This window comes from Amyelois transitella, chromosome 12, assembly GCF_032362555.1.
Source record: "Amyelois transitella isolate CPQ chromosome 12, ilAmyTran1.1, whole genome shotgun sequence".
Lineage (NCBI taxonomy): Eukaryota > Metazoa > Arthropoda > Insecta > Lepidoptera > Pyralidae > Amyelois > Amyelois transitella.
Window position 1 is genome coordinate 6,366,538 of NC_083515.1, and position 288,358 is coordinate 6,654,895.

The following is a 288,358-nucleotide window of genomic DNA, read 5'->3' on the forward strand; positions in this document are numbered from 1 at the left end:
TAATGCTTGTGAGCACAATTAATCACATCCGAAAATTTGTAAGTTGTATAAACACTATTAGTTTGAAGTACGTAAGTACCTAAATTAAAACTAAGTTTTTTGTCAACCCTAGCTATTCGTGACTTCATCGTACATTTTTACGTCGTTTCGCAGTTTCCAGCCTAGAGAGTGTTTGACACTCAGGTGTAACAATGATCTTTTGACTGGCGCGACGCAGGTGAGAACTATAAAACTATGCCAGCCCTTTGAACCCTCTTTTAAAAAACTGCAGAAAATTAGACGTTGCTACTAATGGAATGCCTCTGAATAGACGTCGAGGAAAGTTTCTTCAGCATTGCCGTTTAGATGCCAGTAAATTCCTCGAGAGCAAAGAAGAATAAAAACGCATAGAATTAAATCATAAGTACTACTCGTAACAATGTGTTTATAACACGCAACATATCATCTTTTCTATGCCTTTTAAGTTTAAAACCTAACGATTTAATATTTTAAAAAATATCGATTGTTGGAATAGTTTTTAAACTCATATTATGTTCTTCAATTCATATTTTAATTTTATATTTTTCTGCGCCAATATATTTGATTTGTGTCTTTGTTTTTCTAATTTTACACTCATTCGTACAAAAAACGAATACTTGAAGTCCTGTCTCGAAACCTTAAATAAACACTCTTATCCTCGACCGTCATTAGATTTACGACTCAAAACGCGTATTAATATTTTTGTTTTCCTTAAAGCAATCTGTTTTCGTTTCCGTCTATGTAAGGGAGATTACTTTCTTCTCGCGGTTATAAAACGTTAAAACATTATTCGTCGTTGCCACGTTATTTGTGGTTGCACTTGAGCTTGAAGGGCGATGCGGTGAGGCAATAAGGCTGGAGTACACTGGCTGACTTGTAATAATGCTCCCCGGAGTTACGAGGTGGCCCGGTTTACGCCAGCGGTTAGTGTGGTATTAACACCGTGTTCGTTTCTTCCTCGTTGCGGCTTGTTCATATTCTATTCCTTGGCTTGCTCGTCAGCCCTCTGAGTACGACGCAGTGTGTAATTCGCTTTATAACATGGGGTGCGTAAACGAACTGTGTACTCGCAATGTTTGCAAATCTTTAATAATAAATGTGCAATGGGTAGGGGACCCTTGCGGCTATACTTGGTTATCTGTGTTTTACAGTCTGTATGCGGAAAGTATAATGAATATTTGAATAGTGGATTTATTGCTAGTCGGGCTAACATGTTGAACATTCGGATCAGACAAGAGTCATTTAGTAATTTGAAAGGGCACGAGTTTGTAGTAAATAGTTATTGTTATTGGTTTCGCTTGTTTTTTGTACTGGGATACTTATTTACTAGTTTGTTTTGTCTGAATACATAAGAAGGAAAAGCGTTATTTTATTTATATTATTTTTCCACTACGTATTTTGAAGTAGATGTTTAATTTAATTAAATGGGGTTGTAGGCTTTATACTATTTAACTTTGTGATACATTCGACCAAGCGATATTCTCAGTAAGAAGTCATGAAAAGACTTACTTTATTTGATTACGGCTCATTAGATGCATCTACATTCTCCCAAGTACCCAATGTGGGCGGAAATAAATACTTATGTGGATTTGGTTTTCCCATTGGCTACGTAACTGAAAAATATTTGTATAATATTTGCAATTACAAATAATGACCAAAAGATTTAAAAAAATATACTGCGAGTAAAATGTGCAGCAAAATCTGAATCCTATTTGACCCGGTCTTAATTAATTTTTTGCTAGTTTAACCAAAAAATATTTTTAATGAAAATAATAAAATAAAATAATTACTCGAGCTTTAAGTCCCTTATTAATTTTATTATGTCTTCAGTAATATTACCGATGTTTTTGCGGTAATAGAGAAATGTTGTAATTACGTTGCGTCGTTATCCCAGTAAAGTTGGTTGGTTTACGAGCGCGGGCGGCGGTGGACCGCAATCAAAATGTTTCTGAAGTTCTTCACTCGGATACAGAGTTAGGCGTACTGGACATGACAAACTACTAGTATTGCAGAATTTCATTGGTTATATTATATTCGCCACGACTTAATTACACAAAAAAAGTATGAACTATTCTCAGATTTGGGTCAGGTAAAGGTAACGCAGTAGGTACATATATTTACCTACTACCTACCTGCCTACCCCTCCGGGAAAGAGGCGTGATTTTATGTATGTATGTATGTACATATATTTAATTATTTGTACGAATTAACATCTTTTATTTTACCTTGTTAAGTTTACCTTCCAATAATAATTACAATGGGAAAGTGTCATTATTATAATATCTATGTAAAATTCTGGTATATTTAATTTGTAGTAGGTAACTTCTAGATAAAATACTTATATTTCTTTGTAAATGAATGTTTTCACTAGTAAGTTTAGGAGAGATGGATGGATCCATTCGAAACTACACGGCTAATTGTGAGGCTAGTTTTGAAGCCGAGACAGTCGGAATGGTCCTGTGTGTTTGTTAATAAATGCCTGTTCTTTTCAACGTTACTCTCTAATTTATTTGTGTGAGTCTGGATTAAAATTGGAAGTGCTTATTATTACTAATTAATATTTGTTTTTCTTATCAAGTTGGTTTGTAAAATCATTGGGTATGAAAATATTATCCACACTTATAATAAAAAGAAAAGAGTTTTTTTTGTATGTTTGTAATGAATAATTTTAAAACTTCTGGACTGTCACGAAATTTGGCACAGATATATAATATACCTGTATATATACCTTATAATAATTCAATAAACTACAATGGAAATATCATTATCATACCGTACCGTAAACCTTTTTATATGAGAAATGTAAGTAGTTGCGTTTACTACAAAATTTTGTAATCCACTCATTTAGTTTAGCTTAGATTAAAACCTAATCTAACCGTAAACCTAAATCACGACTTGGAATTAGAAGGTCGTAAGCAAAGGTCAACGCCTGACCCGCATTTATCTCCATAGAGACTGTTTTGGGAATGCGTTCGAGATCCGAGGGTCCCAAGTCCTTCAGCAGGCCTCCGCTAGAGATTTACGACCGGGGCCCAGTAATAAAACAACGCCCTGTACTAGACGATCGTGTTTTAGTGGGTATGACCCAAATCTTGAAGACAGCGGTGCGACTTACGATAGTGATCGTAAGATTAAAATATAAAATAAGAAAGTCATCCATCCAATACAATTTTGTGGAAATTATTTTATGTGCAGAAAAAAATGGCTGCATTTTACTTCCCTAAAAGCTTAATTATATTGAATGACTGTCTATTGGAAAAAAAGCAAAATTCGTCTTTTTATCCTCACAAAATGTTAATGACATTAAAATGCCATTGCGACTACGACGTAGCAGAGGTGACTACGTCGTAGGCGTCTACGAAAAAGTGCTATCCAAGGAAGGTAAATTGATAATAACGGGGTTCTAGTATTAATACGGTTATACTTTGACTTTATTTACACAATTGTTTGGTTAAAACTTATTATTCAAATAAAGTAACAGAATTGCTTATGTTCAACATGCAGTTAATGAATTTGCAATAGTAATACGATATTATACGAGTATTTTATGATGATTGATATGATTTGGTTATCCGCGAAATTTAATCTTCAAACTTCTCTTGAAATATATATTCAATGTTAAACCTTTATTTGTGTATTGGATTTCAAGTCTAAAATATTGTATCGCTTTTGACCTGACAGCAAACTAACATTTGTATTCGATTCTCGAGAGAATTTACACAGCATTTTGTATATTTCCGTTTTCAGGTCTATTCATACATGACACGGTAGGAAAAATGGATTGGATGTGATGTTAGGTGCGGATTTTTATCTACTTTTAATCCTTCATGCATGGAGGAATGAATAGGATGTTGGATGATTGTACATGAGTGATTGGAGAAATTTACTTCTTTTAAATAATATTATTTTTGTATCTTCAAATTAAAAATATATTGTAACTGATTTATTAAAGAATGACTATCGTATGTAGTAATTGAATAGGTGTAAGTAATATCTTCTTTCTCCTGGCTTCTGCCCTCCGCAACCTTGGCAGGTAAACCTAACCCGTATTGGATCCATGTTTACACATTGATCGAATGACAGATTTCCTCAAGATGTTTTTTCTCACCGTAAGAGCATCCGTTAGTTTTCAAACTAATGTACATAACTTTGAAAATTGTCATTGGTACATGGCCGAGGTGGGCTTTGAACTTGTGCTGTTGTGTTGTTGTTTTTCAACGCATCACGCATTTTAACCGGGCACCTTACCGATTCGACCACCGACGCTCTTAAGTGTGAGAAATATCATTTGGTATATTCATTATTGATGATGCTGATTATAAATTTAGATCCACACCTATACTCGTAGGTATGGCGTATTTTTAGCGAGATCTAAGCTAAATATTAGTACGTGCAAAATTTATTGAACTATTAGAGAAGTTGAAGGATGCAGCGTGTTAGGTGTACCCCACAGTGTATCAGTCTGAATAGTTACCATCGTGATGGCAACAGATGGCAAACTTCGCGATTTCACGCTCAACACTGCCAACTTTGCCGACACTTGATATCCACTTACAGATCGATGAGGAGATAAAATGAGAATAAAATCAATTGGTTTTATATTATCTCGAATTGTTCTTAAATATGCTTATTCTAAGCTAGGTAGTTTCATATGCCTGAGTCGCCTGACATTGTTAAAAGTGAAAATAAATATAATATTATACAATTATTATTACGACAAAAAGATGATCAATATGAGAGACTGCGGCAACTGAATTAAGAAAAGTTGTATAAAACTTATCAGCTTTTCCAACTCAAAGATACTTGGAGTACTATTTGAAGGTAGGTAATATTTTTTCAGGATATTATTTAAAAAAAAAAATTACAGTTTATACTATAGATATCTTTAATGTATTCTGTCATGACATCTCAAAGTAAAACCACCAAGGGGTTTCTTTCCCTAGAGTAATCAGTAACATGACGGTATGCAGCCAAGCCAAATACTTGAAACTGAATCAAACAGCCCATTAAGTTGATGGACAAACAGTTGGGACTTAGGTGAAGGGTTTTCAAAACAGCCAATCTGCGGAGTTAGTACCTACTTCGATCTTTCAATTTGATTCTCAAAGCGAATTCTAGATTATTGTCTCAAGTGATAATGTTGGGTTTTTCGCTCATTGTTTACGAGTAGCAAATACATCGTTTTAAGGTCGTGATAAGCATGAAAAGTCGTTTTCTTCTGAGTAAATGTCTAGTTGCATACCTAGCGATATTAATTCAAATCAAAAGGTTCAGTTATTTAACAGTTTTTTTAATTTGATTTCACAATGTTTCAAGTTTAAACAAAGAAAATATTGCTGTATAGAATAAGAGTTTCAATCAAACTCAGGTAAGATAGGTACTAAGCGATTATTGTACCTATGTACACCTACCTATTAGTATATATGTAAAAAATGTACTGGTAGCATGAAAACGACACGCAACTCAATCACCTGTTTCTTCCACCAAGAAGGGACTAATCTAAAAGTTATCTGTGGTCGATGTTTATATTACGGGGAGGAAATCGCGTTCACGGCGGAGACGCAGCGCAAACTGAGGAAATGATATTCTAAACAGATTATGTAGCTAATTTCCCGCCAACAAGCATTCGTTATTTCCTGTTTAATATTACCTTCGGCTACTTACTTGAGTTGCATCTGTTCAGGTTATATGGTAAGAAGTGTGTCTTGCCCAAGGGAGCATCATTGTATAAAGTACTCTTATATTAATCTTCTAATGGATTGGATATAGTTAATACTATGAAGTGATGGTTGAAGCTGAGACTTTTTGTTACTCGTATAACCATACTAAGAATTCTGTGTATTAATACAGTTCATTAATGAAATAAATTATTTAATTAGTTCGTACAAGTTAATTAATACTTATATCAAAAATACAATATCTTTCGCTAACGTCTGTCTATTATGATTCACAGCTAAATCGTTGAACCGATTATGTTGAAGAAATTAAAAATAAAACAAGAGCTGTGACACAGCTTTTATTAGACAGAAAAAAACATACTTTCAAAGGTTGCTTACAAAAAATACTATAGAGAAAATTTGTTCTCATTAATATGATGAAAATTTACACATACTCTACGTACTTTACTTAGAGCAAGAATTCCTTAATCAGCGATAGTTTGAATCACATTTGGGTTAACACACAACATCAGAGAGATTCCTAGCGATTCGCAAACAACCTTTATATACAGAATACTTACGCGTTGAATAGCAGTTGAAAAACAGCTATAGCAAAATATTTGGCAACGTACATATTTCTTAAATTTCATGTAAGTAACATGAAATTTCAGAAATACGAAAATACTTGATGGCAAATAGTAGAAATAGTTCGCCGTGTGATATAAAAAAGAATTGGGCCACTCCATCTCTTTCCTAAGGATGTCGTAAAAGGCGACTAAGGGACAGGCTAATAAACTTGGGATTCTTCTTATGGGCGATGGTCTAGCAACATGTCACTATTTTTATTCTCTCATTAAGCCAAACAGCTGAACGTGGCCTATTAGACTTCAAGTCTTTTGGCTCTGTCTACCCCGAAGGGGAAATAGACGTGATTATATGTAAGTATGTCAAATATAACGCATACATAGAATAATGCCTGTTTTCTAGAGGGGTAGGCAAAGTCTTTTCACTCAACACGATCCCTGCATACTTAATTCTACACTCTTCATGCAAGCTAATCAGTTTCGGGTACTCTTTACCTGACCTTTTGCCAGAACGCCCCCGATTTGATCAAGGTATATGCATCTGGGCTTTCCCAATCCAACGTAGGGAGCGCTGGAGGGGAACTGTATAATAGTGGTTTTGATTATTACAGAGAACTTTATAAGAATAACAATCGTAAAAAACATTAGCTCATGAGGTTTGAAGAGATTATAATGATTTTACACAAGATTTCGAGAAGAATTGAAATCTACCGTCTATTTGCTTAGAGCATTACGATATTGGCTGGTGCCTGTGCACTGATACCTGTGTTACGCTAAGTTTATCTTGTAATCTTTTAGATAATTATTGAATATTTAATTAAATGTTCCTCTTTCTTTTTCATCTACACGCGGTAAAAATCGTTATTCATTATAATAATATATGTCATTTGGGCTTAAAAAAATAATAAAACCAATCCACTTGAGCAGTTATCATTCAGAAGTCACAGAAAAAATCCCCGCGTCGGCCTAGACTGACAAAATTACCAGCTCCATGGCTGAAATACAAGAAAATAAATTCAAAATGTCTACTTCACATGAATGGCTACTAATGGTGAGCGAATCACCTGGGAAATTACAAGCTGGGATGTGTGCAGAAGAAGCATTTCCAACTATTTAAATATACCTATGTACCTACTTATTTGCAACTACAAGGTATTCAAACTGCAAGCCGTAGAGTTAATGGCACATTTAGCAGGTTGGTTAGTATGCTGATTTAAGAACTGCTTTATTTACAAAAATAACAAATATCAATTAATTGTGAGAGTAGAATCATAATCCTAATGTAAATTAATATATTTCACCCTATTTTTCAAAAGCATATAGCTAATGACGCCTCTTTCCTCGAAGGGTAGACATGGACTTTTGTTGTATATTAAAATATAATGTTTGTTGGATTAAGTTTAATTCAGTTTACGTAAAAATTTAATTATACGAGATTTAATTATACGAGAAAGTAGCCGAACATGCTTCCTAGATTGTCTTACTTGAATCCTACGAGAATTTAAAAAATGTAGGTACGCGTATCAAGTCGCAAGATAAAGCTATCATTACACATATACCTAGACCATATACAATATGTACAGTTGAATCGTATACAAGGTGCACTATTGTTGGTGATTAAAACGCAGAACAAGTTATTCCTTTGATGTACGTATAGTTTCCTTTAGTGCATTTAATCCAATATTCCTTGTTGCAGTTTGCAAACTTGCCTTACTTTGTCGGCATTCGCTTTGTTTGATAAACGAAATAAATTGTTTACTCGTCCTGGTATTAGTGTAGGTATGTTTATATGTAGATATACATACGTACATAAAAGCATGTCTTTTCCCGGGGTAGACAGAGCCTACATCTTTCCACTTGTCACGATATCTGCTTTTGTTTCATCCATATTCATAACTCACTTTATGCAAGCTCGGCGGTTTGGGTACTCTTGACCTGACCTTTTGCCAGAACGCCTTAATTTAATCAAGATACGTTCGTTAAATATATACTTATGGCGTTGCTATAAGTAGATGGGTGATATTGATACTGTCGATAGTATAGATAGCTCAGTTTTTTTTAAATACTATCATTAACTACTTACAATACTATCTATAGTATCGGTAGTGATTTCGAAATCAAGCTGCAATAGGTACTACCGTATCAATACGGTTGGCCAAATACTTTCTATTATATTTAATCAATTCTATGCGCACCTGTGCTTGATGATTCCAATTACAATTTTCGAAGTAACTTATATCACCGTAACATTCTCCTAAAAATAAAGATACGTTATGTTCGCTTTAAATACCTGAATTATTTATAAATGGTATATTTTGAGTCATCCAGCACAGGTTCCGCATGCAATTGTATTATTTTTAAATAATATAATGCACCGCGGAAGTTTAAAATCAGTTAAAGCGAAATATTCCACTAAAACATTGGTAAAAGCTGGTATTTCGGTAAGTAAGTATTTACGCTTTTCACTTTAAGTACACACATATGGAAAACTGGCAGCACAAAAACAAAGTTCTCCATATATGTGGGGTAATAAACGAGCTCTTTAAAATCAGGTAAATGGAGAATGAAAACACGCTTGTTAACTTTACTCTTGCATTTCCCCAGCAGCCGTCAAACTCAGTGCGTTATCGAGGCTTAAACACGGATTTGTTCAGATTTCCATAGGATTTTTGTGAAAAATGAATGAGGTTTTATGAACAGATTTTGCAAATTTGCCTCATTTTATTTGGAATAAATTAATTATTTCGAGTTGGTTTGAGAGTGGAGGGAAAACCTGACTGTGCTAGTTTGAGCGTGGGCGTACGCAAATGATATGCTATATTATGAGATATTTCATGTGTCATAACCCTTCTTTTTAAAAGCAACTGCTTATTTATAAATAGGTATTTTCGATGAAAGTTATCAAAATTATGGTACAATAACAATTACTACTTATTTTTTACTGTTGTCGTATTTAAATAGCCATAGTCAACAATAGTCATTCATTAAAAAAACTTAACTTCTTTTAGGGGATTTCCCCTTCTAACTCAATTTAACTTAAATGCAGTCGGTTCGTTAAATCGCACACCTGTTTATATCGAAGGAGCGCTTTAAGCGGAATTCTACAAAGCGTCAAGCGCAGCGCAGTCTATGCACCGGCCCCGGGCGAATCGTTTAATTAGATAACGAATTAACGTCTTGTCAGCAGCTGAAGCGCTGTTTTCCTCATCAGCGATCCTTTGCTCGGAGTGTTTGGACAGTGCAAATTGATCCGACACGCGATGTTGCCATCGCTTTAATTACGATGTAGTTACTTTAGTAGTTAGTGCGATTGAATGTTCGAGGAGTATAATGTGAAATGGATATGGTTTCTCTTTTGTTTTTATTTAGTGCTGTACCTTAGAGAACAATACTTGATGTTTAATAAAAACAGCAGAATTAGCTAGTAGAATAGGGGTGTTTTTACATACATACATAAAATCACGCCTCTTTCCCGGAGGGGTAGGCAGAGACTACCTTTTTCCACTTGCCACGATCTCTGCATACTTCCTTCGTTTCATCCACAAATTACAAAGGTGTTTTTATGGTGCAAAAATCCTTTAAATAACTTGTCTTCGATCAAGAAGATTTTAAGGTTTATATGGCGCTTATACAAACTAGCATTTCTTCAGGACTTTGTTTCCGTGAGAATAAATCTCCTATAAAAAGGAGCAAGGGCTACGATTATGACAATAGTCTTTTTGGCCATTTACGGTCCAATATTCTCTAAACATGGCTCTTGTGTTTAGCTACGAGTAGAATGACTTTTCGCTTTATCAGCCTGGTAACGATTTGAATAATAACGAGAAAAAAAAAAACATGTAAAGATGGTTTACAATATTATGTCGTACATACATATTTGCGCGGCGCCTGCATGGGTTAAATCCTGTAGAAACCTCCACAATACGTGTTCAATGTGTATTATACGAGATCCTAAGAACATCGCATAGTCTAGACGTAGGAGGGACCCCCAGGTAAGCTCATGATAGGGATTTGTCGCGAGGCTTCTTAGATCAGTGCACATCGCAGATACAATAACGGAGATATATGAACAGGACGTGTTAAGTGCTCTGTAGCATATACAAGTATATGCCTTTTTTCATGGTTACGGAAAAATTGTAGGTCTTGACAAAATGCATTGGGTTTGATGCGCGTCGTTGTGTTGTGATAGAAGTTTCATATACGATGTTTGTTTTTTTTATTGTTATAGGTATTCATGGTTACCTATAGCGACGCGTAACCTGCGTAAAACAACTTATCTCTTTTCTTGGGAACTTCGAGAAATCCTCTTTTAGTGCTCCTCTACGCATTCTATGGAACATAAGTACCTAACAAATTTAAGAAGTCGTCGCGAATACGTTGAGAGTAGTATGAAGATAGAGTATTATGAAGAAAGTACGTTGAAATTTAGTGTTCACCAACAACGCAAGAGCTTTGCATTTCTTTTCGTGATTTAATTCTTCACTATAATTTTTAAATTTCTTTCTCTTACTCTTCGAATACACATACACTACAGTACACACCTGAAATTCCCGAGCATGCACAGACTTGTTAAGCTTTGAACAATGGTATTGTGCAATTAGGCATTGTCTTGGATTTGTAGGCCTTCGACAGTACGGAACTATGGAGATTTCAGTCACCCTCTGTTCATGCCTACACGAAATCTTGTATTCAAAATGTATAACTGTAAATACATGTTACTATTTATACTCTAGGTGTTAGTCAAATTCAAATCATCCCTTATGTAAACCTTATAAGGCAAACTTTATACCTTAAATATAATGTCCTTAGCTGAGGCTTTACATACAACGCCCATAACCTTATCCTTTACACGAAAAGATACACATTTGCGCTGTAACGGATTTTACATCCAGCTTTTCGTAGTAAATAAAGAAGTTTTCGTAGTCAAGTAAAATCTTGATACACTCTATTAAAATGCGTGTGCAGCGTCGTGTCTCGTTTCGTCTCGGTGTGAACAGACTCTTACGACATTAATTATTTTCATCTATCGACAACAAAATTGTTTTTGTTTGATTTGTATCGTAAAAATTATCCTTTAAGCTCTTTGCTTAGTGCTTGTTAAGCTGTTAAAGAGTTTAAAAAGTAACAATAACCATTATGAGTGAGTCATAAATTCGTCTTTTATCTGATAACTTAAAGACATCTGGGCGCACTTCCAAGTGCAACATTACGTTGGTAAAGTTTTAATGGTGACAGTAAAACACACGCCGTAAAGTTTAAAGCTGTGAGGGATTTTTCAGTCTGCCGTTCAGACAGCCATGGGGACTGTCGAGTAATAGAGTCTCTGTCATGCTATCTAGATACCTATCATATATATTAGACTTAATTATGTACTAATCTAAAGAATTTCAAATAATTACAGATAAACTATGTATCTGAATATCTGAATATAAGAATAAATAAATGACTGATTTAGTAATTTACACATCATATATAAAAAAACTTTCTATCATAATTTAATATTAAAATCATGAATAAAGGATGGATTAAAAGAGCTATGTAAAAAGAACACTTACAATGTAACTAGGTTTAGGTACTAACATCGTTTATTAAAACCGCAATCGTATTAGTCGTTCAAAAGGCTCTAAGATTTAAATATCCGACTTGGCAATTTCAAAGTTTCTTTTCATCTTCCCAGCACAAAAGTATGATTTAAAATTCTATCCATTTTAATCTAAATCACGAGTGCAGCAGTGAGATGCAGTAATTATGGCCGCGATGCCAGTTATTACAAGACTTTTGCAGCATAGCCTTTTGACCAAAGGACTTTGACGATTTGAATATTAAAAGAGTCTCTTGCGGTATTTTTTTTTGCTTAGCGGTGCAAGCGATATAACTTTGTCAGACCTTTTCAAGAATTGAAAAAGGTTAGTAGGAAGAATACTCAAGTAATTGCTGAGGGTATCCGATGGACACAAACACACTTTTATATGCTAGTGGGACAAACATCTGATGGTCGATTTTATCAGTAGTAAGTCTAAATCAATTAATGATTTCATTAAAATGTTCTAATATTACTTTGATGTAAATGACTTATTTATTCCCACCCATTCTTATAAACCTCATACTCGTAAAAAATTTACAAATACTTACAAAAAAGTTATAGTAAGAAATAGCTCACAACATAAAAAGAAGAGCCAGACGAGGATAGTCACAAAAAATCAGTCGTGATATATTAACACGAGAGGAAATAAATTTCCCGGAATCAAGGCAAAACTCATTGAATTCCCCATTTCAGTGGCGACATAAATCATCGTCAAGCGCACCTGTCCGAGGGCCGGGATGAAAAATACCGGGACGTTTAAAGCGGGTATCAACAAGTTCTAATACCGGGGACTTACTGAATTAAAGTTGGGGTACAGTTTTGTTCGGATTTCAATGGAAAAAGATTGTTATGAATGCTACAAAAGTTTCTTCAACAATCTTCTTCTTTTAAAAATTGATTTTTTTTTTCATTATAGCTGTCCTTATCAGCTATATAATAAAGAAAGTATAAAGCAAAAAAAGACTAAATCTAACAATAAGTATACGTGTGAAATGATAAGGTCACCAATAAAATTTAAAATTTTCCTTCATTGGTTTAATGTTTAGAGAATTCACTTGTAAATATTTTACTAAGGTTATTTATAATTTTACTAAGGTATCAACTGTAACATTAAACTAATATTTTCATTATCTAACAGTTTATAGGCAAATGTAATTCAGTCTTTCAGAACTTTTGTAAAAAAGGATCAAGGATCGTAAATGCAAAATAGATGAAACCCCGTATAAAACGTTCAAGAAATTTGCTCTAAGGTTGTAAAACAAAACACAAACACAAGGCATTGAAATAACGTAAAAGGTATATCCTCGTTTGCTTCAGAAGACAATACAACGGCAGCTCCGCTCCGCAGTAATTAATTAAAGACAGGTGAGCTCAGACAAATGGACTCAATGTATTAGAAAGAAGACAGTCTGTCGCGCTGATGAACCGTTAAACTGACTGCTCCAAGTACTTTATTTGTTGTGACATTTTGTGCAGAAATGATCCGAAGTACAAATATATTAATTTTATTATAAAACTTACAAATATGAGTTTTAATTGAATTAAATCAGACCAACAATGTATATCAATCGTGATTATTTATTCATTACGAGTAATCTTATTATAACGAAACTGTGAAACTTCGTCAAATATTCAATACCCAATATTAATGTTATCATAAAAAAAAGTATAAAAAGGAATGAAGTAATTGCCATACTCGTAAACGAAGTCATCCCTTATGTGTTACTTATAAACTTTTTAACGACACGCTCCTAACAAGATTGATCGGGGCCGTAAAATGGCTGTAACCATAACAGCGAACAACATATTTATAACAAAATTTTTGAACAGAAACGTTTACAATAAAGCCTTTCTCCCATTTTAATTTATTACAAATAGAAAGAATTTCTAGTTTGTTTTGTCAGAAACTCCCATTATTGAGATAGATAAATTCTCACGGGAGCTAAGACCTGCAAAAGCAAGTACCTAGATTATGAAGAACTACGATTACGTGGGAAAGTGTTAAAATAGAATAGAAATAATGTTAATTTGGTAGAGTGTACTTAATAACAGGGAAAAATGGCGAATTTAGCAAATCCACCTTTCAGCAAATGTGCAAATGCGAAAGATTACTGACAACAAAACGGTAAAAGTTGTTCGCCATGAGCCAAGTAAATATCGGACAGGCAAAATGTCAGAAATACAAAACTTCAGTACCAAAAATTCACTATGCTACAGTATTAGACATATTCATAGTATTGTAAACCTTACCTTCTAGACAATTCACACTTGGAAAGCAATATCGTGAGAGTGGAATCTCTCATTATATTTTACGGCCGGGGTTCCAAATTCGCACCCCTTCGTATGCGCCTACGGTATCTAATGGAGTCCTAACAATAACCTTTAACGTCAGAATATTAGAGCCATCTAGCGGTACAATGTGACAAAAAGTTGTATAATGCAATCAGGAATTCACTGTTATTATATACTGTTAAGAAAACGGCTTATTGCGATGGATATTGAAGAACATATTGCAAAATAGGAGACTCTGAAAATGGATCGTCTTGTAGCTTCTCATCATACTTTCTAAAAAAATACAAATATTAGTTAAAATGAATTACATTCTTAAACTCAATGAGTATCTTTTACTTTTGATGATATGAATTTCCTAATTATGCTCGTAATTAGGATGACCTGGCACTATTCAATATCTCTCTTATTTCATTGCTGAGCTTGATTGCTTGAGTTTCACTTGTTCACGGTAGACATGTTCTAAGTCGATAAATTTCTTACGTTATTTTTTTCAGTAAATATATTTATTTTATATTTAATGGAAGCCAATATTGGAAGTTTAGGTATCTGAGCGACCTGAACAAAACGAAGTTAGTATAATACTTGACTAAATGCAAGCAAAACTACTAAATAAAATGAAAAGTTTTCTATTAAACATGCAAAAATTTCTAAGAACCTTAACCTCTTAGGTAAATTCTGAATGCATGGGAATGTAACATAAGGCCAGTTTCAAGTCATAGTATAAAGTTTGAGTCTGATAAATTTAACAGCTCAGGTATCCCTGAGATTTAAGACTTAAGTAACTTCGGGACTTAAGTGAATGTTCAACTAATGCGAAGTCCGGCGAAATACAAATCGGGAACTTGAATCTGCGCCGGGAGGCTACTAGAATATGTATGGGCTGGCACTGACTGGATAAAAGTTACAGAAAATGACTTTAACACTTTTGAGGTTAAATAAGATGTATATTTCTGTAGCGGTTTAATAATTCCCAGTGGTTTTATAGTATTCAGCAAGCTCAAAACACAAATGTATCGACATATTTTACAAAGGGCTACGGTCACTTTTCCTTATCAAAGGAATCTTTATAAATACTTAATCAGGTGTTAAAGTCTTGGTACAACAAATACCTAATTCTATAGTTTCGTAGTAACTTGGGATTCTTGTTTTAGGCGACGGCTTGGCAACCTTCACTATATGAATCCCAATTCTATCATATAGCCAAACAACTGAATGAGGCCTATTAGTCTTTTCAACACTGTTAGTTCTGTCTACCCCACAATAAGTTTAATATTCATAGTTATAAAATTTATAGTTTATTTTTTTTTACCTTTTTTCTCGAAACTTTATCTTGAAAACCGAAAACATAAAGTTTGCTTCAAATCCATAAAATAAAGTGTCAAGTTTCTCAAACACTTTGCAATCCCGTCTCGTCAACATACATTTTGCATCACCGTCGCCGCCAAGACAACGGCCGACAAACGCCGACATTTTTACCCCCAGGGGTTCTTGTAGTTTATTGACATTTACTTTCCGAGGGTAAACATCGCCAGTAGCTGACTGTCGTGTCTTCACTTTCGACTTCCTCCCATCTCTATATGTAGATCAGGTATTGTTTTGGTCACATCAAACGTTATTTTCTTTTGTATCGTTATTGTATTAAATTGTGTCAGATTGAGGACAGCCGCACAAATACCGTATCCTAAAAGTATTTATTTCGATTTCTGTGTAATGTTAAAAAATAACTTCAACAGATCATACTGCAACAGTTTTTAGTTAAAAACAAATCAGAATTGGTGAAAAACTATTATGCATAATATAATTATACGCATAAGTTCATAATAGCGGCTAAGTGCGAGATAATTGATAACACCGAGGAATACTAAAAACAACTACAAATATAGCAAAGTAAATAATAAAAAAATCCAAATGAATAACAAGTATTATTTTAATACCATAGACAGCGATCTTAACTTTTCCAAAATAGCACTTTATCCAATTTACTAAGGTTTATATGAGATGAACCAGAAACACATTACACATAAAGTTCACCGGTTCAAAATTAACGATACAAAAGACTCACAGACCGACTTATTTCAAAACTTAAATATAATTTTAACCTTTTTCCATCAGTACTATTTCCAAAGAACTTTGTTCACATATTTTTATTTTTGATTACAATTCTTTTCATTTATTCTTGATTTTTTGGCCTCAAGGAATATGACATAAGTTGGCTGACTCCGTGAGCATTTGGGGCGAATCTATTTGGCTTCGAGAGCCCTCACTTGGCTCTAGCACAAGTGGGGCAATAACAAACGGGAAAACCATAAAACGCCGTTGTCAATTCCAAGTCTTAGACGCTTTTTCACGAGTCTAGACGCATTAAACCCCATTGTGTTGCATTTTTATATTAATGTCTCCAGTTTGGCAAAATATGATTCTCGTTTTGTGAGCCATTTTATAGCATTTATGATTTTTTTTTGTAGCAAGGCCCTATCCGATGAGGAATACGATTTTATAGCATCTTAAAATTCATTTTTACTTTTCATGAATACTTTTTGTTTCCTATGCTTGGGAATTGTATGGTAACTATAGTATAGTTCAATTGTGTAAGCTATATCAAACATCAAATTATAATTGAATTATTGAAAAAGATGTTTTGAAAAAAAAAGCGTTTTGGGAAAACCTCAAAGTTTCACATCACCTTTGTATTCAAAAGATGAAATAATATGATACATCTTTTGTGGCCTGAATATGGTTTGACAATGCTTATGTTAAAACTCTTTGTCTTGTTTACATTTCATATTACAATCTTTATTAAATAAGTTTAATAGAAACTTTATTGCATGTCTTTAGGAGGTTTTTTCTAGTTTATATTAAGATTGTGTAATAAAAATTTATTTAAAGAAAATAGTAATGTTGTAAATTATGAAAAATAAATTATAACAATGTGACATTAATGTTCTCATCCCACATAAATTAACGTAAAACTAAAATGGCGGAGGGCTGGAGGTCTGGCGGGTTGGCATGGTATGGAACAGCCTGTGCTGCTGCCAAATTGCCTGCTTCGCTTATCATATGGATTACACGTAGTATAGCTACCGTAGTAATAGTGACAGTATGATAACTCCATTCATCAAGTACTTCGATAATTTAAAAATTATAGCTTAAATTTTCAATTTATTTCCAAAAAATCCTAAAAACTGCCCTTGAATTCTATACTACATATAAAATTCTAGTTTTGATGATATAATAGTGCATGTATGCATAGTACGAGTATGTATGTATGCATCAAAGTCAGACAAACCTGAAGATACTTGTCCAGTTTAATGACTCGTGAGATTTGGCCTGACAGATAGGAAGAATACTTATAGTTAATAGAAACAAAATTCTATTAACTATAAGTATTCTTCCTATCTGTATGAATTGTTGAGGTCGATTCTGAAGGATAAAGCTAACTGCGAATGCCTTGGTATATCGGCTATGTATTGATGTTAGTGCAGATTGCCCGCCTCTAACGGCGATAGCTTGGAGTGTTGAACAGCACTATTATAAATGGATAGTTTTGCTTCAAGGTTTAAGTATTTATTGCTATTATAAAGATAGTACCCTAGTATTGTAAGAAGTAAAGTACCCATAATTTTTTTAAAGCACATTTTTAAGTACCTACTTAAAAATGTGCAGATTATGGGTATCTTTCGTATAGTATGGTTGCATAATACTGCATTTTCCCCCACAGGTCCCTGAGACCTGTGCTTTGGGGAGCTCTAGCTAATGCTCTTATACTCTTCTTACAAATAAACTATTCAAATAAAAAACTTTAAATTTGAACATGGAAGGTGACGAAGTTAAAACCGATTCAATATTTTGAAAAAGTTTAGTTAGTGCTAACGCACTATTATCATGATAATTAATTACTCAAAGATAACTTACATATTGTGGTGGTTAATAAAGTCACTATTGGGTTTTTATTTCGGAAATCTGCGTTGAGTCCTGAATATTCAATTATCGAATTGCATCCGATTCCGAATGAAATCCCCTTTTTGGTCGGTGCATACGCGGTACGTTCACTAGCTAGAATGCATTTAAAATGTTGCAGCATTTTTTTTTATAAAATTGTGGATTTTTCCAGGTCAAGGCGCTTCAGCGACTCGATCACTTGGAAATAATTGCAACTAAATATGTGGATATAGAAGGTATTTGTATATTTGATATTCCTTGATATCTGTAAAATTATATTCCTACGACAAAATAATGACCATGTATCATATAGGTCATTCATTTTAACCTACAAACACATAAGTAAATAGATATATTTAATATCTGAAGGCGGTATATAGTATATTGGAAATTGTTCTTAAGTACTCTGAACCACAGGTCCCGGATATTTTTGGTCAGGCCCATTCTGGTCAGGTCAAATCTTTATAACAATAATTCTTTATTTGTCAGAGTTTTAGTTTTATCTATATGTATTCACTATTTTAATATATAGGAATAGATCGTTCGTTGAGTTATTGTCCCATAAGATATCACAATTCTCAAACCCATTTCGGGCTAGCTCTTGCTTGATTTATCCCGTTATTTACGAGTATTTATAAAAACTATCGATTCTGTACCGTCCTTTATCTGTGACACTGGTTTGCTCGCTCGATTTGCACTGCAAATTGATTTTTATGTCGCCAGGGAGCGTCTCTTCTGTTTGTTTGTCATCCTTCTTTATTACACGGCTGAACTTTCAGCCTAGGGAATTACTAGTAGGTATATTAACAAATTTGCTGATGTTATATCAAGATAAATAAACTAGGTTTTGCTTTACTTCTATGCCAATTTCGAAAAATCATTCCAGCCTAACTCATATAATTTTCGTGTCATATTTCAGCGAAATCTACTTACAAATTTCAATTGGTTTTGATATGTAGGAAAAATCCTTTACACTATTTGTTCAGAGGTGATTTTGATGAGTTCAGGTTTTGATGAGAATCTATAGAAATCGGAAAGATATACATATATTATTATTCCGAATCTTCTAGAACAATCATTTATATTATATAAAGCTTTCCCAAAATACCGGTTTCGATCAAAATACCTTGTATATTAGAAAATCTATCAAAATAGGTATTTTAAATCGTAGAAAAGGGATTTAGTACCCACTGAAGTCAATCTTTATTCCCTTTTGCGACGACGACCATCTAAAATGTACCAGAACCCCTGCCAGTACATTTAACCTGATCGGGTTCAATTCCGTCGCACACGTTGGTCGCACAGAGAATACCTAAAGCCAGGAAAATTGCATTTGGAGCAGGTGAGTGATGGACCTTCTCAATGTGAAAATCACAGTTCCGGGTCATTTATTCCAGAATTTGCGATAGTGGTAACGTTATTTTAAATTTAAAACCAGCAACTACGGAATATCACTTCATTACCTACTATCACTCTTATTATAAAGTCTATTCGACTATTTCTTTTTGTCTGTATGTATGCGCTAATCTGGGAGTTGTGGAGAGATTTTGTTCCTGTCTGAAATGTTGGAAAGAGGGTTTTCTGAAGAATGTATAAATTCTACCAGTGCGAAGCAGGGGCAACGTACACAAGTCACGTCTCTATCCTCTACTGGGCAATGAGAGGCAATAATTACAAGACTCGAAGGCCATGTTAATTCTATTCAAACAGTCATAGAATTTGGAATTACATACATATATGTACGCTGAAGTCTTTTTATCCCTCCTAATAAAAAAAAAACAAAAAAATGGAGCCTCCATATCTCCGAGGAGGTATCTATAAAATGCGAGGTGATGATCAAAAGCGTTTACAAACCAATTAAGAAGTGCTTTTTGGATTCCAATAGAGAATGATACTCTTCTATTTTTGCGAACTGGGCCATTAACCCTCACGGCACGCAGTATTACTTACCTTCATGACGTCTCTAGCAAATCCTGAACAATAAAGACATACATACATATAATGACGTATGGATATATCCTTGCGAGTTAGACAGAGCCAAAAGCCTTGACAAGACTGTTCAGCTGTTTGGCTTAATGATAGAATTAAGATTCAAATAGTGACAGATTGCTAACCCATCGCCTAAAAGAAGAATCCCAAGTTTATTAGCCTATCCCTTAGTCGCCTTTAACGACATCCATGGGAATGAAACGGAGTGGGTCTATTCTTTTTTTTTCAGCGTTAGTGTTCAATAGAACACTAACGCTGAAAATGCAAATTCAATGCCTAAAGAGGGAGAACTTAGAACTTAATTGAATTCACCTTAAGTACGTTTTGAGAACCAGTCCAGCATACTTATATAGTCCAACAAAGACATTTCACAGTCTAGGCTGGATAACCTTTCCTTTTGAAGCAAAGCGTGTATGTTTCCTGAGGGCAGCAACTCGGCACATAATCGCTGCCTTTTTGCGCCTTGCTTGCTTCATACAATGGCGAAAGTATGGAAGACTAACTTGATAAATTATCAAAAGAATAATTTTATAAAAGATGGCATTAGAAGTTGTGTTGAGAAAATGAGAACCCTATGTCCTACTTCAGACTCTTAATTATATATACGCAAATTTCAAGATTGGTCCAGTAGATAACGCGTGTATGTATAGTATTAAACAACAAAAAAAAAACATTAACAAACAAAAAAATTAACTTACTTTTGCATTTATTAGTATGGATTAAGTAAGTTTGTGGAGTTCATAAAGAAAGTAAGCTTCACATCTGTACTTTTTTAAATTGCACCTACTCGGTTACAAAGAAAATCTACGGTGGTCTTTGCTATTTCAAATACACAGGCTCATGCACAGAGCGGTGTGGTAAGGAAACGTGTTCTGCTTGTGGTGTTTAAGGGGATCAAATCAAATATTACAAATTCGTATTTGTATTATTGCGTATACACAAAGCTTTTGTATGTCACTATTCCCTCTGTCTATGAATTAACACTAAGCTTAAATATTTAATTTATATTTTGTTAGTGTTATAATAATTATATTAGTTACTCGCCCCGGCTTTGTAGGAGTGCAATGCTGATATTATATACTTCCCAGAAGTTTCAAAGATTTCAGCATTTATAGGGACAGATAGACTAAAGCGAATTCATTTTCTACAGTAGTGATTGTCATACATACTCAATTGTGTGACATAATAAATTATTGCTACCTATTTACTACTACTACGAGTATTTTGTGTTTATCATGGATATTAATCGTATTTTCTTGTCGCACATGTGGTTCCACTTCACTCGCCTGGTCAGGAAACGACTCGCAGCTCTTTAGGTCAAGTATAATGGGAAAAAAGCCTTCTCATAATAGCCGTGACTCGGCGCCTGGTCCCTCAGGACAGCAACATATTGCGAAGGATATTTTGCCAGGAACACCCAGACTGACGCCTCACGTCCGGCCCACATCGGAAGCCCCATAAATCATCTCCTATTGTCCCATGGGACCAATTGACGTTGATTTTTCTGCTCCGAACCCTGACACTTTTATTCATGTTATTTATTTGGATACACACTGTATTGGTCTTATTTCATTTTGTTGTGTTGTGTTTGTTTCGTCTTCAATAATAATGAGAATTTTATTTTACGGATCATATAATGCTTACACTTCTTTAACCACCTAATTAGGAACGAAGATCGTACCTATAAACACCTATTTTGATGAAATTTTGCATAAGAATTTTAAACTTTTCTCTCAATCAAGAACTTTCAGTTTACTCTCTCAAGGGTGAAAGTCATTAAAATAAAACGAAATTGTAGATTATTGTAAAAATTGTGATATATTCTTTGTTAAACTATGAATATTTAACTGTACAAAATACATGGTGTTTCTAATTTACATTTAACATTAATTAACAAAATAATTATAGACATTACTCGATGGCTGGCGACGATCGGTCGTTGGTTAACGCCTTCCGTAGCTTCACCGTTGCGAATTGTTGTGGCCTGCATACAAAAATAAATAAGGTCATATAAGTATTCCTACATATGCTTTCTCCCGGTTACATCCTCACATCTCTGGAGAAGAGCCCGGGGTGCGCGTTTTTGATCTTCATCCAGAATTGGGTGAATCAAGTTTTTACATAGGTAAAGCGACACATTTGACCTCTCCGCAACCTTTGCAGGAGAACCTAACCCGTATTGGAGCATGGTTACACATTCACTGCGCAGGTTTTCTCATGATGTTTTTCCTCACCTCACAAGACTATCAGTTCTCAAACTAATGAATATAACTCATGAAAAGAGTAATTGGTACATAGCTGAGTTCGGATTTGAACTTGTGCCTCCATATGCGTATCATGCATTTTTAAACCCTATCTGAAGCCCTATCTTCATATAGATTTGACCACCGACGCCAGGAATAAGAAGCATACATATTTATTATTTGAACTAAATGTGGTAACGTAATTGTCCTACTGCTGCGGTGTAGGGAAAATTTAACTTTAAAATGAAGTTCATAATATGTAGTGCAGTACGAGTTTAAGAGTTTAGTACGAGATTCTATTACAAGTACTCGTACAATGATGTTTCTCACTTAATAGCCTTTTTTACATGAAACATGTAAGTACTTCAAAAGTATGTAGTTCTTACCGAAATTTTTAATGATACCGAAACTGAACTCAGTTTTTCTGATGTTCACAACCGTTAAGTAATGTTTTACCGAGAGTATTAGTTATTCTAAGTTTACGATAAAAATAAGTAGGTATTTTCTACACGAAAGAAATAACAAGATAAATAAACATTTAGTAAACAAAAATGAATTACTGACCGACATAAGAGATAAAGAAAATGAAGATGAATAAAAAAAACTAATAACAAACCTCTTACACTATTTGTAGACTGCTGTTTCTCGACCCCATAAATCATACCATGGCCCAAAGGTATGACCTTCTTCAGGCAATTCATTCCCATCAGGAGTTCTCTTTAAGAGTTTAGTACGAGGAAGCAACTGTGGTCTCTGTTGCTTCATGGCTTCATTGAATTTCTGATCATCTGACTCACTATATGGTCCCTCACTCCTGCGTTCTATAAAACGCCTGGCTTCCAATCGTGCTTCTTCTTGTCTTATTTTAGATTTTTCCGCTTTCTTAGAATCCGTTTCATAGTCATAACGTGAAACCCTGCGTTCCTGATCACTGAAGTATGATATATTGGACTCGTAGTATACTCTCTCATCTCTGCGTCCATTATATGGCAATGAGCTGTCATCATAACTCCTATTTACTCTATTCCTTGCTCGAGGGTCGGCCTTTTTCATGTGACGCCTGTCTAAAGAATAGTCAATCCTCGGTTCTCTATTATCAAATGGCCTTGTGTCTTTTGTTTGGTTTCTGGCTTCAGCTTGTGGATATTCTTTTTTGTGACTCTTTCCATTTTCAAAAGGCTGTTGCCGAATTTTCTCTTCCTTGCTTGATCGTTTCTTATATTTTAATGTACCCTCGTCATGTCCGTTATATTTGTCTTCATTGCGCAATTCGTTGTTGTTACGTTCCGTAGGAATTCCGTAACGATCCGTTGGTTCATCTTTGTACTTTAGAGTTTCAGATGAAGCTGAAAACGTTTTTATCTCTTTTGAATTATCTTTGAAGGTTTTAAATTCCATTGTTTTTGGAGGAGAACGCTCATGAGATGGGCTTTTAGCAATTTGTTCTGTGGACAATGCGCGAATATGTGGTTTGATTGGCGTCACTTCAATTTCTTCAAATTCTGGCATGTAAGCATTCTCCTTGCGCATTTTGACATCTTCATTAAGTAATTGTGCTTGACGGCGACGATCAAGCTCTTGTTGTTTTTTAGATGTCATGTGATCGTCTACAATAATACAGTCATAAGGATCAGTACTTGAGGCAACAGAATTTCCATCAGAAGTACTATCATTGTCATATCTCTGCAATATTTCTCTGCGTTTAACGGTTTTCATGACAAATCCATCTCCGTTTTCATCGTTATAAAAACTATTTTCAAAATTAGTTTTTATTGTACTCGTATTCGTCAGATCAGAATGTCTCGACTCGTTTCTCGGAATAAATTCTTCATTCTTCTCTTCAGCTATCGATTTTTCGGAAATGCTTTTCTTTTTCATTGCTTGATTTTGTCGATAGTGATCAGTTTTTCTTTCTTTTTCAATTTGTTCACCATTTTGTATTGACCCCAAACTTTTAGCTTGGCGTATACCATTAGACATCTTTAATTCTTTTCTGTCAATGGTTTCTTTGGGGCGTGTTTGCTTATTATCATTTTGAATTATTTTTTCAGGACTCGCTTGTTTTGTTGTATCAGGTATATCTGGTGCTGGACGTAATTCTTTTTTGAGTTTTACAAAAAGTTTTTTCTTAAATTCTGGATGCGTATCAACAATATCACGATGTTGCCAAAGAGACATGCCCTCCATTATTTCCTCGGAAGTTGTACGTCCAAATTTCCAGAATGACTTAGTTCTCTTGACTTTTTGAGAATCCTGGTCCATATCTAGCATATTGCGTAGCATTAATTGCTGATCATCAGTGAGGTAGCCATTGACATTTGTTGGCTTTGGACCTCGTTTCAGGCTTTGAGTTTTGAGCAAGTAAGCTTTATGATCGTTGATAGATTGAGCAGTTTTACTAGGAACAAAAAAAAATAGCAAAATAAATACGATTAACTACAACATAAAATAAACAAGCAAATCTAAATAAGCATAAAGATTACATAAAACAAACAACATAAAACATGATAGTATTACCTTATAGGGACTCGTAATCGTTGCGCCTCTTCATCACTATAGTCGACGTCGGGCTGCGGTGGTGGCTCATTGGAGAATCCCGAATCGTTAGAGCTGTGCAGAGAAACGTTTCCAACTGCACCAACAGCCGACACGACAGTTTTGGCTGGGCCAGCTTTATTTTGAGCAACCTGTGTTGAAAAATGTTTATGTTGGTCTTGTATTGACATAAAAGTATATTGGTATTTTTCTGCCTTACAAAATAGGCCTACTGGATTATTAGCAAACATAAGTTAATTCACATATATACATACATATAATAAATGATGTCTATATCCCTTGCGGGGTAGACAGAGTCAAAAGTCTTGAAAATACTGATAGGCCACGTTAACCTGTTTGGCTTACTGATAAATGAGATTCATATAGTGACAGGTTGCTAGCCCATCGCCTACAAGAAGAATTTGTTATGAGCTCGACCGCCACAAAGGGAAGATCTTCCTATAGGCTGATGTGATGTTTGGGAAATCACACGACATCAGTTAATTTCACTGGTATAATTGGATTGGTAAAAAAGAATTTACTGTCACCATAGCATAAATAAAAAATTATTTGAACCAATTTCATCTTAGATTTTTCGTTGAAATCGAAAAAAATTGTTTACCTGTGAGCGCATCGGCAATGTCTGTGGTCCAAAGCTCCTAGTTTCGATGACTGCGTGAGTCGTAAAACTGGCGGCTGATGTGGAATTCTTTATAGCTGTGTTACCAGCTGCCGGAGCTGACGCATGGAACGTGGCACTCGCTGACGAACTGAGGGCGCTTGGAGACGGCGCTGGCAGTGTTGGTGGAAGCCCTGGTGAACTGGTACCAAGACGACCCTAAAATATTGGGTAAAGTTTATAAGCAAAAGTGATTTAAATCGATAAAAAATGGATTTCAGTTAGAATAATTCAGATTGTAGCAAACACTAAACAAAATGAAAATAATGTCGATTGGTGTCTAAATTTATTATCACATTACTAATGATTGTGAATTAGGATTCATGTTCAGGGTAGATACTTACTTTATTCACGTGATGAGCAGTGACGGTATCTCCGAACATGCGAGTTGGTGGATGGTGAGTATGTACTGATGGAGTACTGGGGGTAGTTTGCGCATGCGCAACTGGTGCTGGCGGGGGGCCTTCATTTGGAGTTTGAGCACAGCTCCATCGAGCCGGCGAACTTGATCTGTTAGAAGAAATGTTTTTTTTAAAGTACTTGATATATTTTTTTCTTAAAATATTAAAATGTTGTCAACAACTTACGGATTCTCGTCATTAGCAATCAGCTCAGTATATGCCAAAGGAAACCATCCAGCGTGGTGTGTGCGCAAGTTTTCCCCGTACTGCCATCCTTTAGTTCTTTCTCCCAAGAGAGCTAGTATATCACCGGCTTGGAAGCTGAGCTGGTTGTCTCCAGCTGCTGCGTAGGCGTACAGAGCCCTGGCCAATGGTGGCTCACGAATAGCACAAGTTGGTGGAGCAAGAGAAGATGGACGGGTTGCTATGCGAGCATCAGTATCTGGAAAGAGTAGTTTTAAAGTAATTCCTGCCTTGAATTTAAAAGATAGTAGGAGCAATCAAGCAAAAAACAAAAAAAATATATCTAGAAACTTATCTTACTTCAATACAGACCTGGTTCACCTGTATGTAGGCTAGCTTGCAGGTTGAAGTCGGATTTAGCTCTGGACAATCCTTGAGCTGGTGAGCCCAAGTCCCCAATGGACCTGACATCTAAGCATGACGCGTCGACAGATCGTGTCTTTCTCAGAGCTGATCCAACTGATGCTCTGTCATCATCGTCGCCAGCACGAGGACTGGCGTATACTTCTTCATCAGCCCAGAATGAAACTTGCTGTTAAAAAAAGTAATGTCATTATATCTTTCATTATAATTAATCTTGTTCGTTAATGATTTTAGTGGGACATTTGATATATCCTCTAAAGTTTTTAGTAATATCGAAAATATTTGCTGTAACGACTGTACAATTTTTGGATAAAATAATATCAATCGGCTTCACTCATGCTTGATTAAATGTCATTTTTATAATTCACTAAATTTATAGTCAAAATAATTTTAACACTAAGATTAATGAGTTGGTGTAATATTTATATACGTCGTAAGACATGTTGTTTTATTCGGGACATAGATTGTAGTCGACAGTAAACTAGGCTGCTGTCCAGAAATTCTAGAATTCATAAATGCAAATACATACGACTCTGCATAAACAAGCGTTGCGACCGATGTATTCAGTCCTACGTTTAGAGCTAGCCTACCTAACCTACGTTAGAGCAAACTTGCTACTTTAGTAAGACATCTAGTTTAATAATTGGAAATTGTACCAAATCTTTGTTTTAATTTATCACTTGTAGGTAAACACCAAAAATATTTTTTGTAAATATGCTCAAATTGAATCTCTTTTATATTCTAATATACTTAGGCGACATCGCCTTGTTAACAATATTTTAAATTATAATAATATATATTGTTAAAAATATAATAATAGAATATTTTTCTGGCAACTTTCTAATCATTATCTCATAATACTAAAACTTTGGGTAAAAGTGTGAGTATACTTTAGACAAAGTTTAAAATAAGATACTATTCGACGCAAGTCCTTATTTCTAAAAAAAGGCTAAAAGTGTCTAGTTTGCTTTGACCGTAGTGAGAATGTAATTACAGATTGTGGTGTACAATGCTACAATCATTCACACATGCCGCCGCCGCATCAACCCCGTTGTAAATTGGATTACATTGTGCGCCTTAACATTGTAATATGTCGATGCTAACGACATAGTCCGGCTTCGGGGTGTGGCGGTTTATTTATGTTATTGTTATGAAACTATATAACTTGGAAACGAGTACATTTACGCAACTAGAACAACCATGATCCAATATGGGTTAGGTTTCCCTGCAGTGGTTGTTTGGTTTAAAAAATTACTATACCAATCTTGCATCGTGGTAATAGGTGGACCCCGAGCTCCTTTCCAGAGAAGTGAGGACGAAACAAAGAGAAATGCAAAAGAGCTTACAATAAGTGATAATCGAACCATAAGTCATTAGTACTGAAAATGATATAAATCCCGAAAAAAATAATGTACCTAGTCCTTCGCAATTCGCGATAAACACACCTCGAGCTACTCTTCCAAGCCATTTTTGTATGGCTCCAGCAGCTTGATAAGTCAGCCAATATTTTACCGCTATTTAAACTTATTATATTTAAACACGGCCTCCGTGGCGCAGCGGTAGTATGCTTGTCTGTGACACCGGAGGTCCCGGATTCGAATCCCGGCCAGGGCATGATGAGAAAAGAACTTTTTCTGATTGGCCTGGGTTTCGGATGTTTATCTATATAAGTATTTATTATAAAATATAGTATCGTTGAGTTAGTATCTCGTAACACAAGTCTCGAACTTACTTCGAGGCTAAGTGAATCTGTGTTATTTATCCCGTATATAATTATTATTGTTTATTTACTTATAAATTTGTCATTCTTTAACACATACCCTCATCCTACTGACAAACATGGCCTCCACGTTCGGTGGCAGGAATTCCCTGGTCCTTGACACTTCGAGCCACTCCTCCAAGCCGTTGTTGTACGACGCCGCGCCAGCAGCGTGGTAAGCCAGCCAATGTTTCGCCAGGGAGCATTGCCGTTCCAGCACGAATCCGTAGCGGCGACGCTCTTGTGTCATTGCCTGTGGAGATGTAGGCATAAATAGTAGTCGCTAATAACTAAATTGATAAAGTAAAAAAAGGATTAATGTTGAATGAAAATAGTGCTGTGGTTTACCTATATTAACTTTTTTACCAAACCAAAAAATATGTAAGAAATATATTCTCAAAAGCTATGAAATATTGTTAAATTACATAGCTTTATTGAGCTACGATATTTTTTTTATAAATTGACGACTCAGGAATACGTATGTTAAAGACTTTAATTCGAGACTCTACATTTAAAATTGAATTTATCTGTTTTATATTTCCAACTTTTGAACTTTTTAAAAAATTTATTTGTGACAATCTTAATACAACACGGGCAGGATAAATAAGCTCTTAATTCTAAAAGGATAACGGAACTTACGTTCTTCAAACTTTGTTCGCAAAAGGCGTCCAGTTTTGTTTTCTCTTCTTCTAGTATTTGCATGTTCTGAAACATAAAGACAGACATTAATTGCCAATACTTTTATTGAATATGTAACTATTATTTAAGAAACTTTGATCAATGAAATATGAAAGCTATATAACTTTTCATAAACCGTAAAGTAACTACTAAGTTAAAATTGATGACAAATGAAACCTCATAAACCAGATTCCATATGGTATTTGTTAAATTCACATTTCAATGCGTACCTTCATCTCTTTGTCCATAGCTGAGCCGACTTTAGTGACATTAGTTTTCTTCTTTCGTTGTTTCTTGATGGTCGCCGCCGCCTTGCTGTAACTCTCTGAACGCAATTTGTGTTGTTGCAGGAATCGCTTTTGTTCAGACTGAAAATAAAGATACCAAAATTAAGTTGACTTGATTATTCTATATGTTAATAATAATTCCAAATTCATTGGTCAGATGTATAACATATTATATCTGTTATCTTAGAAAATATCTTTATGTCCTTAAAATTTATTAAACCAATACTTAATCAATTGGATTCCCCAAATTTCTGGCATGCCTACTGTCTTTTACTTAATTAAATAAAATATCCTGTTGCCTCCGACAAGATGGCTTCCTTAACAGGACAATGGAACTTACACAAAAATACTTACACAAGGGTCGTTCACTGGGCCCAAACTTTTTTAATAGAAATTCTTATCTCTTCTGATACTGAGCTTATTTCAACTCAGCATCTTATTCTAGTAAACAAACCCTGGAACGGGGCTCCAAAAACCAACCAATGGGGGTTGCCAAAAAATGTTTTGAAATACGTAGAATTTGGAATATTATTAGATTTCATAAGTGCTGTCCTGTCTACCCTTATGGAAGAAAGACGTAATAAATGAATAGAAGTGCAATCAAAATACCTAATGTAGTAATGAAAGTGATGCACGTAACTAATACATGGATAATAGCATCTTTTATTTTTACATCTCAATTTTATTGGGAACTTTTATAGATTGCGCGGAAAATTTCACTATGACGACACATATTTTTATAGTTTCAAGTAACTACGCCAGGTCTATTGTCTCATATTATTCCGGTTTCTATGAAATATCTTATTGACTGACCTGTACTACTTTTGTATCTTTCTCCAGATTAGTTTCCAAGGGGACCAGCAAATCGACGTAGAACGCCTTCAGCTGTGTCAAATAAAAATGAGGATATAAGATATAACAGTTGCTAAGGAAGCGGTAATTGAAATTGAAGATTAACAATCATATAATAAGCCACAAAATGTAATTTTATATTGAAATTTGTTTTGGATAAGAATTGAGTAAATTATTTGTTTTGAGCAAATTACTTACGATGTTCATTTGTTGATCTTGTATTTCTCGGTAGACCTCCACAACTTTCATGAGCGCAGTTCCTGTGTAAGGTTTTATCTTTTAGATTGTCGTATGGATACTAAACCTCTCAATAATTATTTTTTTTGGAAATGTGGAATGGAATGGAATTAAATAGCAGTTTTATTTGCCTATATGGAAGGTGACTTAACTGATGTAAATATAGAATGACAATTAAACTTGCGGCGTTTACTAGGTTACATCTTGCCTTTTAAATTCTTGAGTATATTTACCAATGTCCGCGCATCCGCCCCATGTGCCTTGCTGAGCTTGCCTGCCCAGCTTGCCGACTGCGTCCACGTACAGACGAGAAGCGGCCGCGGCTCCTGTATGAATAAATATATAAAATATAAACACATAATACAAAGATTCAATTAAAAAAAGAGGAAAACCGTTGGGTGTTGAGATTTTGAATGTGGCATTTAAGTTTCTTGTTTAGTTTAGGGGTGCGCAAATTCTAATAGAGAGCTAGAAAAGTTATTTAGGTTCCTTAGGTAATCTAGAGGTTCTTCTGGTCTGATACCTATTTCTATTTAGTATTTAAGCTAAAGACCTTCATTATCACGAAATATCTAGGACAGCCTACAAAATTGGTTAGACTGGATCCGCACTCAATTCAAATGTAAGACGTGTTTAGATTAAACAACGTTCCTTTAACGGATAAGCCAGATAAGGTTATTGCAGTAGATTTTACAAGCTTCTGGCACAAATTAATGTAAAGTATTCAGGGCAGATTACCTTTAAAAATGCCCTTCGAGTTACAAAAATCTAAAAAATTTGGGAGCGCCTTTGGGAGCTTTCAAAGAATTATTATTAGACGACCGGCGTTAAATTAACTCGATTACTTTAAATACTATTTCGAGAAGTTTAAGCGATCTCTCAAGAAATTTGGGTCGTTAAGGACACTTTACATCAATTTAAGTGCTAATAACTCAGGTGTTTAACATTACCTTATATTGGTACTAAAATCGTATAATGAAAGAATAAGATGTGTGTTAAATTGTTTGTATTTATGTTTTATATTATATACTACCTACTTCTTTTATTTGATGAAGACATAAAATTATTGTAATAAAATTGTAGTCCTAAATTCGTATTAATGAGTAATTGAGAGTTTAATTCACAATCTTACAATTTTCGAAGAGTCTTAGAAAACTAGTTGTATCCAGAAAACGAATTTACCATAAGAATTGCTCGGAGTGACGTTGCGCGAACTTAAATCATAATAAAAATCTTCATAAAAAAAGTAAAATTTCAGCTATGTAAAATAAAATTTTAGGCAGTTCAACAAAAGTGAACAAAATTTTATGCAGATATGTTTTATTGGTTTTGTAAGTTCTTTCATAATCGATAGAAAGTCGTGAAGGGAAACGGGGGTGACCTTTCAAAGACTGCATCAACCTTAAGAATTTAAAAGTTTGCGCAAAGGTTGTTAAATATAGATTCCTCTGTATTACTTTCGTGTCTACAAAAAAATTATAGGCTGCAAGAGGCTATACATCGTCGGAATGCCCAAGTTTATTGCTAGTAGAGCCCGGGGCGTAACACTGCAGATAAGCTTACATACACAATTTGGCACCGAACACGCCCTAGTTACGGAGCCAAGGAAGGGAACATTGAGGTTTTGCATACACATGCATACATTTGGCTAACACAACATAAATTAACTGTCTACGTTTCACCGAGTACTCTTATGTCACATAATCGTGAGAACGTGTCACTTTCTTGTAATCAAGGTATTGGTTCTCATGCGAATATGATGCTCATTTTCAATATTTAATGTTGCGTATAATAAATGTTTAGTTGGTGAAAAGTCAGGCCAAGAATACTCTTAATCAACAAATTTGCATAAAATTATAGTACTTAGATGCTCGTGAATGTTTAAATTAATAATAAATAGTGGCACATAATATTAATATGTATTTAATCACTTACTATTGTATGTAAAATATTTATTATGTTCTGATTTAGTGTAACTATTTTAGATTCAATATGGTACCTTTCTCTGATGGTGTTATTTAGCTACATAAGTAAAAGTTTTATGTTTATCTTTCGCCGACAAGGATAATAATAAATCTAATGGCCCAAGATTCACGCTGTCTGATTAATTAAGAAAGTGAAAGTGACAGCATAAGACAATGGGCAATAATATCGAAAATAACATCCTGTCACCCGATGTCACCCCCGATATTTCTAGTTATCTCTTTATTTATCGTAACGCCTATCATTCCTAATTTTCTTTTTTTATAAATTAAGAAAATACGGTTAAATATTTATTGCGGTTATACCAGGTTTCTAGAGCAATGTAGTGACAAAAATAGAACCGATTTTCTTGTCTAGAAAAGTTCCCTTCTAAAGTTTCGGGAACCACACAGCACAGCAAACGTACAGTTTTTTTTATACACAATACCTAAATAAAGGTCACAAATAATACCTACCATGTAATGCCTTCAGGTACGCCTTTCCCGCAGTGATCATCTGCCGAGCACCTGGATTGAACTTGTCCAGGATGTTCTGAAACAATACAAATGACTCTGTTAAATTTTTATAATTGAAAATTTTATTGCATTTGCAGGTGACAAGCAGAATGGTCAAAGGTCGTAAACGCACACACACTATGTACAATATATTTAACTTTGAAAACAAAAGCTAGCAACAAATAAAATTACTAATGTAAATACTACAATTTATCTTATAATTAGGGAGATTTAAAAGAGATTTAATGTCAACTTTTTGCATACATTTCACGGCACGTTCCGGCTAGACGACGGCCACTAAACCGCTAACATTAAACAGACATTAAACTCAACATTTATTCAGCAAGTTTTTGAATTAAACGCGTGCACGTTTTTACAAACTTTGTAGTATATAACAATACACGGGAGTTTAAAGAAAAGTTAAATGAAGTTGGTTTATTGCTGACTCATCGTCCGGATTTTATTATCTAGTCCAAATTAAACAGCGGCTATTCTTGAACTTTGATGAGGTATTCGTTATATATTATCTCTTTCTCCATTAAAGAAACCTGTAAAAGACAAAGGTATGTCTTTTCTTCGTTTGTGAAATATTATTTTGAATAGTACTTGCAATTTGGAATTTTATGTTACGATTTAAACTAACCAAACCAAATTTTCCCCAAAACCAAATTTTTTGAGCCATTTGGTGAAAATTTAGATCAAATCATCTAATGATTAAACATTAAATTTTATTGCGTTATCACAAAATCATTGCGTTTTTCTATTTAGATAAAGTGATCAAAAAACATTAATAAAAAATCTGTAATGAAAATAATAATAAAAATTCGTTTCTTAAGGTAACCTATACAGTGACACAGTTTAAAATTAGACTCGGCTATGAGGAAATATCACTTTTTAATTGGTTCGTAGATATCAGTTATTGTGTAAGGTCAGTTCTTTATAACGCGAAAACAAAAAGTATTCATAAAACTCGATACAGCAAGTGTTGCCAATCAATCAACACGCCCATTGTCGAATACTTTCGTTTTTAAGAAACAATTGCGAAACGTAATCGATTTGCCGAGTTGATATAACATTCATATGCAATCTGTGAATGAGGGCTTAGACCGTAAATAGAGGAGGTGGCGGAATGCAGCCTCAAGGATGCTGCGGCCTCGCCGCGAGGTGTGGTCGCTTGCAGAAACCACATTCCTAGACAACTTCTTTGTTGCATTCAAAAAATAATATTGTTTATTTTATTATTTTTATTAGCAGCTAACTAGCAGTCCCCCGCGACTTCGTTCGCCGTAAAAGTTACTGACAATCTTTCATCCCCTCTGATCCTCGTTTATTCGCAAAAAAGTTGCCTCTAATCTCTGTACAAAATTTCATTATATTTGTTTCAGAGGTTTAGTATTAAAAAACAGACAGAGTTACATTCGCATGCAGAGTATTAGTAATGATGTCTAAAATGACATTTTATAAACTCGGACTAGATCTGGTTTCATTATAAACCGATCGATCAGTCTTCAAGAAGTAAGTTAATTTTGTTACCAACAAAAGAATATTAAGAAATGTTTAATTACAAGTACAATATTAGATGTTCATTATCTTGTTTCACCATCATAGCAATTTAATGAGAGAATACATTAAATTTTTATGAAAGTTTGCTGACAAAAGATCCTTAATAACGTTATGGCAATCTTTGCCATAAATCAACTGTCAATAGAAAATACGAACTTTGCTTGCAAAGTAATATCTATTGTTCACACTCGTAAATTATTGCACATCTTCTATTTGCTGATAATTGGTAGAAAATCAAAGAGAAATGACAAGTGAAAACACATTTGCTTTGAGAAACGCCCACGGCAAAGTGTGAATTGTGAAAGGTATCACGACGTACAGGCGACTTAGTATCTCTATACGTGACGTTATATTTAGGATCACGACCCGCTGTTAAAGATTTTCTGTAGCAGCCATGTCGGGGTGCAGTTAAATGCGTAGAGTAGAAAACGACAGCAGAATATTCCCGTCCCAACACCGAGTCGGCCGTAAGCCCCAGGTTATTGCCACATTACAAAAAGCCAATGCATTTTCCCTTTTACCCCAATATAGCTGGTCTTCCGACAGTATGGCCCGGAAAACGTGCTAATGCCTTTTACGATCTCGCCACCTCAAAAATTTTACATTCGTAAAGGTATATGAGTACACGTACAATTCGTACGAATGTGTTTTTGTTATTACGAAACGATCTCGATAAAATTCGCTAGTTGCATTACTTTATTGCGAACATTACTGGACAATTTATGTAATCGCTTTTAGTTTAAAAGTGCAAGTCATTACGGGGAATGAGAGTTCGCAACAATATATTTGTCGTACATATAAAATCCTCGGAACATTATCTACAACGTCAACGAAAGGACGACAAAGTAATTTTCGTTGTGGGGTGTCTGAACACCATTTAGTACGGTTTAAACAAGTTATCTGTCCCTATCTTAAGGCGGGCTAATACTAGTATATACGTGTATAGGGACACGACACCCTGCCCAACGGGGAGTAAGCAATTTTTCACAGAATTCAGATGTATACCTTTTTAAAATACCAAGCGCTGTCGTTGAGCGTTCACTTATTGCTCGCGTCGAACGCGTAAATCTTAGGGTGGGTTCGAATACAGCACGTCAGGGCCAAGGGTGAAAAATAGACACGCACTTACAAAAATTAAGTAAGCGAACCAGGGGCGGCCGTCGGAGATATTGGAAACAAAATTAATGGTGGTGGTGATTTCTTTCCGTTAGGGACGTGCTATCTTCCTGCAATACATCACGTTCAAAAGTAAACTTAGCAAAAAGCAATACAATTATAAGTATAGGCACGTTTACTAAATAAAACAATATATTGTATCCAAATGACACACATTTTCTACAAAGAGAATAAGGAGCAACATCATCTTCGTAAACTCAACCGAGTGAAGTAACAAATACACAAGCCACATTGTATTTCACCGTTTGTAACCTAACATCCCTAATGTAATACAGGGGCTTTATCCCATCCTCTTTATTTGTGAGGCACGTAGCGAACGACATTTGGTACCAAATTGCCTCGGGCAGACTCACTGCCGCTGCCTACTCCCCCGCCAAACCCTTTCTTACTGATGCCTGCCCGCCTAATACACACGTACGATTTTTGTACACAGCCCTTAGTGAAAACCTAGTATTGAAATTCATAAGAACATTTCCAATACAAGAGTTTCTTGCGCCTTCTTGTTTGAAACTTGAGCGGCTTTCGATTTATTACTGAGATGAAACTTGAATGAAAAGTTTAATCTGGATATATAATGCTTTATAAATCGATCTAGGATAGAATTTTCTGAAAGATATAATGTCCAATTATTTGAACTTGATGATCATTTTTATTATCATTATCATTAATTATGTCAGGCAGCTAACCGACCGACAAATCTTTTCATATCATGTAAAGCATAACGTATAAGCTGTTTTCAGCAGTTCTTAACTTCGACATCAACAGAACCAAGAAGAGAGAGTTAGAGCTGACTTAAAATAATAAATTATAATCAATAAATCTATGACTAACTTCTGACGGGATAAGTATTTCTAAAGTCGTGCAGATGAAACTTTGCAAAAATTAAACTTCCAGTGGATCGGAGCGGTGGGCGCCGTCCATTTGAATTACGCCGGCACCGCCTTTTGTACCCGGCTTCATTTAGCGAACTTAAAGAAACCTCTTTTATTTTGCCCCGGCAAAGAACTTAAGAGATGCATTGTTGAATCCGTAACAAATTGCACGCCGTGATTACGTTAAGAACTCCGCCGAAAGGGATTGGATTGGAATTTAACAGTTACCTCCTTCCGATTGCGATATAAAACTACTGAAAGGATTCGCTGGAACGGAAACAGCTTTCTTAATTAAATCTTCACTTCCATTTCGAAAATAAACAAGGAAGATTAGCGAACAGTTTGCATTTAAATTGGTCTTTATGAGCAATGCTAAGACAAAGATATTTTTGTGCTATTATAGTTTTAAAATTAATATACTATTAGATAAAGCTGTTTACTTACTTTACCGTACCATCTCACAAACCCCAACAATGAAGTCCTTATAAGTATTACTATAAGAAAACTAAATGTAAGAAGGATATTTTAATTAAAACTCTGAGAAAAAGTTAAACCGAGCACCTGCCTTGTGTACAGATGAGAAACATTAGTACCGCGAAGATTTATGAACTGTTTGCGAGTCGCATGAAAGTGCTATGATATTTTACTTTAGGGATTCCGTATTAAAAAAGAAATCCTGCTTATGAGTAACGTCTCAATTTATTTGAGGCGTGCGTGTAATGTGAATGATATGGTAACACATCAAAAATTGCGCAGGTAGGTTTTCTTAGGCATAAGAATTTTATTGATTGGATAGCATAAGTAACTGATTAAATTTGGACTTCAAAATTTGTGTTCAATCAGCAATTCTCCTAAACATCATAATGATCTCTTACAACTCTTTGTGTCTTATGTATACCATTGTGATAATATTAACGTGTATCGGCTTCGCCTTATACTTTTCAACTAAACAGATAACACATAATGATCAAATATCGTTTCACAAGTAAAAACAGAATTCTCTCTGAAAGATTTTTGGATTTTTTAAGGAGCGGCTCCTTCCTATTTCTCTTATAAACTATTTAGATAAAAATATTAAGAAGTTTTAGAAACTTGCTTTCATTTTTCGTGTACATTGTCCGTACAGATATATTTCACTCAATGTAGCAACAAGTGTCCTAGACATTTATTGATCACCAACAAATACAATATACGCAGACGAAAATAACATGGTACAGGACCTTTATAATCTGTAGCTTGGCTCTCGAACAGTTTTTCCTCGGGCTCTCTGTAAACAGCTCTCGTATTTCTATTCTCCGCTCTCGCAACAAGTGTTACAAGTAAACATTCTTGTCGGTCACTGAATTTTTTTCTAAATACAACAGTATTTTTTTATTTCTATGTATGTACACTTGTAAAATACTTGTTTTTGAAAACAAATACACATATCACGTATTTACTACTTACGGTGTAGACAGAGCCAGTACTTATAAGATTCGAAGCCTAATTGACGATACTATATGCGTTTAGTCAATTGTTAAATTTCAATAGGTTTTTTGCGATAATTCATCAATAAGCTTATTCGATAAACTCATGGAAAAATAATAATATTTTCGTTATATGTATATTTCCTTTTCAATATAATAAGTACTTCATCTCATTGCTAGTTATACCTATCGAGGCTTCTCAATATACTATAGCGATATCGAGTAACAAACAAGTTAACAAGGTCGTCATCTTGCGACCGATAATTGCTATTTATGTATGTAGAACGTAGCGGAGTATTTGTTCATTGTCTGGGCTTATTATGTAGCTATTTTGCCGTTCACCAGTTCTAAGCAGTGACAAATAGGTAGACAAGGTCATGTGGCTGTCAAATTAGCTGATAACCTTATTTTGTTACATAAATATGATCACTTTTTTCCGAGAAAGTATGGATAGAGAATACATTTTTCCACTTGCCAAGAATAATCCACATTAGCACTAACGTAATCTTTTAGTATTGTTCCACCAAAATGAAGGAAGGGGCGACAACCCATACATAAATTCGTTTCTTTTATACAGAGTGTATACTTGAATACTGGTTTTAAAGTTATGACAAACATATTTATGGAAATCATCTTTACTCCACCAAGGTATTCGCTACTTGTCAATAACTAAAAGTTCGTAAAACATTTGAAACATTTTATAGGTACGGCTTTTGCTCAGCAGTGAGAAATGAAGTCATAAGGAAATAAAAACAATTAGGAGGACAGACCAGATATGAACAACCTTGGACACCAATCTTTACTTGGCCAAGGAGAGAAACCAGTGGTGAGAAACTTTTCGGAACAAGATCATCCCGCAACTAGGAGGACGGGAATATATAGTAAGGGACTAAGGCTAGGCAAAAAATTGTAAGCAACTAATGTTCATGTCGACTAGGAAAATGCAAAATAATAAAGAAATTTTACTAATTAATAATTTAATAGCAGGCATATTTAGCAACTATGATAAATGAGATTGACGAAGTTTTTAAATACTAATAGCCATTAACCTGTATACTAATTAGCTGCAAGACCGTTGTAGATAGGTGTTACCACATTACACCTTGACATATAGAGTAAGAATTCCATTAGCTATGATATTATTAACACCCATAAAATATGTGTTATTGGTGGCTGAACTATAATTATGTTTTCCAAATTGATTAACATAATTATTTGTAGAACGCATTTTACTATTTGAATGCTGCTGAACCGAATTTACTTGAAATAAAACGCAGCGATACGTTTTGTTTTGCCATCCGTTTTGGTTTCCGTCGCCTTCCTCGCTTGAAACCCTACCTAGCATGAAACCGCATGCGCAATTACACGAATTTAAACCCTCATGAGGCGTCGGTGATATCTGAAGAATTTCATTATGGTAAACTCGGGCCATGGAATTTTCCTTTTGCGACGCACAACTAAAAACCGCCTGCGTATTATATAGCATTCTGTAAAGAAAACTTTTGATATTACGCCACGTTTTATAACGAGATGTTACAACATTTATTTTTCTGCGCTAGTTATTTTACCTCCTTAGATGTAAAATGTATGCATATTTTTAAGTACCTAACACAAAATAAAAGACAAGAAATCAAATAAATATTCCAAACTATGTTTATTATGTATTGTTTTTGTCAAGAAAAATATGCTTTACAATTGATATTTTCTTTTTGTGTTCTTATCCAAATTGTTTCTTCAAGTTTAAAAGTTTCAAGCTTACCTTGGACAAAGGTTTAAGTTATTTCTTTATGTTTTGCAAATAAATGGAGTTGATATGCGACCTGGGTGTGGATTCATTCTTCTACTCTGAGGTTAACGCTAAAGATAGAGTGAGAGAGAGAGAAGAAAGTTAAGACATATGTCTTGTCAACGTTTGTGAATAAGAGGGTTGATGAACTCAAACCTGATAATTCTGAAATCACTTAAACTGGAGACAAAAAATCTCAAACTTATCCAATACGGAGGCAAATTAATGAACGGAACCAAATGGGGTCATACATGGAAAGCAGGAGAGTTGTCAATTAGACAAACATTTATGACTATTTATGAGTTAGTCGATTTAAAAGCGAATTCATTGAAAGCATTGTTTCGGACGGCAGCACAGAGCGGAATGCGGCTGTGGTGCCATACCATTCAGTTCGTGACTGCTGCTACCTATGTTTGATGAACAATTCGATTAATGCCATTACTATGCTTTGCTAAGTTCACTCGACTGCTGAGGAAACGGAGATATGTTAAACTGTAAACATTGATTGGATATTGTTGGTGCGCAGACATGGCGTACCTAGATTATACTTCATTTAATTCGCTTATCATTTGAATTAGGCTGCTAATTGTTTCATAAATAGTGTATGAACACTACAATATAGTTTAAAATGCTTACATCAAGTTTCTATCCAGGCAGAGACTATATCTTTCGTCTTGCCACGATATTTGCATTCTCCTTTTTACTTTATCCAAATTCTATTTTCATAAAAGCTTGTCGGTTTAAAATTCGAATAAAAAATAACTAAATCGTTGACAATTAAAGAGATCATTGAGTTTGACAAAATACAATGTTCCTAACGAAAAGTAGAAAAATATTCAAGACTTCCAGTCGAACTAGATTTTGACAAACGCGTTGTTACTGGTTAGGTATAATACTCATACTTTGAATTTTTTGCAAAGTAATTTTTATTGGACAGTTATTAAATATGATTCATAATTAACAACTTCAAAGACCATTTACTATATTACCTTAAATAATTTATGTAGGAATTAAAAACTTATAATAATTTAATCTTTATAACTTTTATAAAAGCACGGAACCATAATGCCGGTATAATAAACTCAATCTAGGGTAAAATTACAGCGAATGTTACACGGATTTCGTTTAAACACATCCTCTTTGTTGAAATGAGTGGGTATTAGCAGTTCTCTTCCTACTCTACCTACTGCGTCGAAACCATTTCCAGACACGATGCTGTTATCTATATAACTGCATAACGTTAAACATAATGTAGGGCCATGCTGCTGAAATCACGCGTATAATATGAACCGAAAAAGATTAAAATCAATTTAAAATATATCAACTTAATAACAAAACATTAAATCGCTATTTTGATGTTATGAAAGCTGGAAATTTATATCACTTTGATCATATTAATTGAGTAGTACGTGGACTTCGACCAGAGCTCTGTGTTTTTGTTAACTGTTTAAAAAAAAAGATGTACCTATTTTGTTTTTGGAGTCCTGATTGTAATCTTGAATCGAACTTAGAACGCCGACGTGTTAGGTAAAATAACAGTTCCGCCCGGGCGGACCGTAATTATCTTACCCATCTAATACTTATAGCAAAATCATTTTGGGTAAAAATAACAAACAATTTTCCCTGATTAAGGACCTAGATCGATTCTTTGCCCCGTGTACCAATGATTTTCAAATTTCAACAAAATCGTTACAGCCGTTTTCGACGTCACAAGCACAAATATACTCTTACATACATATATAAAAAGATTTCATTCTGTAAAATATCTTTTTGACTTTTTTTTAATCAAACTATTCAAATACATCTCAAATGCAAAAGTGAGTAGCAAGCAACAGGGTAATTCCCTTTGCCTTTGAAGCCACAATCTCAATCAGGCACTCTATTGACTTCGGGGAAAAATACCTAATTGCCGCTCTGCCTGAAATATTGCCCATTACGCTTTCCAACTATGTTCTCAGTAGATTTTCTTTATTGCTTGCTGAGTTATTCGAGCACTACCAAAGGATTTTCTTTTGTATAATTGAACTATGAAAAGAGAAAAGAGTAAGTAATTTAATTGCACTAAAATTAATGAAATACGTGTACAATTTGTCCCCTTATAACTATAATCTTGGTATCATTTAGTTTCCTTTGCTAAAAAGGCGATCTGTCGTGTAATTCAATGGCGGGCTTAGACTATTGAAGTGATAATACGTGTGAGTCGGCGGTGCCCATTTCTAGCCATGCTTTTATAATTTATCTACAATAAATATTAGCTGGGTCGTATAAATATATGGTTATGTAGAGCAAATATACTCTTTGCTAACTTAAAAAAAATACGATCAAATTTTCTTTTACAGTCTAGCTTATTTTCATTTATGTCCTTTTCTATATATATATATATATATATATATGAAAAAAGTATAAGATTTTCTGCGGATGCGGATGAGATTGTATCCTTTACAACAACATTCCTAAAGAGCGCACAACAAAACATAAACATTTTTAGAGCTTTTCCTTCCTTTCTATAGGTACACAAGGCAAAGTACTTATATCTAATCACATATAGCCACGAGGCTATCCTACTGCTAACGATAGCAGTTGAATAGGCCTACCTATTTTCCAAATTTTTCAACTATTGCTTTTTTTGTTGATCCGGTGTCAAAGTAAAACATAGTGGGTGCAGGCCTCTTCTGTTTCTTTTAGTAAAAGGCAATCAACGCGAAGACTTTTAAACTTGATGTTCGTCTTTTAGGCGACCTAAGTCTCAATTCGTCTTAAAAGCTGCCGGTTCTGTCCAACCCGCAAGTGACAAATACATGTCGTATATAAGGCGATTTTTAGGCAAGTATAACATCAATATTGATAGTTGAATATTTAAACAGAAACGCTTCAGTGGAGTCGCCGCAAATCACCGAATACCACAATAAAATTTGCAGCGGTCGTTTCATTATAAACCGCGGACGATGAGTGCACACGAAAATATTCAGAATAAAGGCTGTTTTACACTACCGTTGCGGCTGGTAGAACTGACGGCTGAGCTAATGAATTAATTTATATGTATTTAAACTTTATTTTGTTTTATTTTTGCATACTTTTATATATATGTCATATCTTAAGGTTCTAAAAGTTATATCAATAACGAGACAAAAAGCGATATGAGCCAAAAATTTTCTCTTTGGAAGTAATATTTTTTAATCTTACTCTTTATAATAAAGGTACCTTTTTTACATCTTAACTTTTAATTAATTGGGTTGATTTAATTATATAACGAAAGTATGACTGAATTATTTTTACTAAAATTAAAATCTAAGACAAAGCTCATGTGAACATTTATGATAGGTTCATATTCTATTTGAATATTCAAAGTTCAGTAACACTTGTTTAGTTACCGTTAGTTCAATTATCATTTTAGCATATAATTAAAGTAGCATTAATTAAATTATTTCATGCTTTGATGATGTCGGTGTATCTGTTTTCCATTTCGTTGGATACTATTTTGATTTTGAATATAATTGTATAATATATATTATATAATTAAGTATTTTCGTTGAATTCTTTCTAAAAAAAAAATTGTATGTTTGAATTTAGAAAGAAAATTTAAGGTCCAGCATCAGCTGCTTTATGGGGACAGATCTTTATCCAACTAAATGAAACAAAATTTCTATAGATTGTACGATGAGGTGAACAATTAGCACCATTTTAACACAAGTTCGTTATTTTAGTTCTACAATACAACATAGACCATTATACGAAAATCGAGAAGTGTTAACTAACGATGCCCTTTCGTAACGGGAACGCCTAGATATCCTATCAAAACTTGCCTAGACCACGTCCATAATCTATCGCTGCCAACCATAATCAAAGTCTTAGGCAGGAATGCGGTAGTTTATTAATAGCAAGACTGAATGACGACATGATTCGTGATTTCTGCGATGAAAGATAACCTGGTAAATTGAGATAACCGGACTTTGTAACAGGCGGTTGAAGAGATTAACATTCCTTTTACTTCTAAACTCAGTTTTCAATAAAAATAATAATGACGAAATTGTTGATAAAGGAATAGATCAGAGAAATGATTTTCTCTCATTGTGTCGCGGTTTTGCTGAAAAAAGATTTCTTTATAATTAAGCAGAACCTATGTATGTATATACATATATGTTTTCTGTGTAGGTACATGATTTAGTGGCTCCGCGGCAGAGCATGATAATAATCCTTACTTTTCTTGGAAATGTTGATCATATTTTAAACTGCTGTCCCAGCTCTGTGTAAACAAGAACTTTCCGTTAAGTCAATAACTCGATATAAAACTGCGTGGGATCTAAAAAAGGAGAAAGAAAAGATGGTAGAATTTAACAGAACAAATAGTGAAATGAATCGAAGGAGATGATCTCAATACAACATTTCAACAACCATTTTTTTTACTGAGCAATGTTTTGAGTTAAATAAAATTACATATGTACATATATCTCGATTTAAGTAGAGAAGTAATTAACGACTGTTTGTTATCATTTTCGTACTTAGTAAGTTTGAAGATCCGTCGCATTATTTAGCATAGCGAAACAAAGACACGGTTTCTATGTACAATGGGAAGTGCTTGCTTAAAATAGTTCCATTTGGTAATGTTTCATTAAATTTTCATGAAACTTTACATCAATATAGTTTTGACATTGCAACAACATAATAAGTTACATTTATAGAGATTTATGGCGGGTGAAATCGCGGGCAAGCCAGACATTTCCAAACGTGTAAATATAAGACTAATAATCGAAGTGCAAGAGTGATAAAAACAGTATCAATTTATATTTCCACTATTACATTTGATTAAACATACATAAATAGAAACCCTTGGGAAAATCGTTTCTGATTGTCCAAATAACAAGTTTTTGAACTAATGACTTTTCAGCGGCATCCATATACCAATAAACAACATTGTACTGTTGAGATACCATTATTAAAGCCATTCTCTTGCTAATGAACTGTTCAGTCCCGAAAATGAAATTTAACATCACGTAATTATTGTCGTAACAAGTCCTGCTTTATAAACTTGATTATAAGGTTGAGATTTGAATAAATATGTTGTTTTGGCAATTTGCGCAGCCTTTGACTGCCAAATTAAAGTTTTGTTACAAATAATTGGATTTTACATACTAACATAATATTAATAATAAATACCACACGTATCAATAACACTCCCAAAATAGTAAATTACTTTTAAGATAGGAGGAAGTTATTTCACGACGCTTCGCGAAAATATCTAGAGCTGAACGAACAAACCGGGTCAACAAATACGTAATTGTTAAAGAAGAACTAAAATGAAGACAAAAAAATACTTATCATACCGGCCAAGCTATTATTTAATCAATATTTATGTTAGATATTTTAAATTCACTAAAAACAAAAGGAAATTACGTTATTAGTTATACTCGTATTATTATACCACGAATTTATTTCTGACCATTCTTTAAAACTTAATACTCCCAGAGATTGAAATAGTTAATACAAGTCATAAAATATGCTACAAATTTGTACTTATAGCTACAAAGTATGTATATACATCAAATATACCCTTGAAAAGATACGAAATCAGATGGATCAGTAGTTTAGATGTTAAGTAGACTTTATTGAAATTTGGGCAGGGCAAGTAACGGGCACCGCCATTAACCCTCCAGGCACGTACACTTTACAACCTGTCGTGTAAATATTTATCCACATTGGATTTACGTGTTAACCGCTCGGAATCGTAATCAGCTTTGATTGTGGACGGTATTCAAAGTGTAATGATTCCAGTCGGTGATTTATTAGATTATTGCTTGTTTGTTAGTTTATCGGTCAATCTATACTTTTTGATTTACACTATTGCTATAATACTTAATGTCAATCATAGATCCCTTAAACATTAAACTGATTTCGATAAAACTTGGTACAAATATTGTTTCAACCTTTTGTAGCAATTCCTACGGGATCGGAAATTTTAGTTCAAGATAAGCTACTTAGCTAATTATAATTTAATCACCACAAAATGAAACACAGTCTTAGACTTTGGAATCAATAAAAATATTGTGCATAATAAATCACCAAAAAACTTCTGTGTAAATTTTGGCCTATTAAAAACCTACACGTTGGGTAAGAAATTATTTACACAGAACATATAGTCTTTTCGAACACAGGCGATAAACAAGACGTAATTTGGAGTTGCACGTAAAGTTACTCTTTTTGTTTTACATCAGACGCTTAGGCAAAGCTATTCAACCATTAGTCATGGTAGTAAAGAGGCTCGTTTTGAATAAGACAATTCGCGTTACTAGGACCAAATGAGGCAACGCTTCACGGTGTCGGTAAATCCTCTCAAAAACGGTTAAGCGTTCCTAATGATGCAAAAAATACACTATGCTTTGTAAATTAAAAGTTACGTAGGCATGTGAAGGGTTCACTTTGTGATACATAGGTAACATAGGTTCGCATAAAAGGATAAGAAATTTTGACAGACGGATAAAATGTTATGCTTCCGTAGGCATCTGCATTGGAAATCCTACGTGAAGTGAAGCCCAGATTGAGAAGCACTTACATAATACATATTTATAATCAAAGTTCAGATATTAAAGGTGTTTATTTGTATGATTATTTCTCCATTAATATAAGGAAGAAACGGATTCGCAGGTCACCACACCTTTAAAACTAATAAAATTATATAAATGACTTACGCCGTACATGATGCATCACTATAACAGTTCAATTCTAACTGCCATTTAAATTCCATGTTTATTTTCGTTTGTTTATTATTGACACTTCAGTGAGTTAAGTATAACGTTACCCGTTGTCTTTGAATTGTAAACATTGCTTTCTCGTTCCGTCAAGAGATCATTAAAGCGTATTCGTAAGCAAATATTGTTTGAAGACATGACTGCTCCTATTTCGTTTGCGTTCAAACGTCAAGAAATCCGAATGCCAACAAGGTTCTGTTTCGTGTCATGCTTTGTAATTAAGAAAGTGTTCCGTATATTAACTAATTCGTTGGAGATGAGGCGCAGACCGTGATGTTATGAAATGCTGGCAATTACATAAATGACAATCAACGGTACCGAGCCGTCGGGAAGAGAAAGTTGAGTAGGTAATACAATTATACAGATATGCCACTTTAGACGAAGCAGGAGAGAACCTGACCCAGACTTATGGTGACAGCGCGGCGGTTCGATTTCGACGAATTGTTTGAAGATGAAAGCGCACATTCAAGGAATAAAACATGATTTAAATTGAATATGATTTTCTGGATAAAAGCTCAAATACAAGCCAAGGACATAAAGAGTTCCTGTATGTACACCATATCAAGAAAAAGGTAGGTAGATTAATCCAAGTAATATTAAAGTAATCTAGAAACCAATTTTAATAAGCGTTTAGATGTGGAAGTTTTAACATCTCTCTCGGCTGGGAGCAATGAGCATTAATGTAATTTGTGCAAATATGAAAACGTCTGCGTTCGCCCTTATTAGTTCCGCGCACTGACCTCTTTAATGTACTCTGGACTTCATTCAATGGCGTAAAAAATGACTTTCTGTAAATTTTTGTCATATTGGAGCTGATTTCGCTAATATTGACGTGAGGGACATGCAACTACTGAACACAGATTGCGTTTCCATATTTGATATCGAATTTCAGAACATACACTTAATAAATATCAGAAAACAAACAGAAAAATGCTTAAATTTAATTACCAATTACCAGTCATACCAAATTTCACAACTTACCTAACTTGATGGAGCCGCTTCAAATGGGGTAAAACTATCTGCCATTTTGAATAGAATAATTCGTCAATACTTACTTCTTCTACAAGTCGAAGCACCGAAATATATCGGCCCAATGTCTATATGTAGGTATAGATTATGTTATATAATTATACTAAATCCAGTGCACATGTATTATTAACGTCATTGTCGCGCGTCACAGTTGCGTGAAAGCAGCCGTGTCACCCTAAGCACATACCGGCATAATTACATTGTTCTGACGGCATCTGTTTACTCTCAAAGGGAAGCTCAAATGATCGTTTTTATTTGATCTGTGTTTGTCTAAAGTCGCTTTGATTTTCTGAATCGTTTGTGAACAAATTGACTTCAGACGTACAGTCCTAATATGTCTAATTAAAAGAATTTTCAGGATAGAAATGAACTCACGTGTAAAACGAGTAGAGAGCAGATATTTATGGTACTTACTTACATTAAAGTTAAGTGATTTCAACAGATTATATTAAAAAAATGCGAAATTATTTTAATTGAAAATATATAAGTTAGCGCAAATTTTTTAACAAGATTAAAAAGCGCTGAGTCGGAAGTTAAGCGGATTGGGAAACGAAATTTACGTCTGTTTACAGAGTGGTAACTGATAAAAATGAAAAAGAACGCAGCAAAAGGTGAAGGGTGAACACGAGAGGCTTATGAGACCCTGCTTCGTAGGTAATCCTCTCATTCAGGTAAAGGTTGGCAAATGAAAATGAAATTGTAATAAAGTCTTATGCAACGGTCCCCTATACGTACATATATTTTTAAAACTAACAAAATACGTTAGTCTCAGATTTTCTCCCTAACCACGTTGGAGAAGGGCCGGGTTCAGCCTGTGACCACGATCCTGGGTGGGGTAAATCAGGTTTACACAAAGCCACTCCATCTTATGACCCCAACTTTTGCAAGAGAACTTAACCTGTATTGGATCATGGTTGTACATTCTGTCGCCTGCAAAATTTCTCAAGGTTATATTACAAACATAACTAGAAAAGAGTCATTGGTGATGGCATCCGGAGAATTTGAACCTGCGCTTGTGTGTTTATTTGTGCGTACTTGGATTGTACAGTAATCTGCAAACATAGGTACCGATTATAATCCGAACAATATTGGGTAACTTGAAACAGATGTTTATTGTTGTGCTTACCAAGGAAAACAAAACAAAAGCTCTTGTATTCGGGCGGCGTTTATAAAATAAATTTTCATTTACTGGCGAAGCAGCCCTAGGGCGTATTTCTTTTCTTATTTAATCTGTGAAGGAATTGCTACTGATCCGACTTCAACCATCTGTTCGTATCCTTTCATTCTTGAATTGAATTGCATTAGAGGACTAATGATTTTATGTTTTTGAAATTCTCATTAAATATATAATTTGTTACTGTGCACATGCATATATGTTGACTAATCAAATCGTCGAAATTGTTAAATGCTACGGCATATATAGAAATCAACCAAGAAAGAAGTAAGGGGATACTACAAGGCATTTTTTTTATCTTTATCACGAAAACACCTTTATAGTTGGAAATTCAGGTATGAAGAAAATGAAGCCCAAAAATATATCTTACAAAAAGTTGAATTTATTCCTCTCGCGAGATTTGAACCCTAGAGCTCAGGGTCAAACCTAAACAGTATTTTTTAATAGTTAAGTCGATGTTGTTATTAAAAACATAATCAGTCTCCTTTAAAATAAAATTATTATCAGACAATTTCCATGGTAATTTTATGTACAGTATGCAGAAATAGTTGCATTGATACTCAATCGCACTCATTGGCTGGTCATCGTCTACTTAATGTAGGCCATAAGTTGCCTTTTATGTCCACTGCTGGGATGGTGCCAATTGCATTCCATCGTGTCATCGACCCACCTGGCTTCTGGCCATATTGGTCTATTCTATGCTAAGTGCTTATATATTATGAGGCATTTGAATATACCTGCACATGATAGGTGTGACGTAAGTTGAATCTATTATTTTATACAATTTCCAGCTTACGCCCAGGGCTTCGCCCGCGTGAAACCCCCATAATCTTTACTATATGTACGCAAAATGTTATGGAGATCAGTTTAGTGGTTTTGACGTGAAAGACCGCCAAATAAATAAACTTTAAATTTATGATATTAGTACGGATGTAAACAATGGCGTATTGTAGAAACTATGTAAATATATTCTATCCACATTAATAATAAAGAGTTTGTAATTTTGTATGTCTCTAATGAACAAACTCAAAAACCGCAATACCTACCTGGCTCATAGATAAAATAAACTTTTAGGAATAACATAAGCTACTTTCTTCTGGAAATTCTTCCCACGGGAGCGAAGCAACGCGCAAAAGCTAGTATCTAATATATACCTTGTAATATTAACATGCAGCTTGAAAATTTATTAATCGTAAAGCTTTGGTATTATTATTTTTATTCAATAGCTTTTGCTCGCAACTTTGTCCGCGTGGTTCTTTTTTTTTTGCCATAAAGGTCTATGGCTTCTCCCAATTTGTCTATGTAGCATATGTTCTTTCTCAGGGTCATCTCTATATCTGTATCAAATTTCATCAAAATCAGTTTAATGGTTAAGGCGTGTAAGCGTAACAGACAGGCAGAAAAACAGACAGAGTTACTTTCTTATATAAGCAGGGATAGGGATTGTTTATACACAGGGAATATCCTGACCAAATATTTAGTTTCCACCCTAGGAAGTTTCATAGCACATTATACATTCCTCACTATCAAGAAATGAAGTACACAATATCTCAAATTTCAGTTTAATATTCTTCAGCAAATACCTCGTTTCGTCACGAATTCTTTTTGTAGCGAGTCAGCGAGAAAGTACTCTACGGGCTCCTAATAACTGTCATCCAGATTTAATAACACATCTCCCATTTTGTACGGGTTCTACCGGCAGGCAATTTCCTTCGTAAAATTGTATTTGGGCGAATACGCTTAAACTAAATATAACCAACCCAAAAGACAAATTTTATCTATATTTTCTCCCTGACATACATTCACATACTTGTGTTTTATGATAAACTTTTATATTGATAGCTTTATGCTCCCATATTTTTGTAGGTTCACATAAAAATCGCGTAAAGTGCGATGGGAATCAACATGGAATAAATGAATATGCATATTTTATGGAAAAACTGAATTTACGAGAACGAAATTTGGAAGTACTTGCAGCTAAAACGAATAATTCATGTGGTGATTGTTTTGAAACATATTTTACGGTTATTACTATTCATTCTTTGTTATGAAAGTCTATTCAGTACAAGAAATAAATGCTATCTTGATAACAGTAAAATAATTAGCAAAAGCAACTACAACAAAATAAATAACTATTAAACAAAATTTGGAGAGTATAAGAGATCTATAAATTATAAAAAGAAAATAAATATTGACCGTACGGTAAGTTTGAAAAATTCATTAGTCAGATTTTCCCGAGAGAAAATTAATGTTGTCAATACCTGAAGTTTTACATTTTCGAAAGACAAAAATGGCAAATTATTATTTGATAAAGGCAAAGGACGCTGGGCTAAGGACAGAGATAGATATTTTAAGATCCGGCCATCAGTGGGGCCGGAATCGGCGTAACAAATCGACGTCTTCAGGCGACCCTCATTCCGACTCGACTTCTTCAGTGTCAAAAATAATTTTGAAATGTTATTTTCTTAAGAGGAAATAACCATTGTGTTAGGCATATATAGATGTCTGTTAAGTATGTAAGAAGATTAAAAAAATAGTTATTTTTATCATCAAAAAATTATTGTACAATATTTTATATTTATAAACAAAACTTGGGCAAATTTTTAAAACTAAATGTATCCTTTTCTGTAACTTTTTTAGTAATTGATGTAGAAAATATACATGAAATGACTCTTATTTTTAAAGAAGATAACTAACAGGTTTACATTTGCTACGATTAGGTAGTAGATCATAAAATATCATTAAGGTGATAGCCTTCTTGCGTGTTTGCAGAATATCGAAAGAGATCGAATTTCCTTTACAATACATAACTCAAATGTAAGGTACATTTGAGTTACGTTTGATATTTATTGAAGATTAACAAGACGTACCTAATATTAATGGTACATGAGCCCTTGTAAGCTTATGATTTCATCAATTGACATTAACAGTTCTAATATACGTATAATCCGAAACTAGATTAAAAAAGTTTTTAAAGTAAGCATTTTTGCATACAAACCTACCTAACTATGTAAATGTGAAGCGACCTAACATAGACCAAAAACAGTCGTTACATTATACTTGGAAGGCAGGCAAACTGAGAATCGGAGTTTAGGTCCCCTGGGAGATCGCGCTTGGCCATTCTTATTCAAATAGCCCAGACCAGGAATTCTCCCAAAGGGCATGTATACGGTGGACCAAAATGGATGGCAACACAGCACTTGGTCACATAATTCAACTTGTCACATTTTCCAGTCTGACTTTAATGCAGTGAACTTTTGTTGTGTTAACGTTGAATTTTCGTTCAAAAATACTTATTTTGAAAGCGCTCAAGTAGCTCGGTTCATCGTGTTCTAACAGTAAAATTGCTGGAATAACTTATTCAATTTGGTAGAAAGAATGAGTCCCAAATATGCGTGGATGTCTTTTAACCATGTACTCTTTCTTTGCAATGGCTTCTATCTATTGGTTTTCTAAGAGATTTGCTGCGATTAATTTTCTAAAAAAAACCTTTAGGTAATATCGAATCTGTCATCTATTGCATTAAATAACTAATTTGGTCTGAAGTCGATTAATAGATATATTAAAAAAAACATAAAAAGCCTATTATAACATAATCAGGGCGGTTACTTAACTGATTATAAAATGCTGCCATACAATTTTGTGTAGTCAGACTATGTTGCAATCAAATGCAATGAAACGTCTTTTAACGTTGGTATAATATTGAAAACATACGATAAAAACTAACACTTATCACGATGACTCAAACTACCAACGCAATGCTCAATGGGTGAAAGTACTAAGAAAGTGAGAGAAACGACAATGAGTAATTTAATTTAACGAGGGATCTTTAATACCTTTTCAAAATAGCTCAAACTTTTGGAGATTCTTCGTAATACCAAGAACATTCTATAACCTTCTTACTAATAAAAACATAAAAAAATTACTTTATGTCATGTGACACAGTCCGTCTTATCTTGACTTTCTTTATCATTCGGGACCAAGATACAGCCTTTTAAATGCTCCACACGCCCTCAAACAAACAGTTTAGAATAACGACGAAAATCTACATTAGGCTGGTGAAATGTCGCGAGGCAATCTCATTCTACCGAGGAAACAGTGTTGAGTTCGACCATTTAACTTTGATCTGTACTTATTTGTAACGTTGTAACTACGTATGGAATACCCTAAGGTCGTTTAATGGTGGTGGGTTGGATACGTAGCGATATCGCAACAAAGACAAATGTGCCGCTTCTCCAAGACATTTGAAGCCTTGACTCTGATGATGAATGTGGCAATCATACGTTGCTTTGTGAATAAATAAAGAATTTAACCACAGCTATCGTTACCTTTGCCTTTCAGTATGTTTGAGGTTAGAGTTGCTTAATATGAATTAAAAAAGCAGTTTCGGCACTGTAAAAAGCAGGTGGCAGATATAAAAAATATATATTTTATTTTATTTTATTTTATTTTCTTTGGAGAACAAACAGTCTTACATAACTAGATAAACAAAGAAATAAACAACAAATGACCATTAACATGTTCTCGCATATGAGTAACTAAGCAGCTTGTCTGAAAGAGAAGGAAAGAAAAATTTAGGGGGAAAAAACTAACATAAAAAAGAGAGAAATCAGAAAAAAAAGAGATATATCACACAAGGAGAACACCTAACTTGCAGAGAGAGAACCATTAAACCATGCCTGAGATAAAGTGTTTTTAAATTTATTGACACTAGAATTGAATAAATCAAGATCTGGGTGGGCAGCTATTTTATTTATCTCAATAGCAGATCTGACAAAGAAAGAGTTATGTCTATATTTACATGCACTATATGGAACATATAGAAATGTGGGCAACCTAACAGTTCTAGTAGGCACTTTCAAATAAATTTTATTTAATAAAGATGGAGTATCTAACTGGCTTTGAGCAATTTTTACTAAAAACATAATATCGGCAGTTTGTCTGCGAATATATAATGGCAGAAAATGGTACCTTGAACACATAGAATTATAGTAAGAATCAAAACACTTTGTTTTAAATTGCAAGTACCTTAAAAATTTTCTTTGGATTGATTCAAGCCTATCAATATATATATTGTACTGAGGATTCCAGACTTGGGAGCAATACTCGAGGGAGCTACGAACCAGGGCACAGTATAGTATTTTTATCAGTTTAACATTAGTGAACTGAGAGCACGACCTTTTAAGAAATCCTAAAGATCTGGAGGCCTTTTTAACTATGTGATCGATATGAATTTCGTATGTTAATTTTGAATCATGTATGATACCTAAGTCCCGAATCTCTTCGACTCTCTTTAGTTCATTGCCTAATAAACAATAATTGTAATGCGTCGGTTTTGTCTTTCTGGTAAATGAAATATAGTAGCATTTATTAATGTTTAAGTCCAATTTATTACTAGAGCAATATTCAGCAAATTTATTTAAATCCTCTTGAAGAAGTAAACAATCCGACACACTAGAAATGTTACTGAAAATTTTCATATCATCCGCGTAAAGGAGAACCTGAGAGTTTGAGAAGCAGGAGCGCACATCATTTATGAAAATATTAAAAAGTAAGGGTCCTAATAATGAGCCTTGAGGTACCCCAGAAGGCACCACATTCCAAATAGATAGGGAGCCATTAATAGCTACGGCTTGGGATCGGTTTTCAATATAAGAGCTGAACCACCTAAATAGGTTTCCATGGATTCCGGCTAAGTAAAGTTTTTTTAGCAGGATTCCATGGTCGATACGATCGAATGCCTTGCTAAAATCCGTGAACACAGAGTCCACTTGTCCACCTGATTCCATATTAACTGTAACATAATCAATAAAACTAATAAGATTGGAGTTAGTCGACCTCTTTCTTAGAAAACCATGCTGCTCTTCGATAAATGATGAAGCCAAAGCATTGTACACTTGATCATGTATAATTTTCTCAAAAATTTTTACGAAAATGCATAATTTAGAAATTGGTCTATAATTTTTAATATTACTCTTGCTTCCATTTTTATGTACTGGAGTAATAAATGCTTGCTTCCATATTTTAGGCACAGTCCCTTCAACAATAGACCTTCTAAACAGAATCGATAAAGGATGACATAAACCAGCAGCACAGCCAGCAACAAATTTAGCATCAATCAGGTCAGGCCCTGCACCTTTAGAGATGTCAACAGTTGTTAACGATTTGAGAACAAAATCAGTGTCAATTTCAATATTCGAGATCGAATTAAATCCATGCAAATGACCAGCAGGAACAGAATTTGAAGAATCAGTGGAATTGTCTTGAAAATTAGAATGGAAATATGTAGCAAAAAGATTGGAAATATCATCACTAGTATCAGCTGATTGATCTTCAAGATACATGGTTGAAGGCAAAGAGTTCGAACCATGTCTATTAGATTTTATAAAAGACCAGAATAATTTAGGTTCCTCAATTATAGTATCTTCGCACCGTTTAATATACATATCATAGCATTCTTTTTCCAGTCTTTTCGCCCTCTCTCTCAAAAGATTAAAAGTTTCGCGGTCACTCAAATTTCTATACTTTTTAAACTTAATAAAGTATTTACGCTTTTCTTTAAGTAATTTTTTTAAAGAGGACGTGTACCAGACAGGAAATTTGCCTGAAGAAATTATTTTTCTAGGCACAAATAAATCTCGCAAGCGATATAGGTGATTATAGAAGGCATCCGTAGCATCATCTAAGGAGCAATTATATAACAACAATTTCCAATCGACTTCATTAAGTGAACTCACTATTGCCTCAAAGTCGGCTTTCTCGTACACAAATTTAATTCTAGGATTGCTCTTAAGTACAACATTTGTTAAGAAGGATAATTTGATCTCAAGCGATTTGTGATGTGGGTCCTCAGGAACCAGAGGATCCTCACAGTGTGAGACAACTACGGGCCCATTGGATAGTACATAGTCCAGGATACGATTACAGGAGGAATTTCTAATATAATTAAATTGGTTAAGGTTACATTCTGACAGAGTATCAAAAAATAACAATTGAGAAACCCCAGATACCCCACTAGGACGCAGATAGTTTCCTTCATCACACCATTCTACATTTTTTAAATTAAAATCCCCTAATATTAAAAACGAGTCATTCGGGCAAGTATCAAATATAGACGAAAGCTTTTCTGAAAAATTACTCAACTGCATATTAAAAGAGTTACCAAGCGCTTCTTTGCAGAGGTATATTGTACAAACATGTAGTTTTATGTTTTCTTTAAGATTGTTATTTTTTAGCGTAATTGTCACCCAAATATCCTCTGCAGATGACCGCCACTCAGGTCGTTCAATGGCTGCGAAGTCCCTATGAACGGCGAGTAATGTTCCGCCGCCATATTTTTCGCCAGTCATTTCGTAATTTCTATCCCGTCTAAATACTACGTACCTATCATCAAACAACTCACTGTCTCCCAAACCCTCAAGCAACCACGTCTCAGTCAGCGAAACAATGTCAAAAGATGTTAATAAAAGATTACGTTTAAATATTTGTGTCTTTGTACGAAGCCCTCGAGTATTTTGGTAAAAAACTTTAATATTAGAATCCACAATTAATAATAATCAACATAAGTCTAAGTAGAAACTTTGTAAAGACTATAGTAGATAATATAATGAACCTCAGTACTAGATACCAGATAAAAATAATATTAATGTCAGCATTGTAACTAATCGATTTATACAGAAATCTGTATAAATAACATGTATTCAATACAAGTCTTCTAATCAATATCGATATTATCAAGAAATTGATAATAATATTACAGTGAACAATTGCAAAATATATAAGGAAATAATGTAAATAAACGAAAAACGACAATCTACTTTTACTTAACGTCACAATCTTACATAAAATAAAAATAGTACCGAATGCGTTAACGATAAAATATGATAACTTATCATAATAATGAAATATTTAAAATCTTCCTATAATATAGTCCTAAGTTTAATTCTTACTAATATAACAAATACGAAAGTTTGTAAGTTAATAGTTCACGAAAAAGCTATTGGATATGCATGAAAATTTTGCCTTCATTTTTACAAGAGGGAAACATTAACTGAGAAATTTATAATACCTATATTCTCATTAAAATATCCATTATAGATATCATTAGTCATTATGGGACAAATTAATAATTACTTCTATATACTTCTCATTACACACGTAACTCTCTTCAAGTCATTCATCAAACAAGTAGGTACTTAACCGCAAAAAGAAGTCGAACAGTAAAGTTTTGATTAAGCTTCTTACGTAAGATTTATATCAAATTATTATATGACGTTCCTTATTCAGCTTTAATAAATAACCCAGCGACATTTTTTAATCATCGTAAGAAGCATTCGGCTAAAATTGGCTCGTCCATAACTGTGCCGTTAGCGTCTCCCAATTTCGTCCTCACGTCCCATTTAAGTGACAACGAAGTAAAAAGTGTATTATTTACGGCCCTCACGTACTTGTTATCGTAATTTATATCTGTGTTTTGGTTAGCTCTTGAAAGTTTAGGGTTCTGTTTTTGACAACTTCTTAGTGAGGTTTTAACGCGTAAAGGAAAAACGAAGCTAAGTGGAAGTTAAACACTCAATTACACGAAACTCGAAGTTTCACACCGCATCGCTAACGTATATTTTTCTATAAAATTTTACAGTTCAATAAGCATATACATGATGTAACCTTACAAATAACGGATTTAGATAAATTCGAAACCAGATAAGTTACAGATTTTGTCATGATAACAATGTATCTATGTATATAACTGAAATAAAAGCTTTTAAAAAAAGAGACTGAGATAAATCTATAACTTTTTAAATAAAAAACTTTTATCTATACCGCTAAAGCACAAGAAATACATTGACCACCCCAACGGGTTGAACAAAAAATACACGAAACAATATTCTATGTCAAATTTTTCATTAAATTGTTCTAGAAGCACATTCACAAAAATGTATTTTAAATCATGTGTATGTTTTTATATGTTTAAGTACAATGCAAGTGCAATAAATAAAAAAATTCATTGACATTTTACATTAGATTCAATAATCAAAGCAAAGCAAGTACTACCTGACTTCACATCCAGCATTTGAATGACCAAATAAACCCAGAATACCTGTGTTCCGTTCCACATAGTGCTTAGTCGACCATTGGCATTGGAATCCGTTTTACTTCTGCTTCGCATTTCCTACCGACTTAGTTAAAATGGTTGGTAACAACATTGTTAATTCTACTATTTCGGTCTTTATTACTTGACTGACCATTTGCTTAGGGCTTTTTTGTAAAGCAATATAATAATCTATGGGGATACCGTAATTTTTTGCCGTAAATTCTTATTTCTTAACAAAATATTTAATATTTATCGCTGAGAACTAATTAAAATAAACGACTTGTTATTATGTACATTTAAACTTACAGAGTATGACTTGTATTGCTAAATATCAAACCGTTACTTCACAAATATGTGTATCTACATATATTTTACACATATATTTTTGCATTTAAATACACATATAAGAATGTTACAGCATTCAACAGTAACCTGAAAGCGGCAAACCGCAAAATATAGCCCATTACCTCAATACTTCACTAACAAAACACCGTCTAAAATATGGTCGGCTTCTTACTTAGCCAATTAATTTTACACTGCACGTTTTACTGCCGACATTTTCAGTCTCGCATCAAAACCACTGGCTTTACCTACCAAGTAACACTAAGTTTTAATACCTTCCGTGAAAGTCAAGTAGGGGGAACAATTTTCAACATGACATACCAAGTAAATTGCTAATAAACTTTACTTATCTCGATTTTTGTAAAGGAATAATGGACTAATTATTTGAAACCAGCTTATTAAACATAACGGCAGTTGCAATAAATAACAAGGTTATGAAGATACCGCTTTTGAAGATTAATAAATGTAATTTAGTATTTAATTATTTGTCATACATTATAAGCAACAGGTTTAACTGGAGGAATCCAATTCGTAGCTTTTTCAGTAAACAAAATAGTAAGGGACCCTTTTCCCTTCCAGATCACACAAATATTAAACACCTAGATTAACTCAATAAAATGTGTGTGTCAACCAACATACACAGACCTAAATATTGTAATACTTTTGTGATAATAAAATCAATATGATCCTTAATCACGTCTAACAATAATTTCACCTGTTCAAAATTCACTGAAACAGCGCCTACATCGTAGCTCACGATACGACTCAAGAAGCATTTGATACACGTTATATAACGTCACATGTAATCTAAATAACTTATCTCCAGGAAATGTTTATTAATAAGTTTGAACTAGATACACTTTGTTCCTGCCTTTTCTCCAATAATCGCCCGAGGGATGCTCGCAATGAAACGCTAAGATGCAAATAAATCCTCATGAAGATCCCGCTCTGATACTGGGATTATAAATACGACTAAAAGGTTTTTCTGCTCTAAAGCAGCAATAATAATATTTTAAACTGATTTACGTTCGGAATCCTTAATTAATCTCTTTTATTTATAAAATTTAACATCAACTCACAGCTTAACATTTAATTTCACGATGTAAAATACGGTTTATTATAAACTTAATTAAAAATGGCCTTTAAATTACGTAAACTTAATTTAAAATACGTTTATATAATTTGTTTTGATCTGTTTCAACCAAGTATCAATCATTCATTTCCTGTGCATTATAATTGTCAACATAAGTTGGTATTAGAACTTTAAATGATAATTATATAATGATTTGAAAAAATATTGAAGATAGATAGATTATAAAGACAAAAAGATCTGACGCAATATTTTATTGATTTGTTGTATGTTTGTATTGATCTCTGGAATTATTAAAAAAAACTTGCACTATTATAGGTACACGTTACGTGAACATATCATTATTCCCAAAAGAATTGCAGCATGGTGTCCCGAAAAAAACTAATGGAATATATACGATAACTATAGTTATATAGAAATATTTTTTTCTTAAACTAGTAATTACCACAGCTAGTGGTACTTACTACTACCTACTGGTACGTTGTATCCATATATTTCAAAATCTCATGCGTTCAAATCAATATTACACGGCTAATTTCCGTAGACAAAACGCGAAGGTCGTTTTTTGGGAACACCCACTTTTCACGCGGGTCGGCTAATGTGTTGGTATTCGACCGGCCATTCTTACAACAAATAAATTATACATGAAGTTGTGAACTCGAACCCGGATCTACGATGCGTTCATTACTTACGGCCAAATTCTCCAAGCATATAAAGTAACGAACTTCTTAATTCTCATGATGTCATTGTCACTCAACCTTTGAAAGACAGGTGAAGAAGAAGATTAGAGTTATTCTGTCTGTATTCAAACTATCTTGTAAGAGTAAGACGATCGCATTGATAGTGTTATCAAAATTTTAAATGTATTTAACAAATAATTGTAATGAAAAAATATAATTTTATTTTTTTTAATTTGTTCGTTTTACTTTAAACAACAAACTCTGAGAATGTGGGTAAAATTAATTTGGTAGAGCTGTGTATTTCGATAATTTAAAAATGATTGAAAAAAGGTACACAGGTTAAAGTTGTGTAAATGTCATAATAAATTATTTTCTTTTTTATTTTTATCTCTTTCTTTTAGTTTATGAGCAGATTCGTGAAAAACGTATTATCTAAATAATAAAATTGCGGCGAAATCAGATTTCTGTTACTACATATCAATTTCTCTTCTTATCGTTAAGATCCTCATCAAAAAATTTAATTTACAAGTTTCACCGAAACTTGTTCAAGTGACATTAAACAGAAAGTCAAAATTCCCTTTAAGGAATGCGACGAATATCCATATTTATTCGATAATGTTAGAGAAATCGAGAACTCTGATCGGATGCCAGCGACTCCGGCAGCGAGTGACCGCGTAACCTTCACATTTAAGAGGCAGGTGTATTAAGCCCGGAATTTCACCTTGTGTGTACTCCCCCTTATTTTGGGTAGATACATCTGCAATAGATAATGGTTTTGTATTCGATAGGCTTTAATATAATAAAAATTGAAGACTCCGTTCTTCTGGGACTCAACAAATTTGAAATTTTAATAGTATGATTTTTGAAGAGTGGAAATATAAATGCATGGATTAAATATCTGACCAGTAAAAGGTTTATCAGCTCTATATGTTGTATAGTTGTCTCATGTCACAAAAGTTGATTGCAATAATTTAAAATGTTTCTTGCGTTATTGTTACTTCACTTTTTTAAACAAACTATTGAATCCATAGGTCAGTTAGTTCTTACATCATTACGCTTAAATCTGTTCAAAGAGGTAAGTGATTTATTATGACTGGCCTACTGGTGACTTATAATCTAAAAAAAAAATGACGTACTTAGTGCATCATAAATGGATTACGACTGTGCTCGTACGAGTATGTATCCTGAATAATGCTCTCGCATGACAGTGAGATTATATCCTTAATCATTGTTACGTACGACAAGGTCGCTAGAGGTGAACGTGATTTTTTTATAAACAGAATTTATTGAATGCCAATAATACTTACAAATATCATTAGTAAGTCTTTGAAATGCGGATGTTTGAAGTTGTATAAATAGCTTTGAAATACTAGTCTTATATGAACTTTTGTAAATCTTGTTTGTGCAATAACTTAGCCTTTTATAATTACTATAATATTTGAATAGATTACAAGGTTCTTTAACAAATTTCAATTAAGCTAAATCGACTTCAGCATAAATGAAATCGGTCTTTATTTCCAATTTGCACAAAAGCTTTGCTCCTAAGATCATACTATACGTATCTTTAAAAAGGAAACGTAATGAACAGATTTTAATGGATTTTTTTAGGAAAGATACGATGACTTCTGCTCAAAAGGAGTATATGAAAGTTCTCATAAGGGCAAAACCGGATTCTAAGGCAAAAGCTAGCTAGTTAAATTCATATCGAATTAAGTTGTAGGTTTTATAACTCTACTGATAAAAGACTTTTAAGCAATATTAAAGTTGCATATCTTTGTAACTATCATTATACCGTGTTGCAATTATGCTATTCCATAAAAATAATGTTGACGAAACTCCTTTTTCAATTTAATTTGAATAAAACGCTATAACTTATCAATTAGGAAGCGGTGTTATTTTTGCGACTAGGTACGTTGTAAGAAATACAACCTAATTTGAGTCGACTTATCACTTTCAATATTGTTACATTGACATGTTTTTAACGATTTTTTTAAACATTGAAATATCTAATAATTAATTATAATAATAGAAATCGAAATAGAACAACGTAAACACCAAACTAAAAGTTGACTAATTCATTACTCACTTCACAGAACTTCTCTCAATAAAAACCCAAAAAGTTTAGACATTCGGCTTTTCAACTTTGATTGATCACTTCAAACAATCGCAAGATAAAATTACCAGTTTGTAAGAAACGAAATTATTTTTGGAAAACAAATCTCTTACCTTATATATACCGTCGACAAGTTTCGTGAGCTCCTCGGTCTCCATAGCGAGATTTTTCCAAAATCAATTGCAATAAGCGTCAAGTTACACGTGAAACTTCATCGGGATATAAACAATATTAACACACAAACGAAGTTCGGTTTTATCACTTTGACACAAAATTCACATTTCAGTACAACACTTTACCGTCGCTCTTTGCTCTTATTCGATTTACAAATCGCTTAAGCACACAAACTCACTTTCGAAGACATCTGAAACAAAAGAAAACAAATATTAGTGTCTTATGTTTTAAAAAATGAGAGTGGTTTCGGAAAGCGAAATATTTTTTTTTTCAAAGGCTTTTAAGTGAACACCTGTTAAAAATCGTAGTTTGAAGCGTGCGTTCCGAACGAAGCGTGCCGTTCGAATCATAGCCTACCGCGGAATATCTTACGCGTCGATGAAGAAACACGTCTGTTGGAGTAGTAGGATCACTATGGTCGTTGACTAAAGTGCTGTGTGCTTACTGTTACCCAGATACCTATACTTGTTTTCGTTAGCTTGAATTTGTATGGCCATTTCGAAATAACTTTGGGTCAACGACATCAATAATAGTGACCTTTACCTGCTCGTCCAGCAGATAACCAGTTGAGAAATATTTTGTTTACACGAATTCCTGGGTAAATAATGGCGTAGCGGTAAACTAATTTACAGGAAAGATTACTGGTTTTAAATTTGAGGCCGTCAATTTCTTCGCATACAGTTCTCATACCTGATTTTCATATTAACAGATTTCTTTCTTTAATGAGTCAATCTTCAAACAGTTTAAAAGCGTGCATCTAATACTAAAATGATACCTAATCTGGTGATTCATAGATATAATCGAGTTCAGGGTAGAGAGTCTACCAAGTTCGTGACAAAACACATTATGCAGCATGTTACGAAATACTTCAATGTCGCAGAAGCAATAAATAAATATAGACATGCCTACAGTTTGCGTGGCAGGTGTTGCCTACACCCAGATAATGTGAATACAATGCAACGTAATAATAGGCTGGAATACATTTGCGCACTTTCATTTTCGAAGCCGCCCACCATCTTCCAACTCAGGGCCTTTGACAAATAACTTGCCTGCAGCAACTTCAAAAATGGTCGCTTTTACTTTCTAAATTATATGATTCTTATTCAAATGACGCTAACAAGCCGTGCCTAGAGATGCTGCATTTTGCATAATTACGCAATAAGTATAATGCACTTGGCCGATGTAATATTTATATATGCATAGCCCATCAATATGTTTTATGTAGGTATTCAAAATATGATAATAAAGTGTGATTTATTTGAAGCTGTTTTACTTATGAAACATAAATTCGTTATTAGCGTACGCCTAAAATCACCTTAATATGCATAATGATCTCGAAAAAGCAATTTCATAACCTCTTCGCGACTCGGCAGATGGTCGCGACAGTGAAAGAAAGATATTTTATTCTCAGATTTAGCGGAACCTCCCGCCGTCCGCGTCCGTACAAAAAGGAAACTATCTCGGAACTTTTTTCATGCGTCACATGCCGAGGAAAAATATAAAACACAATTTTCTGAGCGGATCCGTAACTTCATTTTGAAGAAGAGATTTGCGCCGCCGCGTCCCGCCTTGCATATGCACCTATATGAACGTAGTTGTCCACTATTCTTTCTTTTCCATCCCTCAGGCGTAAGGAAACAAGTGTGCGACGGCTGCTTATTTCAGTTGGAACTTGTTTAGCCCGGATTGAACTTGTTGGATCCGGATTTGGGACTTGGAAACCTTGTAAGTAGCAACAGTTCTTTTAAAAGTGGAAATCAGTTGAGATATCTAAGAGCCGAGTGTAGGTTTTAGTTTTAGGCTTATCGAGACAAAAGTCGGAAAGTTCTTATGTACTTAGAAGACTTCTCAATCTAGAAGTGCCTTTGTTGGTAATTCTTTGTAATTCTATAGAGAACGAGTTTTCAAAGAAATTACTTAATTCATGTCCCAACATGCCAGTTCCACAGCTGTTTTGGTCAGTATATGAAATACTAAGCAATTAATTTGAAACTTATTTGAACAATTTTATTTTAAAAGTAACGTAAATTTTTGAGTTTTAGAGTTTTAATTAGTCTTATAGAAATTTGGAAACATGACACTTCTCATCGAAATTCAGGAACGTTTTCAAGATTATAATATTAATAAGGTTATTGTAATACTATTCTTACTTAGCAATTATTATTTAGAAATGGATGCTGACTGATAAGAGTATAAGATTAAAATTTTTTTGTCATAAAACGAATTTATTATGCAGTTTTCATTGGCCTCAACATAAAATTTTCACATATAAATTCCTCTTAACAGTCTCTCACATAAATGCCAAGTCAAACGTCTGCACCGTATGGAGGGCCCACACTGCATCAGCCGACCGCGCCATTCTGCTGACGAACCTTGTTATCGCGAATACTGCATTGGAGCTGAATATTCATATTCTTGTCTATTCACTGACGTGAATAATACAAGTGCGCTGGACCAAAAATTCTATACAAATGACAGAAATTTCTGGCCCTCTTTGAAGCGCTCCCCTGAGCGTCTAAGGTCATAAAAAAACATTTGACGCACACGGTCTTGTCTTTGTAAAAAAAAACTAAATTTGATGAATTTTTGCTCTGTAAAAATGGAAAATATGTGATTTCCTTAAATTCGCTGTCAAGTAGTTCTTCGAACATTCTCGCCGATTTCAGCGTCAAAATGGTGACAATCTCTTTGAAGTTATTTTAAAATCGGAAACATGAACTCCAGAGCACATAATAGAGGTCAATGGGTTTACTGCAATACTGGATAAATCGAATAAGCATTGAAAACTCGACGAGTTATACTTTAGCAGAATGTAAAATCAGCACGCGATGAAGCATGTTCAAGCATTGTATTTCTTATTATTTCAAAAATATCCAGAAATTATATATAATAATACTACTAACATTCTTATGATCTGTGTATATACACAGATCATAAGAACACATACATACATATATATATATTACAGGATAGTCAGAGTTAACAGACCCGAAAAGCCTTAAGACCATATTCAACTTTGATCTCAATATTGACAGGTAGCTAACCCATCGCTTAAAAGCTGAATCCCAAGTTTATGTGGCTTACTGTGTCTCGGAAAAATTTAAATATCGCCCAATACGAGAGTATGTTATGTATGAAATCATTCTCCTGTCACGGCTAGATGTGGACTTACTAATAATGAGATTCCCAATCACTCCTGGGAAATACAACATAGTGAGGTGAACCCGTTCCCGCCGCAGTGACATCACTAGCATTCAATCATTCTCAATTATCAGTTTCAGTCTTGGCGTTGTAATTATTGTGAAAGCACTCTGTATAGTTGGAAATTGCATATGACCGTGATTAGGGTTGCAAAGTTGTACATTATTATAGAAATTATATTTAATGCCTTTGTTTTCCGATAATATAATATGAATAATCTATTAAGATAATCTAAATCTATTTAGATGAAATTAAAATATAATTTCTATAATAATTTACAACTTTGCAAATGCAAATGTCATCGTCGTGGGATGACTAAAGGACAAAAGCTTTTTGATGATACAACACGACAGATATCTAGTTTAAACGACACTGAGGAATTCAAGACAGGAGCAAATATAAATAAATATACGGGACGGCACAAAGAAAGTTCGAGACTTATTTGTTTGTTACAACAACTCTTTATTACACATAAAATATAACAAATTACAAAACAGTCGATTAAAAAAAATATGTAAACGGCAGACTTATCTCAACTGTGTTATGTAATACTAACTCAGCGGCACTTTATTAATTTAAAACTTAAATAGACAAACATTTAAGACCCAGCCAAATTAGAAAAAGGTTTTTCATATCATGCCCTGACTGGGGATCAAACCCGGGACCCTTTGGTTAAGAGGCGATAGTTGGACAACTATGCCAGTTAAAGCTTTTAAGATTATAAATAACAGTAGGTATCTAAATTAAACGTGAATAAAATTAAATGCAAAAACAAACTGTCTTCAATGTTTTAAAAAAGAAATAAATCCACATTTTCCTAAGGGTTACAAAATGCTATTTCATTTTCATATACTTACATTGCATTGCGTGCAACTGACAGCTTCCACCAAGTATGTGTACAGTGGGCTATGTGCAAAGCGAAAAAACCACAATGATATGTAATGACTACGAAATGTATGTGGTACAGTGTCCAGCAAATAAGTGACAGAACATTTTTACAAATGAAAAAACGTTTTATTTAAATATAGATTTTAATTGTCTGTTTTCACTAGAGGTGAAGGTATAGTTTTCAACATAGCCCACTAGCGCTCTACGTACAGAGCGCGATTTCTAGAGAAAGTTGAAATTTTGACTTTTCACTTCCTGTATTTTAGTAGTTCTATCGGAAGTGTTGACGAGTTCAATCGTTAAAAATTCTAAACGAGAAGCCATTTATCATTGTATGATAAAAATGAAAATGATGATACGATTTATCGCGATTTTATTTTGAAATTATAAATCGTCCCCACTTTTGCACAAATTCTCAGTGAATGGAAAAAGAGGGTTCTATTGTAGGGTTTACTTATGTAATCTCCGTAGAATCTACAAAGCTTTTATTGCTATGACAACAAAGCATAACATTGTCCACCCACCCCAAACTGCCTTTACAATTTCCTCTTTAAATATAAAATTGAAAGAAATAAAGCATCTTTCGCTTTAAACGTTACGTACTTTTGCTCTCTGCAAGCAGAACCGTTTAATCTTACTTAGCTAGTTTGAAACAGTTGAAGACTAGTTTTTAAGAGGTGAGCTTAAAGTCGTAAATATACAACTTACACGTGTACTTAGATAACGTTTTCCTTTGAGTTTATTAAAGACCGAAACATTTAATTTTTTTATATTATATTTCCCTGCTGATGGTGCCATTATGAATTTGGCTCCGATTCTTTTACCAGTCGATTTTTTTTAAATCATTTATTCAGTATTCTTACAACACATACAAAATATAGCTACCAAACCTTGCAAACCTATGTTCGGTGAGTCGCTGTAACATTTACAAATAGATATTTTTGAAACTGTAATTTAAACTTTTTAAATCTTTAGTAAACAACTCCTGAAGTTCTGAAGAAAGTTCATTCAAACAATTAGGTACCATGTATGTTGGTAGGTACTCTAGTTCCATAAAGTTATTATATTTTGGAAAATTATATTTATTCCTATAAAAAACTGTCCTTAGGTGGGTAGGTCGTTTTTTTTTTCTTCTACACAATTTTTTTGACATGATTCAGTTAAAGTTAAGTACTTAATTTTATTATATACGCTCATTACATTGCAATATTTAAAAAACTCCTTATCATCCTTATTTAGTTTTTTTAATATAATATTTGGAATTTTTACATTTTTAATTGTAAATTATAAATGGAATCAATGTATGTTGAATATGTCCTTCCATAACTACTTAGGCCATAGCCTATAACAGAGTCCGCCAAGGCGAGGTACAATAATCTCAGTATTTTAAAAAGTAAAAGGTAATTTATATTTAAGTTAGTAAAGTTTTCTTTCTTACAAACACCTGGATCTTGCTTTGAAATAAAAATATATTTTGCAAACTATATTATGTTAATATTCTTCACATACTGAGTTGTTGCTTTAATCCTGTATTGGGAATTCAGGATCTAAGCGTGACGCCGCGTTATCATGAACTAGAGTTAATGCGATTATGATAATAAGCTCACGACAGAAACGACATTACAAACAAAAGGAATATAATAATTAACTTATCTCTCTCATTAAATTAACATCTATATGAAGAATAAAACACTAATATCCCATCTCTATGTACAATTGTACCTAGATTTTTTTGCAACATTCTAGTTAGTGAATTCAGTGAACGGGTTTTCATGATGATTTCAGTACACCACATTCAGAGATGGAATTTAGGTAAAAATAGTGGCAGTTTGCTAGCCCAAAGAAAATAGGAAGTCACCTACCTAAAACAACAATCCCAAGCTTATTCTACGAATGAGAGAAATAGTAATCCATAAGGTATACTAATTAAACTAACTAAACCACGAATCAAATCCTACTAAACAATACAAATAATACTGATTCGTTTGCACAACGCAAGCCAAAACACTTTACTGTGTATATTTAGTAAATAGTGTAGTCTGCGCGAGGCGTCAACACATAAACGTTTTTTTACGACGCTACAGTTAATACCGCTCGCCCCGATGCGATTGCTCAATTGGCGAAAAATTGCGACGCGACTAAGCTCCCGGAAAATTGCCGATATCGTTAATATTCACCCGAAACCACGTTTCACGTGGCGACTACAAATAACGAGTAGACACCCCCTATAGATTTATGCTCTGTCGTTTTAAGTGATATATAGGCAGAGGCCTTCCCGCCGAAGGATCTCGAGTATCTTGCCTGTATCGACGTCAATGGATTCAAGTTTCTCCAATTTGGTGGAATATGATAGGTGTTTCTTCGCCGAAATTCATATAGCAACGTGACTTTAACATTAACGATTTATAAATAATGCAATAAAACTTGATTATGTTATAATTAAAAATGTATCACGTTCGTTGTTTTAGTGGGTTCATATTATATTGTGTTCCATCAACTTAAAATGTCATAATCATGTTTTACGTAAAACGTCTACCTTTAAGTTATTTTATTTAAACCTAATATCTATAATTATATATTTTATACGTACATACATACAGAGATTTTATATTCATCGTCATAATAACTATTTTAACATTTTCCTATAGCCTAAGACTTATAGCAGGGTAAAAATCTTTTACCACTGTACAAAATAACAAAATGAAAACGCCATTCAACACCCTATCTTCATAAAATACAAAGGCAGGCAGCCTCCATAAAATATACTTTATCTTGACAGGGCCCAAAGAACTCAGGTAAAGTCTAAGTAACTTTTACTGAGTATTAAGCCTTTCGCTTTAGGAAATTGGTGACAAAAATATTCCGGTCATGTAAGGGTCCTTGTTAGCGTTCGGGAAACATAAGAGAAATTCCCCTTCTGACACGGCCTGTTTTCTTAAGGTGGCTTGATGTTCCTGCTAAGTTTTATGACGTGCGGAAAAATTGACAACTTGCCAATTTCAGGTCAATAGCTGCTACCGACGCACGCGTGTGTATTGTTAAAGTTATCAAAATACGAATTTATTTCACATACGCATGGTAGAGAAAATACAACTTTGTTGCGATTTCAGATTAGACTGCTTATTTAACCATAAGTCTACATAAACAGATTTATAAGAACATTTAAATAAGTATACCTTTGATTTACGAAGTATTTTGTTTGAAATGAATTGGGGAATAAATTGATCTAACTACAAACATATTTTATAGTCATGTACAAAATTAACCAACGTTTATAAATCAGTTTAAGGACATTACTATACTTAATAGAATAATATAACAGAATAGTCAGTAATAATAAATCCTGTATTCCCTCTCGGGGACGGTGTACACAAAACTGTTTAAAGCACATTAACGGTGGTCCACTGAGATAATCCAATTGCGAACAAGCGGACGGTGACGATATCCATGACGTTATATCGAATAGCTTTGACGATGTATCGATGTGATGGTGCCGGGTGATACCGCCAATTTCATCGCCTCAAGCCAAATGTCCGTCCACACCCAAATATTTAATCATAATTTACAGAACGTATTGACACTACTTGTTTGATTCTTGCGAATTCTTTGAAAGCTATTACTTCAAACTTTTACATACATTCAGATAAAACCTCTTTCCCGGAAGAGTAGGCAAATCTTTTCAATTGCCACGGTACTATTCTTTTGGTTCATCCACAATTATTACTCTCTTCATGCAAGCTCGTCGGTTTAGGGTACTCTTGACCTAACCTCGAGCCAGGAGGTCGCTAAATTGAATTCATTCCTTTTAATGATAAATTCATACTCGTCTTGTATATTTGCTTTGTCAACCAGCTTTCAGTTTGGTAATAGCGAACAATGAGGAAAAATTTGCAATTCCAAAGTTCTGTCACCTCTAAAATTCTAAAAGAGGATTGGATTTCCGACGCAAATATTTGTAATTATTTCCATAAATCGTACCTGTTGTGAAGCGTTCATTAATTGTTTGTATTTGTATTTATCGGACCTACGACGCAAACTTAGAGCATACTGTGACTTAATTCGGTAAACTATGCCCACTCATTTTTGTTATTTTGTAATAGAAAATGTTATAATAAGTAACTACAATAAGCTTATAGCAAAATGTGTATGCCAACAAGATACTACGATGACATTGGACTGTCCAGTGTAGTGTATAATTATGTTGAATGCTATTTCACTCGTCTGCGTTCGTTACCTAATTATTTAAGACGTCTGAACTTAGCCAAGTGGAATGTGCGATTATGAAAAAAGCCTCTTTTCTCTGGTCGTTAGAGACATTTTGTTATTGTACTTCAATTATTTTCATTATCCACGACCGAGTTAATATCTCAAAGAAAATATTTTGTGCAATAGGTAATTACACTTTAGAATGGCGTAAAAATTAACGTCAATGTACGAGGGTTCGTCAAATAATAACATGGTTTTTATGTATATTTGTGTGTACGTGTCTCTTGGGCTCGGTAACGAATGTTTATTATAGGCATCGTGCACGCATCGCCGGGCAAAAAACATGATATAACGTATTCCAAATAACCATGTTTGATGTTCCAAAATATTTATTTTCCAATTTCAATTATTTATGAAGTATTTATTATTGTAGCGTATTACTTTCGGCGTGGATAGGCGGTCAAAAAGCTTTTTTTTTAAATTCATTTTTGATGAAATAAAATTGATTGCTCATGAGCAAGAAGAAAAAAAGATTAAATTAAAATCGTATGAGAATGAAAGACACACAAAAACTAACAAAGCAAATGTTAAATAGCTTCTGCGTTTAAAACAAATAAGGTTTAATTAAGTTAAGGTTGAATGAAGGTGACTGATTAGATTAAAGCGACTATGATGACTAACTTCACCATCGTATTCTGCTAAAAACATATCAAACCATGAATTATATTTGTTACTTTGAATTACTCAATTATGTTAATTTCACTGAAATTGTAGGTAACATTCTAAATCCTGTAAGCAATTAACACACCTAAGGCTAACATATATAGCTGAGATAGCTGCTTGCTCACTTTATCATTTATCTAATGCAGGACATATACATATGTACATAAATTTACGGTGAGAATATCCTCCTGTACCTTTAGCAAACTAACTCTGGGCAACCATTATAATAAAACTTCAAGAGAAGTACAGAGAGCCTTTTTTGTCCTATTAATAAAACTTCCTATCGACAACTGAACAACTGAAAATGACTTTATTGTGATTTCTTTCATTGGTTATACAAACGTTAGTTACTTTCCATGAATCGAAAATCGATTATCAATTCTACGAAAAATAATACAAATTTAACAGTAGAGGCATCGAACAACACCTACGTTTGAAAAGAAGGTTTCTTCATTATTCACAGATCTTTTTATTAATACCTTTTTCAAAAATAACAATTCCTCGAAAAATAAAGTACAACGACGTTTTTAAATAAAGGTTCATTCTCATTAGACGTGTTATTATTATCGAAAGAAATTGACCGGAAACACGGCACTGTTTAGCTAACCCTAATCTTTCGGCCAGGGCCAACATCAGATATGAGCAATAAAGTGAATGTAAAACCAACAATAAACAGCGGTTAAGGGTAAGTCCGTAGGCCGGCCACGTTGTTTTTTGCCCCTGGATATCCTCTCATGATTTATGCGGCGGTCTGAGCGCGCCTGCTCCGAATATGATTACCCGTCGCGTGTCGGAAGTGCCTTTAATGGATATAAACGTGGCATTTAACTGCCTGATAAATACAACTCCCAATGGGTCTACTGGCTTGTTACACAGGGAAAAAAGGAAGGTTAAATATTAAAGCTTTTTTGGAAAAATAAAAATTGTGTCTTTTTTTGGAATTTTACTTACTCCTGGCTTTATTTATACTACCATTGCGAGGTAACTTCTCTGGAGATAAGTACGAGGTGTGCCATAGGTCATGATCCCTGATTAGGTCTCAGGATTTTAAAGAAAGCGGCTCCTGTCTGATCTCCGCAATATTTGCAGGAGAACCTTACCCGTACGGCATCATGGTAACACATCCAGTTGCTTGAAAGAACAGATTTTCCCACCATATTATCACATACCGTTAAAGTATCGGTTTGCAATCAAACTTATATACTTAATTCACAAAAGAGTAATTGTAAAATTAAAAGATTTTTTAGATAAAATGTGTCTGTCTCTCGCTAGCTCGCTCATAAATGCGAAAATTAAAAAAAAAAACAACTTTAACAAAAAGTCAATCTTTTAATTTCTTTTTAAGGATCCAAAGCGAATTCACTGAATTAACAGCTAGCCTTTATACAATCGTTATATTATTTGTTCGGCTTACAGCCCTTCTCAAATTGGTCGGTTACGTGTTGTCATCAAGTGATTGCGTTTTTATTGGTTTTTAGTATACTTTGCGTGGTGGAATTTTCCCTATTAGGAGTATCACAATAAAAATGGTTTTATAGTTCTATTGATGTGTCTATTTAATTAAAACTGCAATAATAAAAATTACATCGAAAAATACTTACGACCTAGGTGAGCGATTGAATTAGTCAATAACGCAATAAAAAGAAGATGCATAATAAAATTATTTTACGCTTCATTTAACGTCTCAAATACTTGTACCACTTTGATTAATGATGCAAAATTATACTTATGCAAAAGCTACTGCTATATAAAATGCTATAATAAAAACTAAATTTTTTTTCGCAATCCTTAAAGGTCCAGTATTTATTCACTTAATGGATAAAATTAGGTACGGAAACTTAGTAATTCCATCGACATAAAACACCAAAATGTTTACATCAATAATTCGGCAATTTAAAATTCGAATTATTTTATACCAAAGTAATTTAATTTTGGAATTTTGTTTTCCTCGATTATACAGCCATCAATACAAGTTGATTTCGCAATGAAAAAAGCTTGTTTCAGGCGACAAATTGCTCAAATATTTTTCTCCTAATTCTTTTTTCTGTTTATGTATCGTTCATTAGATGTTATTATGGGTCGGAAGGGCTCTTAATGAGGAAAAATGTTTTCCACAATGATAGCCGACTGGCCACCGAAGTTTTTGCGGGCTCAAAGCAAGTTTCTCGCGTAATTAACCAGTTTTATACCCTTGATTTTCCTTGATTCATGGGTTTTCGGAAGTATTTATCTTTTTCCGAAATGTAGCTGTAATTCTTACTTTCTGATGTTCATGTATCATTAGATAATTCGTTCAGTATTTCTTCTCTTCTGAAAACTTATCTTTGAAGCAATAATAAAAAAATATCTCAAACGTAAAGCAAAACGAAGTGTTTTCACTACACATACACCTAAAATGGTATTAAAGTCATCGTAAGACTCTTTGCTAATAGTCCAAGAGCCCGTGAACGCCAGACATACCTTATTTTGTAAAAGCTGAAAGTTTCTGTAAATATGCCTCTAGTACAGGTAGGAACGATCCCCACCTATGATACTCAGGCAGTGGTTGCTTTGGCAGGTAGCAGGTAATAAAGGTATACTTTTTTCAACCTGAAATTCATTAATTTGTAAAGCTCAGTTTTTTGATATTTTATCCGTAATAATACACAAACTCGCGTTACTCATTGCCAGACACCTACTATGGTTGCAACCCCTTGCCAGACACCCCTAAACTATAATATTTTGTAACTCTACTTACGTCATTTTGTAAAATCTGAATTTAATACATATTTTTCGGGGAATTATTCAAACAACGTTTCTGTAGTAGCCAGACATTTTTGAAGGTTCTATTATCCTGCCAGACGCATTGGAGTGAGCAAAAGATGCAAGAGTGCGGAGTATATGTAGTAACTGGAGCGAGTTAAAAATAGGCTCAAACAGCTCAGAAACATGGGTGTAGTGTATGTTTAAAAGGATGCAGTTGTTTTAAATGTCACCCTGTATAACAAAATATTAATACTGTGAAAAAACGAAACAATTAATTCATATTATTTTTAAGTTATATGAAGTTCATTTTATAAAATAATCTCTTTATATTTGAGGTTATGTATTTTTCGTAATTTTAAAATAGTCTGATATTTATTTAAAGCCTCCTCGTAAAATATTATAAGATCTTCACTACTTTTTTTACAGACAAAGCAAACTCCGTCTTCTTTTTCGTCACTCATGATAGCACTTTATTAAAACTGGATCAAATTTATTTTACAACGAGCACAAATTAATATTGCAACGTTTACTATGCGTGTATAACCGTCCGCTGAACGATACCCACTCTGTTCCACTCGCTCCAGTTACTACATATACTCCGCACTCTTGCATCTTTTGCTCACTCCAATGCGTCTGGCAGGATAATAGAACCTTCAAAAATGTCTGGCTACTACAGAAACGTTGTTTGAATAATTCCCCGAAAAATATGTATTAAATTCAGATTTTACAAAATGATGTAAGTAGAGTTACAAAATATTATAGTTTAGGGGTGTCTGGCAAGGGGTTGCAACCATAGTAGGTGTCTGGCAATGAGTAACGCGAGTTTGTGTATTATTACGGATAAAATATCAAAAAATTGAGCTTTACAAATTAATGAATTTCAGGTTGAAAAAAGTATACCTTTACTACCTGCTACCTGCCAAAGCAACCACTGCCTGAGTATCATAGGTGGGGATCGTTCCTACCTGTACTAGAGGCATATTTACAGAAACTTTCAGCTTTTACAAAATAAGGTATGTCTGGCGTTCACGGGCTCTTGCTCTATAAGAACACTATAACAGATAAGTTTCTTATAAAATAACCAAAATATGGCGCACAGAAATAAAAGAATTTTTAAATTTTGTAGACCAATTGTCCGTTAAATATTTATTTAAATTATAACAATAATTATTAAATGATACTTATGTTTATACATTTATTATAATTAATTGGCTGGCTTTACACTTACGTTGGAAGAGGAAGGCCAAAACGAACGTATACTTACTTGACTTGACCTAAGCTAATTTTAACCTGCTAATTACTGTAATACAAAATATTTTTATGAACTAAATGTAAATACCTGATGGAAAGCGGTTATAGGGCCTATGGGCAATACAGAACAAAGCTATAAACAAGTTGATTAGGCAGCAATATTGATGTGACAGCTAATTCAGTCCTAATGAAGAGGAAATGGCCGCTCTGACACGAATTGCATTCTATAACTAATCGTAATTGATTGATTACAATTGGGTGTCTAATAAATTTTGGTATTAAGACTTATTTTATCGTCGTCAACTACATAAGTGTACTAGAGGAAGCCCGCGACTGCGCTAGCGTAAAGCGAAAAATCCCATCAATTCTTGTTTCCGTGGGAATTTTTGGGAAATCGTCTCTTATTGCTCCTCTACTAAGGAACCTTTGTACCAAATTTCGACTTTCTACGCTTTAAAGCTTCGGCTGTGCGTTCTCCATCAGTCACACACTAACGGAAGAGTTAAATATGTATTGATAAGTATAACCGCGTAAAACTAAAAATCCTGTCAGTATTGGCTTTTGCAGGAATTTCGGGAAATCTTCTTTTAGTGCACCCCTAGACTACATAAGAAAGGAAACTACAATCTGAACTTCCCCAGTTTAGACGCAGTGACCGAACCACTGAGTCTAGAAGTTTGCTGTGCAATATTTATGTTAAAACACTACTACAATAGGAGGCTGCTTTGTGGAGTGGTTAATACATTCAGTCAGAAAAGTATCGGGAATGGATTATTTATTTATGGTTCCAAATTCAAATTTTTGTTTTTTTTGTTGTTGTTAGATTGGCACAACTGTTTTCCATTTTGGCGCGGAGTTTGAGTTGCATCTGTTGTTTACATTAAATACAGTGCTATTTTTAGTTATATCATATCTAGTGTGTATTGCTAATTTCATAATGGATAAAAACATCGAACAAAGAGTTTGTCTTAAATTTTGCATTGCCAATGGAATATCGTGTTCGGAGTCACTGAAAATGTTACAGAAGGCTTACGGTGAATCGACTTTATCAAAAACTCGTGCTTATGAGTGGTACAAAGCGTTCAAAAGCGGTCGAGATGTGATGGAAGATTTGCCTCGCTCTGGTAGGCCATCAACGTCTGCAACTGAAGTTAACATCGCAAAAGTGAAGGAAATAGTGACTGAAAATCCTCATTCAACTTTGAGAGAGATAGCCACCGAATTTTCTGTATCTCACGAGTCGATCCGTACCATTTTAACTAATAATTTGGGTATGAAACATGTTGCCGCTCGGCTAGTCCCAAAAGACCTGAATTTTTTTCAAAAACTCAATCGCATGAGAGTCGCTGAGGACATGCTAGAACGAGTCAATTCCGACCCAACATTCATGAAACGCATTGTTACTGGTGACGAGACGTGGGTTTACGAGTTTGACATGCAAACTAGTCAACAAGCTTCGGAGTGGCGCCTTCCAACTGAACCGAAACCGAAAAAACCACGCCAAAGTCGTTCAAAAGTCAAAGTCATGTTGACTGTTTTCTTTGACTATCGCGGTGTTGTGCACTCGGAATTCTTGCCGGAAGGTCAAACGGTAAATAAGGAATATTATTTGAGTGTTATGCGGCGTTTAAGAGAGCAAATCCGACGAAAAAGGCCAGATTTGTGGAAAGAAAATTCTTGGATTTTGCACCATGATAATGCACCTTCGCACAAGGCCATCATTGTGAACGAATTTTTAACCAAACACTCAACAAATACCATCGAGCAACCACCATATTCACCAGATATGGCTCCAGCCGACTTTTTTCTTTTTCCTAAACTCAAATTACCACTTCGTGGCACCCGTTTTCAATCGGTAGAAGACATAAAAGAGAATTCGCGGCGAGAACTGACCTCAATTCCGGAAACAGCGTTTAAAAAATGTTTTGATGATTGGATTATTCGTTGGCGTAAGTGTATCGTTTCTAAAGGAGCATATTTTGAAGGTGATAAAATAAATTTGGATGAATAACAAACAGTTTGTGTATTATTGATCTTTTCCTGCTACTTTCTTGACAGAGTAGTATGTCAGTCAATAAGACAGTACCATATTATACATTTTAAAATAAACAGAAAATAATAAAAATAATAAGGTATCTAAACAAGTGGGTGACACTCAACAGTTGGCCCTTATTGTACTGAGTTAATGGACAAACAAAATAACAAGAACAAAACAAAAGTTCCTGTGATTACTTCAAACTTCACTTAGTGTTGTGTAACATCGAACAGCACATTACCCGTAAAATGTTCTTCGCTAAAAGCATAGTCTTATATGAACTAAAAGGTAAGATTGCTTCCCTACATACCAGTGTAAATACTGCCTAAGAGGATGATATAACAGCATTTCATGTTAGGGTTCAAAGTTCACACTAGTATGTAATTTTATACGTTGAGGTGTAATATTCTGATTATAAGCTACTGAGATGCGGACATACTTCTACCTATGAACAAAAGTTATAAAACTATATTAAAAATGTAGTTATTAAAACATTGGAAAAAATAACTTTTTTTTTTAATTATGATAAAAATGTTCAGTAAGCAAGTGATAAAAAAACATTATCTACAACGAGTAAGTAGAAATAAGGAAGCAAGTATTTTGACTATCGTCAAAATTGCACAAATCTTCCTAATTTTAAAACCTGTAAATAGTAACTTAGTAAGTACTTTTAAAAATTAAATTTTCAAATTCTTAAATAGAAAATAAACCCCTACCACGAAAAGCTAGCTGTCAACCTAACCACGTCCATTTACTAGTTTCCCCGAATCGATACTCAAGATAGGTCCGATAGCTACGGGCGGACTTTTCACCTGTCAACTTTGTCCTGAGTTAAACCGCTTACCCTCAAAATAACGCAGTTTAGCGTCCACGTGGCGAGATCTGAAAATATTTCTCTTATTTTTGCTTCAAGCTTGCTTTGAAATAAAGATAGTACAAAGTTGTAGAATTGATTAAAAAATCGCAATTTAATAATGGCCGAACGCCATTATTAAATTGCGATTTTTTCATCCAATTTCTATCCTAATCATCATACAGCCAACAATCTCGAGAAGACTGTAAGAATACGTTCAGTTGTATGGCTTAATGATGTAATTGAGATATAAACAGTAAGAGGCTGCCAGCTCATCATATTTTGCATTATTTTTTATTAGCACCAAGGGAATGTTTTATAATAGTACATGATTATAAACATTAAATATCGTGATGTCACATGTTGGTAGGGCAAACTACGTTACACACATTAATGAAAAAAATTAAGCAAATGAAAACAGAAATTTAGACTAAGCGAATATTTTTTGAATTCGAACGATACTTTAGAAAATTATGAAACTTCTGGAGTCTCTATATTTTCTAAGCTTACGCTGTCTCGCTGCGTTGCAGTGGTAATGAAAGAAATAAAATGTTCGGACAGAAACACGGTATTGTGCTAGTGTCATAAGACTGTTTTCCTTCTTTTTCTCTACAACGTTTTCAAAAATACGTACGTACGGTACATTTACACAAAACTGCTTTGAAAAAGATTATAATATTATGTATTGCTTTGGAATACACACACACACACACCGTCTCGTCTATATCCCTTGCGGGGTAGACAACAGTCTTGAAAAGACTGATAGGCCACGTTCAGCTGTTTGGCTTAATAATACAATTGAGATTCAAATAGAGACAAGTTGCCAGCCCATCGCCTAAAAAAAGAATCTCAAGTGAAACGTGCTTTGGAATACATAAATTTCCAACATTTATATTAATAACCATTTTTTATATAGAGTAATAGTATATTTATTAAAAATGTAAATATCGTTGCATCTTTAACTCAAGTCTCAAACTAACTTTTTTAGCCCAATCTGTGTGACTTGTCCCATAAAACTGTAAAATATTATTTATTCATAAAACTTCCCCGAATTGAATGTGTGTCAAAATTATTATTCAAAACATTATGTCAGGCGCAAAGTAACTCGGAAAGGTATTTAAGTACTCTCACCTGGTACGTGACAGTGTACGTTAACTAAGGGAAATGGTATTTCTACCTCGGTATTTCGTCCATGTAGGTTAAACTATCGTGTAAACTGTGCCTAGGTAACAATGTGTCCGGAACATAAACCAGCGCCTTGTATACCCAGACGATCTATTAACTCTCAAAGGAGAGCATATACTCAAGCAATCTATGTAGAATAAGAAATTTAAGTGATAAGGATTATATGGGAATCTTACATCGAAGTTTTTTATGATAAATTATTATTTACTACAGTTAAAAAAAGATTTCGTTTAATGTGGTCAGACATAAAATCAGATCAGACATATGGGTAGTGTTGATTCTTGTTTCAATGTGCTAATTTTTAATTTCGTAATAATTTAATTTAATCTGAAGAATAATAACCTAACCTGGTAGTGTTTTGACATGTGGTTTTTGATTCTATTGAGCCAATTCTATACTATCGTTATTTAATTGGCGTCTGACCTTTGATCCATATCTTCGCTTTGTAGTTACTTTACGACGGACCCTAGAGTTCAAACGATACATTTTTTCATGACTGAAATGTTACACAAATTTGTCTATCGGGCATTTCTTTTGGACTTGAACTACTAAGTTGGTCAGAAGCTCTAAAAATAAAATGTTAAATGAAATTTTTATGTTTTTACCCAATTTTCAGAAATAGTGAAATCAATGTAAATGTCCCCGGAATCCAAAGTATAAGCAGAAGAGAGCAACATGCCAAGTTCTCACATATTTTGGAGAAAAAAGTTCTACGCTGAGGTAAAAGTAATGAGGAAATCTGCACATTCAGTCAACTGAGTGTAACGTCATTACGTAATCAAAGCTAGGTAAGGGCAGGCGGTAGTCGTTTCATATTATTACTTTTTACTGCTTAATATTGGCCATTATGTCAAAGTAATGATGATATCTTGATGAAAATAAATAAGGGAGACATCTCAGAAGTAGCACAAAGTACGCAAAAATGATCGAAGCTAAACAAATTTACAACACCGAGGTGATCTGCAAAGATCAATTTGTTTTGATCAGGCGCTAACTACAAAGTAAGATTAATTTGAGACGTCAATTGAACCGTGCTAACCCTTTAACTTTTATTAAAGGAAAAGTGAAATATACTCAATTACTCACTGCATTAATTACTTAGTGAGATGAATGGGGCTGGAAGGCTGTTTCTGATCGGGCCTATGGCGAAGTTACACATTGAAACTATGTTGAAGCCTCATAATATCGTTCATTCACAGAATAGAAGATTTCGTTCGTAGGCGTTGTGTTTTGACAAAATGGTGATCAGCGAGGCTAGCAGGGCCCGCGCTACGTTAATTTTAACGCGCGATGAACTATCCCTGTCCCGTATCACGTGATAATAAAAGCAAATCGGCGATAGTTTATCGCACACAAAAATAGGGTCGCGCGCGCCATGCTAGCCCCGCTGTTCTAAAAAAATATTCTTAGCTTAGTAGTAAACTACTGAATTGGACTAACACATCGCTCGCGTAAATTGAAATAACCCGTCAAATTACGTTCCCGCGAGAATTTCGGGAAATTCTTGCTTGGTGCACGCCTAAGCCAGATACCAAATTTGAAATTTCTTAACCAAGTGGTTTGAGCTATGTGTTGATAATTGTGCGTTTTTATTGCCGCCCAATTGTTTCAAAGTAATAATTTATTTTCTTCATAAATAGTATTTATACCTGTTTAACCAGATTAATATTTATTTTGATTTCTTTTCGTACATACATAATATATTTTTTTTATTAGATACTAAAAGTGCTTTTCTTGGTTTTGCTCTTATTATTGACATCAATAAAAATGTTGAATATTGGTCCACCACCTCAACGAAAAGACGCAGACTAAGTACTTCTATAATTACATAAGAATTACGTACTACCAGAAATCTATAGCTTAATACCTTAGTACTTACCTATAAAATTACTATTACAAGGATATCATCATGACAGACCTTGGTTCAATACCGTGAGATAATCGTGTATCGTGACCGATATTAATAAGATACATCAAGTATTGAAAACATTACATATGGACTATTTATAAAGCATATCAAACTATTAACATTCATATTATTCCTATAGTTATATTTTGACTATTGGATACTAAAACAGCCGAAATATCATAACTACAAAATTAAACTTAGGTACTGAATGAATAACATCCATCAATACCATCTTTTGTAGTAAATATGTATTTGTTTTGCTAAATCGATCTTTGAGAGATCTTTATATGTTGATAATGTAAGTATGAAATTTAAGATCTAATTAATCAAAGAACAGACTTATTAATCCAAACACAGATTAATCTAAATTAAATTTCCTTGTGCGTTAAACGGCTGACTCAATAATACTTTATTTTGATATATTCTACAGACTCGTTTTCGGTAGGATTCGAACCTACATCACGCTTTTTCATCGGGTGCCTTAACCTTTGATAGTATTATCACACGCGCGAAACTACTAAGTGTATTGTGGGAAAATGAGGATGTCCAACATAACATTAAGGGATATTTTCATAGGTATAGTTCATCCGATTAGCTCTAATCGGATTGCATCGACACACGCAACGCAGCGTGCAGTGTACAAACATTAATGGAATTAAACACAATGCAATTACGGACAATGGCCAATACAGCTAACAGTGGACTATTGAACGGATTGAAAATAGTAAGTCCAAGATTCGTGGAAATTCTGTTGAGGTTTTGGAGCGGCTCGGTTTTATTAACGAAATTGTTTTGGATTCTATTGTACGAGTATACTGTTGTATGTATATGTTACATTGTTTATTTTATTCGTTGATAACTAAAGAATGTATATAGTAGGGCATATTTTTTCGCGTATTTGTTAGAAAGAGCCACTAAGGAAACTAAGCCGAACTGTTAACGCTCTGAGTCGCATCGTGGACATAGATTAATATGGACATACGCCGAAGGAATAGTGCGGAATGCGGAATGCTTAAACAAAATTACCTTATTTTTGTCTTTAATTAGAGTTATCCTCACTGTTTAAACAAAATATGATGACCGCTATTGGTACAGCTAATGCCATAATAATAACCAACTGCCCCGTTTTGTTTTTCACAAAAATACTCCAAAATATAATATTAAATAATATCTATTCGTTCTATTAGTTGTTTATTATTTTTGGAGACCCCTAAAAGTAGGCACGTAGTCTGCCTAACAATCGTGAACTTGTGACTAATGCTGTCTTCCGATACACGCTTCCGGCCAGTTTTTCATTGTCAAGCCGGTTTTTCCTCTTGGAATTTGAGCAAAATACCAAAAAGTGTTTAATTTGGTGCCGTTAGAATATATCCACTCCGTCTCCTTGGATGCCGTAAAAGTCGACGAAGGGAATAAGCACATTCATGTTTTACCATGCATAATTCAATACGTGATAGGTTCCCCTGCAAAGGTGACTGACCTGAGTCACCCAATTCAAATCGGAGTCAAGGGCTGCATCCATCATCTCCTCTCAGAGTTGAGGATAAACCGAGACTTATGCCAGGACGAAAAAGACGATACAGTTTATCTTTGACATTTACATGACGAAATAAAAAACTTAAGATTCTCAAATCTCAATAATCAAAATCTTACTTTTATTTTTTCATGGAATGAATATGATCCAAGTTCACTGTTACTTATTTTTGGAATCCCAAATTAAAACGTTGTAGTACGTGGTATGAAATTTAGACTAACAGGGAATTCAAAGCAGTGGAAGAGGTGGTTGTAGTCGCTATCTCTGCCAAATGCATAATACTGACCTTATCACAATCAAAGACAGATGAGAGTACCTGAAAACATAATATCATCATTACCAAACAAGTTTTTCATTAAATTACTATAAAGAACTGAATACTCAGAAATGGTGTTTCTACCTATTTTCATTAAATTTATTAGGAAGAAAAAGCGAATGTAATTTGACGAGGACCGTTAGCACTTCTACCATTCCAATTTAATTTATATTAGGTGACTCTTGAGACTCTCATTACATTTGAGAATTTTGTCGTCGTGTCAAGAAAGATTCTCTACGTTAAATTTTTTAATTATTATGTACAAAGGTCTACTGACGACCATTTAGATAAAAAAAAGTTTTTTTTTTTGAAGAAAGATAACCGGGATGACAAAAAAATTATATGGTAAGAAAGGCCCGGGCAATTACTGCAAATGATTGTTGAACTTCTTTTTTTAAACTGTTATTTGCCGTTATTAGGTATTATTATGACGACATTTTGTTTGTTGTAAGTTTCTATTCTCCTAGTATTGGACTTTGGTCCATCTTTGACCACGATGTGCTTCTTACAACGCTTTCTTTTTAAAACAGCTAGAAAAACTCACAGGAAACTTACTAATAAAAATTACCCGTATCTATCAAACGTTATTTATTCGGGTAATATGGGACTTACGTACATCTTTTAGTTGAATTATAAATTATTTCCTATTATGCCGTAGTATCAGACTATAAAAGGCGGCCGGGAACGGATATGTGGTTATCACTCACCTTTATAGGCACTAATATTGAATAACGGTCTTTTTTCAAGCCCGTCCTGAGATTCTCATGATAATTGAGCCGCAGTTTAAAAGATGGGTCGCCAAACTTAGATGTTAACGTGATTTACTTTCGACCTTAAAAGGATATCGCTTGAAATAATAATTAGTCACACCACCGTGTTGTATGTTTTTCAGTAGGTAGCATTATTTTATGATATTTTTTAACAAAAAAAACTGAATCTCTTTAAATTTTGGCGATAAAAGTGTAAACAATTCACTTATGACAGACCTTTAACGATAAAAATTATTTATTTGGTTAGAAAAAGTAAACTATAATAACCGGGGAAACCTTTGATAAAAATGCACCGGAAATAAATATGGCAACCGCCATTGCCCGGAAAGACCAGTGTAAATACGGAAATGTATTCAAAAAGGCAACTGTCCGATGTCAAATGCAAAATATACAACCGCTTCTTTACTTTTCAACTCTTGTAGTGCAGTAGTGAAATACGCCAACTTTGCCTTCTAGGAAAACTTTGCCCAAAACAACGTTTTTAAAGAATATTACTATTTAAAAAAAAAGTAACAAAATATCGGCAACATTTATCATATTTGTAGAAAATAGACTTTAGATGTGGCAACACAGAATAGTGTGTGCGCTCCTATCTTCACTCAGTCACCTGTCAGCATTTGTACAGAACGGAGTGTATTTTTGTGGGCCAATTATAGCAAAAGTTTGAGAGTGAATTATTTATCATGGTGAAATCACAGGTATGTTTTATATATTGTATTTTGTGTAAAACCATACACTGAGTGTTTTGATGCTATTATCGTTAATTTAGCTTGCATACAATAAAAGTTATGACGCTGGGCAAAGTTATCTAGTAAAGTTCCGCCACGTGATTGCCAACATTGCCCATTGCCGAAAAACGTCTAGGGTTGGCACTTTTTATTTATTGCCGACTACAAATAAAGGAGATTTGACATCATCTGAAAACTATTAGTCGAAAGAAAATAAATGTTTTTTGATTGAACTAGGTATAGTCTAACAGCATAAAGGTAATTTTAGCTAGCACGCATCGTCCGTCTATGCATAAATAATGTCCACGCTCCCTAGATTAACGTCGTAACATCCACACAATCCTGGTAACATGTGGCTTAGAGTACATTTGTTGTAATACAATGTCAATAATTTAACACTCTCATAATTCAGGGATTACATACTAAACAACTCATAATAATAATTGATCTTAAGCCCAACAATTTCACATAACAATTGTTTTTCCAAAAATATGACTTGATTTCTGTTTCTTGTTGTATGAATTCCTTGTACAAAAAAAAAATCTAAAAAAGACTTTAAATGTTTTTATTTATATTTCAATAATTTGTATTGTTGTCATATTGCAGAAAAACAAACATAAGTCACGTATACGACAAAGAAAGCCAAGACGTAAACTTGGATCTAGATTATACAAAAATTACTCTAACGAAATGTTAATGCTCGCTTGTGAAGCCGTTCAGTCGGGTCAAGTATCTTCTCGAGACGCTGAAAAGCAATTTGGTATCCCAAGGCGAACCATACTCAACAAACTGAAAAATCTACATACAAAGTCAGTTGGACATCCAACAAAATTGACATCAGAGGAGGAGGTCAAAATTGTAAAAGTTTTACAAGCGGCCAGCAATTTCGGCTCGCCACTTACGAAACTCGATTTAAAACTATTGGTCCGTAATTACTTGGAAAAGAACTCAAAGGATCATATTTTCAAAAACAAGATTCCAGGTGATGCATGGGTCCAGAGCTTTTTGGCAAGGCATGCTGATGAATTGACTTTGAGAGCTACTCAAAATATTTCAAAAGCAAGAGCTGAAAAAGGAGCTCAAGAAATAATTGATTACTTTAATAATTTAAGTGTGACACTGAAAGATATACCAGCTCAAAATATAATAAATTTCGACGAAACTAATCTATCCGATGACCCTGGCTCTTCCGTTGGCATTTTCCGAAGAGGGGTAAAATATCCGGAAAGAATAGTAAATTCTACCAAAGGAAACATATCTCTTATGTTTACGGCCACTGCAAGCGGGCGGTGCCTTCCTTTATATGTTGTTTATAAAGCAACTAATTTGTATTCAGAATGGATTAATGGAGGACCACCAGGGACCCGATATAACTGTACCAAGTCAGGGTGGTTTGACAGCGTAATGTTTGAGAATTATTTTGAAACTATTATTCTACCATGGGCAACTGAAACTGCCGGGACAAAGGTTGTCATATGCGATAATTTATCCAGCCACTTAAGTATTAAGGTAGTTGAGTTATGTGAACAGCATGACATCAAGTTCGTTTTTATCCCCCCAAGATCAACACATCTCACCCAACCCCTTGATGTCGCATTTTTTGGGCCTTTGAAAAAATGCTGGCGTAAAGTTTTATATCAATACAAGCTCAAAAATCCAACTCAAACCACACTTAACAAGAAACATTTCCCGAAATTGCTTTCTGAATTAATAGAATCGATTCGCATGTCGGAAAAATCAAACATTATTAGTGGCTTTAGGGCATCGGGAATATATCCACTAAATCCACAAGAAGTCCTTAAGAAGATCCCACAAATGGAAATCCAGTCGTCTTCGTATGGAATTGATCAAGTTCTGGTAGATTATTTAAAAGAAACTAGATCTCCAAAGCCTTTTCAAGTACAAAGGAGTAAAAAAGTTAATTGCGAGCCGGGAAAATCAGTGACCGCTTCCGATTTAAATGTTGATTCTAGGTATAAGAAAATAAAAAATAAATCAGCTAAGATGGCAAATGAAAAAAAAAGAAATGATGAATCTTTTTACTTGGACGAACAAACTGGTCTTTTCATATCAGAATCTACTCTTTTTTCAAATAATGATACCAATTATGATCAAGACTACAACTTGGAAGAGGCTTTCGGTATCCCTCTATATCAGCATAATTCTATACCTGAAAGTTTAAGCAAACAATGTATCACAATTATTAATTTCTACATGAGTCAATCATTCCGTATTAAAACTAAAACATTTGCACCCACTAATGACTTACATTTTAAATCTCCCATAGGTAGTTTCACAAACACAATGATTGTACGAAAAGACAATGACAGTTCCGTTCAAAATACTGATCCAGCCAAGAAAAATAAAATAATCATACTTTCCGATGTCCTACTTAAACCAGGATCAGCATCAGCGACTAATGTTTGTTATTTAAATGAAGCTTCTGGTAAGACTGAAAATATACCGTTTACATCTATGAACAAAAATGATTTACCAGAATGCCTGCAAGTGAAAAAAAAGAAACAAGTGAAGAAAATGAAGACAATAAATAAAGAAAAAGAGAAAAATATAAAGAGAGGAGTCAGAAATAAGATAAAAGGAAAAATTACAGCTCAAAAAAATAGTAGAACAAAAAAAAGGAATAAAAGATTTGATAGTGATTCCAGCTCAATATCTACGGGTAATGAAGTTATAACAGCTGACACAGATGATTCTGATTACGAAACAATAAATGATTATTACATAGCGGAATGCTTGCGGGAACAAGAAGAAAAGGAAAATATTGATGATTCAAATACCATCCCTTTTGGATTACATGATATTGAATATTTTTCTGAAAATCAAGAAAGAATTAAAAAATACGACTGGGTTATAGTTCGATTTGCAACAAAAAAAAGTTTAAAACACTATGTAGGTCAGGTATTGTCCACTAATGGTATAAATCCTACAGTAAAATTTTTAAGAAAAGTTAAAGAATCAAAGTCCATCTCAGGAACGACCTTTACTTACCCAATAGTGGATGATATTAGCACCATACAACATACTGAAGATATTATAGCGGTTTTATCCGAACCAAAGATAACTCGACGTGGTCAAATTGTATTTAATGTCGATTTCAGTAGTTTTAACATACAATAGTAGTTCACTCGTTAAACCGTTATAGTTAAGCCTTATATAACTTACGTATGTTCAATTCAGTAACTGTGATTTGATTAAGACTGCTACATTTTCCAAAGAATAATTATATAACTTTAAGAAACACTCTCCTATATTTTATTATAATGTTAAAATAGTTCTAACCGAGCCAAAGTCATGACTAAATTTAATTCAAACTAAATAGTATTTAGATTTTTAAAATTATTTTGAATAAAAATGTTTTGTTGAACGTTGTTACTGATTCGAGTTGAGTTGTTATAAGATAATCAGATTTTAGACCAGTTATATTACTGTTTGATCTCAATCATGTTACTTCGAATTTTTCTAATTTTGCTTATTTAACAATTAAGCATACTTTCTTTTTTTTCCACAAGATATTTTAAGTTTTGTTTTTTGATAAACAGACATTCGTACTTAATTATCTCTAGGGATACGTACCTACTTGTTTTTTTTTTGTTAATTAATATAAGCTTTGATTATAGGACAACCTTCACTGATCTGAACTGACCTATTGATGTTTTTAATTATTAAATTTAACATACCTACTATGTACTAAATATATGTGTTGCAAGTAGGTTGTCTTAAAATGTATGTAGTTTTTTTTTTACATTTTACCATTTCTGATAACAGACAAATGACGATCAAAAGTATGAAGCCTACAGAATATGTAAACGTTCAAAGGCTTTATTTATACTTTTGATCGGAGTGTCATTTGTCTATTAGCTAAAACGCGTAAAATGTAAAAAAAATAAATATAATGTTTAGGCAATCCACTTGCATTGTACCTATATTTAGTATTGGATTTAAATTAATATTAAAAAGTCACCCATTAACCAGTTCAGTGACGGGTCTCTTTTACTCTGATCTCTAACTCGTTAATTTTCTCGTTGATCTCAATTATGTTAAGTATAATTATTTTCTATTTTTTGCTAGTTGCTAGTGTAACTAATAAGTATCTTTTTTAAAATCTCCTTATATTTTGTTAAATGATAAACATTTCATTGGTCACAGCTTTTAAAAGTTTAATTATGTCAAGTTGTAGTGGTGTCTCACTATTAACATGTTTTTAATTGTTCTGAAGACTAATAAACAGTTTAGTTCCTTAAAAAGTGTATTTTCTTACTAACCTATCAAAAGATTTAGTGCTAATCATTATTAAAAAAAGGATTGTACCGAAAGTTGACAACCCTAGCTCTTTTAAATTGCTTCATGACGTTTGTATGAAGGAAAGAAAAAAATACTGAGTAACATTGCCCACTCATTTTAAAACAAGTATATGTATGATATCGTTTTACTTTTTGGATTAGTGGCCTTTATTGCCAATATACTTTATTTGGTTCTTATGTTATTCTCTTAAGGTCTATATTTTCGCTAAAAATAAGGGTGGGCAATGTTGGCTAAAACCCCAGATAACATTATCCATCGCCGAAATCGGAAATATGTTAGAAAATACTTACCTGCTGTGTTATTTTGTTACGCTAATGCATGAACATGATCTCAGTGTTGCCACAGATACAACAATATATCTGGGGTACCATACAAAAAAATGGCAAAAATCTATTTTTTCTTCAAAAACTGGGCAATGTTGGCGTATTTCACGGTATGTGCCTAGCGAACTCTTACTTACTGAACTTTCTATTTGAATATTTAGCAAATAGGTATTGCTTTTATCTGTCATATTTTCTGTCGTTAGTTAATTTTATTTTAATTTATAAAAGAGGACACTGACTCATATATTGATTGACATATCAACGCTCAGCCGAAACCGATGTGTATAGAGACATTTTTGGCATATAGCTTCTTTATGTGGCCTAGGAGTACACTAAGAGTGGATTTAATATAAAACACCAGAATAATGCGCAACTTCGTCTTATGACTACGCTTATTTTATAGCAGATGCCGTCGAAAACCTTGAATAAGCCGCGACTACTTATAGCGCTAATCAATCAAATAAAAAAATATATATCACATATACATGTGGTTATTTGTATGTAATGACGAAATATTTAAATAATTGGTGTGTGATAATGATAATTTAAAACTAGATAATAAATTTAAAAATACCTACTTACTCAAAAATTTACAAGCGCCACTAATAATTCAATACGAGTTCGTGCAAAGCAGGTGCAATGCAAATTTATAATGAGCAAATAACCATATTAATATAGTAACTTTAAAATTATAGCTACCAATACTAAATACCTTTAATAATCATACCAAAAATATTTTTTCATGTTTTCCTTGACCTTTTATTATATATATATATATATATATATACGGGACAAATTACACAGATTGAGTTAGCCTCGAAGTAAGTTCGAGACTTGTGTTACGAGATACTAACTCAACGATACTATATTTTATAATAAATACATATATAGATAAACACCCAAGACCCAAGACAATCAGAAAAAGTTCTTTTCTCGTCATGCCCTGGCCGGGATTCGAACCCGGGACCTCCGGTGTCACAGACAAGCGTACTACCGCTGCGCCACAGAGGCCGTCAAGGCCGTCTATTCTTAACAAGTTAAACAGAAATCCGTTTACTTACACTATTCTTATAAATCGATAATCGAATAAAGGCAATAATGAAACGAATGATCGCGACGATAAATCGATAATGAAGCACTTGTCACTAGCTCGCCACTACGAGGGCCATATCGGTGCACGAAAAATAGCTCTGATTAAGCCCGAAAAAGATTTATTGCATAAATAAATCAATACAAGCGACAAACAAGAATCCAGGAGCCCGGCGCAACGCCTGCCAATTTTTTGTCTTCCCCTCAATATTTATGGCACCAAAAAAAAGTTCGCGATTCTCGACATAAATTAAATATCGATTTTCGTAATTGCATTATTTATAACCGAGGAAAGTAGTTTTATTTGTAACGTTGATAACGTTCCTTTGAGTAGTTTATGAGCCAGGCTAAATATAGTTAATATTTAATTATTTTGTCCATTTGTGTTCTATCTTTAAGTGATAGAGAAAAGTTCTTATAATATTTCTTACTAGCGCCGCAAGATAGCGTTTTCATATTTACTTGGAAATAACATGACAAGGACAGGGACAAAGCGTTGTTTAGGTTTCTTCGAATTTCTTTCATATTTTACCATGTATACATATTTCAATCTAATATAGCAGTTACTTTTATATTTATTAATAGAATTCATAGAAATCAGTACAGATATACAACTGTATTCGTAAATATTATGTAGGTGTACGATTCATATTTTAATTCCTATACGAATATTTATTCTCAATTCTGAATATTCTAAAATTAATATGATTGTTAAACAAAAATAATGTATAGTGTATTGTTCGATAATGTGGAATGAGCGGAGCATTCAATATGTAGAAAATAAATGTATCCATTAATTTACAAACAGAAAACAAGTTTTAAAACAGATTTTAGGTATTTAAACGTAAAAAATTAATATTTTTATTAATATGATTTAATATTTTGCATATTAAAAGATATTAATAAAATTAATTATATCTAATAGTAAAAGATGCTTGAGAATTTAACTCTATGAGAGAACGCAATCATTTTATACAGAAGCTACCAAAATAATACTAAATGTTTACGATCTTGTTTAAGAAAATATCCGACAAAGGCCACGTTGCCACAAACCTTCGCCATGAATTTCCAGCAAAATTTTCTACGGGCCGAAATACTAACATTTTATTACGGGATAAAAGTAAGGAGAGATAATTTTGTCCCTCCTTCCTGCTTTTATGGCGACCCGCAGTCAATGCGGTGGAGAACTTTTGAATGAACCACGTCCGAAACTACAGACATGGGTAGCACTACTTCTTTATTTCTTTTGTTTTAAAATACTTACTCATTTTGTACCTATGTCGTACAGTGAAACAAAGGCAATTTTAGTTTTATTAAGTATTTTATAATGTCCTTTATACTTACAAGTGAGACCGAGAATAATAACTAGGTTCTAACAATACGGATTAGGTTTCCCTTAATGTTTGCAAAGATTATTCTTACGACGTGAGGTCAGTAAGGGGGTCGTTCCGTGTAAAAGCCTGACTTACCCAGTCCAGGATCATGACTTTAGACAGGTGAAGACGCAACCGGAACTAACATCAGGAAGAAGAAGTATAGAGAATAAAAATACTGGCAAACTTTAGTTGGTTTGTGCCGTGTGGATCCCGGCACTTCATAATAGAATCTCTCCCTTTCTTTCCCATGGATGACCTTAAAAGACTTATGGGTAGGGTTACAAACTTAGGATTATTCTTAAAGGCGACGGGCTAGCAACTTGTCACTATCTTAATATCAATTCCATCATAAAGCCAAACTATTGAACGTGGCCTTTCAGTCTGTGCGAGATTGTTGGCTTTGTCTATCACTTAAAAGAAAGGGATAAAGACGTAATTATATGTAATTAATTTTGAATTTCCTTGCTTATACAGGTAATGACATGCAATTAGTATGGTACAGTTTTTCATTGAAGAACTTTATTAGTCTGTTTTGTTACTCGTATTTACAAGTACATCTTATATGTAGGAAACATACAAGAAAACATTAAAATATTATATGCTATGAACAGACTATACCTACCACCAAGTACGTAATCCATAAAAAAACGATACAATGGGGATCTTCAGTCACATTTTATATGAGTAACGTAGTGAGCTATTCCCAGCCTCCCAGCTACTTACCGTTATTAACGCATTGTTAACTTACAATTTACCGAAAGTGAATTTCCTTCTGAGAAACTCCATCGCTCTAGACCCACTTTCAAGAGAAAACATGTCATCTTCGATATATCAATTACTATTAAGCGTTGAGGATGAATATTACCCGTATTCAGCACAATATCTTCTTGCCATTGGGGCTTCGCTTGCACGAAAATGCCTATGTTTCTCCGGAAGGTCTTTTCCCGAAGGTGCAAATTCGTAGACAGATTAACTTAACGACCAATCACATAATCCACTGCTACAAACCAACAACAAATAACTGCCCTTGACGGTACAGATTAGCCATTAGGAAAGATTCATTGTAATCTCCAATTGTAAACTGACATTAAATAACTATGTATTGTTTCACTTTACCCGTAACCTTCACAGCAATGTAAACCGATACAGGAACTAGCGTCAACTCTGTCGAGACCACATTTCAAACAGCTTCATGTCCATTGAGAACAAACAATAAATTTGCTGTCATGTGAAGGCCGCATAGTTTTCAAATTTATAGACACTACTATTTAATGAACTGCCACTGTGTCTCTTGTTTGTGTAATATTTGCTATGTCATCAAATACAGCGATAATTATCACAACAGCAGTGAACACGATGAAAATAATTTGTGTAGCCGATTAGTAAACATATACAAAGGCAAGAACCGTTTTTACATATACCGTAGATATATTTCTGGACACTGTGGCAAATGACTGTGCCGCTACACTTTCAAATAATGAGTATTATCTATTCAACGTAGTGTCATATTAGTTCAGAATTCAGGAATACAACTTCTTTACAAGTCAATGCATTAAGCTTCCTGCCTGTAAGCGCTTCTTCCACCAGATCTTGATAACGAAGTTATTGAACCGGGAAACTTGATGTAACAAAGATATTGTGTAATCAAGTCGCCTTGAGATCCGTCATTACAGTATCGAGTGTTGCGGTTCGAGAGCTGAACGTTCAATATCAATGCAATATGTGCAGGTGACGCTGGATCTTGACGCTTTGATTGGACTGTGGATGTGAAACAAGATGTGGGTAGGGCTGTCGGCTATTGAGCATAATAAAGATTATCTAATTACAATATTTAATAAGTTTTACAATAAATATTTTTGTTCTCCCTCTCTAAATTTTTAGTGATCCCGATTGCACGGCTATATGTAGGAGTCCGCTGCCTGCCTTTTGGACCCATCTCTCCCACTTTGTCTGGTATTCGGCATCCTCACTTTTAAGACATTGCGTATCATCTTTCACGACTTCTAGCCCGTATTATTGAATATTTTTGCGGTACATGTAGGTAATAATAACTTTGTTCTTTTTACGCAATGCGCATCGAGATATAACTTTTAATAGATAATGTATATGATAAATATGATGTATTCAGAACCATCGTGTTAAAATATCTAGACATTTTCACATATTTTCGAAGCCCAAATTTAAAACTTCAACGACAAGCCAAAGCTTATATGCCTGTCAATATTAAAAAGTAACATGAAGCCTCGAGGATTGACTCATCACCGATGACATGGGAGTTCAAACAATAAAATGTGTCGTGTGACAACCCTAATCTCATATACCAAGCTGACGCCCCAACAAAAGCACGTTAATGAGGAAATCGTGTCTACAGCACTGAGCTCGATTGGGAATTCAATATACTGATTAAGTGAAAGTAAGCATTCAATTGTAAGGCGAAACCAGAGTGCGGTATGGAACAAATAATGTATTACCACACATTAGTATTCAGATTTCACGTCATTACAATGGCTTTTCTCGCGTTGTTACTTGCTTGTACATTAGCTCGTAATTTTCTTACTTGTATTTTCGTCTCAGAGAGTTCATAATATTGTTAATGCGATAATCACTTCTGATTGTAAGTTTAGTTTGTTAAGGATCGGTTCTGTTTTTTTACGAATGATTAATAGTGATACTTATTAAGTCTAAAAAACCTAATAGCATTTGAAACTTAAAAATACAAGTAGATGAAATTTTAACCGAAAAAACATAAATTTTCAGCTACAAACAATGTTAAGTCTTTGGTCGTTGCTAACTGCGAAGAAACTTGGAAAAGTTACGTTTAAAGCGAAGTAAGATAACTTGTCTCTATATCTTCGGACCTTGAAACATAAACTATAAGATAATTTTAAATGCAAACCAGTCCCGCTCATAAAGTAAGCCCTCTCTATATATTCTGCAAATAAATGGTGAGCATTCCAGATAATCGTAATTGCTTGTAAAGTCAATAAAATATGACATTTTGAATTCCATGCAAATAGGCTTATTCAGGTGCCTTTGCCGACTATCTTCAAATTTGCCTAGAGAAGACAAGTAATTTACTTGATTGTTGAGATCGAGATTACTCAGAAAGTGAAAATCGAAAATCAAAAAATAATAAATAATATATTCGAAACAAGTTATTATAAGAATTAGTCTATGCAATTTTGTTTGATACTTTCTTACTGAAGCCTAGATTAATCCTTAACTTATCCTTATACTCATCTTTGTTCTGGCGTTTTTCGGGCTGTTATATGACTCCCGACTGACCCAACCTAACTCTTCGTCAAATCAAATCAAAAAATCTTTATGGATTGTGGTTACATACTATGCCCGAATGTGCAGGTTTCAATACCATGTAAAAGAACCTGTCCCTTAATTATTGTCATACATACCTGTTACTAATTGTGACCCCAAAATGTATTCTCATTCTGCATTTTTAATAGCTATAAAGTATCTTGTCTACAAAAAGAACAGAATTCAATCGTTGGGCAAACATAGTTTCATCTCATTCTTGCAAACTCTCATAGTTATAATTGATCACATAACAAAATAAAACTGAACAAACAAGAAAGGTTAGCCTTTGAAATAAATGCAGTTATAAATTTATTCTTCCATGCAAATTCGCTATTGCAAGTAGCCATGTTTCAATACGTTGCCTCACAAATATAGGCGTACTGCGTAACTTTTAGAGGTATGCTTTACGACATACCACCATTATCTTAGTAATTGGCTGTATATAAAGATAAAAGTGGCGTAAATACTATAAAAGATAATTGTTGGTTTATCTATCTCGGAGGAGTAGGCAGAGACTACCTCTTTCCACTTGCCACGATCTCTGCATACTTCCTTCGCTTCATCCACATTTATAACTCTCTTCATGCAAGCTCGACGGTTTCGGGTACTTTTGACCTGACCCTTTACCAGGACGTCCTTAATTTGATCAAGATACGTTCGTCTAGGTCTTCCCACTCCGACTTTTCCTTTGCACTCTCCTTGTATATCTGCTTAGTCAACCTGCTTTCATTCATCTTCTCCACATGACCAAACCATCTTAACATACCCTTTTCTATTCCTGTTACTACATCTTCTTTCACATCACAACATTCGCTTATCACACTGTTCCTTATCCTAAAAAGTAACTTAGTATATCCTAAAAAGAATCCAATCATCTCAATTATAAATTGTGTAAAGGCAATGATTCTTACGGTTTCTTCTACGCCTGAGACGTTTAGGTAAAACGTGGCATGTAAGTGTATTAAGAGATAATTAAAAAATAAGTCTATTACCTAAATAAAAGAGATGGTTACAATCAGACACAAAGTTTTTCCCTTACATCAACTAAGCAACTTTCAAGGAAAACAATACAATTGAGTAGTTCTGTTGTTCTACAGTTTCGACGAAGCTCTTAATCACTCTGTTCCTAACACAATTTTGTAACGATTGACGAATACGATAAATTAGTAATGCGTAGTGTGGGGTACCTCAAATAGTATACGAATTCATCTATCCTCCCTATACGTACCGCGTGGGAGCCTACCATTGTATTCGTATTTCGCACGCCTTACACGCTATTTAAAAGTCTATTTCACGCTCTTACATAATTAATTGCCTCATTGGGTTTATTATTATCAAATTGATTCATTTAGCACCCTCTTAGTGCACTTATTTGACATTTATTAGTTTACGAAATTGAGTGATTTTTCTTTACTGTATTTTGTTTCACGAATATTTATTTTGCAGACCAAATGCTCAAAACGTAACGACATAATATCACTGAAAATACGCAAACATTAGAAAGTGGGATAAAATATTTTTAAAATAGCAAATATCTCTTCTAAAATACCGCGGGGAAACAAATGTTTGATCTTAGTTTAGGTGGATCAGATGAAGGGATTATCTACCGATTCATACAAAGCCGCACAAAATCTCTTATTTCTAAAAATACTTACTCGAGATCCATCTTCAAAAATATTCGATATACTTAAAATTGCCATAATCTTGTAACACAAAAATACGCAAAAGAATGTTAATAAAAATGACTGATTTATCACAAGTATTTGTAAAGATATTGAACAAGAAAAGCGTGAGTCTTATCGAATGATAAAATTCACGGCTTCGCTCTCCTAACTGCCGATGATAACTTATTCGAGGAGCCCATTTTGGGCCAAATTTATGGTTGATTTAACTCGTTTTTGCCGCAAAAATCCTTCCATGTTTGGCGATGAAATAGGGCAGATAGGATGTCATGTTATTCAAATAATGATGCCAGTCATTGCTTTTGTTTTTTACGCTACATGTGTTTGGATTTGATGCTTTTGATAAAAGATGATATTTCATGAAATTTATTACACACATAATACCCATGTAAACCTAACCTTGATGTGAAACGTAACAAATTAATCGCAAAAACTACATCTTTCCATATGCCACGATCTCTACAAACTTCCTGCATTGATAACGCTCATACGAAGAGAGTTAAGCACTAACAAAATTATATCAGCACGCCTATACTACATAGGCAACTACACTTACTTGTTTTTCACCCACGAGTTATCAAACACGTGTCGATAATTGATTCTTGCGATAACGATAACGTGTACAGTATCCAGACACGTCCCGTCTCCGGACAACTTTAGGACGTGATCAGAATTTCTGGATCCCGATCCGTTTCAATTACCCACGCGATCAATAGCCAAATTCGGTAAGTTGCTGATCGGACCAGTGCAATCCCTGTGGTCCTATCGATTCAGACCACGTTGACCACGTACAGCATTACTATGAATAACTAGTAATCTAGTTATACAAACAAATATTGTTATCAATATTGCTATTTATCAGCGAATTAACGATCTCGACCATCACAAAAAGAAAATAAGGGCTAGCTATCTGTAATTTCAGTGGGAGCATGAGTCCGAAGGTGTATAGAAAGTGAAATACTGTTAACCCTGGTAACTTTGCGGTTGTGCATTATGCGGCAGTAAGACGCGTGACGACAGGACATTAAACTACTTATTTGAACCAACTTTCAATATTCGAGTACTAACCGGACAAAACAAACGGGAACAAACTAATTGCCACCGCAAAAATTATTTGTCACGGGCAGTCGCTCGCTACGTAACTGTTGTTATATTAATGAAGCAGCTTTTTGTCAGAACATTTTATAAGAACAGTAAAAAAATGCCTAGCCAAAGAGATTTTTTATATACATAAAGCCCGTTTTAAATTTGCATAAGAATGTTGAAACCACAAACACTGTTTCCTAATTGTATTGGCCATTAAAATATATGATAGATTGACAAGAAAAAAATTGAGACACATTTGGAAAACACGGCTGAAGGGCAAAATTATAAAAAATATGCGCCAAATCGTCAACCGAAGAATATGAGAAAAACCTTTGCTACATCTTAATTGTCACTTACATACAATATTTGGAATTTTTAGTACTGTAAAATGAAATGAATTAATCCGTCGATCTCGCATAGGGCAAGTATGTGAATAACATGAATTTAGCTAATCGACATGGAACGATGCGTTGAACTCATCCCAATTGCATAGAATCCTTAATTGCAAAGAGCCGCGTCAGCTAAGATTTACCAATTAAGGAAATCACTAGCGGAACCGGGCGCCCACTCAGCCACCAAAATGGAGAGCACACAGAAGAACAACATAATAGAGGAAAGCGAATCATAGGAGAGAAAAACGCATAAATAATCAATAAATATATATTACTTTTGCATTACACAGTGACTGACCTGCAGACTGGTACAGCACACTAATGGGCGCAGGATGCTGGGGTGGGTAGGATATTATGCTTATATGTTGAGGAGCCTTAAAAAGGATATCCTTAAACGAGACGAGAACATAAACTACAATTTATATAACATCACAAAATCTAGTGAATCCATAAGAACAAAGTCATAAACTCAACGTCTAAATCTGAACTTCTTGCCATGATGTCATCGGTATTATCGGCGGTATTGCAGAGTTTTCCGAGATCCTTTCTCATTATAGATGACAAATAAATAAATATGTAACTTCGTTGTTCCCATGTGTAGCACACTAGGGATTACTTCTGTATTCTCGTTAATTTGAAACATAAAGGCTTCCAAAAGCTGGCTATGCACAGGGGGTTAGAGAAATTGAAATAGATAACAGTGCAATCAATATTCGCTTTGTTAGTAAACTTGTTAACTGGACTTGCAGTTAGCTGTCGACTCTTGGAAGTCAGCTTTCGAAATGAATTTATATAATGGTATTGTTCGTTATCAAAATAGTTTAAGTGCTGCTCTCTCAACAGTGAAAGTGTTTATTATGGCCTCTCACTAGTATTTAAAGAAAAATGATTCAAAAGTGTATTTTTCGGTTGAATATTCTAAAAAAAGGATTACTCCGTAATATCCCAAGTATGAATTAAATACCCTTCATAACTAATGGGAAACAATATGTAGTATTTTTAATAAGGTTGATTATCAAACAGTTATTTATCATGAATGCAGGCAAAACTTCAAAATACGAAGTTTTATTTAATAAGTCGTTGCAATAAAATTATTAATGTGAATTAAATCATCAAATTCATACGGATAAGATTTTTCTACAGTTTTTATTAAAATAAAATTTGTTTTCGTCTATCCACGAATGCGCAGCTTTAACTGAGCTCGGGCCGAGCCATTCAGTACTCAACTTTAGACCCTATACCTTTTATTGAGATCCACCGAATGCACCGCACAAGAGCACTGACGTTCAAATAAAATCTAAAAAGATTTTTCAATTTCCATTTTTGTCGAGTTTTACGACCAGTTTATTGTGACCGCAATCAATTCGGAGGATTTTTGGAAAGAATTTTGGACATCAGTTTTAGAAGACGAAGAGAAGAATATTAAATTATTTTTGTACTTTTACTTATTATGGTATATATAAAATTAAAACAGGAGTCACAGTAGTACTACTTACGAGTACTTATTACGAAAAAGATGCTTTGACCTACTAAACTACTGTGCCACAACAATGAGCATTCATTGCTTTATTTTAAATCTATATATATAAAACTCTTCCGTTACTGAGTGACTGACTGACAGACAACGCACAGTCGAAACTACTGGTCGTAGACAGCTGAAATTTGGAATGTAGGTTCCTTGGGATATGTAGGGGAGCACTAAGAAAGGATTTTTGGAAATTCAACCCCCAAGGGGTAAAAACGTTTCTATGAAAAATCTTATTCCTTGGGTTTATAAACTTGAAACTTGGCATGAACACGTACATAGGCATGTAAATATGTTTGACATTATAAGTTTTTTCAAACTACCCTCCAATCGTGATTTAGGGGGTGCGATTGGGTGACTGATTTATTAACGCACAGCCGAAACCGCTCGGTATAGGAGTCTGAGATTTTGAACAGAGGTTCCTTTAGTAACATAAGTGAGCACTAAGAAGGGATTTTTGAAATGTCAACCCCCAAGGGGGGGAAACTCGACCCCCAAAATAATCAAATGGGGGGTCAAAGTTTGTATGAAAATCATCGTTCCGCTTTCACGCCTGAACCGCTGAACCGATTTTGATGAAATTTGGTATGTATATAGTTTAAAACCCGCGTTCAAACAAAGGCTACTTTTTTTTCAAAATTCGACCCCCAAAATAGTCAAATGGGGGGTGAAAGTTTGTATGAAAATCATCGTTCCGCTTTCACGCCTGAACCGCTGAACCAATTTTGATGAAATTTGAAATGCATATAGATTAAGATACGAGTTCAAACATAGGCTACTTTTTTTTTCAAAAAACAACCCCCAAAACAGTTAAAGGGGGGGTGAATCATCGTTCCGCTTTTACGGCCTAACCGCTAGGCCGATTTTGATTAAATTTGGTATGCATACAGTTTTAGTATTTTTATTTTAACGTCAACAGAAATTTATAATCTGTGAAAATGTCACCTGTATAGCTAATACGGATCATGAGACACGCCTGGTGACAGGAGGATGGGTGAGCGGACAGACAAACTAACAGACAGACCGACACCGAAGTCGAGTAATAGGGTCCCATTTTTACCCTTAAGGTACGATGGAACCCTTATAAGTGTTAATTTTTGATATGCAAAAGATAAGAAAATTTATTCCTTCAATGAACAATTTGTTTGATAATGAGCAATAGATGGCGCCACCATGTCAAAGTCGCTATCGTTTGTCGTTCGACAATCAATAAGACTTCTATGATTTTGAAAGCATTTTTACCCTCCGTTAATAAGTTGTTGGTCGTTTCGTATTCATGCTTGAAGACGTTTCGTTGTGTTTTGTTCATTTGTATTGTAAATATATTGGTTAGTAAAAAATACGTGTCAGTTGCGGAAAGCAGGATGGCACTAAATAGGATGGGACAGGATAGGAGGACTGGACGGGGCAGGACGGGACACAACAGGTTGTGACGGGACGGAACAGAACGAGAAGAGACGGGAGAAGCCATATGAATTTAAATCAAATATAAACTTAAAACAGTCCCGCACGATACGGGATTAAAAAATGGGTGAAATTTTATGTCGTATCCTTATAATCTAAAATACATTTGCGCGGGCGAAGCCGCGGGCAAAAGCTAGTACATATATATATTGTATTAACGATTTGATAACGATGTGATTCGAGGAAACCAATACGAAAATGAGCAAAGTTTTGATTAAAGCTCCCAAATCATAAACGCCAGTAATTGTCGTGTTACCATAAAAAGTCTCTGTTCAGTTCCCGGGTGCTTAAATAACTTTTTATATTATTTTCTGCGAACACCGTAATGCCATGAGAAATTATCCAATTCAATTTCTTTAACTCCCAACAAAGACTGCCCGGTACCAACCATTTTCATAACAATGATAACTTGAGGTGAAATACAAATTGGTTTTATTTAACGACGTTCGTGATTTTCCTCATAATTTTTCTTCACACCAAGCTGTCAGAATTCTTCGAATTCATTGTGTTTTCTCTTACTTTTACTCCCGATCTAATATGGGTTAGGTTCCCCTGTATTTGTTTCAGAGGTCAGCCAAGAGTTGCTTTGCGTCAAAAAAACTGTGAGTTACTAAGTCAGGGATTATGGTAAGAAGGCACTCCCGGGCTCCACTCCACAACAAACAAAGTGAGGATGCGACATGAAGAAGAATAGAAGTTGCTGTTTTTAGAAGAGTGATTTGTTATTTATTGCCGCAGTATGATTTGATTCGATGCATCACGTTTATTGATCATACCTTACCGTTCAACCACCAATGTTCTTTACATTCAGACTTCATGCATTTCAAAAATATTATGAAGCGCAAAAACGCAAAAAAATGTTATTCTTTTAAATCGGAAACATAATTTGAAAAAAAAATTAACAAAACAGAGGTAAATAAAACGGCTAAAATAAATAGGCAACACGCTTGCACGTGATTCTTTAACTCGCTTGAGAAAAGTGAACCATCGCTCTTACACATAGCATTCCCCCGGGCCAGCTTGTAACAGCGAATAACGACTCTTTATCTTACCACAGCTTATCAGAGTCACGGGACGGGAACTCTCCTAGGAACAAAACCAATTATATGCGAGAAATGCAGAAATCCCTTTTAATTCATTCATCTCGCCGAATACAACAATTAAATGGAATGAATTCGGGCAGCGAGCTAATTGCTGTGAAGTACCAAAGTGATCTTTTGGCGGTTAATATTTTTAGATTTAAGTCGTACATCAAAAGGGATTTAATCATCAAGTGTAACTTGCAAATATGAACATGAAGAAAAATAATGAATGAAAATAAATATTTAAATACGTAATTATACATAATTCACTCTCTATTGGCTCTTCTGATGATTAATAATTCAAATTTTATAATGTTCTTATGTTACTAACGGAATTTAATAATAAGCACTCAAATACATAGATGTAGACACACATTGTTTTTTTTTTTGGAAATTTTGATGAGGTTATCATAATCTACTTTTTCTTTTAGTCTTACAATTGACACAAACAAGAACAACTGGGCATCTACAAATTAGGATAATCAGTAATTAAACATGCGCAAATAGGAGTTCGATTTTATTCCCTCCAGAAAGATCGATAGCTATTAGTCTAGTCCAGCACTGTTTAGGATTCAGTGTGTCGGGGGCCGATAAACTGGCCGGACCTTAATAACTGGCAATAATACCCATTGAACGAGAATGTTATTGCGAACCCTATTTCTCTCTCTACCAACATTACTGCGTTAATTGAAAAGCAATATATTTTTACACATACGTTAGCAGTTGTAATTTGGTTTGTAGAATCTGAATATATTTTGCTTTTCAGTACGAGTATTAAGAGTATAGAAAAGATTTATTTTCAAAATTGGATACAAGGTATCACTTATTACGTCGCTACTACTACCGCTTTAGTTGTGATACATTACAACTGTATATCTGTAATATGATCGAAAATGAAATGTACAAAATAAATTTATTTCGCAGCTACAACTAAATCAAAATAACTCTAGCTTTTTAGTAAATTCGAGTCATTTCATGTAAAACATTCCCTCACAAACCTATAACAAGCTTCATGTTTACAGTCCACAATACACATGCAATTAATTGTGCATCCACGCACACACGTCAGTCACAAAAGCCTACATGTTTACAATAAGTGCAATATTGTGACGGCCACATCACATTCAGGTGTTGCGATGAAACATGTCATTGAAGTTTATGATTAGACCTGACATTAGAATTTTGCATTTGGTAATGCGGGCCTAGATAGTGTCCATTTAATTATAAATGGCCTTCTCTGTGTAGAGTCTTAACAGTTTCTTAGTTTTACACCTTTCATGAGTACAAATACATTTCTCATGATAACATTTAGTTTTTTTTCTTTAATAACAATAAAATTGTTACATCACGGAATTTAGGTACAACGGCGAAAGTTTAAATTTTATTTTCCTAAGACTATAAATTTTATAATATCAAAGTTTTATGGCATTGTAAAATTGGACTAGCACCACCAGCTTCCTAGAATTCTTCTAATTCACTTAACTGTCGGTAACCCTAAACATTAATAATAAAAATCCTAAACTCCTCGGCTATTAAACTCAATGTAACGTATGCTGTGTAACTTGATTTGCTCGGATCCGGACAACGGTATATTACTTTGTAGTCGGAATTAAACCGGAGGGTTTGGCATGTTAATCGAAAACGTTCCTGTTGGTTTCAACCCCGGTGTGAAACTGGGAAGCTTGTTAGCTAACTTTATTCTACGTTGGTATGTGATAAAATAAGATAGTATTTGGGTTTTAAAATCTAGCGTACATAACGGTTAACTGTTGTTTGATACATTCAATTCATTATAACTTTTTAAATAACTGAATTTAGTAATAAATAAAGAAAATGGTGAGTGGATACTAGAAAGAAGTAATCCCTGAGCAACCCTCTGGTTCATGTACATTTTGTTTGCCATAATTTAATCGTTTATAATTTATAAGTTGTGTTTTCTAAAAGCACTTTAACGATTTTCCTCAAAAGACTACCTACCACATATTACCTCACGAAGTACAATTTGAAAAGATTCTTTCAGAAATTGACAACGCGCATACGATATCCCTATTATGTAAGTATGTATAGATCCGTAAGCTGCCGATAATCCTATACCATCATGTTGTCCAAATGCCTTCTAAATAACTTTTACTTTTGGCATTAATTTTACTTGTTACTTAAAGGGTCAATGAAGTGTTAAGTAAAAAGTTCTTCTTTAAAATAAATCTAGACAATAGAAAAGCAGAGGAAAGCCGGTAGCCTGCTTAGCATTTAAATAACTAGTGTTTATTGAACAAGTGAGTGCTTTCCGTGCTTCTAGTGTGAAAGGCCAATTCTATACTCCCAAGAGACACAATTATTATATTGTCCCTCGATAGGTAATCCCCATGGCCTTAAAGATTATTGGAAATGGACGGGTTTAACCATCGTTAGCAGTACTTTAGTTAAGTGTACTTACTTAAGTTAATATATTTATTTAATAAAAGAATCAATACTCAGAATAGGGTCACAAGGTGTCGTTTACCGTTTCTAAAAGTACTGCATAAAAATATGTTATTTTTCGTAGTTTATATTCGGTCATATCCTATTTGTAATGCAATTTTATTTATTACAATTTAATTTTGTAACTGCGGTTACTTTTCCTACTGCAAGATTTTAAAGATCAAATAGTTTGTTTAGAAATATTAAGATGTCTTAATGTTCAGTTAATTTTACCATACCACAATTGTAACTCAACAATGGCAAGATTCTCTCAGTATTTTTTCTTTTATCGAGTAAACACTCGATAAAAGAAAAAAACAGTACACTAATAAATTAATTTACTTTCATTTTATAACGTCAAATAAATTAACAAACGAACAATACCTTGAATCACACTATGGTTTAAACCACCCAGAACTAAAGGTCTTTCAGACTCTATTATGTGCCGGTCCTTATTAAAGCCATTAAAATAGTGATTAAATCGCTTAATTCTGAAATGTGTGGTGTATTTCCTAACATTTTGGATCCCGGTGTAAAATATGATGTTTACGTAATTGTCATAGGGTTAGAGTAAGTAGGTTGGAAAAAAAATGCATACACAAACCGTTTAATTACAGTCAAAGATGTATTGTAAGTTAAATTAACGATAGAATCGAACTAGATTAGAGATAAAAGTTCAAGTAATAAAAAAGGTATGTAAGAATCTTCTAAAAAAAAAACAAATTTAACACCCACATTTCCAAAATTCAACAATTCTTTAGAACTTTAATCATATATCCATCAAAAATTTAGAAAATTAATGTAAATTAAAACGAGTATCATGTGGTTTTGTCCTCTGAAGCCACTCACTGTTAAGGGCACTCACAGATTAATACAGCTGATCTGGGCGTTTTCTATTTACTACGGAAATAATAAGAAACAGTGGTGTGCTAGACGAGTAATTGACAATTTTATTTCACTTTATTATACAAAATTTTGATCTATATATCGGAAACCATAGGTACACTATTCTGCAGATTTCCGCATAAAAGGGTGGCTGGGTAGAGACTGTTCGTATAAAATAATTAATGTACAGAAATTCAACTTCAAATAATTGCGTGGATGCTCACGGATTTCTGTCATGGAAATCTGAATCTTTATTCAATTGTATTTATTTCTAATGACGCTGATCGTGTAAAAGTGTGTGTGTGAGTGACAAATGAAAATGTTGTGAAACTAAGTGCACTCACTTGCCACCTTTAATAGAAATAATAGGCAATTTTGTTTTATTAGATGTTCAATTTATTCTTGTGAAATTTAATTTTACATGATAAGTATACTTTCATTAAAATAGAATATTAATATTTAATTGAATCAAACATTTACAGGCTAAAGATTTCTTTCTTTCTAAACTTACGTTAAAGTGAAATACATCATTGCCTATTCTTCCGTAGCATCAATGTTCTATGGCATAGTCCTATGTAGACCTGTAGTTGGGTCGTTTTATTTGTTGCCGGCTATTTTCCGATCCCCATTCACATGTATCAAACAGAACGGTCTCATTTATTTGATACCAACCAACAAGATACACCAGTCGGTCCACTATAAATTCGTGCGCGCCGACAAATGGACGGGGGTGATAAAACGCACTCCGACGGTGTGAATAATGACAATTAATTAAGTTTTTGTTAACGAGCATCTGTTATGAAATGTCAGTAGATGCGTCTGCCAACCAATACACTCCACATCATTCTTTTCTTACAGGGGCTTAAAAAGGTGTTATATCAAAGCATTTGAAAATGCTTAATTACGGAGTTGTATTTTGTGAGAACACACCACTAATTAAGTTAAAATTGCCAAATAAAATTAGATACGAGTTGGGCGACCCGTTGACGAGTCCAGCGAGAGAGGCCGTCTCTACGTTTCCCTAATTTACTATTTAAAAGCAACGTTGATAATGCTATCTTATTTAATTAACATAATGAAGGGTGTCTGTCTAGTGGAGTAATCCGATCCTGTCTTAATTACGTGAAATACATTTTGCCAGACAAATTTTCAAATGGTCACAGTATTTAAGTTACTTTAATTTCAATCATAGAAAAAGCTCATCACAAGACCAGCTTAAAATAGGTTAATTATTTGTTCTTATTAAGTTTGTTACACGAACGACTTCCGCGGGTATATATGGAGAGGGACAAGGCATGAATATCAATGGATGAAGATAAATACTTCTACATTCTTTCAAGTCAACGACACACAAGCACATACAAACTCTTTATCCCTTACGGAAGAAAAAGATTCATCAGCCGACTCGAGAACCCGATTGTTAAAATTTGGATTAGAATTGAAATAACTCGGTTCTTGTCGAGCACTTTTTATCCTTCGTTGGATTTGTTTAATTAAATGAAAATCGCAATTTAGGGGAAAGTTTCGGGTGGCCGATGATTCTTATTTTCGGGAATTAACAAAAAGTCAGCGGGGATCCGGGACAGCTTGCGGGGTGAAACGTGCTCAAAATACTTTTTCCAACAACTTCTGTTCTACTATTTTCGTCTGTAACTGTTTTTGAGTCAAATTATTTCAAAGCAACTCTTTGAATAAATATTTTTCTGAATATGTCGTTATTTATTTTATGTTATTAACCGACTTGGTTGTAACTTTGGGAGGTTCTCGTTTATCTGTAGAGAAGAGACTATAAGAGTAGAACAGTAATAACTTAAACTTTAATTTTTAATTATTTCGATAGACGCAAATTTTGTAAATAATTATAAATCATTTTTTTCATAAATTTTTTTAATACATTTTGAATCGTGTTCTATATGTTTTCCGTGGTCCAACTTCGCATATTTTTTGATGTAAAGATGAACTTCTTTATCATAATACAACTTGATCTCATTAAAAAAGTACAAACGGTCACGAAGCATGACGTGTCACGGTCTAGCGGGTTCAGCAGATATTTGAATAAGTTGGGAGAAACGTGGATGAAATAAAGTTGGATGTGTGATAAAATAAAATTTTCTAAACAGATTAATATAGCTTGCTCACCGATGCACTGTATGTGAGAAAAAAAAAAACAAAACATCGTTAAAGGACGTTCAGGCAACTGGAAGTATTACCATGTTCCAATTGAGTTTTTCTGTACAAAGATTCTGGAGGAGAGAGGGAATTGTTTCGTGTATAGCCTTACCATTTCCAAGATTGTTTGGTCGTAACCTTAGGCTCCTGTTCCTTGAAAAAGACGAAATCAAAACTAACGCTAGAACGACGTCTAAACTATTTGTCTTAAAGATAAAATTATATTAAAAACGTTAAATACTGACTTTTTACCCAGGAATAAAAAAAACTTCTTCCATTCCATACTTTATGCATGGTGGAACGACCGGGTGCAATATTTTGCAGCTCACGCTATTTTCGCTCAAAACCACTTAAAGTTAGTCGCTCGCAAGTTATGTTTTGTGCCTGCATTCCGCCACGTTCGGTGTATTGCATTATGTAATTAACTGCAGTCAGCTGATTTGTAGCCAGCTTGCATATTACCAGTATACATTCTCTTTAATAATATTTAAGTTCTATTGTCCTTGCTTTCCGATCTTTCAATCCAATGTAACATAACATATAATCATATTCATATCCCCCGCGGGGTAAACAGAGCCAACAGATACCGACTGCAAAGCCAAGCTCAGCTACTTGACTTATTGATAGAATTAACATTCAATTAGTGACATAGGTAGCTAGCCCATCGTCTAAAAGAGGAATCCCAAGTATATAGGCCTATCCTTAACTATTATTTTAAATGCAAAAGCCTTTCTGTCTGTTAATCTTTCACGGTGAAAGTGTTAGTTATTCAAGATAAAACAAAGGACATCTACTTTCAAGAAATTCTTTCGGGAGCAGTTATTTTGGTTAAGCGTGGGTGGAGTTGCGGTATAATAGCCAAAAGTCTCTTTGACATAAGATCGTTTCATTTTTATCCCTCTTCTTTCTTCTTCATTGCGAGTACATGTATCACGTCTAACCTTATGGGTTTTTCTACTTCGTAAGGTACTAAAAGTCATTATTTAAATAATACAATTAATTTTGTAAATAAGTTTTGAAGTTTTGAAACTTTCGGATTTTTTAACATTCGATTGGCAATTCAAGATTTTAATATATGTATAGAAATAAGTTAAAAAATAACATGAGTTGCAATATTGATAGGCAATATCAATTTTGCAACTCGTGCTATGTTTTGACTTATTTCTATACATATATTAAAAACCAAAACTTACTTATTACATACGTTAATATAAACTTACTTTAGTGGATTCCCGACAGCAAAATCACGACTTGCTTAGCAAGACCTGGAATACCTGGAACAAATTATGTCTTATTAACAACCGGCGTTTCATAATAAGGGCGACTAATTACAAGCTGCTATTTACTCGGTCGCGACGGCTTCAAATCTTGGATTTGAATGTATTATACTATGTAATATTTATAAACTACTTACCTAATTATATCAAGATGGTGCTAGCTATTTCATCCACATAGTTTACGAAGATTACTTATTTTATCTTATAATCAAATTGAGATTATCCGAAGACTTGCTTAGGACGCATAGATTAAGAATGAGATCTAACCACTGTTTCAAATATGAACTTTAAGGTTATGAGCGTGTTGTATTTGGAACTTGGCTTTATACGAGGTCTAATAATATTTACATAGGCTACGTAGACTCGTCAAGATTTTAACATGTTTTTAGTGGAATCTAAATATATGACATCGCTTTATTCACATGTTCGGTGCAGTAGGTACAGTTTCGACGCAAAACACGCGTCTGGCCGCGATTCCTCGCTGTCAAACACAAATCGCAATAACCATTTATTACCGTTCCCTCACATAGCCAGGATGTTGCAAACGAGAAATCATTTAATTAATCTCTAATTGACGTCATTCACAGATCAACGGACTATCCGAATGGAATCCATCGCGTTGTAATGATAACATTGATAAAATACAAACTTGTAACATACATATATCACGGGGTAGATAGAACTAATAGCCTCGAAAAGACTGAAAAGCTACGATAAGCAGAATGGCTTAGTGGCAATAAAATAAAATTAATTTCTAATTAAACGACGCAGTCTTGCCAAAATAGTATTATAAAACACGAAACGGCAACAAAACATACAAGATTTACAAGAAAATGATACAAACATTATTTCACAGGTATCTCAGATGAGGTTATTATGCTAAAAGGTGTCATTATGCTAATTTGGTTAAACAGAGGCGCGTTAAATATAACAAAGCTTCGAATTTCAGCTAAAACAAAATATTTTTATTTAAACTTATAAATTAAACAAAAAAGTAATAAAATTATTATAGATATTAAAAAATATGAACATCATGAAACTAATTCATTAATAACTTAATGTGAAGTTGTACCAGGAAAGCCTCCGCAATGATTAGGCTTCTCAAGACATCACTAACATCAGCGACTAGAATTATCTCACTAAGAAGAAAATACTATATGTTTTCTTCCATACCGACCTAATAACTAATTACAGTTTAATACTAGAAAGGTACGTCAAAACAAGACAAACGCTATCAAAAACATGATTTTTATTTTTCAACACACTTTAGCGATCATAAGGGGACTGTGCTGAACAAAGATGATTATTCGCTATTTTCCATAATAATGACTATACGTTTTCGCGATATCGCTTCTTTATCCCGGATAAGTAAATATAAAATATTATAAATTTAATTTCTTCTTCGTGAAACAAAACTCTAGTTTTGTTATAAAGTTGTTCTTAGTTGTTTTTACACGGGTACGTACATAAATTCAGCTAGGATTACCTGTAGCCTCCTTTTAAGGTTACTCTTAAAGTCCTTGGAAGATGTTTCGTGAACGCGTTGTGTTGTAGTCGTAAAGACTATTTACGACCGCCGTACATTTATTGGCACTTCGATGACGAAGATAAAAGCTTTGGGAATTAGACAATGTGAATCACTAACTATATACGGTAAAAACATAACTATGGATTCGGCAACGACAATATTTATAGTTGATATGTGAAGAGAGAATACGTGTTAAATAATTTCTTAAAAAAATAATCAAATATGAATTTTTAAATTTAAACCTTGTTTTTATTTATTTGGAATTAATTTATTATCTTTAGGGTAGTTACGTATATTCAACTTCTCGAACAAAGCCATTATAACATTTTAACTGAAAGCTTAGTAAAACATTAGAGGAACTATTATAAATATAGCAGACTTTAACTCAATTTTGAGAGTTGGATCGAAAACGTCAAACAGAGCGTAAGTAGAAAGGACATTTGTAATGACTCTGGTAAAATGGCAAGTATAAGGATAATAATGATATGAAAGGAAACTAACCCCACGTAAACATTTCCCAAGGGAGCGCAACCACTGTATACAGTTGACAAAGAAGTCTGTCCTGAGTATACAAGACAAAATCTCGCTGAAAATCGACGATATCAAGGATGTAGCTAATGACGAAAAAGATTCGACATTTCTTTAGATGGCAAAAATCACAAAGTTCACAAGACATAGGTCAGTTAAAAATCCACTCAAAGATCTTACATATACGATAAAACACTATAACATAAAATAAAGTACAAAAGCACCGTTATTAAAGTTTCGACGATAAAATATAAAGCAGATAAAACGTATCAATAAAACATGTGGATCGCAGTTATGCGTTTTAATTCCGTTAAAAGCGTCCGTCTCATTGCGGCGGCCACACCGTTTCGGATTACCTGCCTGCCGTGCGACAACCGTAACCGGTCGTCCGGATTCCGCACTGACAATCAGAAATTTACTAGTGGGCCGGGTGGATATTAAAATTTAATTTATTCTTCACTAAGCTGCGACGACAAATTAAAATATCTTATTATTTCGGTCTTTCATTGCTTTATAAAAACAAATTACTTCTTAAAATTTTAAATTGTAATTGAGTCTTCAGAAAATGGACTCTTGTAATAAATATTTTTTTTTATGACAAATCAACATTGGTCGCTCTCTGTGTTTTCTTATTCTAACACTTCACAGCCAGTTAGTCTAAGTAAAATTCACAGATTAAAAAACATTACTTGTGGGTGAAATTAAAAGTACCAAACCCTTCTATTCAAGAAGCTCTTTTTAATTAAATTTAAGCAATATCATCATCATACTAACCAAATTGCCTAAAATACAAATTAGATAATCCTGCAGCCGTCCCCTGTTCACGGCAGCCGATCACGACCACGGGCGAGCGGAGCGCTCCCTAGGGAACTGTAACGAGGCGACACATGCTAGTTGATCTCTGGATATCGACTCGTCTAACCGTCCAGCTAACTGTTATAGCACGGAGATATAATAAAAGTTGCAACTACTTACTCTGATGATGATGAAAATCTTAATCTGACACCTAGGATTAATTCTATGAACACTACATTTCAGCTTTATGTGCATCTTGATAAATATGTTATTTTTTTGCTTAATTTAACGAAAGTACCTTATAAAGTCGTAACGAGGTTTACAGTTTTTACTACTTTAACATAGTTCACATTAGACAAACTACATCACATTTCTTTTTCCAGTCTTATATAATATAAATAAATATCGCACACATGCATATAAAGCTTACACGGTTTTGTAAAACAAATGTAAAATTGACTTCCACGAGATAGCAACTTACTTTGTCTACTCGTATAATTATAGACAAAGCCTTTTTGGTAAATATGTATCAATAAAAATAACAATGTCACATAATCAGCAAGTCGTAGTCGCTAGCCGTTGGTGAAACAATATTTTACGATACAGTATCCCCTGAGATACGGGCCAAGTTCTCCTTTATGACTTACTAACTCGCATCCGAATCCGAAAGCCATAAAATCCTAATGAGGAACAGAAGCCAAATCGAGATTTGATATTCGTAGTTCAAGATGGTTAGGCAACGTATTCGCCATGATATTCATGACTCTTGTTTTACGATCAAGTTAGCAAGAAGCTTACTTATCGTGCCGAATTGAGATACCACCTGTTTTTGGAGTGGGTAAAAAAAGGGCATGTAACCTACCTCATAAGAAACGTACACAGGAATCTGTGATTTTGTGATTAATTTTGCCGCCTTTCACACCAAAGTCTGAATTCCCAATCAGGCAAAATGTACCTACGTACAATTATCTTTTTAAGATCACAATTTTCTGACTTTTATTAGGCGAACCGATACCTACCTACTATATATACCTAGTTATCTCAGAAATGAAATTATAATATTCCGATTTCCACGAATTTCTCCACGCTTATAAATTAAGAGGTACAAGTTTAGACACTTTTGACATAGAGTTATACATTGAATGAATAGTGACAAATATTTTTCCTTCAGTTTATACCCCCTTGGCACAGATAAAAACCTAAATTAACAATGCAGAAGCGGCCATTGAAACCCCAAAAAAGATATTTAACGCTTCATAATCATTCACGACACTGACGAATGGTGAGGCTCGACAATCAGCACTTGCTAACAGGTGGCTGACGAAGTCATCTTGGCAATCACGCTAATGGCGTCTCATCAAACCGATCCCAAGTTGTGACAGGTGAAGCTACCAACTTTTGATTAAATTCCACAGTAAATGTTAATTAGCAGCGCTGTTTAAATACAGATTTTCTTCTTTTCTTACTTTGTTCCTGTTGTTTGCTTTGAAGCACTAAAGTGTAAGTGTTAATTCGTATGCTATAAAGTTGTTTCTATTTCATATAAACAAACAGCTGCTTGTTTGCCGTTCACTTTACTATGTAAAATTAATTATTATACAGAGATTATTAAATTTCAAGGAATTAAAATGAATTATTCTTATCCCATGCATATCGTAAAAGCTTGTCAAAAGTTAGACTAATTAAAGTGAGATTAATTTTTTGGGCAATTGATTTTGGTTAGATAAAGTAATCTACCTTTACTCTACGCTCTACCTGAATCTTAAATTCTATTATTAAGCCATCCTTTCATTAGTTTTTTCAAGACTTCAATCTACTTCGTAAGGAATAAAGATGACATATATATATACTAACAGCACAAAGAGTTGCTGTTGGAAAAGGTGCCTATTTTGGTCTTTTTCTGAATTATAAAGATTTCTTAAAAAAAATGACAACCACCCAATTATAACAAATTGTTATAAAAAGTAAAGACAATTACGACAAAAAGTTTGTAGTGAATGTTTGCATTTAACTACTAAATAGTCGGGCTAGTTTTAAATGCAAATTAAATAGTGTTATAATAATAGTTTACCGCAACTCATTTCAAAAAGGACCGCGCAAACTTTCCGATGTCACATTGGGTTATAACAAGGGAAAATTTAAATAAAGCTGAAAACACACCGACATACTAAGGCCGTTCCACAATGCAGTAGAGTTATAAAAAATTGATAAATCTATACATATAATAAAATAGTAAAAATATTTTGTCTGTACATTTAGTATTTTTGACTGAAATGGATAGAGGGACACTTAAAATGAATAATAGAAAGCAAAAATTTTTTTTTTAAATTTCTTGTCTGTCTGTATGTATGATCACGATTATCTCCGAAAGTACTGAACCGATTTACTTCAAACTTTCACCAATTGCTTTGTTTTAACTCAGAAGAACATTTAAAGTTTGTTTCATCAAAATCGGTTCACTAAAAAAAGAGTTATCAACATTTGAATGAACTCAAGGCATGAGTTTGCCTGCAAATAAGTTACGAAATTTAAAATTCAACGTCATTTATCATTATACGACAGCATTACACCTATAACATATAAATATAAGTGAAAGGCGACTAAGGGATATGCTTACAAACTTGGGATTCGTTTTTAAGCGATGGGCGAGCAACCTATCTCTATTTGAATCTCAATTCTATCATTAAGCAAAATAGCTGAACGTGGCAGTCTTTTCAAGCCTGTTGGCTCTGTCTACCCCGCAAGGGATATAGACGTGACCATATGTATGTAGTCTACTGTAATTTCGACACGGTCGGTCCAAGTTCGAGTCCCAACAAAAACAAGATATGAATTAATATTTATTAAAAATATTTTTTTTTGTGTTGTTTGAGTATTTTATTAAAAAAAACTGAAAATCAAAATACTACATATAATAAAACGGTAAAAATATTTTGTCTGTTTATTTAATACTAGCTGTGCCTGCGACTTCGTCCGCGTGGAATAGTTAATTTGGGCATCATATTTATTTTTGCAAACATCCTCCTCGGCTTTATCAATTATAGCTGCTAATTGTTATGCGACTTGGCGACGACTTGGCCCACATCATTACCCGCGACCGAACGGATACCGTATATATGCGTTTAGGGTGAGAGGTTGTGCGTTTGTGTTTGTTTGTGCAAACCAATGTTAGCATATATCTCCAAAACTACTGGTCCGATTTTAATGCGGTTTTCACTACTAGATTTAGATTTGATTGGTGCATGTTCTTAGATAGGTGTTACGGTTACAAATCACCAGGAGGCGCTGCAGTATACAATTGTTTACATAAATGAATGTTAGCATGTATCTCCAAAACCACGGGTTCAATTTGAATGCAGTTTTCACTGCCACATACAAAGGAAGTATTATAAGTAGAATGATACCTATCTATATGTAGGAAGTAGGATAGAGCAGGGCGATCGAAATATGGGGGGGGGGGGGGGGGGGGTTTGGTCAGGCTGTCACGCGTATTAGAAAGAACGCTGGTTCGCCGTAAATATTTCGCTGCAAATTGCTTAAAACGACTATATCTCAAAACCTATTCATCTGATTTATATACTGTAAATGGCAATTTTAGTCTACATGAAAAGCCGAAAGTAATAACATATTTATTTGGATAAGGATTAATACTGAATTAAAGAAAATTGGTTTCAAAATAACTTATGTTTATAATGAAAAATAATCTTAAAAAATGAACATAAAAGTGGTTATTGTAAGTAAACCATAAGAGATAGATATACATATGCTCTCGCGGACTTTTTTGTGGCAAAAAATGAGTACTTCACATCTTAAGTACATTGTTTTACTATATCTTTGTTGGTTTGCGTTGTTGGCGTTTCCCGTAGGAAATCCGGAATAAAATGTAGCCTATAGCCTTCCTCGATAAATAGACTATCTAACAGTGAAAGAATTATTCAAATCGGTTCAGTAGTTTCTGAGATTAGCGCGTTTAAACAAATAAACAAACCAAACTCTTCAGCTTTATAATATTAGTATAGATTTTGACTGAAACGAATAGAGATTTTTTTACATTTTTTGTCTGTCTGTCTGTCTGTATCTGACTGTATGATTAAGATTCAACTCGAACTTTACGCGGACGAAGTCGCGGGCAACAGCTAGTATTGAAATAAAATTCGTTAGAAGTAGGTTTATTCGATGTTTTTTTTTTTCAGGGATTACAATCACTTTATAAAAATATTTAAAAACAGATTTTTTTTTATTTTGGATACAAATAAAAGCACTGAGTAAATGATAACCGAATAAAGTACAAAGACTGCAAACCAAAATGGTATTCTAAATGGTAAATATCTGTATGGAGTTGGTGAATTCATTAAAGGAAGTTCAAAATGATACATACATATAATCACGTCTAAATCCCTTGCGGTGTAGACAGAGCCATAGTCTCGAAAAGACGTACATAATAAAATTTCAGAATGATATCGAATAAATTAGATTTTTTATAAATATTCACTATATTTCTATATGCTCTGTGTAGAAAGGGCTTAATTTTAAAGGCAAATATTGTTTTATTTGCCGATTTTGCTTAAACAAATATTATGTTAATATTATACGAAAACACTGATTCTCCAGTCCGTAACGATTAATGTCATAATAAATTTCAGTTTTAATTAAAACCTTAACAGAATCTTTATTATTTAAATTAAGTATTCAATAAATAAGAATTTACAAGCCATTTTAATTAGAAACTGTGGTAAGAAGATAATATTGAAATAAACCGGTAATGTAAATATGAAACTTTGCACTTTTAGGAAATCTATCACAGATAGTAACTTTGACAAACATTTATAAAGATCATTTCTATTAATGTATATAAAATATTATTTTTCATATAAAATTTTAAAGCAAAACTACACCAATAATTGTACAATTACAATGAAAGTACATATTTCTAAGAATATTCTATGCATGCCTTTACGGGGATATTTGCTCTATCTTCCTCGTTAGGGATAAAGATGTACATATGTATGTTAGTACAAAATCTTTTTTAATGCAATTTTATTTCAGTTAAAGCATCTTAAATTATTTAATTAAGTTCATAATAAGCTAATTCTAAGAAACTCCGTATGTACTAGGCGGCCCGAACAATGATAGGATATAACTCAGTGCACTGCACTTAGACTCGCCTCTAACAATGGACTAACATTATTCCCAAACGAATTAAAACTTTTAATTGAAATTATTAACTAAAGCCACATTATGTTTGTACAATTTATAAATCTTGAAGTTCTAAAAAGCTGCCTTATTAGTTCTATAGGTTGTGGCAATTTACCTAAATAATATTTAAAATGTTAAATTGTGTGTAGGTATATGTGTTAAAATGTTGTGTACGTCTAAGTAATCTGTCCTAAACAAAATTGGAAAAGTATTCAAAATCTAGATTAACATCATGGTCGTATAAAAACATTTCGCCGGCAATATTATAAAGCCTAACATTTAATTACCTCAATCAATAGATATTCGTCGCTTGGCCACAAAAGGCTTATTTAGCAAGGAATTACCATTGTATTTTATTTACTGTTAAAATATTTAACCAACAACAAAAACTTACATGAAAGTTTTGCTCATATTTAACTGTCCCATTCGCGACCCGAAACTAAGCTTTGTAGGATTTAAAAGCTTTATGGGGCGTAGATATGCGAACTTATAGTGAGGGGGCAGTCCCGATATTGCGTTAGGTCAGACAAATTGGGATCAGTTACTGAATATATTACGGTCGCTACCAGCCATCGGTTTGTTAATCGTTTCCGTTATTTATGGACGTTTTAACTCTTGATAATAGCACATATTATAGGGCAATAGTGTTGATACGATACTAATTAAAGATAAGACATAAGACTTTACCTGTTCTGGGTTGTGTGCACAGGCGGTCTTCGGGCATCCTATAGATGCTACTGGAACAAACGGTACTTCTTTATCAACAATTTAGATATCCCTTAAGGCTTTAGATGAAATCAATAAATTCAATTTCAAGTTAATCCCACAATGTAGAAGTAAAAGCCACAAACAACGTGTTTCCAACAAAATAAAACGTTATCAATGATAATGATATCATCCAAATTCGCAGGCTGATACGAAACAAAAACAAAGAAGAAAAGTATTCTAGGAGTAACATTAACCGATAGTACTGAATCGACCCAGATAAAAACTGGATAAGTGTACGTATAATTCGGCATGCCCAAGGAAAATAGAAACAAAATTGAAAAAAGCCCGCACATTTGTTTTGTAAATTAAAGAGGTTGTGGAAAATAACTTTATGATGGTTTTAAAGCTAGGTATAACATGCTCATCAAAAACTTTATGCTATAATGTTACAACAGTATTATTTGCAAACATAAACGTCTACACTGTCTGTATTTTTTTGTTAAAAAATTAAGATATATACACGTTTATAATCTTTATATTTTCTGTTTGTACAATTTGCAGACTTTTTGTTATAACATCGCATTCAAATATATCCTTCTCCAGGGATCTTATTGTTTCGCGAAAACACGTGTTTTTTTTTTTTCAAATAAAACGATTTGAGCCCTCATAATGACTCGGCAAAGTTGCGAACACATTATACTTCTTGTTAGGAATATTTTTATACGTTTCTTCTCAAATAACTTACTGCTCTTATTTGATGTAGTAATAACTAGTGGTGGTTGTTTTTACCCATCAACAAGCTGAGGAGTGTCTTACCTTTGAGTTATTTTTTGATATATATGCGTTTCGTTTAAACTGACCGTCCATCAAAATTTTCTAGCTATCAAACACAAACCAAAGGCATTTTAATATATGTTTTACCTCGAAATTAGTGGGAGTCCACCATCATCTAGAGTATACAATTTATATTTCCATATTGATCTGGTTAATTTTAAGTCCGTCATTCCCAATAAGTAAATTTATACGTCTTCACATCTTTAAAAACACTTTCATAACACAGTTACGCCAATAACAGTGTGTGTATTCATTAAGCGACGGAAACTTTTGTTCCCTTTTTTCATCACTTCCTTTGCATAAAATGGGCAAATGGGCTGTAGGCATAAATTGCAGGGTAGGGACAAATTGCGTCCCCAGTAACGTATTCCGTTCAGTATTGCCAGCTCACATTCGTATGTGTCAGCTGAATTCGACTAAATGAAACTTTTAGAGTGCTTTTCACACTTGCCTGGATTTTAATCAGTGTCGGTATTAGAATTAATTTGTCAATGCTTGTATTATTTGGACTATGCATTTGCCATAATTTTCAATGAATACACAAATATTACATTTTATGAGGTAAAAATCTGTCTCTTACGGTGACAGTAAACATCGTCATCGGATACCGGCACATTCAGGCAAGTGAATGTGTAACAATGAATCCAATACGGGTAGGTTTACCTGCAAAGGTTGCGGAGGTCAGATGGGAATCGCTTCGTGTAAAAACCTGATTCAATCAACGATCCATCAAAGGTTAAAGGAATACCCCGAGCTGCTCTTCAGTGAGTATGAACCGGGACTTAAGCCAGGAGGAAGAAAAAAATTAAATTATACAGTAGGTGACTCGTAAGTGAGAAGTACCGGGTTTAAAACCTTTTTCTTAAACTCTATTCTTATTTGCTTCAATACGTTAGTTTAATGCAAACTATACTGAAAAGGCTGAAGAAAATATCATGATCAACATAATCAGGCAAATCGAATCATACTTAGTTAAATACATGACATGTCATGTTGAGATGGCCTCAGAAGTGTCATGACAGTCACTCTTAATCTGTTACTAGGTACATACCTTCTTCATTTCTGAATTGTGCTCTTAGGTGAACCCCAATTCTCCGTAGAGAGAATTCAAACAGTACAAAATATCTATGGAGAATGGAGATGATATTAAACTCCTTCTTACGATTATCTGTTGCAAAATAAATCGATATATCCTATATATATAAGCAGGATATTGACTTTCTTTCGCCATAGTTTTAAGGGGTGCTTAACAAGTCCATAAATCAAAGAGATATGTCCAGGAAATGCCCTGTTTCATCGGGGCTTAGTTACGTGAAATATGACCAGATTATATTTCACCGCCGTGAAATTTTCCAAGACATTATTGCTGATATCTAAGGTCTAAATTATGTTATCTACATTAAAATAACACAATCAAGGATAAACGCATTTATCTTACGTCTTTGTCCCTTACGGGGTAGACACAGCGTCTCGAGATTCCTGTACTGTCCTTTCACTCATCTACTGGAAAATAAATGACACCTCTGTACTAGGTATAATATTTATTTTTAATGTTTCTTATAATATAGGCATTATAATATATTCTGAGTAAAAATACATTCGTCTAACCCACTAGGAACAAAAACGTAAGGTTAATGCGTGTATACCACATATAAATTAAATCTGTCAGGCTTTGTCATAACAATTTCGAATACATAATCCGTTTTTAATGAATGAATTTGCTTTCATTTTCTGAGCACGTTTGCTAATTTGCTTGGAACAAACCAAAAGACCTCTTTTTTATTATGACTTTAAATTTCAATGAATTTCATTTTAAAATATTTTAATTATCTTAATATTTATGGTTTTACTAGAGGGATTTTCAGGAAATTCTTATTTATGTCTACATACAAAATTTTGTGAACTAATTGTTAAAATCGGCCAGTGTTCTCTATTATATATATAGATTTTGTAAAGTAAATATGTTAAATAATGTCATGTAATATTCGAGAATATTCCAATTACAGACGGGAGATGGCATTAAAGGGCAAAAAGGAACCGCCAGCTCGCGAATAGGTTTTATTGTTGAAAACGAACTGCGTCGCCTTTTAATTAAGGAGAACCGGCCACATTCTCCATTAAATACACCGATTTCAACAATTCTGTTTTGTCTGGCTACGTTATTTATAGCCTTTTCGAATCATAATAGTTTCTTTTATTAAATGGAAATTCTGAATAGGAATAAAATTATTATTATTCACAAATGATGTATTATATGAACTTGCATTTAAGGTAGAATTTTTAAAAAATAACTTATTTCTTTTGAAAAATAAGATAAATATTATATAATAAACTTTAATAAGCTCTAAATAAGGAGTCGGCTAGTGAGCTATACGACGTTAGTTGAAAAAAAAAACAACACATTAGACAACTTGATCATATTTTCTCATACAAGAAAACTTCCGTCAGATATGTAATATAAATGTTTGCATTAATTTATTACAGAATTCCATTCGAAAAGTTCGATCAATCCAACCATCAAACTCCGGGCGACAACAGCACTAAGCCGAGGGGGGTAAATGGTAAGTTGTCGAAAGTTAAATAACAAATATTGACGCTTCTTTGTACTGACGTCCCGTCTCCGACGAGCTTTATTGAAAAACTACAGACAAAACAGATCGTTTAGAATAAACAGAGAACAGTAAAAAAATAATAAATATTTGCAACCTACTTGTAAATTAAGATTACAACTTTCGAGAAAGGGAGTTTACATCAATAATTTTGAAAATTAATCATGAGTTCGTTTTAAACAATTCAAATTTTAAAAAAATCCATTCTAATCTTTAAATTTTACTTAACGATTAAATGACTGCTAAATACGTATAATGAGATAAAGGGATAATCGTATGAGTAGGTAAGTAAGTAAGGAAATACTTTATTGTTCACTTAAGGGATACATTGCAAATATAATATAGTAGTACAATACAAAGGCGGGCTTATCCCTAAGTGGGTTCTCTTCCAGCCAACCTGAATAGGTATTAATGAAATTTTAACAAATTTATTTACAATGATGACACAACGTCTGAAAGTTAATACAATATAAATATTTGTAAGGTTATCGTGAATAATGTTAAGTTTGTACAAAATTAACATAAATTCCGTATAATTCACTCATTAATATTAATAAATTCAATTGTCTGTGCTCTTCAGTTGTTTTAGGTTTTGATTTGAATATGAGAAGACAGATAGCTAGCAAATTCTTATTTTTGTTAGTTCAAGCAATTTTGCAACTACATTTAGCCTACTGTTTCACAGTAAAAATAACGACAATTCGTGGCAAATTATAGCAAGACATTAAATATTTTTTTAAAAACGAACAAAATCTTTCTTTTACGAGTTAAAAATACAATCACAAAAAAAAACTACAAAGCTTTATATATATTTATTTGTTCATGCAGCACAAAACTGAACTAATTTTTTAAGAGAAGAGGAGAGGAGAATAATTGCGGCTACTATTCTGAAACGTTCTTTGTAATTAAAAAGCGACCACGATTTATCAAATTCTTAGTATTACATCTTAAGAAAAGCGGAGTCATTTCGAGATTAAATTTTCTACCGGCTTACGTACCAAATTTGGAGTAAGCGCGAAATTACTGAGGCATTCGCTTAATGCTCAATTTACCCAAAGGACCCACGGGTAGGCAACTTACTGATAACAATACGCAAATGATAATTGAAGATATATTTCTTCAAAGTTAATACGCTGTTAGATACTGTTTGGAAAATATTATTGTTAAGTAAAACCTTGGGTGTTTGTTTGAGTCCGACAGAAGTGATTTTATTTTAAATGTAAATTTGCTATTTTATATGTCATGTCACTGTTTGTATTATTTCACAATTTTTTGACATAAAAGAATTGAGAACAACAACATTCTACACTAGGTTATCTAAAAAACTTATATCTATGCGATTAATGCTATCATTTTTGGCCTATGCCTATGAGTGACCTTATTTTTTATATATTATTTGAGTGCGCTTGACCTCAATCTGCCTGGGGGTAAGAAAAATGAGGCCTGAGGACTCATAAGCTCAAATAGTGCCTATTCACTCTTGTCTTGAAAATTCGCAAGTTATATGTCTCAGGGAAGAGAGACGCCATTGTTATAGATGAAACTTTTGCTTTTTCACTGGAAAGTAAACCGATGGCCACAATTCAGGAGTGGGGTAAGTCAAATAATACACCAAGTAACTTCCACCTAACTCCGCGGAAATCCAAACACGAATACGATATCTGACGTGAATTTATAATTTATACCCAGTATCCAATATTGAAAAATAAAGAAACTTGCAAGTATGCGATAGCACAGAGTTTCTTAAATTATAAAGAAATCACTCACTAGGTATTCTTTGTTCCAAATATACCATTTAGATATGTAAGTGAACAACCGATTGAAGTAAATGACTATCAAAGGAAATGGGAGGGTTCCGTTGGCTAACACAATCTAATCCTAGCTCGGGTATCCTCGCAGGACGCAATTCAATAGAATCCTGCACTTTAGAGATATTTCCCGTATTCTATTTCAAGGGAGAGACTATGGTATTTTTACGTTGAGGAGATTAAACTGTTTTGTTAATACGACCTGTTTTATGTTGTTTGTTACTCGTATTAAACTAGAACTTGAAAATTCTATGATTAAGCCATGTAACCTTACTGTCTTTTCAAGACCCTGTATAGGTATTAACTAAAGGATATATGCATGTAGGTAAATGTTTTAAGAACGCCTAAGATGAGACAAAATGGAATGAGAAAAATCGGACTCCGGACACCAGGCCCTTGAAGCACATTAGCTGACTTACAACTGGGAACACGCTAAAATGATGGAGAATAAGTAAAAAAGTTTTTTGCACGAAAATAGTACCTTGGTATGTATATTAAGAAGACTTAAATGCCATATGACATTCCCTCACAGTCAACCAAAAGACCAAAAAGAAATAATACTTCGCCAATTAGGATTACTAAGTTACCAACAAGTGTTGGTTCTGCAAAGTAAAGTGCACATGCAATACGAACCTTATTATTATTATTATTTTACTTTCGAAGTGAGTCCATAAAAACTATAAGTTTTGTAAGACTTAAATGGCGGATTGTTATCAGTCAACAAATAAATTGCATTTTCCTTAACATTAGTGAAAGATAGCGGACATGTATTTATACCTTTTTCACAGATGTTGTTCACGGTACTTAATGTACTGTACTCCCAAATTCGAGTTCACAATACTTATACATTATTTATAATTATTTATTAAATTCAGCGGCCCGTTGATAGAAAAAGGAAGCCGGGTTTTTTTTTCTATAGGTATTTACAGTTGATTTTAGCATATGCTCAATTTGGCTAAGCTATTATGAATGGCTATCCACAAATTAGTTTTCTATATCAACGTAGTGATAACAAAAGTTCACATCCTATATATTGAGACATATATAAAAGGTTAAACGTCATACATTTATGCTGAGGACCTTCACCATTCGGAAACTACTTCCTCTTGTGAAGCCTCATCGCAAAGCTTTTCACAAAATACCTATAATTCTATAGAAACAATTTACTTTTACATTATTTGGACTAAAATGTATGTATGTAAAATCCAGTTTATTTGAGTAAGCAAAAATTTCATATAAAATTAAAATTGTTTATAACTTAATTATTGTCGACAAGAGTAATCCCTAGTCGTCCACGGCTCCGCCCGCGTGAAAACTAAAACCCCAAAAAAATCCGTTCTTGCGGGAATTTCAGGTAACCCACTCTTAATTCACCACTAGATCATAAAAGGATCCTAGTTTCAAAATTTAAAATTTTTGGACCCAGCCATTTGGGCCGTGCATTGATATTTTAGTCAATGAGGCGTCTATCAAAAACGTGGTAGAATTACCTTCAATTTAACGGTATAAATACGCCCTAAATACGAATAAAAAAAAGAGGGAAAGAGACGTAATTTTGTATATATGTACAATGTACATATGAGTACATCAGCTCTTTGACCTGGATGCGTACGTGTGTATGTGTTTTTTTTTAAACCTTTAAATATTAATAATGAGCATAACACATTTAAGTACATATGTATCATACGAATATATTTCCATTGAAGTTGCCATCGAACTTGGTGAATTATATCTTTCCACTTACCCTTTAGTATTCATACTACAATCCATTAGAATTTCGGTAGTCGGCAAATTCAGTTACACAAGCTATCTACGATATCTCAGCGGCGGGAAGTGAACCAACGAATTAAATCATGACGTAATTCCATCTTGATATTATTCAATTGGGGTGCTTGAGTAATATGGATTTCGAGTAAATACCAGTTTCTAACTCGCGTTATGGCTGGGATGAACTGCTTTAAGCTAAGTACTCTGGTATTGATGTTGAATATCAGTTTAAGTAGGGACCAACATACGTATATCTTACAGGGCAGATGGAGCCAATAGTCCTGTTGCATGGCTTAGTGATGGATTACGAGATACTAGTAGGTTGCTAGCTCGCTGTCTAAATTAATAATTGCAAGTTACCAAGCCTTTTTCATGATGGCTGTTACCAAAAATGCGCGAAAAGATACATTAGTCCACAAAAATTACATAAAGATGTTACTTCAAATACAGTGGTTTAAGGCAATAGAATAAAGATGAACCTACATATAGATACAGGCGAAAGATCCACAGAATTGCGGTCTGCGATGCGGTGGCTATTACGTTAAGCAAGAGACCGCGATTAATTTTGCGCTTTTGTGGGATTTGCGTAAGTAGGACGTATGGCTAACCTGTTCCGTTTTCAAATTTGAGTAATCATAAATCAAGCAGGCACCGTTCATTGGTATTTAAAATCATTATAGCGGTATTTAGGTATTTCTCCTTCCCTGTAAATATATATCATAAAATACTTTATCCATTTTAAATTTGTCTAACCATTTTCCAAGCTCTCATCATCATGCTTAAACATCGTAAGCTATATCCGGTGCAAAAAAGGCAGTCGTGTCACTTTTAATATCGTGTTAAATTTTAGAAGCTTAAACACGACCCCTTTTTTGCGTCAGTTGGCTATGTGTAGTCTAGTCACGTGATATTGCATGCTATCTAAGTTCAGGACATCTATCTACGTGGGCTGATAACACAGACGTATTTCAATTGAAAACTGACTTTCATCATTGTTATCATGACGAACAAATTTTATAGATATTTTATACATATCAAATAATGACAGATTGCTAACCCATAGTTTAAAAAATCCCAAGTTTATTATCCTTTCCTTTGATTGACTTTAACGATCTGCCCGAAAAGAGAAGCAGCTGGTACACATTGTTTTACGCTACTAGACCAGCATGTTATATAATCATATATTGAATTTCAGCCTCAGGACTATACTGATTGACCAAATTAAAGCTAAGCACAACTTAATTAACAATATATGAACAAGATATAATTAACCTACCTTAAGCTTGTTTATAGCTTAAATATGGACAGTTTATATGAGTTTGTAAAATGCTAAAGTCGTATGCTGCACTACTAAGCACGAAGTTGTAACAGAATAAGTAAAAAGTTAGCTTCCTCTGGCCATAACTTCTGCTTTGTTGAGCTTTCTTATGTAACGAGAAAAACATACAAAAGATTCTATTAAGCTTAAGCTTAACTATCTGCAGAGTATAAATATATTGTTTAAATGTTATATTTAAAAAAAATATAATTATTAAGTAAATCAATATAAACAGTAAGAACTTAAAATAAATAAAAACCTTATTTTTGATGTAAAGAGATTTGCCATGCATATTATTTTCGTTGAATGAATTTATCAAATCTGAATCACAAAAACCATAATACAAACGTGCAAGTTAATCTCGTAATACAAATTTTCCCAAACCGCACCAGGGGATATTATCGTATTAATATGTAGTTACATCGGTTTTTGATTATATCGAACTGAATGGATATTCTGCATTTGTAAAGCAGAACTGCATTGTAAATGTTTACTGTCATTATATTTGATTTGTCTGGACACGGTTTGTTGGCTCATTACCTCGTGATTTGCGGAAATAAGTCCGAATACAAATTGAGTTGCTAAAATAATGCGATCTGAATAAATTAATTTGTTTATCATTAAATATCTCTACATCAAAATTTTATCATTAGCCCATCCAGCTAAAGGTAGCCTTAAAATGTTTTGAATTTTGGTCTTCTCTGTCCACCCTAGAAGGGATATGATTTGATTTGTCAAATCAAATCAAACTTAAGTTGTATTTCTGATTATAATTTGTTTCGATATGTTCTTCAATTTCCAATTTAAAAATATCAATTAAAAAAATAAACGTTTAACTTTCGCTTATACCTACACCTACCAAAACGAATTGAAGATGTGATTATTACACATAACAAACTTTGAACATACAAGAAGACTTTATTTTATTTTAATCGCAAGCACAAATACAGATTTCAACAAATGGCAACATTAATATATTACAGTAGCAATAAATCATTGGCGATATGATTGATTTATATTCGACTGGACTCGAGCAAAATCAATTTGAAGATGATTTTGACAGGAGCAAATGAAAGGCAAATAAATCAGCGAGTCTTGCTGTACAAAACAGTATGTGTACCTATGTGGGTGTAGTAACTCTATTGTTCTATAAGAATTTTCTTTCAAGAGAAGTAACACGTATCCGACGAATTGAAGTGAGTATGAATATGGATGAAGTGAAAAAAGTATACGCAGATCACTCTATTGCAATAAGTGGAAAGTTGTAGCCACTGCCTACCCCACCTGGAAGGTGGCGTGATTTTATGAGTTTTTTTTACAAAGCAAATATTATATAGGTATATTGCAAAAAATGTTTAAAGAATTAAAAATATTTTATATATTACATTTCAATAGGTACTTCAACCTTGGAGTCTTTTTAAGACTGTTGGCTATGTTGACTATGTATGTATGTATGAATTTTTAATATTGTATTGATCTTTACAATATTAGTTTAAAGTGAAAAACCCAAAACACTTAGACTCTAAAAATATATTGCTAAACTGTTTATTATTATTGTTCCTTGTGATATTATAAGCTGTTGACCTTAACTTTAAATAATTTATACTACACAGTATAAATTGAGCACTATTTTTGGACAAACAAACTGAATACAAACAATTCAGTAATATAAGAATGTAAATTATTTATATGAACCGTATTGCCTAACATATTTCGTTAGTAATATATCCTTGATGCGAAAGTAGGACGCGTTACTATAACAGGAATCGCAAAACAAACTCATAAAAATGATCTTCGGAAGTACACTGCAGATACTAGGAACTTGCCTGGCTACAATCTCTTTGATAAACTTGTTCCAAGTTGGCTGCCTCGTACGCTCGTTGGCAAACTTGCACTTAACGTGCAACTTAATTGAATTGTCCAGAAGTCAATTTGATTCTTCATAGTTTCCACAGTTTCGAAACTGATTTGAAGACGAAAATACAGTTTGAGATGTTGGTTTGTTTACTACACTACTCAAATTACGTCTTTATCCTTAACGTGGTAGACAGAGCCAGTTACTAGACTCGAAGACAAAATGGTGAAATTGAAATCAATATTTAAACTTACGTAGCGGTGGTTTTGATAAACAAAATTTGTAGGACACGACCTAATATTAACAGCTGCTTCTGCAATACAAATATACGTAATTATCAGTTTTTATCGTCAGAAATCTTAATTATTTAAAGATTTTATGGCAATCATCTGTAATTAACACCTGCTACAAATTACTAGATAACGGCACTCTATTAATGAAACTTTATTCAAACACGCAACTTACTAATCTACACCACTTTAATTAATACGACTTTTAAAGGAATAAGTAAACTTAGGGATAATTGATGAAACGTGAGAATGTAAATTTTATAACTTGAGAATATAACTTTAATTAAAATTATTTTATTTTAACATTAAGATCAGCTGAAATATAAAACGCCACTGTTAAATTCTGAATTAAAATTATGTATTTACAAACCACGGGATATTGGCTCTCTTACCCAATCCGAATTATCAACTTTTTAATGCTTTAAACAGTTCTTCATCTTTCTCAGATGAAATTACAGTAGTTACATATATTATACTTGTACCTTTTTTTATTTTCCCTTTATCGCGCAATTTTTTTCCTCTTCTGTTGCCAATCGTCCAACCTTTTCAAACTATTGAATAACTTATAATGTTTTCTTAAACTTGCCTTAGGTTCCCGAATGTCGAAAATTAGATAACTTGATACGATACAAATATAACCGATTCTGTGTTTGTACAAACTCCAAAGTTGCCGGTAAACTCCTATCCTCGCCCGTGGGTTGCTCAAACTCGATCTTCTGCCAAATTAAGTATACTCGCCAAATTAATTTGCATCTGTTTGGATACAAAACTGACTTTGTGGCACAGTGATATTTTGCCTCTTAAAATTTCTAGGTTCCGTCTACGGGCAAAGAAGAAAAAAACATGTGATGAGTCTAAGGTTTTTTTGTAGGTATGCCTACGGATAAATTTTATACGCTTCATAGTAATTGTATTACCTCGAGTTTTTACTAGGAATTCATTTTATTGTTTTTACTCATTCAGTCATCGCGTAAAATAACGTATAGAAAAGGAGACGAAATTCAAATTGAAGAAATTACTAATTCAATATAATTTTGAATTCGGTTGAATATCTATCAAATTTTTGGGGAGCCTAACCAAAACATCATATTGACAATGAAACACACAGTAATAGCTCAATATTGATCTACCATCGCATTTCACAGAGAACGTTGCTATTGGCATAACGTTTAACATATCAGCTTGGCCGTCATTCTGCCATTCGCAGCCTAAAACAAAACGTTCACTGATTTAGCAAAAATATATTGCACGAGCACATTCAGCGGGACCACTGATTAACATACCCTATTGTATAACACTAGGTATGACTAGTTTTTTTTCTGGGGCTTATTATATTCTACGCTCTATCTGAATAACAGTTTTTTGTGTTGCTGTACCAACTAAGAGATTTACAAATCTTTTGCCTTTTTAAAGTACTGAGTTAATTTTAGCTCACTTATTAGAATGTCCTAACCATGTTAGTTTAATTTCAGAACAACGACCGAAAGGAAAAAAATATCAAAATAACGTGAATAAATTCTTCTTGTTCTGTCGAGTTGTAAATGGATAATTTAAATTTGAAGAAACATAATGCATGAAAATGAGCATAGGTCTTCATTGTTAATATGGATGATTTCCCCGTACGGAAAAAGGGCAGACCTAATTAAATAATGGCTTCCAGTTATGATCATACAATATAATAGACAGCACCTTTTAGCACATATTACAATCTAGCCGTTCTAGCAGTTCAGCGATAAAAAGACTCATAAACGCTCGTTTGAGCAAAACACTCCTGTTTCTAGCGTCGCCTGCTGGAAGCGACGTAATAACAATTTCCTCTAAACCTGAGCTAAGGCACATTAACATTGTTTTCTTTATAATATTCCATAACATTCAATCTTACTTTTTCTGTGCAGAATCTGTAACGAATGCTTTTGCATGCATATAATATTAAACTAATAAGTAATTATAAATGTTTGATTCCAATGAAGTTATTTAAATGCACCAAAATAACACCAATTTATCCAAATCAATTAAAATTAGAGGTAAATAGATTTCTAAATTAGCAAACAAATCTCTTAATTTTTTAACGACTTTATTGAAAATCCCTTATAATTTAGGTAAACACGAAACAAAATTTTAAGCGAACCACTAAGATGTGATCTCTTTTGCAAATATCTCAATATGTGATCGCGCACTTGGCATGAAACTTCTCAAACGAAACAGCTATAAATCTTTAGAGGGCCAATCAAATATGAATACAGGAAAAACGGCCGGAAGGAGTGTACTCCCGTCACGTATGCGACGTATTTTTATAAACTGCAGGCTTCACCGTTTGTAGATGGGATACGAAATGGAAAGTAGACCCGTTTTCCATTTGTTGAGATTGTAAAAGTAAAATGTAAATGTTGGGAAAATGTCAAATTGAAATTACTCTTTTGAAATTTTATTTTTTAACGTAATAGCTTTTAATGAAGATTTATAATGACTTTCATCGTAACAATTATTTAAATAAACTATTATGTAATGGCGAAAAATAACATCAAAGAGAAAAATAGAGGTTTTTATTAATTTTACTTATATATTTCTTGTGTAACATTTCAGTCCTTTATTCTGCTTGACTGTTATATGAGAGAACTTACTGTTATATTTTTTAGGAAACCCTTACATTTTTTGATACCTCTGTAGTTATAAAAACAATTCTTATTTAAAAGCATATATATATTCATAGCCGTTTTGCGGTATCATAATAGACGATTTATACAAATACAAAAGAATACATAAAGTAGTAATTGGGCTATAAGGTCTACAAAGCGTATCTCGTAATGGAGTCTCTTAGGATAAAGATCCCGGAAAGCAGGGGATTTTGAAGGGATCCTTCGCCAAATGGTTTTTCTGATTCAGGCCTGAATTGTATTTATCTACTAATGTTCTAGAGGCTCACTTGTGGAAAGAGGAGCGCCTGATTTTGTTAGCGAAGTCTATCTTGATCCGGTAATTTTTTTATATTATTTACTAAGAGTATTATGACAGCTTGTATGGCACAGCAGTGTATTTGCCTCCGAATAACTAGGTCCATACAATCTCAGTCAGGTCATGAGTTGTCATGAAAATGGAACATTTTCAGTGACTGGAAATGGAGTTAATCCCGTTACATATTCACTTTCTAGACTTTTGGGGACGGAAAAGGCGCACTTTTGACCAAGATCCAGGATTAAGTAAGTCAGATCCCTTATTGTAAAACGCAGCGATTCCCGACTGACCACCGCAACCTTTACAGGGCAACCAACCTGAACCAACCTGCACAAGATAGAACGAGAATATAATGTATTGTTCATACTAATGTAGTTATTTACATACATACATACATAAAATCACGCCTCTTTCCCGGAGGGGTAGGCAGAGACTACCTCTTTCCACTTGCCACGATCTCTGCATACTTCTTTCGCTTCGTCCACATTCATAACTCTCTTCATACAAGCTCGGCGGTTTCGGGTACTTTTGACCTGACCCTTTACCAGGACGTCCTTAATTTGATCAAGATACGTTCGTCTAGGTCTTCCCACTCCGACCTTTCCCTCCACACTCTTCTTGTATATCTACTTAGTCAACCTGCTTTCATTCATCCTCTCCACATGACCGAACCATCTTAACATACCCTTTTCTATTCCTGTAACTACATCTTCTTTCACATCACAACATTCCCTTATCACGCTGTTCCTTATCCTGTCACTCAATTTCACACCCATCATACTCCTTAACGCTCTCATTTCCACTGCATTTATTCTGCTTTCATGCTTCTTTTGCCATACCCAACTTTCACTCCCATACATTAATGTCGGGACCAACACGCCCCTGTGCACAGCCAGTCGAGCCTTTTTGGATAGTTTCTGACTGCTCATAAAGGCATGCAAAGCTCCATTCACCATGTTCCCCGCGTTCACTCTCCTTTCAATATCACTATCATACTTGCCATCTGATGTAAACTTTGATCCTAGATATACAAACTCTTTCACTTGCTCCACTTTTTCTCCTCCAATCAAAATATTACATGCTGTCATTTCTTTCTCCATTTCAAAAACCAGTGTTTTAGTTTTACTTACGTTCACTTTCATTCCTTTCTCTTTTAAAGCTTCATGCATACAGTTTACCATCTCCTGTAACTCCTCCGCTGATGACGCCAGTATAACCTGATCGTCGGCATAGAGCAGACATTTGACGAGTAACTCATTCATCCTTAATCCACTTTTAGACTCTTTCAAATCTGTCAAACAGCTATCCATAAATAGGTTGAACAGCCACGGTGACGCAACACATCCTTGCCTAACGCCTTTCTCAATCTTAAACCACTCAGTGTGCGCTCCGTTTATCCTGACACAAGCACTCGAATCCTCATATAAGGATTTCAGTGCTCGTATTAAGAGACTGCTCACCCCATGCATAGAAAGTGCTGACCACAATTCATTCCTCTCAACTCTGTCATAGGCCTTTTCCAGATCTACGAATGTGCAATAAACTTTTTGACTCTTGGCCAAAAACTTTTCGGCTATGCACCGCAAGGAAAAGACCTGATCAGTACATCCCATTCCCTTTCGAAATCCCGCTTGAGCATCCCATATTTTGTCATCAGTTTCATTCCTGACTCTATTAATCAATACCTTAGCATACAATTTGCCGACGACGCTAAGCAGGCTTATACCACGATAATTTTTGCAGTCCAGCTGTGACCCTTTTCCTTTGTAAAGTGGCACGATAACAGCCTTACACCAATCTTTTGGTACTCGGCCGCTTCTCCAACACAAATTGAAAAGGCAGTACAACTGACTAGCTACTACGCCTTTTCCTGCTTTAAGCATCTCGACCGACACTCTATCACACCCAGCAGCCTTTCCCGCTTTCATACTCTTAAGTGCTTCCACAATTTCGAACATTTCAATTTCGCCTTCCATCTCATTCTCTTTTTCTTCGCTATAGCAGAAATCTTTCTTATTTCCTTCCTTTTTTTCAAATAAACTTTCAAAATAGTCCTTCCATATCTTTAGTACACATTCTTCTCCTTTCACAACGCTACCATCCTGGCATCTGATCCTAGTCAGCTCTCTGGTTATAGTATTTCCTCGGGCTGACCTTACGGATTTCCAGAATACTTTCAGATTTGACTGAAAGTCTTCTGATAGCCTTTTATCAAAATCCTCTTTATACTCTTCTTTCTTTCTAATCACAGCTTTCTTAACCAAATCTTTCATTTTCTTATATTCCTTACGTGCTTCATTCACATCTTCATCTATAACCTCTTGCATTCTTAAGTTAGCTTTTGCTGCTAACAAATCCAGCCATGCTTTCTTCTTTAATCGCACAAGTTCTTGCACATCTTTACTCATCCACGCATTTTTGTGATTTTTTCCTTTCCTTCTTCTACTTACACCACACACTTCAACAGCTACTTTCACAATTCTTTCTTTAAATTCCTTCCATCCATCTTCAATATCGCTCATTTCCTCTAAATCTTCAAATTAGTAGTTATTTATCTGTTTTATGTCAGTGTTGTAATAGTGAGTTACGAGTTAGATATGGAAATTGTAATTGCTATGCACCTGTGCGCAAGCCGCATAGCGATGCTTTGCGCAATTCTTATTATGGAGAATACTGCTTCTTACTTATCAACGATCTATGAGAGCTTGTCTATGTGTGGACACAGGTGAAATTAAAATAAAAAAATCACGTAGGTAAATTTTATCAGCGCAATATCACCTAGGTACTAGTCATCTAGTTGCTTAGACAAAATGAGTTTGAAATCTTATCTAAATTCTTTTTGCCGTGTGGTACTTTAGAATGGGACCAATCCATCTCAATCCCATGGAATAGGTGATACAGCTAAACATGACCGACCAGTCATTGTGAGACTGTTGGATCTGCCTATCCCGTAAGCGATAAAGACGTGATCATATAAAGGTATGTGAAATCTAAAAAATATTTTCTTTGAAATTGATAAATAATTGCATTTAGTGTAAGTTTATTTTAATTAGTTTGTAATGATATTATTTACAAAAAAAAACATTTAACATTACAAATAATTTTAGAAACTTTGAATAATGATTAAATGAATAAAGTTCAAAACTGCAACATCAAGGTTAACCAATGATCTTGTAATTCAACTTTACACATCATCTTAAATCAGACACAAATAGACACTTATCTCAAATGCAAAGTTGAGTCTGCATAAAGCCTATAGCAGTCCGGCTGGCCTTGACATATACTGAGCACCTACCAAGATGCCAGATAGTCTCCGTGTAAGTACTTAAGCTCACGCTTAGCAAATGTTCTAGAGTTGTTTTTGTTTTTCCCTCTTCTTTTTTAATTGGATTCTAGGCTATTTAGGCTAGGCCCAGTAAGCTAATTTAGGATCTTGTAGGCACAGGAAAAGAAATAGAGTTTTGGTAGTAGGTCAAACACAAGTATTTGAGATTTTTTTTTCCTAAAGAAAACAAGCTATGTTGAAAATATGAATTTAGTTTTTTGCATTTCAGTTTTTGCCAAGTTTTATTGGTAATCCACAATATTTCTTTCTTTAATTCATCACATCAGCAACAGCATATAACTTTTCATTGATGAATAAAATTATTCAAACCAAACAAAAACAAGAATTCAATTTATAAAATAAAATGTTTTTGAAAACAAAAACAAGATAAAATAATTTTTGAGAATCCTAATTATTTTTCTGTAACTCCTTTAATGACCGTACTTACAACACCGACTCACGACAAAGGAATTTGTATTGCGAAGACACTCTTAACACATAACAAGTTGCAATTTTAGAGTTGCCAGCGGCAGAAGTAAAATCTGCAATTTGCGAAATTGCAGTAGCGTGGGGGCGCCCTGGTAATTGCGCCCTCTAACGTCGAAAGCGATAAATAAATATGGGTGGGATTTCTCGGGATGTATCTGATGCTTACCAAGAGTACGTTCACTTTAAATTGATTCCCTTGTGAGTAATCGAAACTGTTTACGGTTTCGAAATCGATTTAAATTGGATTTTTCACATAATTTAGTATATATAAATAGAAGGTAAGTAAGTACAACATATGACATTAGTAGGTAGGTGCAGCCTACTCTTTAAAAATGCGCAGGCCTTTTTGGATTGATTCGATGTTGCTATAACAATAGTATTCGATCATTTAGAAAATTATAAGTTTTATTGTTATACTAGCTGTGCCTGCGACTTCGTCCGCGTGGAATAGTTATTTTGGGCATCATTGAAGCCCTCAAGGATGCTCCTTCCACGATTTTTTTCACATTTTCCATTATTTCTTCGCTCCTAATAGTTTAATAGTTGCATCTAGACGTTATATAGCCTAAAGCCTTCGTCGATAAATGGTCTATTCAATACAAAAATAATCTTTCAAATCGAACCAGTAGTTCTTGAGCACTTTATTAGCACATAAAAAAAAAACAAACAAACTCTTCAGTTTTATAATATTAGTATAGATAAATCTAAGTGCCTATTGAAACTAAAAAAAAATATTCTAATAGAATTATAACCAAAAATATGTACCTACAACTTACAAAAGAAAAAGAAATGAAAATAAAGTTGAAACGCCTGTGCAATACTGTCTTGCCGTCGTCGGGTCTTCCCATACTCCCTTAGTAGAGTCGGAGTAGATTGGTGAAGGCTTTTGGCCCTCTTCAATGGCATCATCGCTGCCTACGACTATAGGCAGGTCGATGGGGCGGCCGTGACGGCCTGGGTCTTCACGTCTTCATACACTGGGACTTCCCATCAGCGGCGGCGTCGTCACTGGTCGACGACGTTAGCCACAAGGCAGCGAGGGGAGGGTTTCACCCGACGGCCCGGAGGGAGCGGAGTGGAGCGGCGCGATGCCGCGCAGGTGGCTGTGTGATGACGCGTCCGCCCTCTCAAATATCTAGGTTCTTCCACTTCAAGTCCCTGAGCATCGTCGAGTTCCTCACGTAGCGCGGGGCTCCGAAGTTGCTCTGAGACTTTGGTTCTCTTGGGCTATGAGTCTTCTCCTGTTGGTCTCAGAGCAGAATGCGTACCACGCCGAGGCCGCGAACGTGAGGCGGGATCTGACGTACGTTTGGTAGATCCCGAGCTTCGTCCTCAGGGGGAGGCTGGAAGAGAGAACTGCGTGAAGTCTCCCCCTGGCTGCCTTGGTCATGAAGCTTGCGCTCGCCTCCTGCCCCTTTTATACCCTGCCTCCGCTAGCCGCGTCGACCGCGGCAACCGTTACGCAAAAATAATCCTTATAGCATGATTCAGTATTTCTTTTTTTATTGAATAGGTACTTATATTAATTTTTAAGAATTATGAATGAGTGTGAGTGTTATTGGTATTATAAACATCAGAGTAAAGAAATATAATCAGAAATCTCCGAACTGCTAAGCTATTAGGAATTACACGTGTTATTGTGAGTCAACCATAAAAGATAGACTTATGCTGTCTTGGGATATTTTTTTAATAATTTTATGTAGCATATTTTCGTAATACATGGTTTTGCTGTAGCTTTAACCATTAAGGCTGCACACGCGACGGAAGCTTAAAAAATCAAGTAACTTCTCCCGGCTTCCCAACATTTCCTTTCAATGCTCTGCTCCTACTGATTTTATCGTAATGAAAAGTATACTATAACCTGCTCAGGAGTACGAAGAATAACTGTATCAAGTTTTGTTAAAATCCGTCAAGTAGTTTTTGTTTCTATAAAGAACATACAGACAGACAGACAGACAGACAAAAATTTTACTGATTGCATTTTTGGCATCAGTATCGATCACTAATCACCTCCTGATAGTTATTTTGAAAATATATTCCATATACAGAATTGACCTCTCTACAGATTTATTATAAGTATATAGATAGATAAAAATAATATTCTAAGTATAATTTAATATTGTGAAGTTGACGTTGTTAAAGAAAATGCTGCAGTGCAGTTTGTTACCGCTTCTTCTGCACTGACGCCTTGGAAGCGGCAGTAAACTTAGTTTTTAAGTAATATATTTGACGTCAACCAAGTTGTTAAACCATACGACAATTATTAAGCGATATAATAATATCCTATAATAATGAATAAAAAATTTTGAATTTTTTTTTTTAACATTTATAACAAAAACGATTCGTAATTTAAAATTTACGATTTATTTGTAAAAAAGGTATTTTGTACGCTACCTATAAGATAGGACCCTTGCTTAAATAAAATTCCTATTTGATCAAAATTATTACCTTTAGGGTCGTATTATGAGAGCGGATATGCAATTAACTTTCAACTCGACAAAGGGTCATGTCATGCCCTTCGATGAGTTTTACTGCATATAACTTTTGCACAATCACTGAAGCAATCAGAAATTATGCTGACTCTTTCGAATAGCCTGAAGTGAAAGAGAGACCAACATCGCCATACAAATTATTGACACGTCAAACCGCCCAGAGCATTCATAAGTTTAAATAGCATTCAACCACAACACCTGTTCATGACAACATGTTTTAGGGTCTCGGGGGTATTGAAATTACTAACGGGAAGGCCCAACATTGTCCCGTATTCCTTGGTATTTTGTTACATAGCTCGAAGTAACAAATTCTACTTTGATCATGAAAATATGACTTACAGCTGAAATTTGACATTCAGGTAGTTAAATGGCGGCATCCAATTAAAAAGCAAGTCTGTACCAAATTGAAGATCGAGTTGAGATTATTTTCCCTTGTAGGAATTTTGAAATAAGTATCATCTCTAAGTGCTCCTCTAAAGAAGATTAATTTAAGACCTTTAGCTTCCTAGGTATACCAAGCAGTTTCAGTTGTACATTGTTGATCAATCAGTCACCCAAAAAGGTAAAATTTAATGTATATTCAGTACGTAGCAGAAATTACTAAAAATGCCCACCTGGTAATATTCGGTAAAATTACTAAACCTCATGCAAAACCAGTTCTCATAAATTCAACACCAATAGGGCAATTTGACTATTAGCAAAAACCTATTTATCAGTATTAAATGGATCGGAAACATAACTCGTATTAGAGTGGAGCTATTTTAGGCATTTTGTTTTACTTCACGGTTTTCATAAAATTATGCCGCTGCCGCTTATCAAAAGGATTTTGCGAATATATTTTAGCAATTTATGCGAAACAGAACAGAGAAATTAAGCATTAATTTGCCATCCTTCCAAAGGAAATTTACATATTTATCGAGGCGTAAATTCATTATTTGTGATCTGAACAAGAACTGCTTGTGTCGGACAAATTCTATTGCAAGCGGTTCCTAGGCTATATTCGCTTATTCAAATTGCGTTATTCACACCGAGGCTTATAAAATGAAGTGCTGAACAACATACTTTTCAATAAGAGGCTATTAATTCGGTAGGACCCGCGATTGCTTCCAAATTCTGTAGGAAACCTCTTAAATAGTTGAACTCACCGTGTTGCAGTACATACCTGAAAATTAAAAAATTATCAATTTATTAATCTGTTCAGCTTTTTGGTCTAATAAATGAATTAGTCCTCATTATTGTAAAAATAAACCAGTATTTCAAGTGCCTAATTTAGATAGAGCACCACTTGACGCAGTAATGTAGCCGTAAGACTGTATAATATTTTGTGAAACTTTGTATACTCAACTCAGTAGAAACTTGAAGCAGAAGGAACATAAACTAGTGTATTCGTAAGACACCCTGCTTATTAATTTCCATTGAATGTTTTAAAAATTCCGAAAAACGCGGACATTGGCTCCACCACCCACGAGTATTTTTCTTTTCTTTAAGCACGCCGCCGCAAAACACGCTAAGTAGTAATTTCAAGAAAACTATTTCAAATCCAACTGCGAAAATAAGTTTGTGGAATTTAAAAGCTGGGTAAATAGACCACGCTAACTGTGCAAGCGGCCAGTTTAATTTTATAGTGAAAGTATTAGCATATTTAACCTGGAGAATTCCGAAAGTTCACAAGCACCAGATTGTGGCCAAATAGATAGGAATAGTTCGCGCAATTTGTAATGAGTTGGATAAATTCAGTTGGTATTAAAGTTGCTCTGAAACTGCCATTTTAAAGACATGAACTCTACTATTCTATATTTTCTATCATACAATTTTTGATAGGTAATACAAGCAGGCACATAATTTTATTTGACATTGAAATAACGTAAACAGTTGCTTCATTGTTTACGGAACTGATGGAAGGAATGGACCAAAGGAATAAAGATATGATTGAATGATGAAGACTTTTTTCTATTGATTCAGTAACCACACGGCATCTTTTAACTGAAATAAAAACTTGAAGCTCACAGGAAGCTATATAGAAACACTTTCCATTAGATCCATATCAGCTTACATTAGTTTTCTAAGCAGTCAAGTATCTTCACTCTATTCCTAAGATCAACATTCAATGGCACTAAACTGCATGTCATCCACTTGTAAGGTACTTCAAGGTACGGTTTCACTCACTTGGTAATAGATAGAGTAACTTTGTAAGACTATAGACTTTATATAAATGTTTATAGAGTCTTTTAATGGTTGAAAATGTAGACTGCACCGCAGTTGTCAACTTGGAAATTCTCTAGAACTTTCGCCGCGACCGGCGCGCGTCGTTTGCATAAAGAAAGCGCCGTTTTGTTTAAAGTTTTTCTTTTGTGAATCTAAAGTGCCGTTTTATTTTTCACGGCAACGCACTCTTTACCTCGTACAACAAAAGGCGGAAAATAATTTTCTTTTCTATTCACCGAAATTTAATAAAGACTACGGTCGGCGTCACGCAGGCTCACGCACAGAGGTGTTTCGTCTGACACCGACTGAAGTGGGATGTTTCATTTCCGCTCAACTCTTCGCGCGATTAATTAAATGTTGAGAACTTGTTGCCAGATTTCATTTGAATCGTCGTCAAGCGTGCACTTGGCCGGAAATTAAAAATGCTGGACGTTTATTGTGAAACTTCTAGTTTTGGCTAGTGATATTAATCTTTGCTTACATCATACGAATTATTTTGTTGTTTGTCTTTATTTTTTGTAAAATTTAAAATGAAAGCTATGTAATAATAATCAGGTTGTGAAAATACCCTTTTATGTATACTGAATATAAAGATAGAAAATATGAAAAATTAAATGAGGATTCTACACATACTTAACTTATAAAATAATATAATATCACTAAGACAATAAATATATAATGATAGTTCAAGCCACATAATTAAGTATCAGAAAACTCAACACAAGTTCCATTACACAAGTCTCGGGTATTCTATCTGGTAAGCTGTGTGTGTTTAATAGTAATACTAATCTTTGTAATTTGCCATGTTAATTTATTGTATTAATCCTAACTTTTCCATAACATGTAACTCAAGTACAAATCTATCACATCTGACCCATTGTACCAAGTTAAAAACTAAATATTATCATATTATTGAATCTTCTAGTCAACGTGGCTAGTAGTCAATAAACTATTTTATGCTCGAATAACTATGCTAATAGCGGCGATCAACAAAAACACCGACAACTTGTCGGACATAACCATAGATATAATAACTACAGGCGTCGGTTTAGAAACTTGCAAAAACTTTATAGAAGTCGCTTTTCTCTATAATAGTACCTATCAAGTAGAAAGAAAACAGTTCTGTGGTATTTTTTATATTTGTAAAAGTTGTAATTTTGTTCAAAAATAGAAAATAAATAATAAAAATATGTAATGATATTACTGAGTTATTGTTCATATTTATTGTACGAGTATGTTTCCATAAATTCATAAATATCGAGATTTCAAAATCAGGACAATTCAAATGGTTTCCCTTAGTTACGTAACAATTCAACGCTTTTCGTATTTATATCAAATAGGTACTTAATGAAAAGCTGGCACTCAAACGCCTACATTTTGCCAATAATAAACATGATAGGAAGGAATTTTAAATGAAGTCTTACGTAATTTTCATGCAATCGTGCTATATGTGCAGTCAACAATGTACGGGGAATTCATTATTATATACAAAGACAAAACAAAATATCTGTTCTTATTTAATAACTGTACTTATATAATACATACATAATACAACACACTTCTTTCCTGGAGAGGTAGGCAGAGATTACATTAATGATAAAAACATCTGGCTTGAGCTTGGCACAGGAACAATGAATTGTAGTTTAATTTGAACTTAAATCAAAATTCAGTACACTCTGTACAAAAGCTTTTTAAAATTGGCAATCCATAATATACATACATATATATATGCATATATATTTTTTTATTACTAAAATCTCATATAAATATATTAATCTGAACAATGTATTCTCTCGTCGTTTAATTGATATTGTGAAGTTGACGTTGTTGAAGAAAATGCTGCAGTGCAGTTTGTTACCGCTTCTTCTGCACTGACGCCTTGGAAGCGGCAGTAAACATAGTTTTAAGTAATTTATTTGACGTCAACCAATGTTGTTAAACCCTACGTTTCGACAATTATTAAGCGATACAAAGTATCCTATAATACCTAATAACTAAAAATTTTGAATTTTGAATTTGAATTTTTACATCTTCCATTCGCCACAATCCCTGCATACTTCTTTTGCTTCATCCATTGTTAATCTTTTTTGCATTGGCAATAGCATTTCAAATAAACATCAATTAGTTCAAATTACGGTTTGTCTTAGCTCCCCCTTAATTCTCATTTAAACTCGCCGTACACATTTGCTATGTCAAGTGACTCAAAAAGCAGTCGCCCCGATAGACTCAGTCATATAGAGGATTCGGTTCCTCCCTAGTTCGGACGCAGCCATGACACAAATCTCATACATACATACATATGGTCACGTCTATATCCCTTGTGGGATAGACAGAGCCAACAGTCTTGAAAAGACTGATAGGCCATATTCAGCTATTTGGCTTAATGATAGAATTGAGATTCAAATAGTCATAGATCTCATAATGATAAAATAGAAAATGTGTCTTTCCTCTATTTATAGCAACAATCTGTTACTATTAAACCCCACGCCAGATGATAAGCTACAACTTTGACAAAGTAGATTGATTACTGTGGGTTGTACTGTAATAATAACGCAGAAACTTCTCCAAACAATACCATATCATCAATATAAAGTTCAGTCCTGAGCAAACATGCGTATAAACGTGTGTGCCGGAGTGTAGCAGTGAAGTTTGAATTAAACCGTGTGCTTGGCGCTGATTGAAATATCTAACTGTTGATGGGAAAACCTCAACAGGTTAGTTAGAAATTTGCTTTATAAGGTATATTATATTTAATACAAAATGCGTGTAAAATTTCGGAAATATCTTAATACTTTCAGCTTGGGCTATATAATGTGTACATACATAAAGTCACTTCTATATCCCTTACAGAGCTAACAGACTTGAAAATACTGTTAGGCCACATTCAGCTGTTTGGCTTAATGATAGATATATATAAGGACTGAGATTCAAATAGTGACAGGTTGCTAGCCGATCACCTTAAAAAAATGAATCCCAAGTTTATAAACCTATCCCTTAGTCGCCTTTTACGACATCCATGGGAATAAGATGGAGTGACCATATTCTTTTTTTGTATTGGTGCCTGTGTGATAAAACGTCATCAGCTATGTATATAATTTATTCTTAATACAAAATGCGTGTAAAATTTTGATAGTTTGGGAATTGACGTATATAATGTGCATCGAGATAGAACGTTATCAGTTATGTTATTTATTTATTTTACTAGTTAGTGAATGGTAGAATTATACTACATATTGTATATAACGGTTAAAGAAATAATGACTTATATTCCGATTCTGTCTACAGGAAAACGTGTGAATACAATTATTTAACTAATCAAATTATTTATGTCTACATTCTAAATTTTATTGTTCTATGAAATTCAGCAAGAAAAATATCACTCGATGGAGCAAAATAGTAATTTTAATGTAATTTCACTTAATATAACCTTAACTAAATTACTTTTAAACAGCAATCTAATTCAGCTAATGGCGATTTTAAGAGACACTTGTCACTTTCTGTGCTTGATCGGCGAACGATTAATATTCAAGGACGAGCCGACTCTTATGAACTGTTTAATAAGTTTTCAAGTTCCTGGAGAGATGGAATTGATTTATAATTAATGGAATATTTTAATTCCTTTGCGATCACAGAGAATGTAGATAATAGATTGTTGTTATTACTTTACATCGTCGACGAGATTCTCGGCATTTTAGAATCCTTATCTCTACTCCATGCTTTTCCTATAGATGTCTTGAAGGGCGATCAAGGGAAAGGCTAATAAACTGGGATTCTTCTCGCAGGCGATGGGCTAGCAACCTGTCTCTATTTGAATCTCAATTCTATCTTAAATCTAACAGCTTAACGTGAACATTCAGGCTTTTTAAGAATGTTCGCTCTGTCTACCCCGCAAGGGATATATTTAGTACCTTTTACATCAGATATAACATCTAAAGATACTTTCATTTTCATAACAGCCTTAGGACGTTCACTGTTTAACATAAGCCTCCCCAAATGATTTCCACCTCGCTCTATTAAAAGCAACCTGCATCCAACGTTTCCCCGCGGTCTTCACTTACCTTTAAGTATACTCCTCATAGATTTGATATATAAAAAGGAACTTACTCAAATTCTCTATGTTTTCACATAAAACTTTTTAATATAGCTTCCATAGTTATTATTTGATTTATATTGCTAAATGAAATGCCTCGCACACATGTTCGCAGATTTAATAACGGGCGTCGTATCCTCGACTTGTGTTTAACGAATCAATTTCAAACATTTCATACACATCTTTCATGTGAAGGAAATATCGTGACGTTTTATTAATTTTCATGAAGGATTTGGGTACTTGTCGTAATGAAATATTGAACCGGGTAAGTTCTTTTTGATGAAAATAGCTTTATTTTTTGAGGATTGCAGAAAATGAATCATTGAAATCGGAATTGAAATGTATGTTATAGTACTCTTTACGTTTTTCGATACATGTACGGTCAACTGCGTAGGAATTTAAACCCCCTGTGATTTTGTTTTGTATGAAAAGTGGGTCATTTTCTCTGCCGTTGACTATACATTATGTACATAAATCCATTTTCAAATATTTGCCATATTATTTGGAGTATGCTCAGATAAATTATTCATTTTCTATGTACCTACTTAACAAAAAGTAGGTATTGCTTGATTTTTTTCTGGATATATATAATGAGACATATTACCAGAGACCTCGCGTATTTCCCAAAAGGTATAAACTTGAGAATCTATGCGCATTTAATAATTCACTGGAGTACATCTCTAATCTCGCATTATACGTACCTTATCCCCCACTTAAGGCCCGAACTTCGCCGTGATGCCGTAATAAAGATCCTGAACTGAATTACCCTTAACGTTTTCCCCTGGCGTCTCTGTTATCACTAGTTGAATTCCCCAGGGAGTTGTATTTACAGTCGCTGTGTTATTCATGAACGTTGTCTGAATAAAGATGAGCTATCCGTATCGTCACACTACTTTCGAAACCATTATCCGTGAAGTGAACTCTTAAAATCTGTGTCAGCCGCGTTTAATACCTCGGAACACAACGCGGGATGGGGCCTTCCATAAAACGAATCTATGTTTCCGGCATCCGTGCCGATATTATTTTCCACAGAACAAACATTTTTATCTGATACAAAGTCCAGATCACAGATTCCGGAGCTTTGGTTAAAGTAGCAAGCAATCCCAAACAAATATGTGCGAGTGAGGAGCAAAACGACTCTTGAGGGGCCACTGTGAGTAGAAATATCGTGCGCCGGGTTAAGGAAAACAGCGGCAAAACAAACCCTGCTGGCGGTTCGCTTTCATTGAGCACTCACGTCGTAAATTTTCTTTAAACTTTCGCCGTTAAGTATTAAGAATGGAATCGTCGAGACGAATCGCTGGGGCTATTTATTCTAGTATATTTTACGAGCGCGGACCAACTTCGGTGACAGCGGCGGGGGAATAGCCACGTAGGCATCCCGTAATATTCACAGCGGCTGGAATAAAGATGACGATATAAACATAAAACAATTATAGTACGGAAAAATATAAAGTATACGGTTTATACAGTAACAGGAAAATCAAGGTTCAGTCGTGTATTACTAAAGTAGCACCTCGACAAAAAATCAACATTTGAATAAAAATTAAACAAAATGTTTTTTCTTTTATTTTAAAAATATTCATTTACGTGTAGCGTTTAATTTGAAGTAACAATATAAGATTTAAAACAATTGCTGTCTCTCAACATATAAAAATAATAAGTTTTGGTAAATGTTTCATCTCAAAAGTTAAAGCTTATTATGATGAATTCTGTAAGATGTGTTATCTATTTGTTTACATCTTTAATTTATAATATTAGGAGAAGAAAAGCCGACAGGCGCGGCGACGCTCCCTGTTGACTTTGAAATGCGGAAAACGCTGAAAGGGTAAGCCGTCTTGTTTTATGTGAAGATTCGATTCGTTAGTCAATACTTGTGAGTCAATATTATTAGGGAATATTGGAGTTATTCTTACGTGAAATGGGTTATGAAGAACTTATAAAGTTGTTTACTGTTTGTTTGTGTTTGTTGTATCTGTAAACGTATATCGATCGTACGGGCAGCAATAATAACATGGAAACAAGTGAAATGAGCCGATTGTTTACTCCTCCAGATCCCTTGACACAATCAATGTACCAACAGAAATAACAAACGTGTGGTACCTATATTTGCAATATAATGGTAATTGACGCTAACATACTAAAATTGGTACTCTTAACACGGCTGGTTTAATTGTGAATAATCTAGTTAATCACACCCTCGCTTATCATCATGCAGTAACCCTCACCTTTGTAGTCGTAAGAAGACCCAGTTTTCCTTCTCAGGACAGAAAGAAGGCTTATTCCTACAGGATGATGATGATTCAAGAGATGCTCAGCGATAATATATCTCACCCTCTCCATATTACGGTTAGCGATGAAGTAAAATACACTATGGTATGAAAGCCACCAGTCTGCTTCACCACAAAACTTTACAAAGACAAGCATGACCTTTATCTTTTTTTTTCTCTCTACCTTCGGTATTGGAGAATTCGACGTTTTAACACCGCTGTAGTTCTGTGCGATGAACATTCTGCGCCTCTTGGTATCTCACTCGAGCGACCGTAACGAGCACGTGGCGCGTACTAAACTCGACAACGCTCATTTATCAAACGAGATGAAGGCATAAGTGGCTGTAAAAATACCGTACGAAGCTACTGTTTACTTATATTTAGGAAAGGTCAAATGTATGTTATATATGTGGTGATAAGTCATTACGAAAAAATTAAAGACATTTCTTTTGTAGATAAACATATCCAAAATATCTATATATGGATATCATCTATATCTACATCTTGCCACTTGCCTTGATCTCAACATAGTTTTTTGCATTACCTTTCTCTTCTTTATTTATTTATTCAGATTTCAAATAGACAATTTCTGGTATAAAATAACTAATAAAAATAACCCCGGTCCTATAAACATTCTGGCGTTTTGGTTTTGCGGTACACTCACAGAATACAGAAATCAACAAATACTAAAGTAAGAACAGGTAGGTAACTACAAAAAATCTACTCAAAATAAAATACTACGCGAAATGACCAGTCTTGATTAAAGTTAAACTCGCCTCTGGCAATCTTCATGGGGTTACTAATTAGATCTCGTAATCACATTGCTTCTGTTTTGTTATTTTTTTAACAAAGCAGTCACGTCCCGTTTAAATATAACTGTCCTATCATACCCGGGCCCGGATAAGATTAAAATGGCTCACACGTACTTTCCTTTATTCAACAAAATATTTTCACATACATTAAATAATAAATTCATCTAAAAATTTCGCCAAACAAAAATCATCAAAGTTTGGTATTCTAAAAACATCCTATGCTTCTTTGTGCTAAAATATTTTTGATTTTATTTTTGTTGTAATATACCATCATGTCTTTCAAAGTAAAATATAAGTTTTGTTAATAACAATGGTTCATTTGATCTTATTTTACTCCGTATTGGTAATAAAATCAACGAAAATCTCTTTAGCTTCTTCAGATCTTTCATTAACTCGAATAACTCCCTTCCCTATTACGCCCTACATGTCACCATGAGCGGTCAACACATTTTTTTTTCATTAATATGTATGACTATTACTTAACCCCGAGCACATTAGCTTCAGTCGACATTTTCCTTGCTTTAATATTTTCATCTTTATTCAAAGAGGCTATGAATAAAACAAGCCATACTGCGGCCTCAGATTCGCCGACGTCGCAAGATGTTCCCAACATTTTATTCAGTTTGTTGCTAAATTAAAATTGAAACCGTTGATCTTCCGTTTTTAATTACATTTAATGAATACCTTTCTTTGCTTTTCGCCGAATTTATTGAGCTCGCGTTGTTGATAGGGCGAACATTTAACATGCTTTGTGTTATACTGTAAATAATAAAAAAAATCTTTTGTCAAAAAAAGTAGGCGTTATTTTTATTAATATTTTTACATATGTAATCCTAATTACTGATAAAATTATTCTCTACGGCTTAAAATAAATGTTATTTATACAGTGTACACTGAATAATCTACTCATAAATAAATTTCAGTATTTTATTGGATAAAAAAGTTATTCCGACACGAGAATCGCTTGGTGTCGATGGTAAAAGTCAATCTTATTAAAATATTTCGCTTGATTGAATCCTCAGAGGGTTTTATTTAAGTTGCTGTAAGTTCAGTCTCTCGGAAAGTGAAATACTTTTAGCTTAGAGGAAAGCACGAGAATCATATCCTCAGCACATTCCTAATTACATTCCAGCTTCAAAAATTAGGGTAGGAAGTACGATATATACTTGTAAGATGATATACTTAAAATATAAAATAATGCAAAGCCTGACAACAAACCACGTTTGCAATATTCCATATACCAGTTACCAGAATTGATGTCCTTTAGTCGCGTTCTACAATATCAACAGTCGATTGTTCCAACCAAACGAATATTTTAAATATTGTCGGATAATTTTAGGATAGCGTTAATCATTGTTTGTAATTTTTGTTTTTAATTTTATAAAACCCTAACTTCAATTTAAATTGTTTACTCACTGTTCCTTATTTACGATTTCAATTTAATGCATAATAATAGCGCAAATTTTATGAAGACCCTTCTGCACGAGGAAATTATTCCAGTGAATATTTTATGGAAAACATTTTTTATTTAATTCGTAATCCACTTTTAGCAATTAATGCAAACGAATTTGATGGGATCTATGTTGTATATCAAACAGTGTTGATTTAATTTTATACCGCCTTTTTATGTAAATTTAAGTGGATTATTGACTTTAATTATAAGTTTACTAGTGAATCACCTTTACTAAGTTCAGACTTAGAAAAGGTGATTGCCTTTTCTAAGTCTGAACTTAGTAAAGGTGATTATTACTTCATAATTTATCGAATGAATTCGTGGCTACTGGAAATATGTAGTCTACCTCTCCGAGAAAAAATTGTGATTTTATGTATAATAAATTTTAGACTTAAGAGAGCGATAAGGGTGTAGGTATAATATTGGGTAGGCCTACTGTATCAAGCAACGTCTAGTAATTGAATGGAATCAAAATCAAATAATGTTTGTACAACATGCTGAAGTTTCACACGTCTCGTTACATTTGAGGAATAAGTTTTCCCATTTTCTCATTATGTCTTAGGCTCAAGGCTGTCTGTAATGTTATGTAACGCTTAACGGTTAAAGTTTCCCGAAATTGCTATCTACAGGCCGTAAAATGTAATTATCAGAATACCGAAATGTCACGGTCAAAGCCTATGATATTATGCCTAGTTCACGTTCGCTTCCATTTGATATTTGAGTGGGAGTTTCATTATGATTTTTCCGTGTTAGTCATGATTAAAAAGAACTTCTTTCATAAAAATGTATTATTTTCATTTTTTTTGAGGAATATACTGGTTTCATATGAAATTTGGCAGCTAAAATCTAGTCTCTGTGATTTTCTGTACATTTATTTATACCATTTGTTCTGTATTATCTTCTGTTGTATCTTTACTAGAATAATACTCGAATAACTTCTTATTTCACTTATTCAATAATATATGAAAAAAGGCCATAGGCGATGACAAAAAGCCCATTGACTTTGATATTAAGTCTGCATTGTATGCGCACGTGTGAGGCGCCCTAGGCGTCAATACTCCACCCCAATAAATAAGAAGTGGCTGACTTGGGAACACAATTTAACTTGAAATAAAATTTTGCTACCCCACGCAATGAATGGCCGTATATGGCGTGGAAGGGAAAGGCGCCCTATCTTGCGTATATCGGGACGGAACACCTCGTAAGTTTCCGATTCTCTGGATTCTTTTGTGTTGAACCTAATGATATAAACTCAACGCGATTACAGTTAATGGAATTTGAAATCAGTTCAATAGAAGATATAAGAGTGCTAGTCACTATGAGCTCAAACATATTTTTAGAGATATTTAATATTTGCGTGTGGTTGTCATCATCTTAAGTTGAATGGAAGGTTTAAGACATCTTCCAACTTTAAACTATAATGACAGCAATTATGTTCAGAGGGACCTATTAAAATGAAAACTTTGTAAAGCATTTAAAAAAATCCTTGTATGTTTGTTATTCCAAAGCTGTATAATGATAATATGGGTCAAAAGGAAATTCAGTTTTTCGAACACAACACATTCTGCACCAACATCAATACCGGGGTTAACGCCTCCCAAGAGTCATAACACTTTATGGCTCCCGGCAATAAAATAAACAAATAGTATTTGCTCGTATGGGAAATTAAGCCAACACCGAGACTATAAATATTATCGTGTGCTCATAATTGACCTAGGTTTTTATTATAATAATCAACTAGTGGTATCCAAGTTATATTATGAATCATTAGTTTTTAAAGGACTCCTGGCCAAACAGTAGATGTAAAGTGTTTGGAAATAAAAAAATTTAAACATTGCTTTAATTTCCAAACACTTATAGTGAGAAAAAATTTTACACCAACAAAAAATTCTCCTCAAAAAACATACCTAATAAGTATTTTACGAAAAGGTTGTTTACAAATAAGAGTTTTCAATTTTCATGTTCAAAGGTTTCTGGTATAATGTATTGGCGGAGCTGCAAGGAGATTCCATCACGATTGTAATAACGATTCACTATAGGCAAACAGAGGATCGTGTGTAAAGAGCCGATATCAATTTCACGCAACTTATGCGGATACGTATTGTACAAACATGGTGAATCTTTTGGTTAACATAGTAAGCAATTATCAGAAGGTTAAATATTTTTAATCGCAATGAAGTGTTCAATATTTTCGAACATAATCAGCTGTGCAGTGCGATCGCAATTTAGTTTATTATTTTTTTTTATTATATTTAGCCAGTGTACGTAGATGTAATGACTTCGGGCAATCGAAATTTGACAAAACCTTACATTAGTTTGGTAATATTCGTCATTTCATATAGCAATCATTACAATAATTCCTATAGATTTATTACTTTTAAAATATGAACTATAAATAATAACCCAAAAAAGTAAAATTGTGGTATGAGCTAAAATCAAATTTTGAAATTATTTCGTTTGATACCTAACAGGGATGAATTCATAATCATTGTGATCTTACAAAAATGCCAAAAGACCTTACAGATAGATTACCTTCTGTATCATACTACTGTATTTACTTAGCCTGTGATTCGGATGCCACTCCTCGTGGGAATAGGCAGCACAGTCTACACTTGCTTGTATTTACACGCGCCACGCACTTTTGTTTTACTTAGTTTCGGCCTTTTTTCTTTTGATTGATTTATACAAATGGTTGATATCGTGTTAACGATAGAAATGACAGCACTTAAAGATTTTATGTCTTTTGTCATTTGATATTTTATGCCATTCTATTTTCATTTCCTGTGCATATACTTCTTTCTTCATTTTATGTGGTAAACAAAGCAAGGTAAGGTAATTAATAAAATTATGGATTTATTGAAGTCTATTTTGTATAGATATTAATATCCGTTCTCAAACCCATGACACTTAAGGAGACTCATATGTATCTCACGTATCAGTTGACTTTTAATATCTATAAAAGTGAGTTCTTCTTATTCTTAAAAAGATAAATAAAAAAAACGTTCTTCCAAAAAGAAATGTAATAAACATGCTCCCGCTGAAATCAAATTGCTTTTCTTTCATGAACGTGTGTGTATACGGAATCTTTATTCTTTTATATGAATCCTTATCTAAGCGTCGACAATGGTGTACCTTCGTGGCATAAATTGAAATGTAAATTAACTCGATATATTTCGGGAGCAGCGACTACCGTTACAAAGTAATACAAGCACAGGGAGTTAGGCTTAAAGATAGAATTGATATTCAAATAGTGACAGGTTACTAGCCCATCGCCTAAATGATGAATCCCTAGTTTGCAAGCCTATCCCTTAGTCGCCTTTTACGACATCCATGGGAAAGAGATGGATTGGTCCTATTCTTCGAATCTAAAGTCCACACTATATTATAAAACTGAAACTGTGTTTGTTTGTCCGTGTTCTAATTATTTGATCTTACCTGAATAGTGAACATGACAGACATAAAAACAATTGCTGTTTAAAATGTCTATTGAAAATTTATGAGGTCACATAAAACTACATTTGTCAATTACGAATGCTTTTTTACTAGGAATTTTGAAACAAAATGGAAATGACTCTTATTAATTTATATTGGGAATTATATTAGAATAAGCGATTATCATCATTTAATCATTTTGTCTCGAACCTACGTACATATGACTCTAAAGTATGAGTCTATTCTTCTATACTCTCCTTACTTTATACCGCTGCTTCAAGAGGTCCTCTGTACGAACGATATTCATGTCTTATGAATCTAGCGATCATTCACATACATGCGGATGAAAACCAATAGAAATTTATTTCGAGACAGTTTACAACTTCTGCGAATTGGGAATGGAATAGATTCTGCTCTGGGTATATTTTATTACGTGTCGTATATACCTACTTCTCATAGTATTTTCATATGTGAGATGATTTAAGTATAGATATAGTATAAATGAATTCCTGTGTGTGCCTTTTAGCCATATAATATGTATAAAAACGAATCATATTTGAAGTCATATTTTTTATTCATAATTTCAAAAGAAAGAAGCAAAAGAGAACGAGGCTGAAATATCGCTTTGATAAGAGCCTAAATTAAGAAAGTCTACTGGACTTCTTGTTCAGGCACAGAATTGCCAGTATCTTATTATTTGACAAACTTGAACCCGCAGCTTCAGCCGCGCGGATTTAGGGGCACCTACAAAAAGCGATAAAATTAACGCCACCTACAAAAATCAACTAATTTAGCGGTTTAGAAGATAACGCATAAAGAGACAACAAACAAATAAACTTTTTTTTACATTTATATTAAGTTGGGAGATAAACATGAATAACTTTTTCATTTATGCGCGTGTACTCACTTCCAATTCAAATAAAGAAACCATCAAAACCCATTCGCCATGCATCAGTTAATACTAGTTACCTATACAAATAATATCGAATTGGGTCGTCCGCTCAATACGGCTTGGTTAGCGGACAACATGCTTTATATTTTGAACGCTATGCCTAATGAAGTGAGAGGAAATGATGGATGAGACGGAAGAAGCCCGGACAGCGATATTATACGCATTCTCTATAGAATAAGCTCCAACCCCGTTTCCAGATGATTCACCAACGAAAAACACCATATTTTCCACAAGGTCGTCACTGTAAATATCAATTTACATAAAAAAGAAACAATATTGGAAACGCAACTGCGTTGTTGGTATACTCTGTAGCGGAAAAATTTCTAAGTAATGCTCGTATTGTGGTAAAGTTTTACATACAACTTTTTTAAAATACCTTCTTAAAAGATTTTCTGGTAGCTCTTTCTGGATACACAATAAATGCGGTACTTTTGTTACCAACTTACTTTTTCATAATATACTTACTTACTTAATATTTTTTTTATTTCCAAAAAGTTTTTCTGATTTGAATATAAACTAAACATAGATATCACATATTTTTCACATTTCTCTTTTATTCTCTTCTTTTTTATTTATCTTCGTTAAAGTAATCAAGTAGCTCTATATATACAATTACATTGCGCAGCACAATAACTTACAATGCTTAGTGTTAAATTTCCGTGCTATTGTAAAGAGTACCTACACAAATAATATGTAAGTAGGACGAATATTCGCAGATTCATTGTCCGTTCGACTCGTCCCGAATATCGAACTGCAGACCAGTGCCAAATTCTTTTATTTCTAGTCCTTTGTTTTCTCCATAAACCGCTACGGTAGCAGTACAATTCATCTGAGAAACGATGTGCTCAAAATAGAAAACATTTAAGTTTTAAGACTTCTCGCTTTATTCTCGTTTCAGACAGCGACTAAAAATGTCCGTGTTTTTGTAGAAGTTACCTATATTTGGAAACACTTTTCTATTTTATTTTCTGTTATTGCTCTTATTTACTTCAATTGCTTTTCATATTTTGTTATTCAGTAGGAGTACGTTTTTTGTCAGTATTTTATATTCATTAAAGAAGCGTGTAGTTTGGTACTCTGAATCTATAAACATTATTTCGTTCATAGAATGTGATTAAGTTATTAAAACTATAGCTAAAAACTTCTTCCTTCTTATTATAATATCGTATAATTAGAAAAAAAGAATTTTAACATAAAATAACTCCTCCAAAAAGGTTTTGCTATAAAGTTTACGCAAACATCCCCAAACAAAAAATTATATTAATTCGGAGAGTGAAATTGTTATCAGCGGCAGAAGGGCTCAAGTCTTATTCAGCATCATTGTTGGTTTAATTAACGTTTCCTCGGATGTCGTCATTAAGGCGGCGTAGTCTGGTCGCGCAAACAATACAGCCAATGAAGCTTTGTGTCTCTTGTTTAGAGTATCACCTATCTGCCCGGTTGACTCAATTTCGCAATGTTAATTGGAATCACACCAATATTGCCCCGCGCCTTTCCTCTTTTGTTATCAGTGAGTTATGACTTCATAGCCAATTATGAGGCTGGTAACGTTCCAATATCATTTTGTGTATCATATATTCTGAGGCTGATAAATTAACGCGTTTCACGCTTTATTGCTCGTTTTTTTACGCTATATTCTGTATGAACACGATAGAGAAGTGGCGAGGTAATTTCGATGTGTTAAAGAGATTGGGTCAAAGTTACGCATTCAGTTCTATTTTCTGAGTAAACAGGGTATTTACGATAATATTTAACGCAATTAAAAACAAAGTTTTGTCATTTAGATAAAGGACATATTTTAATATTATTTATAATATTTAATACGTCGACGCTCTGTTCTTGTTTCTTTCTATTTTATCTAATAAATCCGCTGTGGTACAAATACGAAACAACAACATAAAAATACATGAGGGAGTAGATATGAAATAAGGGCACAGATAGTATATTCCAGATATGGAGCAGTAAATAAGACAACGCAACGGTTGAATGAAAATGTGCTACTGGTTCGTCGATGCATTTGTATTCTATATTAGCTGTTCTGCATGGATGGATCCATATAGCCTTATTCAGGTTTATTAGTTTTCAATTAATCAAATTGTCATTTTAACTTAGCTTTAAAGCAATAAGCAATTAAAACCATAATAGTTATCTTGTAAATTGCCGTGTGGTTCCCGGCACCAATACAAAAAAGAATAGGACCACTCCATCTCTTTCCCATCTTTATTGTGAAAATGCGAAGTAGACTTTACTTAAGTAGTATTTTTACAATATAATAAATAAACAAACGGGGTAGAATAAATGCTAAAATCATTATCATTAAGTTTATTAAGCGTTTAAAAGCAATTTTTAATTTCAACTATATTTAAGCTGATAGAATACAAGTCATTGTTCGTTCTCGCAAAATATAAGCAAAAAATATATCAAAATCACCTAATATAGAGAAATTGCATCGTCATGTACTTTAATAGATAAATTGACTGCTTTACCCGAAACGGCTCTGAGCAAGTCATACTCTATTAGAACCTGGGCTTTTAGGGGTTGTGACAAAACTCATAAATTATTATAGGATGTCCACTAAAAATATCAAAAGCATCAAAAATATGTTTATTTATAGACGATGATTTACAAACATTAAGAAAGTTTAAAATCGAATTAAATAAACTGAAGGTTATTTGTTGCATGTAAGAAATCTTCAGACACAAAATAAAAGATTTTTTAACAAATTTAAATAATATATAACCGATCTGAATTAGCTAATATGATTCGGCAAAAGTACTTCATTTTAAAATTTTCACAAATGAGAATTATTATGCCTGGGATTTTATGTTGAATTCTAAATTTGAAACTTCATACATCTAGAGGTGGTCGACTCAACCCTTTAGTTGTTAAAGCTCAAAAGAGTTTTATCATGTTCTCCCTAAAACAAACCACTTCTTAGGGCGTCTTATCTGAATAAAATAAATCATAAGACTGGCTTGTTTTCATCTAGATACCCAACTTGGTCTTAAACTTTCCTGAAAACTAAAATTATTACAGTGAAATTGGACAGAAAATTTACAAAGTAATTTTTCCCTCAATTCCAAGGAATTCTTCCTTTGAAGTTTTAATTCTAATAACATTTAATTTATTACATTGTCTTACATTGTCTTTTGGGTTAAAAAATAAACTTTAATTAGTTTAAATATTGAGGTCTTATAATTATTTTTTCCCGGATCTATCTTATCATTTACAAAGTTGAAGCCATATAAATTTAAATTGCATTGCAATGATAGATAATATCAATTGATAAAAAAAATCCAGGAACGTTAAATTCATGGGTTCCGGTAGAATTACAATAAAGATTACAGGATTAATCAATTTAGTTTGAAATGTACATCAACATTCCAAAAAGATTTGGTATATAAGGCAGCAAGCTTACCGTAAAAATAAAAATTAATCAGAACAAAGAAGATTTACCAAGATCATCAGCTTTTTCCCCTAAGTATATATATATCCTATTCCCCGGAATTCGGAATTTTCCAAAAACATATTTCCTATTTCAATCTTCATTCATCTCAGGTAAGGTCAAGATATCTTGTGACAAAATTGTGATCGTGTCATGGTACTAAATAATGTAAGTTTACCTTTGTAAGGTCCAACTTTGATTATGGTTAAGTGATTCAATTGTTAACTAAGTAACTTGAATTAAAACTTAGTTTTCGCATTTTCGCCACCATAAGAAAGTGATACAAAATGACTGAAAATGATTTAATATCTACACCTGGCACATAATTGTAAAAAAATGTATGCGTGAAACTTTCGTTATCAATAACAGGTATTACGGGTTTTACATAAGCAATTCATTGAGGCATACCATCACATTCCATATTTCATTATAAGTTATGACCATTACTACCCATAGATTACTGGGTAGAGGTAATATCCAAAGTCTAATTAACTTCACTTTTGAATACGTGTTTAGTGAAAGTGAAAATAAATGAATCACGACCTTGATTGGATCACGTGCCGAATCTCTTGTTTTGCTCCAACCATAAAAATACAAGTCAAGCATTCTCATTTTGCGAAACGCAGAGTTTGGTTCGAGTTAATTTTCTTAAGTCGCCGTCAAAACAACAAAAGTAATGCTTTAAATAAGGGAGGGGAACTGGCTTATCTTCCTGATTGCGGTATCGAGGCAAATACCCCGGTTCGGCTTATGACGTAAGCAAATCTGGTAGCGTTATGTTGATGCATTATCTGATAAAGCGGATGCTTAAGTTTGTGCTGGATTTGGTTGCGCATGTCCGCCTTGTGCTGGAATGGGGATGTTGACATCATAGATCTAGATTTAGATTTATCATGAGACGAATACAAATGACTGCTATGAAATAAAATGGAAAGAAAAACATACAAATGAAAATTTTAGTTGTAACATTTTCTAAACTAGACAATTTTGTGTTCACTCGGATATGTATTGGATTTTCACAGTGTCAGACCAACCCATAACCATTAAAATTTAAATTACTTACATATTAATGGTTCTACATGTTTTCTCCTTTATCCTTTCTACGTGTTTGAAGATCATTTTTGTTTAAAGATAACGTATGTACTGATCAAGTTGCTGTATTGCATTTCATATTGCGTCCAACGTAGTTCTAAAAATTTAGTTTCCATACAAAAATATACGACTGCTGACGTTAACTACACACGCTCAGACAAAAACATAGTACCTTCTGACATAAAATCGATTGCTGCAAAAGTAAGCACATGACTTTAAAATGAAGCATGTAATACTTGGAAGTGGCCTTAAATTCCCACGTACTCCGAGTAAGACCCCCGCCGACAAGCGGATTACTAGAGTCAGGCGAAGTCAAGTGTCGACGTTAGGCTCATAACACACTGGACTGAACCCCAGACGGGGTGCCGCGTATGCTTGTATACGTAAGATGACAATACTGCAATAAAATATCTTTCGGAAGACTTACATATTAGTTTGTGTTCGCAAAATTTAGTTGAGATTGGTTGAGAAGGTAATTTTTGCGAGATATAGATTAAAAGGCAACAGACAAATAAACAAAGATCCTACAAGCTCACTTTCGTAACAAAAGTTGAATCTAAAAGTTCAGGTTATTGTCATTCATCACATAATAATTGTTTTTATTGTCGTTGTGCATTATTATTTTTGTTATACTATATTTTCTGTAACTCTATTATGCAAGAAACATAACGATAATAATTTATTTTTAGTCAACTGGTTCATAAGATATACTATTTTGTATTTATGCTAATCGGTCTAGAATGCAAATATATAGAATCGACGTAAACCTATGATTTTCATGTTTCTTTTTTAACGATCTAAAAATTAAATAAATGCAATAACCGTTTCATGTGTTATCAGCCTTATTCCCCACTCCGTAATACCCCGCTCTTCGGTGACTAGAACTCATATTCAAGGATTACTGCCGATCCCTAGATGGCGTTTCTCAATCGTCTGAATCGCTCATTTAGTCCTAACTTTACTACGTTGAGCTTGCCAAATGTAGAGGATAAAGTTTGATTGATTAGTTTATTAGGAAAGTTTGTATATTACTGAGGAACATATCCATTTATTTCTCTTAGACATAAGTTAAATTTGCACGTATGTATGTTACCCCTTTAAAGTTAATCATGAAGTCCCGTTCCATTAAAACTTATATTATAAAAAGTGTGTTAAATAAATGTCTGTTTACTTGTATATTTCTTTTAAACAAATATACATACCTACATATACGAGTAGTTTTGAGGACTAAGCACTTGCTGATTGGAAAGATAAGAAAGAAGTGAACTTACAAATCCAGTAACTAAGTGAAACTTAGAAACAAAATATAATGAATTTAGTTTTTAATAAAATATAAAGGCTTTTTTGACATTGTACTTATTCAGCAAATTATTCCTGATCGAACAGACCTTGAGAAGTTCAAAATAGAACTACCAAGCTACCTTCCAACCAGCTAAAGAAAATTGTCCTTGTCAGATTAGGTATAAATTTTTGTATTAGATATTACATTCTAGTCAAGTCGAGCTCAATCCGTTGCAAGAGTAACTAATCAGTAGGTACCATTCACTTACTGTGTAACCAAAGGTAGAGACGCGAGTTCATTAGTCATATGCAGCTTGCAAATTTAAGCAAATATTAAGTTTAGCTTACACTATAATAGATGTACATATAATATGAGGTAATAATTTACTTGTTCGTTTATTTCTTATCCTGAATATCATGTTTTAGGTTAGGGAAAACATCGTGAGAAAACCTGAAAATTCAGGAAACTGGTTTATCTCATAAGAGGTAGGTAAAGAAAATGACATAGTGTAAAAATCTTGTCTTACCCAATCCAGAAGCATAGGTTATATACGACCCCGGTCTCTTCATTAGGTAAGATGTATGAAAGTACCAATACTTAGTGCATCATTGTAAGAAATTATTTTCACGCTAGTAATCAGGGACGCAGCGAGACTAATTATCACTTTAGTGTCTTACTCCGTTTAATCTGACGCACTAAATATTTTTCATTCATATTTCTACTATCTCATAGCTGAGTACAATTATGTCTCATAAATGAATAGCGTAACATGTATGTGTTTGACACGCAATTTTCGACACAGATTTTATTTGTAATAGTTTTCCTCAACAATATTGTAAGCGTAAAACTCTGGTACCTAATCAAGACTTTCTATATGTACTAACTACATCAGCAATTTACCCTTGCTGAACTGCCGAATCTCATTCATTAGCATGCCTTTTTTTTAAAACTATGTATGAGAAAATTCAACGAACATTTTAAGCCCAATATCAGCAACAAACAGCCGATACCACGCAGCGGATTTAGTGGTTTCGGCTGTCCGTTGATAAAAGCCGTTCATCTTTTCTTATATTATTTGAAACGATGGGCTACAACCAGACTCTATAAGTGTATCTGGATTATAATTAAATCATGAAGCCAATCCCGCTGAATGTGACCTTCTTCTGTGGACTATTGACACAAACTCCTTACGTAGAAGACGTGATACGTTGCGTGTGTTAAAATAAAATTTTTCATTAACGTCCATTTTGTAATACAAAATCCCTGTTTGCTCGCCATCAAATACGAAGCTTTCAACGTAACACTGTCGCGTTCTCCTTGGAGACTACCCTCTCCCTGTCACCGCATACCGCTCCTCATAAATATCACACCGTTTATTATTCATTGTAGCTTTACGTGTCTGGATTTCATAAAAAAATGTGTGCATTATATACTGCAGTGTCAAACAGTTATCTAAACACTCGGTACATCAACAATTTTTTCAAAAACCAACGACAACATGCAACTTTTCATTAAGTTGCATGTTGTCGTTGGTTTTTGAAAAAATAATTATTCTTTTTTTTAACAAAACAAAAAAATGTAATTATGGAGTTGAGTATGTAAGTCATTTCCACGTTATCAAAATTAAGCGAAAAAACAAGTATAAGATATAAAACATAAAGATGTTTGCAACGTCATGGTATTTTTTAATCCAGCTACGATTTTTTTTCTTATTAATTATTTTTCACTGAGTTAATAGCTTGTTAAAATATGAGTGATCCGTGCCAACTGTGTTCTGTAGGTAAGGTTATGATAGTTAATAAGCTCAGGAGCATAACCTTAACTAGCGCTTTCACCCTTGTGAAAGAGCTAGTTTCTCCTCGCAAATCATTGAAATAATTCCCATTACCGCTGTGCCTATTTCATGGTTCATCATACTTCATTACATACAATACTTTAAACAACTAATCCTAATAATCAGGTTCGAAATTTCGTTTAGGTTACGATTTATTAAAAAATATAGTATTTTTTTATTCTGTTTGTAATTATTATTATAATCTTAGACAATGGTTCTTGTCAGTCTTTTCGTTTGAATTACTAATACAGAATTAAATTTGCCCTTTATTGAATGTATGTTACCCTTCTGGGCCTTGCTCTTCGACTCCGACCACCTACTATCCCTTCAATTATTTCTCGGATGAAATTACATAATTATAAGCAATTAATACAGTATTTCTCTTTCAATTTGCACTTTCTAAATTGCATCAATTACATTTATGATGTTTTTAGGAAAATTGCCACCTGCAGAGGCACAGGTGTTTATTAGACCCTCTTCTTGGTGGTGAAAATATTTTTTTACTACAAAATGGATATCATGACCGTAATTTTTATTATAGAGTTTATTTACTTTCTTATGCTTTTATTAAAGTGATCTCTACAAAGTTAGCACTGCCTAAAGCGACTCCCATTTGACCGCCAATAGTTGAAAAATAATTAAGTGAACCTTATAAAATTTGGGAGTAAAAAGTACGACTGAAATAGAATTTGTCTTTTTCTTATTAATTCTTTTGAAATGTTACCACCATTAAAACCCCTTTATAGTCGATACTTTGTACATACGACACGCACCTGCGATAAGTCAATATCGTGGGATTGCACGCGCCCTCATCTCCCTAATATATTCCACAGTAATTGTTCAAGGGCCTTCCCTATTATTCGATGAAGTGTAAAGGGCGGTAGATTTATAGCTTAAGTTTCATCCACTTGAATGTACGTACAACATTATTACGCGATATTATCTATTTAATTGCTTTCGCATACTCAAAAACCCCTAATTAATTTGAATGATATCAAAAGATAGAAAATCGGAGACTATAATTTATTGACTTTAGAAAGTGTTGGCATTCGAGAATTTTGCTTTGGTAAATATTGATAAGACTTAACTGAAAACATTATATTTGCATAAGTAAATGCTACGAAGGTTCGGTTACGTAAGCAGATTGATAGCTACTAATACTTTTCTACTATACGAGTGTAAATTGTTGTCCAAACTCTTTTTTTTTTTTCATTAAAAGCATTTATGTTATAGTTTATTTCGTTACCACTTTACTCGTTATCCAGGAAACGCACACTTACCTGAAAAAAGAACAAAAAAACCTTTTATTAAGATTGCGAGATATTCAGTTGGTAATTTGGTAAAACTAGCTTACATTACTTTTCTTATTACGCAAAACCGCATAAAATTAAAACCATAAAATAGGCCAGACAAAAGTAGCAACTGATAAAACTCTTGCCCTATATTAGTCCCTTGTGAGCTGGGCCATTTCCAACTTCGCCCCATAAAAGTTAAAGGGCACATTACGGTTAGTAATAAGCGAACAACGAACCCCTAAATTTGGGCACGCTAGGCCCTCTGATCTGTTCAAAGTCTAATTTCGAGACTGTATTGGTAAAATTAGGAAATTTACATGATTAATAGTAAATTATCAGTAAGAAATACAAACAGTAATCACGTCTTTATTCTCTCGGTGTAGACAGAGCCGACAGTGTTTTGAAAAGGCTATGACCACAATGACTGGTGAAATAAGGATGAAAATTCAGTGTAATAGTCAATTAAGTATGTAATTTTTTGTGAAATAAAGATATTTAAAACAAAGACACCATATTTTTAGTTGGGCTTTTTCAGGTTATAGCTTTGAATTATTAAAGAAGTTAAATACACTACTCAATTAAACTTATTAATTCGCAACTACATATGTCAATCAATACACAAATCACAAAATTATTAACAGTTAGATTATATTCTTGAGTTTCAAGTTCATTATGTCAATCCGGTAAAGCTATGATTCTGACATGGGTTAGACATAGATCATATACTAAAAAGGGTTAAAAACTGGGAGCAAATGCAAAAGTAATTGTTGACTAAGTTTTAATAGTGAAATGAATTTTATTCAGAAAATCTTTAATAGCTACATGCCAATAGAAAAGGACCTCTCCTTATCTTTCCCATGAATGTCGTAAAAAGCTGCTAAGGGAAGGGTTTATAAACTTGGCATTCTTCTTGTAGGCGATGGGCTAGCAACCCGTCACTATTTGAATATCTATTCTATCATAAAGCCTTACAGGCATTAGCTGAACGTTGCTTTTCAGTATTTTAAAGATAATTGGCTCTGTCAACCCGCAAGGGATATAGACGTGATTGTATGTATGTATGTATGTATAGAGTAGAAACATTTATGTATTTATCTTTGATAACGGAAACCATAGAATACTTAGCAACTATTTTGATTGGCTCAATGTAGGAATGGCGGCCTTTACGAATTTACTACGGTGGCAAAGTAAATTGGAGCCTTTGATGCCAGTAAAATCTCTAGACTTGTCTCTCATTAAGCGTAGGAAATTTCTATTAATTCTAAGCAAATAGAAGGTCCTCGCAGATTCGTTATCTATGTGCCAAAAGCGGGCAAATACATTTATTATTAAATCTATTCGAGCCTTACCGCATAAACATTAGACACAAGTTTATCGTTTTAGTAGAAAATAATAACAACCACGCTGTTTCCTCCTAGAAGATGACGCTAGAAAGAACATAAACAATAAATAACAAGCACGCAGTTTATCGTACAAATTTCCTTAAAAAATAGCGCAGAATCTCAATGAGTTGCTCTAGGGAAGCTTTTTATTTTTAAATAAAATTCTGATTAATTCATGTACCACATAAAAGTGAAATACACTTAAATATCGATTCTATCCCAGGAATATGGGTTGGGGCCAAAAAGTATAACAAGGTGGAGACGATTTAATTAAGATTAGAAGGCCCGGGTAGGCCGAGTAGCGAGGCACTCTCCTTCTGTTAGCATTTGTAACAGAATTAAATGAACAGTAGATGGGACACGAAACGGGAGGAGCCCCACATTTGAATTTGCGATGTATCGTTTCGTAACCGGTCGAATGACAGCGGTGTATTTATTTCTAAGCTTTTATTAACTTATCGATATAATATGTTACTTAATGATTTCATTTAAAGAGTTCATACCATGTCCATGCCACTTCCTGGACATTCCTGGCCTAGGTAGAAGGGGCAGGCCAAAAAGATAATGCCTGAACGTAGTAAAAGATGATATGTGAGCCAATGGACTGAATCCGAAGACGCCGAAAAAGAATTAAAACTGGACAAGAATATCTCAACAGAAAAAAAGTAAAGAATATCTGTATAAGTATCTCATCGCCATATTTTCTACTATCTCATTTTTGGATTAGATTCGATTCAAGATCAACAAAAATTTTATTCATTAAGTTCATAGCTACGACAGAAAACTGATAAAAATATAGATCTATTCACAAATTTACTCTAGTATAATAAAATTTTCCGCTTCCTATGACCAGCATCAAACCTACACACAATCAATAAACTACGTGACTTTATTACAATGCATCTCCAGACGACTTATTAGACCCACAAAAGGAACATAGCGGTTTCTATGTCAATTATTGGTCCAAGACATAAATGAAATAAGAAATTGCGCAGAAATGTCCGTTAGAATTAGACGCTTGGCACCTGACCCACAGAGCACAAGAGTTACCTTAGACGCAAACTTCCCTTCTTTTTGCTTGAACCAGTAGTGATGTTCTACATACAATGCACTGTATTTCATTGGTGTTAAAATAGGTGCACGGCGCACGCTACGCCTAAGTGTATACTGACTTCATTCACTGCGGGTTTTCGGCTGTCAGATATTTTAATCTTTTTAGCAGATTTGATTTAATTATAATATAATAGAGATATGACTGATAGATGAAACAAAAAAGTTTTACTGATAATGGCTACAATATACCAAGTAAGAGCAGCATTAAAAAACTAACAGATACATATGTTATGAAAGATTTTGATTTGATTTTGTATGTGGCAATATCTTTGTCTGATCCGCGCTGCGTCCGAGTAGATTTTTGATAAAGGACTATGTTTAAACTCGGACAATATACAACTATAAATTTTTGCATTTATAATAATAGTCTGTATAAATTCTAAAGTTGCAAAAATATGTGTATAAAAATAATGCATAGTAAGCAGCATTTACCATTTTCACCATAAGCGCTTATACAAGCAGATTTCAGAGCAGTTTGGCAAACACATTCATTTTTATAAGCCGATTACTTTGCTGAAAGTTTCTAACGAATTTTGTTATTTTATTATGAAACTAACGACCCATCTCGGCTATATTTGAATACATTTAAAGTATGTCCCTTGCCTGGAATCAACATTTGGTGGATATTACGTTTATGTTCAGTTGTTTCCAGTATTTCTTAACTGTACATTTTAATAAAATATAATAAAATGGAAAATCACGAAGTCAACTATGTAAATTTGAAGTAAGTAGTTATATTGACTTTCCCTAATAAGCAAAGTACCTATGATTTATATAAAGTCATCAAATGAATAATTCATTCACAATTTAGTTAAGGAAGGTTCGATATGTTAAATAAATACCTAACAAATTTCATAACTCACTTCTCCCAATAAATTTATCTAACCCTTCAAGTAGTGAAAGTGAAATTATCTAGTTTCCTGACACATGCCGGTACAAATCTGACCGGTTAAATGTAAACCTGTCTCATACGGTTACATATGACTGTTTGAAAGCGGCTGAGTTGCATTTTTGTGGTTTTCACTCTCTAGGCACTTTCGCTATGGCCAGTAATAAAATCTATGACCATACTCGTAAATCTGTAGGTGGTTATTTCTAATACAACGCGTTTTAATGTTACTAGTTTCTCTTTGTACAGGCAGGTAACAAGCTTTTAAATTATTTTGAGTATTAATAGATTTAGCATGTCCAAAGCTTCAATTACTACAATACTACTGAAAAAATACCCAATTTAACAAAAGAAAATAAACCACAGGTAAATGTAGGTGACCTTTTATTTATCTCTATTCTATCTATATCTATAATGCCACGTAATGTATATACTAATTTATTATTTAAAAGCTTATTTACATTTTGTTTCAGATTGCGCCTAAAATTCGACCTTTACGTTAATCTGCACAGAATAAAGACGATGCAATAAAAGCATATAACTGAAGTAGAAGAAGATGAGTCGAAAAGCCCTAAAAGCTTTCAAGCAAAGTAGGCTGGCTAATGTTTTGTCCATTATGAACGCTGCCCGCTGCCCGAAAGAAAAAAAAAATAAATTAAACACCGACACGGCTTCACCCTCCATTTCTTTTTCATGGAAACATGCTGAAAATGTTAGATTTAAGAGTAGCTAATCATTGTTAGTGATTTGAAAAATCTAGGGTTGTGATGAAGTGATTCCAACAAATGACAAAAACAATGAAAAAAAAGGCAAGATCAATGTACGGGCTAATTTTGTTCTTTTCATAATAATATTTATTTTATTACACAAAGTTCACAGCTTTTCTATAAATAGGTTGTGGGCAGTTGAATTACTGAGCATCCCTCCTACGAGTATATTTTTTTTTGAACAAATTACACTGATTGAGTTAGCCTCGAAGTAAGTTCGAGTTCGAGTAATTATAATATTAACATAACCATATCGCAACCGAGATATCCGATTTATGCCTACGTTGTTACGTTTATTCACAACAGTACTACTTTACTAATTTAAAGAGCAAACCAAGGCTCGTCAAATAAAGAGTCAAACAATAGCGTCTATTAGCAGGTTTAGCCGTACTCGCGCCTGATGCCGCCGCTTATGGCCCATTGCACACCCCAGGTGATAAAGGCGTTAAATACGATTAAGAGGTCCCTAATGGGACCGCCCCAATAACACCCGATACTCTCTTATCACACTTCGACCCAATTTCCTCAATTACCAGGATCAAGGAGAAGTAATGAAATGAAAGTAATCATTATCTCATTCGTTCATTCTTTTCCGCACGCCTCCGTCCTTTAAATAAAGCATTAAAAGACTGCTTTGGATTATCACACAATTTATTCAGGTGCTTAATTTGAGGGGCTTTCTCAGTTTGGGTGTAATTTATTTTTATTTTACTTAATATAGGCTCGGGGCCCTAAGAGATTTGCCTTCAGTTTTTATTATACAAATTACAGCGAATATTTTGGTTGTCAAAAATTGGCAATATTTATATCAATTAAATATTGTTTATCAATACATTTCTAGATGACAACAAAATGTGTTTATACCAAGTGCTGAATTACATATTATATTTATCAGAGCAAATTGTGGAGAATCTTTGTGATCAGTTTTTTTAATCAGTTAATTAGTTATGAGAATGGAATACATTATTGTAATTAGATTCATCTAGTTTGAACATGTGCATGATACTATAGAAAAGACCTTTGTATAGAATTCTTTCCTATTGTTAAACACTGATTCATTGCAACAATGTTTGACTAGTTAGTTCAGAATTTCACCAGCTCGGAACTCATCCAATACTTATTAACCCAGCTACACACTATGCAGGCCAACTTCGCGCGCCTACGTCAAACTTATAACGAGTTACAAGTACATGTGTCTTGGGGAACGTTGCCCGTCATGCAGCTGAAACTTTCAACAATTATGGATCAGCCCGCAGACATATATACTCGCACCCACTATTAGATAGAATAAATAGCTTTTTCGATCTGTTTGAAATCCTAGCGTGATTTTGCCGTAGCATTATCTCTTTTATTTCGTTCCTATTATCCTTGACATTTTAGTAGATTTTACTTACACTAAGAAAGTGAAGCACCAAATTACAATTTTATATTTCAGTTAATGAATTATCATACAACAATTACGAACATCATTACAACAATATTATTAACAGAAAAAGAGACAGTTTCGAAAAAAGGTCCATTTGTCTTAATTTTCTACCTAGCGAATTGGCTCACGATAGATGCACTTTCTATGTCTATGGATTGAACACATTTGGGTTTCAGGCATTAAACTACGATCGTGTGCCGATTGCACTCATTCGGATGGCTGGCAGTGCAATCGGAACTTTTGATTAAAATCAAGCAAACCATGAGCGGCTACCATCGATTCGAACACGGATATCTTTATTTGAACCCCAGTATGTTATGTTCCGATTGGGAAACTCAGATTGGGACTCGATGTTTGTACAATCGATTGACCGTGCACCGTCGATGCGGATTGTCTAAAATGAAATTTACAGTATCTTTAATTTAATTGCTTCTGTAATTTGTAAAACGTACATATTTAAATTAGATTTTTATAATTACAAGTAGTAGGTTATATAAGTTAAATAAAGGTAAATTTGTGTATACCCACAAAAGTCAATTTGCGCTTGATTTGTTATCATCAGTAAGAACTGAAAAACGTTATCTACTAACACTTTAGGCACTAGGTTTTGTAATGAAATCCTATAGCTATCCGCAATAAACATTATAGACAAATGCGCCATTTCATAAATTTCTTGCTTTATGTCTTGTGCGATAAGAGATAATAAGAAAAAAATTATATCACCTCCCAGTTTCCCTTATGAGAAAGGTTGACTTGGATGGATTTTACGACGCAACTTGTTTTTTATTGTTTGCGCACTTCATCATTTGTTTAGAAAAAAATATGAAATTCGTTTAACAAATTTCGCGAAATCCCATCCGAAAACTTATTTAACTCAAAATCGATTCTCTTTATTAATATTCATTGCTCATTGCGAAACATAGCATAAGGGCCAATTATATTGGTGGGTGAAAGGCGTTAGGTTAAGGGGACGTCAAAATGCCACATGCAAAAATCATTTAAATACTCGGGTGATCCTTTCAGGCGCGAGGTGCTTTTTGGATTTAATCGGATTAATACGAGGGCAAGGGTGCGCACACCGACACATCGCGTGGTGCAAGGGTTAAAGCTGTGTTCCCTGATTTTATCCCTACAACTTAGGGATTGTTATGGAAAAAGTGAATGTACATTATTTGAGCTTGCGTCTACCACCTCATCGTGTTTACCATCTGATGGATGGAACGGCACTTAAGTTTAAAAAAAAACGATTGTTTATTTTACTCTAAACAGCGCGAACAACAGTTGTGATATATTTTCCTTGTAAGATCTTAGATACCTACGTTGGTATTTCGCATTGTTTATCAGATTGCTACAATGTTGTTAACGGTGCCACACATTGTGATTTCTTTAAATTAAAGACATTCATGTAAGTATACTAAATTTTACAAGATTGAAGCATTTTATAAAATTCAAAAATTCAAAATTCAAAATTCAAAATTTTTATTCATTATTATAGGATATTATTATATCGCTTAATAATTGTCGTATGGTTTAACAACTTGGTTGACGTCAAATAAATTACTTAAAAACTAAGTTTACTGCCGCTTCCAAGGCGTCAGTGCAGAAGAAGCGGTAACAAACTGCACTGCAGCATTTTCATCAATTCATCATATAGTTTGAAAAGTACACAAAATGTAAGAAGAAAGCTATATGTATTTATGAAAGGTGTGTGTATCAGTATATTAAGGTTTTATCTTTATCCATTAGATACTGTTGCTTGTAAAAATATAAAACAATATATTTTTGGATTAAAATATATTTCATTTTTTTTTCAATAACTAAAGAAATAGATGAAACCGGTGAACGTTGAAGGCGGTTTGAACGCAACATCGCGAGGTTTCCTGTTCAGGGGTCGACTGGCCCATGATGCGGAAATTCCATTAAAAGCCCCGAAGCTAAGTCCCTAACTTGGAATATCCTGGTTGATGTCGAATGTTTTAATATGGAGATACTGTCGGCAATTGCTTTTTTAATTACGAATCATGATGTGTGTAGTAAGTGTTAACAATCTAATGTCCTAAAATGAAATCTGGCCAGAAACGTGTGACACGACGATGAAAAAAAAATGGAATAAAAAAAAAGTTAATTTATCCGCGATCCATATATATGGTCCATTGGAAAACCAAAACTGAAATACATGTGTATTAAACAGGTTACGTTCGAACTTTAGGATACTTTTATACATTAAAGTCAACTTCCTATCATTCATATGAATACATCTTCCACACTTACGGGGTAGATAGAGCTAACAGTCTAGAAAAGGCTGAAACGCTACATGTGCTGTTCGGTGTTATACGGAATTGAAATTCAAATATTATTCAATAGTCATAACTATAAGACTCCGATAACTTTTGATATAACTTAAAACTTAAAGGTTTCGCATCAGTCAATGTACCATGACTGACAGTGAAAGGTGGCTAGCAGCCGGGCTTTTAAAATTGTCGTTGCGAAGTTTTTGCTTCATACTTCTATTCGTTTAGTTGTATATTATCAGGTTCCACACGAACGCGCCCACTTATCGGTTTATTTGTAAGTAGACTAATAATAAAATAAAAAGAAAGAAAAGTTGACCTTGAAAAGTTTTTGTTTGTTACAAGATTTTATTCCGGTCTTTTATAGTTCCCAAACCTACTTACTGGAGGTGCTCCATTTATGTAAAATTCATATATTATTTAGGTACGTTATTAATGTCTTTTTCCCTCACAGTGTAGACAAAGCCAACAGACCCGAAGGCTTCATCAGCTGGATGTCTTAATTATGGAACTGAATTAGGATTCTTTTAATTAATACTTACTTACCTCTTTTTGATACTTACCTGTTATACAATATATGTATAAACCTGATATACAATGGCTCAATAGCGCAGGTAAAGCACCTAGGAAGAATTATTTGTTAACTAAACTTTCAGACGCGTTTGACCGAGTAAAACTCGCACTAACCCCTCAGTTTACCCCACAAGTACACATAAACACTTTAAAAAAACGATTATGATAAAATTATTCACCATCTCTTCGGAGAATAAACTAAATATTAACTTAGTACCTTATTTTAATCAATTATCTTTATTCATTTTCCAATTTGTAAGTAACATTTTCTATTATTTCGCGTCAGTACATTATAAAGCAAAGTCAAAAGTCAGGGCAATGATCATAATTACCTGCTACATATAACCTTTTATAAAACACGATTCAAGCAATCGCATGAAGCTGCACATATCATCACGCGGCAGCATTGGCCCATCACCTTCGGCATCATAATATAAACTATCTGACCTATAACCCTGAACTGTATATATTACACGTAAGTATTTATTGTATTTTAGTAGTTTTGTACATATTGTTTTTTTTTTTATTATTTAAGCACAGTCATAAAAACAAAAAATAATAAGTATACAGTGTGATAGGCCTAACAGTGCCGAATATATTTTATAATTTTAAATCGTCCGAAATTAAAGGTTAGGTATTTATCTTAATGTGCATAACTTGATATGATATGACTTAATACATACATTAACATATCTCGGGAACATGTTATAAGTTCTTTGAAATCAACAATACAAAAGATTAAAAGGGAAAAGAAATAGAACATACTTATCAATTATGACAATATTAACATCTCTGTTACAGCATCAATTTAAATTATAATTATTTTTTGCATGTGATCTTACTTCGGCTACAGACTATTTTTTACATATAATTATTAATAATGTCTTAAAGAATTTCTTCAAAATTCTGAAAGATTTAATATGTTACTTATTTCTGAAATCTCTAAGGGAGTGAAGCCAACAGGTACAACCATATTTATGAATACAAAAAATATCTAAAAATAGGTAGGAATTGAGGCATATTATAGAAGAAAGAACTTCTTCACAAAATCCTTTCAAGAAATTTCAAATGAACCTCTCATACAGTCACAAAAGTAAACTTTTAATTTTGATTGAAATCAAATCGAATTACATTCAATTGGAAATGTAAAGCAAAAATAATTTTATAAAATGTTGATTGACATCTTTTTTTATATTTAATGCATTGCAAATCTTGTTTTATTTTTGTGTTTAGAACATGTTCCTGAGATTCCTGTTATTACAAGGGTAGCAGTCCCGTTTCATCAAGCGCGCCTACTGGTAGACATGTTGCGTTGTACTAGTCACCTCATCCGAAGGCTTTAATTAGGAGTTCTGTCCGACAAGGATCTATTGTAAACCTAGACAGTCTACAATAGATCTTTGTAACCAAGACTGAATTTGATTGCCGGCCGTTCCGATGTTTACATACAGACACATTGCGATGACGATTGTGATATAGTAAGGTGATTTGATTATCAAAGCTTCATTGCACGCCTAAGAAAAACCTCAATTGCCTAAGTCACCCAATTAACCATATTTTGCGTCAAATAAAATTTATTCGTCGTCATAAAATATTTGAAAAGGTATTTAATTGTCGTTTGTGTCGAGATTAATGACACAAAAATAATGCTCTCTTAACAACACTGGGTTTAAGTTTCAATACAAGTATTTTCCATTCCCATGGTAATATCTTGAAATAGGATCCAATGACCTTGTATAATTATTATTTTATTAATAAAAAAATTTAAGCTCATAAATTAAACAGAGAAAACTTAAAAGGCAATCTTTCGCATTTATAAAAGAAGGTATGTATGGATAAGTGGAGAACGGGAGATTTACAATTAGTAAAAAAAATAAACAAAGAAATGTCATGCAGTATATAGGTGTCTACTTATCTCAATTATTAGTTGCAAATACGCAAAATAAAGTGATTGCAATTAATACAGTCTATCTGTCAGGACAACACTGGGTTACCGTCGTAAGCACTGTAATAAAGGAGATTTATAATCCAGCCGACAAAGACTCAAGTTGCCAGCAAAATATCAACAAAACTTCAGCAAGACATTAGGACGTCTGTAAGAGTTATTGCGCTAACAGGTGACTCGGCAGAATAAACTGGAGGGGTGAAATGAAAGTTTGAAGACAATTTCTTCAATTTCACAAAATATTTAAGTATGGGACAAATGCGCATAAAAACTTTAATACACACGTTGGGTGAAATAAAAGTTAAAGGGAATTTCTTCTAAAATTATGTTTTTAACAAACTAGTATTTGCCAGCGGTTCCACCCATCTAGATAAATCCATTATTTTCTATTTCCTTCCTTCCAAATTCCGAATCCTCTTGCATTTCTTCTTTACCTTCTCTACCCACATGGCAAATTTTTTATTCTTTATTACGTATATGTGACATTATCCATTTTTTTACTAACAGCATGTTCCTTGATTTTTCCTCGGAATTCTACATATAAGTCGTCTATAGACAAAGAAAATAAATTATTAATTACTTAACATTTTTCGTCAGAGGAGAGAGACAACTTTCACCAATTTTTCGTCAATAAATTGGTGAAAGTTGTCTCTTGCTTCATAAAAACAAGCATCAAAATTAAACGAGCCTATAAAGTAAGATATATAAACTACATTGAGCCTAATAAACATCACGTTAAGTTTCGAATATAGTGACAGACTAGCCCGTCGCCTAAACTAAATTCTTTCTAAAATTTTAATTAAATCCTCATTAATAACGTGACTGAGTCTAAATGAAGGAGTGCTAATATAGTTGTACGAGATTAAATTCATTGCAGATAATTAGCTGTGCATTAAAGATGATGCATGAACTTTGTTATTTATCATCTCATCTGTATGAGGTCATTGTAATCTTTTATGCAATGTTTGACCTTGACGTTCTCTTGACATGGCGGTATTGACTAGGTTTGGAAATGGGTTTTATTTGATAAACAAATATTGAAAAGAAGGCTTAGATTGTTTAAATTAAACTTTTCACGTTCGGTATGGCTGAATGGAATATTGAAAGTTTTAATACAATCATTATATTAATTTAGGCATTTAAACAATAAGTTTTTATACATTTAACTTAACTATGAACTTTTAAGAAACGTTATTTTTTTCAGATTAATATAATATAAAACTTTACAGTTAGGTATATAGCGTATACGCTGCAGCCTATGAGTTACTAATTTACGCGTGAGTAGTAGAGCGGGGAGTACGTTAGTTTAATAAATATAATATACAATATTTATTAAAAGTGAACGTTAACGTGTTAAACGGAATAACAAAAATACCGCCCATACTTTCATGCCTCTCTGCCCTATTAGGTATAGATAGTCAATCATAACATGGCACATTCGACATAATAAAATTCCCAGTAAATTTCTAGAGTACCGATGTCTTGGGTTAAACGCGTTAGTAATTATATAAGTGTTATAAAACATTTTAATACACAAGACAATTTTAACAGACAAAATGGTTTCTATATATAGTCTAGTGACTTCTGACTGGATACAGAATACCTAGTATCACTTATACGTTGCCCACAGTAGACCCCCAGCTTTAAAATTAATATTAATTAATATAATTTAATATTACATTATATTCTTCATTATAGCGGAGAATAAGACATTATTCTTTGATAGACAGTGTGAGAGACAGAGAGGGACAAAAAAGGAAAGTACATTGAAAACCTACCTATTATAGGTGCACATTCAGGCATGTCTGTCTAATCTTACATATATACATACATACATACCTACATATTTTCTAAATTCATCAGAAAATGACTGTACAACGAGCTCCAATATCAATAATTAATTTTGTCATTGTCCGCAACATAATAGCATATCCGCAATTAAAACAATTTCAATAAACTGTTCAGACTTTTCCGAACAACGCAGAAGTAAAATTAATTTGCTCGCATCGGACAAAAGTAATTATCGCTTGTATTTGCAATTAAGTTTGAAAATTAATTTGACCCCTAGACATTCTTTATGCTAGTAAGAATGAGACTTAATTGCTATCTATTTATTCGGTATTTGTTTACAGGCGTGATCAAATCAAGTGTACGCAGTAATTCAGTACATACTGTTTCCGTTTTTAGTAAACAGATGTAGTTTTCGCAGCAGGCTTTAAGAAATATAAACAAAATACTTCGTTTTGGCGCTCATTTAATATTAAAAGTATCAGTGTTGCTAAAAACTTTTCATAGAATTTCTGAATTTTTGTCCTTTTTATGTTCGGTATTTGGCGGCAACGAAACCTTCCGCCAAACACAATCGTTTAAAAGAAAGTAACACCTGACTATACTAGCAATAGTAAAGACGCTTTTCCACTAAAGATTTACTATGACGCTATGCTGTTAGAATGTTACGGAGCCGTGGGTGGTGGGATATTAAGATGATGATCGTTCCGAAAAAATATTGCGAAGCGAAAAAAAATACGCCGACAGCTTAGTAATTATACGTTATGTATATACAAATATAGTATTGTGAAGAAAGGTTAAATTTGGTAAATGTAGCACATGCTGGTGGAAAAATACCTTTACTCTAGGAGAAAACGACAATTTTCACGGTCAGTTGCTGATGATATCGTCCATTACTCTCAATTGACGACTGAGCAAGGTAAAGTAACTATTTCAGACCTGTTTTTATTTAAAATAGATTTATTAACAACCGAAACTTTCTATAAAGTAGAAAAATGTCATCACCAGCTATTGGGACAGGAAACAATTGACATGACACTTTATCCACACATACAGTAAAGTGGCTTGTTATATCGAATGAAATAGTCACCGAATATACCTATCAATCACATAATTAGAACAATAGAAATAGAATCTTAACACACTTATAGGCGAAAAAATTCATTTCTGAAAAGGCCATAAATTCAGTCGGCCCCAGATTCATCCATCAAAGTCTTCTGAGTGTGATGGGTTGATGATGAATCTGTAGGTATATAAAGTTCCATCGTACATGTGTGTATATGCCGTTAGGTTTTACCTACAAAAATACAATACAAAAGATAAAAAGCAGGTACATATTTGTGTAAGCTTTCAACAATGCTTTTGTCGATGGAACCTATTAAAACGAGTCATTTGTGATAGGTACCGTAAGGCTAAGATTAATGCTTGGATCCGTTTGAGGTCAGGGAGCCACAACAATACCTAGAGAAAAAATTCGGCGTTTGTGACTTGTGAACTGTCAATAACTTACGCGCACAATTTATAATTTTTTTTAATAATTAAGTATTTGCTTTAAGTTTACAGGTATTATTTTAAATAAAATATAGTCGCTGATGATACACATGACGTCACACAACTACGCCTCTACGGTACATATCATTCTTGTTAACTCTGCAATGAAACAATGTCACTGTACTGAGACATACTCAAAACTGCTGAGAGACTATTGCTATTGTAGAAGTAGCAAAAATAATTAAATTATTAAAAAAATATTTTTAAACAATTCACATGAGCCTTTTGCGTATCTAGGTGCTGACCGCATTTATTTACATTATAGTAAATTTTACCCATACTTCACAAATGGAAATAAAACTAGGTATATTTCAGCTACGAATTAAATTTTGTAATGAAGCTCTGTGATAATTCATTCATCAGGATCTAAAACCATCATAGATGACAATCTATGATAAATACAGATGTGTACACGTCTTTAACCGCAAAACATCTTGGTGGCCATAACGGTACCGGGCGCGAATTCCGGGGCGTCCAGTAACGGTCCAACCTCCTGCCTCCTCAACACGCCTTCCGACTCATCTGGCAAGTCTAGCACGCGTCAATAGAATTTAATAACTAGAAAGCCAAGAAAATAAAGAAATTCCCGTATGAACGTATGTGTGAGTTTAGATTCCTGTGAAGAATTTTTTTTAATAACTACACTTCCAGAAACTATTTTTTAACCATATTCATAAAAACTAGTGCATCGCCCGCAAGTATCGATACGGAAAGAATGTACCTAATAGCCAATCAATTAGTTTCATAGTGCCTAGTGTCCTCACTTACTCAATCAAGTTGTGTATGACCTTCGTCCCTATATATACCTTCTAGTATTAACCCCTACATAATAGTCAATACATAATTATCTTCGTCAATGTTGTGGCCATGTTGGGTGGATGTTTGTGGTCATCGTGGTAAGCATTTGAGTGTTAACCCACACATAAGCATGCTAAATGAACCTCCAAAATTCACCATCACAACATCTTAATTAATTTTATACAAATAGTATCTTGATTATATGTACTTGTAGGTAACAAAACTATAGGAATATCAGGTGACAAGCAAATTGTTTGATCAGATCACAAAAAAGCGTTATTATATTTACTTAGTGTTTTTTTAATATTATTTTCTTACCTAAACTCCTTGCCTAAAAGTGTAAGTAACGATTTTGATGAATAAAGATTTTGCGAACGCTGAATCGTGACAAAGTAACAACTCAGTGCAGTATTGTTCGTTACGCCACTATTGTCGAAATGGTAATCGAATCCTCACGAAACACTTTGACACTGTCGCGAATTGAGTTTAAAAAGGTAAATAATGCAAACTGAGCAGTTCATGAATAATCATACCTTATTTATTAATTTGGTTTATCATTGTATGCAATGATACATGTTTTCGGAGCTTAATAAAATGAACATTTAATTAGGAAAAAAAAATACTAAGGTGCTTACCCTAACACGCTATTGTAATTCATCTGTTCGATATAATTAAACACACTTTTTTGGCACCTTTAACTTAATTTGTGAGGTTGGTAACAAATGAAATTATTAATCCCCTTTACAAGAGGGATAACTTGATAATCTAAACTCAATTAATGTTAAAAGCCTTTTCCATTGTTCCCATGACGGAATTTAAATAAAACATAATTTATTGTGATATCGTGGTATTGTTACAAAATTATTTAACACTTAAATTTATCAGGACAGTCTCTATAGTATTTTTCTAAAGACTTAACATTGTCTCCATCTTAATGTTTGCGATTTTTAGATTAAATTATTAGACCTTATTATATTGTTTACTATACCTTACATTTTAAGAGATTAGAGATCTTTATATGTAGTTTATTTACATTCATATACTGGGGTTGTTCCAGTATGTTCCCAACTATGGTACTCCACCATTTACCAGACATAAAATTTGCAGTGATTCAGCCCCACTAGGGATTATGTGTAGGGTTTACTCAAATTGTGATTTTGTCCGGGACATCGCGCTCGCAAAATTTATAATTATTTATCGTCATATTGATTATGAGTTTGCCAAATTCAGAATATAATCCGCTTATATATTTAGTATTTTCACTAATTAAGTATGTTTAGCTTTTCTTACCTATCTTTCGCTAACAAAAACCCCTGTAACCTTATATATTATAGTTATGATTAGGTTCAGAAATAAACCCGTTTTTTATTTTAAATATAGATTTAAACCTAAACTCCATCACTATGCCATACAACTTAACGTGGCCTTTCAGTCTTTGCGAGACTGTTGGCTCTGTATACCCCAGAACGGATAAGACGTGTTTATATATATGTATGTATGTTTAATTTTGCTTAATGAGTTAGTCAGTCAGAAGACGAAAAGAGCCGAAGTCCGCATCAGTTGGGTTTGCTTTCGTTCAGCTTGATAAGTGATCTATGTTACAAAGTAATTAATTCACGTTATTTCACGTCATTTATTCCGCTCCGATTTCCCCCACATGTGAATGACTGTCAACTTGACTCAACATCATTGTTATATGAGCATCCATATGTCGGTTGTAGGTGCAAACATAGCACAAGGAAAAGGTTAAGATTACGGAAGTCGCTTCGTATAAACACGTGACTTATCTCATCCAGACTTTTTTCTAGACTCCTAAAAGAGTTCTTAAATTGGTTGACTTATTCGTGAACTTTGTATATTTTGTTTAACCATTTTACTGTATTTTTGTGTTCTTTCGTATGTACAATATAGATATAACAAACATACTTAATTTTTCCATATACGCCCATGACAAATTTAATTTAGGTAATTTCAATAACTTTCTATATCTGTTTCCAAATTGGCTTCGTAATTTTAAATTATCAGGTACAGCCCGCAGCCCAAAGCTATTGTAACAGAATGGTTTATTCAGTGTAGACTCTGTAATTAAAAGTTTGTTCCAGTCCCGCCCGGTCGGCAGACTAAAGAGAGGTCAGGCTTAATGTATGCGAGTCAGAGTCAACGGAACAATCGAATCCATCGGAAGTCCCACCCGAAAAACGATAAAGTCGCCCGCATTCACACCGACCACTCATGAAGATATCAGAATTTAGCTACAAATTAAATTTTGTTTTTTTTTCTGGCTTAAATGGAAAGTAAAGCATTACCCCCGAAATATTTTACCTTGACGACACTTCACTAAACTTTCCAGTTTCCAACTGTACAGTGCATTTATTTGAAATAATTTATTTATTTTAATAGAAATTATCAGAACTTGATGTCATAGAATATACTTAATAAAACTATGCTTGATTTTGAGAGAACTAGCATTTTATCGCCTAACAAAAGATGAGAAAAATCACAATTCATGATCGTTTGCGATAAATCTTTCGTCTTTGGCATTTTGAACTAGTCGATAGCATTATGAATTCGCAAATATGTATTCTGTTTTTAAAATCATCATCGTCGAGGTTTCGAATACAAGTTCTATTTCATCCTGCATGCAATATAAAGGCATGATATTAACCATTGGTTTTTGTGAATAAATCTAGTCTTAACGAGTCTTCATTGCATAATATTTCCCGCTTCAATTTAATGTCAATAAATTGTCAGTCGTGTGTCTTTTCATTCAAATTAGTTTAAATCACGTTTGGCGTGTCGAACATTACATCACTTCTCTAAATAGGCATCACTTTTTGTTGGTACGAAGACCACAGTAATTGTGATTGAATCTATAATTTGACTCTACATTGCAAAATATCCGGTATGAAGATACCGAATATAATAACTATAGAATGCTAAACAACTTGCACTTTAACTTTTTAATATAGTTGCTTCTGTAGTTATTATTCAAAATCTATAAATTTAGTGGTCAAGTAATTTGCTTTTTAGGAAAATTTTGATAAATCGATCAAACAGGTAATAGGTAAGTAATCCAGATCTTCATTTACCACTAATACTGGATTTATAGTAAACTGCAATAGTAATATCTTTAAGTGAAACTTGTGAAAGTGAAACTTAGAGAATGAAAATTTTGACACTTGTGTAAATTGTATGATTTGCCGAACATTTTGATGCAATTAATCGATTAGCTGTCCCTTCCAGCGTCTTCACTTATTTCTATCTTTTTACCTATATGATAACTTCAAACTTGTGTCTTGCAATTAATAAATCAAAATTATAAAAGCGGTTGTATCTAATTAATCCACCTCTATATTTAGCTCGGTGTGAGTGGCATCCATACTAAGGCGAACCACCCCTGTCATTAATCTCATCTCTTCGCTAGCAAAAACTAGACTAAACGCCTAGCGAAAGAATTTCAATACAATTCCAGCTCGAATTCAAAATTTCATCTAAACTGAACATGTCTTCGTGGTTATAAAATTGTCGGGTTTATTTATTTATTAGGTTTTTCCTAGCAACTTTTCATGCACGCTTAAAATAACAATCGAACCAGCATCTTTTTTCTTCTAAATGAGATCTTGAAAATATGAGATGGATTTCATTGTTTTCTCTTGTGATCTGTTTGTTTGAATTAATATATGGTATAGAGCTAGTATGTTGATTGTAGGTACTTATCCTCATTATTAATCTATTATTGACTTTATTCCATTATCTGGGGAGAGAAACGAAACTTAGTTTAAATGTTTTAAGGAACATATATACAATACATATATAAAATCAGACCTCTTTCTCAGAGGGGTAGGCAGAGACTACCTCTTTCCACTTGCCACGATCTCTGCATATTTCCTTCGGTTCATCCACATTCATAACTCTCTTCATGCAAGCTCGGCGGTTTCGGGTACTTAAGGAAACTTTTGTAAATTTCTTCAAGATTTAAAGATGTAACCATAACTCGTGCTAACGAGCGATACTGGCTTTTCATATATATTCATTTCCGAGGAGCATGTTTTTATTACCCGTATATGTGGTCATTAAATATTCAGCACACGTTTCGTATTCGGCCTACCCGTGATCTTGCCGTAACGCGATTTGTCAGCCCAAAATGATCGGTGTATTATCGTTATGTCTAATGTGACGAAATTATTCATCTCCCACGCTTTATACACCCGTTTTCGTAATGATTGCCTTTTGAGTATACGCTTCTACGTGTAATTCTTGTAGCAAGTTATGAGTTTCATTATCACTGTCATCTGCAGGATCAGAGACCCTTATCATGGCTCTGAAGATGATAGTGTTAATATGTCTTATAGATGTCGATTAGTTACATTAATTATCTAAGTAGGGACACTAGTGAACATTTAGATAAATACGAAATCGACAAAAAGATCGATAAACTGAAACACGTCTTTACTACTTCAAGATATTATCAAACCTCATCAACATATAGATGAAAAAAATCTATGTAAAAAAGGACACATACTGTGGAAGAAATTGATCGCATCCGATAGTGATCTTATTATTTGGTACAGAGCAAAAACGAAATGAGCAAAAAATTCTCGTATCTTTGAATTGATTGGCATTCAATGGCCGCGCCGTACGAAATAGGTACACTCCAGAGTCATCTCGCTTGCTGTATAATACAATAACATTGACTACAAATACATCGCCAACTGCACATGGTACATGAAATTAAATAAAAGTCCAAATGTGATATGAGATCACTTCAATGATATAGATCTTGTTAAATATCAGACTAAGGATTAGTTTCATCGGCTGTCCGCTGCTTAGAACTCTCTTACTGACCCAACGGAAAAGCTTTGGTCCATTACTAAATCAGATAAGCGAAGGTGATTTTACAAAACAAACATTGTAGCTATGTGGCTAAAAAAAACAATTAATCTAGTATTAAATTAAGCTTCTATCTATAAGTATACTTCGATAACATCTCTACATCCTATCAAATATGAGGATCTGTATGTACGTAAGTGATCTTTTATCATAGACAAGAGTTTGATTGGACTCAATTCATTGGAGTGTAAGTTATTATGATCTTGTTACGATGATTACAAGGAAAAAGTAAATAACCAAACGACTTTCTCGCGTGACTCGGAACAACCGTTTGCCTCTCAACGCATCTTTTTAATGTAGCCGAGAGTATCAGCGCTAAAATTGAGATGTAATGTGTGACATGTAATACACATGTTACTTACATTTAATAAATACATTAAGTAAAATTGTTGATTTATACTTTTCGTTATTTTTTTTTCTACTTTTTTTTTATTTATTGCACTTTTTTATTAGTATATCATTTGTTTTTGTGTGCATTTGAGCTACGAAATAATTTGGGATTGTATAAAGGCCAAAGAGTATGTTTCATTTATTTATTTATCACAATCAATACGAAAGATGTTTCCCATGCATGTCATAGAAGGCGACTAAGGGAAAAGCCAATAAAATTTGGATTGAAGGCGATGGACTAGCGATCAGTCGCTGTTTAAATTCCAACATTAAGCCATACAGCTACATGTGACCTTTCAGTCTTTTCAAGACTGTTTGCTCTGTCTACCCCGCAAGAGATTTAGACGTGATTATATGCATGTATGTATGTTTCGGGATTCCAAATAAGAATGAATGACATGGAAGAGCGGTAACTAAACAAAGTTTAATTAAACCAACTTTATGCTCCTTTGTTAGTTATTATTTTCAAACAAATTTGAATAATAACCATTTTTATGTATGTAAGTAGTTTTAAAACCAAACCAACCAGCGTCATAACAAATTTAAATTCCATACAATCAGAGCATGCCTTCACCGCCATGCGAATGGGTTATTTAGAACTGATACCATCAAAATTACTCTCTTTGTCAGATCGTAATTAAATTCTCTCATAATTTTCTCATTCACAAAACACTTTTGAAGAACCATTTCGATTATTATCGCTGACTATTTTGAGAGTAAGCATTTTTGTTTCTATTCATATAAGAATAGGATGAGTGAAATAACTATTACTACGAGACTAACTGACCTGTTTTATTACCAATACGATTTGCAATTAGGTACTCGTACTACGAGTATATGAAGAATATATTGGTCTGTAAAATGAAGGCTGGTAAGGGTTTTAATAAAATCCGGGTTACCTTTCTGAAACAACTGTCATTACTAAAAATTTCAATATAGCTATTGCATAGCCAATCTCTTTTTTTACAACAGATTTATGTTTATCCATTTGAATTATTTAAAATCCGGTTGGTATGCCGAGAAACATCCGATATAAAGATGTTTTAGATGTAAATACATCGACGATGGGCTAGCAACCTGTCACTATTTGAATCTCAATTTCATCAATTCAATCACCTGGGTGTGTCCATTTAGTCTTTTCGGGACCGTTGGCTCTGTCTACCCCGCAAGGTATATAAGCGTGATTAATGTATGTATGATTGGTAGACAGTAGATTATCCTAACGACTTATTGTAACCGTAAGAAAATTCGTTAACATAGGTAGGTACATACTAATGTGCTTACGATAGTAGTCGAAGTTTCTTGAAGTTGATTATTCGTCGCATGGGATGAGTTTCCCCATAATTTATTTAATTTTGGTCCTATATACATATATTTATTTTACTTTGCTCTTATTATGATGAAAGACACACATTTTGGACGAATGCAATATATTATGTCGATAAAGCTATGGTCTATACCAATTTACATCAGTACATCAATAAATGCATTTGTTTCGTTGAAAATTGTCCAACTGAAGCAAAAGCTGCACTAGAAAAATGTACCTTGTCCCTTAGTTGTCTTTTACGACGTCCATGGGAAATAGATGGAGTGGATAAGAACTTTAGTGGCGTACCTACACGGCGAAACATACCTACATTTAAGGTCTTTAGCCCTTACGGGGTGGTAGACAGAACCAACAGCTTCGAAAAGACTAGACCACGTCCAAAAAGTTAAATGTTCTTGTACAATTAAATGTCCCTCCTCGCAAATGCAAATATATTCCGAAATTATGTTAATGAAGGCGCAATGAAGTAATCAAACGAAGCTATGAATGCAATGCAGTTACCAAATGTAGAAATTCTTTGGACTAGGTTTCGTTCTGTGGAAATAATTTCACCTTCAGATTTGGTATTCTAGAGGTTCTAAGTTCTAAATATTCTAGATGTTTGGTGTAGTTTAGTTCAAACAAAATAAATGCACCGTGGTTTACTTTTCTTCACAAAGAGCAGACTAATGATATTTTCATGATATATTTTAAATAAATTAAGTAAATATTTAAACCTAGATAATTCTTTGTAAATTATCTAATTATTCGTAAATTATTGCTGAAAATGAATATTTATTGTTTTTGTATGTTGTTTTCTCTGTAAAAGTGATCCTACTTTTTTTCCAGCAATTCTTTACAATTTATTTCGTTGATATAATAAATACCTATACTGACCGTATTAAGGGAAATCAAACAGCGCTCCAATAATCTAGGCACAGTTTCCTTCAAAACTGAGCTGATATCGAAACGAGTCCCGGCTGAGTTTGAAACACTTTCAAAACGTTCCACTTCACTCAAGTTAGCACAAAGTTAGTAGTCCTTACACAATTTATAATCACGTCTCAACAATGCAGTTTCACTTTCTATAGAGCGAGCACGATCGGTCACGAGTCGGGAAAGGCCGTAGAAGAAATACCGGAACGCGATCTCCGCAAAACTTCAGCCGGCGACGATTCCGCAGCGAAAACACGGACCCTGCGAACCAGCACGCCGCTCGACCGACGAACAGCGACTGTGATAACGATACTCACTCCGAATGAACCTGCAAAACGAAACTCTCCATAGACAGCGTATAAGCTCGCCTCTCTCTCGCCACCCGGCGACGCACTTAACACATCCTCCTTTCCAGATCTCAACCCTCCTCTCGACACAACAAGATACATATTCGGACAACAATCTCCACCCGACTCGTCTCGTTCCGAACGCGTAACGAGTTTACGGTACGTAAATCGTAGTAGATTTGTTTTTCAGCTTCGCCACTGTAATTCAGTTCTTCATTGAACCTCACAGAGCGCTTTTTCCCTAATCAGTTCCAGTTAAATAGAGCCTTCTTTTATACAACCTGCTGCCTAGTAGCCTATGTAGGGAACGCTGAATAACCGCTATGGACAAGATGCCAACTTTCTAAACTAAACCTATCCGGCCGGTGAATTACGTTATTTTTATTGGAAGTCTAGAAACAATAACAATAAAGCATTAAGAAGATTGGGTGCCGTTGCGATCGTCTGCGAGACGTTTCGTAATTTTGTGCTGTTTTGTGTTGCGCGTTTTCCGCTTCACAAGTTGCGGTTTTACTTTCGGTGTCAATTACTGCGGTCGGAGCATTGTGGGGCTTCGGCAAATTGGATACCAACCCTCTAAACTAGATTAGACCACCTTCTGAAGGCTGTTCGGCATTACACAACGCGTAAATGTCGCGTAATCTCTTCGGAGTTAAAAATAGGTCGCGAGTTGTTGTTTACTAGAAAAGAGCTCCCTAACTTGCAGAGGTCGGATGCGATATCGATATGCGAGTTTGCGGAGGCATCGAAATATTGAAACCGTAAACCCTTCCGAGGATCCCACGACGATTCCGAACTGGGTCAGTAAACGCGACCGTACAGTAAAGTCAAATTCATGTTGTTCAAATATAACTTTGAAGCAGTCATAAACTTTTTAGATCATGATTATGACCTAATTGTAAAGAATGTATTTTTGTCGCGTCTCGTGTGAGACCCCGTCAGTAAACAACATATAAATTTTATCATTTCACACAATCAACATGACCGAGATCACAGAAACATCGTGGGAATAACACTCGTTCTTTTGGATACCATACCTACTCTGTAGATGGAAAACATGGTCCTTTATATGCCAGATTAAAAGATACTACGATCATTTTCCATCATGAACTGACACAATCCATATGTTCGAGTACCATATAAAATTTTTCTTCCTATTCAAAGGGTAGCATCTTGTAAGCTTGAAGACCTTACTTATTTTTCCACTAGAAAAATCAATTATCTGCCTGTCAACTGAAATCAATAAAACAAGGAAAACTTGCAACTTGTGTACGTTGCCTAAAGTAAAATGCCACCGGGACCATTCCATTTTCCGACTTCCCACTTTGAGATGACTGACGGTGACGTCATACCGTGGCACTCTGCGGATCCAATAAAATTCCGATACGTTCGGAATGTTGTTTCAACGATCAAACTGATATGAGTTGAAATAGGTATCGCCGCCAGTTGGAAGATACTACTTTTGAACCCAACTTTATTTCAGCTTATATAGGTAGTTTCATTCAAAAATAAAGATAATCAAACTCAAACAAGAATCATACAATATTTTTTTGCAATAAAGGAACGTGATTCATTATCATGTTCCTTCAGAAAAAGTAGGTGTTTAACTTTGGCAAAATTTCATCGAAAATCTAATGTTTCCGTTTGGTAATGTAAATAACGTTGTATTAAAATTTTCGCTAATGCCACAAACCGAACGAAATCTAGAAATTTTTGAATCTGTCGAAAACAAACATTGTTTCTTGAAAATTAATAATAAAAGATACCTACATAATACAGTAACACGCTTAACAAGTAGTCACTTATAAGTTTTTTTTTTCAGTATAAAGACCCTATAAAAATATGTAGGTATAATGATATTTTCATGACCCTCCCCTTCAACATGCAACTTTCCCGTGAAACTTCGCTATGGTAATCTTATTTTAATATAAGCAAAATATTTTGTTAGGTATTGACTACCCTATTTTCTGAAATAATAAAGTTCGAGGGGTGCATATAGAACAAGTACGAATTAACTTAATATAAGAACGTTACATTTGCATTTATCAATCAAAATAAGTATATGAATAATTAATTGTTAATGATCTTTGATGCATATAGGCACTTAGTCAATTTACCTATTTATTTAAGTGGCATACTTAATGTTTAAAAAATATATAGACTAAACGAAGATCTGTTAAATTATAGTTTTAAAGTAAAACCTACCTGTACCTAAATACAATTAATAATTCAGTGGTCAAACTAAGAAATGAGAGAGAAAAATAGTTATCAATATTTTCTTCTCATACAAAATTAACAAACGAAATAATACTAACCAAATACATAATAATTTTACAATATGAGGTTCATTAAATTGCTACTTTGGCAATTTAATAACTTATTTGTAAAATGTCAGAATGGAATACAATTGCGTGAACTATATGAGATCCAAAGTCAAGAACTAAGGTTTGGGTTCAATAGTTAACTGAAGATCGTTTTGGGCACGGTTGGGTACGTCACATAACAATACAAGGGAATGTTATCATGATTGATTAACTTTATTGCAAGAGGGTACATAATAGCTTCGACAATCGCGCGTAGCTATACATCCTGTTATTTTATATTGATGTCATAAAAATGTTTATTTCGGTCTCCTTATTAGGATAAAGCTGTTGAGGAACATCAATAATAACAAGATACAAATAAATATTAAATTTACGGACGAATTAGGAAAAATGACAATTCACGGTTATCGTTCTACTTCATTTTTTATTAGGTACGTATTAGTTGTTTACGGACGTCTATGCTTCATACTAAAACAAACTAATGAATAACCAAAAAATATCATAAAAAGAACGAATGATGAATGATCTCTGAATTATTTCTAAATAACCTGTGGGATTATTTAAATGTATCGATTTAGAAGACAAAATTAATCTATACTAATCTATACTAATATTAATAAAGCTGAAGAGTTTGTTTTGTTTGTTTGTTTGTTTGTTTAAACGCGCTAATCTCAGAAACTACTGAACCGATTTGAATAATTCTATCACTGTTTGATAGTCTATTTATCGAGGAAGGCTATAGGCTACGGATACATTTTATCCCGGATTTCCTACGGGAAACGTCAACAATGCAGGTGAAAGTTGAATGAGTCGGTCATCTGCGAGCTTTCCACGCGAACGCTGCGCAAACCAACAAAGATATAGTAAAGTACAGTATATAAATCAGACGAATAGGTTTTGAGATATAGTTGTTATAAGCAATTTGCAGCGAAACATTTAATACGGCGAACCAGCGTTCTTTCTAATACCGCCTGACCCCCCCCCCCCCCCCCCCTCACCCCGCATCTTTCGATCGCCCTGCATGCATCACAATTAGCAGCTATAATTGATAAAGCCGAGGAGGATGTTTGCAAAAATAAATATGATGCCCAAAATAACTATTCCACGCGGACGAAGTCGCGGGCACAGCTAGTGATATGATAAAGAAATAACTACTTCAAGGGTACAGAATACCAACAACATTGCTTTAGTTTTTTTGTATAAAATCAAAGAACATGTCAAACAAATACCTATTTAAACTACTAACTAATGTATTGTAAACGAGATATGATGCCTTAAAGCATTTGAAATTTTGCTATCGAGCAGAAAGCAAATTTCCTGTTTGGAAGGAAATCGCAACCATGTACAGGAAATCTCAGTAAGTCTAGACGAATTCAGATAAACATATAAAAGCGTCCGTAAGCCAATACAGACTGCGAAGTTACTAAAGCTTTAATTTTAGAATCCAAAACCTAAATCAAGTGGAAAATAGTATTTGTACTTGTTGGGGGCGCCGAATAGGTAGTAGGGACGAAGTTTGTCGGTTATAGAATACCTTGTAGGATGTCGTTTAAAAATTACAAAAAGTTAAGATGAGATAAAGTGGACTTTAATAATTAATAGTTTTAATAGTCCCACTTAATAAAGTTCATGAAATATAAGTGGCGAAAAAGTCACATTCACATTAGGGTATAAAAGTGATCCCTAATATATTCTCTTCCGGTAAACCTTAGAACTGTTCATGTTGATTTAATAAAATTAAACATTTTCTTCAATGATTATTTATTAAACTTTAATTAAACACAATAGAATAAATCTGCCACAAAAGGTGACCTCAATGCTAAAAACTTTTGACTTTTTATAAGTTTTTACCATTAAGGCCGCTTTTAAGATTAAATTATAAGTCCACAGATACGTTTTCTATAAGTACTGAATATGCTGTAGCACAAACATTTAAAAACATGCAAATCAAACTTGAAAGACATAGATATGAGACCATCAACATCTTTTGAGTGCCTTATGAAAATTGGCAGAACATTCTGTGAAGGGTGTACAAAAGCGTGGTTGCATGAGTAACCGTCTAAGCCAGTAGGCGCCGCAACAAAAGATTGGAGCGTTCGCTTCATTCAATAGACGACGTCGAATGAATTATTCAGTGAGTAGAACGGGAAAATCTGGAAAAATTAAACTCCGCATAAGTTATTAGTTCAACTGACAGGATCCTCTAAGTATGGGCGCGACGGCAAAAACATTATTATTAAAAGTAGGTACCTACATCGGCAATGCCGTCACAAGCAATTCACTCATTTTAATGAACTCTTACGTACGAGTATAATCACATCTTTATCCCTTACAGAGTAGACAGGGCTAAAGCCTCTAAAAGACTGAATGGTCACATTCAGTAAGATTAAGGATGGAATTGCGATTCAAATAGTGACAGGTTGCTTGCCCATCGTATAGCAACTATTAATTTCACGTAATTTAAGGTATAAACGGATTTTAGGAAAATTACACCTTAAAGGGATAAAGGGGCGGATGAAAGTTTACAAATTGGGTTCACCATCCTCTTACCTTTATTGCCGTAACCATCTACCCAATTATTGGAGGTTGGCTTTTACAAGTGACACCTCGTTATGCGTAAGAAATCTCCTAGTAACTTCTGCCCTTTACGATAAAGAGGTGTCTACTTAAATGAAATGTCCACCGAAATCGAAATATGAAAACGATGTCAATTTGTCCAGATGTATGTGGTGTTCACCATTTTTACTTATTAATCTCTTACTAGGGAATTGAAGGAATATGGTCAATAGAGTCTCAAGTCGAGTTTTCTTCTATATTCAAAGTAGGTATTCTTCAATACTGTATGCTTTTTATTTGTTACGGCATTACATAACATACTTCTTGAGATACATATTTTTCATAGGATATGAAACCTACGTAAGGTATAAAGTTTAATATTCATCATATCAAATGGGGGACTGACCAGGGATTAAAAGAACTTGGATTAATTAAAATAATCCGTTTAATGCATTTGAGATATTCCCTTATTTTTTGATATTTCGGCCTACGTGATTCTCGCCTATGAACCAAAGGTTGGTTTTATTATTAATTCTCGTACCACTCAAACTCGAATCGGTCATATAAAGTCATATCGCACAATTATTCTCTGTGGTACTTATATCGTAATTTGTTAGGCGATGTAGTGACACATAAAACCTTGAAAAAGGTGAAAGGATCCGGCTGTGGGTGCTGGGTGCACGAGAATATAAGTATTACTCATAGTTAGATAATACATAATGTGATTAATTCCTTTAGAAATCAAAAACAATAAATACCTAATCTTTGTTTCTTTAATTGTTTTAGGATACCCGAAACCAACGATATTGTATGAAGAGACTTATAAATGTGGACGAAGCAAAAGAAGTGTGCAGGGATCGCGGCAAGTGAAAAGAGGTAGTCTCTGCCTACCCCTCAAATAGGTGGCTATACGTTGTATCATTCATTTGATTCAAATAGGTGGCTATACGTTGTATTTATTACATCTGATTGATAAGAAAAGCATTGTGTGATATAACTTAGTGAAATAACCGTGATATAATATCAACGACGTAAAACCAAACTTTAGCAAAATATTTATTATCTGTTAATCACTCATAAGTTGTTGCAGCTAAATAAATACGAATATAATTTCTACTTAATTAAGGTTTAAGGCTATTTCAATATTATTTGGGTTCATGTCAACAACTAGTTCTAATTGCAGGTTTTTAGTAGCCTCTTTCTTGCTTTTGTTGAGAGCACTTTTCATATTTTAAATATTTGCATACACATGTGTCTGCACTTTGTGGTAAATGTTCCGAGGCTGCGAATACGTCTGCGGTGCCCACAGACTCGCATCAAGCTCAATGGGGCGACCAACGGCGCAGAACGAGAACATTCTTAGTTTCTTTTTGTTTTGCACATTCTTTAAAAAAATATCCCCTACTTTAGCTACCTTACTTAAAAAAATACCCGTGAATTTTAATCTCAGACTAATCTAATTAAATAACTAGAAAATTCATTCGTAATTTGGAGGGTGTTACTATGGTAACCATTATGCTTTCACTTAATGTTCCTCATTTGCGTCTTCCTTTTTTATAGAAGGGTTTTCTCCATTAGGTAGCTATTAAATGAAAACGTAAAGTATTTGAGAAAAAAATTTTGTTTTTATAATAATACAAGCCGTACATTGGCCAATTTGGCCTCTGACAAAGCGATTAAGGGGTGGACTCCCCTTATTTTATGCAATGGTTATTTTTGTGTCGTCAGCACAATCTCGGCCCCGGACAGGCGGAGGAAGACGAGACAAAAAGGCGCTGAGTCGACAGTTTAACAATAACTGTTAACGTTGAATGTCAGGAAATAATAAACGTGCAAATAAAATACTAGGATAAAACATAGGTCGGGTGGGATACTAGGAATCATTGTAACAAATATAACTTGGTCAATAAAAAAGATGAGGTAACTAATGATTATTTATTTATTTATTTACTAATTTACGTAGGTACACAGAAAACATCGAGACTGATAAACACAAGAAACAAAATTACAAAGGTTCTGCTTTTATTTTATTATTTTGCGATTTCAATTAAAAGATTTTATTTCAATAATTTTTTTTTCTTGACTTGTCTATGTAACATTGCTACCTATCGAGCCCTAGTTATATTCAATTAAGTACAGTATAGTAATTATTATTGTGGTTTAAAGTTTTTCAACAGGAAGAAACGTAAATCTAAAAGTATTATCTACCGTTCAACTAATTTCATTATCAGCTTTTAAACTAATATTACCAATACCTACCATTCAGTCAATACTTACCTAGTTACTACGCGTTAAAAAACATCAGGAATATAAGTACAATTTATTTGTCTTCTTTTATTCATACATACTAAGAAACACACAAGTTGAAAACAACTCGGGAATAGTCATGTCGGTACTTCCAAAATAGAATTAAATTTAAAATTACGAACACTGCTTCCCTTCTGGAGGATTCCCAACGCATTGTCACGAGAGACACCAGACCTTACACGAAAACGCTTTAAGTTAGAAACCAACAACAAGCTGTTATTGAATGGTACACAACCTTTGTGAAATTCCAGGATGTACCTTACGTGTAACTATTTCGCAACTGCAGTAATAACAAATGTTTGTTGGAATAGACAAAACTATGTTCAGGCAGCAACTTGATACAACCAAGCATCATATATGCGTTTGGCTATGCCTCAGTTATTTTGATACATGTAGCATTCATTTTATTTGTAGCTCCACAGCAAAATTTGAATAGTTTGTTTTTGCATGAATGTTTATTTCGATGGTTTTTCAGGTCATTGTTTTAAATTTTTTATTGAGATTGAGCTCATACAATTTGTCCAAGCAGATATTTAATCTACTTAAATTTTCCACTACTATTTAAAGATTTTCCGCGCGGAATACCTACCGTACCTACTCCTCTTTGATACACATGTAGTCAAAAAGATAAAGGGTTAAGAAAGGAAAAACGAAATAATTTCACAAAAGTATTATCAGAATAGAGTACTAACTTATGATTCTTGATAAGAATCCAGTCAACTTCGAGGCTGTACTGTAATTTTTATCGCCTTTCTTTCAACCTTCATATTATGCGATCTATATATCTACTTATAACTTTATTAAAGTAGGTTATTAATTTTAATAAAGATCAATACTGAAACAAATATTACATACATAATTGTTTCCCAAATCGCTCCAATTAGTGCGCTGGTGTAAGTACGTTTTGTCGCAATAACAATACGTCGCAATCAAGACAGCCGTCGTACCGACGATCATAACAATCGTAATAAATCATCCGCATTCTGCCCTATTACCTTAATGGAACACCGTTTCTAATTCTAATGTTGCATAGCAACAAGGCTGTAAGCATTTTAATTATACTAGCTTTTACCCGCAGCTTTGCCAGAGAATTTAGCGCCAACTACAAAAGAATACAGGTTTTTGCAAATTAACTGCAGGGCAAATCGGTTCAGTGGCAACTGTAAACAGGTAACAAACAAACTCACTTTTGCAGATAATATAGATTAAAGCTTTCCACGTATAAAAGAAGTCACTGAAATTTATTAATTCTCTGCTGAAATTTTAATCGCCTAACCTACAAATGAATCGCATAGGCATCCATAGTACCTCAGTATGTCCATTTTATTCTTTATCCAGATATGTTTTTTCTAGTTGTTTTGGATATTTGTTACAAAATAACTGTCTAAGTAGTAAGTACCGCCAAATTCAGTAAGCTATAAGCCATTCATGTCAGTGACCTAACTCAATCTGATTTATCCCATATCAAACCTATACTTTTCGTTTCGAGGCTTTCGAATCTTGTGATGTTTTTTAAAAAGCAAGTATTAGCTTATACATAATTATAGCAAGATATGCATTACCAGTATCTACAAAGGATCAAAGTTCAGTCCTCGGCCAGTCATATGACAAGGAACGGGCGGTTCCGGACTATTCCAGTCACAATGGGTTTCCGAACGTCTCTCTGTTCCGGCCTTTACTAGACCAATATTTTATTATTTTAATCGCTGTATTTTGTACAAAACGGAATTTTACAGCCGCATTGGAGAGCATAATGGCGAACGGTTAAGGTGCCGTTAATAAAAAAGCGTGATGCCTAACGAGGCACAGATTCAAATTCCCCATAAGAAGTAATTTCTAATTTCCGTGGTTATTATCATTTGACTGCAAACCGATGCTCTTACAGTGAGGGAAAGCACCCTGAGGAAACCTTCATATCCAGGCAACCTGGATGTGTAACCATAATCCTATATGGGATAAGTTCTGCAAAGGTTGCGAATGACAAACGGGAGTCCCTTCGTGTGCAAAACCTGACTTACCCAATCTAGGATCTAGGCTCCTGAGTGATGCAGCAGATGGAACCGAGGCTCGTCAGGGAGATAAATAATTTATGACTTTGTTTCCTAGTACCAAACTTAGTAGTTTAGTACTTTTCCTCTTTAAGTCATGTTTTTATTCCGCTTACGCCGTAATTTGTTGATCTTTTCTGTGAAATTTGTAATTGTTTTTAAAGGTAAGATAATATTTAAAAACTAATCAATTCTAGTAACCTTTGTGTTCAGCGGTCAAATAAGTACTTAATATCTGACATTGTCATATACTAATATCACTATCACGACGCGTTAGGCGGGTGACCTAATTAGGGCTGCTAACTTTTATTTGCAACAATGTAAGATTATAACCAATGTAAAAAACCTTTATTCTATCAATTTGATGCTGCCCGCAACTCCGTTTGCGTGTTATTGGAAATACGAAGGTTAAGGTTCTTTCTCATATTTCCGTACATATTACAGAGTAGCTGGTCCCTTTGGCTTCTACATCACATGATCCAGATCTTCCATTTTTTTTCGGCAAAAGAAAATGCTCATCAGGTTGAACATATTTTGTTAAGACGTCATTTCGATATTTCCTTTATTTTAGCGGAGTTCTTATGGTTCACCTGTTCCAGATACCGAATAATAAATTATACCCTATATGTTGGCCAGGCATAAGAGCTATACAACATAAATTCATTCAAATCTGTTCAGTAGTTTCGGAGATTAGCGTGTACAAACAAACTACGGACAGACTTTTTTTTCAAATTCATGCTCGGTTACTATTTCTTCATCGTTTTAAATTATTTTTTTAAAAATATACTCAATGTACCTACAGACAAATTTTTTTTACTGTTTTATTATACGTATTGATAATGCTTAATTATAAATTTTACTATGCGGAATGAAAATAAATCCTACTTAGCGTACGCCGTTAAGTACATATTTCAAATGAAACCTTTTTCATTCATGTCTTTGTTCCTGGTAAATGTTGACATCCCTAGGTTAAACATGCAGAATTATTAGACTGAATGACCAGTAAACACATAGCATAACAAACGATAACCAAGCACGTATGTATGTAGGTACGGGGAAAGAGTGGGCCGAGACGAGATCGTCTGTCAGTCGACACGCCACGCTCGTGTCCGCTACTCGTATAGTCTCTATCATACTCGTATTAACACAGGAGCAAAATGGCTCCTTATCGCGCAACGTTCATATCGCTTCTTTGTGTTTTGTCGGTGTCGGCCGTCGATTTACCCAACGCTCTCTCCGACGACTTCATTGATCAGATTAACTCGAGACAAAACTTATGGAAAGCCGGCCGCAACTTCCCGGTAAATACGCCTACTAAACATCTAAAGAAACTCGTGGGCGTACTTGCGGATCCCCACTTTGAGAAACTACCCAACAAGATACATGATGCCGACGTAATAGCTTCGCTTCCCGAGAACTTCGACCCGAGAGATAAGTGGCCAAACTGTCCTACTTTGAACGAAATAAGAGACCAGGGCTCTTGCGGAAGCTGCTGGGCCTTCGGCGCGGTAGAGGCAATGACCGATCGCGTTTGCACATACTCAAACGGCACACAACATTTCCATTACTCCGCTGAGGATCTTCTAAGTTGCTGCCCGATCTGTGGTCTCGGCTGCAACGGTGGCATGCCAACTCTCGCATGGGAATATTGGAAACATTTCGGTTTAGTATCAGGAGGTAGCTACAATTCGACTCAAGGTTGCAAACCATACGAAATTCCACCGTGCGAACATCACGTACCTGGCAATCGTATGCCATGCAGTGGTGACACCAAAACGCCGAAATGTTTACGGACTTGCGAAGCTAGTTACAATGTTCAGTACAAAAAGGACAAACATTACGGTAAACACGTTTTCTCAGTGAGAGGCGGAGAAGATCATATCAGAGCTGAATTGTTTACGAATGGTCCTGTCGAAGGTGCGTTTACGGTTTACTCAGATCTGTTGCTGTACAAGAGTGGTGTTTACAAGCACGTACAAGGAGACGCTCTAGGAGGACACGCTATCAAGATACTTGGCTGGGGAGAAGAAAACGGAGTCAAATATTGGTTAATAGCAAACTCCTGGAACTCTGACTGGGGTGATAATGGATTCTTCAAGATACTCCGAGGTGAAGATCACTGCGGTATCGAAAGTTCTATAGTAGCCGGGGAACCATTATTATCTAATTAATGGACATCACAATATGTATGTACATACATAATAGTTGTTATCAGGTTTTGGCTCAGTTTAATTAATGTATTTACTTTCATGCCAAATAAGCTAACATTAATTAGTTATGTTAATGTACTGTTTAAGTAACAATAAATTGATAGTTAATAAGTATATTGTTTTCTTTCTTTACTATGGATATTCATTTGTTACTATGCAAATATCTCTGAATTGTCGACAACAACGCTCTCAATAACAATAAAATATGTCTATTTTAGGTCATCCGCAATATAATGTTTAATAAATGATGTCGAGTTCACCCCTGTCCAACTATTTTGCGTTATCTTACTACCTTTCGTCAATATGACTATATGTTATATCCACTCTCTTAACATGTCCTAACCACATCATCTTAATCTACCTTTTTTATGTTGGTCACTTCACTATATTAAGGTTCACACATTTCTCTCAAATCAAACCAAAGTATCTATCAAACTTACCCCACATAATGTACCTAACTTTCTTCAAAGGCACTCTTTATAAATATTTAATAACAAAAAGTAAATAATTAATACCGTTAGACTTACTGTTAAGAAGTTTTATATAAACAGATAGAAATTACAATTAATAATATAGGAACTCACTCATAGTCGCTAATCATTAAGTTCCTATATTATTAATTGTCATTTCTGTCTGTTTATTTGTATCATTCCTTATATATTCCACGGCTTTAGGAAGCCACAGAGCGTTCGTTAGAGTCCCAAACAGGCATTTAAAAAAGGTCGTCGTGTATTTCGGGAGACTTACCCCACCCTACCCTAAAAAGCCTAGACCGAGCTTAACGAGTTTACATTTAATGGAATGCGACACATGTTTGGCTTACATGGGTTTTTTTTTGAGAAACTTTGAAAGTGGGATATACTAAGCTGATTATCTTGTGTGGTGGTGAGTGACATGATCAATTAGAGGATACTAACAACCCAGGGCACGATTTTAATAACTCAAGTAAAATCTCGAGCAAATAATTCGGCCTGCCCTAGATTTCAATTCTTTTAGTTTTTTATAGTACCACGTAAAGAGTGGGAAACGTTAGGACAAAGAAGAAAAGGCATTGTACAAAATCGCATGACTAGCAAAAATGGAATACATTTTATGTCAGAGAGAGGTCATTTGATAATAACACGTATTTATCTGCATAACTGGTGTTTCCGATAAACAATAAAAACAGATGGTTTTATCAAAACAAACAGGACATCCAAAGCATAACATAATTAAAAAAAACAATAATAATTATAATACCTACATGTGGATATATTTTTAGGTTCTAAACCAATGTTCCAATTCGGTGATAAATTGTCCATTCTGTGGATTCCCGTTTTCTCATTAAAAATTTATCTTACGTACTTTAATTATATATGTATATAAAAAAATAAATTCAAATAAAATTGTGTAACATTTTTATTGTAACTACATTTATTAATTTGATTCATTCTACAATTATACAATACTGTACACGTTTTTTTAAATAATATATAGGGTAAGGCCGTAAATTTTGCCACTATTTGAAAAAAAAATATGTCCCACATTTTGACTGCATATATAAAAGACTAATGCTAGTAATTTGTTACTAAGGTACTCATAATATATTTTGTAGCTCTTATCTCTACATAATTTAATTTCAAAAGTTCAAACACTTCAATACTTTAACTTCTAGAGTGTGTTCAACTTGGCCAGTCCTCCAAATTTTGCAAAAATCGCGTTGTCTTTTTTATCATCCAAATACTAGAGAACTACAAAACTCGTAGTATATTTATTGAATGTCAAGTTTACAAGAACTTAACCTACAGAACGCAAAACTAAGCAGCCAATTAATAATATGAGATTATTTAAAATAAGTAGATTTAATTTTTTTATCGCAATTTAAATGTTTGTCCCCGTATTTTTGCTTATATGTTACAATTTTGTATGTTACCACAATTTCACCTCTAATTAAGGTAAAACATTTTGGTAATATTTTGTATCGATACTGGCAACACTTAAGTGTCCATGGACAAAAAGAAAAAAAAAAACCATTTTGTTTACTGTGGTGGGTTTGACAAAAAGTGAGTGCAGGTGTGTGTCGTCATTCGGGATTTATTCGATTTCAAAGGTAAAGAATTGGTTTATTACTCCTATTTTCATGTGAAAGTATTATTTAGTGAATAAGTTATGCAGGAGCCGTGTTTTGTTTTAAATTTAGCTCGAATGATCGAGTTATGGTAAATTATAACCAAAAAAATCTTGCTTCTGCGTTACTTCTAGGTTACTGCTATGTTATCGGTAACATTGATTGTATGTTACGTAACGTTTAAGTGTTGTAAGGATTCGTACATAGACTCGTGCAATAGGCTACGACTCATTTAATTTCATATATTAAATAAGTATTTCCTGTAGTTAATGGCTTAGGAAAACAAAATATTATTATTATTTTAATCATTAAAAGTGCAAGATGAATTTTGAAATCCAATTTATAAAATGTGTTTTTTATAGAAGGAAGCGAGCAGAACGATGAAGAACTTGGCAGCACGGTTAGAGAGAATAATGAAAATGAAGGGAATTATTTAAGTTTCAACATAAAAGATTCGTTATGGTTAGATAATTTGAAAGAAAAACGTGGAAGTATTATATTGGATTTGTTGAGATCATAGAATTTAAAAATGACGAAACATATTACAAAATAATTTTTTTTTTAAATGTTAAGATTTCAAATAATTCTGTAAAATTCTTAGTGCAAAGAAAGTTAGATCTTGATTCTGTGACCACAATTTCTATAGTAAAAAAGATAAATTTGATTCAGTTAGAGACAGATTCAAAAGAATATTATCTGCAAAATGATGAAGATACTGTATTTTTTATTTAAATATTTTAAATCATTTGTTAGTTGACATAAGTAAAAGTGGTTACCTAGTTCCTTTTTTGTGATTTAATTGATTAATTAGTACACATTGTGTTTTAAGTACCTATTTAATGAATAGACATTTTAGAAGATTTCATTGTTTTTTATTTGCTTCTTCTTTTTCTTAGTCGTATTCCTCATGGCTGAGAAGTCGTGATCATTATATGGATTTCAATGAAACACACACAACGACTTTCTTGGCAATATTAATAGAGTGGTTTGCCATTGCCTTCTCCATTTCACTCACTAACTGATAAATAATCGACTAATGTGACTTCCTCACGATGTTTTCCTTCACCGGAAGCAAGTGGTGGTCATGAAAAGTACTAAACGTAAGTCAGATTAGCATACAAACTCATGTGGCTCGAGTAGGATTCGAACCCGGGACATTTTGATCACCAGGCGGACGTCTTAACCACTAGACCACCACCGCTTCATTTCATTTATATGCTTAGTTCTTACATAAGGTTAATAGATACCCTGGCCCGTACGCCCGTACATACATTTTGTTTTGGAACATTGCATTAACTTCGTTTGTGTTTCTCAGAATACATTTGCTTCTCCAATTCCTATGGAATTGTGCTTGCCATTACAATCGTACGTTAGTATAATTTTCAGTACTTTACGAAAATATTATGAAATTTGAAAAAAAAAACTAATAAAAAAAAGAGGCAGTACTTCTGAATTCGACCTTACACTCTTTACTCGTTACTTTCGTGTTACTTATACGTTACCATAACATAGAAGTATCTATGTTACTCTATGTTACTAAGTGGCAAAATCTACGGCCTTACCCATAATTCTCTTTGCTTGATAATGACTATCTCATATAAGATTATTTAGATGAAGCAGTAACAGAGGACAATACGTATTATTAAAGAAAAACAAAAAAAATACATTACGAAAATTGTATTGTCTCAAATCTTAACTGGATAAATGTCATATAATCTTTAAAAACGTAAGTAACTAGTAACGTTGTAAGTATTGTATAATACAGTATGAACAAAATATACAATAATACTTTATTTTTACCGTTTTTATATTGTAAGTCTAAATTAATAATAATAATTAATCCTAATATATCACAAAACATGACTTGCCATTTGGATTTCCGATCCATACTGAAACCAACAAATATACAATTTGGTTGTGTCAATTACAGGTTGGCAAGACTTTAACTAAGTACGAAGAATTACTTGTCATTCGCTCTGATTCATGGTGATAGGCGCACTGCGCACTCCGAAAAAGTTAATTCCAATTCCTCTTAATTAATTTTTTGCCAACTTATACCTGACATTAACGAAATACAAAAAAAAATACACTGGTTTATAACCTACATTTAATTAAAAATGGAAGTTAATATTAAGTATTCCCGATTAAATTGTTATACCAAGCCGTAGAAAAGAAATAACTGGCGTATTTTAATGATTACATTTTTTATAACTATTACCAAACAAGATATTTTTCGTATGTAAATAGAAAAATATCTTATCGATTTGAAATAAATCATATCACAATAATTCTCAATTAAATCAATCTCTTATTCTTAAATATTTTGCCTCTGGCCAACTTGGATATTAGATTGAAACAAAAAATAACCTAACCTGCTAGCAAATTTTTGATTAGCAACAGACCGCCGAAGAAAACACCCATCAAAGCATTATTAGTAACTAATTACAATATAAAAAAATAATATGAATAAATAGTCCATCAGTCTGTAGGTAATAGTCATATAATTTAGCACTAAAACAATAAATGAATTAATTTTAAATATAATAATGTTGTCTTAAATATCGGTGTTTTAAAGCACGAATAAAGGTGCCTACACACATTGGGGTTTGGCATTTTGCGTATTTCATTTTCGCGTTATAGAATATATTTCTTTTCCTACATTTGTGATTACAAGCAATGTTCCGAAGTATGTATTTCAATTCAGGCCTTTACTCTTTTCTAAACGCCATAGACTAAACGCTACAAAACAGCTAGATTCATCAAAAGGAACATACAAAATTACACGTAGGTAAATACAATAATGGAATGATTGCATGTTCTTTATCATTCCAGATTTTATTTGATGGACAGATGTAAGTTTCTGCGTTGAATTCAAGTAGCTAATGCTTGGGTTACATGCATTTAAAAACAATGAAAATTAAGCCCAAACCTCTTTGAAAAAATATCAGAAGTTAATAAAAGTCTACAAAATTTCACTCTATCTCATTTGAATATAGACTAAAGTTTGAATGTACATTTGGTTTTCTTTACTTGACGTTTTTAAGAAGTCACGCGCTTCATTTAGTTTGAGTTTACACTTACGCCCTTTCACATGACAGATAGTAATACTGGTTGCCGCTGAATCCATCAACAGACTGCTTTTTTTTGCGAATAATGCAACATCATGTCTGTTGCATACGTTTTTAAGGTTGCTATTCCTCTTAATTCGTTCTGTACGATACATTCTATTTCGGCAACACTACACCTTTTCAACATTTCGTGTCATTCCTTAAGCCGCGTACACACCGAGTCAGCGAAGAATAAGATTGGCACGCACATTAGTTAGCTCTCAAGTGTACGCGTTGAAATTTTCCAAAACGGATGTTTTGGAAAATTTCAAACACGATCTACTGCTTTAGATGACCCTGTTGCGGAACTTTTTCATCTGCCCATTGCGAACGCGGTTTTAAACATACTCGATTCGATACCTATTACATGGAATCATATCTGGTATTACTGACTAACGCGTCTAGATCCTCGTGTTGCCTGAAGTTGAACGCGTTCCGGAAACTATCCCGGAGTCGCTCGGTGAACGTCTTGTAGTCCAGATTTGCTTGGCCGAAATCGAAATCGGCCACTTCAATTGTATACCTGTGGATAATAGACGCCATTATTTCGGATGTACGGTTTTTTGAAGAGTAACAAAGGACCTATTTCTTACTGTAAATTTTGTAGTAAGGAACCTAAGCACACTAAAAATTTGAGTATAGTGTCTCAAAAATTTCTAAAAAGAGCTTGTACAATATAACACGTGTTATCAGTTATCTGTATTACCACAAGAACTTTTCCGAACCTTATCACATTATGAAAAGCTTTCACGATTTAGAGCTTTGAACAAACCTTGAACGATGTTGGTAGTAGGCAATGCCAAACACCACCAATATAACAGCCAACAAACAGAACGCCACCGGCACCACGATAACAGACAACTGCGCCTGCACCACGGCTAAAATAAAAAGAAAAAAAAACTTTAAATAAAGAATGAGTCACAGAAAACGCACGTGCTTTACAGGATACCATACTTTTTTGATAAATGACATCTTAGAGGACAATTTATTAAGACCTTGAAAAGTTCTACAGTTGAATAGATAGGAAATAATCTTTGATTAATTTAATAACAGTCTGTCATCTGCTGTGTAGTTTTTTCCAACAGAAATTTCTCCTCTCTATGGGTATAAAACAAAAGCACGAGAAATTTACTATTATTAAATCATTACATAAAAAATATCCAAGATAAATTTATCACAGCATGTATTGAATCACTTATTTGCTACTACAAGTGTATCATAAATATGTTCAAAAAAATTTGAGATCATATTACACAAACTCCTTCTTGTTTTAGTTTAAGAACGATATATCTGCGGCGTCCCATACGCGCGCATCATAAAAATACATGGCAATCATGTCCAAGCTATCCTGCGGTTTTATTTTATGAATAATTATAAATAATAAATATCTTTACATATATCAGCAAGCCTATCATATGTTCAAGAAAAACTTGTGAAAATTAACTGTGAAATTATGTCATAATAAAATCACTATACAGAAATATTTACCTTTATAAATATTAATAGTAGCTCGCGACACACTTTTACCAACAACGTTTTCTATTATAACGACCACCGTATGCTGATCACCTTCAGGGAAATAGTGTATCAGTGTGAATCCATTGGAGTCGGTATTTAGTAAAGAAGAGCATGTCTCATTGTTCGTCACATTGTATTCACCGAGCTTATACTGAACGCAATAGTTGAACGGAGGTGTGCCAGAGTATTTAACTTGGAGGTTCATCAGCTCTCCGTGTTGGAGCCAATTCAGTCCAGTGATGTTGATTGTAGTTATAGGTTCTGAAAATTTTAAGTAATAAGTATCAACAAAAGAACTATTGAAAATGAAACATATAGAATATTCATTCAGTTAATGTAAAAAGGATGATGGCACCCGCAATACCATAATTCAAGAGATTTCAACAAATGAAAATAACTCGAGATGACAATCACATTACTATTCTGGAGATACAGTGCAGAAATTATGTAATACCATTACAAGCGGTCAACAGAGCATCTGTGACTGCCATGGCTTAAAATATACATACATATATATATTCACGTATATTTCCCTTGCGGGGTTGACAGCCTTGAACAACAACAGTCTTTTCAAGACTGAAACTATATGACTTAATGATGAAATTGAGATTCAAACAGTGACAGGTTGCCAGCCCATCCCTACAAGTAAAATCCCAAGTTTATTTGCCTTTTCCTTAGTTGCCTCTTACGACATCCATGGAAAGATAATGAGTGGTCCTATTCTAAAGTCCCAGTAACCACACTGCAGAAAATATACTAGGCAAAAATTACTTGCACATGTGAAATTATAACGAATTTTCTTACCTCTTACACTAATAGTTTCCTTATAATGTCCAATAGTATAATCGTCACTTGTTGGCAGATAAGACAAACTATTATTACAGATTGAGTCTTTGATTAAAGAAGTGATATTTCTTGTTTTCAGCGAGGCACTTCGTTTTGCAAGGCTATGGATTGACGCGGATGTAGTATTATCTGTTACACTGGTTTTATTTTCTGGTGCTGGAGATGGTGTAGGTTTAGGCGTTGTAGTTGTTGTTGTAGTGGTTGTCGTTGTCGTCGTAGTAGTAGTTGTTGTTGTTGTCGTCGTTGTAGTAGTAGTAGTAGTAATTGGTGGCAGTGGCTGATTATTCGCCGCCACTATAGCTTCAATGTTATGATCCCCCATTAAATCAGTGTATGTATATTGAAAAGATAAATCTGTTGTCATCATCTTGTAAGCGCAATCAACGAACCAGTATGTAGCGACGGTTGAAGCATTGTTTTTTAGAAATTCCAGTTCACTGTCTAACAGTTTTATAGTGTGTGTAACAGGTCTATTCACTTTTACAAAATTGTTTGGTCTATCTTCGTGGTCTTGACTCAATACCATCTTGCCGTTTAATGTATCTGGAAAATAAATTATTAAAATTACTATAAACCTATTCATAGTAAATATTTAGAAAAAAAAGTACTTAATGTAAATAATATGCTATAGTAATTATATCAACAATTACAGCTATGTCAAAATAATGAGTCAACAGGATATAACACACTATTTCCTTTACAGACGAGAAATAATACCAAAAATAACCAAGATATTGTGGCGACATCTCTTCCCCACAAGTCACAACAACCAATCACACAACACTATCGGTCAAAAACAGCGAAAAAGTCTAAATCACGCAAGCGAAAATTTCACAGATCAGAGCATATACACAACCTCCAACACAACATCATGGGAGACGTGATTTCCCAGGCATAACACCTAGTCTGAAGATTTTCTCTTTGTGGTGATTGAGCTGAATAATCGCTCTCGCTACAATTTAATTCAAAATGAGCAAATATACATTTTATGCAGTAGACAGACCCCAGATTTTTGCCTAAAGTAGGCTACATCTAAAAATGCTAGTCTTTAGTTAAAGTACAATAATATCCAATTCCTGTGCCAATTTTATATAACCAAAACAGAGTAAAAATTCTAGGTATAACTAAATTTAATATGTTTATGTGAACCACATTCAACTCAATTTAAAAGTTTTTAAGCAATGCCTGAAGTAAATTTTCAATTGACCATAAATTATTTTTTCCATAACCAATATTGTTAGAACAAAGTTTTGACAACCCTTCAGTATCCACCAGTAAAAAAACCAATTCCGTTTAGTAGTACAAAGTACCAAATACACAGACAAAAATTCCAAAACTTGAGTTTTTGTTTTATTTTACTCTTCTTTAATCAGTAGCTATCAGTTTTTTGGAAAAATATTATATGAACAGACCACTAAAGTTTTACTGTCTTAGATATGTATAATAGATGATAAAATTGATGTGAAATATTGAGATACTTAATGGCACAGGACCAGACATAAAATTGTTGTAGAGTAGAAATATGTGATGTAGTAAGGTTTGTCTCTCTGTTTACAAGGTAAGCACATTACACCATGTACCTATATGACCCACTAGAGGCCGCCCGCGACTTCGTCCGCATGGAAACCCTATCAATCCCGCGGGAACTCTGGGATAAAAAGTAGCCTATGTGTTATTCTGGGTCTTCAGCTACCTACATACCAAATTTCATGGTAATCGGTTCAGTAGTTTTTGCGTGAAAGAGTAACAAACATCCATACAAACTTTCGCCTTTATAATAGTAGTAGGATAATATGCATTGTCATAATGTTATTATTAATTAATAACCAATAACCAATTTATTATAAAAGCTGTCTGTGTACTAAAATTTTCACCAGAAATACAAACACTTGACAATTTTTTTATGAAATGGAAGTAGTTCAAAACCTGGGAAGAAACATAGCCACGCATTTTGCAGGTGAATTCCTATAAATAGTTAATATTTGAAATGCAAGTCTTGATAAAGGACTAATAGGCCATGTTCAGCTGGTAGGCTTTATAATAGAATTTATAGAACTTACCTGTTAATTTAAATTTGCAAGAGACAGTACCAACGAGGTACCAAGTTACAAAGAATTTTTTTCTTATCTGCACTGTGGCAGTGTACTCTCCAGCTGCATATAGACTTTTGGGATACTCTTGAGTCCAGTTAGCCACACCAGCAGTTAGTATCATCTAAAATTTTGTAATAAAAAGAATGTATTGTGTCAAGTCTACATCCCTTGCGGGGACAACAGAGCCTAAAAGTCTCGAAAAGACCAAAAGGCCTCATTCAACTGTTTGGCTTAAGATGGAATTGAGATTCAAATAGTGACAGGTTGCTAACCCATCAGCCTATAAGAAGAATCCCAAGTTTATTAGGTGTTCTTAGTTACCGTTAAGAATAACTATGGGAAAGATATGAAGTGGTGGTGGAAGTTTTAAATTGCGGGTAACCACAGACAAGAAATAAATAACAAAAAAATGATATTTGACTTGTTTCTCTCGTAAGGGGCAAACCCCACTGAAGCCTCATATCAATTAATAATTGTTTTTTTCATACTGCTGAGTGTTGCTTGTCAACCAATCTTTTAAGGTAAGGTAGAACAGAGTGAGGAACCTACATTCAAAATAGGGTTCCTATGGACACAAGGTACATAACAAACTAAGCTGATCACTTTTAAGACACATTATAACAAGAAAACCAAGAACTATAATGTTTTCAATGGCACCAATTAAATTTATATTAAATCTATAGTACCTTAAATTTGGCCAGCTTATTAGGTCTGAGTCAGGAAGTATGTCATGTGCAAACAATTTGAGCAGCAACCCAGAAAACATAAATTTACTTAAACATTCTTTCTTGTGACTTGTTTTGTGCAACAAAAGGCAACATGCAAAGGTCTTGTATCTATCGGTAGAGGTCAAATTTATGTATACCTACCTCACCAATGTTTTGATTTTTTGTGTCATCCCAGAAAACATATTTGAATACTTCATCATTATAATCTTGTACTGTTGCAGTAAAGGTTACATTGTTACCACGGACGGCAGGACCACTATTAGTAAGAATTAGTTCATAAGCTGATACACCTGAAAAATTAATCAAAATTTCTGATCAAAATCGGTATTTTTGATTTTGATTCGATTTCGATTTTAAAGAATTAGACATAAAAGATGCATTAATATGATTCTTGCGATAAGGTGTCCTTGCAAGAATACATGGGATAGCAAAAGCTATGCTAAATCCTTTAAATATGCATAGCAAGCTATTAAGATGAAAAATGTCATAAATTAAATGATTTTGTGAATCACGACAATAAAAGAATAATTTTATTTTGTAATAAAATGGTTTAATTCACTTACCTATATCGGAAAAGATACCGAAACAAAAAAGCAAAATAACAGCCATATCCATTTAACGAAAAACAAACGATTGATTAGAAATAGGAATGTTAAAAGTCTTAACGGCTCATTTATACAAAGAAACCGATGGTAAACGAAAGCGAAATATTCTATAAAATAAATCAAATATTGCGTCGTCACAAAATAAAAAAATCGTATTTTCTTTTCTTTCTGTAGTAGTATTTTACGATTGACAAATTATTTTACGGCATTAAATAAATGACATTGATCTATGACATGACAGATAAAGGCACAGATAATAATAAATAATGTCTAAAGAGACAAAGGAAAAATTTTTTCGCTTCTCTGGATAAATAAATAATTTTTATAGTTAAATGGTTTAGTAAAAGTAAAATTTAGGAATTTTACTTTTTTTAATTAGGTAGATTTGTTATTAGTATAGTTTAGAAATTGTAATAGTCCCATTTTGTCAACTTTATTCACCAAATAAATATTATGTAAGGAAGACTGTCTCATATATGTTAGTATCTAATTTTCTTCATTTATGACAAACATCTATCTAACTCCGTCAAGTTGAAAGTATCTGAAAAGATAATACATTTATAGCTTGTTTTGGAGACGAGAGTTTCAATCGCGTGAGGCGCGATAAACTAAAGAAAATAAATTAGACGGCCTCTGTGGCGCAGCGGTTGTACGCTTATCTGTGACACCGGAGGTCCCGGGTTCGAATCCCGGCCAGGGCATGATGAGAAAAGAACTTTTTCTGATTGACCTGGGTCTTGGATGTTTATCTATATACGTATTTATTATAAAATATAGTATCATTGAGTTAGTATCTCGTAACACAAGTTTCGAACTTACTTCGAGGCTAAATGTGTAATTTGTCCCGTATATATTTATATTTATTTATATCGGGAATAAATTGTCAAAACTCTTAAATCGTTACTTTGGCACATAGGGTAAGTTCTCATTACGCCCAAAACCGTTTTTATTTTTCTCTAAAAAGCCAAAAAATTAAAGAAAAAAAAAGCTATTACTGATCTGTCACTGTCATGAATTAATGAGTGTTACCTCACTGTAGTTAGTACTTAGTCTGTCACTGTCATTAGCCATTCGTTTTTGTGGTTCGTGTTTGGTTTTTGCTTGCTTACGTTTGTGTTTGTGGAATGAAAGAAATAATTAGTAACTAAAACTTTATCCTTAGGAAAAATTTGCTATTCTAGCGTATTTACACTTTCAATGTTGAGAAATTAGTAATCATTGAAAACATGTGCTTCTAGTATTACAAAAAATCACTGTTGGTGAGATCTTAAAAAATGGCCACCGTTTTTGATAGCCCTTTTATTAGACAACGTATTAATCGGCTAAGACAACGAGACTTAGATTTTGAAGAGGACCAAAGATTTGGGCGATGTGACTGTACGAGTTACTCGTATTTTGTACTTTCGATGGTTCTGTTTTCTGTCGGTACTGTAATTACAGTATTGGCGTTAGGAGGTGCTGATGGTTATATTCTTACTAATTTGGGACACATGTGGCTTGTAGGGCCTATATTTATATGCTCTGGAATGATGGTAGCAGTGAAAAGTATGTTATACTTACGAAGAAAAAGTGTTATTCAGATGCTGTTACATCGTCGTGCTTTAATAAGAGTGAGTAACATGGAACTTTTATTTTTTATTTTATTTATTTATTGCTTAGAATTTGATCTAATAACCTACACCAAAAATAACACCAACCTGTATCCTTGACTTTTAGATGTTTTATGATGAATTTTATCTACTTCCTGAATTTGCTATTACTGTTCATCCCAGGAAACCTGTGTTGGAGGCCTAGGAAAACTAGTTATTACAAAACTAAATATTAACATCTTCTGCCATTACCAAACTCTCACCACTCTGGGGAGGAGCTCAGGATTTCCCTTTGATTATGGATCCTGGATTGTGTGGGTCAGGTTTATACACAAAAGCAACTGCCATCTGACCTCCATAACTTTTGCAGCGGAACAAACCCTAGATTGTATTGTGGCCTAAATGTGCAGGTTTGCTTACAATGTTTTTCGCTCACCATGAGAGCATTGGTTACTCTATTCAAATAATTTACATAACTTTCAAAATAGTTGGTACATGGCCAAAATGGTACTTGAACCTGTGCCTTTTATAATTTGACCACCAATGCTCACCTGTATTCATTCTGATTTAATTCACATAAATAATTTTGATTGCTAACTAGTCACCAATATTGATAAAATTAATAATAACTTACTTCTTTGGTTCACTTCTGTATCTCATAGTAATTTCAGGAAAGGTGTTTTATTTTGTCTATACATATATTTCTCTATGTTAGTAAGATCTCTATGTTGGTAATGGTAGTCCATACTTTTAGTTGCACTGTAGTCACTAGTAGGAATACTTTTTGCCTCTAGTTATTATTAACCAAGCATATTAAATGTTGACTCAATACTCACTTCTTAAAAAAAGATTTATTTGATAAAACCTTTACCAACACTTTTGAACCATTTTAGTTACCCTATGCAAATTTAAACATGAAATAATAATAACAAGAAACAAGTATATATACAGGACAAATTACACAGATTGAGATAGCCTGGACACTAGTGACTTCTGTTATGAGATACTAACTCAACAATTTTTATAATAACCTATATCATCTATAACTATAACATCCAAGACCCAGGCTAATCGGAAAAAGTTTATTTCTCATGATATCCTGACTGAGATTCAAACCCGGGTCCTCCAGAGTTACAGACAAATGCAACCAATATAAGCAATTTCTAGCTTGTTTTAGTATCAAACCTATAGATTTACCATTTATAACTGACCTTTATATTTATTGCAGGATATGGCTGCTATGCCGGCGGAACAAGCATATAGTGGCCAGGTGCCAAGGACAGCTTCCAGTGCCACCCTCCCCCCATCGTACGACGCTCTTATAGCCAATGCAGCCACAAGTAAACCCCAGCCTTCTAGCTCAGAACCTCCGCCACCTACATATGATGAAGCAATGTGCCTCATTCACGATGAAAAAGCCCACATCAGACAAAATGAGGCAAGCTCTAAACAAGAGACAAGTAACCATTTGTCTGAAATTGACAACAGTAAACCATGAAACTTACTGACTACACCTGAGTGTACCTAGCACTGTAAGAAAATCTCAATTCTTCCTTTTGTACTTATTGAAACAATGAAGTCGGTACTAATATTGTATTCTCAGATGTGCCTGAATTATATTGCTGTTATTTTCTCATAAGTTTTTCTAAATGTACCCAAAATCAAAGATGAACTTCCTGATCATTGATATATGGCTAGCCTTTTGATTGAATTCATAATTGTTGATTTTATGTAGGGTGTTAAAATTATCATTAAGTTGTATATGTTTCTACCGCATAAATTGCATGTAGCAATGTACTTTTATGTATAGAAGTATCTGTAAGTACTTAAATTTTATTGGCTTTAAAACAATTACCATGGAAGGAGGTTAAATACTACAACCAGTATAGTTATGTTAGAAATACAGTCTATACACATTTAAAATTTTCCCATGAAGCTACCAAAACTAAATTAGAACTAAATTGACTTAACACAGCAAGCAATAAAATGATATATAGTATGAAATAGGAACTTGAACTTTTTCACGGCAATTGTCATTTAAAGAAATTTCTTAAAATGTTCTATTGAAACAATCTTTATAATGGGCTGGTTGTAGTCGGCATAATAACTGCTAATTTGTTTTAGAGACAATTTTTGATGACTGTTACCCAATCTACTTAACTGTGCATAAATTTTTGAGAAATATTTGTACCTGTGTAAAAATATTATAATGCTCTATTTTTTTTTATGTAACATGCAAAACAATATATCATTTATACTTAATTCCATCCATAGCGCCAAGACAGAGAACAATTATGAGTTTATTATGGCATTTACACATCCAATAGACTCCTAGTGCAAGTCAGTTAATGAAACACTGACTGTAGTATCTGGGTTGTTAGAAGTGATACCTATGTTTCATTAGCTTATTCGTTTTTATGTTGCACATTATATAAGTACTTAGATTATTTAGTTTTCTAACTTTTGTGTGCTCCACTAGTTCTTAGTGTTTTTTTAATAAAACACAAAATATTCATACTGCTTAATTCAAAACTTATATGGATGGCATGATTTGCAATAAACTGTTGTGAAGACTGATGCATTTAAATTGTATGTTATGAACTGTTGCCAACATGCTTAGAATAATGTTTGATAACTATATTATTTAAATATAAGGCTGAGAACTAATATATGGTTTTCTGAATAAATTACTGAAATTGCACTTTCAACATGATACCAAACAATAATGCTTTGTCAGTCTATATAGTCAATATTATATAGTACCGAAATCTTGCTTAATTGCTATGAATTATGGTAGGGCATGAGCTGTTAACTATTTTTAATGAGTAAAGCTTAGGAAAATTCAGAAAACAGTTATAGATACAACTATGACTTATTTAAATGTAAATGGAAATGAATCTTTAAAATTTTACAAGGTATGTCAAAATTAGGTATATTTTTTATTTTTAAATACTTTATAAGTATTTTTATAAATTAAAAAAAAATCTATAATATTTTTATTTTATGAAAAATATTATAGACTTTTTTAAATACCTGGCTACAACTGAATACCTACTTCAAGAGGGTACTGTTTTCATTTTGTTATACTTGTTTTATATCTTAATATATAAACTGCTGAAAATACCTTAAGTCTAAATATATCAATATCAAAGGATAAGCAATTGAAGGCCTTTATAATTTGCCTTTATAGTCATGTGCCTTTACTTTTACAAGAATAATGTTAGGGGATTATTTTCTTTGGTAATATAGGTTATAGGCACAAATGGTTATATAATCTAAGAGCATGTAAATATATAATGAACCTATCTTAGTGAAACTTATATCACTAAGATTTCAAATGATTGGAGAAAAGTCCAAGGTTTTAGATCTGTTTAGAATTATTAAAACTACTTAAAATAAGACTAGCCAATTTGATGTTTACCTTATCACACAGCGAAAGCTACCACTCAGCTGTGGCTAGCTGCTCGCTCTGTGTTGATCTGCTTTTTCATTGAGGGCTAGCAGAATGTGTCAAATTTGGTTATTTATACTTGAGAAGTCAATAATATAATTGATCTGTAGTCTTCAGAGCCAGGAAAACCAGTACTGATCTCTAGGAAATCTTGGAATTATTAATTATACACATTATTTTTCTGAGTTAACAATGTGTTTTATTTTGACATGTATCATAACATGATTCATAAATTCTATGTTAATCTACCAAAGTATTTAGCTCTAAAACAATCATTTCTTAGTTGAGGCCATTGTACAACAAATATATCTGCAAATAATTGTAATATTTTTCCAGTGAGCGATAATGTCCTTACCCGACAAACACTTTCAACAAATACAATTCTGCAGTCTATTAAGAATAAACATCTCAAAACAAAGGCCACAACACAAAGTGGCACACAGGTTCCTGGACCATTGCAAAATATAATGTCTGGTTTGAATCCATACACAATTGGAATAATCCGAGTAAATGCATGAAGTGTGCTTAACACTGAAGAAGAATATGACTGTTTCACATTCCTGCTTCTTGGAATTTTCGTAAAAGAGTAATCTTTCTGACTGATCTCACTCGAATGCATTTTCACTTCACTGCTTTTATCATTATTAGCTATGATATAAAGTCGTGGGTTATACTTCTTACAGTTTAAACTTTTAACTAGTCTAAGCAATTCAGTTGTATGCCCTCCAGAACCAAGGCACAAGATAGTTCTTAATCCATCATGGGAACTTTGTAAGTCGCACTTTGTAGTGTAAATCTTTAATAGTACATAAAGTACTCTTAGTAAAATTAGGCATAATACAGTAGATATCAGGATACTGATTTCATAAATGGACATTTTCTTATTTATCTTCACTTAATGAAATTTTTTATGTAGCACATGAATACCCCATGAAAGCGTATGATTTTTTGTGGCACTAATCACAAAGTACTTTGCATGGAAATCATAAGTATGAACTGTTTCCCATGAATCTATCAACAATTGATACGATAAACTTTTTTCAGTAAGAAAAATGAAACCTATCCTATATTATGCTGGTAGCTGTCAACCTTGTTGTCAACAATGTCATCAACGTCAACCAAACAAGTGTAAAAGTCATTCTGTTTGTTTTGCTGGACGATTCGTTTTTGTCTGTTAGTCACACAGAGTTCGTCAAGATTTTATTTGTTTGTTTAAATAAATTCCTTTTTGTAATGTGACTACATATAATTATAGAAGGACAACAGCTGAACAATGTCAAATGTAGCTGCATTTAAACTTCTAGTTTCCCCTGACTTACTTCATGATTTTCTATTTGTCTTCATACTGTTTTATGGAAAATAAATACCGATTCCCAATAAAAGTTATAGGACACATATTGGGATTTTTAGGAACCAAGTAGTGCCAAGATGAAGGTCCTTAAAGTGATAAATTCGAGTGTCTTTCAAATAATATCAGTTTTATTTGTTGCGGGTTATCTCCTTGGTGTTTTAAATCTGCATTTCAGTGATAAAAATAATTATTGTGTAATGACTTACATGTTTGAATTTCCCCAATTTGTGGTATGTGTATAAATTAAGACCCTATTGTTAATTTTTTTTCAATATATTTTTCACTGATCTTATTACTTTTTCATTTTCAGGAAATTTCAGTGCCAGAAAATATTGATAATCCTCAATATGGACTTTATGCTTACAGTGAGGGAAGGTTGACTGAAATGACTAGGAAAATGTGGTAAGTTAAACCAATGCAAGTGTCATTATGTCAACCAACTACAGAAGTTGACGGAGAAACCTAAGTTTTGTATATAAATTTTAAACTGTTTGTAATTAATGCTGGCGTGTTATAAAATAAAATGCTGTATTATAGGTGTATACTTAAATGTAATTCATATGTTAAGGTTTAACGGGGTACCTGTTCTATTCCTACCTGGGAACTCTGGTAGTCACATGCAGGCCCGGTCTCTGGCATCTGTGGCTCTTCGAAAAGCCCTAGCTCGTGATTATGATTATCATTTTGATTTTTTTACAAGTAAGTTCTTTATCTATTTATTTACAAAGAGATAATTAAAAATTCCAAAAAGTTTTTTTGTGGTATCAAGATGTTGCTGTATTCTATAATAAAATGATTTTAAAAATTTTGACATTTTGCCTAATTAGAGAATTAAAATAAACTTTTATGCTGATTGTGTTGAGAAGAACTGGTTTCTAAGATACAGGTATTCCTAGTTCAGGAACCAGTACAGGTTTTGCTAATTAAGATTTATTTATTTATTTAACAGTAAAGTACAATGAGGAACTTTCGGGATTGTTTGGTGGAGTATTGCAGAGACAAACTGAATATGCATCAGCCTGCATTACCAAGATTTTGAGCTTATACAAGAGCAATAAGTATACTAAAATGGTGCCAACTTCTGTGATTCTCATTGGCCATTCAATGGTTTGTAGTATTTATTACAGGTATGTTTTTATTTAAAGTTTATTTCAAATAGTCCTTGCTGTGATTTCATCATTTTAGGGTGGTGTAATTGCTAAAAGGCTCTTAGCATATCCAAGTACCTTAAATACCACATCAATAGCAATCACATTAGCAGCACCTCTTCAGGCTCCAGTAATAAACTTTGACATGGAAATGAATCATTATTACCTACGGATGAACATGGAATGGGAGGCTAACATTACTGTAGATGAAAACATGAGAGATAAAAAGCTTTTGCTAAGTTTTGGAAGTGGTCCGCGAGATGTATTGATCCCTTCTTGGTTGACAACATCCAATGAAAGTGACATTGGAGCTCTTGTAAGTATATCTTATAAATTAAAAAGCTGGCTGTTCTTAGTCTAATGTTAACTGTGAAATATTTTCAACATATTTGTGAAGTTTGGACTTGGTTTCAACCAGGGATTAATAGAAGATCAAGAGAGATATTGTAATTTTTATCCTTTTTTAATCTAAAAAAAATCATTATATATCTGAATCCAACTCACCAACAGTGTAGCAAAAAATGTTATCACATAAAAAATTATTTTTCAGACAACATCCGTGCCCGGAGTTTGGGTGTCAACAGACCATGTTAGCATAGTGTGGTGCAAACAACTAGTTATGGCGATCAATAGATATTTGTTTTCCATAGTTGAACCACATACGAAACAAATCAAAGTAGAGAAAAATGAGCTAAAGAAAATGGCAAAGCATTTTTTTAAGGTAGGGTTTAATTATTTGTGTTAGTGTTATTTTGAAAGGAAACTGAAAGATGTAAATACTAAAATTTGTATGCATATCTCATTTCTACAAGTGCATATGATATAAAAATTTTGCACCACCTGTTACTGTACTTTGTTGACTAGCAGCAAAGATCCTAACTTTGCCCACTATGTTTATGAAGTAAAATAAGTAGAAGTCACTACTTCTGTATCATTTTAATACTTTAATTATTATGGACACTTTTAATTATTTACTCAATTAAAACACAACTTCATTGTACAAAGACAGTATATATCAGTTATTTATTTTAGGCCAATCGGTCAATGTTCCTAAGTCCAGATATAGTGAGACCTGATGTGACCATGCTTATGGATGCTTTCTGGTACGAAGATAATAGACGAATTTACCAGGTGTCCAGACCAGAGATTGAAAAGTAAGTATTACATGTTACTATTTTTATCATTTAAATTTACTTTATCGCGCCAAATACAAATAAAATGAATTCATAGCTAATTCTGTTATTGAATTTTCAGTATTTTTATGTATAGGATTCGCTGAAGAAACTTTGCGAAGATTTTACCGACTTTTTTTATTCACAATATAATTAATATTTGTGACACCAGGTTCGAGAGCTTATCGCATTTAGTGCTGCTCTCAACTACACATATTACGCACCAGAAAAAATAATGAAAAATAAATTATAAGTTTCAAACTCAAAATGAATTAAGAATAGGTATTCTCGTATCTTGCGCAAGACAACGTAAATTTAGTAATCGCGCAAGGCAATCGTCGTTCATTCATTTTACCTATGTCAACACCGCCATTGGCAGGCTTCCAACCGGGGGGATTTTGGTTAAGGGAATTTTATTTTGGGTTAGTTGCGTCATTACGTTTATGTATCTTCCTAATATTTATGTTCGTTAAATAGATAGGCTATATATCTTTCTTTATTGAGCTTTGCATCTTTTCATAATCTTTTACCCACCAACTAGGTAGTTCCTACAATTTAAAAAAAAAACAGACTACAAAATTTATAAATTTCTTGATCTAATCAAAAAGTCTTGATCAATGTTTGCATTCCTCTTTATCACAGTGCTGTGATCTTAACCTGATTTTCTTCCACACTAGCGATGATATCAATTTAGACCCAACTTTTCCAAGGCCATATTTTAATAATGTTATCGTAACTAGCGGATTTTAAGAATAAAGAAAATGTAGTTTTCGTTACATACCTAATTATCTTTATGACCTAAACTACAGGATACGTATAGGAGGATGTATGCAAGTATTTACGTTAAAAAGATAGACGCAAACAAGACTTGCATAGATCAGAAAGAGTTTTCGCTTTCTTTTTAATTTATATGAGAATGATTCCCGTCATTCAAAAATATGATTAAGAATTATAGATGAAATAACTTATACTATATATACTACACAATAGCAACTTGTGTCGACTTCGCACTGTGTTCTAAAGAATACTTTGTATATAAGTACTTATTAAGGCAGAGACCTTTTAAAGAGACGAGTCAATCTTTGTTTGATAATATGTAGTTTTAAATGTCTAATTAAGTTACCTCAGCCTAAAATAATTATTTTTTATATTGGAAAAAATCTCCTCATTATTCTTTAAATTTACTTTACCTAAAATGAAAAAAATATCCTAAAAAAATAAAAATTATTTACTAGTTCCTTACAACTTCTTTTCAGGACCACCTATTTGATGATAAGACTTGTGACTTTCCCGCAAAATCGGTTCGTAGCGGTAGAAGCGGTAAACGTGGATGACAAAGACTGGATATTTGGATGTAGTGCCAAGTACACGCACAACACTTATAGATATTGGTATGCGATGCACTTTTATAAGAAAAATAGATTCACACTTTGTTGGGAAGAAATATTTTTGCTAATTGTTGATGACATGATACGTGTAAATATCACGTTTTTAGGGAATAATGACAAAAGGCAAAAGGCTCGGAAGACAAATTTAGCTGGATGGCTTAAGGATTGTATTTAGATACGAAGATAGTGACACGTTACTAGCACATCTTAGAAGAAATAATATAATTTTTAGGCCTTTCGCATAACTATCCCTTATAATTTGCGCGGGAAGAAAAGCAGCTGGCACACACTGTTTTTTTCGAAACAAAGCCAGACCAGTATAGAAGCAACATGATAAATGTAAGTAGTTTTTACGATTTAACTGACCTTAACTAAAGGGACGACACTAGGTATATAGTTTTTTTCAAGAATTTTCACCTTTGGAGAAAGGGTGTGCCGTTGAGCGAACGCGAGAGCAAACTTTTGGTTAAAAGAGCCGAATCGTGTGGGGAGTGCCTCATACCGAAATATAACCGAAATTTTTATAAAGTCACTGGCGGTGGTGGCATAGTGACTCGAAGGCCCCCACACGGGGCACCTTTTGAGCGTCGTAGTCTTGCTTGAGCCTACACGGTCTATATGTATTATGCATAATTATGTATACCGCTATGTCGAAGCTGCGTAGGCGCTAGCGGGGCGGCTTAAATTTATCTTTGCTTATTGCAGTAAACAAGCAACTTCATTAGCCGAGCTGAGCCGCTGGACTGGTGCTGCCACCAACTTCGGGAAACGAAAACTAGCGACAGTACACCTTCATAGGTTGAAAGATGACTTTCCTGATTGGACCCACGTGGTCGTTAAAGTATCGCCAACTAGGAAACCGGTATGTTTGCTACTCTGTTTCTCATGAATTGATAAAAATCTTCAAACCAAAAAAAGTAAGCCGATCCCACATTTGTCGAGGTTTCGGCATTATTATATCGAAAATTCGAAACAGACGATACCAGTTTTTTCATTATCATCAGTTAATTGAACTATTTCCTTACTAGAGGCCACCCGCGACTTCGTCCGCATGGAAACCCTATCAATCCCGCGGGAACTCTGGGATAAAAAGTAGCCTATGTGTTATTCTGGGTCTTCAGCTACCTACATACCAAATTTCATGGTAATCGGTTCAGTAGTTTTTGCGTGAAAGAGTAACAAACATCCATACATCCATACAAACTTTCGCCTTTATAATAGTAGTAGGATTATGTGACTGTCAAAGTACAACCGAAAGTACTGAAAGTAGGAATCTATAATTTGGCATGTATGGGATATATCCCAACTTACAAATGCGAAAGGGAGTTTATTTGTTTGTTGCCTTCGCGTCTTATGTACTGAACCAATGAAATTTTGCGTAATTTAGAGTTTGGAGAAGGACCTTTCATCCCGGTAAAATATATTTTCCGTAGGATTTGCGAAAAGCCTGTATTATTTTGTAGATGGCGGTAAATACACGGGTAAAAGCTAGAAATGTAAATACTCCTTACGGAGACTAAACAAGGATTTCCCGACGTTAACAAGGGATGGGAATTAACGTGATTTATCGTTTTACGTGATTGGGAGTCGCGAACGTTTTCTAGGAAGCTAATAAATCCTAGAAAATATTTCTTTCAGGTAGTTTTAAACGTAGATATAAATGATCATGCATCAAGACAGATCACCGTAAGCCTACCCTCATATTTCTCGTTTGGAAAGTCAGTTATAAAGGCGGAGACAGAAAAGGACAGTCTATATTACGAATTAATTCTGACGAATTTCAATGTGATCCACGAGGCCTACCTACTTTATGTAGAACCTACGGCTAATTGCAAAGCAATACAGTATCATGTATCGGCTGAATTGAGTGTGCCTTGGGGGCAGAATCAAGAGTATTATCATTATTTTACGTAAGTATAAAAGTCTTTATTTGTTTAATTAATGCCCGTTGAGAAGGGTCATGTAACTATGGGGTTACCCTATGTCTGCTAGCTGCTTTATACAGCAGCCATATTTACCTTTTTTAACACCAAATTATATATATATATATTTGTTTTGTTTACCATTGCAGCCAATCCAAACTGTCTCCAATGAAGCTGAGGTTATTCATGAGCAATCCTAATGTTACGTTAGGATTGGAAGCGCAGGAGCATCCGAAAATAACTTTATTGTTGGATCCTCAATGCACTTTTACTATTAGGCAAGTAAAAGCAACAAAATACATATTGTAATATTCTTACTTCCCAGTATTTTAATCAAGAGTTAGATTTTGTACATGCATATTTTGTAATTGTAGCCACTTATTTTGCAAGTGTGTGAGATGTTTAAACATTCAAGCCGCTCAACGAGTTGGTACACTTTCTACGCATCCCAGTATACAAGTTTTCTATATATTTCTATTATTAAATTTATCAAAATTTTGTTATATCTAATCATACTTATATGTAAAATATATCTTCCCATTCCAGCATTTCTACCTCCTGGTACCACCGTCTCGGGCAAATGGTGAGATACTACACGCCGGTGCTACTTCCGTACATGGCAGCCATAGTGTTGTTAGCTGCTAGAAGTAACATCCTCCATGTCATTGAACACGGATCCTGCCAGTCGATCCATATGGCGTTGATGAGCGAGGGAGTGAAGCCTTACTACGCGCTCGTTTACGCGAGATTGGCGACTATGGCTTTGGTGTAAGCGATGTCCTTTTTTTAATTATATATACCTAAATGATCACATCTTTACGGGGTGGACATGGCCAACAGTCTCACAATGACTCGAAGGCAACAATTAACTGGATGGCTTGGTGATGATATTCCGACTTTGAAAAATTTTATTTTCAAAATTCCCTACCTACTTACCTATAAATACGATAGTAATTATATCATTCATTATTTTCAGGGCTATCCCGTTTTTATCATTTATCACCGAGACTGCCAGTCACAATAACCAAGAGTTGCAATATTTCGTACGTTCGCTCGTAGTGTTGCCAACTTATATGACCGCGCTTGGACTATTGAACATTGCGGCCGCTGCAACCGTTATTGTGATGGTGTTTTCATCACAGTTAGCTCATCGATTATTATTTAGGTAAGATAAAATCACTACATAGTATAAAACAAAGTCGCTATTTTAGTCTGTTTGTCTGTATGCTTAAATCTTTAAAATTACGCAACGGATTTTGATGCGGTTTTTTGTAACAGGTAGAGTGATTCAAGAGGAAGGTTTTTATGTATAATAACAAAATTTTGCACCCGTGCGAAGCCGGGGCGGGTCGCTAGTATATAATATGCATGTATGAATTGCATAATTTTTAAAACTAGATAACAAAATATATGTTCTGTCCTTACTTTACAACATCGCACACCAATTTATTGTCTTTTCCAATTACAATTTAGATGCGTGTTCCAAATTGCTCGGACGCCGGCGGCTATCAAATTCGTAGTCTAGGGTACACCTACACCATTCCCTACATTTTCACAAAAGTAAAGATGCAAACTGCCGTTTTCGGTATTGGCAGTTTTATACCTATTGGCTTACCATCATCCCTAATGCTATACTGTTTTCACATATCTATGGTTTTCACAGAATAGTGTGGCGGGGCGGTAGTGGTCTAGCCGAGCGAGTGGCGTCTGCACTCCAGAAGATTCCTGTGTTGGTGAGCATCGTGCTCGTGTCTGCCGCGCCGCTTTCTTGTGGCGCCGCGTCCATGATGGCCGGCGCTGCCTTCTACGCGTTTATGGTTAGTATATGTTTTTTTTATAGGAACCCAACAACTTTTCGAAACTGTTGGCTCTGTCTGCCCCTGTCTGTCTGTTAATAGACGTGACTATATGTATGTAGGTAAAGTAATCTATCATAGACACTGAGAGGGTAGGACAACTAGGAGTGCCTTTAAAAAACTAAAATAATACGTTCGTTAGCCATTCTGATACTCGGATATATGGAAAGCCTAAAGGATTTTTGAGGACGGGTATCATAATGTTATGTTGTTAAGGTCCGATAGACAAATGACAATCATGAACTTTCGTATCTCACAGCGATTTTATTTGGAGAGAATAGGCTTTCGTACCATGAATGAAAAGGATCAGTAATATTCTTATTTTTTTCAGTTGTCAAAAATGTACGAAGAGTACCTAGAAGACTACGCGTACAAATTGATGGCCAAAGTTGCATCAAGAATATGCAGAATGTTCAAATCTAAAAAGACTGTTAGCACAAATAATGAATCTGAATCTAGTCTTATAAAAACTTCTTCAAATGATGATGTTTCAACGGATATTAAAGCAATAGAAGACAATAAAGAGAAAAGTGAGAAAAGAGATGAAATTAGTCAGATAAAGGACAGTTCTAACAATGATAATGAAAAAACAGAGAGTGAAAAAGCTATAGTAGTAAATAGTGTAGAAAAAGGCCAAGGAGAATCTGTGCCAAAATGTGATGAAATTGAAGATAAAAAGATAGAAGCTGAAGAAATTATAGATGATAATTTGAACAACTTGAATTTCCATATGATGTTATTCTTCATGTGGATTGTTGTAACAATAGTGAATTTGCCAGTGCTGATGACGTGGGCTAGAAATTTCAAGTAAGTTTTGCCTTAAAAGACTTTTTACTAAACAAATTAAATAAATAGTATTTTCTTTATTATGCTAACATAATAAATGTTACAAGGTACTCAATGGAATTGAAACCAGATACATCTTTACATACCGGCATGGCACTTGCGTCTTGTTCAAGTTTTATATGGCAGATGGAAGGACCAAGAAAGAATTTGTAAGTATTATTAAAAAAGAGAAATCCAGAAGTGTGCGGAATTAGTTTTTTTACGATGTTTACATTAAAAATGGTTTTGCTGATAATTTGTCAAAAACAAATGGCAAGATACCTATTCTTAAAATACCTTTTTCAACACATCTTGGTAAATTCTATGCTTCTCTACAAATGTTATTTTCCAGAAAAAATTATGAGGCAATGGCACATGCACTGTTCACAATGGCTGTGTGTATATTAGTGTTGGGACCATTTTCTCTAACCTTCGTCAATTATGGTGTTACATTTATGGTCATCCTCATAACTGTACAACAAATGTTTGATAGTGAAGACAAACCACCAGGTGAAGAAACAGATATAGAAGATGCTCCAAATGATGCCAATGCAGAACAAAAAAATGAAATTAATAGTGACAAGAATGAAACTGAAGAGAATGTGAACAGTAAACCAAATGCTAAAGACAAAGATGATGAAAACGCGCCTAGTGAAGAAAATAATAAAAAAAAAGGTTTGAATGCTAATGATGACGCAAGCACCAGTGATGATTGTGATGTGTGCAACGAAAGTAGGATATACAATGTTTTTAAAAATCTTAGAGAGAAGTTTAGTTTCAATGATGAGTTATAATACATGCATGTATGAGTATTACCTTTTATATTTATAGCTGTAAGATAAGAGATTATATATTGTGTTCAACAGCTGAAAAGTGTGATCAAATTTTCTTTATTTGTGTTTAACTTACACTCATATGTTTTACAAATAACTGGAAAATATAATTCTTATTATTTCCTTTAGTTTCAATTTATTAAAAGAGACAGGTTAAGGCTCTATGTATTTTTCTCAGTGAGATGTGTATTATAATTTATGACTATTGTAAGGCTGTTTGTTTTTCTGTTAACCATACAGATGTATTTTTTAAATTATGTATCAATAATTTTGGCCAAATTGTTTTTTTATATGTATAAAAAGGCTATGAGATTACTACCAGTATTAAATTTTTGTACTAGAGAGTATACAGCCAACCATTAAATGGTCAAATACTGTGGCCAGTTCAAGTTGTCCTATTGGTACCACCATATACTATTGATAGGTACAATTATATTGACATTTGGGTAGCTACCAACCCAAACCCAACTCATTTCATAAAGGTAGGTAGGTAAATTCATACGAGAATCTGTAGCTGGCCTAAGATTTTTTTTATACTGAAATGTTGTTTGTTACTTTTTACAAAATTGTTCATCTTTTTAACAATCTTCAACAAAAGGTGGTTGACAGTTTAAAATGTATGTATGTTTTTTCCGCGATTATCTAATGTTTCCCTGTACAGAATTTGATGCAGTTTTTTGTAATGTTTGTTATATGTATTTAGGTTTTTAAAATATAACCAACCTCAAAAAAAAGGAGGATATCAACAGGAGGCAGTTCTTTTTAATTTATTTTACTTTGTGATTGCATTTTATAAATTTCAATTTATGTTGGAAAAATAGTCTTTGCGGTAACAAAGTTTGTCATGTTTTTTTTATTTGTAGAGAACATTGAATTCGAATTTCGGTTATAAAATAAACAAATAATTCTTAAACGCTATGCTTTTATTGAAGTTAACATAAAATAGATGTACACTTAATCAAAGGAGTGGAATGTTTTCCTATTTCTTGCCTTTCTTGCCTGCGGGTTTCTCGTCAGCATTTCTTGGATTTTGCCAATTCAGAGGATTACGTCGATACATGGGCCAGGGAGGAAGTGTCAGGATTGCAGCTAGAATAAAACCGGCCCCAAGAATGTACACAGATTGAGAGAATTGCTGAACTATGTAACCCCAAACGAATCCAACAATACTGAAAAGGGTTATGATAGCTCGGTACAGCTTCTCAGCTTTTGCTTGGCCGACGTAGTCAATGTGGGTCGGAATTGATGTGAAAAAGTCCATTTTGATATATAATTATTATTGAAATTGCAAAACAAATATAGCACTTCTAAAAATTTTCGACAGGTGAAATTGACAACGTCAACAAACAAGAACACACGTCACTCGTGTTTGTGAATCATAGACAATTTTTTTTTGTATTATGCAATTTGATATAGTCTCTTTGAATTTGAAGTTGTACACTAAAATTCTTTCCTTTTCATCGTCAACATTCATAATTATCCTCCTTAATTTGAGCAGCGAATACCATATGAGAAATGGCTCTAAAAGCATGTTATAAGCAAAGTACAATTTAAAAAGTATGATCTGTTGTCTTTGATCGTCCAACGGTGTTGCCGTAGTAGTAATTTCTTGTTTTCCAAAATAGTTAAGAAATTAAAAACTGCAAATATGGCAGTACTTTAGGTTTATACCAAAGCAATCCATTCCATTTTCTAAAAATAATGTGTGGGACGGTGGTGGTCTTGATAAAAAACTATGCAGCTTGCTGCTGACTCCGTATGGTCTCGGTCGCACCGATTAGAACCGTCTGGGTTTAACGTAATATAATAATTTAAGAGCCCCAATCAGCGTGCCTGCGTCCTCGTACACTCTGCAAACTTAATAATGTCACCAATTCAAATAAATGAATGACACAAGGATGAAAGATAAAAATAAATGATTATATTTGTATGTCCGACTGGTTTCCGGCACTTAAGAATAGCACCACGCCAAATCTTTCCCATGGATGTAGTAAATAGTATAAAGGACTAAGGGAAAAGCTATTCCATTTTAATAAAAGTTATTCTATATTTTTGTATAGGTATCTATACAAAAATATGGAATAACTTTTATTAAGATATCATATCCATAAACGCAATAATTAAGGTAGTTATAAGATACTCAGATATGACGTCACACTTTAGTAGCGTTTTGTAAGAGGCGTTTTGGACGAGTCCAAATCATGTGTTATGTTACTTCGTATATCTTAGATAGATTATTTCAGGTAGTTTTTTGATGCCATTATTTGACCAATGTTTTAGTTGTTTTGAAACTAAATTAACACAAAAACAAAAAAAAAAATGTCATCATGCCTATTGCAATACGCGGTATAAATAATAAGTAAATGGAATAAACAATCAATTTATAGCAACACTGCTTGGTAGGAGTCCGTCAGTCGATTGTCAACATTCAGTACGATCAGACTCATTAGGTTAATTTTAGTTACAAAAGATATTTTTTATTTTCCAAAAGTACAATTCATGAATTTTTAAAACAAAAATGTCAACTTTCAAGCAAGTTCCTCTCACATGTGGTGGCCATACTAGACCAGTCGTGCATTTGGATTTTAGTGACGTTACAAAAGATGGGTATTATTTGATTTCAGCCTGCAAAGGTAAGTGTTGTCTATTTGTATGTGTTCGGGATTACCCCTTTGCCTTGGCCTAGATGTGGAAGGAAGACTAGCAAGTGTGTTTGGGTGGATTTGTTTGGGTTTGAATGTGACAGATGTTGGGCGTCTACATGTAAGGCCTTCAATTTTCTCATTGTGGACCGGTCGGCCGGTGTACATAGTATGCATGTGACCTTCTCTTTCCGGACATGCAGGAAGCACCTTGAATATCCGCTCGTAAGTTTCCTCGCGGCGGCAGCTTGCCTTGTAGACGTCGTGGTTTTGTTCACGTAGTGGCGACATGACTCAAGTTCCGCTTTTTTGTGTATGTTCAAATTAAACTAGAACCAAAAGATTGTTTTTCACATGTTGACATTTCACCCATTCTGGGTCACCTTGTAGTCCCTCAAGGTTTGAAAAAGGTACTTGACATTAATGTCGAGATATGGAGGGTAAAAAACATGTCATTAAGTTACTTTCATTGTGTAGTCCTATGAGGAAAATGGCACATTTAATGATGTAGTTCCTTCAGAATCAATGTGTCTTGTTTATATTTATTAACAGTTAATCAGATGTTTTTGTTGTACTTCCTGGCAGCTAAGTATATCTGGTTTTAGATAAATTTAAATAGGAAATCAATATTCTACCATTTGATATTGTAATTAAAATAGGGTTTCTAGTTTCTATTTCAACATTAAATTGAAATTTGTTAAATAGAATTTGTTAAAAGTTCTCTTAAGATTCAATCTGAAGTTTGCTGCTTTTTGTTTCTGTTCTCTTGAAATACAACAATACAAACTTTCACAGGTTTATTTATGTTTCAGTATGATCCTTAATATGGGTGTTGTGTCTGTAATAATTTTTCAATTAGGCTTCTAGTGATATTATATCCTAATGATTAATAATATTAATTTTTCTTTACAATGTGAATAATAACAAAATATTTGGGTGTATCTATTTACATAAAAATGCCTTATCAGTAAATCTGCTAAAACCAAAGTAAAATATGTAAATTTAAAATTATTTCTTCAGCCTTTTCATTCAAGTTGAATAAAAGCTTATCAATTAAAAAGTTATCAATGAACACATCCTATAATACAGTTGTTCCATAAATAGTGTTCAATCTATTCATTGCAATAAGACAATGGTGAAAATTTTTAAACAGATGGAAAACCTATGTTGCGGCAAGGAGAGACTGGTGATTGGATCGGAACCTTCGAGGGTCATAAAGGAGCAGTGTGGGGGGTAGCTTTGACACAGACTGCAACCTTAGCAGCTACTGGATCAGCTGATTTTTCAGGTAAATAGCACTTTAATATTATTTGTTGTTGTAAACTTTTGGAAGAAGTCCATAAATACTAAAAATTCTACTAATAAATAAACTAGTTATCATTTAATATACCTATCCTGTTCTTAGGTTTCTGCCATCAAATTTTAAAACTATACTAAATCATTCACATATTTGTGTTGTGTGGTTCCTGGCACCAATAGAAAAAAGAATATGACCACTCCATCTCTTTCCCATGGATGTCGTAAAAGGCGACTAAGGGATAGTCTTATAAACTTGGGATTCTTCTTTTAGGCGACGGTCTAGCAACCTGTAACTTTATATACATATATCTCAATTCCATCAGTAAGTCAAACAGCTCAACATGGCCTATTATTATTTTCAAGACCGTTGGTTCTGTCTACCCCGCAAGGAATATAGTCGTAATTATGTGTATGTGTGTATTCAAAAAATTCAAAATTCAAAATTTTTTATTCATTATTATAGGATATTATTATATCGCTTAATAATTGTCGTATGGTTTAACAACTTGGTTGGTATGTATCATTTGCACACAGTATATAAAAATACTTAATATTTACAATTGGCAATGATAAAAAAAACCATTGTAACTACACTTTCAGTTAATTTAAAAATCCTGGTGGTTAATTAAGTTATAATCTGGCTACCATTTGGTAACATCTGTTCTTTAAAGTATTCGTATTTCCTGGCTATGTCTAGGTCATCAAATGCAGGCTGTAAATTATAAATTGTAGACCTTTAAAGGAAACCTATTATTGCAATAGTTGTTGTCATTGACACCTAAATATAGTATTGTATTTTTCTTTGTTCATCATATCAGGCTGTGACATATTAAAGACAGTTGAGTAATGATCCAATTTGATAGGTTTGCATATTTTTAAGAATTCAATTAACTTTTACATAAATGAATTAATTCTTATGGTAGTCAAATATTATAATGCTAGGTAATTTTCACTAAAATTGGTGCATCTTATTTGTCTATGATGATCATAATTCAAATTAAAATTATTTTATTATTATTTCAGGATGTACATAACTTCACATTCACCTATGCATACATACATATGGTCACGTCTATATCCCTTGCGGGGTAGACAGAGCCAACAGTCTTGAAAAAACTGAATGGCCACGTTCAGCTATTTGGCTTAATGATAGAATTGAGATTCAAATAGTGACAGGTTGCTAGCCCATCGCCTAGAAAAAATCCCATCGGCATTGCCGTGTGGTTCCCGGCACCAATACAAAAAAGAAAAGGACCACTCCATCTCTTCCCCATGGATGTCGTAAAAGGCGACTAAGGGATAGGCTTACAAATTCACCTATGAGAAGTTGTGCCTCTGAAATAATAATAATTTAATCATTTATTTAATATTCTGTTGAACATACAATTTTTATTCCACTACAAGTTAGAAGAAAACTCAACAGTATAAAAGGTTTAACTACAATATAGATTCAAATCTAAATGTTTAAGATATAATGTGATTTTTTTTCTTATTTGCAGCAAAGATATGGGACGCCCGATTCGGCGACGTTGCGCACACATTCGATCATGAGCACATTGTGAAAAGCGTAAACTTCAATGCAGATGACAGTATGCTGCTGACGGCTAGCAACGAGAAGTTGATCCGGGTGTTTGATCTCAACAAACCTGAGGCAGGAGGTGAGATAGTTAATCTTATCTGAGGAAAAGGGAATAGAGTCTTAATGAGACATTAGATAAAAGTCGCGTCGTTCGCGTAAAACGAAATAATTATGTATGTACTATAATTCCCGTTCCCACGGGCATTTTGGGAAATCGTCTGTTAGTGCACCCCTAGACCACAAAAAACTCACAGAGCGGTGAGTAAAGGAAATCTAGAAGGAATCTCATATCGTGTGGTTATGCAAAAAAGACAGAGGTTGGGATAATGGTTATATGAATATTTTCCATGAATTTATATTTTTAAATAGCCTGTAACATCCGCAGATAATTAATCTTTTCAATTTGATTTTTGTGGACTATAGCTGCTTGTGATTTTGAAGAAAAGTTTATGTGGTTTTCATTTTTGGTACTCTGTTCCGTTATCGCGCGTATATCTTTTTAAATAAACAAATACTTTCGTTTTTTATTTTATCATCATAAAACATAATAGTATAAATAGTTTCTCTCTAAACAGGAATAGTAATTTTTAGATAAGTTTAATATTTTACCCCAAACGACATTCACAATGTCGCATTCTTAAACATGCTACACTGAATTGGTTATTCTATAAATGTTGTTGATCCAGTTTTTGTTAAAAAAATAAGGAAGTTTGTCGGTTATTTAAAGTATAGTAATTGTATAATTTATTCTCTATGGTTCAAATTATCACAACTACAATATATAAGTACTTATTACTTTATGAGTCGCTTGTTCCCGCGGGTATTTCGATTAATTTATTAATACAATTCTGTGACATTGACTTGGTCACGGGCGGGTAATGAGTGGAAATACCAATTCTGGTCACTACACGACCATGACCAAAACGAATGAGACAACAATCTCATTGCTCCTATAAAACTGACGTAATTTTGAAACTCCAAAATGAGAGTTAATATGACATGTGATTATTTTTGTAACTGATTAATAATGTAAATTGATACTTTTTGATGATTATTAGCGGGCGAAACCTAGATGTTAAAATTTTAAGTTATGATAAAAAGTAAATAAATACAATACTATGATTATATTAGATACTTTTAAAACATACACCACACATATTGTATTTTTATCCCTTATCTGGTAGATAGTGCATTTTTTTTTTATTAAGACTCGGTCAAATAATGTTTAATTGTTGAGTAACATATATTCTTATAGTCCTCATTACTTACAGAGATCTTACTGAGTATCTAAGTTATTTTATAAAAGAAATACGAGCCACTTTATATGAACTACAAAACAACTTAAATTTCTTATATTAATATTTTCAGCAATAGAGAAAATAAATGCCCACACGAGTAGCATCCGGCACGCCGTCTTCCTGCACAACTCCCGCATTGTGAGCGTCAGCGACGACCTCACGATGCGGGTTTGGGATCGCACTAGTGGCCAGGTAATTATTGTTCTCTTTGTTGTTCTTAGTTGTACCCTCAACGATTACGCGTTGAAGCTTGGCTTTTGTTTCCGACATTGCTCTCTCCACTTTAACCGGTTTTCCAAATATGTCCCAGTCACATTCACGGCTAAACTATGACAATGAAATTTTGTTTTTTCTTATAACAAACATAATACAGATGAGTGGCGAGCAATTCCATACAAATTTTTAAATTTATGGATGTATTGCATTTTTTCTTGCCGCAAAGCAACTAGTTTGGGGTCAATTTTATGGAGGCACGAGGTGTTGGATAGCACAATACTTCGCTGCACGTACAGTGCAAAGAATTCGTAATTGTTTGTAATCTAAATATGCGCAGTTATAGGAAGAATGGAATAACGAATACAGACCTTGAGTCCGTATCCGTAAAAACAAAAATAGAAAAGACGTTGCACAGCAAAAAAGTGGTAAACAAAACTGCCGTCGTGATGCATTTGAATAACCCTATTTACATGAACCAGTGACTAAGTGAGCGTGATATGGGAAATAATACCTACTTCTTGTTTCATAGTTTTTGAATATTGTTTTATGGAATGTTTTTATGATCAACAGACGTTGAGCATGTGGCTCAATGTCTTTTGAAGTACGGTGTCTATTTGAAAACTACTAGCCTATTTTTGAATGCGATTATTTATACTAAAATTATACAGGAGTTACATAGGCTAGGAATTACATATTTGAATCCTGAATTCCCATAAGCACGAAGTCGCGTTCTAAAATCTAGTATTTATGTAATATGTTTTTAAAACAAATTGTGACATTTTTTATCTGGTGCTATTGACTGAACCTGCTTTACCAATAAAAGTTATACTATTGAACAATACTAATGAGGTTATTATTTTACGTTTTCAGGAGGTGCACAAAGTGGAATTTCCTACCATTCCTAATAGTTTAGAATTATCAAGAGACGGAGCAATATTGACGGTGACGCATGGTAAGTAGTATTTTTTAAAATTACTTCTAAGTTTATGCAATGGAAATTGTTTTGGTTTACTGTAAAAATATGTTTAAAATAAAAAATAAATAGAGAAAAATCTCAATAGTATTTTCTAGTAGTGCCGTGTGGTGCCCGGCACCAATAAAAAAAAAAGAATAGGACCACTCCATCTCGTTCCCATGGATGTCGTAAAAGGCGACTAAGGGATAGGTTTATAAACTTGGGATTCTTCTTTTAGGCGATGGGCTAGCGAGATTCAAATAGTGACGGGTTCGCTATTTGAATCTCAATTCTATCATTAAGCCAAACAGCTGGACGGGCATATCAGTCTCTTCAAGACTGTTGGCTCTGTCTACCCCGTAAGGGATAAAGATGTGATCATATGTATGTATGTATTTTCTATTATTGTTAAACCTTCATGGTTTTGATTTCAATAACCAACACCCAGACCATTGTATATTGTGACATGTAAATTCAAAATAAGAGCTACTTGCTCATTCTCTTCTGTCATCAGCTGTTTCATGTACTTATTATATGTATATAAGGTTTTATTTACATGAAATAAAGTAACGTACTCAATGCACTATCTGAATTCACTAATTATAATTGTTACTTTAATTACTTTTTTCATTGAGGAGGAGAGAAAAGCAACTGGCACATATTGGGTATTCTACGCTCCTTTCAATTACGAACAGCAAAAAATCAAGAGCATTTGCCTAGTTTCTGTTTTAGTTGAGGAAAATAAAAATGATTGTACTTATTAATATTGGTACTTATATATTTTCAGGTACAAACGTATCTTTCTACTCATCCGACACGATGCGAAAGATGCGCGAGTTCCCCGTACCCACGAAATGTTACTCGGCGTCGTTAGCGCCCAGCCGGGCCACGTTCGTCTGCGGGGGAGAGGATCTCAAAGTGTACAAGTTTGATTATAATACCGGAACTGAGCTAGGTGAGTTTATTTTAGTTTTAGGAAGGCCATATAACTAAGAAGTGTCTTATGGATAAACGACGTCCTGGCAAAAGTTCAGTTCAAGAGTACCCGAAACCGCCGAGGTTGCATGAAGACAGTTATGAATGAAGATGAAGCGAAAGAAGTATGCAGAGATCGAGGCAAATGGAAAGATCTCTAATCACATACTCTGCCTAACCTCTAGGGAAAATGCGTGATTTTATGTACATACATATGTATGGATTGTTTGCTTGTCCATCAAAAATGTCTGAGGCGTGGTTGTGTCTAGCAGGCAGCAATTCATTTCGCATCAAGTATCACTTATATATCGGCTTGATCTGAATGCAGCTTTGATATTATAATAGGTTGTCAGATTAGACTGCGCTCACAGGTCAGGTTAGTTAGGATATTAAACATCGAAATTAATCTGTCTGAAAGGTTTCGTGTATCGACTTACATTTTTACTCAAGGAAGCTTTAAATTTATTAAAATTTAAAAGTGATGAAGTTGTCGTAACCACTCTTTGTTTATCACAGAGTCGAACAAAGGCCACTTCGGGCCCGTGCACTGCGTGCGGTGGTCGCCGGACGGCGAGCTGTACGCGACCGGGTCGGAGGACGGCACCGTGCGGCTGTGGCAGGGCGTGCCCGGCCGCGTGTACGGGCTGTGGCGGCGCAGCAACGAGCACGCGCCCATCGCCAACGGGTTCAAGGAGGTCGCCGCCAACTGACACGCCGCCGGCGACTGTCCGCGCCAGGTGAGTGCTGCAGCGTGCCGCAGCAACGAGCACGCGCCCATCGCCAACGGGTTCAAGGAGGTCGCCGCCAACTGACACGCCGCCGGCGACTGTCCGCCCCAGGTGAGTGCTGCAGCGTGCCGCAGCAACGAGCACGCGCCCATCGCCAACGGGTTCAAGGAGGTCGCCGCCAACTGACACGCCGCCGGCGACTGTCCGCGCCAGGTGAGTGCTGCAGCGTGCCGCAGCAACGAGCACGCGCCCATCGCCAACGGGTTCAAGGAGGTCGCCGCCAACTGACACGCCGCCGGCGACTGTCCGCGCCAGGTGAGTGCTGCAGCGTGCCGCAGCAACGAGCACGCGCCCATCGCCAACGGGTTCAAGGAGGTCGCCGCCAACTGACACGCCGCCGGCGACTGTCCGCGCCAGGTGAGTGCTGCAGCGTGCCGCAGCAACGAGCACGCGCCCATCGCCAACGGGTTCAAGGAGGTCGCCGCCAACTGACACGCCGCCGGCGACTGTCCGCGCCAGGTGAGTGCTGCAGCGTGCCGCAGCAACGAGCACGCGCCCATCGCCAACGGGTTCAAGGAGGTCGCCGCCAACTGACACGCCGCCGGCGACTGTCCGCGCCAGGTGAGTGCTGCAGCGTGCCGCAGCAACGAGCACGCGCCCATCGCCAACGGGTTCAAGGAGGTCGCCGCCAACTGACACGCCGCCGGCGACTGTCCGCCCCAGGTGAGTGCTGCAGCGTGCCGCAGCAACGAGCACGCGCCCATCGCCAACGGGTTCAAGGAGGTCGCCGCCAACTGACACGCCGCCGGCGACTGTCCGCCCCAGGTGAGTGCTGCAGCGTGCCGCAGCAACGAGCACGCGCCCATCGCCAACGGGTTCAAGGAGGTCGCCGCCAACTGACACGCCGCCGGCGACTGTCCGCGCCAGGTGAGTGCTGCAGGGTGCCGCAGCAACTGACCGAAAGACTTAATTTAGCTGCTTTGACTGCTATATAAACGGATATTTAAAAACATCATCCATTCGGTGAAAGGAGAAACCCCGCGCAGTCTTCTTCATTGCAGGACTTGAGGAGGACCTAGGATTTTGTTCAGGGTTTTACATTAATGACCTCGACAGCCTTTGCAGTCGATCGATCATCAGAGACTCGTTTAAATTATTATTTTTACACGAGAAAGTACAGTCGCCTTGACCGAAACTTGACCTATGGTTTTGAAATTGTATGAACTGTTTTCCTGCAAGCGACTTTAGACTCTCATCCGTCTTTGCTTGTTCCCCGTTACACCCTCCACATCTGAGCTTGGGGCCTGAGGTGCGCTTTAAGAAAGTTCGGGAAAAGAATAAAAGGTTTTTTTAACATTCAGTGTAAATTGTTGCAGGAGAATTCGGAGTAGTGAGAGTGCAATCAAAATCGGCCGCTTGGTGGCAAAATCGGCTTGATTCATCGACTGCGGTATTGTCACCGAGACATGTGTTTATGACCTGACGGGGCTTCGCCCGACAAATCAAGACTCAAGTATTCAAAAATGTCAAACGTTTGTGTTGTTTTTAATTTTTTATTTTGCAACACTATTTTTTATACTCAAACGCAATGTATTTATTGTAAAAAGAAACTAAATAGACTTGATATGCAACAAAATAAAGTGATTTGTAAATATTTTATTTATTTATTTCATTTTTATGATATACTTAAGACATTTCATAGACAATGGCGTTTGACACATGTCAATATTTTTGCTTAGCGAGGTTTATCTTCTAACAAACAATCTTTTTTCCTACTTTTATTATATTTTAATTTTTTATTTTCATTCATCGGCTCTCCAATAAAAATTACTTAGGGAGATCATTTAATCCTGAAATTATTAGGTAAACAAAAATAAAACAACACAGTCTTACAGATCAGTTTATAAAATTGTCACTAGGTGAGTTTGTATTAAAACTAACGCTAAGTCTAACACAATATTGTACAAAATAATTTACACATTCGAGATTCCCAGGCATACTAGGCAGTGAATTGTGTAAGTAATAAATTTCACATACATTGTACTTGTAATGGTAACATGCGGTATGAAATGGTAAATCTTACATTGCTACTTATTGGACGGTCCCTTATGTTATCAATTAAAGCTAAAGATGGCCATTAATATTTTTACAGGGTTTAAATAAAACAATAAAATTTGATGAATATTATCCGGATTTAGGTAACTTGAAAGTTTGAGATAGGTACTTACTTGAATATGCCTAACATGTTTCGTATGAATAGATTTTATGTGATATTTTACAAAAACAAATTTCACATATCATTTAAACATCACTGGGACAAACAATTGACAAAATCCTAAACTTCCAACAAAAATATAATGCGATACAATTTTTGATCTTACAATTTGCTATCAACTGATCAATGGTGAAATATTTTTACATAATTATTTCACCATGTTTCTTGTGATAATACTTACCAATAATTGGTATCAAATAATACTTTTGGTACCAAAAAGTGAAACATTAACTTAGCATTTAAAAAGTTAACACTGTATAGGTATATGTAGGTAGTGAAGTGGCATTTGTGACGTAGTGTAGTACATGTGATGCCAAGTACGAATAAGTTATATTTTTGGTAACCTATAGGGGCAGGTCTAATAAAATCATTAGCTGGGTAAAAAATCACTAAAAAAACCTATTCTAATAAATAAACTTAAAACTAAAAAGTTAGCAATTTCTGAAAAGCTGAAATGATGATATTTTATCTTAAAAAAGTGGGATAAAGAGATTTCGGCTATTCAGAAATCAGTAAACTATAAAAGAATAGAAATATTAAGTAAAAAGTATTTACAATTTGTGAAATAAGGCATTCCACGACTAGCCTTCAAATATACGCCTTTATCACATTTGAACACCTGCCTGAAATTAGCGACGACGTAAGACACGACCACTAAAACGTCAATTGAGTCTCAGAATATCGCGCATTGGCTGTAAGTTTTTATTTATATCAGTGGAGTTATTCATAAACGCTGATGATGCCTGTCGTTACTTCGTTCTACCTATATCTGGTGTTAAATAAAACAAAGGTACCTATATGTTTGTCCAACGTTTGTGAACGTTAATGACAGTTGCTTTGCTTCATACATTCCTAATTATTTTACAGTGATTTGATCGCATCGCGCCGTGACGGCTGGTTCGTGTCCAGAGCATTATGGCTTGATTAAACACTTTGATTCAAAGTCGATTTACTTAAACTTACAGTTATATGAGACTTCAGGTAAGTGAAATTGCTTCCTTCAGCTCCATAACTCGCTTACGTGGTGTCGCGCAGCATGGCGTTTTGGTTCTCTCGGAGAGGTACGGTGGTGACCTACACTACACGGAACACAATATTATCTGCTGTATAAAATCACAAACACCACTCATTCGATTGCAGATCGGGGAACTTGAAAATTGTTGTTATACACGGCGCGCTGTCGTGTAGCGGTGGATTACCGGCTATATAAAGCCACATCGTCTCTATTCAGCCACGTCACCAGCTCACTTGGCTACAAACGGCGAAAGGTCGGGGAACTTGAAGTTAATGTTGGGTCTTCTGGGCGCCCGCGCGTGGAGCGGCGCGGCGGCGGCGGCCCCGCACTGCGCCGCACACACGTCGTCGCGCAGCACGGCGTCGCGCGGCCACTCGCGCAGCAGCTGCGCGCAGTCCGTGATGCGCAGGGATGCGCATTGGGCCTGTTCGTCACATTCATAATGTTACCCGGGCTAAAGTTAGAATAGGACCACTTGTTCGATAGGATATTGTATAAGGCGATTTAAGGAAAGGCTAATAAACTAAGGATTCTTCTTGTACATGCTAACTGTAGCGGGAGCCATGAGCGATGACAATGGATAATAATAATGATGCGTATAGATATCGCCACACTAACAATCTGTCACTATTTGAATCTCGATTCCATTTTTGACCCTGAACGTGGCCTATCAGTCTTTTTAACACTTTTGGCCTTGTTACCCCGCAAGGGATATATGGTCTAGTATTTGAACATAATTGGCCCATTTTTGCATGCGATGCAAGGCAGCGATACCTAATACAATAAAAAGGCGGATTCTCCGACGGCGATAGAACAGCATTGCGTCGAACTAACACCCCAAGCTGACTACTCTAACTTCAAAAGTTGGATGTTTCTATGTATAAAATAACTTACTCCTTCAGCAGTACAGATGCATGATGTGCAAGGCGAGGGGAAGGCGGACTCTCCGACGGCGACAGAGCGGCCCGCAATGAGGCAGCCTTGAGCTGAACTCTCGCGCCAAGCAGACAGATCCAGTTTCGGCAAAGATGAGCACGGGACGCGGGGATTTCTGAAAACAAACAAGATTATTTATTATCAAAAACTTGCTTGCTTACAACATTAACAACATTGTTGTTGTTTTTCGTTGGATATCTCCTTATTAACGAACGAAACATTAGTGATGATGATTGAATTGGATCACTTACAAGAAGTTGCTGGGTAGATCAAAGGCCGCGCGTTGGATGTCTCCTTCAATGTCGAAGTTGTCGCACATGATTTTACTGAGAGTGGTCTTTCTGATCTCTGCTAATTGGCGTTCAGTGAACTTCGCTGCGGGGTTGTCATTCTCGTACCTAGAAGACAATAACGGGTTAACAATGCGGGTAAAAATTAGTACTATGTTTTTCGCCGCATAAGTCTTCAAAAACAAAGGCGCCTTGCTTACTGACTGATACATAGTTTTTAACAATACAATCTGTAGTGCATGTTATTGAGAGGCCAATTTACGCCTAAAAATTTATAAAATAAAAAGAAAAAATGTTATACCAATATCTGTCACATTTCCTGAGCTGCCTGAACTGTATCGCGATGATGCAAGCGAAGGTAGGTCCTACTAATCCACCCTGTAGCGGCCTTTCGCTCATACCTCCAGGGAATAGATCGATGTCGTCCACAGTCGGGTATATCCTTTTTAGTCTGAAATTATTAAAATTAATTTGTTAAGAATAAAAAAGTTGATGAAATGAGGTTTACAAGATGATGAGACAAAGAAGGATTAGTCAAAGCAGTTTAACGTTGACTCAAATTAGTTAGATTTATTAATCACCAACCTAGCAATAACTTCATCGGGTATTTCCCTCGATAGATCATCAAAAGTAGCGGCTCTCTTCAAATTACACAGCGCTCTGTAGTTATTATAGCTGGGGATTCCATGATCTCTAGCTCTTTGGATGTTCAAGGCAATCAGGTCGACGCCAGAAAATGGAATGCGACGATCTTCGAACAAATGGTTAGTGACTTCTCCGGTGATGAACTGGTCAAGGGTCTCCATGGGGGTGGAAGCGAGACCTCGAATAAGTTCGTCTGTTAATCCAGGATGCTGAAAACGCAAAGAAAATCTTGCTAAAGTTGGACGTATGGTGTGAAGACCAGCAAACCACACGAATAATAATATACTAAATATTAGCACCGGTAATAAGAAAGCAGAATTAGTGGTCCAAAAAAGTTTAGGACCACTTTACTTTTTAAGACTAAGATTGTAAAGCAAAACAAAACTTTTAGTGACACCTTGAGTTAAATCGTCAACGTTAATTTTTTGTTTATTGATTCTAATCTGTGATTTGAACTTGCTTTAAAGGATGTGTAAGGACTTACTTCCATAAACAGGTCAGTTTTAAAGAAGCCGTCTCTGAGCAGGATTGGAGGCTCCACAGGTTGGAAGGTAGGCGACAGTCGGGGCAAGTGGGGCCTCAATAGGGAGTGGCCGATTCTATACGCGGCTGATGCAAACTCAGTCACTACAGCTGGGTTACAGGTTGGCGAGTATTCCTTGTAGTAACCTGGTGAAAAGAAATATTTCTTTCAAATGTACCTACTTAGGAAGTATGCAGAGATCGTGGCAAGTGAAAAGATGTAGTCTCTGCCTACCCCTCCGGGAAAAAGGCGTGATTTAATGTATGTATGTACTTAGGTAATGGGAAACATTTTATTTTTGAAGTATTTCATGGGGTTACGTGTATCCTCAGCTTGTGTTTGTGTTTCTTTCAGCTGCTATATTATCAGTTCATGTTCTAGAGTCTCAGAACGTTGCTTCTATCGGTACCATTTAATGGAGAATTCTTCCCTTCGTCCGCCAATACTTAGGTGAGTTTGAAGAGTTTTGTTTCTTTTATTTTAACTTCTTGAAAAATCCCACATTCTCTTTATTTGTTGGCAGTCCATGAAAAAACTTGACAATCATCATACAATAGGTGATTAGTTTTTTCACAGTTTTCAGTAAATTTCACAGTCCATGTGAAATTTACTTGAGGATAAATAAATATATACGGGACAAATTACACAGATAACAGCTGAGCTATCCTTTTTGAGTTCATACAAATTAAATTTACCTGAAGGCAACAATTTGAGTCCATACAGGTTGACAGCGTTCCAAGAGAGCAGCCTCGGCAAGAACTCGTTGTATATGATGTGCATGAACTCAGCGGCGATGATGCGCCGCGTGTGCTCGAACAACAGCTCGGCGTCCCAGTGGGGGTTCACTCCTCTCAGACCTTCCACCAGGCGGTTGTGTTCTCTTAGGAAGATGGTGTGGATGGCTGTGAGACCGGGCTGTTCTGAAGCGCGGCCGTCACCTGTAAGACAGTATTTATGTATAGTCAATTAAGACTTGGGAGTTCATATAGGAACGAAGTCCTCAGCCAAAACCAAGTCATTACAAAACATATAAAATTTACTTTGAAGCTTGTTTGTTGTTTCTGAAGGACGCAACCAGAAAATCCACCATAGTTTGCGTACCAGTTTACAATAATAACCGTAAGAGGAATAAGTTTTAAATCTAATAATAAAATAATGTATTCTTTCAAATAATCTTTCAAAATAATAATGCGACAAAATACGTGTACAATTAACTTCCAACTTACCGGCAATGAAACAGAATCCACTGGCTGCTTTACACTCAGGGTGAGAGTCAGACCTCGGCAGTAACTCCCGGCCTCCGTGCGGGTTTACCGTTGCGTTCAATCTGCCGTTGAAACCCCTCAACTTCCTCACGATGCAAGGGTTTTCACCGTATATAACTGATGCGTCGATGTATGGGGTGTTCTGGTTTACTTGTTCTCTGGGACCTGTAATAATAATTGAAACACCAATAAGAAGATGAGCAGTAATTTCACGTAGGTTTTACTTACCTTCCCGTCTTTATCCTTTATGGGGTAGATAGACAATGGTCATAAGACTACAATAAGAGTACTATAAACTACCTTTAACTGGGTGGCTTAATTATGAAATTAAGATTCAGAGAGAGTGATATATTGCTAACGCATCGCCTAAAATATGAGTTCTCAGTTTACGCTAAAATTTTAAGACCGGCCCAAATGGTGACTGAATTCGTTAAAAACCTTTACACTTACCCAAACTCTGCTGTCCAGGTAGACTTCTCATGAAGGGGAAGCATAGTCTCTCTCCCGAAGTAATGTTAACTTCAGGGTAGTAATGGTCTCCTCTTGGAACAGGGAAGGGATTGCACTCAGGGTGGACAGTGCGCGGTGAATCACAGGAGCGACAGTCGGGGATCGACTCGTGGAAACCTAAGAAACGGCGGTATAATTAATAAAAAAATGTCAGTCGTCTATTCATTATCTGAAGAATTACGAGAAATAGTAGCAGTTATATTCGAAGTCAACATCAAGCAATCAACCTGGAAAATTTTATAAAACCTTAAAAGAGACAGAAAATCATTGTGACAATTGTAGTCTGGTCTCCTAATAACTTCGACTGCAGGTGGCATGTTTTCAAGTATCTGTTCACCAAAGACCCTTTATGTCATGATGAGCTCAACAACCAAGATTAGTGTGATCTACATCATCATCATAAGCGTGAACCAGGTAAGGTTAAAAACGTTATGGTCGTATATTTTCTAATTTTTATATTTTCAAGTATTTTATAAAGTATTTCCCAAAATACCTTTATGTATCGGAGTCATAGTGAGCTCGTGGTCCAAGAATTGCGCAAACTGCATGGTCATGAGCGTGTACCGAGTATGAAGATTGGAGATGTCAGGATGGATCACTGTGGAGATGACACGCGGGGACGGAAGAGGGGTTCCCGTCACAGAGTTGATGCGGGGACGGCTCACTCCTGAAAAGTAATTGGTTCATAAGTGCTTCGGTTGTTAGTTATCAGGGGAAACAGAACATTCTAATCTAATGTATGCGAGCCTACCGTGAACTTAAATCCTTGTTGTTACAAATAATTTGAACAGTATTGACAAAGATGAAATCTTGCTTTAGATAGTAGAACTTTTAATAGATAAGACCAATTTAAAGAATAACTGATATTAAACAGATTCAACAAAAAAAAACAGAGTACAATACTCCTTTAAAATTTAAGCATAATAGAAGTTTTCGAGTAATATTGAAGTTTAATGTGTGAATTGTCTGATCGATACTCATTTCAAAAACATTGAACACGAAAATTTTAAACTAGTCACAAGCAAAATTGAGATCACTAATTGGAATACGAACCATCTTCATAAACCGGTGGCAGCAACCTAGCGAACGTGGTCAAACTCTTTCCCAAGTTCGGGTTCCTAAGGTTATTGCAGTATCCCGTGTAAGTCCTGAAGGGGTTATCAGGATCGCAGGACCCATTATCGTCGCATTGGGGTTCGATGCTCGGCCCAAGGTCCTGTCCGATGAAGCTGCTCACATCAACGTTCTGGAGGGAATCTACAAATTCGTTGGACGTACTAAAGCCGAGACTGTCATCGAATATTTGGCGTTTACGGCGGTTTCTGAAAACGATAATAAAATGCAACTGTTCATGTTATCAACGTTACTGAAAGTATTTTGAAGCCTTCATTTGGAAATCTTCGAACTTAAATGATCTTATAAACATGGCCTTGCAGAACCTTCGATCATCATGCAAAAATGGGAGTCTCGATTAGTCTATAAGATAATTGACAAGTGATTTACGAGATGTATCTATTAAAGAAGTAAGTATCGAAATTCGAAACATTATTTTACCCGCCGTGGATGTTGTTAAGCAGTTCATTCGTTGCGAATTCGAGGAACAACGAGGTGTTGGCCAGTTTTAGCGCGTACTTGTTGGCCTTAGAGAAGGAAGCTGCTGTTCCTACTGGCGATTTTGGATCAGCTCCACCACCTTCAACAATGGAAGAGAAACAATTTGATTTATCTAGAATTTGCCAAGTAAAGAAGTTTTCAAAGTTCAACGACAACTAATAAATCCTTTAAAATCTTGATAAATTAAAACATATTGTTTTAGATAAGCCATCTGGATGTTCGCAATCCAACAATAATTTTGTCACTTTTAAACTTACGTGACTCCCACAGCATGTACTCCAATCGTTTCCTCTCAGCCATCTCCTGCTTGGCTTTCTCCAGAGCTGTGGAGAGCATGTCTTGTGATAGCCTTTCAGCCGCTTTGGCACCGCTCTCATCTCTCCATGCGTTTAGTTCCAGGCGGCTATGCTGAGAACAATGTTGAGCTGCGTTCCTGTAATAAAAGTTCATGGGTTTTAGTAAACTTACATATCCAAAGTTAGGAAATTTATAAAATGTAATATGACAATTCGTCATAATCCCGGCTTTATGACTATGATTTTAGTGACGAAAAGTCAGATCAGATCGAACTTAATGTTATTCACTTACAAGTAAGGATCCTCTTTGACGAACACTTTGGGCTGGATATTCTGCAAAGAGTCATCTGCAGCGCACAAAAGGCCTGAAAGTGTAACTTTTCTGATAGCTCCGAGTTGTTCCGGCACAAACGATGATGGTGGGATGTCGTTTTCATACCAGAATCTGCACATAGAAAAAGCGTAACTGAAATTTACTAATACCAACTTTTTAAGACTTACAAAAATAAATAAAAAGAACTAAGAAGCTTGAATACTTTTTAAAGACACTTATTCATTATTTGTGTACACAGGATGATCATTTTCTCCATGTAAGCTCTATCGCGACCGATAGTTTAGGTAACTGTTAATATAAAGAACAATGAGTATTTTTCACATTCTTTATTACTCAATGAAAAGCTTAAACTTACCTGTCGCTTTTTTTAAGATTAGCGAATTGCATCGCAAGAACGCATGCGATGGTAGACCCGACCACCGCGCCGTTGGCTGCCTTCTCTAAAGCTCCAGCAATCATTAGCTCTACATCTTCTGCATTCCTGAAAACAATAAAAATTGTATTACCTTTTTAATTCCAGTAGTTTCCTCTACAGGTCTTAATTTAAAGATCTTTCAGTAATCTGGAGAGATTACCTGACTACAAGAAGATACCGAAACTTTGGAACCTCGCAGTTCTCAACTTAATAGTTTTGAATAATAAGATCAATCGAAATACTTAGCTGACTTAATCTCTACTTATAGCTCATCAACTAAAGTCTCCAAAGATTTTGATTGTAATGGTTGGTTTATACATTCCCAATTCTCTCAAGTACAGTGCTACTCCGTGGTACTGGAGTGGTTAATCGCGGGAAAATAAAATTCACTTACTTATACATATCAGCCAGCATTTCGACTTGAGACCTCTCGAAGCCCATCTTCTCAAAGTCTCTGAAGGTTTTGATGGGGGTGGTTGGTTCGCACATACGCAATGCTCTTAAGTACGACGCTACTCCGTGGTCTCTGGCGCGGTTGAGATCGAACTGGGCAGAGGCTGGAAAGTTGGACACTTTGTGGGCTACAGTGCGAACTAGGTGTTCCAGGGTAACTGTCGTGTTGATCTGAAATGGTAAGTTATTAAAGCTATAATTCAGATAACCAATTGTTTCAATAAGTTTGGCAGAGAAAAAGATATGTGTATTAGTTGCCGCTGTTGCTAAGTTAATGAAGGGACAGGCTTAAGGCGATGCGATACCATCCAGTCACTATCTCTGTATCTCAATTTTTATCATTAAGCCATCCAGTTAATCGTGGTTGAAGGTCAATTCGTACGAACTTGTCCCTATGGATCTGGTCTACCCCGCAAGAAATGAAATCATAATAAGATTGTATTTTTTATGTCAGTTAAGAAATGAAATGACCGAGTTCATTAAAAATTAGAAAATGATTATGTTCTTACCAGTTTTTCATTGATCATGGCCTTGAAGATTGGGGCCACAGCCACCAACTCGCTGTAGGCACCGGCACGGTTTGCGCTGGAATAACCTCTCCAGAAACCAAGGGATTGCAATTTCAATTCTGCTTTTGCCATGCCGACCTGATAAAAAAATTGAAAATAATCAATATTTTTATTTGACGAAAACAGTACCTTCATAGGTTGATCATGATAGGATAGATAGAATAACAAGGAATACTAAATTATTTTGACATTTATGTAAAGTGTACAAGAAACAGATTCAGCATCAAGTTACATAGATGATCTTTAGATTTATGTTCCCTTACCTCTCCCAAAAGCACAGGTAAGAACTCATTGTAGGTGATGTGCTGAATAATGGCTGCCATAGCCCTCCTTGTTTCCAGGAAGAGAGTGACGTCATCCCAGAACGGATTAAGAGCGTAGAGCTCGCCGGCGATGCGGTTGTGTTCGGAGACTAGCGCCTTGTAGAGAGGCGCTGTGGGTTTGTTGTCATGGCACCTGGAAATTATACGAATTATTATCAGAGATCAAGCAATTTGTTGGTGTAAAACTTTTGCGTTGTTGTGGCTGACTGGAAAACAAAATCTATCCTGGTGTCTTAGGTTCCGGTTCTGTCTTACTTTTCTTTTTTTTTTTCTTTAGAGTATTTTCCCTAACAGCATCATATATAACAGCCTAAACTATTAGCTGTATTAAGCTGAAATTTGGCTTTTAGTACTTTTAGAGCTAAATCAAGATATTTATAAATACACTCTCTCCCCGTTACTTTTGCGTGTTTCCAGTTGCATCCAAAGCGTTTTTGCTTCAGGCCTGGGGTTTACATTTCTGACGTTTCTCTCATTTATAATAATGACATTGAATCTACCTAGGTCAATATCACAGTAAGTTACTTATTGCAAACCAGACAGCGTAAATGTGAGCTCATAAACGCTCCTTGGATGTGCAATGTGCATATAAACAATGCATAAATTCTCATCAAGTCGATAATATCTATCCAATCTATGCGAATTTATCACTTGTAAACAGATGTTACGATTGAAATCACATGATACATGTCAAGGATGGACGGCGGATGTATTTGCATACAATCCATTTCTGTGACGACATTAGGAATTCCATCTTCTATCATCATTAGTTACGAGTTGATAAGAGGATATAGGAAAATGTTCCTAATTAATCTTGTCTCGTCTTGAGCTCATTTAAATATATCTATAGTTATGATATAATCATACATCCTCTTAATGATAAGGTAGGTACGTACCTACTTAAGCCTGTCATTATAATTCCGAGGTATGAAATTTTTCATTAATATAGAAATTTTCATAGGTATTTCCTTCTTATTGAGATATATAGGTACTTGTTGAGTGTACATTCTAAAATTTGATAACGGTTTACTCTAGGCAAATATTGGCCTTCTTTCAGTTGAAAAGTAATGACGATTTACTCATATTTCAAGGAATCTTTCGGGCTATAATATAACTTGCATTATTGCACTAAGTCAATAGTGCAGACTCAAGTTGACCTATAAACGAAACATGTTTCAGTTAAGGCGGAGCTGTTTTACATGTCTTTTCAATGAAGTTACTCTATAATGCCTTGATAATATTATCAAAGTCCGCATTTTTCGGATAATATGACTAAGGTTACGTAGACGACTTTATGGACGGTTGCGACCTCCTGGGCATCCGGAACCGAGCTCCTAAGAATGTCTGTACTCACTTGTGACAAGATGTAACGTCAAGTTTGCCGGCGTCGTAAAGTCGAAGAGACCGAAGCTCTTTCTCTGAGCTTCCGTACAGGGCAGAGCCGTCGAGGAACGCAGTCGCCAAGTTCAGTTGCTCACGATGCTCTGAAAAAGAAGTGAGCTACAAAATCAAGACGTAGGTAGTTATTGGTAAATAAGCATAATAGTAGCAGTTACCTACAGAAAACGTAATTGAATGAAATCAACATACCTATGAACCTAAATCATTAAATGACTTATCAGTTAGTATGTATTAACCTTCAATATCGTATGCTTTTGACTTCATCAAACTGATTTATAAAACAATAAGTGCACCCACTGTCTTAAAGTATAAAAAAGAAATAATATTCATTAAAATTATATAAATTAACGATCATTTTAAAACCAGTCGCAATCGGCGCACGCCAGCATTTCCTGGCAGCTACATTTCAAACTACTTTGCATTCAATTTGCGTGAAATTCTTGTTAAAATGTACTTTATTTTATCAATTTAGGTCACAATTAGATAAGAGTAGACTTATAAATAAACTTTACTGGAAACTTAGAGGCCTATAAACACTAACAAATAAAAGACTTTTGGAACTTTTCTAATTGAACCTTTGAATCGAAGCCAGATCTTAGATTTGCATGCTGCAAAAGCTTGATGATAAAACTTGTTCCCACTTACCAAAACCACACGAATCAATATTTCTGGCTGGCGCAGACCGAACGTACTCGCAGTGGGCTTCTTGGCAATCCTGTAAAATTAAACTCTTTATGATTCATTCCTTTCAAGAATTTTATCAAAATATTTTTTACAAAAGTTACAGTGACTTGTAGTCACTACCTAAGTATATAATTATTTTTCATATAATGTATATCAATAGAAGTACCCACAGCATTTTGATTGATACTAATTGGCCTATGAGAAAAGGTTAATAAAATACAGGTTTGATTTAGAATAACAAGTAGATCCTTGTAGGTCACTCACCAATTAGAAGTTATAAATTTTAAATGATTGCATGCATATGTAATTGGTCTAGTTAAAGGGATTCATGAGATTAGGATTCAAAAGTTATATTTTATGTAAAATACATAAAGATAATTGCAAAATCTAAACGGTCACATAGAGCAATCTACATAGCTGCTTAACTAGATGAATAATAAGTTATATTCGTACTAATATTTGGAGTACATTAATACCTACCTTGAATTGAACTGTAAGTCCTGTTAACACAGGAAAGGAAAGATGAAGAAATTCAAGAAAAACTTTCGTGAACGTGACGCATGTTAAAAATATTTACATGTATGGTGAACGTAGAATTAGAATTAAGAGGGAGTGGTCTTTAAGGTATTTAAATTGTTGCATTAGATTTTTTTATAGTACCTAGGATAATAAGATAATATTTATAATTTACTCTTTGGCCACGACAAAAAAACATCGATGATTATGAGATTAGCTGATCTCTATTGCCGTCACCCACTAACCACTTCAGAAAAAATTGCAAGTAGAGCATTGCATGCTTTCTGTATGCTAAACTGGATTACACAACACAGTAGCCTAATTGAATGGATTATCTTTATTAGTTTAGCATGAACAATAGCTAAAAATACCAATTAACTTTCACCTTACGCACAGAATACGTAATCCATATGACCGTATTCCAAAATCAACATTGTGTAATATTCATTAGTTTGGCTCTGTCAACAGAGTTGAATGGTTGAGACAAGTTTGTTTATGTAGTACACTGGGAAAGCATTTGTTATAATTTTTCATGTCACGGTTTCACCTGCCTACTTAGTGCATTGTTTTGATGCGTTTCCGAAACAATAGGTCGTTTTGGCAGGAACGTTATATTTTGAGAAATGTGAATATTTCGGTGGAGTCATAATCATAACGTTATCGACCATCCAGGCCCATCTAGGCAGGTTTTAGTGAAACCAAGAAGGTATAATAAGATGACTATGTTTTGGTTATTGTTTTGTCATCAAAATCAAGTGATGTAGATAAGGAAAACAGTGTATTATTAAGAATTTATAATGACTTCTTCTATCATGTAAGCGTGTTATACTTACCTCTATGATTTGCTTAGAAAGATGCAACACCGAGTCAGTCGTAAATAAACATGTGAATAACGATTATTATCGAGAAAGAATTAAGCTTACATACATTAATTAACATTCTATTTATTTAAATGAATCAATCATTTGCCAGGCCAAGTGTAAGCGGAATTCCGCATACAGGTTAACTTCCTAGAAAATGGAGCACGAGCAATGTATAATAACATACTGAAATGTTGCTCTATTGATAGCACAAACATTTTTACTAAATATAGGTTAGGTCCCAATTTCAATAGGTATTTGCATTTTTAATTACTTTAAGAACATTTTTTTGCAACACTTCTCTGGCGTGGAAGCAATTAAGATAAATATTATAATCTGGGTGGATAAAATGTAATCTCAGGAAAATTAAAATTGCAGGATTTTTTGGAAATTTTCTTAACTTTCTGTGGAGATAGTCATCCACTCTTCACAGTAACGAAACATTTTAGAATTTTATATTCACTGATCATAATTCCGCCCTGAATTTTTAGTAAAAAAACTAGTAGGTATATAATACTTATAGTAAATGCTCAATTACTCTGATGATATTATAACATCTACCTAATAAGGTCCTTACCTTTCAAGAGTCCTATAATGATAATGATAACATCATCGACGAAGATACCACCACAAATAAAGTGAGACGATCCTATAAATAATGTTCGATCTACAATCTTCCAGTTACCTCACTTTCACTGTGTACGTAACCTTTCTTCTTACGACCTAGCGCACTATCACGACACAGTCATTATGCAATTCGCATTCGATTCATAAGGTTCCGATTTAAGCATTACGTGTGCTATTACTTAAGCCTACTTACACTTGCAAAGGTAAACATGACCGCGATATGTCTGCGTATGATTCAAGGAATGTTTTGACAGGTTTTTGATTAAGCTTTTGTTAAATCTAAAACCTTTTAATGTAAATAATATTTACTGAAAATATTACCCAAAGGTAAAAATCTTTTTCTCATTTTTCTCATCTTTGAGTGCCCGGTTGCACCCTACGCAGCAATGCTTCGGGCCCGTGGTACCACTTTTCTCTCTCTAACTTGTAAGGCTTTCAGCGTCCTCAACGTTCTTCCAGCCAGTTAAATTTTTGCCAAAACAAATCTTCAGTTATCAAAACCCTGTTGATAACTGACGCAATAAGTTACTATAAAACACCTTATTAAAAATATAAATTTTATTGGTGTTACAACGGTGGTGATGTTGTACCAAATAGGTACTTTGATTTTCCTAAACTGCCTCTAGTTTGTAGGCCTAAATTATTTATCGGTCTCATCAAAGCTACCAAATTGAGATGGCTAATTTATCTCAAGGCGTATCTCACCTTGATATTCAAATCAAATTGCGATAAGTAGATACGTACCAAATACGTCATTAGGTTATTAACAATCTCGAGTCTCGGCCAAGTTCAAGTTGGACTTGAAAAAATAATTGAGCTTGCATGAATGTATTGCAACATTCAAAAGTTGTAATAAGAAGACCTTCAATGTGGTCGTGTCGTGCATCATGCATATCAGAGACACGTAAAATTTATATAAATTTATTTTTATTGGTTATTTTAGTATTTTATTTTAGGTTAGACGTGTAATGACCCATATTATAAACAGTCTGGATCGTTGACTAGTCGTGGTCTGCCGGCTGTGTCATCTGTGAGGCGGCGGCGATCGTCAACGCTGGCTGGGTTACACCTAGTGCAAATAATTATATAAAATTGCCTTGTTCATATTAGCAGTGGCGGTGAGGTCGTCAATAAGCAGCTGCCCCTAGGCTTTCAACAAGTTCGTGGCCTGTCGGCTACGTCAGCTGCGGCTCGGCGGCGATGTCCAACGCTGGCTGGTGCAAGACTCATCTACTGCTTTGTATAGCCGTTGCAACTAATTGTATCAAATAACCTTATTCATATTGGCAGTGGCGGTGAGGTCGTCAACGAGAAGCTGCCCCCAGGTCGCCAGCATGCTGGTGACGTAGTCGTGGTCTGCCGGCTGCGTCAGCTGCGAAGCTGCGGTGATCGCCAACGCTGGTTCTGGCACCCGCGGAGGACCCATCGGCTGCGTTATACCTATTGCAAATAATTGTATTAATAGAAAATGCTGTTATTGCAAATTAGGGGGTAGGGAACAAAAGGTTTATTTGTCTATAGCGTGAATAAGCTGAGTACAAACGGCCCAAGAGATAGCTGAGATACCTACCGAACACTATTCAAGGCGAGGAGGCACAGGTATATCCTGGGCCCAACGTATATTATTTTCCATTATATGAACTTTAAATGGAACCAAATTATAAAAACGGTGTTAGTAGCTATTTATATTTTGAAGTGATTGTACGAGAATTCAGAAAATATTGACTGTTCGCGTAGGATTTTCTTGTAGCATATTTTTGTATTAGGTACTTGATATTGCTTTAAGTTAAAATATGATTAATATGCTTCAATCCAAACTAGAAACCACACATGTTAATATGATCCATATTTATTTATTGATGTTGATTTCAGCTTCCGCAAATTCAAATACCAGACTACCCACATTGAAACACATACGCTTGAGTTATCTGTGACATTTTCATATTATGTCAAAAGCATGATTTAATGAATAGATAACTTATAAGAGTACGTCTGTATCTTTAGTTTAAATTGTCAAGTTCACACGATTACCAATTCTGATTAGGTTTTCTGAGAATTCGTGACCGACTGTGATGTTTGACAGTTCCATTGGTTACACACTATCGAGACAATCAACATATTTTTTTTGGTTAAAGTCGTGCCTGATCTGTTATTGTTAGCACATTCATGATTCTATTATTGTGAATCAGTTTATTTTTGACTTGTGCGAGGTTACTTCCATAGTACCGTATTCTCATCACCATGGTATGGAATAATAACAATAGGTACCATCGAACAGGATATGGATCCTATACACCAAAGTGCAAAACTTAGCTCCACTATCCTTACTGATAGTTTGAGTGGTGATGCAATACTAATTCTAAGCATCAGTTAAACGAATGTTTGCTAAGAAATATTTTCAAAAACATAACTAAATAAGTGCTAAGGGATTTAGATTGATAATATTTCTAATGGACAATTCCTTCATATTTTAGAGACCTTCAGTGGTGGGGTACGCTAACCTCTCAACTAGGATGTCATTTTACCATTTGATTGACTATAATTGCATAATAAAGATGAAGACACGATTTGTAAACTGTCTGTGATGATTATAGCGTTTAAGTCCATTATAAACATAAAAACCGTGATTGTGTGTGTCTATTTGATTTTTTGTGTTGTTTAAGGCCCCTTTACAGCCGTTCGGCTGCCAGTAGGTACGTGTAAATATTCCTTACTCATTAGAAAATCTAATTGGTTTTTAAATTTCTCACTTTCTATTAGGCGATAGATAGTGTACCTACTATACCTAATAATTTAGTTGTTATCTCAGTCTCTTGTTATTTTCGCGCTATGCCCGAAAGATGCTAAAGTGTATCCAATTTATGATGTATTTAGTATAAAGGTACTCTTTAGGTGCCCCAAACCCTAGCAATAAACATTAGGCTATTACTCTCCTGCCGAAACTTCCTGTGAAACCTGTTAAGAAAATGACGATGTTCAATCTTTTCCAAGGCCAGAATTTCACATTGCCGGATCCCATCTGGTATTTCTTACGGAGAATGGAGTCTACCAGATGGCAAACGGGACCAACGGCTCAGTGCCTTATCGATATCGATCAACGCACAGAGGACTGCGATTTGGCATGTAAGTAGGTTTCTTAACCAGAAAACGTTCTGGAGAGCACTAAGAGAGGATTTTTCGAAAGCTTAAGATAATATAAGTATACCTTTAATCATCATGTGACATATACTTCCCATCAGCACATGGAATAGGCAGCACAATAAAAAAAAATTCTCTTCGTTTTCCTCAGAGCTGTTTTTCATGTTGTTACATTCTCAACAGAAAGCCCTACATGATAACTGGAATCAATAGCACTATATCCGTTACTATACTACTAACACCAGTTTAAAGCACAGCCGAAACTTTTGGCTGTAAGAAGCTAAAATTGGTAAATTGGTAGTACTTTAGAGGATTACCAAAAATACTTACGTGAAGGAAAAAAAAACGGATATTTGTTATATATTAATGATAAATTAGTTACATAAACTTACCATCAGCATAATTGACAGGCATCATCCTCAGGAAGACATCTCCCCGCCTTCCCCAGGGCCTGTGCCTCACGTTGTTGCATTCCCCACTGGCGCTCCGGTACTTGCTTGGCGGGCAAGGCGTTGTGCTAGCTTCATCCAGCTCCGCTGTACAGTTTTGTCTAAAACAATGAAAAAATGTTTGAGACTTGCGAATAGGTACTTACATTTGATATAAAAACAATGATCCAAGCACGAGCAAATAAGCAAGGAAAGTATAGGAACGTTGGAAGGGAACGGCCATGACGAACATACCTGGATTAAATCTATGACATCTTGGCGAAACGTCAGGTCAAGAGAACCCTTGAGTGAATGTGGATGAAGCAAAGGAGGTATGCAGGGATCGTGGCAGGTGAAAAGATGTAGTCACTGCTTACCACACCGAGAAAGTAGCATGGTTTTGTGTATGTGTCCAATCAAGATTTTATTTCCCTCTAAATAGGACCGTTAAGATTAGACGTTTTGTGTGATTAACTGAATAGTGATCTAAATAAAAAAATAAAACAAATGAAAAAGGAAGATTACTTACATATCCCGCGCGCCCTGGAGATATCTTCTTTCTAATGCTAATGCCTCGCTGACGACTCTTCTAAGGTCGCTCGGGACTGCTTGTGTGCTTTCTTCTGTTTTGCTTTTCTGTGCGTATGTCTGCATTGCTAACACGGCCATTACGAGCAGAAATCTCCGCCATAACCTGAAACAATAAAAAATAACTTTGATAAGTATTTTAAATGAAACAGGAATTGTTTGAAGATACTTAATATATATATTATTTACATCTACACTATTGTTAATATTCACTAATAGAATTCTGACTAAGTCATCGAATCAATTTTGGCATCGCCGCATACTCACATTGTAATCTTTCTACACTTAATACACTATATGTGTTTCATATCCTTTTTCATAACTATTAGTGTAAACAACGGTGAAGTGAAGAAAAAAAGGGTATTTTTACGGGTGTAACCGCGGGCGAAAGCTAGTTAAATATACCTAAATATTTTACACCAATTACAAAGAGAATGATGTTTCCCTTCATGTTTCCCGCCAAAAAGTCTTTTGAAAACATTTTTCAGATTCCGATCATCTATTTTCATATGAAGTGGCCAGTATTTTTAATGTAAATATTTTCATGAAGGTCTTTACTGTTAATTCTATATAATTTATACATAATATTTTTTTTATCAGTAGGTTTAGTTTGTAATCATTAAATTTAAACTGACTTTAATATATACATAATGGATGATATTTTTTTCTCTTTATTAGTATGTACATTACATATTCTACAGATTGTATCGATGTTATGCTTATGTGCGGGTTAAACATTGCATTGAACTGATGCCAAATTTAATAATGTCAATGAATTTATATAATGTATCTACTATCTGCCGTCTTTCAAAAGGTAAAATTATAAATAAAAATAAAAAATAAATCAACGTACATTTAATTTAACGGTAGGTACATTTTAAGAATAAATTTTACCTTTGCCACCATGCAATATTAAAAACAAGTAAAAACGATGAAATTGCTTACAAACTACTTTGAGTAACATGTTAAAAGTAAAAGGTATATATACACTATAAGAAAAAAAGGAACTGGGCATAAGACAAAAATCTATATAGGTAATCTATGCCGTCTATATCGTACATTAAAAATACATACCTATTATTGTGATCAATCAAAGTTTTAATAGGACAGGACAGGAACTGTCCATGCAATAAGTATTTATTATTGAATCATTCAGGTTTTGCCAATCACTTGCCTTTAAAAAAAGCTTTTTAAAGAACTAATTAATCTTCCCAACTCTTGATTGAGTCAAACTAAACTACAGCCGTGCGAAATACGGCACGAACTTCGCCAAATTATTTCAAAGTATAAAAATAACTATATTAAGTAGAAATTGTCGTGCTGTCGTGTTGCAACAACAGCTGAGAATGCAACGAGAATTGCTTCCAATGATACTTTATTTATTATGTATAATGTATTACGAGTACGTTAGAAAGATACATGTTTATAATTTTAATTTTATCAAACGTTTAGCAACGTTTTTCGTCTTCGCTCATCACCTAACCGCGCAATTACATATTTGTGATCTGAACCACAAGCTCACCACATGCATTGCTTTCATTTTTATCGGATCTCTTATGACACTACTGGAAATGACGGAATACTTTCTCGGCTCATGTCATTGACATTGTACAAAAAAGTTGATCAAGTTGATAAATAGTTAACTATTATAACCAACCCGTTGCTCGCGTTTAGAACAATCTTTGACCTTTGAAGTTTTAATTAATTGTGCTATGCTCCAAAACAAATTATTTTGTCATTCCCGTTATTTAAAATGAGAACAATAAGTAGGAAGTAAGGGTCTCTTAATTAATTTTACATACCTGATTAAAGTTGTACACCGAAACGTGTTTAACTAGTTTCATTATTTCTAATTGGACAAAATTCTGAGTTTCAATAATAGGTCAGAAATTTTTGAGAGAATTTGTAATAAAAAGTCATTTGTTCTATCCAGTAATAAATATACTACTATTGCAATCGTTTATTAATCATATCACGATAGTATTGTATAGGAAAATTACATGAGATATCGAAGGCGTTTTCTAACTTAAATTAAAAGTAATTTAACTTGAGTTTAAACCGGTAGGCTTAGCAGCTGCTACATGCGCAGTAGTACATATCTACGTTGGTAGGCTATTTCGTTTAAACTGAAATGTCAAAATAGCTTTCACCATACAATAGATATTAACTATCTTAATGTCCTTTTAAAGTACATAGGAGCACTAAGTATTGCTAGCGGCTTCACCGATTGAAGTATTATCTGGCTGTAGGAAATTTGTATGACCTATGCCTCTTACAAATGCTTTACGAGTAGCCCACATAGTTAGAATGAATGATTTTATATATACTACCTATCCATTTTCTTTTTCAAAATCAGATTTACTGATTGTCCTATGGCTAAGCTGTCCTATGGCCAATAAGTTGATTAATGATGTTGAAATCATTCTACAAAAACTTGTGATTGCAAGATAAGTTTATTAATTGTCCCCCGCGTTATTCAAAGAAATATACTATAAATGAAAAAGCTATTATTCCAAAATAACAATTTTATTTCTAGACTGCATCATGGCCTTCGTCAGGAAGGCGAAGGTCGCGTATGTAACGTCTATGGACGTCCTCAACAGGTGTCGAGGACGTGCATAGACGTCCTTAGTCGTGTCCTTAGACTGTGTGGTGTGCGTCATGGTTCTGTTTTTATGATTAAAACCTAGTTTTAAGAAAAAATAAGTATCAATAATTTCAGGAGGAAGGATCGCGATGAATAGATATATTTTAAGCCTTTTCTATAGGGATGTCCTTCGATTAGTTTAATTTTTTTATTTCATTTAGTTGAACTTTTTTAAAATAATATTTAGCATTTTATCTTAAGGTTTGTGGCTCGAGTTTTCCATATCCTTATGAATGTTGTATACTTCGCAAGTTTATGGTGGGGTTTAAGTAGCAACGTAAATGTTGTTGCAATGTCAATCGAAAAACGGGCGTCAATCGACATTAGTAAAGCGAAAGTGCGTCGGACGCCGAATAATTCGCCAAGAGTACGTGACCACAGGTCTGAATGGTTAAATGGATACCGTAGTATGTTGGACAAGGTCATATGGCGAAATTACAGCTGTAATAGCCGCTGGATGGGGCACGTGAGTCGTGACACAAGACATTGTTTTCTTACGGACCTGAGACAATGCGTTTGCGCAGTTTTCGAATTTGGTGGTAATGTGGGTGAGGTATTTAACAAGGAATAAAATTATAACACGTGCACGGTTACAGAGTCAGACGTTTTGTAATTGTAAAGGCCCTCCTCAATAACATAGCGGTTAATAGGAATCAGAATAATATTAGTATATTCCTATTTCTATGATAGCCAACCAACCAACCTTTTGTCAAACACATCACACCTGCGGCCTTTTTATCTGCACCTTAAGAGTGCTTACTTGTGAACAGTGGTTCAACCCCAATGTTGAAATATTATTTATACAAAATCTTATTTTATCTTTCATATCTCTATGCTTTGCTCCGTGCTCCTAGTTACACCTTCGGCTAAACATTGGAGCGTGGGTCAGAAATAGAAATATTTTTAATTATGCAAGCATTCGAATCAGACCTAGTCATAAGTATCTAGACAAAAAGCGATAAAAACAGTAAATCGGAACAAGGAGCTGATTGGAACGCGATGACCTCACGAGGCGGACACCGGTCGACCTTTGCCGAACCGAACACATCCTGCTCGTCTCCATGTGATATACATTATATGTTATGTTATGTAGAGGTATAATTAATATGTGCGATGATTCGCGACGGAGGAAATATTTTCGTGACAAAAATTAACATATTTTATCGATAAATGTTGGCAACTATTACATAATTGTTTCGTTTTGTGAATTGTTTTGCATTCATTCTTTTTGACACCTGTTCTTATCTGTTGTGTTGAGAAGTATGAGTGCATAGTGTGAATAGGAACGGTGGAAGGGGAATGCCAAGGCGAATGTACCTACCTTGATCAAATCGGGGACGTCCTGGCGAATAAATCGTCGAGATTGAATGAATGAAACAAAATGAAACAAAAGAAGTAGGCATGTGTGCAGGAATTGTGGCAAGTAGAAAGATATCGTCACTGCTTACCTCTCCTATTTCAATTCTTCATTTCGCTATCCATTTATTATTTCAAATACAGGAAAGACAATATGATATAATGTTCTACGGGCTTATTCACAATATCCAGACATATGTTTTATCTTCCCTCTCTCACTTATTCTGACATGCATTAAAACTTCAGAAAGAGAGAAAAGACATGCCTTATATCAACATTCGTAAATAGACTTGAAATCACATGTTGGTTTGGCAACCTATGGGGGCTTCTACTACAATGTTTTTCATCTAAGAAAAATAAGAACACTTTTTCATTAAACAACGATACCTTTTTTTTGTAGATGTAACTATGTGTTAAGTTGGATATTAACACCAAGGAAATAAGAAAATCTGCTTTTTGATTTTATCACGAAAGTAAAAATGTTCAATACAAAAACTTTACAAAGAAATTTTCCAACAGTTTTTGTCTATCTATAAAGACATTCAATGTGAACAAAAAAGCATAGACAAAGGTTTAGAATTAGGAAATTAAGGGATTCTGAAATACCTAGATAGTATAAAAACTTGAATAAATGATAAATGATTTTAGGTTTGCTAAATTATCTTTGATCTAAGTTTGTAAACAATGATGAATAGTAAAATAGAAACTATATATAAGGCAATGAATTTTAAACTCCAAACAATCTTTTTATATATTTTGGATTCCTCAGATATATACGTACTTACAGAAAAATCACTTAAAGCTTAAGTACGAGAACATAATATATAAAATGATGTTCAGTTTCTGACCCTGATCTGAGCATTGATAAAAACTAGAAGAAATAAAGTTGTTCATACTATTCCTTTGATTACTTCTCATAAGGAACATGTTAGGTACCTTCTTATAATAAATAAAATAAAGATATCATGGCGTTTCCATTTAAGTTAATTAACTAATTGAAGATAGTGTGTTTTAATATTTATTGATCAGGTTTCGTATCCGTTTAGTGTTATTTTTGTCTCCGTGCCGGCCTGGTAGCGAAGATAAAAACATAGTATGTGCCACCTGCTTCACATATTTGTAGAATTTAAATGTCTACGGATAGGTCAAACGATCTTAAAAGTCTGATAATCGTGGCGATATTCATTTGATTGTTTACCATAAAATATCTTCTTTCTCCTGGAGTTAGTCTCGGTAACTCTTCACCTTTCTGAAGAGTGGCCCGGGGTGCGCCATTACGACCATGATCCTGAATTCGGTGAGACGCAGTCTTGGTCCTAACTCATTTTTTTATGGTTAAATTTAGTTGCAGTGAATGAATGTGCAGTATTCCCGATGATAATTTTCCTGTAAGAGCTTTGGTCAGCAGTCAAACTAATGTAAATAACTCAGAAAAGAGTCATTGGCGTACATGGCCAAGGTAAGATTTGAACCTGTGGCCCCACTCGTTCAAATCTTACCGTGGACCACCGACGCTCCACTGTTTACTCATAATAATATCAACCCAAAATAAAGTTAATTAACAAATGGGCCGACATAAAATAAGTTTTCGCACGCGAATATTTCCGCATGCGTCTGCGTCGGTGACGTAACTATCATGTTTACGTTCGTATGCGGGTCTTGGGCAACCGAGCCGCCATCACGTGAGTCCCAATAGTTGTAGTTAGGGTTGTCACGCGTCTGGATTAAGCTAGGCTTAGGTTATTTGGTTGCCTGTGCGGCAATTTACATAAAAGAGCAAGTGGACATAGTCGCAACTGGACAAAATCTCAGGTAGATGGATTAGCATCTGGACAGGACATATACAGTTCAAATCATAACTATAACCATTTGTACTAACCCAAACCACTCAGTGTACACATTACAAATTTGGCATGTAGGTTTTTTATAAGGTTGCACTAAGAGAGAGTTTCCCGAATTTCATGGAAATGCAAATAAGCGGAATTTTACGATAACGCTGATGCTAGTTCGCCCCGGCATAAAGAATGATTTTTTTATAGTACTAAGATGTAAAATTCTCAACAATGAAGGTTGTTCGGTCTTTTTACGCATATATAACTTGACAACCCTTGTTGCTGTAAGATATGCAATATGTATGGAGATGTATGTAAATGCTGCATTGGCCGCAAAGACGTGGGAAGATGTATGTGACATGGCAATTATCCTAAAAGATGAAGCAATTGTTATTATATTCTTTAATGATAATGGTACCTACAATTTGAAGTTTAATCTTGAGAAGGGTTAAATTCGACTATCTGATAATTTTTTTAGTGTGAATTGCACCATAGTCTTGGTAATAAATAACCTCTTTATCCGTAACAATAACCCAAAAAATTGACAGCGTTTTATAAAGATAATAAAATGAATGATTGCATTTCATGCAGATGAGAATTGAATTCAAGAATTACATTATATACGAGTAGTTAGTTATCCAACAAAAAACATGTTTCGATGTAAGAAATATACATGTAGGTACGTAATTTTAGCCGTAAATTTTTAAGAACAAATAAGTATCATGTACCAGAGCTGTTCGTGTATATTCGTAGTTTATAGATAAACACCGATAGTCCAAATTGCGGAAACCCAAGACAATCATCGATCGGTCACGGCCGATCACCACCCAGCTACGAGCAACCGAACTTATCACGTGATAGTTCAACATAACCCTGCCGAATTGCATTGGATACCGAACGAACAGCGTGAATATTGGATAAAAGTCCTCCGGCTCACGGCAATTAGCCTGACTTCTTGGTGTGGCAACGACTCTTGCGAAAATTTACCGAGGGGAAACACGGTTACTTAATCGTTTACAATGCTGTAGCTCATTTTAATGTGTGATACGACAAGAGGCTGTCATCTTAGGGCTTAAAATATGTACGGGACAAATTAAAATTACTTAACGGGACAATTTTGAGCCCAAACAAGGTCCAGACTTGTGTTATTAGATAGGTAATAACTCAACAATACTTAAAAATCCATCTGTATACTCAACTATATAAAAGAGGACACTAACTTATTGACTTACTACTGAATGCACAAGCCAAAAAGTAGAGTTTCAAAAGAGATTTTAATTTTGGCATAAAGGTTGGAGTATGTGGTTTAAGGGTGGAATAGCGGAAAACAATTATGTAGGTCGCTGGATTTTTGGTAAAGAGAATATTGTGAAAGGAAGAAGCGGGAAGCGGGAGTGCACAACACGTACCTTAATTTCTCGTATATTGGCTTCTTGGGCCCTGGCCAGGGTTCTTCTTGTTTCAAAGATGCGCACTTTTTCTATTTTTATTATATGAGCGGAGCGGTCAATTTGCGGCCATATTTTTTCTTCAATCACTAGTTTTCAAATTTGAATTGAAATGTTCTATGGCTCCATTCGTAAGCCGTCGAGTGTTGTCGAGCTCCGAAGAAACCACATATGTTGTCACTGTCGTATTGTGCGGAATGAAAAGGGATAGGAACAGTAAAATAAAGCGGCGCGTTCATCCTCCGGCGCCTTGAGAAACATCGCTTTCTCAAAAGAAAAATAAAAGGAAATCACTCATAGAGTAGCGTAAATAGTAGTGGATTTTAATATTAACTAAAGCGGAAAAAATAATATAATAACATTCATAAAATAAGAAATTATTAAGAAAATGCGGTATTGTTATTGCGACGGCAATGGACTTAATTTAACGATTGGTCTTTTAAGAACACCATTTTGAGTTTTAACTAAAGCTACTCTCACAGTACCGTCTGCACCTGGATAAGTTTTATCAATGATTCCCATTGGCCATCGTAATGGGGGAACATTATCTTCATGTATCAACACTACAGTACCAATTTTGACGTTCGTTACATCTTTCAACCATTTCTGACGAACCTGTAAATTATTCAAGTACTCTAAATGCCATCTTTTCCAATATGAGCGAATCATTTGATCGAGTAGCGATTTACGTGTAACTAGCGGCGTAGAAGATACAGGTGCGAGTGGCAAGTACTGTAGTGGAGAAGCCATAATAAAGTGCGCGGGAGTTAAAGGCTCAAGATGCGGTTCTTCCTGTAGTACGCAGAGTGGTCGTGAATTCATTATTGCTTCAATCTGTGTTAATACTGTTAAAAGCTCTTCATATGTAAGTAGTTGATTGCCAATAATGCGGTACAAATGAGTCTTCAAACTTTTTATATTTGACTCCCAAATTCCTCCAAAATGCGGAGCGCGAGGAGGAGACATATGCCATTCTATGCGGCGATTTACAAGCTCGCTTGAGAGTAAATCATTATAATCTGAAGAAAGTAAAAAATTATAAAGCTCATTCAAATGAGACTTAGCGCCAACGAAATTAGTTCCATTATCGGAATATAGATGAGAAACTGGACCCCTACGGGATATAAATCTCTTAAACGCAGAAAGAAATGTAATAGAAGATAAATCCGAGGCAAGTTCAATATGAACGGCTTTCGTCACTAAACAAATAAATAGGCAAATATATGCCTTTTGACTTCGCTGACCACGACGTCGACAAATAGTAATGTTAATAGGCCCAGCGTAATCCACGCCAGTATGAACGAAAGCTTTTGTCTCTTGAACACGAAATGCGGGTAAATTCGCCATTTTAGGAGTTGGATGCGAAGGAGAATTTTTAAAACAAAAATTACAATTATGTACTCGTTGCCGTATAACAGATCGAGATGATACTATCCAATATTTTTGGCGAATCAAAGAGCTAAGAAGAGCGGCACCAGTATGACAATGTACGCGGTGAAAATAGTCTATAATCAAGTAAGTAACATTATCATGTTTAGGAAGTAAAATAGGATGTTTCGCTTCGAATGGTAAGTTTGAATTAGTTAATCGACCTCCTATTCTGATTAATTTATCTTCCGATATAAATAAGTCTAATTTATTAAGCGGGGCAGAAGGTATATTACCCTTTTTCAGATCATTTATGACATGTGTAAAATGAGCGATTTGAACTGATCGAAGCAAATAGTTTTCAGCGGTAATTATATGAGAGGTCTCTAACCTTTTAGAGCGGGGCAATAATCTTACAAAGCGTAAAATATATACAATTATTCTTAACAGTTTATTCCATGAAGAAACTTTGCACGATAGAGAACAAAGAGGAGACAATTCTACACCATGAGAAGCGGTTGCGACAAGCGTTTTACTATTAAATTCTGGCAAGTCTTCACATTTTTCAGGCTGAAAAGATTCTATCGGCCACTGTGGCACAGGCGTAATTAACCATTCAGGACCGTTCCACCATAATTTGTGCGTGAGTAATTGTTCAGGTAATAAACCTCTCGACAGACAGTCTGCGGGATTCTGAACTCCGGCGACGTGGAAGAAGTTTTTAGGCTCTAGATTCTCGTGACATTTGGCAACACGATTGCTGACAAAAATATTCCACCGATGTGGAGATGAATGAATCCACGAAAGAGCTATTTTTGAGTCTGAAAAAGCATAAACATTATCTATAGGCGTGCGCGCTGAATAAGTATAGTAGACTAATTTAGTTAGCTTAGACATTATGACGGCAGCACAGAGCTCCAAGCGGGCAAGTGAAACTACTTTGACTGGCGCAACCTTTGACTTTGCACAAACCAAGCGGACACATATGTTACCAGTAAGATCGGTAACATGTAAGAAAACAACACAGCCATACGCTTTCATACTAGCGTCAGCGAAAGCAACTATATTAACCTTAGAACCCTGAGCTACAGCCAGATGGCGCGGAATTTTTAAATTAGCAAGAAGTGGCAATTGTTCTCTAAATTTAATAAACATAGCGGATATATTTGTCGGAGGTGCTTCATCCCATCCAACCTTCTGAAGCCAAAGTTCTTTAATTAGAAGTTTAGCATAAACAATTACAGGCGCGGCAAAACCTAACACGTCCCATAAGCGGGCGATTGAAGAAAGTATAGAACGTTTGGTACAAGAGCGATTATCGTTATTTATTTTAAAAACAAATGTGTCACTCTCCGGCTGCCATTCCAGCCCTAATATTTTAAGAGAAGCGGATTTATCAAATTCTACTTGTTGTGAAAGTCTTAGCGGTAGCGGAATATTATCAAGTACCATTTTAGAGTTACTCGACCATTTAACTAAATCAAAACCACCTGATTTAAACATTTTAATCAACTGTGTGGAAGCATCGACAGCATCTGATTCATTTAAAATTGAACTAGCTAAATCATCCATATAGAGCTCCTTTTCAGCTATAGCTGCTGCAACAGGAAAATTAGAACGTTCATCATTACAAAGTTGACGAACTGTGCGCATTGCAACAAATGGGCTCGACCTAAGTCCAAACATCACTCTGTTGAACTTGAACATACGAATCGGTTCAGAAGGGTCAAATCGAAAGAGTATTTTTTGATATTTTTGATGTTCCTCAGTTACAAGTATCTGAAGATACATCTGCCTTATATCTGCAGTTAAAGCTACTGGAAATAAACGAAAATTAAGTAATAATAAAAATAAATCAGCTTGAAGATTGGGTCCAGTGTGTAAAATATCATTGAGAGATACACCATTATGACATTGAGCACTTGCGTCCAAAACAACCCTGACTTTAGTAGTCTGTTTGTCCAATCTGACAACTGGGTGGTGAGGAATTATATAACCTCCATCAGACTCGTCCGATGGTAACACTGGATCTAAGTATTTGTTATTTATGTAATCCATGATAGCGGCGTTATAGCTCACACGTAAATCTGTGTCGCTAAGTCTGCGTTCCAGTGCCAATAAACGGCGATGAGCAACAGTGTACGAGTTCCCTAAGCTACTGGGATCCTTAGCAAATGGTAACACGGTGCAATAGCGACCAGATGAGTCGCGAGAGACAGTAGAAGCGTAAATTTGTTCACATTCTTCATCAGTACGACTAAGAAATTTATTCACAGGAACTTCCTCTAATTCCCAGAATTTAGAAAGAGAGGCATCTATACCTTTTTCAAAACAAGTAAGAAATGAAGCGGAAGATGAAGACTGAATTGCGGTTATATCGCCAATGACTGACGAAGCGGTATTAGCAGCGGCGTCACCCATGAAAACAAATCCGAAAACAGTTTCAATAGCGGGCGGAGCTGGCGGTGCAATGACTTTTCCACTAAGAAGTAAGAATGGGAATAACTTTGCTCCTAGGACAATTTCGATTTCACCAGGAATATGCCAGAATGGATCTGCAAGCGGTATGTTTACCAGATGCCTAACAATAGATGTGTCAATATAATCTATAGGAAGACGATCGGTAATACAATCTATGACTAATGCGGTTAAGTTAAAAGTTTGTTTATTATTTTTTGCAGAAATAGTAAAATTAGCATACCCTATAACAGGCCGGGAAGTCAAACCAACACCCTTTAAAGTCGAATTTGACAGCGGAATAATTTTCAAATTAAGTTTTTTGCAACAGTTTAAAGTAATTAAATTGTTCTGTGAAGCATTATCAATAAGACATCGAACAGTTTCTTTTATATTCTTATCATTATTATACGCGTAAATACTGGCGGTAGAAAGAAGCACTTCAGTACGGTTATGACAAGTTAACGTGGTACAGGGAAGAACATTCGTTAGGTCAGGTGAGCGAGCGCAAAGCGATACGTGCTCGCGATCTTTGCTAATAACGGGCATCGATGCCGCGGAGGTGGAGGCGCAATTCTCTGTACCAGTTTCAGCCGAAGCAGCGCTGTCTTGTATGGTTGTCCTAGTGAACGAATCTCGAAATAACGCAGAAGGTGAGTTTTTATTTGAGGATGAATCTAAATGCAACAAAGAATGATGACTTTTTCCACATTGTCTACATTTATACTTCGAATTACATTTTGACACGGAATGTGTCAAGCTAAGGCAGTTTACACACCCTACTTTCGATTTAATAAATTCAAGGCGATTTTTCGGTGACAAAGATTTAAATGCGGGGCAAGTATAAAGCTGAAAGTGTTCAGACGTATTACACATCGAACATACAGAGCGGTTGTCGATATTATTATTATTGCGGGTTACGAACGAATGGACTGTATGGCGGGAGCGGTTTGAATTATTAATAGTAGCATTGTTATTTTGATTAATGCGGTTGAATGAATTATTATTATTAGTAGTGCGATCTAATATTTTTACTTGACTTTTAATGAATTCAACTAAATCTGAATAACTCGGAATTATTTTATCTCTAGCAGTCATTTCAAACGCCTGAGCGGTACTTGAATCTAATTTGCGGAATGCTAAATTAAATAAAATGAAATCAAAAGTATCTTCTATTTTTAATTGATTTAGTGCAGCGGCGGCAGCGTCAAATGTATCTATGAAATTATTTAATGCGACCTAGTTATTTGAAGCGGCTTTAATATTAAGCAACGTGGAAACATAGTACGAACCTAGGGCTCTCTTATCCTGATATTTCTTTGTTAAACTGTCCCAAATGGACTTATAGTTTTCGCCAGAAGGAATCACGCCTGCTATAATTTTTAATGCATTTCCGGTGAGCCTTCCAACTAAATATTGAATTCTATGAGAATCTGTTAAATCTGGATTACAATGTATATTAGCTTTAAAAGATTCATAGAAAACGGGCCAATTTTCAATTTTTCCGTCAAAGCTAGGAATATTAAGCGGAGCTAGTTTGAAGGGAGCCTTATTCGTTGTTTGCGGAACTGCACTCGAAGAAACGGATTTACCTTTTAGATTTACACGGAACCTTACAACACGAGCATAAATATCTTCAAATGATGAAAGTGACTTATAATTTGGTTGGAATTTGGGATCTAATTCCATGTGTAATAGGTTAATTTCATCCAAAGTTTGCATGAAATCATTACGCAATATGTCTACAGTTTGACTATCGGACATAAAAGTCTCAATCGAGCGCAATTCGGTAGTAGATGGCGACAAATTTTTGCCTACCTCGTATAATTTAGAAAGACGTTCAAAGCGAACCTTATTTTTCTCTTGTAACAACTTGAGTTTAGATTCCATGGTAAAAGATGGCGGATAGAGGTATTTTACGAAATAAAACACTTAATACCAAAATCTTATTCAAAATAAGCGGTGAGCGGTGTGAGAGTACTGTGAGCGGACGTTTTTATTTAATTGTGTAGGTAGATTCTACACAGAAGCCGGCCGAATGTCGGCGCAATGCGGTTATGATTACTTACAGAAAATCGCGGTTTTATACAAATCTCGTCAATAACAATACGCATGAAGCGGGTTTGAAGCGGGTTTTATGCGGCTCGTAATGGACCACAAAATGGAATAGCGGAAAACAATTATGTAGGTCGCTGGATTTTTGGTAAAGAGAATATTGTGAAAGGAAGAAGCGGGAAGCGGGAGTGCACAACACGTACCTTAATTTCTCGTATATTGGCTTCTTGGGCCCTGGCCAGGGTTCTTCTTGTTTCAAAGATGCGCACTTTTTCTATTTTTATTATATGAGCGGAGCGGTCAATTTGCGGCCATATTTTTTCTTCAATCACTAGTTTTCAAATTTGAATTGAAATGTTCTATGGCTCCATTCGTAAGCCGTCGAGTGTTGTCGAGCTCCGAAGAAACCACATATGTTGTCACTGTCGTATTGTGCGGAATGAAAAGGGATAGGAACAGTAAAATAAAGCGGCGCGTTCAAAGGGTGTATACTAAAAGTTCGAGAGCGCACTCTAGCACATTAAATAAATAAACATCGAAATCCCAGGCACATCACAAAAAGATTTATCTCATCAGAAAAAAGACTATATTGTAGTACGGTACCTTAAAATATTAATACAAGAAGTCATGCAGGAATATACAATGATTCTCACGGTTCTATATTTAAACGTAGAATATTTGCTGTATTGCTGTTCAGAATTTGTATTATCAATTATATTTTAACGCACCAAACCAGTACTATTATCAGTATTTTCTAGAGATAATTACAGCAATTAAAAGAATAATCCCATTCGTACTATATTTACACAGAAAATGAAATCGGTGTTTATAATGAAGAGAAGATGAATATGACACTTATCTTCATACCAAATAGGCTTCTTGTTTATTATATGACCACTTGAGCAGGGAACCCTGCACTATTTTTAAATTTATTACAAAATGACAATTTTATCTTAATGAAGCTGGGCTTAAGCTTTAACAAAGCTGTAATTTTATCTTGTTTCAAATTAAACCGTATCCAGTAATTACCTCTTAAATGTTTAACTTAAGTGGTCAGTCAAATGTGACCTTGCAGCCTTTGGGTTTAGTGTCATTAAACTTTGAAGTCATTATGGAAGAATAAAAGGTGACTTTATGACCCTTATTAAGTCGTTATTGGTCAAACGTGGTTATTAGATGCACGCATATGATAGCAGGAAGTTCTGAAGGAAGTAGATGCAACCATGCATCTGATGTTCGTTTGAATGTTTAATGATTGCTCACAAATCGATGACGATAATCATAGATGTGTACCTAGTTTATAGTTGGTTATCGAAAGAAGTATTTTGAAATTTTAATGTCGCTAGGTCAAGGAAAATACATTTTTGAATGAAAACTTTAATAAACAACTGAAACTCAGAAATAATTCAAGAGTTCTTATCCAAGAAAAAATAAGAAGCAAGAAACTAAACAGTTATTTATGGTTGTACAAACATATAGTTACGTCTATATCCCTTGTGGGATAGACAGAGCCAAGGTCTTGAAAAGAGTAATAGGCCACACTCAGCTGTTTTCCATAATGACAAAATTGAGATTCAAATAAAGACAGGTTGCTATTCAATCGCCTAAAAAAAGAATCCCAAGTTTAAAAGCCTATCACTTAGTCGCCTTTTACGACATCCATGGGAGTGGTTCTATTCTTTTTGTATTGCTGCCGGGTATTATGTTTATTTTTAGTAAATAATATTAGTAAGATACTGGTTAACATTTCGTCAAAAAAGACGTTATGTACATAATTGGCATTTGTACTCAGAAATACAAAAAGTAGTTCTTTACAAAGGTTTAATAGACCTGGAATCTCGACGCTCAAAGAAAACTTTCTCACGACTACAATGACCACACATTAAGGGGCACATGGTTGACTATTAAAAGACACGGTTATCTTTATAATCGAAGTGTTAATAGTAATTACATAACGCAAGATTGCTTGAGACCACGTGATGAAGCGACAGATCATTGCTCAAGAAGCTGGGTGACCGAACGCGACATCACAGAATTATTTTATCGTACTAACGCAGCGACATGACAAGAACTTTTTATATGGATTTAAAAGAACGAGTTTTCCTGTTATAAAATAAATACCTATGAGAAAATATTTCCTGGCGATGGACAGGATAATGTTAACACTGGTATTGCAAAAATCTATAAGAATGTAATTACTTGGTGGTCATAAGATTATTTTAAATTTATTAATAGATATTAGGCAGTAGAAATTTAAAAATATTTTTATAAATATAATATAAAATTGGGCAAACATGTTTTCTGTTTTGTCGGATCTTTTATGAATTTCTTTACAAAAATGTAATTAATGAGTTGAAAACTGAAATGAAATACACCGCAGGAGAGAATCCGAAGAATTTCATAGAAGTTTTATCATCACTGTACAAAAGAGTCAAACCAAAACTATACCATAGTTTAATCGTGGTTCCGGCCTTTGTTTATGTGTTCTGTAATTACCCTGTCGATAGTTTAAGATAGTTGATTGGCCTATAATTACTTCCTACGCGTAGTCATGACCTCTGAATACACGACGGAGCATGTATGTTATGCGGTTTAGTTACGCTATATCCGGTAATGTAGTTTGTTACTTTGTAGTCTTCGTTCTTAAGTCTTTTGAACAACAATGTATATCACAAAGACAAATAGATACACAGCTTATTTACTAGTTTATTTATTGACTGCCGGTTGACTGAAAGACTTGCCTTGATTTCTTGAGATGTAGCTTTTGCCCGCGACTTAGTCCGCGTGGTTATTTTTCGCAATAAAAAGTAGCCTTTTCTCTTCCTTATAGTGGTTCAACTCTATCTCTGTATTTAATTTAAATTTTGTTTTGTGCACTACAGTTATAAAGATCGAAGAAAAAACTTGTTTTAAATGAAAAATATCCAAGTGAAGATTTGTTCATTTTTACAGAATAAATATACATGTTGGTAGTAAGCACAAAATTAGTAACTGATAAGGGTGTAAGTACTCAATATACCTATGACAAATGTCAATATAATTACATACTGTGTCTGTTAATATGTGGGTATTTCATTATATAACAGTAAATATCTTTGACAGATGATACCGGTAAAAAAATTTTTGCTGTTTTAATTGTGAGGTTGACCTTCAGAGTATTTTTAAAGTCACATGATATCTAATAGATTCGGTTATTATCATAAGTATGTAAAATATATAAAAACTTCTTTAAAATAAGAACAACTTTAATGACAAAGCTTAAAAAACGGACAGTCAATGGCGTAGAAAGATTGTAGAAGGCAACCAAAAATAACAAGACAATCTTATTTCGATAAGTTCAGTAGTAATAACAAAGAATAACTAGGTAATCCGAAGACTAAGAATAACTAAAAACTAGGTAATCCGACATGCCGTGTGGTTTTCGGCACTTTAGAATAGAACCACACCTTTCACATGGATGTCGTAAAGGTATAGGTTTTCACACTTGGGATTCTTCTTGTAGGTGATGAGCTAGCAACCTGTCACTATTTGAATCTCAATTCCATCACAAAGTCATACAGCTGTACGTGGCTTTTCAGTCTTTTCAAGACTGTTGGCTCAGTCTACCGCGCAAGGTATATAGACGTACATGACAATATGTATGTATGGATGGATGTGTACGTTAAACGATAACTTTTTTAAGATCGTGGGTACTTTTAGGTTGCAATCCGCCACCAAGATTAGTCAATAACTTGGAGACCTACGTCTCGAATCACTTCTTAAGCCTAATAATAGTTACGTAAACCACGCTTGTTTCCCAGAAGAGAAGGCAGAGACTATTTTTTCCTTGTCGTTGTTATAGTCCAAAAATTGGTTGTTATAGCCTACATATATGTCCACATGTAAAGAAATAATATAAAATTTTATTATTGTTGTCTGTTTTATGTGGTTTATTTCATAACCAGAGGCGGTACTTTAACTAATTTTGGTCTCTTCAACGTGAAGTAACTACGTTGTTTTATGTTAATAAATTGTTTAATTTTACCAACCGTGTGTTTAGTTGTTTGAAACGACGTTTAATTGTTGGGTTGTCCAACTAGTTGCAATTTGATTTGTTTATCTGTGGTTTTTAGAAAAATGTATTATAATGTTTCAATATTAGGCGGACCCCGGGTCCCAAAGTATTATCGTGAAGGGTACAACCGGAAACATTAGAGACATACATACATACATACATACATATGATCACGTCTATATCCCTTGCGGGGTAGACAGAGCCAACAGTCTTGAAAAGACTGAATGGCCACGTTCAGCTATTTGGCTTAATGATAGAACCGAGATTCAAATAGTGACAGGTTGCTAGCCCATCGCCTAAAAGAGGAATCCTAAGTTTATAAGCCTATCCCTTAGTCGCCTTTTACGACATCCATGGGAAAGAGGGAGTGGTCCTATTCTTTTTTGTAATAGTGCCGGGAACCACACGGCACGGAAACATTAGAGAACACGATGATAAAAGAGTGTAGCGTTTTTCTACCTTATAAATGGTCCAACAGATAAAATATGCTGTCAATAGTTGGTATTCTTCTTCCTCCTTGCTTTGTCCCACCTCCGTGGGGATAGTTATTGGTGAAATAAAAAAAACGGGATTCATATTAAGCGGGGGAAGACGCAGGCAATAGCTAGTTATATAATGTAGAAGGAAGGAAATTCATATTACTGTGTTATTGTGCTATAATGAGCTCACTGTTATTTAATAGTCTGAAAAAAAAAAAACACAACAGTAACGTTATTTTATTGATGCATTCACGAATGTTTAAATTGTTACTTAGAATTTATTTAGGGTTGCTGTCCATAGTTGAAGTTCTAAAATTATTCTAAAAAACTATACTTTGGTATGACTGGATTTGAGCCTTTGTTTCTTTTTCCAATATTCTACTTCATTGTTCCTAGTTGCATCTTCAGTTATTTCATGAAGGTTTCGAGTAATAGAACTATGGTTTTTACCTTTCGATATTTATCTATTTTGTATTCATTATTAAGTGCTTTTCATGTTGCATAAGGTACACTCGTATGTAAAGGATTCTTAGAATTTTCCATATAAAGATAGAGTAGACTGTATGTAGAAACAAAGATTTATATCTTTATTTACACTGTTCATCATCAATAAAGTATTTTGTATTATACATATGTTAAGTCACAGAAAAATTTTAAAGCCAACAGCTGATAATGCAAACCACCATTATTAGTAGGGACAGAGTAGAGAGAGGTTATTAGATCGTCTTCTTTTTCAACCTCATCATAAGCCTCCTGTCGAAAGTTCTGGTCACGTCACGTTCATCAGGATTTTATATCAAGCTACTCCTGTCTGTCCTCTAAAACCTTGCAGTGAAACCTAAATGAGGTTGTAATACATCCAGTTGTTTGAATAAGTGGGTTTCCTCATGATGTTTTTTATTATCGGTGTCTTTTCCAATCTACATTTTTCTACCAATCAACTTGAGACGAAAACTTGGTTTTCTGTATGTATATATGTTAGTAATGCGATAAATTTCGAACCGGTCAGATGTTAATAAAATTTAAAAGTATTTGGATTTGTCACTGGTATTTGCAAATTCGTGGGACATTAAAATGTCAAGTACTTTTTGAGATATTCAGAATCTTGTAAAAAATTAAAGTGTTCGCGAGGTCTAAATTCGCGACGAACGACTACTAATTTTACTGTAAAATAAGTACGACCTTAAAAATTTTTTATTCAATCTGAAAACTAGATACCTACAAGATGTAAAAGTAAAAGATGAAGTCTTTATAACTATTGTCATTTGAATCACTTGCTTATCATTAGTCCTGTCTAGAGTCGTAATAATAACTATAGATCTTCTTGCCAGGTAATTATTTGCCGGAAGCAATTACAGATTATTGTTCGAAAGGTCTGAAACATCCGTATACGGATATTGTAATAGACTCTACTACCAAAGCATTTAATTATACGTATGTTGTCGTTTTTATCGGAAAACCCATACTTTTTTTTTAATAAAAAGTTACTAAGTCCTTCTAATATGTAATCCTGTGTGCCAGAGCGGACCAAACAAACAAACACAGATTATTTTTAAGATTGTATTCGATTTAATATTAGTAAGGACGTAATGGCTATTTACTCGTACCAATTACCAATTCATGTTCACAAAAAACATTTAATGATCAATTCATAAAATGGTTGTTACATAGGTTCTGCTTTTTTGTTTTTAGAACATTATATTATGAACCTATGTTATTTTGAGTTTTGAGAAGATTTGTTGAATGATTTTTATGTGAAGCTTGAATAACTTTAAAACTTATGCAACCATGAGTGCAACTTGAAAATTATGCAAAAATAATTGCCTGTTCTTTTCACTTTCCTTTTCTTGATTTTGTTTGTTTCGTCGCCCTACATGACGTGGTGAAGTAGAAAGGAAATAGGTAAAGGTACCTACTGTATGTACTGCTGTCTGTCTACACCATAAGGGATAAAGTGATTATTACGATGTAGCATGAGTGTTTGTAGGTACACGCTAAAGTAAAATTGTAGGTAGGACCTACTTTGCATATGTATATATTAAATTTTTTTTTACTGGATAATTACTAAATCTATAAAAGATTTCACGTCAATTGTTTCTTCAAATATAAATCGATAAGTTCCCCATAGAAAGTGATATATTTTTTTTTTATAAGTATGTACTATTTCTTGTATCTGTGTAACTTTCTGTGCTATGAAGATATAAGAAACAAACAAGTCATTTTGCTGGAACCTGCCTTGCCTAACTGAATTTAACGATGTACTAATCTAGGTGCGATATTTGCAATTTGGCTGTTTAAATAAAATTTACTGGAATCCATACGAAAGTGAATCTGGCTGGAAGAAATCGAAAACATGCGTGTTGCGCAAGAGTCGGAAAGTCGCAGGGTCCCCGCTTGCATCACGCGGTCTGGACGCGACACTCACTTACCTTATGCAATATTATGTATTTACACCTTAATCACATTAAAACTTTAATAGGCATAGCATTGCATTACGAGGAATCTTCGTAATTTTATTGATTAGAATTGAAAATGACATTATTCACAAGATAAATTTAAAATCGAAACCTTTTGAGAGGGTGTAGTAATGTAGTGAAATATTTAAAAGAAATAATGGTCGTTTTTTAAATATTCGATCCAATGTAAATCATCTTATCTTAAGACAGAGGTATGTCTTAGTATGAAAAGGTAACTGAATTTTTATTAAGAGATATTGCCGACTTATTCTACCATTTATAACTTAAAAGCTAGATTATCACATTTGATACTTGGAAAGAAAATACTTTTTCAAACAATATTAATGAGACTACAAAAGAGACAGCTATTTCGGTACACAATGCGACTTAGGTAGCGATAGGGATCTCGAATTTTACTTTAATAAACGACCTTTTGAAATGATAAACTCGCTATTACTGTTGATACTTTAGGCCACCCAAGAGTCATGCTTTCTATCTTATAACCTGCTCGGGTTAGAGGCCCGGTAATGATAAAGTTACGCAATGTGACGCATTGACAATGCGTGATCCATGTAGCAATTGCGGCCTGCATTCTTCGAGGGCGCGACGTTACGTCAACATTACGTTTGATGGCTCGAAAATAACAATGTTGGACTGTGAGACCCTTATGCGAAACTTTATTTGTACTCGTACTAATTATATTAAGTTATTATAATAAGTTTGACAGCCTCTGTGGCTCTTGTGTCTGTGACAAAGTAGGTCTCGGGTTTAAATCTTCATGGAATGATAAGAAACCAACGTTTTCTGATTAGCATCAGGCTATTTTTGGATTTACTTATTAGTGGGCTTTAATTATTTCCATGTTATATTATATGATAACATATTTTTATCCACAATAAATAAATAAATAGATATTACAGAAAATAAATCAAACCGATTTTATCGAAGTTGGTCCCCAAATAGATTTTTGTTTACTAGAAACTGAGAAACTATCTAGTGAAGAAAACTAAGTACGAGAGGATTTAACGAATTCACGCATGAATAGAAATTAACCGGATTTTTCGATTTACGCTGGTTATCAATAATAAAACTAAACAAAGAATACTTATTTTATAATTACTCATCACGTTTAAATCATACTTCATTATGGCGCATATTTATTTTTAAGGAATGAAGCTCTCGGAAGATTATTTTCCTCTTACGATAATTTAATGATTTAATGGAATGGCCGCATGTATTTGTATGATCACATCATTTATGCTAAAATATGTTTTATAATAATGAGGATATACTTGTATCCTTATTCTGTATTTGCGAAAATACTATATTATTACGGGTAAGCGTATGAAGTGTTTGTGGATGATAGCCGGCCGAAAAATAAATGGTATTTTTTTATCATAAGTCTATTGTGTCTTTCACTTACCTATTCAATTTAGAGGAGAACTTGAAGCCAAAGATAGAGCATTTAATAGAAAATGCAAGTGTCTAAGAGTTTGGTTTATAAATACCTAGCATTATTTTGGGGAAAGAAAGAGATACTGAAAATGATTATTAAACTCAAGTCATTTAAAATTTTTGAATAAGTAAGAGGCAACTGAAAAATCTCTGTATAACTTTATAAAAATTAAAATTACATAACACACACATATTGTTTTGTAAATAACAGACAATTCACAGCTTTTGAAACTGTACTTATCAAGTAAACATTAAAAGTTTAAAATAAGTGTTAATATAGTTGTCATTAAAATTTTGTTTTTCATTATACGCTATTAAGCTTTATTATAGTTTTTCCAATTATTTTTAATTGTATATAGTAATGTACATACATCCGTAATTACAAATCCATAAAAGTTGATGAGATGAGATAATATAATATGACGACAACAGTGTTAATAACGGTTACAGAAATATGTTCTGCGAAAAATATAATATATCCCCTCGACATAGTTATGACTATGCGAACAATATTTGCCTAGTTTTTAGCTTGCCTTGGAGGTGTCAATAAGATTTTTCACTCGGTCAAACAAATTGTCAAAGAGAAGCAGAGGTCATTATTATGTAAAACTTAGTGACCAACATACTAACATACATATTATTTGTGAACTGTTATAAAGGGTTGGCATTGAAATAATATGTTGAAACTAAAGTTTTTACCACTGATGTTGTAAGTTTATTTTAATTTAACCAAAACTAATGTTATAATATAAAGATGATGAAAAAAGAATTTTATAATAGGTTATTTAACTATTTTTTATTTTGTTGAGGCTGTCATGTACTTGGTTTCAAAAAGATTAGAAACTATATGAGGGCGTGGAGAATGGATAAACTTGGACCTTACACTAAGCAAACATATATGTCTCTTATAAGGTAGACCGAGCTTTTTAATGGAATTGAGATTCAAAGTAAGTTTTAGGTTGCCAGCCTTATAGAAGAATCCCAAGTTAATATATACCTGGTACACACAATATGTTTTCTATGTAAATATCCTTATTAATAAATTTTATTCATGGTTGCTTCTTTAGCTATTAAAATCAAAAGGTACTTATTTACCTTTAATATGTAGCGACTTTAGCTGAAAGATAAGTGATACTTATGTGCCGTAAAATGGCTAAGCAATTTTCTTACGAATAAACGGGTACTATATCTACTCCGTCCGTCTTTATACTCGTTTTACACTAAAGAGCATATAATCACTACGTTTCTTTATACCGCAACTCACAGCCCTACCGCAAAATGTGGTTTTTACCATCGCAGTCTCTCGTCCGGATGTTAAGTGTGATATAACCGACAGTTTTGTAATCACTATTGTATGTCATATTATGATAGGTAAATTTGACATTTACTTTCGGCTTCTTGAACATTCTTTATGTTGTTAAACTAATATTTTAATTTATACTTTTTGGGTAGGAACATGAGAAAATATTAATTATTGAGGTCAGATATAAAATTGTAATTCTGCGATATTCATATATTTTTTAGTAAAATAAAGAGGATTGTTGAAAAATTAAGGAAATATTATTCAGGAAGAGGCGAATAGAATGCAGAGAATCATTGTCTGAAGAAAGGTGCTCAAGGGCAAGTTAGCTAAAATGTTAGAACTTTTATAAACACGGTCAAAAATAGAGCGCAATGCTCTTCTAAATATAAGTTTGTTTGTTGTACTTAATTAAATGGACTTATTTTTTCTGCCTTGTTAGTATAAATGAGTATTAGTAAGTTTAAATTACTTTTAAAGGATCAACATTGCGATATTTTTATCAAGTAGCAAATTAGGAGATATACCTCCAATACTTTGATCGTTACATTAACAAGGTGATCAGGAAGTTACTTTCAGATCACATCGAATACATTTTAATTGAATTTGTAGGAGCCTGTTCTGGTTCTGACCAAAATAGTATGAAGTCTTGATTACGCTAACGAAATCTGAGTGATCAATATAATGATTCCAGTTGAAAGTTACTTCAACTAGTTATGTTTGGAGCGTGGTTTCGTAAGAAGCTCCTGTGTAGAAAATTCTCCGACAAAGTTTTATGTAATACATTGTTCACAAAACACTAGTGATATTCAAACGAGTTGAACTTGCAACCTCGGCTGGCATTGTCCTACATTGAGTCGAGAGGGATTTGCTAGACTTAATCGCGAGGACATTTATATTTTAGCGAAACTTTTCGACCTATTAAAATTCACATCCTGGCACTTTGTAAAAAAAGTAAAACTTACGTTCCACAAGTTCCCATATTGATAGTCGTGAACAGATAACAAAACAACAAAAACTTTTACAACGTTCGGAATTTAAACTTTGTATATCGTTGGAGCCGCAGGCGCGCGCCGTTCGCCGCGGGAGTGATCGCGCGTCTGCGGCGCTGAGAGGCTGCGGGCCGCTCCACCACAGAGAAAGTTGCAAGTTATCAAGCAGTTACATTCGTCGATGACGACTCCGCCGATTGCGTATTCGATGATAAAATACAATTTTCGCTGTTAACACCACTGACACCGTGATCGCAATGGGGTCCTACTTTTGCGCTCTATTTTACTTTAGTATAATGAAAGGTTTAAAGCAATTGAACGTTCTTACACTTAATTAGCTAATTTTAGTTAAATTAGTTGTAAAGGTTATTTTTTTGCGAATTAATATAAACATAACCTCCTTTTTTATTTTTATACATTTAGTTGGTTGTTTATATTTTTAGTTATACAAGTACACATAGTTGTCTTCTCCTTTGTCTTTCTTACATTTAGAATGTAAAAATCAAGTTTGATATAAAACCATTGCACGTTGACCTTGGTTATCAAGAAGTCAACAAAAGCTATCAAATTCACAATGTAGACCGATGGCTTAAGGTATCTTATTTAAGAGTAAAATTTATTAAAACATATAAGTAGATTTAATCTGTAACAACCCAACTTATTCAAATCCAGATCATTGTTAATTGCATCCCTATGGTTCCTCTCTAGAAGGAAGATAAATTTAGATTTAGTATTCATTAGGTCTAACTATAATGTACATTCTGGCATCAGTTTCTCAAAGTCACGTCTATAAACGCGAGTTTTATCACGTCCGCCAGATTATGTCAGTTTTCATCATGCTGGGGCTTATCCTTACTAAACCTACGGAGGATTCGGAGTTCGCCTGTATAGTACTCTATACAGGCGAACTGTACTTATTATTATAGAGTAAGAATAAATAATAATATACTTATAATTATAGAGTAAGAACGTCAGGCAAAGAAAGTGCACAATAATTTATTCAATATAAATCACACAGCTTCAACTAGGCTCAAAGTAAGTTTGTGAGAACTCAAGGATTTATATGGCTCTGCTCACGTAAGACGTAAGATCCCACCTATTTTCGTTCCCTCGGGAATTTGGGAAACCTTAGACCACATAAGGAACAAACTTGTCAAATAAGGCTGTGTACTCATTAATTTGTTAGCATATCACGTTTCTATTCTTTTCGGGGTATAGAGTCACACTGATACAAGAATCGAAGAACACGTATGTAATCTGTTTGACTTAATGATGGAATTTACATTCAGAAAAAGAGACATATTCCTCGCTCAATGTTTAAAACTAGGATCTCAATGTTAACAAGCCTGATTTACTTTTACAAAATGTTTTAATTATGTTTATATAAAATTTATATAAATTAAAAAAAAATACATGTCAGAAATTTGAAATGTTGTCAATTACGAAAGTATCATTAAACAAACTTGTGACATTCACAGTAGCCTTAAGCTTGTTAAAACATCAACAGACCCATAAGGAGTTATTATATTGATCGTATTGCATAATCCTCACGTAAATATTTATTCGATTGTATTCAACCACAAGGCTTTCACTTACAAGCAAGAAAAGCCACGTGATAAGCCTATACAAAGCGGGGCTGTGAGAATTCTACATCTATTTAGGCCGATTGCAAAAATGTATGTAAAAGTTAATGTGTTTTTTCTTAAGAAGTAATTGTTTTTAACATGGGAAGGTCAAGTTGTGTTGAACGTTTAATTTTGGCAAATTAATATGGTCATATGTTAATTGTTCAAATGATTGATATACAATTGGCTCTTGGCTGTGTCTACCCCGCAAGGGATATGTTCTAAATACACATTGGACATCTCATTTTAGATCAATTTTTCACTTTACCGAACGATAATCTAAAATTAGGCTCGTTGATGTCTTTTGTAGGGTCGCGTGCTATATGGTTTTTCTAATATATTATTTTTGCCTTCTGATTCAATCTTTGTTATTGTTGTATTTCGACTTTATTTCTAAAAGTTTAAAATAAAAATAAGTCTTTTTAAGATTTTCTGCTCTATCTACCCCGCAAAGGATATAGATGTATTAATGTTAATATGAAATAAAACTGTATTTGATATAATATTATGATGTTGATTTGAAACGTGACACAGTGTGCAACTAGGAACAAACAAATTTTTTATATATATATACAAAATAAAATAAAATTAAAGCTATATAAATTTTATTTTATTAAAAATTTATATAGCTTTAATTAAAAAAGACATTGTAGATGTAACATAATAGATGTTTATAAGTATAGAATCTTATTACTAGCAAGAAAAACAAGTCAAGATATAAAGAAATTGATAAAAAAGGCTGAGTGTAACATCCGATCCAGTAGTGTAGTATAATTATACTTTATGTTACGTAATTTTTATCAAAGTGACATTATAAAGTGAAAGTGCAAATAGATGTTCCAAGTTGAACAGAAGATGAGTATAAAAAAACACAAGATCTGCAGTTAAATCCATACTTATTATATTTTAAACAAATGAGCTCAGAACGACTGTATCCATTCCGAAGAATACAATAACAGGAGGTCACTAATGTCCTGGAAATTCCCACGAGAGTGAAGCTCCATTCAAAAGTCTGGTGTTTATAAAATTATAATATATATGTCACATGACTTTACGTATGTATGAATATAGCGTATACTACTTTTACTTCGGTTCCCGTTTGTCCTTTTCATATAATAATAATAATAAAATTGGAATTTAAGAAAGTTAAAGTACAAAGTAACGAGATCACATATGGTTATTTTTTTTAATCAACCATTCATGTTCCACTGTTGAGCAAAGGTCTTCCTCCGCACATAAAGACATCTCGTTTTGCCTGCTCTATCTATTTCTCATCGGATCTTGTCCTCGGTCTTCCTCTCCTTTACAGCCGGTGTAGGATTAAAAATAGTAGCTATATAGTACAAATTCAGATAACTATACCATATCCATACCTACAAAAACCGATAGACATTTCAGAACCATATTTGAAATAGGTATTTCTTTAATGGAGTAGTTCAAATACTACTCGTATATTGGTACTGTTAAAATTACAGTTTGGGCAAAAATGAGCAAATCAATTTATAAATGATGACATAAAAAATACAAGTATCGACTTTTTTTCAATTTTTATAAGGGGTAAAACTGAACCTTTTCTGCAACTTCGTTACTTTGTGCAAGTTACGCAACTTAGGGCTCTGTACTCAAACGATTAACTCCTTATTGAACAGACTCGCGCTTTAAGACGCGCCCACGCAGATTGCGTCAGAAGTGGACGAGGGACATAACGACAAGAGCTTACTTATCTTATTGGATTAAGTCAGATTATATTCCTTCTTTCATACTCCTCTTCTTAGTACTTAGTCCTCTACTTAGCTTGTTCCCTTATTATTTTAATTTGGTTTTGATTTTTTGCCGAATAATTTGTCAATGAACAAGTTACAAAGAACATTGTTTTACCACAAATTCAAAGTTTATCTTCTTTGAATTTGTGAGTTATTTTATATTTATATCTAAACATATATACGTAAATATCTAAATAACAAATCGTTATATTTATCATTTTATTTTCAAAAGCTTGGTCCGATTATTAAATTGACTGAATTATATTAATTATATTTTTTATTATTTAAATTTCGTCTAAGTCTATTAATAAAAACAATGTATTCTCTCGTCTACATTTCTATTCTAAGTTTGGATAATTGTGAAGTTGGCTTTGTTGAAGAAAATGCTGCAATGGAGTTTGTTACAGCTTTTTCTACACTGAAGCTTTGGAAGCGGCAGTAAACTTAGTTTTAAGTAATTTATTTGATGTCGACCGATGTTGCGAAACCGAAAGATACGACAATTATTAGCGATATCGAAATGTCCTATAATAATGAATAAAAGTTTTGAATTTGGACTTGACATATCTAAATGTTAAAGTAGATAACCAATATTATAATTTACTTCTTAATTAAGACTTGAAATTGGAAAGAAATTCCAATATATAACTAAAACATATATTAGTATATTTAAAAGAGGTATGTACTAATAAAGACTGATAATCTTCAAACAATTAAATAACTAATTGACGTAACACATGTTACGTGTTATTCAAAACACATCCGTATGTGGTTTAAGACAATATTGACGAATTTCACTTCTGCATGCAATGGCACTCCGTTAAACACACTTCATTCGTCAAGCTTTCCTGAGCACAAAGCCAATTCTGGGGTCACTTTCAGCGTTACAAAATGCGTATCGCCAAATATTACTGCCAATTACAGGAATATTTCAAAAAGCTTTTAAACGAATATCTAGGTAATTTATTTACATATTATTTATCTAATTTAATCTCAACGAGGCCAGGCGTTTTAGTATTTTCGGTACTGTTGACTCTGTCTACCGGCAAAGGATATAGACTTGATGTCTTTAAAATTTTAACTTCATTATATTTTATAGCTATTATATTCTATATAGATAGTATTTTAAATTCTACCATAAATAATATTTGTGCGAAAACTGTATAATAACACGGCTACAGGATTGTAATAAATAAACAGACTTTGTTGCAACCGAACAGCACGAGGCATAGAATTATCTCTTCGTATAAATCTGTAAATTAATACTGTGTAGTAATTCTAGACTGTGTTAAACTGTGCTTTACTTATAAGAATATATCTTTTGTGAGGCAGACAGAGTCAGCAATTTTGAAAAGACTGAAAGGCCATATTAAGGTATATGGCTTAATGTGGCCAAATAAAAATTAAATAAAAAATTGAATTTGAATGATGAAATTGAGATTCAAACAGTGTCAGACCACCATCTAATAGTAGTCTACATCTTATTAATCTTCATTTCGTCGAATGTTATGCAATTAATATGATTTTATATTTAAAGAGAAAAATGAATATTTAGTAAGGTTTAAAAAAATATATAATATAAGCATTCATGTGTTTATTGTTTTATTCAGGGTCGGTAACCGAGAGAAGGGACATTCGCCAACCAAGGATGCGCGTGAGCATAGCTCGTGACCGCACACCATCATTGTTAACCCCCGAACGGCGATTTACTGATACCCGATCCGTGCACACATCACACAAATTACTGTGGTTTGTTAATAGATGTGTAAAGATGATATAATGGATACTTTTCATAAGTTTAGAATTTGTACTATTGTTGAATTTTACGAGTAATCAGATTAAAGTTTAGTTTAATATTCACTTGCGAAATTACTCTAAGCCAAGCGGTTTTTTAAATTTTACAACTTTATTTTAGTTTAACTTACTTTTAAGCTGACATTCAGAAATATATTTATAAAGATGAAATTGCGATCTAAAAAAGGTTATAAGATCTAACGGAAAAGGGAAGGAAAAGCAATAAAATAACGTTATTATTACACCTCTCACTAGAGATTCAATAGTTAGTGTTCCCGTCTATTAGGCGATCTATGGGAGTATACGAGTATCAAGGTGGAAATTAAAAAAAAAACTCAAATATTAAAAAAAATAAAGCACCGTCAAATATGCACACAGTTGTATTTTACAATATTTAATATAAAAACTGTGAATACATTATAATCTGACCCTTTGAACCTATTTGGTTTCACAGTAATCAACCAAAACTCAAACGAAAAAATAACGAACATATTACTCGGTCTAAACCTTAGAGTACGAGTATCCACTTGATTATACGTCTAAGCGGCCTTAGCCACATCAATCAAAATGCAAAAAGTTCAGATACTTTTGTTTTCAACGATTTAACATCACTTATACACTGATGTCTTATTTTTTCCTTCTGTCCGGGTTCGATGAACCGGATAAGGTCTGTTAGTCCTTTGACCCAGCTGCAGGAGAATTTTTTCTATCCTTCAAAGAAGTTGTATCATATTTTTTTCATCTTAACGACGGTAAAATTTTGTGAGCTGTGTGTGAATAAGTTCCTTTTTGTTGTTACATTTAAATCTGTGTTGTTTGTCCAGTAATCCTTTATTTATAAAATGTATCATTTTCCTTGAATTTGGCTTTCCCTGAATATATAATTTGGGAACTTTTGAAAGAATATTGGGGCGAACAAAAAATTTTCAATTGAAAATATGACTTCAATGAAAAACACACTGAAAATGTGACCCATCAATATTTTATTTAGTTATAAATTGTTTTCGTATTGTTGGTTAAAATACAAAACTAATGACACAGCTATTTTTTTATAAATTTTTTGTGGTAATTTAATTAAAAAGTCATTTTGACATAATTTTTCTTTAAATACCAATTTATTGTTAAGCCAATAATCACAAGATTCCAAGGTCATGTTTAGCTTTATGACTTGATGATGAAAACATAATAGGCAAATATATGTACATGCGAACGCTATGATAGCAATTAAGAACGTTCTGTAAATATTATTTACTACAAATAAAATTAAACTTAATTAGGAAATTAAGGAATTTAGTTTCAGAGTACGTGACGTTTACTAGAAATACCGGGAAATAGTAATATCTAAGTAACAAAAATCCATGAAACTATGACGCCGATTGACTTATTGATTATGCTAAGCGAAAGACAAACGAGAACTATTTCGAAGCACTTTTAATAAAACATTTTTAATCATAAAATCAGTACCTATTTTAATGATCACCAACACACTTACAATTTAACTGAGTACGATCAATAACTCAGAATCGTATCTTATGATCATAAACAAGGAATATACGAAATAAGCCTGCTATATAAAAGCTTTAGTACTATTGCGTCTAATTGATTTGTCTCCATATAAAATGTTTATAATCCTCTCTCCTCCATACAAAAAGGTATAAATTAGTTGCAATCATAGAGGTATTTGAAAATAATATCCACAATAAAATTAATCAAGATATATTTTTATACTCTGAACTCTGCATCGGGGTTTAAGGGGTACTCCCCAGACATAGGCGGAATTAAACGATACCCACGAATTAACCACGAAAATAATAAAATAAATAGCGAATAGAACGTTGTTTTATTTGGGGAAATAACACATGACTTGACTAATTATTTCTGATCTGTGGTTTAAGGACAGAGGGAGCAAATCTTCAAGAGTCATGTGACCCGCATTGTAGGACGTTTAAAACCAGTTTGAATATTATCGTTTACATAACTTTGCCAAAGCAAATACGATAGAATCTGCAGTTGGTTGCCAAGTCACATGGTTCTGGGTGTGAAATAGTATTTTTTTGAGAAATAAATTATGTCAAAATACATTTGATTACATACAAACATACCTATAGCGCGTCTGTAACCCTCTACGAGGCTTAATGAAGGGATTGAGACTCAGATAATTACATTGAAATCAATAATATGAAATTAATATTGTTATTTCGATATATATAATATATACATACAACGCGTGTTTAAATTATATTACTTATAAGTATAATTTGTACACGCGTTAAATCTAAAATAGCGTACATTTTCATTATCCGTACCGAGAAGTTATACGTAAACTGGGGATTTTTGACAATAACAATGCATCATTGCATGAAATGATTCATCTGTCAATGACAGCGTTAGATATAATGTAAATTATAATTTTTATGACTCGTATGACATCCGGCATTGTTTTACTTATATTGGAAATTATAAACTCGTCGAGTATGAATAAAGACGAGGCGACTGACATAGGTATCAATCAATACATAACCGATAACACTGATTGATTTTTTTGGTTAGAATTAAGATTCTAGATGCTAGTTCCATTATTTAGAAGTCCATTTTAAATGTAACTAAATGAAAATTACAGGAGAGTAAATCTTTACAAAAAAGGTAGTTCTTCTTATTCTTTGCTGTAACTTGTTTTGTTAGCGCTTGGGTTGTGTTTTCTTTCAGAAAGACTATTTGATAGTTACGACAATAAAATTGATAAAAGTTTTATGCCAGTTAAAAAATAAATGACTTTCCAGAAACAACTTATGACTTCGTTGATATTGTGCGTCTAATTCACGAGACGACAAAGAAATAAATCTTGATAAGCTGTTATTAAAATAAATAGTTCAACCTTATTTCCTCTTTATATAGACTGTACCTATTATGTGACTGTATATCATATTTATTGCATTCTCAAAACATTAATCAGATTATACCGAGCATTGCAAAATAGCAAACTGCTAATTGCTACAAAAATATAGGTAAATATGTAAACAATGCCTTCCCTACCACAAGAATAACAATACGCCATCCCTACTCTTCCCTGTAGAGGGATAAAGGTGGGGGTTTCTGAAGAGAAAGTGCCTTCCGCCATGCAATAATCGAGAAGCATGTGACTTCAAGTCATATGATGCGCTTGCGCAAAGCATAATGTGCGGCCCATTCACACGAACGTACGGTTCGCGGCACAATTATGCAAGTTCTGTTTTAGGTGAGTGAGGTTAAATGGTATGCAATGTCTTTTGTTTATTAAAGTATTTAATTATCAGGTTATATTAATGAAGCAATATTATTTATACGTTGTTGAGAAATTATATTAAAGAAATATAATATCAATAAAATACATCATTATATATTTTAGAGGCTAAAGAATCAAAAATTTTGCAAAGCAAATTGGAAACTGGCACGCATATGGGTACTCTCCTCAAGCAGAATTCCCGCGTTTGCTGTAGCCTCGTCTCGTGAAAAAGCAATCAAACAAAATGCAAGAGCCTAATATTAGTCTTTTCTTTGACTTTTACGATCTGCATGAGTTAAAAAGCAGCTGGCATAAACTATGCTATTTTTTATAAACATAGCAATCAATTGACTACGCGGCGAGTACACTAACATTTTATTTTGCTAACATTTGTGGCCGTGAAAAAACCGCAGCAAAGTTTCACTATGAATCGTCTACAGATAGGAATAACTAGGCGCTTAAATAATGCATAAGCAAGTCGTGAAAGTTAATTTTTTTGGGCTAAGACAATAAAGGGTGTACAGGTTTCCTTACCATAAGAGCATCGGTAAGTAATTAAACTACAATAATACTCAGAAAAGACGTATTGGCTAGGATGTAACCCTGTGCTTTATGCTGTTTAATTTGGGAACTTGCTACCTTATTTTGAAGAAGTTTATCAATTTATGAAACAAAAACATAACTATTTAAACATCTGTTCTAAAGACTATGTAATATTGGCTTTACATCCGCTTATATTAAGGGCACGAGGACAATGACTTAAAAGGCGTTCTTGTCCCACACCTACCTTCTTTGTTGTACCAATATGGATCTGGTTTTGGCAGAAAATAGCTACTATATGACAATAAAATTTCAATGATTGGATACCTGAATAAATGGCGCAAAAATATCAGTCCCTTTTTTTTCGATAAATAATGTGCAACCATATATTGGCTCCCTCAGATCGCCACTTTACCTTCAAGTTTCATCAGATTTAGAACCTGCGCTCCTTCCAGACATCAGAAATTTTGATATTAAGAGGCTTTGTAATCTGCTCAGAAATTAATTACTAGTCACAAGCAGGAAGGAAGTTTGCCAAGTGAATATAAAAATTAAATTTTATGATATCGTTCGTGCCTCATCTGACTTAAAACATAAACATTAAGTACCTGCATATTAAGATTTTTGTATCCAAATCATTCAATCAGGAAGTATCGAACTTGTTTATGCTGCAGTTACTATTATTTTCCAGATAAAAATATTTTTGTCTAGTCTGTTTGGCACCCTGGTACTTCTTTGTGCGATGAGATGAGAATCGGAATATAGAAAAAGTGTTCTATCACTTTTTTCTATATTCCGATTCTCATCTCATCACCTTGACTTTGTCACCATTTTTTTTCGATATACGACCAAGATGACCATTGCTGGTTGGACCATTGATCAAATGTGAGCTGATCGATACCAGCTCCTTTTTCTTTTGCTTTAGTCGGTCCTTTTTTACAACACTACTTCTAAAAAGTTTATGCATTAATTGGTTTTTTTAAGGACGAGTTTCAGAATGTAGAGCTATTTCCGCGTTCCTAGCATTGAACATTATACAGATATAGAAAAAATAACCTATTAAGCTACTAAACTAACAATTCTAAAACGGAAAACACAATTTCGTCAGGTCACCTTCATGAAGTCTGGTAATCCGATCCTCAATCTATCAATGTATCATTATATAAAAGATTTTTACAACTTCAACATTTATCTGTGACATATAAATAAAAACGTTGAATAAAACAAGCCGGATCATCACAATGAACCATCGGGCAAAAAGGTGTAGTGAGCGAGTAGGGCAATTATCATGGGCAATTTGATACTAATCCGAGGATGTGGCTCTCACGATTCAGTTAAACTGCGATTAGGTAGCGCATTATAGGTTTCTTTATTTTTAAAGTTTTCATCACGATCAACATTTTTTGTTAGCTTTGGCAAGATTTTAAATTAAAACTGATGATATTAGCACCGAATATATCTGAATTGGGCTAGGTAACAGGTAAGTCTATGAACTGGATAGAATACAATCTTCATTATTTTGAGCTGACGAACTTTTAAAACTAATTTGTAATTTTTTTTTATTTACTATTACGGCATGCCTGATTTGGTGGTTATTTCCATCTCTTGACGCCAATTTTGCCTGAATTTGAATTTAACCATTACGAGGTTTAGGGTTAGGGTTTAGGTATAGCTAGTCTTTATATGCATACAAAAAATAAATATCCTATAGTGTTTCTGCTTAAGTTTCATTGTTTAACTGGTCATTGTTTCCGATCAGCTGATTTAGGTAATCGATACCATGAGAACTGACAAAGAATTCGTTTTCATACACTTTTTGTACAAAACGTTTGTTTAATTACTTTTAGCACCTTTAGTAATGAAGTCACATTATTGCTTTTAAATGAAACAAGAAAAAGATACTCGTACAGAAAAGAAAATATTGATTTTGTTTTAAAATATTTTTTTTTTTTTGTATTCTTTGTAGAATACTGAGAATTCAAAACTCATGCATGATTCTTGTTTGGATATTTTAATATAAGTTTTAGGCCGCGATCTATTAACAATGTGGAGCCTAGATTAAATATTATTACACCTAGCTTAATTAACTGAAAATTGTGAATACGTATACTATTGAGGTCGGGTCTCCTAATAACAACTTCAGAATTGAAAGTGTGACATTTTCTTTAGTTTACTTCCAGCCTATATCCTCTGTCGGTATCTCATAGCCCGTTTTTTAATTTGCTGTATTTTTCTATGTGCAATAAAGAGTTTATCTCTAACAAGTTCCGGTTTAAGCCGCACATATTGCATTTATAGATATAAACCTTCCTCAGAAAACTCTCTATCCAACAATTTCAAACAGGAACAAAATCTGTCAACAACTTTCCGAGATTAGCGCATACATACAAACAGAGAAAATAGGGGTACTTTATAATATGTAGTGATACATCTATTGTTAATATAAATTCCCGAGATATCCGCATAACAGCTGGCAATCCTAACCAGTCGCTTCTCTTGCAAATGTCAAGGCTGGATCGGTCACATGACGCGTCACATGATGAGTCCCATCGTTTGCTATGCAAGAACAAAGCAATCAAAATTAAATGCCGAATGTATGTTGAGATGGGTCCTTAATAGTTGAGTAATGTTTATCAAAGAGTGCGCATTTGATAAACTGTAAAAAGTGAAAAAAAGTGAGAACTCGAAGCGATTGGATACCGTTGTTGTTTTTCCTCTCAAAAAATGTTTTTAACATATTTCTTACCTTAGGTTTTAACGAAGGCGAAATGTACCTACCTACATCGATTTGAATCTTCGCAGTGACATTTCTACTGGCCGGTAATAAACTTACGGTCATACGGTCCGGTTGTTTTAATTTAAAAATACATATCGTATTCTTTCTTTTTAATTTTCTAGTGGGAAACAGAGGAAACATAATTTATTGAAATTTCTACGGGAACAGAAAAGCCCGAGCATATTCGCATTTGTTGGGAAAAGCTATTCGTAGTACAAAATATAAATTGATAGCAATCCGCGTATTTTTTAGTTAAAAAAGACTTATTTTACCCGTTTTCTTAAAAAAAAAAAAGAGTTATTAGGGATTTGATATATTAATTAAGTCGGTTAACATAGGTAAATGCATAGTTTAATCGGGCTTTAATTTAACAATATTTTTTTTTTATCACTTGGTTTGTTTGTAGCGTTTTTTTCTATATATAAATCGAACGAAGAGTGGTACATAATATGACATGAATATGAGTCAATGTGTTGATCTGTCGGTGGGAATATATAGCAGCTCAACAAGGGGACCGAAACTTGTTAAAAATTTATCTGACATATTTTTTTCTGTTGAATAGTGTTACAATTTTATTTGTGAAACGAACGAATGAACTTTTAACAATCATCAAACAATATAATGCAAACAACATAATAACAAACTGAACTTAAACTTGGGATTCTTCTTCTAAAAAGCAAGTGGCAAAGCAAAGCAGCTGGACACCCAGCTAGCGCCATCTTTCCTCAGTGATTATAAGTAAAGAAGTATAACTTAATCGAATTTACATATGTACAACAAGGCGAGTTACTTAAGAATAACTCAGTTTTGAAGGCCGGTAAGTATTTATCACATTATCCAACAGATGTCGCTGTAAATTTACACTACTTTATACCCGTGGTTTCATTTAAGATATCATTTTTTAAGATGGACATGTCTAAACCTACTATAAACAATATTATTACTTACTTTTTCCATTTAACATTTTGTGCCATTATGTAAAACTATTTCATAGCAGAATGATAAGTAGATATTAAGGAATTATAGTGTATCTGCAAATGTAAGGAAATATTAAAGTTTATTATTTAAATACGCACATACAAATAGTCACGTCTATATATTCCTTGCGGGATAAACAGAGCCAGCAGTCTTGAAAATACTGAAAGGCCACGTTCAGATGTATGGTTTTATGATGGAATTGAGATTAAAATAGTGACAGGTTGCTAGCATGTTGCCTACAAAAGGAATCCCAAGTTTATTTCTTAGTCTTCTTTTACGACATCCATGGGAAATATATGGAGTAGTTCTATTCTATAGTACCGGATACTCAAATTTCTTCCGACAACTTCTGACTCGTTGATGTCTTTTAAAGGCAGATATAAAGTT

At 34.2% G+C, this 288,358-nt stretch overlaps 10 protein-coding genes across 12 annotated transcripts; 5 read left to right on the top strand and 5 right to left on the bottom strand.

Moving 5' to 3' along the window:
- Positions 1 to 21,893: 21,893 nt before the first annotated feature.
- On the bottom strand, positions 21,894 to 183,893 carry LOC106142506 (uncharacterized). 3 transcript variants are annotated; one of them, XM_013344289.2, is made up of 18 exons: positions 183,568 to 183,893; positions 108,849 to 108,902; positions 82,933 to 82,962; positions 62,056 to 62,306; positions 32,779 to 32,854; positions 30,574 to 30,666; positions 30,302 to 30,363; positions 30,065 to 30,136; positions 29,195 to 29,332; positions 28,926 to 28,991; positions 28,348 to 28,539; positions 26,477 to 26,696; positions 26,108 to 26,363; positions 25,865 to 26,030; positions 25,464 to 25,679; positions 24,824 to 24,993; positions 22,923 to 24,704; positions 21,894 to 22,047 (listed from the first exon to the last, which is right to left on the bottom strand). In XM_013344289.2, the coding sequence occupies exons 4-17, from the start codon at positions 62,098 to 62,100 to the stop codon at positions 22,931 to 22,933; spliced, it is 3,546 nt and encodes a 1,181-aa protein (XP_013199743.1). In that variant the 5' UTR covers positions 62,101 to 62,306; positions 82,933 to 82,962; positions 108,849 to 108,902; positions 183,568 to 183,893; the 3' UTR covers positions 21,894 to 22,047; positions 22,923 to 22,930. The 3 variants fall into 3 exon arrangements, with proteins under 3 accessions (XP_013199743.1, XP_013199742.1, XP_060802751.1); XM_060946768.1 differs by having other exon boundaries at positions 21,895 to 22,047; positions 22,930 to 24,704; XM_013344288.2 differs by lacking the exons at positions 82,933 to 82,962; positions 108,849 to 108,902; positions 183,568 to 183,893 and adding an exon at positions 62,409 to 62,520.
- On the top strand, positions 84,168 to 89,217 carry LOC106141545 (uncharacterized). Its single transcript, XM_013343196.2, has 2 exons — positions 84,168 to 84,430; positions 85,067 to 89,217. The coding sequence occupies exons 1-2, from the start codon at positions 84,416 to 84,418 to the stop codon at positions 87,596 to 87,598; spliced, it is 2,547 nt and encodes an 848-aa protein (XP_013198650.2). The 5' UTR covers positions 84,168 to 84,415; the 3' UTR covers positions 87,599 to 89,217.
- A 10,362-nt stretch (positions 183,894 to 194,255) lies between the features above and the next one.
- Positions 194,256 to 195,671, top strand: LOC106142526 (cathepsin B). The gene has a single exon (XM_013344317.2). The coding sequence runs from the start codon at positions 194,346 to 194,348 to the stop codon at positions 195,357 to 195,359; it is 1,014 nt and encodes a 337-aa protein (XP_013199771.1). The 5' UTR covers positions 194,256 to 194,345; the 3' UTR covers positions 195,360 to 195,671.
- A 1,107-nt stretch (positions 195,672 to 196,778) lies between these two features.
- LOC106142528 (uncharacterized) lies at positions 196,779 to 206,605 on the bottom strand. The gene is made up of 7 exons (XM_013344318.2): positions 206,361 to 206,605; positions 205,939 to 206,087; positions 205,037 to 205,190; positions 202,935 to 203,519; positions 202,101 to 202,391; positions 201,385 to 201,490; positions 196,779 to 201,135 (listed from the first exon to the last, which is right to left on the bottom strand). Exons 1-7 carry the CDS (start codon positions 206,410 to 206,412, stop codon positions 200,976 to 200,978), a joined length of 1,497 nt encoding a protein of 498 aa, XP_013199772.1. The 5' UTR covers positions 206,413 to 206,605; the 3' UTR covers positions 196,779 to 200,975.
- An 858-nt stretch (positions 206,606 to 207,463) lies between these two features.
- LOC106142541 (uncharacterized) lies at positions 207,464 to 209,564 on the top strand. Its single transcript, XM_013344336.2, has 2 exons — positions 207,464 to 208,012; positions 209,220 to 209,564. Exons 1-2 carry the CDS (start codon positions 207,677 to 207,679, stop codon positions 209,487 to 209,489), a joined length of 606 nt encoding a protein of 201 aa, XP_013199790.1. The 5' UTR covers positions 207,464 to 207,676; the 3' UTR covers positions 209,490 to 209,564.
- Positions 209,565 to 210,021: 457 nt separating this feature from the next.
- On the bottom strand, positions 210,022 to 212,540 carry LOC106142543 (UDP-N-acetylglucosamine transferase subunit ALG14 homolog). The gene has a single exon (XM_013344338.2). The coding sequence runs from the start codon at positions 212,317 to 212,319 to the stop codon at positions 211,678 to 211,680; it is 642 nt and encodes a 213-aa protein (XP_013199792.1). The 5' UTR covers positions 212,320 to 212,540; the 3' UTR covers positions 210,022 to 211,677.
- Positions 212,541 to 212,557: 17 nt separating this feature from the next.
- LOC106142542 (GPI inositol-deacylase) lies at positions 212,558 to 222,796 on the top strand. Its single transcript, XM_013344337.2, has 17 exons — positions 212,558 to 213,023; positions 213,104 to 213,195; positions 213,362 to 213,492; positions 213,743 to 213,900; positions 213,979 to 214,257; positions 214,492 to 214,662; positions 214,974 to 215,095; positions 216,370 to 216,504; positions 217,207 to 217,363; positions 218,140 to 218,411; positions 218,573 to 218,701; positions 218,970 to 219,191; positions 219,400 to 219,588; positions 220,087 to 220,240; positions 220,611 to 221,086; positions 221,173 to 221,274; positions 221,457 to 222,796. The coding sequence occupies exons 1-17, from the start codon at positions 212,871 to 212,873 to the stop codon at positions 221,896 to 221,898; spliced, it is 3,384 nt and encodes a 1,127-aa protein (XP_013199791.1). The 5' UTR covers positions 212,558 to 212,870; the 3' UTR covers positions 221,899 to 222,796.
- A 46-nt stretch (positions 222,797 to 222,842) lies between these two features.
- On the bottom strand, positions 222,843 to 223,298 carry LOC106142544 (signal peptidase complex subunit 1). Its single transcript, XM_013344339.2, has one exon. The coding sequence runs from the start codon at positions 223,196 to 223,198 to the stop codon at positions 222,917 to 222,919; it is 282 nt and encodes a 93-aa protein (XP_013199793.1). The 5' UTR covers positions 223,199 to 223,298; the 3' UTR covers positions 222,843 to 222,916.
- Positions 223,299 to 224,335: 1,037 nt separating this feature from the next.
- On the top strand, positions 224,336 to 233,288 carry LOC106142680 (serine-threonine kinase receptor-associated protein). Its single transcript, XM_013344543.2, has 8 exons — positions 224,336 to 224,570; positions 225,733 to 225,867; positions 227,378 to 227,536; positions 228,826 to 228,947; positions 229,842 to 229,923; positions 230,714 to 230,881; positions 231,418 to 231,638; positions 233,006 to 233,288. The coding sequence occupies exons 1-7, from the start codon at positions 224,456 to 224,458 to the stop codon at positions 231,609 to 231,611; spliced, it is 975 nt and encodes a 324-aa protein (XP_013199997.1). The 5' UTR covers positions 224,336 to 224,455; the 3' UTR covers positions 231,612 to 231,638; positions 233,006 to 233,288.
- Positions 233,289 to 233,516: 228 nt separating this feature from the next.
- LOC106141564 (heme peroxidase 2) lies at positions 233,517 to 275,340 on the bottom strand. The gene is made up of 24 exons (XM_060946970.1): positions 275,207 to 275,340; positions 251,276 to 251,440; positions 250,711 to 250,868; positions 248,454 to 248,620; positions 245,139 to 245,208; positions 244,447 to 244,576; positions 243,033 to 243,225; positions 242,710 to 242,847; positions 242,142 to 242,371; positions 241,688 to 241,813; positions 241,291 to 241,443; positions 240,960 to 241,135; positions 240,643 to 240,781; positions 240,142 to 240,410; positions 239,582 to 239,755; positions 239,029 to 239,205; positions 238,540 to 238,743; positions 238,009 to 238,251; positions 237,275 to 237,459; positions 236,731 to 236,999; positions 236,447 to 236,596; positions 236,107 to 236,253; positions 235,814 to 235,970; positions 233,517 to 235,343 (listed from the first exon to the last, which is right to left on the bottom strand). Exons 1-24 carry the CDS (start codon positions 275,221 to 275,223, stop codon positions 235,149 to 235,151), a joined length of 4,032 nt encoding a protein of 1,343 aa, XP_060802953.1. The 5' UTR covers positions 275,224 to 275,340; the 3' UTR covers positions 233,517 to 235,148.
- Positions 275,341 to 288,358: the final 13,018 nt, after the last annotated feature.

What these genes read in the sequence shown, in the direction of transcription:
- LOC106142680 (XM_013344543.2), top strand. Translation starts at nt 224,456, where the DNA reads ATGTCAACTTTCAAGCAAGTTCCTCTCACATGTGGTGGCCATACTAGA. An exon ending in GGGATCGCACTAGTGGCCAG is followed by an intron (nt 228,948 to 229,841) that starts GTAATTATTGTT and finishes TTACGTTTTCAG; the next exon opens with GAGGTGCACAAAGTGGAATT. An exon ending in TAATACCGGAACTGAGCTAG is followed by an intron (nt 230,882 to 231,417) that starts GTGAGTTTATTT and finishes TGTTTATCACAG; the next exon opens with AGTCGAACAAAGGCCACTTC.
- LOC106141564 (XM_060946970.1), bottom strand. An exon ending in GTACATGCTGTGGGAGTCAC is followed by an intron (nt 240,782 to 240,959) that starts GTAAGTTTAAAA and finishes CCATTGTTGAAG; the next exon opens with GTGGTGGAGCTGATCCAAAA. An exon ending in TATGACTCCGATACATAAAG is followed by an intron (nt 239,206 to 239,581) that starts GTATTTTGGGAA and finishes GCCGTTTCTTAG; the next exon opens with GTTTCCACGAGTCGATCCCC.
- LOC106142543 (XM_013344338.2), bottom strand. Translation starts at nt 212,319, where the DNA reads ATGTCCATTTATGAAATCAGTATCCTGATATCTACTGTATTATGCCTA.
- LOC106142541 (XM_013344336.2), top strand. Translation starts at nt 207,677, where the DNA reads ATGGCCACCGTTTTTGATAGCCCTTTTATTAGACAACGTATTAATCGG. An exon ending in ATCGTCGTGCTTTAATAAGA is followed by an intron (nt 208,013 to 209,219) that starts GTGAGTAACATG and finishes TATTTATTGCAG; the next exon opens with GATATGGCTGCTATGCCGGC.
- LOC106142528 (XM_013344318.2), bottom strand. Translation starts at nt 206,412, where the DNA reads ATGGATATGGCTGTTATTTTGCTTTTTTGTTTCGGTATCTTTTCCGAT. An exon ending in TACTATTAATATTTATAAAG is followed by an intron (nt 201,491 to 202,100) that starts GTAAATATTTCT and finishes TTTTTATTTTAG; the next exon opens with CCGTGGTGCAGGCGCAGTTG. An exon ending in TACTACCAACATCGTTCAAG is followed by an intron (nt 201,136 to 201,384) that starts GTTTGTTCAAAG and finishes TATTATCCACAG; the next exon opens with GTATACAATTGAAGTGGCCG.
- LOC106142544 (XM_013344339.2), bottom strand. Translation starts at nt 223,198, where the DNA reads ATGGACTTTTTCACATCAATTCCGACCCACATTGACTACGTCGGCCAA.
- LOC106142506 (XM_013344289.2), bottom strand. Translation starts at nt 62,100, where the DNA reads ATGGAGACCGAGGAGCTCACGAAACTTGTCGACGGTATATATAAG. An exon ending in CTGCTCATCACGTGAATAAA is followed by an intron (nt 25,680 to 25,864) that starts GTAAGTATCTAC and finishes CCAATATTTTAG; the next exon opens with GGTCGTCTTGGTACCAGTTC. An exon ending in CGATTACGAGTCCCTATAAG is followed by an intron (nt 24,705 to 24,823) that starts GTAATACTATCA and finishes TTTTGTTCCTAG; the next exon opens with TAAAACTGCTCAATCTATCA.
- LOC106142542 (XM_013344337.2), top strand. Translation starts at nt 212,871, where the DNA reads ATGAAGGTCCTTAAAGTGATAAATTCGAGTGTCTTTCAAATAATATCA. An exon ending in ACGTGGGCTAGAAATTTCAA is followed by an intron (nt 221,087 to 221,172) that starts GTAAGTTTTGCC and finishes AAATGTTACAAG; the next exon opens with GTACTCAATGGAATTGAAAC. An exon ending in GAAGGACCAAGAAAGAATTT is followed by an intron (nt 221,275 to 221,456) that starts GTAAGTATTATT and finishes GTTATTTTCCAG; the next exon opens with AAAAAATTATGAGGCAATGG.
- LOC106142526 (XM_013344317.2), top strand. Translation starts at nt 194,346, where the DNA reads ATGGCTCCTTATCGCGCAACGTTCATATCGCTTCTTTGTGTTTTGTCG.